Source organism: Peromyscus californicus, unplaced genomic scaffold (genome assembly GCF_007827085.1).
Source record: "Peromyscus californicus insignis strain IS unplaced genomic scaffold, ASM782708v3 Scaffold_11__1_contigs__length_118956290, whole genome shotgun sequence".
In the NCBI taxonomy this organism is placed as follows: Eukaryota; Metazoa; Chordata; class Mammalia; order Rodentia; family Cricetidae; genus Peromyscus; species Peromyscus californicus.
Genome location: NW_026294402.1, coordinates 43,057,984 through 43,345,346, shown reverse-complemented (window position 1 = coordinate 43,345,346; position 287,363 = coordinate 43,057,984). Strand labels below are relative to the sequence as shown.

General features: G+C 48.0%; 2 protein-coding genes across 6 annotated transcripts in view; both read left to right on the top strand.

Moving 5' to 3' along the window:
* The first annotated feature begins 64,310 nt into the window (after positions 1–64,310).
* Zbtb16 (zinc finger and BTB domain containing 16) lies at positions 64,311–251,516 on the top strand. 5 transcript variants are annotated; one of them, XM_052759771.1, is made up of 8 exons: positions 64,685–64,934; positions 65,846–66,042; positions 67,624–68,981; positions 158,554–158,651; positions 184,659–184,745; positions 238,027–238,197; positions 243,053–243,220; positions 246,032–251,516. In XM_052759771.1, exons 3-8 carry the CDS (start codon positions 67,714–67,716, stop codon positions 246,259–246,261), a joined length of 2,022 nt encoding a protein of 673 aa, XP_052615731.1. In that variant the 5' UTR covers positions 64,685–64,934; positions 65,846–66,042; positions 67,624–67,713; the 3' UTR covers positions 246,262–251,516. The 5 variants fall into 5 exon arrangements, with proteins under 5 accessions (XP_052615705.1, XP_052615731.1, XP_052615713.1 ...); XM_052759745.1 differs by lacking the exons at positions 64,685–64,934; positions 65,846–66,042 and adding an exon at positions 64,311–64,603; XM_052759753.1 differs by lacking the exon at positions 65,846–66,042.
* Positions 251,517–286,825: 35,309 nt separating this feature from the next.
* Nnmt (nicotinamide N-methyltransferase) overlaps positions 286,826–287,363 on the top strand; it is a 13,928-nt gene continuing 13,390 nt past the window's right edge. Inside the window, 1 exon segment of the mRNA XM_052728831.1 lies at positions 286,826–286,979. Coding sequence (XP_052584791.1) covers positions 286,826–286,979 — 154 coding nt within the window.

The following is a 287,363-nucleotide window of genomic DNA, read 5'->3' as shown; positions in this document are numbered from 1 at the left end:
GAGTCTACAAGGCTGTAGCAGAGTCGCCTGCCTAGCATCATGCTGGCCCTTCTTGATTGGGTCAGGTCACATTTGGAACCAGTGAGCATTGATCCTGGTAAGTGGTGGATGGGTACCTTTGTCCTGCTTGTTCCATCTTAAGGACAGGGCTAGGCACTTACCTTAAGGCCAGGGAACTAAAGAGCCAGCCTGTGCCAAACACCGGTGTCCTTTCTGTCCCTTTGTTGTGTCTCACACTCACCCACACACCTTCAGCTTCCTAACGGAGTTCCTCCATAAAATTCAGCTCTGAGTTCCTGCACTGAGACAATGTGTGAGCCTTGCACACTCTAGGATCCCAGCCTGAGCCTGGGTGTCCCTTTGTAACGAACTCTAAATCCACAGAAGAAAGAGCTTTGTGAGCACGGCATGTGGGACTTACAGGAACCCAGGAACTCACTTCCCCGAAGCTAGAAGAACTTCCCCAACTAAGGGTCCGGAAAGAAATAAATATCCAGCAAGCTATTTGGCCAAGACCACTACAACCATGATTTCTAGAATCTGTCCACCAGGTGGCAGCAAAGCCCAGAAATTCTATGGAAAGTCAGGCACAAAGCATTTTATTGCCCCCTTTCCTGCTGCGCCTCCCAAATAAAGACCCCTACCCCTCACTAGTGGTGTCTGCAGCCCCCCTTCCTTCAAGGCCAGCCCTGTCCTTTGGGCCAACAATAAGGACAGCATTCCTGAGCTCCAAGTATTCAGGCGGAGGCAGCTCCACTAACCACTCAGTTACAGATGTGCCCATGCTGAGCCGCATGCTCTGAGGTTCCCGCCTAGGCTCTGGCCATGCTCATCCTCTCATCCACAAAGTTGGCTCTTCTAATTCTCCCCCTTTCTGCACAGGTGATGAAGATGCTGGTGGCTGGTGGTGCGTAAACACTGTTTGGCTCAAAGCTCTCTCAGCATAAGCCCTCGGAAGATTGTGTTTCTCTCTTCTGCCCAACTCCAGCCCATGCTGTACCAACTTGGAGCCACTCCTCACAATCCTGGGGGACAGGGGCTAGAGGGGGGTGATGGGCACAAGTACTTGGAACAGGTCAGTGGGTGGGCAGACAGGACAAGTGCCTGGGAGACATTCATTTACCCCAGGCTTGGCTCAGGGAAGGACTGAGGAAGACAGGGCTGTCCTAAGCAGGCCTTTCAAGAATCCATTCCTTTACTTATCAGGACAACAAATACAATGTCCACAGTGTGGCTACTGCCATGCCCTCCAATCATGCCCCCCAACCCCCGACAAATCATCAACTTACTGCACCTGCGTGTAGTCAGTCCTTGTCAACTGAAGTTCCCTGAAAAGGCCACATCTGTGTTGAAGATTTTGCATATTAATTGACCGATTAGAACATCCACGAATGTGGAGACTTGGAATGTTACCGATCCAAAGCTAAAATTACCATGGGCTATCTTTAGTACCCATTAGTAGGCATTGATTACCCATGTCTGCATGGAACCTAACAGCCTTGTTCGGACTATTAGGTAAAACCAGTGGAGTACCTTAACAGCCCACGCATGGGCTTCCAGGATCCAAAGCTAAGCCTGTCATCAGATCACACAGCACCTTAGCCCTATAGCAAAGACGGCCCTGCTTTACTGGAACCCACCTACCTGCTACTCCCACAGCGTGGTTGGTAAATGCACTAAGTGGCGTTCGTGCTGTGGCTGGAACTGTTTCCACAGTGGAGCAGGTCACCCAGGACAGCCTGAATCCATACTGCTGGCCACAGCCTCTCATGTTTGGCTCAGAATAAACCATCTATTTCCACTGCAATGAACGCTGTCTTTTGTCGTTGTTGCTGCTGCTCTTGTTTTGCGGGAGGGGGTTCATTTGCTTGAAAAGTCCAAAATGGAGCCACGGGGCTGAGTGCCTTCTGGAAGACGTAGGAAAGAATCTGCTTCCTCACCTTTCCCAGACTTGGGCCACCAGCGCTGACTGTGGGACGTTCTTTCCCACCTTCAAAGCCAAGCTCCAAATGTCTCAGCTCAGCTGATATTCACCTCCCCAGCTCCCCCCCCTCCCTATATCTCTCCCTCTCCCTCTCTCCCTCGGTCTTTCCCTTCCTGAGCTTTCCTTTCTCGAATCATCTTAGTGAAAAAGTTCGATTTTTAATTATGTGCATGCATCTGTTTCCGTAGGGGAGCATGTACATGTGTGCGCAGGTGCCTGAAGAAGTCAGCGCCATCAGATGCCCCTGGAGCTGGAGTTTTAGGCAATTGTGAGCTGCTGGGTAGGGTACTGGGAACCAAACTCAGGTCCTCAGGTATAGCAGAAAGTGCTTTTAATCACTGAGCCCTCTCTCTAGCCCCAACACATTATCCTTTTTTCTTTCTTCTCTCTCTCTCTCTCTCTCTCTCTCTCTCTCTCTCTCTCTCTCTCTCTCTCTCTGCATGTGTGTGCAAGTGCATGTGCAGAGGCCAGGGGTCGACACTGAGTATCTTCCTTAGCTTCTCCCTGAACCTGGACCTCATGGATTTGGCTAGGCTACTGGCCAGCAAGGCCCAGGGATCCCCTTGCCTCTGCCTCCCTCCAGCATTAGGGTTACAGGCCCATGACACCCAGCTTTTTATGTGAGTGCCAGGGATTTGAACTCAGATCCTCATGCTTGCACATCAAGCACTTTATGGACCATGCCATCTTCTGGCCCCTCTTTCCCATAGACCGCTGTGGCTATAGCCTACCCATACTGGTCATCTAGAACCTGCTCATCTTGAGAAGTCTCGACTCAGCACTCAAGGCCTTCTATTTCACAGCGTGTCACACTCACAAGCCTTAGAGGTCACGAGGTAGACATCCTTAGTGGGGTCATCATCATTCCTACCCTGAGACCTTGGGCAATCTTCCATGGGCCTCTATCTTCCTGTCTGTAAAAAAATCAACATAATAAAGCACCCATCTTATGAGCTTGTTGTGAGGATGTAGTAGATGGTGGCTGAGTTCCATTCATGGTTTATTCTTGCTTTTTTTGTTAATCTATCTGCCTCTAGCACAGGAGAGTTGTGAAGTAGGGCATCACAGACACACTGAATTAACACAGAAAAAGAAATCATGCTTTGTATCAGGCAACACAGGCAGTGTGTTTACATGATAAATATGGCTCAGCTCTATAAGCTCAGGAGAAGGGGACAGGAAAGCAGACTGGAGGCCAGGATACCAGCGTGGCAAGAGACAGAGAACCTGGCTTGTCTTTCACCCTTAGGACAGCCTCCTGAGTTGAGATGGTGCCAAGGGCTTCCTGACCTAGAGGTCCTACCCTGGAATGGGACTCAGACTTACTCCCTGCAGACCTTCTACAATACCGGCAACTTCCCAGTCCAGCTTCTCTGTCCAGGACAGTGGATGCAGGAGATGGTGTGGTGACTTCAACAGGACCTTCCAGCTCAGATCCGGAGAATAATGCCATTCCCTCTGGGTGATACTTTGCTAGGGGTTCCGGCTCCATGAGTGTCCCGCCCCTTCCTCTTGACTGACGTGTTCAGGTCCCCTCTTTTGCTCCTGAGACCTAGTCTTGGTGATTCAACTCAAACCCGCCAAGCATCAGGCTGACACTTCTTACAGGGGTCACTCTTGGTTGTGTGATAGCTGGTTTGGGGCTGTGTCTGCGCCATCAGGAGTACACATAGCATAGGCTTCACTGTTGTTTACCCAGAGAGGTATCCAGAGCTGAGCACTGTGCCTAGCATGGGGTGGAGGCTCAATACTGTCCAGTTAACAAAGGAGTGTGGTTCCTACTGGAGTTCTTTGCTGTTAAGATGACCACCAAACCAGGGCCTTTCTGTCCTGAAAAAAACCACTGCACATGCAGCATGCCATTAAGTGGGGCCATCTGGGGCAAGTGAGGTGCTCCTGCAGCCCTGGGCTCTCTCCAGCCCTTTCAGCAGCTGCAGCCCTAGAGTCAAGAGAATCTCCAGGTTCTTCTGCCAATCTCTTCTCCCCAAGTCAAGAGAAGTCAGGCTAGTGGATGGGGAGGGGAGCCTCCCACTTTGCTCAGTGTAGGGGGTCATGGCTTCTTTCTGACACAGACCCAGGAGTCGGAAGGGTTTTCTGTGGGGGTCATATGACTCAGCAGAGCTCATAGGAGACTGGCGATCCCAAGACACCCCCCACCTCTGAGAGAGGATCCTCTAGGTGAAGTGAGGTATGGTGGGTGTGGTTTGAAGAGGGCACTGCCCACAGAGGGACTTTCACTGTGGGGCTGAAAGTTGACTCAGCAGGACTAAATTGACAAGAGAACTCTGATAAACTGTTGTTTTAAAAACCCATTTTCTGCTAGGTGGTGGTGGCGCATGCCTTTAATCCCAGCACTTGGGAGGCAGAGCCAGGCGGATCTCTGTGAGTTCAAGGCCAGTCTGGTCTACATCGTGAGATCCAGGACAGGTACCAAAACTACACAGAAAAACCCTGTCTTGAAAAAACAAAAACAAAAACAAAACAACAACAACAAAAACCCTGTTTTCTATGTGGGGCATAATGGCACATATCCTTAATCCCAGCATTTGAGAGGCAGAGGCAGGCCAATTCCTATGAGTTCAAGGCCAGTCTGTCTATATAATGAGTCCTAGGCCAATCAGAGCTACATAGGGAGACCTTGTATTAAAAAAACAACAGGTTGGTGGTGGCGCATGCCTTTAATCCCAGCACTTGGAAGGCAGAGCCAGGCGGATCTCTGTGAGTTCGAGGCCAGCCTGGGCTACCAAGTGAGTTCCAGGAAAGGTGCAAAGCTACACAGAGAAACCCTGTCTCGAAAAACCAAAAACCAAAACAAAACAACAACAACAAATAAAACAAAACAAAACAAAATCCACCAAACAAACAACAACAAATAACCAAAAAACTCTGTTTCCAATAATGCTACCTTTGTGTAGAAGGAGTCTGTAAGCTCCCCCAGCAAATGTGCTTTTATTTTCTGAAAGGGGAAATGGATTTGTTGCCACACTCCCCCAAGCCTCCCAACATCTCCTCGAGGCTCTCCAGGTTGGGAGTGGAGTAGAAATCACCCTGTAGCCAAGAAGAGACAAGTAGCTCCCTCCCACCTGACCTCCAGTCCTGGATATCAGAAACGGGAAGACATGAAGATCTGCTGTGGTGCATGCTGGGTCTGGGGCTCTGCCTCACGCTCCTAGTGTGCATCTGACACCCCAGCTTTACAGGATGTCTGTGCTGCTCACACAGGTTGTACACTGTAGGGTAGAGGGGATGGTTCTCTGGAATGCTTGACGCAAAGCCTTACAAAATCTGCATATTAACAAAAAAAGCAAGATGGCTTAGCGGGTAACGGTGCTTGCTCTACAAGGCTGACGACCTGAGTTCTATGCTCTCACATATGTGTGTATACATGCTCACACTCCACACAAAGACCAAATAAAGACGAAGGGGGAAAAAGTGGTAAAGATAATCCCAATGGCCCCTGGCACAGGCACAGAGGCACTGTACAGGGTCTGAAGGTCACCTGAGCTCGTTATCGTATTAGAACACACCCCTGTGTGGATTTGAATATGCTAATGAGGCATGCGATGTGTGAAGTTGTAGGTAGCACTCCATGTAATGGATGGAGCAAGGGCAGAAAAGCTTGCACTATGCAAAGGAGTCCCAGAGCTGTCTCTTAAGTGCTGCAAGGCTCTGACCTTGTGTGGTTGTTGAACTCTCTTTGCTCTAAGCCACTTCCTCCTTTGGAAGGTGTGCTGGCTTGATTGGGGATGTTCCCCCAGGCTTGGGGATCTGAATGCTTCCTTCCCTATTGGAGGTGCTGTTTAGGGAGGCTATGGTGAGGTGCAGCCTTGCTGAAGGAAAAGGCTCACTGGAGGAATACAGTGTGGTCCCAATCCCAGTTCTCCATGGCTTCATGTTTGCTGTTGAACATGGGATCTGGCTGGGCGATGGTGGCACGTGCCTTTAATCCCAGCACTCAGGGAGGCAGAGCGAGGCAGATCTCTGTGAGTTCAAGGTCAGCCTTGTCTACAGAACAAGTTCCAGGACAGCCAGGGCTACACGGAGAAACCCTGTTTCGAAAAACAAAAACAAAACAAACAAACAAAAAAAAAATAAAGCCGGGCGGTGTGGCGCACGCCTTTAATCCCAGCACTCGGGAGGCAGAGCCAGGCGGATCTCTGTGAGTTCGAGGCCAGCCTGATCTCCAAAGCGAGTTCCAGGAAAGGCGCAAAGCTACACAGAGAAACCCTGTCTCGAAAAACCAAAAAAAAAAAAAAAAAAAAAAATAAGGGGACCTGACAGATTCCTTTTCTAGTCACCTGCTACCAGGCCATCCTCACCATTATAGACTGACTGTCCCTCTGAATCTGGAAGCCCAAATAAACTTTTTTTTCTTTAAGTCACTTCTGGTCACAGTGTTTTATCATAGTAAAAGAAAAGGAACTAATACAGAAGTCTCTCTCTCTCTCTCTCTCTCTCTCTCTCTCTGTGTGTGTGTGTGTGTGTGTGTGTGTTTGTGTGTTCCTATGTAACTGGGTATGTGTGAACCTCAGTGTGAAGGCCAAAGGTCAAGCATGAGTGCTATCCATCTTGTTTTTTAAGACATGTTCAGTCATTGGTCTGGAGTTCTCAGATTGGGCTAGGTTGGCTGCCAGCCCTAGGTTCTGCCAGCCTCTGCTTCCCCAGCATGGAGATTACAAAGGTTTACAACCACGTCTGGTCTTTCTCATCCATCCATCTATCTATCTATCTATCTATCTATCTATCTATCTATCTATCTATCTATCTATCCTGTGTGTGTGTATACCACAGTATATATGCAGAGGTCAAAGAACAGACTACGGGAGTCAGCTCTCTCCCTCCACCCCGTGGGTCCCACAGATGGAGCTCAGGTCATCAGGTGTCAAAGGCAAGTTCACCCACCCGCTGAGCCGTCTTGTTGGCTCCACTGTCTCGGCCCTTGAAGTATGTATATCTTCTCCTAATAAACTGCTTCTGCTGTAACTGTACATCTCTGCTCAATTCCTACTTCAGGGACACAAGAACCTAGAACCCCTGTGGAGGTACCTTCTGAACCCTGCTGCCGTTGGCTGCTACAGCACCATTTACAAGGATGTAGTGTGAATGGACCCTTGGAAGTTACCTCACTCAGAGCACTATTCCCTTGCACAGGAGGGTTCTTCTAGTTACAATACCGTTCTGGAAAGTCCTTGCCCTGCCGCCAACACCCAACTCAGGTCAGCTCCCCTCTGTGAAGCCTTGCGTCCTATCTGGGTACCTGTCCACTGTCTTCCTCCATCACCTCTGGATGCCTGTGATCTGCTTGGCTTTACTGTTGCCCATGCACTCTCTTCCACCCCAGCTGCTAGCACAGTGCCAGGCGGATGGAGGCACGGGGATTGAACGGGAGCTGAGTATTGGGGTGGGAGGGTTAAGGATGCTTTTGTGCCCTGTCACTGGACATAAAACACTACTGTCTGGGGAGAAATGTCCTGGATGGGAAATGCAAGACAGACTTGGGTAGTGATTAGTCACCACGATAGGACACGTCCAGCACTTTTGAACAGCGATATTCTCTCTTCTAGAACATGACTCAAGTCTTTCTAACAGGTCATCCCTCCCTGTCTCTTTTTCTACCTCCCTTCACTTTGCAGTGTGGGGTTTTTAAAGCCTGTTTTGACTCTCCCCGTTGTAATAAGAAACTAGCAATTAACTATTATAAGGCTGTTTTACAATCGCGTGGAAACCCCTTTTATCCACTTTGCCTTAAATGGTTATATCTTTTATCCCTAGTTTTCAGGAATATAAAACTTTACAGCGCTCGCTGCAAACCTTCATACTTTGCTTTCTGGTTTATTGTTCCCTCTGCAGATATAGCTTTCCCATAAATAACACTTTCATCGGTACAGTATTGGGGCTGCTGGGGCTGGTTCCATCAGTGGACTTGGTGGTGGAACGTAAGGTGATTCCCACGGTCAATGTCCTGGTTGGCCACCATCAGTCAGTCCCTTTGCCTCTGATCAAGGCTGGACCCGCAGACCTTGAAGAAAGTTATGAACCCCAGTGGAAAAAGATTTAAGGGGTGGGCACCTCCCTTCCCCCTTATGGTGTTCCCAGCTGTCAAGCAAAGAATGTTCTGCTATTCCCATTCTTGTGTAGGGAAAGTTTCCCCCAAAGTTTCTGGAGAGTAGCAGTCCTGAACTTAGCCAGACTTCCCCGTGACAGGCCTGGGATGGAGCTCAAGCCATGCTCTATGTGAGACACCAGACTTGAGGACAGTCTCAGCGGAAGCACAGCACAGCACAGCCACAGGGAGGGGGTCCTCAGCTGGAGTCTCTTGAATTTGAGTTTCTGTCATTTAATCTGTAGCTTCGTGTTTGCATTAAGTGCAAAAATAGATGATGCCTCGTATGACAGCCGAGAGAATCTGTGCCCCATCCAAACTACAGCCCGAGCTCCAGACTGGCTCTGACATCTCACATGGGCTGACGGAGGCCAGAGACTGAATGGGACAAAGGCACTAACAGACGTTCCCTCCTGGTTGGAGACGAGGCTCAGCTTATAGAGTGCTTGCCTAGCCTGCACAAAGCCTGGTACCTGAGCCCCAGCACAGCAAGAAACCGGTCATGGTGGCACATGCCTGTGATGGAGCACTCAGGAGGTGGAGGCAAGAGAGTCAGAAACTCAGGGTTTCTACATAGAGATTTCAAACTGGATGCCAGCCTGAGATCCAGGAGGTCCTACCTTAAAGAAGTGGGGGAGGGAGAGGGATGGGAGAAGGAGGAGGAGGAGGGCCACATTGTGCTGGAAGGCAGGGAACTCCTTTAGCGGCTGACCAGCCAGGTGACTCTGCAGTGGCTTTGCCAGATCTTCAATGCACTGCACAGCAGCTCAGGAAAGACGTCCCTCAAACTCTCTTTCCTGCTTCCTCGACTCAGGTCAGCCTTGCTGCAGCCTCGCAGCATGGTCCTCATTTGCCTTTTATTAGACATTCCCTCTAATAAATTCCTTGCACATTTAATCCCCTCTTGACATCTGAGTTCATGAGACCTGGAATAATGCACCTTTCATTTACATAAGGAGAGGGGAGGATACACAAGCATCACTCACATCTCGCTCCTGTAGATAGCTTCTAGAAAGAACCACAGCCAGGAAGACAGGCACGCAAATGTTTGTATGAAATGCTGGGAGCCAAGGTATATATCCCTAGGTATAGATTTATGTAGGCGAGTAGATGTCAATAGCTATAAATACAGTTCTAAAATGATAATCATCCAACACCTGGGAATCAATCTGTAATTAGTGGTGATGCTGTGCGTGGGGAGAGCACTGGATGTGTAGCCACAACAACAATTATCTTAATACACATCTTTATTTATACACGTGGTTTTTCTTAATCCTCACAGCTATTCCACGAGGGGTACAATTACTATCTCTGCATCACAGATGCCGAAAGGGAGACCAGGAAAAGCATTCCAGAGTGAGGCAGAAGCTTGACTTGGCTATAGATAATTTCATATAGATGTAAAGCTAGACCATGAGTAAGCAGGGAGGAGATGGGGACAGAGGGCTCATCATGCATAAATATACATTGATGTGAGGACCTCAAATAAATGAGCAAGCCTTCCCCCACAATCATGACTTTTCGTCTATAACAGGACCGGGAAAGGAGCTGTGTTCACTGCTGAATTCAGAACACAGTACTGGCTAATCAAATTCATCTCACTGTTCAACAGTGATAAAAGCCCTATTACTTCCTTTTTAAATTTTATCTATCTATCTATCTATCTATCTATCTATCTATCTATCTATCTATCTATCTATCTTATGTCTATCTATCTATCTATCTATCTATCTATCTATCTATCTATCTATCTATTTTTTGTCTACTTTCACTATGTAACCTAGGCTGTCCTAGAACTCATAGAGATCCAACTGCCTTTCCCTCCCAGTTGTTGGGATAGAAAGCATGGGCCACCACATCTAACATGACATCCTCTTATTCATCTTGCTACAGGTACATCCAATCTAGTTTAGAGGACATGTGGTAAGGTAACAGAAATAGAGGCAGCTGACTAAGAAAGAGAAAGTCCATCCCAAGAACGGGAGCAGCTAAGAGTAGGGAAGGCATAGGTTCAAAGGCTCTGTGCTTCTGGTCTCACGGCCCTTATCAGCCACCCACTAACACCGTCATAGGTCATTTCCGTAGAGCTCACTTGTCCCATGCTTGTATGTGGCTGGCTTTTCTCACACATGCTGTTTGTTGCACACAGCCCAGGTGGGGAAGGTTCCAATCCTCTGCCAACTGGCTTCTTTCATCTGTGAACCTTGGTACTGCTCTCTCCAGCCCCTACTCTCCTGCTGCAATCGGATTCCAGGACCACCAGCCCCGACTCTGGAAATAAACTCTAGTACGTGGCAGGTAACAAATAAAAATAACTCTGTACTTTATTATTATTATTATTATTACTATTTATTATGGTTGTTGTTATTTATTGGCTTGTCACAAAAAAAATAGGGTCTCACATTGTTTCCAAGACTGACCTGGAATTCACTATGTAGCCTAGGCTAACTTTGAACTTGTAGAAACCAATTCTGCCTCAGCCTTCAGAGTGCTGGGATTACAGTTGTAAAATATAAGCCACTTCACCTGTCTTATCACTTTCTATTTTCTGTAACTAGGCTTCTGTTTGTTTTCAGAATGAGAAGCAAGGTCAGGAAAGCCTTCCCAGTTGTCCAACCCAATGACGACACTGTCAAGCTCATCCTCCCGGCCCTCTGTGACACTAACAGTGTTGCCCACATGCACCATTCTGAATCTCCTCTTGACCTGCTCAGTGCTTCCCACTTTCCACCTTGTTCCTTTCTGGTGGGAATCCTGATCTGGGTCAGGCATTCTCCTGTGAGTGGTATGCACTTCCTGAGAGTTGAGCTCCATCTTTTGAGATGAATCCTGATTGGCCTAAACCACTAGTCTCAAAAAGTGCTCCAAGACCAGTGGCCTCAAGCTCTGGGCTGGCAAGATGGCTCAGTGGGTAAAGCACTTGCCCAACAAACTTGACCACCTGCATTTGAATCCTGGAACCAACTCCTGAAAGTTGCCCTCTGACCTCTACAGAAACACTGGCATTCATGAGCCCACCCCACCTCCAGCCCCTCCACCCAATAATCAAACACACAAAAATAAATAAAATCAAATTAAAAAATTCAAATTCAGGGGCTAAGGATGTAGGATGCTTGTCTTTCGTACTTAAGCCCTGGGTTCAATCCCAGCCCTTAAACCAGGTGTGTCGGTACATGCCTGGAACCCCAGTACTTAGGAGTGATAGATAAGAGGATCAGGAGTTCAAAGTCATCCTTGACCACATAGTGAGCTTGAATTCAGACTGGAATATCTGTAACTCCATCTCAAAACAACAACAAAAACCAAAACAGCCTAAATTCTGGAAGAGCCTGGGGAATATCGCAGTGTGTGAAACAAGCCTGTCATAGAAAGACAGATGTGGCAAGAGCTCATTCACATGTGGAAGAGGAGGTAGTGGATACGATAGAGGATAGAATCGTGGTTAGCAGAGGCTGAGAAGAGGTTCAAAGTCTCAGTTCGGAGCAAGTTCAGATGTTCTGTTAACAGTGGGGTGACTGTGAACAGAAAAGTACCATCAATTTCACAACAGCTTCAAAAGAAGATGTGGAATGTTCTCAGGCAGGAATGATACATGTTTGTAGTGACAGATATGATAATAACACTGAATTAATTATTCCTGCAAAGCATACATGTATCAAAAATCACATTGTATCCCATGAACATGCACAACTACCATATGTCAATTAAAATAAGATGAAGCTTAAGAACAAGTACAAATTCACAAGCCTCATTTCCAATACAGAGCTGCTGAATTGGAAACTGGAGCTAGATAGGGCCTTATAATCTGTTGGGGTTTGGGTTTTCTGTTGTTGTTATTCATTTTTCTGTTGCTAGGGATCAAATCCAGGGCCTTGCCCATTCTGGGAAGGGATCTTCCACTGAGTCACACCCCCAGCCCACAACCTGTGTTATGACAAGCCCTCTAAGTGCTCAGATCTGAACCCACTGGTCTCAGCCAATAGTGATGGGTGGCCCTGTTTCCTTCCCAGTGATTGGGTTAGACATAGGCATGAGATAAAATCATGTTGATTGTCCATGAGAAATGAGAGGAAGTCTGCTGGTCAAGGAGTCCTGGAAAGGCAGGTGGGAGAGGAGGTCCCTTTTTGTTTACTTGACATAATCCTAACACGTGACTCAGGGACCATGACAGCCAGATCTGAGGAAGCCAAAAAGGTAAGCCTTGAGTTGACAATAGCAGAGAAGGGAAAAAGAAAAGAAGGGTTTTTAGGGGTTAATTGAGTCCCCCACTAAGATAGACTAAAGTCTCCACTCCCAGTGCCTTACTCAGAAAAAAAGGCATTTGCAGGTATAATTGGCTATGTTAATGTCAAATTAGAATAGGGTGAACACTGAGACCAACCAACTAGTGTCCTTGTGAGGGAAGGAGAGAGTCACCCAAGAAAATGAGATTCATGCATCTCAGTGCTACATCTGTGAGCCAAGTCTATGCGGTCACCAAGACAGCCTCCTAGCCTAAGGGAAGGGACATTCCCACATGACCAGCCATCTAGAGGCCGGCCCTCTGCCCACCTGGGGACAGGCTTCTCTGGCTGTTGATGTGTGTGGAGCACAGGGGTGGCAGAGTTGTGGCCTGGCAGTCTCTTCAGCCAAGGTGCATTGTTCGGAACTAACTCAGGTGACTCATGGATGTGGGTGGAGACTTTCTAAGACACCCAGAGTTCTTGGGGAAGAAGGCTATGAGGACCTGCAGGTGGGAGTTTTGTGCCAATAAGATCTGTATTTTATGGCCACCAGGATAACCGTTGTTCCTGCGGTCCCAGTGAGGCTAAGGGACAACTGGAAGACACTGTAAAAGCAAGAGGAGCTGTTTCTGTTCCATTTATGTTGCTGTGATGAAATACCTTAACCAAAAGCAACCTAGGGGAGAAAAGGGTATGTTTTCCCTCCAGGTCCAGGTTACAGTCCATCTGAAAATGGAAATCATGACGACAGGGGCTTGAAGCAGTTCGTGGTCTCACTCACAGTCAAGAGCTGCGAGAAATGAGCCATGCACACTCCCTTGCTTGCTTTCTAGTGCTCAGCTCAATTTTGCCACTCTTATATAGTTCGGGTCCCTCTACCTAGGGAATGGCACCACCCACACTGGCCTGGATCTTCCTACATAATTAACTTATTAAGACAACCCCCACAAGCTGGGCGGTGGTAGTGCATACCTTTAATCCCAACACTGGGAGGCAGATCTCTGAGTTTGAGGCCAGCCTGGTCTACAAAGCGAGTTCCAGGAGAGCCAAGGGTACAGAGATAAACCCTGTCTCAGAAAAAAAAAGGAGAAGAAGAAGAAGAAGAAGAAGAAGAAGAAGAAGAAGAAGAAGAAGAAAAAGAAGAAGAAGAAGAAGAAGAAGAAGAAGAAGAAGAAGAAGGAGAAGGAGAAGGAGAAGGAGAAGGAGAAGGAGAAGGAGAAGGAGAAGGAGAAGGAGAAGGAGAAGGAGAAGGAGAAGGAGAAGGAGAAGGAGAAGGAGAAGGAGAAGGAGAAGGAGAAGGAGAAGGAGAAGGAGAAGGAGAAGAAGAAGAAGAAGAAGAAGAAGAAGAAGAAGAAGAAGAAGAAGAAGAAGAAGAAGAAGAAGAAGAAGAAGAAGAAGAAGAAGAAGACACACACACACACACACAGACAAGCCCACAAGCCAGCCCAATATAGACTCACTTCCCAAATGATTTTAGGCTGTGCCAACTTGACAACTAAAGCTAATCATCACAGGACCACATTTCACTTAACTGCAAGCCCAAATCAGGGTTACCTCAGGCTCCTCCTTCTTTCAAAGTAGATTGGTCACCAGCTCCTGCTTCCTCACTGTTTTGTCATCTGTCATCATTGCTGTCCTGGGGCTGCTGTTTTCCTGGCAGCCACTATTTGGTCTCCCTTTGTGTGACTGGGCCATGGGGTGCCCAGATAATCAGCCAAACATTATCCTGTTGTTGTTTTTTTCCCCCAGAGGATGTTTTAGAAAATGCTAACAACATGTGAATGAATACGCTGAGTGAAGTAGATTTCCCACCGTTGCTACCTTGTTTGTCCTGGATACTCTGCTAAAGGGAATGGGGAGGCTCAGGAAACGCACAAGGAACAAGACTCATCTTCCTGAGGTTCTAGAGGCCATGAGCAGTGTCTCAGGAAGAGGAGACTCTTTAGTGAAGCTGCCTATAAATTGCACAGGAAATGGTGACGCAGCCTTTGTGAGTGGTCACACAATTCCGTGATACAGCTGCCCAAGTCACTCAGAGCAAGTCACCAATCCTAGCTCCCATCTGTTGCTGTGATAAAACACTCTGACCAGACACAACTTAGGGGTGGAAAGGGTTGATTGGGATGACACTCCCAGGTCACAGTCCCTTGTTGAGGGAAGTCGGGAGGAGAACTTGAAGCAGAAGGAACAGTTTGCAGGCTTGCTTCTTGGTTCATGCTCAGTTGACTTCCTTGTACTGCCCAGGACCTCCTCCCTAGGGATGGTGCCACCCACAGTGGGCAGGGCCCTCCTGCACCAATGAACAATCAAGATAATCTCCCACAGACATGTCCACAGGGCAATCTGATCTGGGCAATTCTTCAAGACTCTTCACAGGTGACTCTAGGTTGTGTCCAGTTGACAAAGCCAACTAGGATATAACCTCTCACCCATGTTCCTGTAAGTAGCCCCAATAAACTCATTAATTTGGTTTCTCTTATCTTGTCATCAGTGCCTTATCTGGGATAAATAATGTTAGTTCACATCTTTCCAGGGAAAGTCACAGGATACTCACCATAATATGTATGGGCCTCATACAGTCAAGTTGAAGATCTGAACAAAGCAAAAAGCTGACCCCTGCTTCCATAAGAGAATTCCTCCAGCCCGAATGCTGTGAGTTAGGACAAATGTTTTTGTTTCCTTGGCTTTTGGATTTAAACAGAAATATCAGCTCTTCCTTGATCCTGCCTGTCTTTAGCCTGAGCCTACATCATGAGCTCTCCCGAGTCTCTGGCCTTCAGGATTAAACAAGAACTACATCACAGCATCTCCTGGATCTCCAGGTTGCTGCTTTCAGGTCTTGGGACTTTATTTTTCTGCGTCTTTCTATCCACTCTACCCCATTCTTTGCTTTCTATTTCTCTGGAGACTACCAACTCACCTAGACTACTACAGTAGCTTCCAGAAGGATCCCTCACCTTGCTGAGGCCCTTCAGCTTCTTCCACTTTGCTTTCAGAGTGGTCTCCCCCAAACACGCCCTGAACGTGTCTCTCTGTTTGAAACGGTTGCACTCACTTCCTGTTCAGTGCTTCAGTATCTGTGATTTCTCTGCTCCTCCGTACATCTCCATCCTTCTCCTCTTGCTTCTTTACCCATGTGCATAAATTCCAGCATCACTGGCATAACTCTTCAGAAGGCCTGGCTACCTCCTGCCTCCAGGACTCTGTACAACCATTCTCCCCGCTAGGATGCCTGGGCATCACATCTGGCCTGGATAGCTTGACTCAGAGTCTGCTGCTAATGAACATTTGCTCCAGTTCCACGCACAGAGTTCAGGACTGTGTAAGGCTGGGTAAAAATTCTGTCTGAAGGTACTGTGTGCAAACAGAGGCCCACATGCTCCAAGATGACCATCCATTTAATGACCTCTAGGGAGAAGCCTCTGGCAAGAACACCGCATAGGTCATGCGCTGGCCTGGTGTCTAGGCATGGATATGTGTTTATTTTGTGCAAGCAGAAGCAGATTTATGGACATCTAAGCTCCATGACACTTTATTCCAACAAATTCCTTCCAAGGACCTAGAAAATAAATATGTTCTAGGATTTTTTTGTAACCTTTAAAAATGTGCCATTTGCTCTAATATTCTCTTTCTCCTCTCTCCTCTCTCTCTCTCTCTCTCTCTCTCTCTCTCTCTCTCTCTCTCTCTCTCTCCCTCCCTCTCTCTCTCCTTGAACTTTTGATTCTTCTGCCTCCCAAGTATGGGATCACAGACTTATGTTGGCTTATGCAGTACTGGGAAATCAATCCTGGGGCTTCATATATACTGGGCAAGAATTCTACTGACTAAGCTACATCTCTGCCCCTTTATTTTATTATTGTTTGTGTCTCACTTTGTAGCCCAGACTGGCCCCAAGCTTGCAGTAATCCTTCGACCTCCGCCTTCTGAGTGCTGGGATCACTGGAGTGGGCCACCTACCATTAGTGTGTTCTGGTTTTGTAGATAAGAAAATGGTTCTTAGGAGTTAAGTAGTTTTCCCATGGTCACTCAGGGACTCTTTCATCTGATCCTAGTTCCCAACGCTCTCTGCCACCTCAGTCTCTAGGGTCACAGACAACCCTCTAAGAGCCCTCTGCCTTCACTGCCATTTCCTCAGCATTTCATTCTTGCACAGTAACGTATCTGTGTGTGCCACATGAATACAGGTGACCACAGCTGTATGATTGGCAGGCACGAGACTGGAAGCATCTAAGCCATCCCTGGCAGCTGCAGGTATCAGGGCGGGGATGGGAAGCAGTACAAAGGAGGGGTCAAGGGTGTTGGCCTGAACCACATAGATACAAATCCTGCCTCACTCTCTGGCTATGTGCTCTTGGCAAAGTTACTCAAGCCCTAAGCGCCTCAGTTTCTCTCTATAAAACAGAGCTGAGGACATACCCAGATCCTTGTTCACTGTGGTGGTTAAATGAAGCATTGTGTAAATAGCCAGTTCCCAGGACTGAGGAGCCCCAAGCAAAGGATAGCAGTAATGGCTATGACTAGCATTCTCTCTCTGCCTGTTTCTACCTGGAGTTCGGGACAATGCTCTGAGGTAGAGGTGAGAGGAGCCACATCAGGACAAGGGCAGATGTCTGGATTGGGCCAAGATGAGGGCCAAAGGTACTTGCCTTCATTTCCCAGCACTGAGGGTTGACAAGATGCAGTCACCTAGGATTCTGGGGCCATCCCCCTACCTCTCTCTAGGCAGCCCTGGTAATATGGGACCCTGAAGAGCAGTGACAACTTGTAGCGTCACAGAGCTTTATGGTGTTGAAAGCTAGCTCTGGCTTCTATTTCGGGACCTAGAAAGGTCACAGTCAGTCCCTGCCTGTGGGAATGGCAGGAGAGACTCATGGCACAGCAGCTGGGGTTCCCAGCCTCCTGGGTCCCACAAACCAGGAGACACGAACTTCAGACCCATCAAAGTGCAGCACTAATACAGACTTCCTGCTGGGCCCCAGGGAGCTGCTCTGTACAGAATCCCCAGTGAGCTAAATGCAGGAGAAATATAAAGTCTCTCAGCCTCTCAACCCATTCCTGGCATTTTCTGTCTCGCCCTTTGTCCATGACCACACCGACAGTTCAACTAACTAGTAACTACAGTAGCAATTAAAAGCTGCCGTGCGGTGGGTGGGGGAGGTGTCTTCAATGGCTGGGCAGAGCACTGTTGACTCTGGAGGGCTGAAACCTTCACCCCACCCCAGCGCCAGCATTGAAAACTCCCCTATGAAACACCCTGTCAAATCAGCAAGCTGGAGAACGCAGCTCAGCTACGACAGTGCTTGCCTAGTGCATGGAGCTCCTGGGTTTGATCTCCAGTGCTGCATAAACCAGGCCTGGTAGGGCATGTCTGTAATCCCAGCACACAGGAGATGGAGCCAGGAAGACCAGGAATTCTAGGTCATCCTAGGCTTCACAGCAAGTTCAGGTTCAAGTCTAGGGTACAGGAGACCCTGTCTCAAGGAGAAGGAGGAACAGAGGAGGAGCAGGAGGAGGCACAGTAGCAGCAGCCACAGTGGCTAGGAGCCATGCCTGTGGTCCAAGCCTCCATCCTCAGACCTTCTCTCCCATGGGACCAGAGCTCAGGGCACTCATTCTTTACTCCATTCACCACATGCTATTGCTAGGTCAACAAATTTCAAGGCATTGACAGTGATCTTAGGCAGGTACTCTACAGAAGGAAGCCATCTGTGGGGAGGGGCCAGATTTGGGGTCAGAAGTGTCCATTTTAATTCTCTCATTCCACTTGCAGCTGTGACCCTAAAGTCAGTGGTCCTCAAAACAGCATCCCCCACACTTACAAACTTGTTGAACACTGGTTCTCGGGCTCCACCTCAGACCTACTGACCCCAGCCCTGCACTCCATTATGCTGAATCAGCCTCCAGGTATGCCTGATGTACTCAAGGCTAGGCAGACACTGTTGGCCACTCCTCTGGACAGAGACTTTCTTTCTTCCAGAAAAGAGGGGGACATCTGCTTTGCAGGGTTTTGCTCTAGATAAGACTATGGTGTATGACAGTGCCTGGCTCATCCCCTCATCTGGTTGGGTGGCCTTTGTTGTGCTGGAGACCCAGCACTTCAGACCCCACTCACAGTCCATGGAGGACCATGGTCTGCACCATGCACGAGGTTATACCACACAATGCTGAGGCACACTGCCTGAAATACCTCAGCTCAGATTCCATACTGCTGTAGACTGTGAATTTAATGTGTTCCACACACATAGTAAATTTTCTGTTATTTTTCTTTAAAAAGAGTTTATTTTTATTTTATGCGTTTGAGTGTTTTGCTTACATGTATGTATGTGAACCACATGCATGCAGTGCCTGTGGAGGCCAGAAGAGGGTGCTGAACTGGAGTTACAGGCCATCATGAGCTAACGTACAGTTGCTGAGAACCAATTCCAGGTCCTCTGCAAGAATAACAAGTGATCTTAACTCCTGAGCCATGGCTCCAGACCCTGTCTCTGACCATTTAAAACAATCATAAAATAGCTATTTTCTTTTTAATTCTTCTCTCATACATTACATCCCGACTGCAGTTCCCCATCTCCACTCCTCCCAGTACTCCCCTCTACCTCCCATCTCTCCCAGATCCACCCCTCCTCCTCCATTTCCCTTCAGAAAAGATCAGGCCTCCCAGGGATATCAATCGAACACAGCTTAACAAGATACAATAAGACTAGGCATAAACCCTCATGTCAGGGCTGGATGAGGCAACTCAGTAGGAGGAAAAGGGTCCCAGGATCAGGCAAAAGAGCCAGAGACAGCCCCTGCCCCTATTGTTAGGAGTTCTACAAGAACAGCAAGCTACACAACCGTAACATACATGCAGAGGACCTAGCTCAGACCCATACAGACTTCATGATTGTCCCTTCAGTTTCTGTGAGCCCCTATGAGCCCTGCTTCGTCGATTCAGAGGGCTGTGTTCTGTGTCCTGGACCCCTCTAGCTCCTCCAATCCTTCCTCTCCCTCTTCCACTGGGTTCCTGGAGCCCCGCCTAATATTTGGCTGTGGGTCTCTTCATCTGCTCCCCTCGGTTGCCGCTTGTAGCCTTTCTGATGACAATTAAGCTAGGCATCTGGGCTACCTAGGTCTCTAGGCTACCCAGCCTCTGGCTCCAGACCATCCAGGCACTGTCAGGAGTGGGCCGGGCCTCAAGTTGGACCAGTCATTGATTGGCCACTCCCACAAATTCTGCGCCACCATTACCCCAGCACATCTTGCAGGCAGGACAAATTGTAGGTGGAAGAGTTTGTGACTGGATTGATGTCCCAATCCCCCACTGGAAGCTTTGCCTGGTTATAGAAGCTGGCCCGTTCAGGGTCCGTATTCCCCATGACTAGGAGACTTCACTAGGGTCACAGTTGCAGGTTGCAGAGAGATTGCGCTGCATTAGTTTTCCACACCACCCCTGGAATGCCCCTCAATTCCAGTCGTTTCTCCTAGGACTCTCTCCCTCCATCCCCCCTCTCCCAGCTACTTTTATTATCTATCTCATGCAGGCATTGTGCTCTGCAGTGGTTGAGCACACTGATCGTTTAATTCCCGCCAAGCACTGAAGAAGGGAGCTATTCACTTTTGCTGTTGTTTGTTTCAGAAACAAGGTCTCACAGACCAGGCTGGCCTCAAACTTGGTATGTAGATGAAGACAACCTGAACTTCTGATCCTCCTGCCTCTGCTTCTGCCGCCTTGTGTTGATAGTAGGCTTTCCCCATCCACAACATCCCTACCAACCTCCCGGACACACACACACACACACACACACACACACACACACACACACACACACACACACACGAGATTACCAAAGAGTTCCAACAAGGAGCATCTGTTCTGACTTGGAGTCACTGGTCCATTTATCAGCAGCAGAGGGATGCAGGCCTGAGACACAGCCCCGCAGAGACCTCCGTTCAGGTGAAGATGGGATTCTTAGCTGCACCACAGAAAAGAATTTCAGGACCAGCCAGTATGAAATAGAGTTGGAGTTTATTGGGAAGAAAGTATAATATAGGTTTTAGCCCAGGGGGTGGGGGGTGGGGGGTGATTTAACAGAGTGAGACCACAGGGGCACTCAGGGAAAGAATGAGAAGTATCCAAGTGTGGGTGTGGTCTCCTCAAAAGAGTGTCCATGTACTGTCTTTGTGGTGGCTCCTGGATACACTCAAAAAGCTGCTACAAAACTTGACAGAGGTCACAGGGCTGTTTGTTCTGTGTGCACCGGGGGAGATCACAGCCGATAATGTAAAACCTAGGTCTCAAGATGTTTTTACTATCATGTTTATTCTTATTTGTGAGATTTCCAGGAAATATCTGGGAAAGGAGTAGGCATACTTGAAGCAAGAATGAATCATTGCTATTTTAATATTCTTAGTTGAAAGTTTCTCTGTTTGATAGAAATGCTGTCTCTATTCCAGCAACCTTCACAGCAGACGTGGTTAATTGCACTGCTTTTTTTGACTCTCTGCTGGTGATCGACGTCAACCAGACTCTTTCCCCCTTTCTTTTTAGCCTGCCCCAGTTTGGTGACAGGGACATGCCATCGCTTTGTCGCTTTGCCCTGACATCTGATTCAAATCGGGGTTTCAGATTCCTTCCCTCTGGCACTACCCACTTAAGGGTCATGACTGGCCTTCAGTAAACACCAGTCTTCCTAGTCACTAGGGTGACCATCACAACTCAGAAAGGGACAACACCGCGGATTTCTCTCCCTTTGTGAAACAAAGAACAGCAGAAAGGAACTGTATTGGAGACGTTTCTGCAAACAAATGCCAGATGAACAACTTCAGTGGGGAAGGACTGACTTTAGCTCATTGTTTGAGAAGTTCATCACATGCAGATGGAATAAGAGGAGACAGGAAGCTGGACTGTGCTATAACCTAAAGATACATCCTACAAATATCCACTTCCTCCAATGTGGTACCATCTCTAAAGGGCCCACAACCTTTCAAAATAGGCCAGCGCTGGGGGTCAGGTGCTCAATCCATAAAGGGGAAAAAAAATCAAGTGTGGTGGTACATGCCTTTAATCCCAGCATTCAAGAGGCAAAGGCAGACAGATCTGAGACCTTACCTGAAATAGTAATTTTTAAAAAGCCAGTGGGAAGAATTTTATATCCAAAACATAACAGAATCTTCAAACATGTCACAGTATTGTGTCACTGTGATGAAGAAAGCAGGCTGGCCTAGTCATGCTGCAATTTTGTAGGCTTTGGAACTAGTCTCAGAAGGCATAAGGGGAGCCATGTTTGGGCCACTGTCAGAGGCGAGCCCCAACCTGTCAAAGGGTTCTTGGGGGGAGGAGAAAGGAATGAGGAAGTATTAGAAATATGGCCAGAGACAATGAGAAAGACAGAGACACAGGATAGCTTCGGGAGGGTCCTGGGTCAATACCCAGTCGCCCTGACTTTATTCATAATGGGCCATTTATACATCAGCAAGGGGAGGGACAAAAGACCTCCCTCTTCCAAGGTCAAGGTATAAAGTACCAACAAGTGTAGACCCTTTAAAACACTTGGTAATCATGCCCTTGGCCAAATCATCCCATTATGCAGTCCTGCCAGGCAAAGCAAGCTCAGACTTTCTGACCTTGAGTAAGGCCTTACTAGGGATCCTCTGTGGGCCTCCACAGGTCACTATTTCTACACTTACCCTCCATTGGGATGGTACACTCCATGTCAGATGACCCCAAGAGTGGAGAAGCTAATGTACCCACTCTCTCAAGATTACCTTGTACACACACGTGCACACACTCACACACACAAATGCATACATGCAGTCATATTCTTACACATATTCACAGACTCATGCATTTACACATTCTCACACACATGCACACACTCACACACAAAAAGGCACACACACAGGTCACATTCTCACACATTCATAGACACACACACACACACACACACACACACACACACACACACACGCAAGAGGAAGGGGTCTGACATAGCAACTTAGTCAAGACACTAGATGGGATACGAAGCCATAAATTAGGAAGTTAATCCTGTTGGTCCCACCCTTCCTTGGGTTTGTACTTGCTAGGAGTTTACCAGTTTAGGGACTAAACTAGACAAGGTCTACCATGTGGCTGATCCCATCTACAGGGGTAGCTTCTGTGATCATAATCACGTGGTATGTTAGTCTTGGGGGAAGCTAGGCAAGTGGCGGAGAAGGGGGGGAGGGTTTCTCTGTACTATTTTGTCAATGTTCTGTGTGTCTAAAATTAGCTCCAAATAGGTTTAAAAAAAAAAACAAACCAAAAAACCCTGAAGACTGTCATCTTTCTCAGTGCCTGTGTCTGGCTGTCATTTTCAGCATCTCTTGCCCCTCATTTCTGCTCCTTCCCTCCTTTCATTCTACCCCTGTCCCTTGTTTCTCCTTTCCACAAAAATCTAAACCCTCCCTTCCCTAGTTAACCTCCCCCACAAACATCCATTGTTGCCACATTCTGTTGACTAAACATCCCAAAGAGCCTCTAGCTCTGGCCTCCATTCAGTGCCACTTTCCCAGCCCTGGGTCACACTCCCTTCTCCTTTGCCTTACCACCACCTCATTCTTTTGGGGGGACCCTTCACCACAGTATGGATACGGTCAGTTCATTCTCCACCCACCTGCAGCTTTATCTAGGCATCCCCCCGCCATGAATACTATCACTGGTTCTGAGAGCAGCACCACCAAACTTCATTGTAACCTGGCCCCCACACCCCTATCAGTGGCATAAAGGCTTCAAGTGGATCCCTAAACAAAGTCTAACGGGAGCTTCTTCACATAGCACAAAGAATTGTGGTTTGGGCTGGTTGGTTTTAACTCTCCACTTAACAACCCTAGAATCACCTGGGAAGAGCGTCTTAATGAGGAATTATCTAGATCAGGTTGGCTTTGGACCATGTCTATGGGGGGTTGTCTTAACTGTTAATTGATGTAGAAAGACTTAGCCCATTGTGGGTAGCACCATTCCATAGGCATTGGGTCCCAAACAGTGTAAGAGGAAAAAAGCTACTTGAGAGCAAACAAGCAAGCAGTATGCATTTGTTCATTTCTCTCTACTCTTGACTATGGATGATGTGCAAATTCCTGCCATCAAGGAATTCCCCAGAATGAGGGGCTATAACATAGACTTGTGAGCCAAAAGAAACCCTTACTCACTCAAGTAGCTTATCAGGATATTTTATCACAGAAATGAAAGTACAACAAGCCAGCGTGGTGACACACGCCTATAATCCCAGAACTCGGTAGGTAGAGATAGAAAGATCGGGAGTTTAAGGTCATCTTTGGCTATATGGAGAGTTTGAGGCCAACCTGGGCTAAGTGACACTACCAAAACAAAAACAAAATTAGCTGAGATGGGCGTCTCTTCTTGGACTGGGTATGAAGATAAGGCAAGGAAGAGGGAGAGGGCAGGTTTGCAAGCCAGTATCTGTTGGGTGTGACTTCTAAAGAAGAGGAGGGAGGGGTTCCAAGTTGTCTTAGTGGCTTTCAGGGTTCTGGTCACTGCTAAGCAGGGACTCCAGGTGATATCAGAGCCACCTGCACCTTCCAACACAACTGGACAACAGACCGAGGTTAGAGCAGAGCCCATGACCTCATCCTGTCATACTGGCACTTTGTTTGTCCCTCTCATTGTGAAATACCCCTTTAGCCTGGTCCTTGGAATGAGTTCAGTGCATACCTCTACAAGACCCCCTACCCTCCAAACAGTGTGCTTCTAGTTTGACCACTGCCTATCCTAGCCTCAATATTTTATGTTGCAACAATAATAAACACATCATAATATTATAGCCACTGGGAGCCCCTGCACTGAGGTGGAGATAGGTTTATAAGAATCAGTCATTGAGCCAGGTGGTGGTGGTGCATGTCTTTAATCCCAGCACTCAGGAGGCAGAACCAGGCAGATCTGAGTTCAAGACCAACCTGGTCTACAGAGTGAGTTCCAGGACAGCCAGGGCTTTACAGAGAAACCCTGTCTCGAAAACAAACAAACAAAATTGGCTAATGACTATACCAAGAGGGTAGGAACTAAGCTATGCATTCCCAGGTACTTCCAGTAACTTCCAACACAGTAACTTTTAGCAATTTGAAGACTGGCCTCAAAGAGACCTAGGTACCGGCATTGGTAATGTACACAGCTGGGAGTCTGTGGGAAAAAAAAAATTTAAAAGGAACACTGGCAGGGCAGAATGACATATTACAAAATGCAGCTGTTGCAATATTAGATAAGGGGGCCAGGGAAAAACCTTCTTGAGAAGATGAGATTTGAATAAGAACCTGCAGGAAGTACAGCAAGTGTGAGCACTTAGGCAGTTAGCCTTCATTTCTACCAGTGCCCCCCAACCAGCTATGATTCCGTTTTGTTTTAACTAGCAGAATGAATGGATGAACCATGAGGGTATTCCCCCACTTCCCACAGAGGTGTATGTATGTGCAATACCACCTGCATGTTTGCGTGCATGCATGCATGCAGAGGCCAGAGGACACCTTCAAGAGTCATTCCTCAGGTGCCATCTACCTTGTTTTCTGAGACAGGGTCTCCCTGGCCTAGAGCTCTATGAGTAGGCTACAGTAACTGGCCACCAAGCCCCAGGGATCCAGCTATCTCCATGCATCTCCTCAGCACTGGGTAACAAAAGTACACGATGCTTCCAGACCTGGCTTTTTAAATTCAGGTACTGGAGAGCAAACTCAGGTCTTCATGCTTGTGGAAAGCACCTTACCAGTGACGCTGTCTCCCCAGCTCTCTCTGTGCCCTTCCACCTGCCTAGGAAGGAATCCAGGCCACTGTTCCTAACCTCAAGCTCCAGATGGAATGCTGTGGTCCATGACACATGCCAACCAGAAGGTCCAATTGCAGGCCTCCCCTGGCTTGAGCACAGGGAGCCAGAAGAGAAATCACACATCAAGTCCTACAGCATCCCAGCGAAGAAAACACTCCCAAGTGCTGGGGACTTGCAACTTGCTGGGTGCGCGTGGGCTGCCTCAGGAGCAACAAATGAGCCTGTGCAGATGGTACCGAGATAAACGGCACCATCTTTTTACTGTAGCAGTACAATTGTAAATTTCTGGAGACATTTATTAGGTGGCGTCTCCCTTCTGCGGGACTGTGCCCGGGCTGGCGCACAGAGCCGCTGTGAGCAAGGTGGAGAGCGGAAACCCAGCTCTAATGGCATGGTGGGCACCCGGATCTCTCCTGTCCTTCTCCTCCGTTCTCGCTTCTGACAATTTATAGTTCAGTTTGATGTGTGAATAGCTGTGTCTCTCCAGTAATATGTATTCTCTGTAAGTATTCCCTGCTGTGGCGGATCCTAAGAGAACTCCATCAAATAATTATCTTCCCTTTTTATTTATCCTCCGTCTTTTCACTTGATCTGCACCACTATAAAATATTCCCATGGCCTCTTCTGAGTAGAAAGCCTTTCTCATGATTGTAAAGTTTATTTATATACAGTATTAACTCTACACTCTGTGGTCGTTCATCTCAGCACTTGCCCAATTTGACAGAGCTCTGGGCCTAAGAGAGTGTCCTCCACCTCCCACTAGACAGGGAGAGTTGGGGTCTTGGGGGTCACTGCCTTGTCCACAGGTCCGAGTGGCATGGAATAGCTAGCTCAGGAGTTTCTGTCAGGCTTTTTCTCCATGATCCTGACCTTGAGAAAGTAGCCCCCATCCCAGGTCCTTGGTGATCACCCCTGAGGCCTCCTTGGCCATGGTGTATTTTTATCTCCATTAATCCAATTTCTACTTCCCAGAATCTAGAGAAACTGAAAGTCCTCAGTGGGAGACCACAGGTCTAGGTTTCATACCCTCAGGCCCAATGAGCTACCTCATACAGCATCCTCAGGTCCTTTCACATCCTGTGGTATCTCTAACTAGACTGATTGTGCCCTGTGAACAGGTGCTACTTCTTCTGTCTTCCTGATTTTGCCCAAAGTGTGTGGCATGGGGCTGGGTGTTAAGCTCACACCAAATTGGAAGTAGTTATTAGCACTTCTAGGGAGTCGTGGTCTTTTTAGGATCTTCATCTAAGCACCTCTATATTCATATTAAGTTGTATATTTAATGTACTGCTCTATCATTTCTGTGGCATTCTCTCCTACTAGATGACAAGAAGTATCTCTCCAAGGTTCCACAGTCCTCACATCCAGTGTATGGCCCTGGGTCCTGGGTTCTTTCTTGCTCCAAGATAGTGCGACCAGAGAGAAGAAAACACAAAACACTCCAGAAAAGAATATATTTGATGTCAGGCCATCTGGAGTCTAGTCTATTCTGACATTGCCCTTCTGAGAATTGTAAGACTTTTTTGCCCTTTATGTTCCTCATGTATAAAATATGAAGAAAACTAGCCAAGCATGGCAGCACACTCTTTTAATCCCATCAGCTGGGGAGCAGGAACAGGTGAATCTTTGTGAATTTGAGGTCAGCTTGTTGTACATACTGGGTTCCAGGCCAGCCAGGGATTCATAGTGAGAGCCCATCTCAGAAGCAATGGTGGTAGTGGTGATGCTGCTGCTGCTGCTGCTGCTGATGATGATGATGGTGATTATGATGACGATGATGATGGTGGCGATGGTGATGATGATGATGACGATGATGATGGTGATGATGATGATAAAATATTTACAAGGTTTCAAAAGCTAAAGACTTAAAGGTTTCTCAGTGTCACTGTCCAGATGCCCTATGGAGATGGTGACAAGTAAAATCCTGTGGCTTCCTGGCCAGCCAAATCCATGAGCTACAGACAAATGAGAGGCCCTATCTCAAAAACCAGAGTGCAGAACTCTTGAGGAGGGACACTTGAGGTTGACCTCTGGCTTACACACACACACACACACACACACACACACACACACACACACACACACACACACCCCCCTATACATACACAAAAATAAAGGAAACACAGAAAAGGAATTTAACCAATATGTACATTAGAAAAAGGAAAAGATAAAAGAGTCCTACGACCTCCACATTTGTTTTTGGGTACCGACATGATCTTTGGGTTTAGAGGAAGAATTAGGGCAGGAAGCAAGAAATATGCATGATCAAGCTATTCAAGTCCAAGTGTGGTTTCAAGTCTGTTTCTGCAAGGTGACCTGAAGGAGAATTTATTGTTGAGTAGATAAGCTAGTTCCCAGGAGACAGTTACTCCCTATTTTAGGGTACAGCCTAGCTCCACTGACCATTGCCTTCATCTGGAGATAGCTTGTCCTGAGATGCTGCGCTGTTCCTAGAATCCAAGATGACTGCAGGTTTAGGACAATGACTAGAGCCCTGTCTGGAACATTTAGGACATTGTAAAAGCTGATAATAAGATGTCTCAGTTACTCTCTGTGCTTTCAGCCTTGAAGGGGAAAGAACCAGGGGAGGTGCCAGTTTCTAGACAGACATCCCTTGAGTGACTAACATGCTACACACACACCTAGGAGACTGGAAGCAAAGGAGGCAGATGCAAAATGAAGGCAGAGGTGCCAGGCTCCATCCTGCTTTGAATGGTGTTTATGGCCCAAGTGAGAAGACTGCTCTACAGCAAAAGCATGCTCTAAATGCTGGTCTAGATTCATCAGGATTAGAGGGACCAAAGGAGACTATGGTCCTTCTTCCTTCTCTCTTTCCCCCATAGACAGGGCTGGCATTAGGGTTGGGGTTAGTCTTAGGGATGGGAAAATCTTTGAAGTCTCAGTTGAGACAAAATAGAAAGACTGAGAAAGAAGAGGCTATGGGAAGGGAAAGGGGCCCCTCCCCACAGAGTCTGGCTGAAGTCTTTCTTTTTTCAGTCATTTATTTATTTATTTTGGTTGATTGAAACCTTTACTTTTCTGAGAGTCAAGAATTTCCACAAAACTAAAACAAAACAAAACAAAAAACAAAAAAACCCACAAACAACAACAAAACCCAAACAAACAAAAATCTGCTATGGGAATTGCCAACATAGAGACAATATCCCTTTTATATAGAGATGTTAAAAAATAGCCGGGCGGTGGTGGTACACACCTTTAATCCCAGCACATGGAAGGCAGAGGCAGGTGAAACTCTGTGAGTTCGAGGCCAGCCTGGGCTACAGAGTGAGTTCCAGGAAAGGTGCCAAAGCTACCTAGAGAAACCTTGTCTTGAAAAACCAAACAAACAAACAAAAACAATGAACCATGCTTATGGCCTAAGTATATATGATCAAATATGGCCTTTCTCCTTTCCTAGTTGTAAATCTCCCAGGACTCTCACAAAGAACTCCACTTACAGTGAAAGATAGATATGGCCTAAGCAGTGCAATGGTTCTCAACCAGTGGGTCATGACCCCTTTGGAAAACCTCTGTCTCCAAAAATATTTACATTGCAATTCACAACAGTAGCAAAATTACAGTTATAAAGTAGCAACGAAAATAATGTTATGGTTGGGGTCACCACAGCGCCAGGAACTGTATTGAAGGGTCGCAGTATTAGGGAGGTTGAGAACCAGTGCTCTAGTGCGAATGTAAAGATTGACCCACGGTTTTACTTTATCAGCTGGTGAGCTTTTCCAAGCTACCCCAGTACCACCCTGTCATCCCACTCACCAAAAGAAGTGGGGACAGTGGTTCCTAGTGTGGTGATTTGAATGAGAAATATCCTCAACAGGCCCACGTATTTGAACACTGGTCCCTGGTTGGTGGCCCTGTTTGAGAAGGTCATAGCACCTTCAGGTGGTAGAGCCTTGCTGGAGGAAGTCCATCACTCGGGAAGGGCTTGGAGAGTTTATAGCCTTGCTCTCTGCTTCATGCTTGTGGTTGAAGACGTGAACTCCTAGCTCCCTGTTTTAGCCACCTACCAACGTGTCCCTCCACCACTTTGAACTGTCCCTCTGGAACCATAAGCCAAAAATAAACTTTTTCTTCGATAAGTTGATTCTGGTCATGGTATTTTTATCATGCAACAAAAAAGTAACTAATACACCTAGCCACCCTTTGGTATGTGACTTCAGAAGTCACTAGAATCATACATCTGGCTCTTGGTAAGAAACTTATTAAGTGTCACTCTCCGGAGAAGCCTACACCTATACTTGGCATGTGCTATGCTTTCCTAAGCATCTCTCTTTCTTAATGCCCATGTTTAAATCAACATAAAACATTTCTTCTTCAACTCCAATTCTGCAGATGGGTGTAATGGCAAACACCTTTAATCCCAGCACTCAGGAGGCAGAAGCATGCAGATCTCTGAGTTCGAGGCTAACCTGGTCTACAGAGCAAGTTCCAGGATAGCCCCCCCCAAAAAAAAAAAAAAACAGTTCCAACACTCTGCTTCATACTGACTTGTCCTGGCGTTCTTTGCAGCACACTCAAGAATCCTAGCTTTATCTGAGCAGGGGCTTCTGAGAAGAATTTCTTGGTCTCCTATTCCTCCAGTCCCCACCCTTCTGCGGATGACAAGTTTCTCCCATCACTGGGTTCCAGTGACAGGGCTTATAAACAAAGCTCTTGGTAGCATTGCTTTTGGTCTGCAGCAGTGGCTGAGCACACAGACTTGAGACGAGCCTGGGTTAGTAATGATGAGCTGGTACCAACAGTGAGGTTGAGGCTAGGTGTGGCAGAGACTGTTCGCTCCATGCCTAGCAGAATTCGGTGATCCATTCTGTCCACACTGCCTGGAGGACCTGCTGTCTCTGTTGCCTGCCTGGCATCTTGGACTGATACAGGTCCTTCCCCACTCTTCTCATGCCTGTCTTGCTCCTTGTATTAGATGGCTGCTAAAATCAGACCTCCACCTAACATCAGCAATTATGCCTCTTCCCCCATTCACCCTGAGCCTCAAACTTGTGTATATGTATGTGTACTGAAATTCTTAGCGGCAAAGTTTCCTATTTCAAAGGTGGGTTTTGAGACAAGGTCTCTCTATTATGTAGACTTAGGAGTCCTGGAACTTGCCAGGTAGCTCAGACTAGCCTTGAACTCATAGAGACCTGCCTGCCTCTGCTTCTGACTCCTGAGTGCTAAGATTAAAAGCATGTACCACCGTGCTCAGCTATGTCAAAGGTTCTGAGGACTCTCTCCCATAAATCCTACTGCTAAGCTTCCAGATCCTAACTGGGACCTCTGTCTTTATCCACTGATGAAGCTAAGCAACCCTTTATCTACGGTAGGAGTGGGGCTCCATCCTAGCTTTTGGGAAGGAGCCATGTGACCACACATTTCAGGATCTCACTTTGCTGGTCCAGACCCTTCTTCTTCTTCTATACCTGCCTCTAGCAGCTCCCTGGTTTCAGTGAACTCACCGACTTTCCTTCCATATGCTTCTGCCTTGACTGGCTTCCGCAGAGTCAGCTCTCTCCACAGCTTCTGGACTCGTCTGAAGACTCTTTATTTCTAACACCTACTCCCCCTCTCTCAGGTTGCCCACCCATCCCTCTCTGCACGCAGGGAAGTTGAGCACAGGGTTCTATCCCTGAAAGCTGCTCTTGTTTTATGCTGGGGATTGAACCTGGGGTCTCACCCATGTCAGGCTCTTCCTTCATGAACTTCACATCCAGTCCAGGTGATCTCCTGCAAAAGACATTTCAGAAGTAGGCCTGATGACATGGGCTCCTTGAGAGACCAAGGCAAGAGGATTCCAAATGCAGGCCTACTGGAACTAGAGAGTGAGTTGAAGGCCAATCTGGTCAACTTAGACCCTGTTTCAAAACAAAACTTTAAATGGTGTGTGTGTGTGTGTGTGTGTGTGTGTGTGTGTGTGTGATAATATAGCCCAGGAGTAGAGTGCTTGCCTACAAAGCAAGGGATCCTGGTTTTAATCCCTATGACCAGGAGGAGGAGGAACAAAAGGAGGAGGACAAAGAGGAGGAAAAACATTTCTAAGCTCTTCAAGGTCCAAGGCTGAGACATCACCATGCAACGCTGTCTTGTAGAAGAGGCACACAGAAATCCACAGTCTGGAAGCTTCCTCTCCTCTCAGAGTCACACCCTGCTCTCTGTAATCCCAGGAGCCTCCTTTTCTGCTGCTGACCACTTCCCTTGGCTTCCACGGGGATGGGAGGGGAACAGGGTGTGTTGCAAACCCCAAAACTGAGCTAGGAAGAAGGACATTTGCCCCAGTTCCTCTTTTCCTGGCAGCAGTGAGCTCTACTCTCTCAGGGACCCTTGGAGATGCCTGGAAAGTTCAGTAGCAGCTGCGTAGCATTTACGTCTTACACAAAGCAAGGTTACAACGTGATCTTCTCTAGTTAATAACCTTGACTTATGGAATAATAGAAGGGATGGCTCTGTTCTTTTCCTGCAAGGGACCCTGGTTGCTTAGGAGTGGTGAGTGAGCACGGACCACTTTTCCAAGACCCCGTGTCTTCGTGCCCCATAAACCAGGATTAGAGAGGTCCAGAGGGCTATGATGGTGATCAAATCTCCTCTCACCCCACTCCCACTGCTATTCTTAGTTTAATAAACCACCCTGACCATGGTACACCTATCCTGACTCTGCCTCTTGGACCAGAGCCACAAATAGCAGAGGCTGCAGTTCCGATGCCTCTCTGCTCCAGGAGCGTTCCTGGCAAGGGTTAACTGTGTGTATAAAATTGATTGCGATTTTAGTAATTCGGTATAATCACAGTCTACCAGCAGGTTGCTTTTCCAGCAGGAGGGTTTGGAATTATTTTCTGGAGTTTGCAATATAGAACTTAAATTAAGCCTCAGAAGTCAGGGGAGCTCGGCAGCATCCCTAATGCGGTGCTAAATTCTCAGCAGCACAGTCTCTGTGTTAAAGCCTTCGCTGGCAATTAGGTTCATTAACTATCACAATACCTTATTTATTACTCTCCGTGCCATATGGTTTCCCAGCTAAAGAATGGCGCCCGTTCTCCTCCAGACCATTTGGCATCATAAAAATGTTAACAAATAATATTATGGCTCTCGGGGGCACAGGGCCTTGCTGGGTTCTGGGTCTGAGCGGTGGGAGAGAATATGAAAACATTTTTCTTCTATAGTGAAATAAAAACTTCCTCGAGACAGAAGTATTCAGAGTATCTCATTGCATAACGTAAACCACAGTTTTATTTACCCTCATAATGGTTATGTCGATATTTGCATCAGTTGGGTCTTTTACTCATCTTCCTCCCAACTCTTTCTGGAGTGTTTTCCCCATTCTTGCTTCTTGACGCCCATGGTACGAGAGCACCTACGGGCAGACTCACCCCAAGGCTTGTGGGGTGAGTTGATGATACACCAATAGCAGGTTACCCTCTCTATCAGTCAGCTTTCCATCATTTGAACAAAGTACCTGAGACCATCAGCTTATAGAGAGAAAAGGGCAGGTTGAGCTCAGTGTTGGAGATTCCTGTTGCTTTTAGGATGTGATGGTGTGGCACGTTGTGGTGGGAGCACCTGGCAGAGCAAAATAGCCAATAAGCAAAGGAGAGGATGAACCAAGAGCCAAGGTCTCACAACAAACTCCAAAGACATGCCTCTGATAACCTTTCTCCCACGAGGTCTCATTTCTCAAAGGCTCCCCCATCCATCAGCAGCACCAGCTGGAGTCAGCCCTTTAGCACACGGATCTTGGAAGGACATACAATTCAAACTTCAGCAGCTACCTAGCTTCAGTTGTGTGCCTTTGGTCATCCCATCTCAGGGTCTGTTTCCTGCTCCTTCTGCTAGTGTGTCGGTGAAAATGGAAAGTGTTGCATGAGCTGGTGTCGCCCCAGTGTGAACAGGTGTGTTTGGACACCCAGACTGGGCAGCTTCCGCTGTGGAGGAGAGATTGAAGAGAAAAGGTATAAGAGAGAAGGGAGAAATGACATCATGAGGGTGGGGGGAGATGCATCTCAAATCACCCATTTGAGAAAGCCACCCAGAGAGGACAAAGCATGGCCCACTTCTCATCCCCAGATGGCAGAATGAGAGGCCATTTGTCTTAGAGCTATAGTGAAGGACCACACAGAATCTGCCCTTCAGCAAGCAGGTTCTGGTGCTCTGCGGGGCTCTTGCTGTGGTTTGAATATGAACTGTCTTCCATTGGCTCATGGATTTAAGCATCTGGTCCCACTGTTTGGGGAGGAAATGAGTAGCTGGGTGGAGTGGGACTTGAGGATTATCACCTTACCCAACTTCCAGCCCCAGCTTCTGGTCCCTGATGTGAGATACAGCATAACTAGCTTCTTCATGCTTCTGCTGCTCCAGTCTGGAGCTGCGCTTGCCCTATGCCTTCCATATTATGATGAACCACTCCCCCTCCCCCCACCCCCCCCATCCCCCACCCTCCCACCCCTCACCTCCTGCCCAAGCAGTGAGCTCAAAGAAACATTTCCTCAAACAACCTCTTTGGTCTGGCTGAGAAACCCTCTTTGGAAAAGCAGCACAATGCAATGGTTAACTTTGTAACTTAAGGCAAGAGTCCATACACTGTAACTAGTTAGTTGGATAACGTGTCTATGGCTAGGTGCTTCCATCTGTAAAATGAGAATAATGATGACAAGACCCATTGCTATATGGTTGGTCCAAAGACTAAACGAATTAGACTCTCTAGGGACCTAGGACAGTAGCTAGCACAAAGCAAGGTCCATACAGGGGGGGGCTGTGATGACAAAGGTTCTGTTGGGCCACCTCTTTCTTAACCTGAAGTTTCCCTTCGTCTCTGCGATTATTGAGATTTAGGAAGTCATTAAAGACCCATGTGCTAAGAGCATGGTCCCTTGCCATTAATGCTCTTGCAAAGTTATACCATCTTTAAGATTTGGGGCCTAGTGGAAGGGAGCTGGGTCATTTGGATATGTCTTTGAAGAGGACATTGAGATCCTGGCTCCATCCACTATTTTGCTTTCAGGCTGTTATGAGGTGAGTGACTTACTCTGCCACATGCTCCTCCTGTGATGTGCTCCCTCATAACATGTGCAGAAACAATAGGCCAGCTGGCCATGGGCAAACTGATGGTTATGATAAACGGCACTGGTGGTGGCACTGGTTACCGGTGGGAAAGTCACAGGCCACGGTCACAACTACCAGAGTTATAAAGAGCTTTATTAGAAAGAAAGAGGGGATAGGAGGGAGGAGAGCCAGGCTTGGATAGAAAAAAAGATGGTGGGAACAGAGAGGAACACAGAGAGAGAACACAGAGAGAGAGAGAGAGAGAGAGAGAGAGAGAGAGAGAGAGAGAGTGGGGGGGGTCCACATCCAGCTTTTTAAGGCGGGGATTGCATGACCACACAGTGGGTACGTAGTTGTCAGTGCCCACTGCTGATGTCAGATGTAAGACACAGGACCCTGAGCTGTGCATGTACAGAATCCTAACACAAACACCTACAGAACTGAGCTCTCACTCTTCTCTCTAAGGTGAGCACATCAGGTGTTTGTTACCATAGTGAAAAACTGATGAGCACAGTCTCTCTGGGGCATTTAGAAGAATGGACTAATCCCAACTCTCCAGTTACAGCATTCCATTCCAAGTCTGGTTCTGATGCCGAGCTGTACGAGCCGGGGTAGTGGCAGGTGACATTGGTTCCCATTCCCATGTCGTTTCCTCTATGTGCCATGTATCCCCAAACTGCAGTGAGTTCCCCCAGCCCCAAACTGAGGTGACACAGGGGGACAGGGACCTGCTCGGAATCAGAGTCAAAACATTAAACTGGATGACACCTTGGAGGTAATCAGAGGAGGTGGCGCGGCCATAGTCAAACATCTATGACAGGGTGGAAGAGAGTCCCTACTCAAATCCCTGCCTCCCCAGTTCCACTCAGTAGAATGAGGGAGGGAACAGTGTGTTGTGAGGAAAAACTCAAGCTGCTTGGGTCCCACTGTTGGAACTGAGTTAACCCAGGCCCTTTATCAGCTCAGGGTCCTTAGAAAGAAGAGCAAAGGAAAGCCTGTCCCTAAGCTGGGTCTGGTGACACAGGCCTGGAATACCGGCTGCTAGGAAGTTGGGGAAGAAGAATGGTGAATTCAAGGCCAGCCTGGCAGCATAGTGAAACCCTGGTTCAAAACAATTGTTAAAATTTTTTTTTAACCCAGTCATTCTCAGGAGTAAGTGTCACAGCGTGAGGTGTAGGGATGAACTGCCCCGCCCCGCCATTAGCCTAGCAGCTCCTCAGGATCCCTTCTTTCTCTTCAAGCTGGCTACCTCCCTTCCTGTTCTTTTCCTGCCATGATTCCAGATAACTACAGTGTTTCTTCTGTTTTTCCCAAGAGGGGGAAAGTCTTTTAGGAGAATTGTAGGCATGAACCACCATACCTGGCTTCTTTGCCTGATTTATTTTCATTGGGCAGTCCCCTTAATTTTTTTTTTAAGATTTGTTTTGTGTATATGAATTTTCTGCACTATATGTCTGTGTACCATCTGTGTGCAGTGCCTGTGGAGGCCAGAAGAGGGTGGAGGGTGTTGGAAAGTCCCCTGGAGTTACCCATGGTGAGCCACAGGGATTCTCTAGAAGAGCAACAAGTGATCTTTTTGTTTTGTTTTGTTTTGTTTTGTTTTGTTTTTTGAGACAGAGTTTCTCTGTGTAGCTTTGGAGCCTGTCCTGAAACTCACTTTGTAGACTAGGCTGGCCTCGAACTCTCAGAGATTCACCTGGCTCTGCTCCCTGAGTGCTGGGATTAAAGGCATGGGCCACCACTGCCTGGCTTGCAACAAGTGCTCTTAAGCACTAAGATATCTCTCCAGCAGACTAGGCACTTTTTTTTCTTTGAGACAAGATCTTACTATGTAGCCCTGTCTAGGAACTCAAAGAGATCTGCTTCTGCCTCCTGAGTGCTGGGATTAAAGGTTTGTACCACCATGCCCACATGAATAGGCTATTTTTCAGCTTTGGGTTTTATTTGTTTGTTTTGGGGTGTGTGTGTGTGTGTGTGTGTGTGTGTGTGTGTGTGTGTGTGTGTGTGCCTGTGTGCATGCTCACACAGACGTTCTTGCTTTTACAGGTACATGCAGAGTCTAGAGGAGGACATCAGGTGTTTTCTTCCACCTCTTTCTGACTTGGTCCCTTGAGACAGTGTCTCTTACTGAACCTGGACCCTCACTTTTCAGCTAGCCAGTAAGTCCCAACAATCCTCCTATCTCTGTACCCACCCAATGTGTGTGTATGGCCATGCTAGACTTTTCACCTGGGTGCTGCCAACCTGGACTTCGGTCCTTGTCATAGTTTAAATGTAAATGGCCCCCATAATCTCATAGGGAGAGGCAATATTAGGATGTATGACTTTGCTGGAGTGGGTGTGGCCTTGTTGGAGGAAGTGTGTTACTATGGGGGTGGACTTTGAGGTTTCCTATGTTCAGTATACCACCCTCCCAGTGTGTCAGTTGACTTCCTGTTGCCTGCAAGATGTAGCACTCTCAGCTACTACTCCAGCACCACATCTGCCTGCATGCCACCATGCTCCCCACCATGATGATAACAGACTGATCCTCTGAAATTATAAGCAAGCTACCTCAATTAAATTTTTTTTTTTATAAGAGTTGCCATGGTCATGGTGTCTCTTCACAGCAATAGAAACCTTAACTAAGACAATCCTCATGGTTGGTTACTCAGCAAGTGTTCTTTCCTACTGAGCCATCTCCATAGCCCTGTTCTGTTTTTTAAGGAACCTTCATACTGATTTCCAAAGCTGCTGCCCTAGTTTATACTCTCATCAGGGTTTCAGGCTTTTCTTTCCCCACATCCTCACCAGCATTTGTTATGGGTTCATTCATTGATGACTCAGCAGAGATTACTAAACAATGCATATAAAAAGCTCTAACATCGCCGGGCGGTGGTGGCACACGCCTTTAATCCCAGCACTCGGGAGGCAGAGGCAGGCGGATCTCTGTGAGTTCGAGGCCAGCCTGGTCTACAGCGCGAGATCCAGGAAAAGCGCAAAGCTACACAGAGAAACCCTGTCTCGAAAAACCAAAAAAAAAAAAAGCTCTAACATCATTAATGGTTATCTGCCATGAGCCAGCCTCCACCATCTATTATAGAAGTATACTTCTATACATTATCTCTCTTGTCTTCCACAAAAGCCCATAAGGCAGCCATTCCCTTCTCTTTGTTAGAGAAGGAGAGAGTAGGTGAGTTAGTTAACACGGAGCCCATGTGCTCACTCTAACATCCAGGATACGGCTCATCTGCTCCCTGAAAGAACAGTTGAGGAGGGCCCAACATTTCACTTCCTAGGACCACTAAGAGTGTTGAAGTACTATGACAGATGGTTCCATCCTCCTAGGAGTCCCACTGTCCCCTGATGTCACCTTAGCCCAGCACCCACAATATTTGGGTAGGAGAATATCAGGCTCACCAGCCCGTCTGCCTCCAGCCTTGCAGGAGGAAGGGCAGCTTGGGATGGAAAAGTAATCAGAAGTGAGTACACCCAAAGCTGTGACCCAGAGGAAAAGCAAAGAAAAGGCCAGGATCAGGACATTGTTTCCAGGAACATTACATAGAGACCAGAGAAGAGAAGTGGGTGATTTTAATCCTGTGCAGCTGCTGGGAATTAATTTAATGGTGCTGGCGCTGGCTCTTCTCCCTTCCAACCCATTTCATCCAGAGCCTGATGGAGTGCTGTGGCTGACAGGCAGCTCAGTGTGCCATGTAGCCTTGGGTCCACAGCTCCACACCAGACTTCTCTGTCTCTATGGCTGCTGCCAAAGCTGGTGGGGGGAGCTGTCATGGGGCATGCTTGCCTTTGTGTGTGTGTGTGTGTTGTATGTGTATGTGTGTTGTATGGTGTGTGTGTATTGTGTTTATGTGTTGCTTGTGGATTGTATGTGTGTGTGATGTATTGTGTGTGTATTGTGTGTGTGTTGTGTGTGTGATGTGGTGTGGTGTTTGTGTGTATGATGTGTCTGTGGTGTGTGTATGATGTGTGTGTATTGTGTTTATGCGTGTGTGGTGTAGAGGTGTGTGTGTGTGTGTGTGTGTGTGTGTGTGTGTGTGTGTGTGTGTGCCCAAAGGTCAAACTCAGGTGTCTTTCTCAGGACATCCACCTTGTTTTTTTTTTTTTGAGGCAGAGTCTCTCATTGATCTGGAAACTTGCCAACTAAACTGGGCTAACTAGCCAGTGAGACCAAGGATCCTCCTGTCCCTCGCTTCCTGTATTGGGGTAACAAATCCATATAACCATGATCTTTTAGTTATGTGGCTTCTGGGTTCTGGAGTTCAAACTTGGATCCTTATGCTTGCATAGCAAGCATTTTACTGACTAAGCAACCCCTCCAACTCTTGTTCTTTTCTTTCAATCTTGACTTTTCTCCTCTTGAGATGGGTCCAGGGTAAGAGAGTAGGAAGAACCTCACAACAGCAGAAAGGGAAGGCAACTGTAAACCGTCTTTTGTTTTGTTTTATTTTGAAACAAGATCTTACCATATGGCCTGGGCTGACCTTGACCTTGATGTGTGGCCCATGCTAGCCTCTATGTGCCTTGACCTCTCAAATGCTAGGATTGCAGATGGGTACCACCTTCCCTACGAAACCCCAAGGCCCAGCTTCATCCTCCTTAGCTGTTCAGGACAGATCTGTGCCAGGAGTTCTTCCCTCCTTCAGCCTGAGCAGCCTGCACCAAGGCTCACTGTCCCACCAGTAGGCAGACGCCAGCCTCAAAACAGCTGCAGGGCAGGCACAAAGACCACACTGGTGTTCAGACAGTCCACTCAGAGAGCCACTAATTCAAGGAGACATGGCCCTCTGCAGGTTGGTGACGTCGCAACCCACCAAGGGAGGTGTTGACTTAATAAATACCTGGATTGTGGGAGTGTTCAAAACTCCCAGGTAACTCTGAAGTGGACATCAAGACTGAGAACCAAGGATGGAGAGGAACCTGCTTGACCATCTGGTGTCCTAGTCAGTTCTGTCTTATGGCCACTAGAGGTCAGCAGGGTTTGGCAGAAGGGGCAGCAGGTGGCCTTGCAGAACTCTAGGGGAAGCTGATCGCACAGCCAACCTCTCCTTGTCTGGCCTCCAGCAGGCGCTCCGCTCTGGGCAGAGGGGTCCTGGGGATACCGCAAGGGGGCGAAGGCAACCTCACTTTAAAGATTTTTAAAAAGCTTTTCTGGTTTAAAACCTCTCAGTCCTGATCTCCTCTCTGCTCCACACCAGGGCGGTGGGTGAGACCTGGTTGTTCCAGGACTCTGTGCACAGATGAGTCAACCCGGGCAGTGAATCTTCTTCGTGCAGGGGCATGCAGAAGAGCCCAGTGAACAGAGAGGCTGCCCATAGGATGAGCCAGTGCCTGCACTCCGAAGGCTGTTTATTTTGACTCACTGCTGTGCTGTTTTGCAGGAGAGTAGCACCGAAAGTTCCTTTACCCTGGCTCAGAGGCCACACCTCGGATTTCACCCTCGCCAAACCCAGGTTTCAGATGAGCTGGGGGAGCAGGCCAGGGGCTGGGTCTTCATTCACCCATCTCCAAGATTATCCAGAGCAGGGAGAAAAGAGGTTTCCCCATCTGGCAGCTTAGGAGAGATGAAGGGAAAGCTGGAAATGTCTGACCTCAGCAGTCAGACCTGGGAAGGCCCCCTGCTAATTCCTGGTCCTCTTTCCCAGTATGGTGTCTGGATTGCCTGGTTGGCCACTGCAAATGTATACACTGGCTGTTTCCTTTCTGTGGGGCCCACATGTCCCTAAACCCCAAGGCTGCTTCGTGGTAGAATAGGTTGCTGTACAGAAAACTGATCAAGCCAAAATGTTTAATGTTGTCAATCTTGTTTCAATATAACTCGCATAATATTTAAAATCAATCCAAAGAGCAATTTTCTAGCTCTTTCTCGATCTAGCCCCCAAATCCCCATTCTTAATCTGTGTATGTGTGTGTGTATATATTTGTGTATGTGTCTGAATGTATGTGCTGTGTTTGTATGTGTATGTGTATGTATATTTTGTGTGTGTATGTGTGTGTCTATGTATGTGTGTATATATGTGTATGTGTCTGAATGTATGTGCTGTGTTTGTATGTGTATGTGTATGTATATTTTGTGTGTGTATGTGTGTGTCTGTGTATGTGTGTATATATTTGTGTATGTGTGTCTTTATGTATGTGTCTGTGCATATGTATGTGTATGTGTTTGTTTTTATCTGTGTGTGTGTGTGTCTGTGTATGTATATATTTGTGTATGTGTCTGTGTCTATATGTATATGTCTGTATGTATGTGTGTGTATATTTTTTTTTTGTGTGTGTGTGTTGTAGAGGTTGTTGTATAGAGTATAGTGCTAAAAGAGGTCAGAAGAGGGCATTGGATCCCCTGGAGCTGGAGTTATAGGCAGCTGTGAGTGGCCACATGGATGCTTTGGACCAAACTTGAGTTATAGGACTCAAGTTGAAGAAGGGGTATGTGTGGAGTGTGTGCATATTTTGGCAAGCTGGAAAGGTGAGCATATCCTGTTCCCAAACCTTCCCAACTCTATGTTGTCCTCTGCCCAAGGCCCTCAACAGAACCATGAAGGATGGCTGGAGAAATACATCTCCCTGGAAGATAGGGATAGTGTTTTTGGTCCTACCTGACTCCCAAAGCAGATGTGAGGCTCAATTTTCACCCCTTTTTCTTCTCTTAGCTTTTTTTATGTATAGGCCTTCCCTGTGCAGTCCTGGTTGACTGAAACTGCGATGTAGACCAGACTAGCTTCAAACTTACATAGATTTGACTGCTTCTGCTTCCAGAGTAGTAGGATAAAGGGGGTAACAGGGGTGTGCCACCAAGCCCAGCTACTACCTTTTGAAAAAGCAGGAAATCTGATAGTGTGTTCAAAGAGCCTGGATTGTGAAGGATGGCAATCTTTCAAAATAGAAATTTCAAATCAAATTAAGGAAACATGCCAGTGATTTTATACATGCTTTATGGTTTGTGTCCTATTCCAGGTCCCCCGAGACATGGTGGTTTGAATGAGAAACATCTCCCCATAAGCACATGCATTTGAACACTGGGACCGCAGGTGGTGGTATTGTTTGGGGAGTTGTGGAACTTTTGGGAGGTGGGGACTGGTGGGAGGAAGAGCTTCTAGAGGGAGGACTGTGAGAGTTTTTGTCTCTCCCCACTTCCAGTTCACTCACTCAGCTTCCTTCATGTGGTGGACACGTGATCTCTCAGCTTCCTGTCCCTGCCACTTGCTGCCTAGCCTTCCCACCATGATGGATCCTCCCTCTGGAAACAGAAGTCAAAACAAACCTTCTCTTCCACATGTTGCTTTTGGTCATGGTATTTTATGATAGCAAGTAACTAATATAAGGGGTTTCTGACTTCAAAGAATCCTTATCTATGCTAGCAGAGCACTTTATATTCCTTGCTTCATGCAACTGTTCTATTTTATAAAGTTAAGTGCAGTCCTCTCTGCCTGAGATAACGGAATCTACCGAGAGGAAGTGACTTGTGCTAGACCCCACCAGCTAGGGTCATGACACTTGGGAGGCAAAGGCAGGCAGATCTCTGTGAGTTTAAGGCTAGCCTGATCCACTCAAGGAGACCATGCCTTTTTGTCTTATTTTTCAGGTGTGTGACCTTGAACTGATTTCCCCTGTGGAAATAGATGTGATACTGTTTCTATTGTGCTGATACAACACAATAGCAAAAAGTACATGATTTATGCACTGATACATTTTACAAGTTGGCAAGTTGGTCAGTTCTATAGGTGGTAAGGACCCTGCTGTGGTTTGGATCTGTTGGGTGAGTGTGCGTGCGTGTGTGTGTGTGTGTGTGTGTGTGTGTGTGTGTGTGTGTGTAACATACTTTTAGTCCCAGCATTTGAGAAGTAGAGGCATATAGGCCTACCTGGTCTATATAGTGAGTTCCAGACCACCTGTGGCATAGTGAGACCTTATCTAAATAAACAAATAAAGCAAGAAGGTAGGGGTGGGGCTTAGTGGAAGGAAGCTAAATACTAAGTGGTGAGCAGGGGCACCTTCAAAGGGGATATCACAGTGCTGCTCTTCTGTCTTCTGTCTCTTCCTGGCCGCAACGATGTGGGTATGCTTGCGCCATACACACTCCTTCCCATGATGCTTTCTGTCACCGAAGGCCCAAAGGGACCTAGGCAAGTGACCCTGGATGGAAACCTCTGAAACACTGAGCCAGAAGAATAAGCCTTTCTTCCTTCAAGGTGCATTTCCTCACGGTGATGGAACATGGCCATCAAAGGCCTACTTCCTGGTTCCCATTGACTTCTTCTCCCTGAGGCCACTCATGGGGGGAGGGGCAATAATGCTCTTTAGGACTTTTTTGGCTTTTGTTTTGTTTCCAGTGCTCAGGGTTGAACCCAAGACCATGTACACGTTAGGCAGACCATCCTGCTTCAGTCCTCTAAATGCTGAGATTCTAGGCCCTCATCACTAAGCCTGGATTCTGGGCCTCCTGTTATGGGTGCTAATCCCACCCTGGAAAGCTCTACTCTCACCTTCCAGTGGCCCCACCTTTGGATACCCAATCACAATGGTGATTCGGTCTCAGCCCTATTGATTCTGTAAATACAAACATTTGTTTATAGCAAATGCCCTCTTTAACATGTGCATCTACTAGTTGCCCAGATCTTTCAGTGTCTGCCTTAAAAGCACTAGGCCCTAGGTGAGATCCCTAACCCTGCATAAACCAGATGTGGTCAAGCATGCTTGTAATCCCAGCCCTGGGGAGATAGAGGTAGGAGAATTAGAAGTTTAGATCATCCTTGGCCACACAGTAAGTTCAATACCAGCCTGGGCTACAGGAAACCCGCTTTAAAAAAAAAATGAGGAAGCCGGGTGGTAGTGGCACATGCCTTTAATCCCAGCACTTGGGAAGCAGAGGCAGGCAGATCTCTGTGAGTTCGAGGCCAGCCTGGTCTACAGAGTGAGTTCCAGGACAGCCAGGGCCACACAGACAAACCCTGTTTCAACCCCCCCCCCCCCCCCCGCCAAAAAAAAAGGAGGAAAAGGGAAGAAGCAGGGAGGGAGGGAGAGAGGGAAGGAGTGGGGAAAGCCAGAGAACAGTTACTGTGTGGTTGGTGAAGCCTGTCTTCAACCAATACACACATAAACTTTCTCTCCAGGAATGCAGACTGGAACTCCTTGGGGACACCAGACCAAAATGTCAGCCTGACTTTGACTTCATTGTCAAGATCACACAAGGAAGGTAGGAAAGTTGAACACAAGGGAAGAAAGAAAATAAATCGCTGGCAATTTAGACAAAAAGTGAGGTGATGGAGTGCCACCCCAAAGGCTGGGACTATGTGTGAAGCCTGCAAGCCAGGTACAGCACCCTGACCTGGAGGCTTGGCCTGAAAGCCCAAAGCGTAGACATGAGCCCAGAGCCCCAGGCAGATGGGGGAGCCTCAGGACATTTGAGAACCTGGCCTCATCTCATGACCGACATCCGGGACCCGCATTGTCACAGGAAAAGATACACAAGGGAGTTCAAAGGTTTATTCACACTTTGCTGGATTGTAAAATCAGCACTGCAGACCATTTCTGGAGACTATTCTCTACCCCCTTCTGTGCAGGGAAAGTGGGGTACAGCTTTGGGAGGCCTGAGTTAATGGTCTGTTAGGTTGTTAGCCCCGTGCCTAACACTGGTGTTCAGACCTAACTGCTCCTTTGGCCTCTAATGGTGACTAGGGTTTTCTAAGATTTGTTCCAATCTAGAGACAAATTTGGAAGAGGAGGAACCCAAAGAGGGATGGAGGACTATGGTGATTTGAATGAGAAATGTCCCTCAAAGACTCATGTCTTTGGACACTTGGCCCATGGCTGGTGACTCTGTTTGGAGAGGTTATGGAACTTTTAGAAGTGGAGCCTTGCTGGAGGAAAACCCTCACCGGCAATGAGCTTTGAGCATTTAGAGTCCCCCCACTTCCTGTCCTTCCTTTTTGCTTCCTGTGTATGTGGTTGAAAATATGATCAGCCAGTTTCCTGTTCCTGCCACCGTGATTTCCCTATCTATTGCCACGGCTTCTCTGCCATGATGGATGCTGTCCCTCTAAAACCATAAGCCAGAATCAGCCCTTTTTATTTTTTAAGTTGACTTCTGCCAAGGTATTTTATCACAGTAAGGGAAAAGTAACTAATAAAGTAGATTCCCAGAGTCTTGGTCAGATAAAATGTCAAGGTACACATATGTGAAGTTTCCAGAACTAAAGAGGACAGGGGTCCTCTGATGTTGTCTGACCTGTGAATGTCTACATGGATCTGAAGATGTATGCATGGAGGTATACACACAAGGACTTGTCCTTCCTCCTTCTCTTAACTACATACCCCCATCTTCCTCCTCAGCATTCAGGTGGCTCCCTGCTTTCGGAAGTCTGATAGGATGCAAAAACCTCAGCATCTCCATAGCTTGTCTGAGGCTCAGCCTCCTCCTCCTGTCCCCTCACCTGAGTGTTCATTAGAACTACTGGTGGGGCTGTGAGTCGGGTGCGGTGACCTTGGAGTATGATGCTGTGGGAGAAATGATTTAAGTTTAAGACAAAGGGGTGGCTCCAGTACAAGGCACAGCATGTTCAGAGTCAAGGGGGTGTGACAATGCCAGCGTGTTTAGGGCGTAGAGAGTGAGGGCTGGAGACTGGTGCCAGCGTGTAAAGGCCTTCAGGGCTGTACTAAGCAGCTTACTACAGCCAGCACAGTTCTGGGAGGTTTGTTGTTTTAAGGGTTTTTTTATTTTATGTGTATGGATATTTTGGCTTCACGTATCTCTATACACCACCAGTGCCAGGTGTCCCTGGCAACCAGAAGAGGGCACTAGATCCTGAAAATGGAGTTACAGACAATTGTGAACTGCCATGTGGATGCTGGGAATCCAGCCTGGTCCTCTGGAAGAGCAGCCAGTGTTCTTAACCACTGAGCCAACCCTCCAGCTCCTCTGGAAGGTTTTAAGAAAGAGACTGAAGTATCTGTTCCTTAGAAAAATAATTCCAGCAGCTGTTTACAAAAGAGCTTGTCAAGAGATGGGCAGAAGCAAGCCAGCAAAGTGGGCCACACCTTTCCCAGCAAAGGGCTTAACATGAATCCGGCTGTTTCTATACAAAGACGTTATCTGATGACCCCATAGCAAAGGCAACTTGCTAAGAGCAGGGCCAGAATGAGGGAGGGAAGTGGGGAGTGTGCTTGGCCCAAAACGCTAAGAGACATCACTCTTTGAAGTTGGGCAAGTGCTCGAGAGTGATGTCTCATAGGGTTGGGGTGTGGCTCAGTTGGTAGAGTGCTTGCCTGCCATGCACAAAGCCCTGGGTTCAATCTCCAGCATTACATAGACTTGGCTCAGTGGCACATACCCATAATAACAAATAATTAAGAGGTGAAGGCAGAAGATTCAGAAATTTAAGGTTATCCTCAGGTACACAGTGAGTTGGAAGCCAACCTGGGCTACTTATGACCTGGTCTCAAAAAAAAAAAAAAAAAAAATGGACCTTCTGAATTCTGCACCCTAGCCACCTTGCTTGCCTCGTTCTTTCCTGGTCCTGATGATAAGCCTATCAACTGCAGATCCAGTTTCAATCTCTCCAAGGGGAGGGCCACAAAGAGCCAGCAAGTCTGTGCTCACTTGTTAGGTGCTCACACATAAATGTAAGAAGGCTGACTGGTGTCGTGACAGACTCTGGTCCACTTTTCAGCTTTCTACTTTGGACCTCAGTCAGGTGGAATAGCTTCAGAAGCCTCGGGTTTCCTCTTGTAAAATGTTAAATGCGAGTCTGAGATGGGACGGCGCTGAGAACAGGGCTCCACATCTATCAGACACCGTCACTCAGTTTACCCTCTCTTTGAAGGGTGCTGGTGTACCCTTAAAGAGCAGGGACACGGGGATGCTTGAGGGCCATTTCTTTGTGTAGCAGTACAAGCAAAACAAAACAAAACAAAACAAAACACCAAAAAACAACTGCAGCGTGCAAATGGCCCATGGAAAGACATATTCTTCTCCCTTTTCTGGCTGTTAATTATGTGGGCCTGGATTCCACCCTCTCAAAAACATGTTGCTTATTTGTGTAAGCTTTCCTGGAAGGAGAGAGGAAAGAACAGATAGAACAAACTTCTCCCTTTCCTCCTTCTTTGTACAGCTACCTATTGTGTGCCTACTATGTGCTAAATAGTGTCCTAATGCAGCTGAGTGCCCTGCACAAGCCATAGTCTACGCCTCTGGTCTCAGCAGCACAGGTGAAGTCGGAGGGCAGTCTGAGCAGGCTCCAGGGAGGCTAGCCAGGAAATGAACCAACAGTCAAATAAAACAAGGGAAACGAGCTTTAAAAAAAGCACGTGCCAGGCAAGCAGGCCAGGCAGGGGTGCCTAGGCGCGGCAAGGGAGTAGGGATCAGTGGAAACGAGAGTACAGCACCGTGAGCTGGAAGGAGACCTGTGCACCCGGAGAACGAGGCCCCGAGGCAGGAGCTGGTGATCCGCAGGGGTGTGAGCTTGGGGTCCGGCACCGGGGCCTGCTTTCTGGTAAGGCAGGAGTAGGTGTGTTTCTGGAGCTCGTGCACACTAGACCTCCATCTTCATCCCCACTCCTTCATCTTATTTGGGTCACTGTTAGTCTTCTCTGACCTGGCCATAGCTTCACCACTGATACTTCCTTTTCGTTCTGTAACCACAGACCATGGTTGGCAGAGGCATCCTACGACCGTTTCCTGCCTTTACTGAAGCCCTTGCTCGCTCGCTTGCTCTAACCCTCTTTCCACTTCGTGTGTTCCCCTGGGTGAGGGTCCCCCAGCACCTGGGCTATCACATGGTACAGGTCAAAGTCGGAATCCAGAATCGTTGCTTTAAAGACACCCACAGCACACCTCTCTAGCTGAAGAACCGGGCTTCATTTCAGAGAATCTGATACAGTTCACAGAATACTAGAGGATTTCATAGTTAGGGGTAAAGCCAGCTGAACGTTTTGTGTTATCCTAACTTGAGGGGAAATACTTTGCTCAGACAGAAAGTGACTTAGAGATAGGCCAAAGGGCACTTCTAAAGAATAAAGCAACTAGCTTAAATAATTAAAGACACACCTGAGAGGTGGAGGCAAGAATATTGCTGTGAGATTGAGGCCAGTCTGGGATACATGGTGAGTTCCAGGCCAGGCTGAATTACAGTGTGAGGAGATATGTCTCAAAACAAACAAAAACCCCAACAAAACAAAGCAACACCCATAAAAGTCTAAGGCATTTTCCATATACCATCTCCAGGATGTTTTTTCCCATTTATTTTATTTTATTCTGCGGCACTGTGGCTAAACCCAGGATCTCATGAATGGCAGTACAGCACTCTCCCACTGAGCTAGTGCACATGCTCAGACGTCTAAAATTACACACATCTATTTACCTACCTATTTATTTGCGTGTCTTTTTGCGGGGGCCATGCACACCGCGGCGGAAGTCTGGCGGTCAGAGGACAACTTGAGGGAGTCCGTTCTGCCTTCATTTTTGGAGTCTGGGGATCAAAACCAGGCCATTGGGCTTAGCAGCAAGCACCTTCATCCACTGAGCCATCTCACCAGCCTAGCTGGTTTTAATTTCATTCTGAAACAGGGTCTTATTAGTAGAGCCTGGCCTTGAACTTGTAACCCTGCTGCCTCAGCTTCCAGAAAGCTTCGAATTATAGGGATGCACTATCATACTTGGCTTTACACCAAAAGGAATTGAAGCCCAGAGATATCAAGTGACTGGCCAGGGGTTACACAGGAAATATTTGATAGAGCTGGACATGAATCCTAATCTTCTAACTAGAAATCTAATGTTCACAACATTGCATGATGCTCATTTCTATGCCTAATGGGACAAAAAAAAACCCTTACTAGCCCTCTGTCATTATTTTCTTTTCCTTGTCATTAATGATAAACTCAATAGAATGAAAACTCTTTCTGGAAAGAGTCGACAGTAAGTCAGTCTTTCTTGGGAAAAAAAGTCACCAGTGTACAAACAGCTACTGGGATAGCTTGTTTGAATACGTCCCCCTAGAAACACAGTCTCCTTTAATGATGGAGCTTTGCAGAATTGGGTCTCCATAAACCGGAACCAGCGCCTCTTGCAATAGACTATAGTCAATTTATAGTTTTTCCTGCTTTTCATTACGTTTCTCTCCCAGGTAATATTTTTGGCATCTTATTTTTAGATATGGGTGAGGGGGTAGAAGAAGATTATTTTTAAAAACTGAAATCTAACATATATATATCACTAGAGCCATATGTAATATTAACCTACATGCAATTGTAAATGATGCTTTCAGGCAGCCTCTACATGATAGCTTTAAAAAGACTGGACTGGGTAGGCTATGCAGCACCTGTGGTCCTGATGGTGACATCCCATCGAAGACGACCCTCCTTGGCTTTCCTTTGCACAGATGCAAGAGGGGTGCCCAGGAGGGAACCAGGATTGAGACTCTGACAGCCCTCAGATTACTTCCAGTGTTGTTCTTTACCCATGCGGAATCTCAGCCACGTTCCTTCACTTCTTGGAGGTTACATAGACTCTTGGTGTGTTAGTTATTTTTCATGTTTTGAGACAAAATCCCCTACAAATGCAGCTTAAGGGAGGAAGGTGTATCTGGCTCCCGGTGTTGGGTGACACAGTCAGGGAGTGTGTGGCAGTAACGGCAGCTCCAGCTGTGGTGGTAGTCACACGGCCTTTGCAGTCAGGAGACAGAGAGGGGGGAATGCTGACACTACCCTCGCCCCTTTATTTTCCATCCAGGACCCCAACCCATGGAATAGTGCTGTCCCCATTCATGTTGGGTGTTCGCTCCTTCTATACCCAAAGGTGTGTCTCCTAAGTGATCCCGGACACTGTCAAGTGGATGATGAGGATGGACCCTCACACCAGGTATGCTGACTTTAGAGGGGAGGAGACTGAAGCTCGAGTTTTAAATCTGCCAAACTTTATGTAGCTGTTAAATAGCAGTTCTGTGTTTTAGACTATGAGTGTAATTCACACACACACACACACACACACCGCCCCTTTAAAAAAAAATTTCAAGACAGGGTTTCTCTGTGCAGCCCTGGCTGTCCTAGAACTCACTTTGTAGAACAGTCTGGCCTGGAACTCACAGAGATCCGCCTGGCTCTGCCTCCTAAGTGCTGGGATTAAAGACATGTGCCACCGCTGCCTGGTAAGTGTGATTCCTCTGCTTCTCCAAGGGACTGTCACCATTGCTAACTACTAAAGGCACACATTCATTAACTGTGCCTGCAAGAATCATAATTATCAAGTTAACTGGAGAGATGGCTCAGCACCTGAGTCCATAGTGCTCTACCATAAGGACTAGAGTTCAGATCTAAGCACAGATCACAAACACCTGTAACTCCAGCTCCAAGGGATCTAAGGCCCTCTTCTGGCATACTTGGGCACCTGTGCACACAGACTCACACAGACATACATAGACACAGAAATAATGATTTTTTAAAATTAAAATATATCCACTTTAAATGAATATGTCAAAATGACTGTCCCTGGGTATGTGTGTGTGTATATGCATATGTACACACACATACACTAAAGAATATAAATACAGAACAAAGATGGAATCTCCAAGTGTAGATGATTTGCTTCTACCTGGTCACATTAAGGACACGGACAGATTTTTTTTTTCCTTTAGGACAGATTTCTTACAACACTACGGCCATCGGCGCTGGATTATGAGTCACAGGAGACTTTCAGCCTCACTCCTCCCCAGCTCCACTTGTTTGTGAGCTCACATTTGGTCACCTAGTTTCATCACCCTCTGTGATGACTATCTCAGTTGTCAACTGGATAAGCTCTGCAATCTACATGTGAGATGGGCCTCTGGGCATACCTGTCATAGGTTATGTTAGCTAGCTTAATTGAGATGGAAGGACCCACTCACCATGGGTGGCACCAGCCCTAAGTAAGGGATGCTGGACAGTATTGGTGGAAGTATTAAGGCAACTCTACATAGCTAAAAGGAAGGTTTATTTTGTAAGATAACTTACAAGTAAAGGGATAGGTTACAGGGTCCGGGAGAGGTGCAGTCCAGTGGTGTTCTCTGGAGAACTCTGCTTGGTCTACCTCCAGCGTCCAGGATCCAGGAACCAAGAGAGCCAGCACATCCGGATCTCAGGTCTTAAGGGCTCCTGTCTCAGCCCCACCTCGTAGGCGTGACAGTTACCAGAAACCTCAATGGGGGTAGTACTTTCAGGTCAAAGCTGGAACAGCTACCCACTACAGGACAGTATGAAAGGAGAAAGGGCATTCCTGTGCTCTGCTTCCTGACTACAGATGCAATGTGAGCAGCTGCTTCAAGCTCTAGGCTGCTTAACTTTTCCACCATGCAAGTATCCTTAGGATAAACTCCCCTTTAGAGTATTTTATCACAGCAACCAAAAAGAAGCTAGGTCATCCTCTGAGCTAGCTTTGAACACCAATTCCATATACCAGAACCAAAGACTTCCAAAAGGTTCATGCTGTGTGCCAGGAAAACAATTTCCAAGAATGACTGAATGCCTTCTCTGAATTCTCATGTTAGCCCCAGGCTGGCTTTAGTACCATGTCCTGACTTTGACAAGCCTTGTGGCTTTGGGGACATTGTAGCACTTCTCTGATCGGCTTTCTCTCTATAAAAAACCATCCGGTTGAATCAGGATAGGTGTAAAGTCCCTTTCTGCAGCACTGTCAAGCCAGAGGACCCTGAAGAGGTACGAAGAGAAAGACAGAAGCCGCTTTCTCCTTGGTTTGCTTGCATGGCTTTCAGTCCATTCTTCACGGTGCCTGCGCTCACCCTTCCAAATCCATGTAGTGTCATAACAGACACCATGGCCATCAGTCCCAGGGTCTATCAGTCCAGAAGTGGCCCCTGGAGAAGCTCTTCCTCCACTTTACCTCTCGAGTTTCCTTGGGGGGTTGACTGGGAAACCGTTTTCTTCACTACGTGCAGAAAACTGGAGGAACTTGGGTCATAGCAAACGGCATTTACTACCCACACTTCTGCTTGAAGGCAACCTGGCAAGGCTCCCAGTGTTCCATTCCCAAGAAAGAGAGCCTCTAACCTGCTTAGGATGGCCTGGTGGCTAGACTTGAAAAGTCCAGTGGGTTTGAAGTCAGCCTCATTCCACCTCTTTTCCTTCCACTAAAGAAGGTTCAAACGCCTCTGCCGAGAGTGGTACAAGATAGTTCAAATGGGGAGAATGAAGGGCTGGGGAGCTGGCTCACTGGTAAAGTGCTTGATGTGCAAGCTGAGGACTTGAGTGTGGATCTCCAGCACGCATGTAAAAGCCAGGTGTGGTGGTAAATGCCTACAACCTCAGCTTCGGGGGCACCAAGATCGGTGGGTCCTGGGGCCTTGCTGGCCAGTCGGTCTAGCCTAAAGAACATGCTCCAGGTTCAGTGAGAGATAAGAAGATACCTGGAGTTGATCTCTGGCTTCTGTGTGTGCCTGCACAAGTGAGTATACCCACACGTGTGCATACCACACACATGGCGTGCATATTGTGGTGGTTTGAATAAGAATAGCCTCCATAGTCATATACTTGAATGCGTGGTACCTAGGTGGTGGAACTGTTTTGGGAAGATTGGGAGGTGTGGTCTTGTTAGAGAAGGTGTGCCACAAGGGGTGGGATTTGAGGTTTCTAAAGCCTACGCCAGGTCCAGTCTTTCTCTCTGCATCCTGCCTGGGGATCAGGTGTAAGTTCTCAGACACTGCTTCAGCACTCTGCCTGACCTCTGTCATGCTCCTGCTACGATGATCATGGGCTCACAGTCTAAAACTGTAAGCAAGGCAGGCCCCAATTAAATGCCTTCTTTTGTAAGTTGCCTTGGTCATGGTGTCTCTTCACACTAATACAAAAGTAACTAAGACACACAAAGCTACAGAAGGAGGAGGAGGAGGAGGAGGAGGAGGAGGAGGAGGAGGAGGAGGAGGAGGAGGAGGAGACGACTAATAAGGAGGGTAAAGGGGCTCTAAGTGCTGGGTCTGTAGCAGCAGGCTGCCTGCTGGCTGTGTGTCCTTGGGAAAGTTGCCTTGCCTCTCTGGCTCAGCCTCTTCCTTCCTCTGTGAAATGGGAATGGCAAAAGAATCCACCTCCTGGGACTATCTGCAGGAATAAGTAAGTGACTCATGACGAGGGCCAGCGCTCAATACAACGTCAGCTGTGATTACTACCATGTGAGCACTGTTTAATAAAGGTCATGATGGAAATAAATGGCAGGCATGGCTGAAGTGTTTCTAAAAGAGCCTATCAAATCCATAGGCATTCCATGTAAGCTATAGGATCCTGTAGGCAGAGTCCTCTCCACGAGACTGTGTGTGGAAAGGAGTTGAGCAAAGTAAGAGAACAGATGGAGAAGGCAGAACCCAGCTCCATCAGTTACAACGTATCCCTCTCCTGAGCCTCCCACCGATCCTTCCTGTTTCTAGTCCCTGTTTATCAGACAGTAAGCTTCCTGAGGGGCAGAATCTTGACTCCTTAGTTTTCTCAGTCGCTGTAGCACAGCAGGCTTTTGAACAGGGAAGTGGCGGGGCGCCCCATCCCACCCCATCCCCCACCATGCCACAGGCTGTTGGGAGGGTGGCCTCTTTTCTTCTCACATTTTGCAGAGACCAAACTGTTCAGCAAATCAAAACAAGCTGCCCACAGGAGGAACTGCGGTCCTGCCAATTTGTGATTACACCACAAGGAGGAAGGAGAAGATGAGCGGATGACAGAACCAAGAACCACCACGGATCTAGGGCAGAGAGGCACTTATGTGACACTTTCTCCTGTCCCTGTAGGCCTGGGTGCCTAGTTCCTGAAGTGACCGTTATAAATATATATAATCTCCGTGACCTAGCTACACTTAGGAAGTGGCCATTGACCTGGCAGATTTCAGCTGCTCAGCTCAGCATTCTGCTAATAAACAGATGACAAAGAGAAGAAATTCTGGCTGACAAATTATTTCTGATTATCAAGGCATCCACAGAAGATCTCTTTCTCAGATATAATACCCAGTTTAAGATTTAGTGAACTTCCGAACGGAGAGTGCTGGATACCTTTAAATTTTTCTTCTATTTGAAAATGTTTAAATTTTTTTCTGCCTTAGTTACTGTTCTATTGCTATGAAGAAAGAGACACCATGACCAAGGCAACACTAATAAAAGAAGGCATTTAACTGAGGCTGGCTTACAGTTTCAGAGGCTTAGTCCATTATCAACATGGCAGGGAGCGTGGTGGCTCAAAGGTGCTGGAGCAGCAGCTGAGAGCTACATCCTGATTAGATGAGCAGGCTGAGAGAGAGAGACACTAGGCTTGGCATGGCCTTTTAAAACCTCAAAGTCCACCCCCAGGAACACACTTCCTCCAATCAGTACACACCTCCTAATCCTTCTAATGCTTTCAAATAGTGCCACCCCCTTGTGATTAAGCATTCAAATCTATGAACCTATGGAGGCCATTCCTATTCAAACTACCACATTCCACTCCCTGGCCCCCATAGGCTTGTAGCCATAACATAAGCCCCAAACACATTGAGTACGACTTCAAAAGTCCTCATAGTCTATTACAGTACCAATGACGTTTTAAAGTCCAAAGTTCAAAGTCTCTGAGACCCATGGCAATCTCTTCACTATGACCCCTATAAAATAAAAAAGCAGCTCACATGCCTGAAACATACAATGGCACAGAGTATACATTACCACTCCAAAAGGGAGGAAAGGGAGCAGAGTGAGGAAATAAATACTGGACCAAAGCAGGACCAAACCAGCATGAAAACCTCACAATTCTGCATCTCTGATGTCAAAGTGCTTTTCAGAGTTCCAACTCCTTCTAGCTTTGTTGACTGCAACATACTTCTCTCTCTTGGACTGACTCTGTACCTTGGCAGGGCTCCCACAACTCCGGCATCTCTAAGATTTTGGAGTCTTCCATGTAATCCAGGCTTCGCCTCCACAGTTTCATGTGTCGCTGCTCCAGGTCTCCATGCAGGAGCACCCGTGACACACACACCTGGCTTCACAGCTCTCCTTAGTCACAGAGATTCCACACGCCCTGTCTTGTATCCTTATCTCTACAGCTAGAATCACACACTGAAGCTGCCAAGTTCTGTGGGGTCCTGCCCCACCGGGAACTGGGTCTCCGGAGAAGGGATGACCTGAAACCAAGGAAAGGTAAGTGCACCCCCCCCCCCCCCCAGAGACGATCAGAGGCAGTGGGGAGCCAAGTCAGGCAAGGACTCATTTATTTAAAAACAGCAAGCTCTTTTAAAGCATAAAGAAAACAAGGCTGGGGGGTGGAGGGGCGGTGGTAAATGCCCCGTTGGGCCAATCAGCTTAAAGGTTACCCAGTCATGTGCCTAGTCTACAGTATTTACAGTGTTGTCCAGGAGGGAATCGTGTACTGACATCATCTTTCTTGACCTGAAGCTCTAATCATATCTTTTTGTAAACAACTTGGGTTCCACCCTCTATACTCTCCTTGGGGGGGGGCATCTTTACTAGCACCTGGCTCCATAGCCCCCCCCCAAAAAAAGTTCTGCTGCTTGATGAAACTGGGACTTGACCTCCTCATTTAATTACATATTCCTCCAAACAAAAACATGCTCAGGCCTGTCACTTCGGTTCCCTAATATCAACTTCTGTCTTAGCCACTGCCCTGTTGCTGTGAAGAGACACCATGACCATGACAACTCTTATAAAAGAAAGCATTTAATTGGGGGCTTGCTTACAGTTGCAGAAATTTAGTCCATTATCATCAAGGCTGGGAGCACGTTGGCACACAGGGTGCTGGAGCAGTAGCTGAGAGCTACATCCTGACCCACAGGCCAAGAGAGAGACACTTGACCTGGCATGGGCTTTTGAAACCTCAAAGCCCCACCCCCAGTGACACACTTCCTTCAACAAGGCCACACCTCCTAATCCTTCTAATCCTTTCAAACAGTGCCACTCCCTGGTAACTAAGCATTCAAATACATGAGCCTGTGGAGGCCACTCTTATTCAAACCTCCACAGCCATTGTCTCAGGGAGTCTCAGCTGCTCAGCTCAGCATTCTGCTAATAAATAGATGGCAAAGAGAAGAAATTCTGGCTGACAAAGTATTTCTAAATATTTTGGCATCCTAGAAGATCTCTTTTCCAGATTTCCCATAATGTCCAGTTTAATATCTTATGACTATGAACAGAGAGCACTGGATACCCTTAAAAATATTTTTTATTTAAAAAGTTTAATTTTTTTTTGAGACAGCATCTCTCTATGTAGCCCTGGTTATCCTGGAACTCATTAAACTAGACTTGAACTCACAGAGATCTGCCTGCCTTTGCCAACCAAGTACTGGCATTAGCCTGATGACATCTTTTCCCCCCAAAGACTTAATTTTAATTTTTATTATTATTTTTTTAAATCAAGTGTGTCTGTGTGTATGTGCACATGAGTGCATGTACCCTCAGAGTCTAGAAGAGTCTAGATCAGATCCTTGGAGCTGGAGTTACAGGAGACTGTGAACCACTTGGCAGGGATGCTGGTACCCAAACTCTAATCCTCCGAAAGAGCAGTATACACTCTTAACCTCTAAGCCATCTCTCTCTAGCCTCTGGACATGTTTGTTTATTTCTGAAGATAAGATCTCATGTAGTCCAGGCTGGCCTTGAACACCCAGTCCTCCTCACTCTGCCTTCCCTGTACTTGACAGGTGTGTTCCCTCATGCTCCACATTTCTCCACTCGCCCAGCACAGTGACCTCTCACCACAGGCTGATAGGACGAGCCTCTTTGCTAGGCTAAAGGGAACACTCACGTGCTTGCTTCCCTGTGAAGAGATGCCGAGTGGGCACAGTGGGCAGATGGGAGCCAGCAGCTTCTTGGCGGCCCCCTGGTCCTATGAACATAACGCTAAAGGTTAATAATAATCACAACAGGCAGCCTATCATTGCCTCCCTGTCTGGCTGAGAGGTTTACAACTTAAACTCACGGCAGAGGGAAAAATTGGCTCAATCACTTGGAGTAATGGTACATGAAGAGCCAGTTGGGCATGACTGCTACTTAACTCAGGGAAACCAGGCTGCTGCATTTACCGTCCGTACACACTAATAAACATGGAATGCTACAAGGTGAAAATTAACACCACCCCCTGCCCACCTGGCCTTGCTTTCCATTTACCAGCTTGCTCTTTACTAAATAAAGGGGACCAGACTGGGAGAACAGAGCCACAAACCACTGAGCTTAACCACAAGTAGAATCCAAGAATTAAAGGCTACTCTTTTTTTTTTTTTTTTTTTTTCCCTGAGTCAGGGTCTCCTGTAGCCTAGGTTGGCCTAGAACTTGCTATGAACTGAGGATGATCTTAAACTTTTGATCCTCCTGCCTCTAATGAGGCCATAAGCAAGCCCCATTTATACAATGCTGGGGATGAGGCCCAGGGCTTCATGCATGCCAGGCAAGCACTGTTAGCTGAGCTACATCTCCAATCTACTTCATTCTTGTAAAAAATAGTTATGCTAATAGTATCTAATGCTTCACTTCTGTCAGTGCTGGGCTGGAACCCAGACCCTCACCTGTGCAGGCAGATGCTTCTCCACTGAGCCATCTCCAAAGCCCTTATTTTGTTTTCGGAATGAGGTCTCACTAAGTGGTCCAGGGTGGCTTTAAACTCCTCCACTCCAGACATCCTTCTATCTCAGCACGGAACTATAGACACACAATACCTGGATGGCTTTCAGATCTTTGTGCATTTTCCCAGTGACTTGAGTGAAGTGGACACCATGATGGCCCACAGTTTCCAGGTGAGGATTTCGCAGTGCAGGGCTCACTCAGATCCTGTGTGGTAGACACAGTACTCACTCAGTCCCTCTGATTAGAATGGAGCCTAAGGGTTCAGATTCCTCTCATCCTCACAGCTCTGCTTCCAAAATATCTGTGCCGTGGGGGTCAGGTCATAGGTAGGAAGAGGCAATGGAGGGCTCTAGGCAGGAGTCTTTCATGAGCCAGTTCTGCATATATGCATGAATTCACTTGGTCTGTCTTCAAATACGTCTACCCAACTTGAGAGCCAGGCTCTGGGACTGGGAGAGAGAATGCCACACAGAACAGGACCGAGGCCTGGCTCTCTGGAAGCTCCCAATGGAGGGGGTGGTCAGAACATGCAACGTTCAGTCAGATGCAAGGCAGATGGCGGCATGATGATAAATGTATAAACAGTGCAAAGGGACTCATGGAGGAGGGAGAGATTAATTCTGGCAGAGGGTGGAGTGGGGAAAATTACTCAAAGATCTAGCAATGGCTTTCAAAAGAGGAAAAAGAACTGGACTGGTAAGGAAGGCAGCATACCAAGAGTCTGGCTTAGAGTCCTGAGCAGCCTCTACTCTGGGGCGTTTTCCAGACTCCCACCCACTCAACACAGAGGGCAATAGAGCGAACTGTTCTCCAGGGAAAAGCCCTGGGCATTCTTTCATGTTATCTTAAAAACTGACATAAATTTTAAATTCTAATCTATAGGATATTAGCATCTGTTTTGTTCTAATTTTAAGGTCTCTGCCATAAACTACCAGTCACTGAAAAACATAACTCCATCTTGTGATTTGTGAAAGCCCGACATATAATTTCTTTAATTTTTTTCAGCCAGGCATGGCTCACACCTTTAGTCCTAGCACTCAGGAGCTCAGGAGACAGAGGTAAGCAGATCTCCATAAGACTGAGGCCAGTCTGGTCTACATAACAAGTTCCAGGCCAGACAAGGCTACATAGTGAGTCCCTGTCTCAAAAAAAAAAAAAAAAAAAAAAAAAAAGCTAAAAAAGAAAAAAAATCTGTATTTTATTTTGAGACAGGTTCTTCCTAAGTAGAGACCAGGCTGACCCTGGACTTGCAGAAATCACCTGCCTCTACCTCCAGAGTTCTGGAGTTAAAGGTGTGCATGCCTGCGTCAGGCCCCCACCTACACATACAATGTGTCAGGATGTATGTATGCTTGCGTGGGGAAGTAGAAGTCAGAGGGCCACTTGGCAAAGTCCGTTTTCTCCTCCTACCATGTGGAGCCTGGAGATGGAACTCAGGTCCTCAGGCTTGCCAGCAAGTGCCTTTGCCCGCTGAGCCACCCCTTGGGCCCTGACAATTTCTCTTTGAAGACTAACTCCAGACCCTCAGTAGCTGGAAGGGTGGCTGGAAGCAGAGCGTTCACGTCCTCTACTGGCTTGCCTTCTCTCCCTGGGTCAGGGTAGAGGAAGGTGTGTGCTGAGAAACGATAGGGATCCATTCTGAACATCTCGGGAGTTGATTTTGTCATTGTGTGAGTGTGCACATACAGACTAAGACAGTGCTGGTAATGTCAGCCGACATCATCAGGTGATTACAGCTTCACAGACACTGTCTCATGGGGACACTGTCATATTTGTGGCCACATATTGACCAAAACGTAGTGATAATGTGCCTAAGCATATTCTGCTTTTAGGACCCACAGAAGCCAGACCTTGTTTTGCAAACAGACAATGGCAAGTGTAGGTGCAGTAGTGGGGGAATAAAGTGGTTTTTATAAATCTCTTTATTATCAGGAAGAAATGTCTAAATTATATAACTTGGCAGAGCATCTGCAAGAATTGTGGCCTTATACTCTCCCAGGTTTTGTCCATAGCTATGACATTCTCACTCACTGGAAAACAGCGGCCTTGGCATTCTCTGTCTGTCTCTCTCTGTCTCTCTGTCTCTCTGTCTCTCTCTCCCTCTCTGTCTCTCTCTGTCTCTCTCTGTCTCTCTCTGTCTCTCTCTCTCTCTCTCTCTCTCTCTCTCTCTCTCTCTCTCTCTCTCTCTCTCTGTGTGTGTGTGTGTGTGTGTGTGTGTATGTGTTTAGAGCTTTTGGCATGGAAATAGCCAAGTAAACCAGACTGGCCTCAAACTCATAGATCACCCATCTTCCCAATGTCAGATTAAAGGCATGTGCCACCATGTCTGGCTTTATTTATTTCTTTGAGACAATGTCTCACTACGTAGCTCTAGCTGGCCTGAAACTTGCTTTGCAGACCAGGCTGGCCTCAAACTTACAGAAATCTGCCTGCCTCTGCCTCCCAAGTGCTGGGATTGAAGGTGTGCGCCACCACACCTGGCCCCTGCTATATATATATTTTTGAAAGTTTTATTTTTAATTATGTATATATGTGTGCCCATGTGAGTGTGGGTGCCCGAAGAGGTAAGAAGAGGGCATTGGCTTTCCTGGAAGTAGATTATTGGTAGTTGTGAGCTGCCCATCATGAGTATTTGAAATGGAATTCTGTTCCTCTGCAAGAGAAGCAAGCATGCTTTCTTTAAAAAAAATGATTTATTCATTTTTGTGTTATGTGTGTAAATGTTTTGCTTGCACGTATGTCTGTGCACCATGTGTGTGCCTGATGCCCACAGAGGCCAAAGAATAAGGTGCTGGATTCCCTGGGACCTGAGATTGGAGTTACAGGCAGTTGCAAGATGCCTTGTGAGTGCTGGGAACCAAACCCAGGAGCTCTGGTTGACCAGCCAGTCTCTAGCCCCCAAAGCAGCCTTGGAATCAAAATCTGTAAGGATAGACCAGAGAGTTAAATGACTGCCTCGTATAAGTTGAACACCTAAAAAAAAAATATGACACGCTTCCCTTCTTCCCTGGCTCCCAACAAAGAAACATGTAGTTTCATTTGTTTTAAAGGCCCCATTGTTTCCCCAGTGAAAACTTGGGGGTTAATTTTCAGCACGGTGTCTGGGGACTTAGCTGTGGGACTATCATTACCTATAATGGGAGTCATGCCGACTCCCTCCATGCATACTATATGGAAAATGCACCCCTCGATAGCTACAAAAGTTTAGTTTTGAAATTGAGGCTGTCTTTCTTAGCACAAAGCAGATTTCCAGAAACACCCAGAGCTATCCGGTGTTGGCCTGAGGCCTGTGTGAGCTTGTGTGTTAGGCAGAAAATGCTTGTGTGTGTGTGTGTGTGTGTGTGTGTGTGTGTGTGTGTGTGTGTATACAGCCCCTCTCCAAACAGCAACATTAAAATGATGTACCTCTGTAGCTGATAACAGTAGTTGCTATATCTCACTCCAAAGCTTTGTTGGGAACCCTATAAAACCTTTCACATGGTTAGTGACACCCAGTGAAATGCTGCACTTTCCCATAATAACCTGAGCCCTGCTGCCTGTCATTAAGGGACCTCTCTTATTAGGCATCTCTTTTTTAAATGGCTGCCATCATCTGGTCCCAGTGTACATTAAATCCCATTATAATTATAAACACACTTCCCCATAACATCCCTTGCAGATCTCATCCACACGGCCTACCCCCTCAGGGCATCTTTGCACTAATAACAACTCAGATTTGCCATTTGAGATGACAACATTAGGTCCCAACGCCATTTGCAATATGCTGGGTAGAGAAAGAGGAAAGAAAACACTTTCTTGTCCTCAATCACAAATATCTTGGGGTCACAGTGACCCCAAGGTTGCTGGGGCTAAAAAAAAAAATCCCTCCTTCGTCTGTCTTTGAAAAGTTGTTTTCTAGCAAGGTGTATTGGTGTGCAGAGGTTATATAAGCGGGACCTTTTCTCAACCAACCAATAGTTACTGTAGATGCCAGCAAGGGTGCCCTCAGTGTCTAGAAGAGATGCCCAAGTTGTGGTCCCCATTGTTCAGTACCTCATGGTGGAAAAAGGATGGTGGAAATGATCATCTAAGCAGCATCTTCTGACTGGGTGTTCTGAGACCATGCACTTTACCTCAGTACTTCCCCCACTGCTATTTGGAAGACGCGTCTCATGAAGTTGTTGCACTTAATTCACTTATGGAATACAGAACATGGGGGCATGCACACCACATCAGTGTATTCAGCACTGGGGAATCAAACCCAGGAACTTGCTGTTTGCTGATCAAGAACTCTATGGATTAAACTGTATACTCAACCCAAAGAATTAAGACTTTACATTTATATGCAAGTAAAATACTCGAGCACTGAGTGTCTACTGGATGTTGTATTGTCACTCAAAACTCCCTTCCAGCAGTCTGGGATTCTGCGCCAGGAAGGCAAGTGCAGAAAGCCTTACAGGATAGCGAAAGAGTCACTGGGTCACTGGGTCCTCAGCTCAGTGAGCTACTAACCTTGCCCTGTCCTCAGCAGAGAAAGACAGGAAATTAAAAGCCTTGCTTGTTTCGTTGACTCCTCTCAATAACGGCTGGCTAATCTAGGCTTGAGCTGTGCAGTCACACAGCACGATTCAAATCATGTCAGACTCGAACAATCTCTAGGATTCAGCTTCCCCTTCTCGCCAAATGAGGATGGTCATAGAATGCCAACAGGGTTGCTAGGAGGACTAACTGAAACAATACAGGCAACCTGTTAAGATTCACAGGGATGCTCTGAGTGAATCAGTACTCCCACCATCTCCTTCCGGTATGTTTCCCTCAGACCAGATGGACTCTTCCACTAGCTGAGCTTGGAGAGGCTACATGGCTGGGGCTCTACAGGGAGATGGGGAGGTGAAGGAATGAGGGGATTTTGTAGTGGAATCCTCTCTCAGGGTTAGCTCATCTCCATCTCTGCTTCTAGCATGACTGAGACTGGGGCCTCTTTTGTCAGAAAACCTTGAATCAAGGTTCCATGCTTTTTTTTGTTTCTGAAGCAAGGTCTCACTTAAGTGCCTGGGGCTGGCCTCAAAGTCACAGAGTTCGACCTGTCTCCAGAGTGCTGGGATAAAAGGCATGCACCACCATGCCCCATGGTTTTTTGCCTTTTTAGGAGCTGGTTTTCCAGTTTCTCTTACCACATCTTTGAAGGAAAACACACACACACACACGCGCGCGCACACACACACACACACACACACACAGAGAGAGAGAGAGAGAGAGAGAGAGAGAGAGAGAGAGAGAGAGATTGTTCCCATGATTTTATAATTTTTTCCAGTCAGCTTGGTTTTAGGCGTTACTGTATGAAATCTCTCAACTGGGGACTCTCATCAGCCTTCCAGGACCCAAGGACACAGCTCCTGCTATAAATGGTGGTGCTTTGGGGGTGGGGGCTGCTGCTGCTTTATCTGGGCCCAATAAACCTTATCAAACTGCCCAGCGGCCAGCCTTCATCTCTGAGTGGAAATGCTTGGGAGCCCAACACTGGCACTCAGCCCACAGCCTCGCTTGCCTTACCCCCTTTCTGTTACCTTCCCCACCTCTTAAATCCAGGCATTACTCTCTCTTTAACACTTACTAACAAGGGCTGGGCTCTTTAATGGGCAGAGTTTATGAAGCAAGGGAGATTTTCACATAGAGTGACTATGGTGGTGTGTGTGTGTGGGGGGGGGGGGTGGAGGCCAGAGCCAGGCAGGAATCATTCTTTCTTTCTCATTGTGTCCACAGATTCTTTTTCTCTGATTTGAGGATTAATGAGAGAACAGGATCAGAGGTTAATTGTGTGCTTCTCCAGTGACTGCTGGAGAGAGGCTGGTAGGTGGATGTGGACCGGAGACAGCAAGCTTTCCTTAGGCAGGAACTCAACAAGTGAGGTGGTTCCATTTCTCTAGCAAGGCATCCATAGAGCAGCGGTAGGGGGTGTGGGGGTGTGGGGGGTAGGCTGTGGGGGTGTGTGTGTGTTCCTGCCCCCTTATGCTCATCCACTCTTGCTGTTTTTTCTTTTATGGCAGTTCCTTCTTAACTTTTCCTCAAATCCCTAGTCTTACAGAGGGTTGGCCTTAGCTTGAAAAATCAGGTAGCCTTTAAATAGGGTTGCTTTTTGTTGTATACCAAATGACTTCGGGGTGGGGTGGGGGTCTCCCCTTGCCTGGTCCATGTGATGTTGCCTATTAGAGGGTAACTCAATCGCTGCTTTCTTCCTTCACTTTTCTAGTGCGCCCTTCTGCTGACTCCTCTCTCCCACTGCTAGGCTGAGAACTGGAGTGTCCTGCCTCTTGCTGAGATAGAATGAATACCTGGTCGAGCACCTCACTAGCAACCCCGTGCAGACCGTGTGTAAACTTAGCCCACCTGGCCTTCGTGGGTTTTTGTTCCTATTCACCGCCCTTACCTTCCTCCTTCTCTCTAGCTCGTGGGGCACCAAAATGCGATTCGGTAAGTCCTGTGGGAGATACGAAGCCCTTGCCAGTCAAGGACACAGCACCCCTTACTGAAGCCTGGAACTTACGAAGACCTCAGGACTTCAGGATAGGGCTGTGTGGGTGACTTTTCTGAGACCCCTGGGTGGCGCTCTCCACCACACCCCCAACATCAGTGCTCTGGGGCTTTGGTCAGAGGCCAGGGCTCCAAAAATTACCTTCCCCCCTCACCCCACCCCCGGCTCATTTTACCGCAGCTGGAGGAAGGATACATTTTTCTTTGGTCTCTCTCTACCCTACCGTTGGTCATCTCAGTCCCCTTTAAAAATGGGGCTAGCTGCCCAGGGGGGAGAAAGTATTTTGGAGAGGCCCAACGCTTTTCCAAGCTTCCACTCGCACGCATGGAAAGGCTGATCCTGAGCTGAACGCAGGATCTTCAGAACTTTGCATCCAGATTCCTGGGGCCGGGGAAGTTGCGGGGAGGATGCCCGAGATTTAAGAGTGAAAAAGTTTTACTCAGGCCTTGACCTCAGCTTGCAACTATCCAGATAGCAAAATCGAGACGCCGCCCCCTTACCAGATCTCCACTGGCCCCTCTGGATCTGACTGGCCAAATCCCGCTAACTCAAAAGCTCACCCCCTAAGGGCAGGCATGAGAGGCCTGGTTGGGGACTGGGAAAACAACCCATTTAAAACCAATGTCTAGGGTAAGGCAGGATGCAACCCGAATCCGGAGAAAAGTGAAAGGCTTGATGCCACACACTGAACTGGTGCAAATACTAGAAAACCGTACAAAACTCCGCTCTTGGGCACGGGAGTTAGGGGCGCGGGATACACCACATGCCCATTGGAAATGAGAAACCTGAGGCTAAAGTGGGGACTGCTCCTCCCTCTCATCCTTCTGCCCCATTAGGAGTTGACAGGTCCTCTGCTGCCCCTCTGCCTTGCAACCTTTTGCCCTCTCCGCCTAGCTACGAGCAACGGCCGCTGGCGACCGGGCAGCAGCTAGATGTCAGGCGAAGCCCGGAGCGCGGAGCGCTGGGAGGGGAGGGGAGCGCCCGGGAAGGGAGGGCCGGGCTAGGAACGCGCACGGGCTCCGCCAGGGCGGGGGTGGGGCGGGGTGGGCGGGCCGAGGCCGGCCAGGGGGAGGGGAGGGGGCAGCTGTGGGCAGGGAGCCGGGCTCGGCCGCCAGCACTAAAGATGGAGAGGCGCCGGGGCCTCGCAGGGGAGGGGGCGCGGCGTTGACGTGGGACGCGGCGGAGGCGCCGCAGCCGGTGGTGATTTGCTAACCTAGCGGCAGAGAGGAGTTAAGGGTGATGAGAGCGGGTACTGCGAACTGCCGGGCGATGCCGCCGCTGCCGCCGTGAGATCCGGAGCAACAGTTCCCCAGCAACACCCCTTCCCCGATCCAGGCACACCCCTCACCCCCCAGGCACGCACACCCACCCCAGGCTCCAGGCTCGGCAAGCGGTGAGTGTGTGTGTGTGTGTGTGTGTGTGTGTGTGTGTGTGTGTGTGTGTGTGTGTGTGTGTGTGTGTGTGTGTGTGTGTGTGTGTAGGGAACCCGGGAAGGACACGCACCGCCCAGCGATCGCCTCCCGCCAGGGCGCCCTGGGGCGGGAGAGGTTTAGGCGGGTGGCGCTAGCTCTGGCCACTCGGCCGCTGGGCTCCTGCGGGGCTCTCTGGTTGCTGCTGCTGCAACGTTCGCCTGCGCCGGTTGGGGGTCAGCTAGAAAGCGGAGCCCAGGCTGTCAGCTTGGGCGCAGCTGCCTCCCCAACCTTCCTCCTCGGGGCACGGTCCGGGTGAGAGGTGGCAAGCCGGGAGGTCTGCCGGGGCTGCGGGCGCGTGTGATCGGGATTGGGTGGCTTTGTACAGCCAAGGGCTGGCGGAAGAGCAGAGAGCCTGTGGGTGCTCATATGTATGCGGACCGGTGCGCTTGGCGTGAGATAGGATTGTGCCTTATTTATTTGTGTTTATTCGCTGCCCCGCTGGGGAGCTAGAACCGAAGGAGCCGAGGAGTGGACGTGGGGGGCGGAGGGGAGGGTACTGGTACCGCTTGGGTTTTGTTTTCTTTAGAGAAAAACGTGGTGGGATCTTTCTTTTTTCTTGATTGGACTTGATGCCCCTTTTTAAGGAGAGAGGGAAGCTTAGAAGAGACTCCGGTGCTCCGGGTCCTCCTCGGCTCTCGGTGGGAGCAGCCGTGGCGCCGGAGCTCGCTGTGCGCTCCCGGCCGCGCACGGTGGGTTCCCAGGCTCTGCACCTGATGCGTTCGGGATGTCTTTCCCACCCTGGCGCTCGGGCTGCAAGCTTGCCTAGCCCCTCGCACGCTCCCGCACGCGCTCGAAATGCGCACGATTCTGCCAGCCTGCTGACCCACCGGAATGCCTAGACGCGCTTCGCAGCGACCAGCTCGCCTCCTCCCCGCCACGCTCCTAGCGTGTCTAACTCGGGCACGCCGGCAGCTGGTGCGGGAGGCCGGAGACCTTGCTGATGGCTTTCCCGGGGATCCTGATCTTGGGTGGGAGACGGAGGACCCGGAGATCTCTTCTTGCTTGGCTTCCCACCATTCGCCGCAGGGCTTTTGTGCTTCCCCTTCTCCTGCGGGTTGCGCCGCCTGGCCGGCCTAGCAACGCCGTCCAGCCGCTTCGGACCTTCTCCTTTCCCCGGTCTCTTTCGCTTTCCCTCTTTTCTTAGCTCGGTTCCCTTCTTCCAGGCCCTGACTCCCGGGGAAAAGTTGCTTTACCAAGTTTGCCAAAGTCCTCTGCAAGTCTCGGCGGGGGTCGCTGGGAATGAGGGGTGTGTTGGAAGCGCGATCGATCCTTGGAGCTCTGGCGAGTTAGCGCTTTGCCCAGCGCCGCCTGGCTGATCGCTGCAGCTAGCGACCGTCCGATCGCGGGTGCGGAGCCGCGGGTGAGGGAGAGGGCACCTTGATTTGCCTCAAAGCCCAAAAGGCTCCTTTGGGGGAAGATATTCAGGCAACGAACCTTCTTTATTTTGGTTCTCCCTCTTAGTCCTCTGAAACTCTGATCTCTGCTGAATGCACACCATGTTCATGAAACCTTTGATGAACGGATGTCTCACCCTTGTTGATGCCCTGCGTTTCCACTTTGGGGTGGGCAGCAACAGTGGCCAGCCAGTGCTGTTAACCTTTTCTGCATGAGTTTGTGCCTAAGAGTCCTTAAGACTCCTGTTGAGGGTGAAGACCAGCTCCATGCAGAGTGGGTGAGAAGCCTAGCTCTCTCCACCCTCTTCGGAGCCAGGCCATTGGCTGTGTGAGGTGTTGGCCACAGCTAGGCAGAAGCTGGGACCTGGGCCCGTTAGGTCTTTCTGTCCATGTCCCAGTGGCTGTTCAGAATCGGGAGCCACTCAGTGATCCAGAACAGGCTCCGGGAGAGGCCTTTGTGTTACAACCCCGTCTTCCCCACCTTCTGGACTTAACCAGAGATGCTCGTGCCAATGTCCCTTCTAGAGCCATGTCCCATGTCAGTTTTTCTCCTTGTCACTGGGCTTGCAACACCTGGGAGGCATCCAGTCCGGCATAAGCCCTCAAAGCTGTTGGGAACACACCTTTCTATGGTGTCTCTCTGCTTTCCCATTTTAGAGCATTCTGTCCATTGGGCGTTTGTGGGCAGAAGGGAAAGGAGGAGGCTGTACCATCTTGTATAATTGTATACAGGCATGTTAATACTCTTTGGCTAGTACACACACACACACACACACACACACACACACACACACACCCCACACGTTTGACATACATAGTAACTTTGAGGAACTTGTAGGTAGAAATGACAAGCTAGAATGTGAATTGTGTGTGCATGTGTGTTCTTTTTACTGCCTAAAAATGGGTAGGCCAGTCCCTTGCAGCCCAGATTCCAGAGTGCAAGGACAAAGGCCATAGAAGACACTGGATGATGGACAGAGGGCATGGCTAGCAGAGGACAGCCCCATTGCTCGTAGATAACAGGGACCACCACATCTAGCACCCTGGCTAGATTTGGCTTGTCTCCTAAGGCCATCTCAGGGAAGTAGAACTAGAAAAGCATTGAAGATGAGAGTTTGCTTATAGGGGGGTCAGCAGTAAAGCTGAATGCTTCAGTTGACTAAAGGAAAGGGTTAAAAACTCGTTAATTTTAAGCATGTTTGTTAGCCTCCTGGTGGACACTGGTCTTACATGGAAAGTCTCTACTCTCGGGCTTAAAGAATGCCTAGGACTCATTGTGATCTTCATTTTGCTTCATCCAGCAGATGCTACAGAGCAGTTGATTAAACATATGGGGAAGCATAACCTTCTTTTTACTCTCAGAACCCTGGGCTTATTGCAAAGACTGATTCATAGATTTCTAGGAAGCCCAAGCCCCTTCCATTAAAACCAAGAGTGTCATGCCAGAGTGGAGGCATATTGTAATGTTTGAATTCTTATTTCTAGGGACACTGGGGACGTTGTCACTTGCTCATCTCTTTTCCCTCTTCTCTTCTTCCCTTCCTCAGTCCCCTCCGCTCACCCAGGAAGCCTACCCTGCCCCACCACGCAGAGCAAAGAAGGAAAGAGAGCCCCATGCCTGAGCCAAGGGGAGCATCATGGATCTGACAAAGATGGGTATGATCCAGCTGCAGAACCCTAGCCACCCTACGGGGCTGCTGTGCAAGGCCAATCAGATGCGACTGGCCGGGACTTTGTGCGATGTGGTCATCATGGTGGACAGCCAGGAGTTCCATGCCCACCGGACGGTGCTGGCCTGCACCAGCAAGATGTTTGAGATTCTCTTCCACCGAAACAGCCAGCACTATACTCTGGACTTCCTCTCGCCAAAGACCTTCCAGCAGATTCTGGAGTATGCCTACACAGCCACACTGCAAGCTAAGGCCGAGGACCTGGATGACCTGCTGTATGCAGCTGAAATCCTGGAAATCGAGTACCTGGAGGAGCAGTGCCTGAAGATCCTGGAGACCATCCAGGCATCCGATGACAATGACACAGAGGCCACCATGGCTGATGGTGGGGGCGAAGAAGAAGAGGACCGCAAGGCTCGATACCTCAAGAACATCTTCATCTCGAAGCATTCCAGCGAGGAGAGTGGGTATGCCAGCGTGGCTGGACAGAGCCTCCCCGGGCCTATGGTGGACCAGAGCCCTTCGGTCTCCACCTCTTTTGGCCTTTCAGCCATGAGTCCTACCAAGGCAGCAGTGGACAGTTTGATGACCATAGGACAGTCTCTCCTGCAAGGAACTCTTCAGCCACCTGCAGGGCCTGAAGAGCCCACACTGGTAGGGGGTGGGCGGCACCCCGGGGTGGCTGAGGTGAAGACAGAGATGATGCAGGTAGATGAAGTCCCTGGCCAGGACAGCCCTGGGGCAGCTGAGTCCAGCATCTCAGGAGGGATGGGGGACAAGCTTGAAGAAAGGAACAAAGAGGGGCCTGGGACTCCCACTAGAAGCAGTGTCATCACCAGCGCCAGGGAGCTTCATTATGGGCGAGAAGAGAGTGGTGAGCAGCTGTCACCTCCTGTTGAAGCTGGTCAGGGACCCCCCGGGCGACAGGAGCCCCTGGTACCCCCAGTGGAGAAGCATTTGGGCATCTACTCAGTGTTGCCCAACCACAAGGCCGATGCTGTGTTGAGCGTGCCCTCTTCAGGGACCTCTGGTCTCCATGTGCAACCTGCCCTGGCCGTCTCCATGGACTTCAGCACCTATGGGGGCCTGCTGCCTCAGGGCTTCATCCAGAGGGAGCTGTTCAGCAAGCTGGGTGAGCTGGCTGTGGGCATGAAGGCCGAGAGCCGTCCTCTGGGGGAGCAGTGCAGCGTGTGTGGGGTTGAGCTTCCGGACAACGAGGCCGTGGAGCAGCACAGGTAATCCCCTGCCCCAGCCTTGCACATCTCCTGTCCCTGATGGCGTTCCTTTATGCCTGGCCCACCCTGAATCTGGGGACCGGACTCCTCTGTGTTCCTTAAAAAATAAAAGCAAAACCAAACCATTCTTTCCCATATTGAGGCATAGGAGGGCACATAGTTAATTTTAGAGGATGGTGAGAGGGAATGGTGTCTGTCCAAAGCATTAGGGAACCCATGGACCCAGCTTCTAGGTCTTCTTTTCTGTTTTGCTTTTGGGGCTTCCATCTGGTTTTCCTGTGGTTTGATCCATGCTTTTGTTTTGCCCAGAGTGACTAACTGTTGAGTGCAAGAAAAAGGGCAGGAAGTGGGGATTCAGGCTGAGGGTCTCCTGTGGCCAGGGATGGAGGGTTATCAGGCTTCAGCTTTTCCTACCCCTACTGGCCAGAGTTGTGTAATGGCAGGCCATTGTCCTCAGCCTAGGACAGTAGCACGCCTTGGATGTTGTTTAAGTCCTACACATACCCAGAGGACCCAAACATCTGTTCTGGGAGACACATTGTGAGGCAGAGGAGGTTTTAGTTCAAGTCAAGGAGAAGGACACATATAAGAGTTTTGGTCTTACAGTTTGTTTAGTCTCTTATCCCCTCTGCAATCACAACGGCTAGCGTTGGCTGCCCTCTGGCTCTCTGCACAATGACGCCCCCCCCCCCCCCTTTGAATTCTTGTGACACACTTGGTTCAGGACCAATGCTTTACCTGGAATTGCACATTTTTTTTTACAACGTCCTTAAGAGGTAGGTAGTGTTTCTTTTACTAATACACAAGAAAATGCTGAGACTAAGTCCTAGCAAGGCAGAGAGATTCCAACTAAGACTTAACCTCTCGTGCATTGTGGTTCCTTGTAGCCAGCCATCCAGTGAAGAAGAGGATCTGCACCTTCCTGCAGAACAGGTGGGGGAGCATTGACCAGTGCTCATCAGAGAGGGAGGCAATAGTGGCTTTGTCTTTTCTGTTTGCCATAAACTATAAGCCCATCATTCTCATCCCTCATCCCTGGGTCTGATGAATTGTGTCCACAAATCCGGTTTTCTGTCGTCATGGATGCTAACCTTTTTGCACAACTTCCGGCTGGCTGTTTTGCTGATCTTGGGCAGATTTTCCACTTTTGTACGCACTCTCCCCTTCCTCCATTCCTGTTGCTCATTTAGGGGACCTGAGGTGGGTGGGAAACTGATACAATCACCTCTAGCCGCAGCTTGCTCCGAAGTTGCCTGATTGGCCGCTGTGGGCTGTACCTTTATGGAAAATGGCACTCAGCTAAAAGTAGCCATTTTCCCCCCAGTGATACATAAAATAACAATTGCGGATATGTGTCTTCTTGGTACTTGGTCTGCTCAGAAATAGACTGACGAAATTGTGCTTGTTTTTGCTTACATTTTCCTTAAGAGGAAACCCCGTCCCAAACCTGACCGGATAAGTCTTATCATCTTCTCCAGATGAGAACATGCTGTGGAAAGTGGGGTATGATAGAAAGTCACTTTTTAAGGTCACTCTTGGGGTGGGGGTGAGGCTGGAGAGACGGTTCGGTTGGTAAAATGCTTGCTCTGCAAGCATGAGACCCGAGTTTGGATCCCTGTGTAAAAAGCCATGCACACCACCAAAAGGCCAAGCCAGCAAAATGCATCTGTAATCCTAGCCCTGGGGAGGTGGGGATAGACAGACCCTGGGTCTCTCCAGCCAGTCAGCCTGATCTACAAGTTCCATGTTCAACGAGAGGATTGGAGTGGAGAACAATTGAAGAAGATGCCTAATGTGACTTCTGGCCCCCGTGAGCCTACTCATGCATAGCAGTGTGCACACACAAATAAAAGGCTTTCTTTTCGGATTTGTTTTTTAGAAAATTTAACTTACTTGTTTTTGAGACAAGATCTTACTGCAGTAACCATAGATAGCTTGGAACTAGCTCTGGAGACCAGGTTGGACTTGAACTCACAGAGCCCTACCTGTTTCTGCCCCTGGTCAGCAGTGTTGGGATTAAGGCTGTGTACCAAATGCCTGGCCTTTTTCTAATTCTTGTGTCTCCTAAGCCTTCCTTCCAGAACCAAGAGTTCTCAATGAGTCTGTGTACATAGTTTTCTTTCTACTAGAGAAGGCCGAAAAAGATGGAATTGTCCCGAGAGTTGTGGGTTCTCAGGTCATGGGACCCTGATGGGAAGAAATGATGGTTGGCTGAGCTGTATCTCAAAGGGCTGGGAGGAGTAAACCAGCCATGTGCAGGGGAGGCATCTTCAGTAGTTCTTCCAGCTTTCTGAGGTTGGCTTTAGGGTTGATGCTGATTGAAGTGACATCCAAAGTCACTGGAGCTGTGGCCACCATGTAGTCACCATGAAAGCGAAGAACTCACCCTTCTGTCTTCAAGGCAGTCCTAGCCTCCTTTTTGCATCTTCCTGTTGGCTCTGAGCTCTAATGTGTGGGGTTCCAAGCAGTCCCGTCTACTGGAGCCTGTGTGAGGTGGTGTAGACTATGTCCCTATCCTCATAACCTTGTAACAATGTGGCTCAAATCTGGAGTCCTTGGTGCTGCACTGTGGGCTGCTGAAAGGAAAAATGAGCTTTTGACTGAGGGTTGAAATGAGATGGTCATCCCAAGCAGCTAGATCTGGGGCCAGACCCCTCTATGCTAAGGTGTAAGATCTGAGGAACTCAAGGGAGGGAGAAGATATTCCTGTGTGTGTGTGTGTGTGCAAGGAAGAAGATATTCGTCTCTGTGTGTGTGTATGTGTATGTAAGGAAGAAGATATCCCTCGGTGTGTGTGTGTGCAGGGAAGAAGATATTCCTGTGTGTGTGTGTGTGTGTGTGTGTGTGTGTGTGTGTGTGTGTGTGTGTGTGTGTTGTGTGCACTCGCGGCCCTGGCTACCCCTGGCTAGATGCACTTTATGGGAAGCCTTTCCTCTCCTCCCTCCAGGCACCAGGATTAATGTACCACCTCCCCATTCCCCGCTGCTCTCTGTGCATTGCCCCCTTCCCACCTATCAGCAATCTGAGGAATGTTCAGTGGAAGAAAAATCATCACAGCTCCCAGTGCAAACAGAAAGGCAAGATAGAAAAATCAGATGCCAGGAAACTGTGGGAATTGGCTGGGATCCTAACAGGGATGGCTATGATAGGGTAGAGGCCACAAGGCTTATTTTATTTTAAGCTAGCAGGTTAGAGTGTTGGTACAGATGAAGTATTTGGCATTTATTCTTGCTTTGGGGATAAAGAAAGGGCAGAGTTGCAGAAAAGCAAGGCATAGGTTTCCCTGTAACTTGATCCCAACCTGGGGTGGCATGATGGGAGCACCTCTTGGCTGCACAGAGAATGGTAATGAAACATAGTGGGATTGTGTGTCATGATTCCTGTACCAGATGGGAGGGTATCAAGGAAATAGCAGATGGAAGAAGGATGGATGGATGGATGGATGGATGGATGGATGGATGGATGGATGGATGGAAAGATCAGACAGGAGCATCACTTGGATCAACCAGGTGGCCTTATTTAACTAACAGAAACCGAGGGAAGCTAGCCAGTGAGAAGACACGATAGACCGGCAGTCTTTTCGAAATTCTGGACCCAACAGGTCCCCAATACAAAGGAGAGGGGACCCTATCAGGCTTCTGGAAGTCTGGAATCTCCTGGTTGATGCTCACCTGTCTTCTTTCTCTGAAAAACTGCTGCAGTTCTGTCTGTGAGTTGGTCTGGATGTGGTCTCGGATCCAGCTCACCTGGGTCAGATGCTCCTTTTTCATCCCCAACTTTATGCCGTGGTCAGTAACATTACAGGAGCAGCGTAGTTGACTGTGTGAGGACGCAGTCCTCATTTATGGCTGTGTCTACCCAACACCCAAGGCAGCTTTTATTGTACTTCTGACCTTAGTGCTGCCGAATGAGAGTGGGGCTTAGATCTTCTATAGGAGCCTCTACCAGATCAAATCCTGAGCAGCCCTCAGGTCAGATCAGCAGCTCTGACACATAGTGGGAACTCTTACTTAGTTCTGCAAGGGAGGTGCAGGCACCAAGGAATGATCTTGGCTGTCTCCCCGAACTCACCTGTGTAGAGCTCTTCCCCAAGCTTCCTGGGGCTGGCTAGAGGACACATGAACCATGTAGCTGGGATGCTGGAGCTCTGTCTGCTCAGCTAGCCTCTCTCTCACAGACTCTGTTTTCAGTGAGGGACCAGGCAGAGGTCGGATGGCTTGTTTTGAGACAGGATCTCGTGTACCCCAGGTAGCTTCGAACTTACTATACAGCTAGGGGTGGCCTTCTTTGGACTTTTGGTCCTCCTGCTCCCACCCCCTGAAGTGCTGGGAACCACCACACCTAGTGCTTGTGGTGCTGAGCCCCTAGAGCTTTGTGTATGCTAGGAAAACACTCTACCAACTGAGTACACACACCCTATCAACTGAGCATATGCACCCTACCTACTGAGTACACACACGCTACTAACTGAGCACACACACCCTACCAACTGAGGCTTCCCCAGCTAGATTGACTTTCTTTCTTTCTTTCTTTCTTTCTTTCTTTCTTTCTTTCTTTCTTTCTTTCTTTCTTTCTTTCTTTCTTTTTTCTTTCTTTCTTTCCTTCCTTCCTTCCTTCCTTCCTTCCTTCCTTCCTTCCTTTCCCTTCCCTTCCCTTCCCTTCCCTCCTCCTCCTCCTCCTCTTCCCCCCAACCCCCATCTCTCTCTCTCAATTCACACTATAGCCCAGACTAGCCTTGAACTCCCCTTGGCCCCCCTGCCACAACATCCCAGATGCTGAGATTGTATGTCTGAGCTGCCATGTTTGGCTTCTAGGCACCTCTGAGGTCACACCAAGTTCTTATAGAACAAGGTAAATTGTGGAGTAATGAGAGCCCCAGCAGCCACATTAATAATGCCCACTTTCTGCTGTGATGCTCTATCTTCTTGTAAAACATGTCTCTCTCTTAATTCACAGCCTTCTGAGGGAGTGTGTGTGTGTGTGTGTGTGTGTGTGTGTGTGTGTGTGTGTGTGACAATCCTAGCTCTGTGATTACGAAGTCAGAGAAGCTCTGAAAGCTAAAAGGTTTTGTGTAAGTTTGCAGCAAACTCACTTAGCGGCAAAAGCTGATGCGAGGCTATATTTATCCTACTTTATTTTGAATATTCATATGTTTTGCTGCAAAAATATTAATGTGTTTGATTACAGAGTGCTGCCCTAGATGCCACTGGAGCTGTTAAACACAGGTCCCAATGAGCCTACCATCTGCACAGTTCTGATTTCTGAAGCACCTAGCAGGTTTGGATAAGTGGTCTTGGGGTAGTATCAAGCCCCCCAACTTAGACATAAAGAAAAGATTTGAAAGCAAGTAAATGACTTGCTGATGGTCACACAGCTATAAATGATTAGGGCCAGTCACTCTGCTTGCCTTCTAGCTCATGAGCCTTGGGCACACTACAGCAGGCCTTATAAGAACATGGACAGTGCTGTTCTGGCTCAGCTCCATCTGACCTCGTCTTTAGGTACCAGCACCATCCTTAAACTGCCAGACTTGGAGGCTTCAACCATCTTCCTTGACGTCAGTTCTAAAGGTCAGGTGTATCCAGGCTTTACTTAGTAGCTATTTACAGCTACCATGTCATTCACAGATTTGCTCCAATCCTATTCAAACCCATTGCTGTTTCCTGTAAGTATATCCTTTCGGGGGTGATGAATGATTCTGTCCCTAACCTCCTGGGCTCATGGAAACCTGGTCTTTTGGAGAAGTCTGTGGCTGTGAAGAGAAGTGAGATGGCCAAGGCTTTGCCAGTGGTGTGTCCTCATGTCCAGCTGCTTTGGAGGCTAAGGCTCTGACTTATCTGCGTTGCTGCCCCCTTTCCATACTGAGCTTTCTTTTCTGACTTCAATGAGCACTTGCTGGGTTGTTGGTTCATTGTGTTTTGGAATTTGCATTGTGGGATCTGACAGCCGAGATGAAGATCAGTTTGATTTTCTCCTGCCTGCACTCAGCTGTGTTTGGGGATTTTTTTGAGACTGGGTCTCACTCTATAGCCCTGGCTGTCCTGGAACTCACTATGTAGACCAGGCGGGCCTTGAACTCACAGAGATATACTTGCCTCTGCCTTCCAAGTTCTGGGATTAAAGGTGTACTCCACCATGCCTAGCTTGTGTTGACGACTTCTTCTTCTTCTTCTTCTTCTTCTTCTTCTTATTCTTATTCTTATTCTTCTTCTTATTATTATTATTGTTGGGGTTACTGAGCCATATGAGATCTAGAATGAACTCTTGAAACTTTCATAAATCTACCAAATGGTTTAGGAAATGCTAGAGTTTTTAAAATGTTCTTAACCCAAATAGTTAGACTCAAATTCCACTTTTGATTTCTAGCTAATTTGGTGTGTGTGTGTGTGTGTGTGTGTGTGTGTGTGATGACTTTAAAACACATACAACTGAAAGTTCAAGTGTAAGACTTAAGAGTCTTGCAAAATGAAGATAAGAAGTGACAAGAGGGTTCTTGAATGTTCCATGATAACTAAAAGTTATGTTTGGCATCTTAGGTGGACGGGGTTACTCTTCCATAGTTACTCTGATAGAGAGAAAGATTGTCACAGTGCCCTTTACCACCTCCAACCCCATTTTATACATAGTGAATGTGCTCCTATTGACTCTGGTCAGAATGCTGATTTTATCACTTACTGGCTGTGTGATTGGGGTAGTGATAGTTAACCTCTACAGGCTGTCTGTTCATTTATAAAGTGGGATAATAATAACCGTACCCACCCAAGGGGTCATTATAAGGAGCGAGCAACCTGTAAGTATTTGCCACACATGGAAATGCATAGTGCATAGGTTCCGTAGGTGGATGCCATTTGGTAGCCATTACTGTTGTGCAGAAGGCCATGCCCACAGCACAGGCCCGTGTGCTCCTCTGTCTTCCCTGGGAAGTGGACCAGTGCACTCTGGTGTCCGGGGTATGCCTTGTCCCATTGGCCCAGGGTCTGGCGAATCATTCCAGGTCTTTAAATTTAGCTGGACAGTGCTGCTGCTCTCTGGTCCAAACACAGAGCACAGATGTGGTGTCCACTCTTCATTCACAGAGCTCAGTGTGTGTGGGGGGCGGCATTTTGGTGGAGGTGATATGGGGTACACATGTACCACCTTACTGCAGGCGGTCTTGGGCGGGGCTCACATGAATGGTGGGGGCTGAGAACTCTCTCTAGGGATCCTTCCCAGAGTGGTTCAGGGACAGTATTCAGTGCTTGTTACATGTCAGTTTCTGGGCTGAGTGCACTCATGAGATTTGCTTAATTCTTTTTTTTTTTTTTTTTTTTTTTTTTTGGTTTTTCGAGACAGGGTTTCTCCGTGTAGCTTTGCGCCTCTCCTGGAACTCACTTGGTAGCCCAGGCTGGCCTCGAACTCACAGAGATCCGCCTGGCTCTGCCTCCCGAGTGCTGGGATTAAAGGCGTGCGCCACCACCGCCCGGCGATTTGCTTAATTCTTAGCTGGCCTGTAAGGAAGGTGTTAGTTTCTCATTTCTGATGGCCAAGGAAAATCCAAGAGGTTAGTCGACTTTATGGAAAGCAGGAGAGGGCGCCAGGATTAGCGCTTTAGTCTTCTGATTCATTTTCCTTGAAGCTAAGGGGCCAGTTCTGGTCTCTCATTTCTCCTGGTGGCTTCAGAAGAGGTCAGTCACCTGCACATGGCATAGTGGACAGGTGTTTATGGGCCCAGACCACACAGATCTGGGAAATCTGGTGTCACATCTTACTGACGGAGTGACCAGCTTCTAGAGGTACAAGCTTTTATGCTTACTAGAAAACAGAAAAACAGATAAAGGGAGAGAAAAAAAGGCCCGTTTTCAAAAATAAAAACTCCGCGTTGTTAATTCCATGCCAGCATAATCAGAAATCCCCCTTTCTACTGTTTCCCCTTAAAAGCCCCTGTGTCCTTATTATGCTGGCTCAGTCTGAAAAAAACTATGGTTGGGTTTTGCCTATTCGAGGCTTAACTCTGCAGCTGTGGGGAGGGGCTCCAGCCCTTTCTTGTCAGCATGGAAACTTTGCCTAAAACTCCCCCAAATCCTGTTTGAGTCTCAGTTCTGAACTCACTTTCCACTCTGACCCTGAGACCTGATTTTCTTCAGTGTGAACAGATTGTGTTCAGGGTTACTACGGGAGGAAGGAGCCAAGTTAGGTAAGAGAAGGGACTTCCTGAGACAGCATGGCAGTGCCGAGGAAACTACGGAAAGACCCCGTCACAGATATTTTGATGAGGAGGAAAAAGAAAATTGCTAGTTTTGTCTAAGTTCTTTACAGCCAACAGGAGTCCTCAGAAAGTAAAGACGTACGGCGCACCGGCGCTCGAGCCATCAGACGAGCTAAAAATAAGATCCGCACTCCATCAGACCATTACCTTTGCAGAGGATGGGTGGTGGTATGCGGAAGCAAAACCAAGTTAACTGGTAGCAGCAGGGATGGGGTAAGAAGTTGCCTACCTACCTTCCACTTCCTTTGTGACCCCCAGCCTGATAGGGGAGGCACTGAGCCCCCTGTCATCCTCTCCTGGCCTAAGTGGATTAGCTGAGGGTTGTGATCTTAATACCATTAGGTCTGTTGGCATGACACTCCTTGCTGTCATGGGAAGCAGATCTGGCCTAACGTAATGGCCCTCTGGGTAATCCATCAAGCCTGGAGTACTGGGGAAACATTACTAGTGTTAATTTGGGGGAGTCTTTTATGGTGACTGGGAAAGATGTGGAAGGATGCTTAGGAATTTATTTATTTAAGCCATTCAGCAGGTTAGCGGCTGCCAGGGGTCTACCGAGGCCACCCCCCCACCCCCCACCCCCGTTTCTTCAAGGAAGGCCCCTCCCTAATCCCTGAAGCCCAGGCCTGATTACTTCCAGAGTCGGAGCCAGGACTTAGCAGGCTCTTGTTTCTCACTGAGGTGCCTTATTAGGAGCACCTGGCATCATAAGCCTCTAATGGGAACCAGCGCTCTCCTCCTGCGTGACCAGTGACAAGTCACCCTGTCAGCCGGAGCTCGCCGTGCGAGGAAGTTCTTATTAGCTTTATGGTCAGGAGGGCTTGTCCTGTTCAGGAAATGAATGTTGCCGCTAAAGGTCCTCGGCCCTGACCCCGGCGGTATAACCTGTGCGGGCTGGGGAGACTCACTCAGGATGCTTAGGATTGCAGCCCTCTCTGGTTCTCGTCATATGTAAAGAGGGGATCATTGTGGTGTGGTGCAGCCTTGAACTTTTGATTTATGCGGTGAGGGTAACTTAACCCTTTCTGAGCCTGGAGGGCTATGCAGTAATAGGGCCCAGGGTGTGCATCCGTGCATGTGTGAGCCCTTGTGAGTGTGTGCATGCATGTTTATATGTGAGTGGGTGCATGCATGTCTGTGCATCTGTGTGCACATATGAGGGAAAGAAGACACACAGCTTACCAATGGGCTGTTAATGGGAGGGAGCATTTAAGGGTCTCTTTCTCTCCCTCCTCCACCCTTCTCTCCTGAATTCCCTACAGTGGTTGGCTGCAGAGTGGTGAGTGGAGAGAACATGGTGTCTGAAAGTGAGGTTGGGCTTGAATCCATGCTCTTCTAGAAGCTGGTGGACAGGGCAGGGTTCCTAGCCACTTGCATCTGGGTCAGCGGGAGGAAGTTAGGAGCATGCCATTTGGCATGGTGCTATCCTAGTCGGTGGGATCATGGTGCACACAGCAGAAACAGTTCGCCAATGCTGGGTGCTCACATGGCCCTGGATTGCCGATATGAAGAGGACATGTGACCCTCTTTAATGTCTTCTTCATGAAGTCAGATTTACAGAGTTAAAGAATAGTGTGTGTGTGTGTGTGTGTGTGTGTGTGTGTGTGTGTGTGTGTGTGTGTGTGTGTGTTTCTTTCACTATATCAAATGCTTCCCCCAACCTCATCATAGCTCCAAGTCCTCAAAGCATTGCCTCTCTGGTTGTCATACTACCCTCCCCATGCCTGAGGGAGTGTTTCTAAATCTGATTTTTGCTGAGAACAGTGGCATCTGACCTCATTCTTAAGGGAAACTTCTGTCTGCCTCTTTTTGAGAAAAGATGTTTGTGAGTTGTCCGGTCAATGGATGCTCTACTTGGTTGCTGCTGGCTGAGTCCCCTGGCGACAAAGGAATGAACTGCATCTTGAGGGGGAGTGTGTGTCCTGTGGCCTAGAAAAGAGGGGGTCAATGTGGGCGAATGCCTCTTTGGGAACTTTACAGATCTGTGTCTATGTTTGTACCATCGTTGACAGTGGCTCACAGAAAAATACAAATAAGTGTTTTACAAATTGTGGGGCTGAGGACAAAGAGAAATGACAGGCTAGTCAGCCAGGTTGAGGCTATTGAGCCCAGAGTTTCGGAGACCAAGACATGGACCTGTTTCAGGGTGCCCACACTGGAGGCCAACTGTGGCTTCCTCCCAGACCTTTCTTCTTCCTTTGCATAGCAAAACTGCGCATGTCTCAAGTGAGTGGTTCCCGAGGAGCTCAGAGCAGGTGAGAGCCGCTTTGAAGGCACTGGCCACATTAGGAACTGGAAATACTCGGTGCACATCGTGACAGTTGTCCTCCAAAATGATCTGCTAAATCAAGGCTCAGCTAACAGTTGTGAATCTACCTCCCTGCATCCCCCCCCCCCCGCCCCCGCTCCCTTGGCAGAAGGGCTGAAGATGGTACCTAAATGCAATGGGAAGCTAAATCGAGTGAGTCTAAAAACACTGCTTTCCTTGGAGTTCCGAGTGGGAAAACAGACGGGGCCAGCAAGGGCTACAGACTCTGGGGGGCTTCCAGCACTGTGGATTTCAGGGCCACGTTCACTTTTTCATAATTCTCTTCTATTTTACTTTCTGTGTCCTGACAGCTATAAGAGCGTTTTTTTCCCCCCGTTTGCCAAGTCACAGATAAATACCACCTCCCCCAAGCCAGATTCAGTGGTATGTGTGGGGTGCAGACCAGAACACATCTTGGCATTCCTTGTTGCAAAAGTGAAAAATATCTCTGTTTGCAGTTAATTTTAGTGGCAAGCAGATCATGTTAACTGGGTGTAATTACTTCCAGATATGGCCGAGGGTTTTGTGTGTTGAGATGAAGGGCCTGGTAAGTGCTCACTTCCTGTGTAAATTAGCCTCTTCCATTCTGTCTTTCATTCTGGCCAGCCCTGGATTGTGTCATTCTCCTGTTCCCCGCTCCCAGCCTGCAGCCCTGGGGTGAGACTGCTTGCTCTGCCCCTCCGCGTGCAATTCTTCTGTCACCTAGAGACACTCTTCTCTCTGCGTTTGCACTTGGAATAAGAAGTGTTTGAAAGGGCACTGACTGCTGTCCTGGCTGCCTCTGTCCCACAGATCCGGCCTGAGAGCATCTCCCAGTCATGTGGGTTGCACCTTAGAAATCAGAACTTGTGTGTGTGTGTGTGTGTGTGTGTGTGTGTGTACACGTACATGTGTCTATGGGTTCACACATGTCTGTGTGTGCACATGTGTGTACATGTGTATATGGATGTGTATATGTGCATGTAGATACATATCAGGTGTTATTTTGGGTTCCCCAAGGGTTCCTCCACTTTCATTTTATTTTATTTTTGAGACAGAATCTCAATGGCATGGAAACTGCTGTTTATGTAGTTAGAATGGCCGCCCAGCAAACCCAAGGGCTTGGTCTGAGCCCACCTCCCCAGTGCTGGAATTATAAGGGTCCATCACCACATCCAGCTTTTTACTTGGGTGCTTGTGATAGAGCTCAAATCTTCACGCTTTCTGGCTGAGGAATCACCCTGCCCCTTATTTTTAATGGATTTTTTGGTGTGTGTGTCACCCACAATCTTCTCCGTAACCCACTTTGTAGATCCATCCCCCGTCTGTCTGTCTAGCAGGGTCTCACTGTGTGTCTCTGGCTGCCCTGGGACTCACTATGTAGACCAGGATGACTTAGAACTCATACCTGCTTCTGTCTCTTGAGTGGTCGAATTAAAGGTGTGTGCTATCATGCCCAGTGGAACCTGAATCCTTTTACTTTTCTGCCTCAGCAAACAGGGCATGTGACAATGGTCAAGGATCTCAGAAAAATGACCTGGTTATTGGCTATAGTCATAGAGAGAACTTATGTAAGTCCCATGCGAAGCCACAATCTTGACAAAGTGGGGAGACCCAGATATGCACAGATCTCTGCCAGAAAAGGAGGAGAAAAACTACCTGAGCAGTTTCTGCCAAGTTGTCTGGGTCCCCCGAACTGGAATGGAGGAAAAGAACATTCGATTCAAACTCTCCTAAACACGGCTTCTGCTCTGTGGCCAACATTCTTGGTGCTATTTGCATAAGAGGTGACTGTTTATCATCCTGCATCGGCTCTACTGATAACCCTTGTGGTCTGTGGAACAATCTACTAGGCGTAGATGGCTTGATAAGGGCCACCTTTCTCAGTCTGTGAAGATAAACTGTAGGGGTCAGGTGAGGGGTGGTGAGTTGGGCAGCAGGGACCAGTGGAGGCCGTCAGGTGGGGTGCAGTTGCAGGGAAGAGCTTGAAGGAAGAGATGGCGGTTGCATTGGGCAGCTGCATTGATCTCATGATGTCTCAGTTTCCTGCCCTCACGCCCTGTCCATCTGCTTCAAGGAAACATTTAGGGACTCAGGTTTATGCTCATATGGGAGTGGGGTGGTATTTACAGTAAGTTCTACCTTTTTCACCCGGTCTTCAAAGTTGGGGCTTACTGAAGAGGTCAGCCTGAGCCCCTGTACCTACCCCCAATATGCCGCTCTGAAACAAAGTATCTAGGTAAAGGAAAAACTTCTGACCCTAACCCTGGTCAATAAGCTGCCTGATACTCAAACAAAAGAGTTTGGACTGGCTGCTAAAGGCAGGTACCCAGCTGATAGCTTTGTTTTGATGTCCTCACAGTGTTTGCAGATCACGGAGTGGGCTATTTAGAGCAGGGGGTATCCACGGGGCAGACTTACTGGGAAGCACAAAGTCCAAGAGATGCTGAGATAGAGCAGTTGGGCATCGGGCATGCGTGGGGGGCTGGGTTCCTCACTCAAAAGAGAGGTTTTGTGGAAGGTGGAGGTGGTGGCAGTGTTAATTTTTAGTCACTGTTGAGTTAGTGACAAGAATGTAGGCTTTAGAATGAGGCACAATGGATGGCTGGGATAGCCAGGCCATCATAAGATGGCTGCAATTCGCTAGCTGTGCGTGCCTTGGACAAGCTGCACAGCCTCTCTTTGTCTATGGCCCTGAGGATGTGTGATGTTTCATATGCTCAGTGCAGTGAAGGTGCTCTGGAGTTAGAGAGCTGGGCTCTTTGAATGCTGCTGTTTGGGCCCAAGGGAGAAGCTGCGATAGCAAGTCCTGTGTTCGCAGCTAGCAAGTAAGATCATAGAGGATCATGCAAGTGCATCAGAAATATAAAGGCCCCTGCTTGCGCTGGGGCTGGAGCTCCGTTGACAGAGTGATTGTCTAGCATATATGAGGCCCTGGGTTCGATCCCCAGCATTCCATAAACCCGAGTACAGTGGTGCCTGGCTGCAGTCCTGGCAGGTGGGAGATTGAGAGAAGGAGATGAGAAGCTCACACTCAGCTTCAGGTTACATAGGGAGTTTGAGGCCAGCCTGGGCTACATTAGATCTTGCCTCAGAATAACAACAAAACCCTAAAACCAAAACAAACAAACAAACAAACAGCCAAAACAACAAAACCCCCATCTTTAGGACTTTTCAGAAGTCTACAATGCCTTCTGCCGCCTTGCCTTTGGCAGGGTAGCTTAGACATGGGGAATTGATGAGCCTTGGAAATTTTGTGAGTGATGAGTGGTGAGGGTGGGAGGGGGCTGCCTGGGAAGGCAGGATCTAAAAGGAGCTCAGCCCCTGTGAGTACTGACTTGCTTCTCAGCTAGGAAGTGACTGAGTCCAAAGGGCCTATGACTTCAGCTGCTGTGGCTGGAATCCCAGTGAGGCAGTCTCCGTGATGACCTGGCCTGGCCAAGACCCCTCTGACTACTGACAACTGTGTTTCTGCATTTGTGGTGCAGCCTCCTATGAGTTTGGGTTCTTGGGAAGTCACATTAAATCAACGCGCACGCGCATGCACACACACACACACACACACACACACACACACACACACACACACACATACACACACACACATACACCACACACACCTGCAACTTGGGCATCACCAAATAATTAAAAGTCAGAGTCGGACAGCATGGATTAAGAATGACTAAGATATCTTAAGGGAAGCCAGGTGGTGGCGGCGGCGGCGGCGGCGGCGGCGGCGGCGGCGGCGGCGGCAGCGCAGGCCTTTAATCCCAGCACTTGGGAGGCAGAGCCAGGCAGATCTCTATGAGTTTGAGGCCAACTTGGGCTACAGAGCAAGATCCCGGACAGGCACCAAAACTACACAGAGAAACCCTGCCCCAAAAAACCACATGCACACAAAAATATCCTAAGGGAGGTGCAGAACCTGCTTTGGAATCCAGATTGCACCTTTTCGGAAGGTTCCAGAAGACTAAGGAGCACATGTGTTCAGATTCTCGGCTGGTACCCAGCACAAACACTATGGTCTCAGTTCCCGTTCCTAACAGGGTTATTTTCCTGAGCCCTTGAGGTCAGGGTGGGGGCGGGGGCTGTTTGCTTCCTCTCTGTCCTGGAGCAGGGTGGAAAGCAGTCCTTCTGAACACACCTTAGAGCTGCTCCGTTGTCCTGCCGAGCTCTGCAGTGGCCCAGGAGCCTGGCTGGGCAGGGCCTGTGCTCAGCCTGTGTGCAACCCCCCCTTGCATTATTTATAGTAAACCCATGAGCACAGAGTGCTAAAGAGGAAGGGTGAGTCACCCATTGAAACCATCGATGACATAAAAACAAGCAAAATGCTTACTGTGTGTTTTATGCAGTATTTCAGGGCAGGTTGTGCTAATTCGAACACTCCCAAACTGGATCTGTGAAAGTGTACATGTATGGGGGGAAGTTAAAGTTCAAGCCAGTTATTGAAAATCTGCTTCTGCGTCTGTCCTCTGTCCTCTGCTGCCCTCAGATCCTTCTTCGTGCTCCAGCAGGAGGAGTGCTGGTTCACTTGGTGTGGGTCACCTGTATTTTGGGAAGGTTAAGGAATAGCGTGGGGGCATTAGATTGCACCTCATTTCTGTCCCTGTTCTTACCTCCTGCTGAGGAAGATACCCCACCTGGTTTCTGCATCGGGTGTTCGGGTATTTGGGGTGACAGAATCATGATAGAATGTAAGGGTTGGCAGGGCCTTGAGGAGCCTCTATTTCAAAATGTCCACTTAGGGAGGGCTTACTGGAGTTCTGGGGAGGTTCTGTGATTTACCCAAGACCACACAGCCAACTAGTAGCCTAACGGAGACTAGAAAGTGGGGCTGTCACTCTCCGTCTACTTTAATTACTTCTTTACAACCCTGCCGAAGACTGCCCAGGCCTGCTCCCCACATCCTCCACACTGGAATCTGACTTGGGAATTATTTCAAACATTTGTCACTGAGTTGGGGGGAGGGGGGGGTTGTCAGGTGGGTTTTGGCACAGGGACTTGAGTTTGCTCCCGTCCCCCACACCTCTTTTCTGTCAGCCTGGGTTGTCAGATGTCCATCAAGTCTTTAGGATGTGAGGGTAATGTCTGTGTTAGGGGGCTTGAGATGCAAAGACTGCTAAAATATGGGCCATGCCCTTGATCTTAGAATTTGAGCAGAGTTAAAACGACTTGGAGAGTATGTGTTGGTGTCTGTGATTGAGTGGAAGGTAACGGGGACAGGGACACAGGAGAGGCATGTGTCGTCAGATAGATGACTTGGCTTCCCGCTGGAGGCGCTTCCGTCAAAATGTCCCGAGTTCATTCGTGATTGGTACTGAGGCGGACCTTGCAACAAAGTCATGTGGAGTCTTGCTAGTGGGTGAGAGAGATTCACCTAGTAGCCCTGTAACTGTTGCATGGTGAAGACAGACAGGATCCTGAACAGGGTGGCATTTGAGTGGGCCATTGAAGGACAAGTTGGGTTTTGGGCATGGTGGCTCGCACCTGTGATCACATTGGGAGGAGACCTAGGCTATCAAGTGCAACCCTGTCTCAACCACCTCTTCAAACCCCAAAGTAAGATTCGTTTTGTTTTGAGGCAGGGTTTCTCTGGATAGCCCTGGCTGTCCTGGAACTCGATGTGTAGACCAGGTTGTCCTTGAACTCAGAGCTCTGCCTGCCTCTGCCTCCCCAGTGCTGGATTAAAGGAGTATAGCAGCACGTCTGGCATCTGAAAGTAGGATTTGAAGACAAAGACACAAAGTGGGAACATGTGGTCAGACCCAGGAGACAGAGTCGGAAGTCACTCACCTGCCAGGGCTGGGGGTCATCCGTGCCGGGATGGTGGATTGGCATTCCCTGGGGCTGCCCTAAAGGTTGGAATGGGCCTAGAGAAGGCAGAGTATGGTGATAATACCAGAGGGGCTGGAAGCTCAGCAAAGCCTGAGTTCAGATTCTGACCTTTGCAGACATAGTGGCCAGCTTGTCTCCTCAGTGAAGGATTCTGAGGATTTCTGGGTATGCACTTAGCATCCACTACACAGTATAGGGAGCAATAATTGTTCAATAAACATAACTGTTGCTCAGTTTTGGGCTGTATCTTGGGATAATGGGGAACCTAGGAAGGTGTTTCGAGAAGGAGTCTGGCCAGAACCCCACACCGATGTCACTTCCACTGAGTGTGTCTTTTACTGTCCCCAGCCTCTTTCCTGTCTTCTAGCAATGGTCTGAAAAGGTGCTTTGAGGGTGGTTGACTGTCCCTAAAGAGACTTCCTCCCCAAGTCTCCTATCTGTCGCTCCACCACCGAGAGATGAAATAGACCCTCATGACCTCATATCTGTGGGCAGAGAGCCAAGAAGAGGAGCTCTGGGGAAGAGGGCCTTCAACCTGCAGGATCAGAGAAATGACACCATGACACTGGTCCCCGGAGTGTTACTCGTCTCTCTTTTAATAGCAATGTGAGGGCCCAAAGTTAGGTTAACGGTCAAGCCTCTCTTCTCGCCTACACCGACAGCCGGGGGCAGAGCGGGAGGCTATCTCTCACGGGCCATTCTGGGCTGTGGTTGTCACACCATGCAATGTCTGCAAACCGACAGTGGCCAGGGGAGATAAGGGCCCCCGTTGTGTAATGAGGGCCATGGGCTGTTTGCCCGATGGATCTGGCCTCTGAGTAACTGCTAACCTCAACTGAGGGGCGGCTGGCTTGGCAGCGCCCAGGCCCCTCGCCGACTTGCTGGGGCCTTTTTGTGGTTGGATAAAGGAAACTCATGTAGGCCGCCTGCAGTGTGGAGGCCTGGCCCACAGGGCTGGCATGCCTTGCTTTTCTCTCTTCTTTGTCTTTTTTGTTGTTGATGATGTTGAGAGAGAGAGAGAGAGAGAGAGAGAGAGAGAGAGAGAGAGAGAGAGAGAGAGAGAAAGAGAGACCAAGACTCAAAGAGGGGCACAATCTGACAGTCTGTCTGGGCATCTCCCACTTCATTTTAGCGTGAAGTAAAATGAATGATGCAAGCTGGGAGCCCCCGGGCCCTGAGTCCTTGAAACTTGGGAACCCTGGCTGGAAAAGAAGCATGCCTGAAGTTTCTAGAAGCCAGCAGATGCTTGCAGGAGCAGCAGAGGGGGCTGTGTTGCTGTTTCCTCTCTCTTTCCATCCCTAGATGCATAGGTGGGCTCCAGCATGTGTCCTTTGGCTTTTAAAAGTGACAGGGCCCAGACCCTTGGCTTCTGGTGTCTCCTGGTTGTCCGAGATAGGCAACAGCTGAACAGAGCCATGTGACACCCATTTCTCCGTCTATAACCTGCTCCATATCCCCCGTCAGAGAGGTTCTAAGCAACTTGTTCCATTTCCAGAGTTCTTAATGCCCTCTAGCAATTCTTCCTGGGGAAGGGACCACAGAGACTCAGCCAAAGCCCCTGGCTGTGTTTTGGAAGCTTTGTGTCTTTCCTATGGGGGCAGTGGTTTCCCTTAAACCATGGTTTTAGTTCCTATTGTTATTCTTACAATCCTCTTCCAAATATCTGAATTTGCAGAACTTTTTCTGATTGCATCAGGGTGGATATATTCAGCGACATAACCAGGTGGATTGGCCCGGTTTAGAAATGAATGAGGCTCTTGCCTCCATTGCTTAACGTGTTAGGCTTACATTAATATGCTTTGCCCTGAGTGTTTCTTTCCTGTTGTTGGTGCTGTGTGCTCTTGGTTATCTCTGGGCTGTTTGATTGATCCCTAAGGCTGAGATGATATTTTTTCCCCCAGAGAGGGTAGGCATGTGTCGTCTTTTGCCGTTGGCTTGAATGGATAGTCCCTCTAGTCGGAGGTTGTTCTGTACCAACTGGAGTGTTCTGGCTCAGGGATGGGCAGGAACAGGGAAGTGTTGATTTAAAGTATTCAGAGGCAGTGACTCATATTGATTTCTAGCTTATCTGACCCTCTAGCTTGAGGCTGCCCTTCCCTCAAAGTGTCCAGCTTGGCTGTGAGGTAGAGCAACTGAGAAATGTAACGTATGCCATCCTTTCCTTGCATTAATTAGGATGGAGAAATCCATTATTTAGAGGGATCCCAGCACCCGGAGGAAGGCTCTCGAGCTTGCTATATAGAAATCTGCAACTGGTATCTGGGGCCAGCTGGAAGATTCCCAGGTAGCAGTTGAACAGGGGATGGGTGCTGGGAAGCAGTAGATGGGGCAGGTGCCCCCTGAGGCAGGCAGAGAGCCCCCCTGTTCTTCCTGTTCACACTGTACTGTTTTCACTTTTTACTGTCTCCCTAATTTCAAATACTCATCAAGGCTCACTGCGGTGGTGCATGCCTTTAATGCCTGTACTGGGGAGACAGAGGCAGGCGGATCTTTGTGAGTTCTAGATCTATCTGGTCTAAAAAAGTAAGATCCAGGACAGCCAGGATTACATAGGGAAACTCTGTCTGGAAAAACAAAAACAGCAATAACAACAACAACAAACAACAAACCTCCCCCAAAAAACCCAAACAAACAGATATCCACTCATGGATGGCCACTCTTGGTTTGGAGAACTCACCAAGACAGGGGGGACTAAGGCACGGATAGTCAAGTCAGAAACCATTTATTGAGCACTTACTGTGTGCGAAGTGGTTGCTCGTGCTGTGGAAACCTAAAGAGACCTAACCTAGAGCCCAGAGCAAGACCGAAAAGGCAGCTGTTTGTATCCGTTGTGTGTGCTCATGTATCTGGGCCCCACACTCAGCTATCATATGAGTGAGGCTGAGGAGAGCAGAGGAGGGGGAGAGGAGCTCAGAGCTGATGGAAGACTCGGGGTGGAGGCGTCATGGAACAGGCGCACCTGACTGGCCCTTGGAGGACAGTTAGGTTTTGGTCAAGCCCTTCCATTCAGTAACTGCCGTTTGTCGTTAGAGGGGAGCAGAGGTGTGGCCACGTGAGAGCGGAGCTAGGGCTTCTGTACGAGTCATGTGCTGGAGTGGAGGGTGAGTGTGGGGTCTGGGAGCCTCAGGAGGGAGAATGAGTTAGGGTCCAGCCTGGATGCTTTGGGTGCTAGGCTAGCAGTCAGGTTGTTTGCAAGGCTTGAGTGGTTGGGATTGGATGACAGATAGCAGCTGAGGGCATATGTGACGAGATAGATAGATGCTTGCTCAGGATGCTAGGTCTAGATGCTTGCTCAGGATGCTAGGTCCTCCCTGGTCACCCGTCTTCCCTGAAGGTCTAGTGGCAGGGCTGGGTGATGAAAAGGAGTCTCATGGGAGGCCTGGACTCCAGGTACTGGCTTTCTCGGAAGTTCTTACCTCTCCTTATTCCTCCAGAAGCTCTGAACGATACTGAATGGGGACATTACTATTACATATATGTGTGTTTATGTATATGTATATATGTATGTTTGTTTTTTGTTTTGTTTTTGTTTTTTGGGCTTTTTGAGACTGTGTAACAGTCCTGACTGTCCTGGAACCCACTTTGTAGACAAGGCTGGCCTTGAACTCGCAGAGATCCACCTGCCTCTGCCTCCCGAGCGGTGGGATTAAATACGTGCGCCACCATTGCCTGGTGCTATTTTAATTTTTTTGAGGCCTAATTTCATGTAGCACAGGCTAGTTTTGAAATTGTTATGTAGCCAAGGATAACCTTGAACTCCTGATCCTCCCATTTCCATCTCTCGAATGCCAAGATTTTTGGTGTGACCCAACACACTCAGTTTATGTGGTGAACCCAGGATTTCTTGCATGCTAGGCATGTACTTTTTCAACTGAACCACATTCTTAGCCCTAAATGGAGATGTTAAATTGGCTGCACATGTCCCTTTCCTTGTTTTTTTTTCTTTTTTAATTTTTATATACATTGGTGTTTGACCTGCATGTCTTTGTGAGGGAGTCAGATCCACTAGAACTTGAATGACAGACAGTTGTAAGTTGCCATGTAGGTGCTGGGAATTGAACCCGGGTCCTCTGGAAGAGAGGCCAGGGCTCTTAATCTCTGAGCCATCTCTCCAGCCCCACATGTCCCTTTTCATAATCACTCTATAAAAATTTTCCACAGCAGTGTAAACTCAGTCCCAGGCCTCTGGAGAGCAGGATTTGGATCGAAAGTCTTTTGTGAATAGTATTCATTTCCCCTTACCAACTTGTGGCCACCTGGATCACCCCCTCTCTTATCTGTCCCATTCAGCTTTCAAGACCTGTTCCAGGCAGGCTCTTCTGAGCAGTGTCACCAGCCTGGAGCTAGGGATATTTCTCTTCTCTGTTTCTTACAGTATCTGTTTGTGAGCTTGGCCTAGTAACCTGTCAGAGTAGCCTGTTCTCTGCACAGGAACACATGTCTGTGAAGACAGCAATCAAGGTTGGTCCCCCTCCCCCGACTTATGCTCCCTGGTGATAGCACGTAGAACTTGGAATAAACACTCGGCAAACAGCAATGCTTGGACCTACTTTACCCATTATTTCTTCTTTGCAAATTCAGATTTCTAGGATCACATGGTGCAGCACTTCATCAACTGACTATGTTGATGCTGTGCTTTCAAAGGTGGCTGCTGACCTCTGCTGTGAACCTCCAGCCCCTGTCTCTACTTTCCTGGTATTCCTTTAAACTCTCTCCCTAGGTACAGGGCAGCCTCATACAGGGAGCTCTGGCATCTATGGCACTCCCAGATTGTCTCCTTTCTAAGCGGCCATCTCTGTGGTCCTTAGAATCCATTCCTCCAGGCATGAAATGCCTGTGCAGGCTGAACATCCCTAATCCAGAAATCTGAAACTTTGTAAACTCCCGAAAGCAAAGGATCTCAGATTTCAGATCAAGGATGCTCAGCCTGTAGGGCTCAGTGCACCTGTTCCAGATCCTAAAGAGCTTTGGGTTCCAGAACGGTGAAGTATCTCTGTGGGTAAATGTGCTTTCTACCAAGCCGGAAAAACTGAGTTCAGTTGCTGGGACCCACATGATGGAAGGAGAAAACCAACTCCTTGCAAGTTGTCCTTGGACCCCCTCCACGTACATCCTGTGGCACACAAACTCCCACAAAAAAAGAATGAATGAAGGAACGTAGAACTCTTCAGAATTTGAAACACTCTGGCCCCAAGCATTTCTTGGGAGGAGGAAGGTGGTGTGCTCTCAGTGTGTCATGAGGTGCTGAAGGAGACCAGACCCTCTTCCTCAGAATGAGGGTGCATCCCCAGGGACTGCCTCTGTGTCTCCTTTTCCCTCCAAATCTCTTTCTTGGCAGTCCCAGGGTTTCTGTGAGTGGCTCTCTAATGCTTACTGCTGGAAATCTTCTCCTAGTATTCGTTGTTGTTGTTCTCTGTGCAGGGTGTGTGTGTGTGTGTGTGTGTGTGTGTTCCATTCCACTTGCCTGCTGGGTATAGCAATCCTGCCAGGAAAACAGAACTCAGTGTCTCTCAAAACTGCTTTAACACCGTTTCTCTAGAACCTTCTCTGGGACTTGGTTTGTGTGGCAGGCTCTGCCCTGTCCTAGGCACTTATCTTCAGGCTTTGGTGTTTCTTGTCCAACTGTTTTGCCTTCCATATCCACCATCACCCTCTCCCTCCATTTCCTCACCTCCAGGTGATCACCCAGGTTTGTTCCGGTCTGATTCCCAGCTGCACATGTTCTCTCCTCCTCTCTTACTCAGCCTGTATTGGAGGATGGCCACCTCTCAGGGAAGAGGCCATCTTTTTTTTTTTTTTTTTTTTTTTTTTTTGTGCTACCATCTCAAAGTCCACTGTCCATGTTCTTTGTCTTACCTGCTTGTCCTTCTTCATGCCCTACTGTGGGCTGCAGGCCTCAAAGCCCAACATGCATGATTGCATGCTGCCGCCTCCTTCAGCAGCCCGTCTAATGGTATTCCTGCCCTCCACTTCCAGTTGGAAACCAAACCCTGCTTGGAACTTCTCTGTAAGACACAGTTCTGGAGGACTGGCCTTGACCTCCAGGGTGAGCCAGGATGGAGGGGTAGGTGCTTGTGAATTTCCTGGGGCTCATTTTTCTGGGCCTTTTTTGGAAGGCAAGGACTTGGGTTCAGCACCTGCTGGGTGTTTAACCCTATTACTGTACTCTTACCTCTCATTTTTTCCTTCCTTCCTTGGAGCAAGCTTGACGGCTATTTTTTCTCCTCCTCTCTCTCTCTCTCTCTCTCTCTCTCTCTCTCTCTCTCTCTCTCTGGAGACAAGGTCTCATGTAGCCCAGGGTGGCTTCACACTTTTTATGCCAGCCAGGGATGACCTTGAGTTTTGGCTCCTTCTGCCTTTACTTTCCAAGAGGGGTGACAGGCATGACTGGTGGAGATGGGAGAGTTCTAGAGTAGAGGACAAGTACTGTGGTTTTTGCTCTGCTCCAGCACTGGTTAGGGAAGGCATAGATTCATGACCTGTGATGTATCAGGTAGGTTACCTTGGGGAGCAGCCTCTGATTCCAAAGGTCCCAGGAAGCAGTAAGTCTTGTCTGTGATGCCTAGAGACCTTCCCTGCCCACCTCAGGCCGGAACAGTGGGAGACCAAGACTGTAAAATGTTAGGGAAGCAGGGGGTGGAAGCTCTCGATGCAATCTCAGTGTGCCCACTGGGGACTTGTCCACTAGGGATGAGTCTGTGCACCTACGCTTGCCAAAGGCCATTTGGAGCCCGCGGCTTGTGACCCCAGTGTACGTGTGAACTAGAGACAATGATGAGAGGAAACAGGGTGGGGAGTGTGAGGGGCCTAGTCACCCCTCCTCCTTTCTTTCCACACCCACATGGAAGGTGCTTGGGGCCACCCTGGGGTGACCAGCAAGTCTTCAGGAAGGAAGCTGGGGACTCTGGGACACTTTGCTGCTCTTGTTCCCTGCTGAGATTGTTCCTGTAATTAAGATGGGCGGTTCAGAAGGGAACGCTCGGAACTCAGTCGGTCCATGGCCGTCAAGGCAAGACAAGTAGCATTACTGCTTTGAGGCCCATTTTATGGATGAGTGACCTGCGGCCCCCACCCCACGCAGCACAGTACCGTCATTCTAGGTGACTTGTAACTCCGCTGTGCTGTCCTCTGCTTTCACATGCTGCTGATGGCCTAAAGGGACAGGAGAGGGCTCTTTCCTGAGCTGTAGATTCATCTTGTCACACCAGCATCTGAGTCTCGAGAGTGTGGGAAATATTCCTGTTTTTTTCCTCAGCGTCCTAGCGCAGGGGGTGTGGCCTCTTGGATTTTCAGTTTCCCTGAGCTGAAGCATCACTGGCCCGACCCTGGAGGGTTTTGGTGAATAGGAGGTGTCTGTTTTAGCCACAGGAGCCTCATCAGTCCTTGGCCAAGATCTTTCGTGGTAGTAGTGCCTGGTTTTCTGCTGCTGAGAAGGTGTTTGGAGACCTATGTGGCTTAGGCCATGTCTGAGCAGAGCTTCTGAATTTTTGACTCCGAGTCCCAGCCTGTTGGGCCTTGGATTCTAGGAATCCCAAGGGCTCATTTCTTGGTTCTGTATGGGCCAGGCCTGTTCTACTTTCCTGGTCATGCCCATCTGCTGAACCCTTTGGCATCTCAGATACCAATTTCCTGTGAGATAGAAATGGCCAGATTAGGCCCTTATTTTTTGTTTGTTTGTTTGATCTCTTTTTGCTTTTGTTTTGTTTTCCCTGCCACATTTTATCGTCATTGAAAAGTTAGAGAAATGTCTTAATAACTTTTTATTAAGTTCCCCTCCCATCTCCTCCTTTCCTTTGGTGGAGCTGGTTATGAAACCGAGAGCCATGTACACGCTAGGCACGTGTTCTCCTACTGAGCTGCACATGTAGCCCAGTTAAAAAAATTATGGTTCAGTTGGTATAGTGCTGGCTGCAGCCGGTGTGAGGACCGGAGGTTGTCAAGGATTGAGGAAGATACTCAGTATTGACCTATGGTCTTCATATGAATGCGCACACATATGTACTACCACATGAACTACCACAGAAATATATATATGCATATATGTATTTTTAAATATATTTTGTTTTGAGATAGGGTCTCATTAAATTGCCTGGGTTGGCCTTGAACTCACTGTAGCAGAGGTATGCCTTGACCTCAGATCTTCTGCCTCAGCCTTCTGTGTAGATAGGATCACAGGCCTGTGCCACCAGACCCAGCCTGCTTACCCCCACTTCTCTCTCAATTGAAGATGTTGTCTGCCTTCTCCCTGCCCCTTCTCTGTGCAGAACTTGTGGCTGTCGGGGTGATACAGGGGGAGGGCTTGGGACTGTGTGTCCTCCCTCCTGGCCATAGACACAAAGCAATGTGATTTTAATAAAGAGCCTTCTCCCGCCTTCTCAAAGTCTTTGCCTGTCTGCCTGCCCACTCTGGCCATGAACTTTCAACTCTTCGCCTGTGTGGTCAGGTTCTGTAAAGGTGGATGCTGGTGGCCATAGTAGAGGTGGATGGCTGAGCTACAGGGTGGATGTAGAGAGGCTTCCTCTGTGTTTATTGACACTGGTTGCTGCTTTCTTATCATCCTTTTCACCCCAAATTCTAGCTCTCTGGGACATGTCATGTACAAGGGCTGTTTCTAAATGGTGTCATTGTCGTCGAGACTTTTCTTTCCCCCCACTCTGTATTTATGTGTTTGGAATAGTATTGACGTCAGTAGTTTAGCCATTGTGTCTTTCTCTGGCTAGCTCTTCAGTGTAGGCACTCATAAATATTACTGTTTGGCTCTTGTGGTAAAACAAAACCCCAGTGAGTCCACTTATCTAATCTGAGGTGTGGGTTCACTCAAACACTTCAGAAGGTTTACACTTATGGTTAATGAGGAACATAGGCCATTCCTGTGGGTTACAGAGCTGTGGCTGTTTGGGTGGTACCCATATCTAGGGGTCAGTGGGAAACCTGGACTCCTAGACAATAGGTTGAAGGCCTCCAGATGGGGCCATCACGGCTCAGGAAGTTTCCGTGTGGGCTCAGGCACCGTTGCTGGTAGGCCTCTCGGTGCTTTTGTGTGAATTAGAAAAGGCGCCCAACTTGTGGGAGGATGTGGTTCTTAGGGCCTGTGACGTGGTAAGCTGGACCTAGCTAGATCATCTATCTTCTTGCCCACCCTACCATCAGATGCCTGGGTTCCCAGGCCCAAGAGTCTTTTGCAGCTGCAGAGGTCCCCAAATAAAAGCTGTTCTATAAAGAACAGTGAGATGTTTTGAACTCTCGGTTCACTGAGTTTCTGAAGATCACGGCCTTCAGAATCCATTTTGTCAATCCCTCAGCCAGGTTGGGCCCTCAGGTAAGCAAGCAGCTTCTCTAGAGCATACGGCACCAGGCTGCAGGTCACCGTAGCTAGGTATAGACAAATATGGGGCATCTCTGACTGCTCTGGTGTCCTGAAGCCAGCCTGGGAATGTGACATGGAGTTGGTGGTATCCTTTCAGCATGACTGTCTCTCGTGACCAGGGCCAAGAAAAATAGCACAGAGGTAGGAGTGGTGAGGAACGAAGACATGCCCACGTCTCACAGCCACCGTCGCCACAGTCCTTGGGCTCAGCTCGGGAGAGCGCAGGTCTTACGTAATCAGTTTCTCACACATTGATAATTGACAGTGGCCTGGAGACCCGTTCACGGGGCAAATTTTGGGTCTTTGCAAGGAGATCCATTTTCTTTCCATATTTAATTTGTCTCATCAAGTCTGGGTCTTACACACACACACACACACACACACACACACACACACACACACACACGTACACACACACACACACGCACACACACGTACACACACACGCACACACGTACACACACACACATGTACACACACACACGTACACACACACACACGTACACACACACACGTACACACACACACGTACACACACACACACACGTACACACACACACACACGTACACACACACACATACACACACACACACGTACACACACACACACACACGTACACACACACACACACACGTACACACACACACACGTACACACACACACACACGTACACACACACACACACACGTACACGTGTGTGTGAGAGAGAGAGAGAGAGAGAGAGAGAGAGAGAGAGAGAGAGAGAGAGATTGTACAACTGACATTAGGTGACTTCTCCAATTGTTGTCCATGTTATTTTTTGAGATAGTATCTCTCACTGAGCTTGGAGCTTGCCAATTTGTCTAGGTTGTCTATCTAGCAAACTCCTGGGATTCTCCCGTCTCAACCCCTCCATTCCCCCCAGCCCCCTACCTCCCCACCCATGCCCAGTGCTGGGATCTCAGGTGCAGCCCCCACATCTGGCTTTTTTTCTTTTTTTGTGGGTGCAGGTCTTCCATGTTTATATATCAGGTGCCTTACTGGCTGGGCCATCTCCCCAGCCTCACATTTGGGTCTCTCTCTCTCTCTCTCTCTCTCTCTCTCTCTCTCTCTCTCTCTCTCTCTCTGTTTGGTTTTTCAAGACAGGGTTTCTCTGTGTGGACCTAGCTGTCCTGGAACTCACTCTGAGACCAGGCTGGCCTTGAACTCAGAGATCCTTCATCCTCTGCTTGCCAAGTACTGGGCCACCACCACCTGACCATTTGGGTTTTTTAAAAGCTATTGCTGGGCCTAGTCTGGGGAGGGGGTGGACACAGCCTAAACTCTTGGTCTCTATGCCACAGCATGCGTGGGCACTAAGCTGACAAGCTGCTGAAGAGCCCATGGGAAGTAGACCAAACCCCGAGAATAATTTCCATTTAACTAATTATTATTCTTACTCCAATAGATTTGAAATCTATTTAACTTTTCAGGGTCCCCTAGCCTTTTAAGTGTTTCAAGTGTACTCTCTCTGATAGGTTACCTTTTCTCTCCCTGGAGGCTATAATTAGTGTCCTTTACACAAAATTGGCTTAGAATTGGATTTGGAGAAGATAAGAATCAAATTACCAGTATTTATCTTGTAAATTCCAAAAGATCTACTTAAGACACTGTATTAAAAAAAAGAGAGAAAAAGAGAGAGAGAAAGAGAGAGAAAATAGCCATAAAAGATAATTTCATTCTGTGGCCTGAGCAATCCATGGGCATTTTAGTACTATATTTCCAAAATTCCCATGCAGAAATCTAAAACTGCCTCTTCCCATGCCTGTTTTTTTGTCCCCCTCCAGTTGAGCATCTGAAATATGTTGCCGGGCTTCGAACAGTGGAGAGATGTGGGCTCAGCTTTCATTAAAATTCGGGGAGCTTGGCTGATCTATTATCTCTGTCTTGTGGTGAGAGGTATAAACCTCATAACGAATCTTAAAGAGATAGGCACGCTCTTAAAATAAAAAAATTATTTGTGTGTGTGTGTGTGTGTGTGTGTGTGTGTGTGTGTGTGTGTGTGTAGGTCAGAGGACAAGCTTGGGCGTTGGACCTTGCCTTTGACCTTAATTGAGATGTCTCTCCTTTTTTGTCCTTTGCTGCTGTGTATGCCAGGCTAGCTGGCCTGAAAGCAACCAGGGATTCTCAGGTGTCCAGGTCCCATCTCTCCACAGGAGTTCTGAGACTCGGGATGCACAGCACCACCTCGTACAGGCCTTCACACTTGTTTGGCAAGTGCTTTACCCACTAAGAAAACGGGCACATGTTTTACATTGGCAACTGAAGTTAAAGCTGGTGGAAGGACCTTATCTTGGGGGTCTCCTGTGTGCCCATTCATCCTGTGAACATCACCGTGCCCCTCTGCACAAGCTGTGGAGTTTGAGGAAGGCTGTGTTAGAAAACACGGCAGTGTTGTTAGCGCTTTCTCAGAAAGGCACTAGGCAGTGAGGGCCTGTGGAAAGTGTCCATTAACTGGCTTGCTTATATTCCCATGCTCTACAAATCTTTTATTAAATTGGCCTGCTGGTGTGAACTCTGAAATTTTCTTCTGTCAAGTCAGGTAGGGTGAGGCTTCAGTGGATGTCCCCATCATGTGGCAGTCATGGCGCTTCTGTGACCACCTACCTCCTGCGTGGCTTTCAGAGTTAGTAACGTCATCGAGTTTCCTAGCCTAGTTCTGTCCTTTTTTGGTTCTGATGAGAGTGTTGGATACCAAAGGGAGCAGGGAGAGAAATTCTTTAAAAGGAACCAAAATATGTTTTGTGAGCAATTCTACCCAGAAGAACTCAAGGCAGGCATTTGAATAGCTACTTGCACGCCCCTGTTCACCTCAGTGCTATTCACAATAGCCAGAAGGTGGAAGCAGCCCACGCACGCTCTCTGCCACATGGCCGCACAGACAGACGGTGTGGAATACTATTCAGCTTTAAAAAGGAAGGACATTCTCGCACATCCTCTAACACAGATGGTCCTTGAAGGCGTGATACTAAGTGGAATAAGCCAGACACAAAAGGACACATCTTGTATGGCTCCCTGTATCTCAGATACCAACGCTGTATGACGTCAACTCCTAGAGACCCAAAGTAGAATCAAGAGAGGAGAGGAGTGCGTGTTTAGTGGGGACAGAACTTCAGCTGAAAGCTTCTGCTCAAGGTTTCAAGAGTTTTATGTATGCACCAAATGGCATCGAACTGTGCCCTTTAAAGCAGTTCAGAAAAACTCCCGATTTTATGTTGTGTGTATTTTTACTATCATAAAAATGTGTTTGATGCAAATTGCTACACCTGGTGCTTGAGGGAAAAATTTCTTGGAAAATACTTAGGGCATCATGCTGTTAAAAACAACAACAACAAAAAAAAAAAGCAAAAAATAAAACACCTCTTGCTAATTCACAGGAACACACACATACACACACACACACACACACACACACACACACACACACGCACGCACGCACGCACGCACGCACGCACGCACACTCCACACTCCCTATTAGTACTGTCCCCTAATCATCATTGTTATGAACACATTATTTCCCTCTGGTGACTTTTTTTGTTTGTTTTTTTTTTGTTTTTTCGAGACATTGTTTCTCTGTAGCTTTGGTGCCTGTCGTGGATCTCACTCTGTAGACCAAGCTGGCCTCGCAGAGATCTGGCTGGCTCTGCCTCTTAAGTGCTGGGATTAAAGGCGTGCGCCACCGCCGGCCTGTGATTTTTGTTTTTTATATTGTCCCCTAATCATCATTGTTATGAACACATTATTTCCCTCTGGTGACTTTTGTTTTTTAAGCCAGGGTCTTGCCATGTAGGCTGACCCTGACTTAGCTGTGATCCTTATTGCCTCCACCTCCTAAATGCTGGGATTACAGGAATGCCTTGCCAGGTCTAGCAAATTTAAAACACTTGTTTATGGTATTATATTGAACCTAGGGCCTGGTGTGTGATAAGCAAATGTGCTACCACACAGCAGTACCCATCCCCTCCAAGAACGTGGGAAGCGTTTTTAGTTGTTGGTGTTGTGGGGTGCTGGGTATTGAACCTCTGGCCTTGCTGATGCTAGACAAGTATATTACCACCACTGCACCCCCAACCCTTGTTTTTCTTTTTGCCAGTTTTTTTCAGATACGTTAGGTGCAGCATTTTAATGATCATTTGTGTGTATGTATAGCAAACATTCAAGTTCACTCCATAGTAAAGTGCACGCTAAATATGTACTTGGCCTCTAGCGGAATTCTAAGTGGACTTCTGTGCTGACTCCGTGTTTGGTGTTGTTTTGTTTGGTTTGAATGAAACATTTTTGCTTTTCTTTGCTTTGGTTTTTGAGACAAAGTCTCACTGTGCAGCCCAGGCTGGCCTGGAACTCGTAGAGATCCGCCTGCTTCTTCCTAGTGCTGGGATTAAAGGCGTGCTGCACGGCCAGGCCAGCCTTTTTTTTTTTTTCCCTCCTAGATAATTAAAAAAATATCCATGACTTAGAAAGGAAATTCAGTCTAGTTGGTAAAGCGTTTACCAGAGAGGCTTCGGAGAGTTTTAGACTTGGCCCCTTTGTGAGCAGGCTTTGGTTGGGGGAGGCTTACCTTCCCCGCCTGTGAAAGGCCTCACCTATCCCACAACCTTTTTACATATTTGGCCTGAGATTTTGAGTGTCATATCAGAATCAACTTTCCCCTCCCCTGCTCCGTTCCCTTTCTTCCCCACTTGATTTCCACTTAAATGAAAAATGTAAAAAGTCCCAGAGAAATGCAAAGCAAACAACAACAAAACTCCCTACGCCCCAAAAGGTTAGAACAGGCAAGATGGAAACCGAAGAGTCCCCTCCTCAGCCCCTGACATAGGCAGGGAGCAGGGGCAGCCTTATTCTGGGCTTCTAGAGGCTTAATGGCCGGCATGTGTAGGTATGGGGCTCACCATATATATAGTACCAGGCGTGTGGGCGCACTTGTGGGGAATCTGAAAAAACATCATTTGGCATTTCTGGGTTTATTTTAATCTTACAACCTTTAACGCCAGACACATAGCTGCTTTCCCACTTAATGTAACTATACATTGATTGCTTTTAATTAGTGTTGGATCTTTCTTGGTGTTTCACAGCTTGGGATATATAAAAAGTCTGACTTAAATTAAAAGAGGAAGAAAAAGAAGCCGCTAACTCCTGACAGTCTCTTGAGTCTTCACAGAAGCCAGCACCGGAGTCTGCAAAGCCCTCCATACCTCTTCTGCTCATCTTGAGCTGTGTGGGCAGCCGAGCAAGCGAAGAGGGCAGAGGGCATTTCCTCTTCAGAACTTAATTAAGCACCTGTACTGCCCCGAAGGAGGGGAAGAGCCCTGTTTTCACAGCATGGCTGGTTGATGATCCATCATACCAGAGAAATGGGGTCTCGACCAGAAGAAAGGGGTGGGGACGCCTTCTTCAACACTCAGGGACGGCTAAGGCTCCTTTGTGGTTTCCGAGGCAGCATTCTCCATGTTTGCTTGCAAGCCTCTGTGGCCCTGGCGAATTCTACAGTAAATATTTCAGACATCCTCAGCTCTGCTCTCCTCTCCCTGCAGTAAATTACATATTAAAGTAGCCTGGTAACTGAGCACTGGTTGCTGTGAGATAAGGGCTGGGAAATCAATATGTTTGCCATGTGGCTGCTTGTTTATGACACCTGCCTCTAGAACAGTTGAGCAATGTTCTGTTTGTTAAGGCTGCATTTCAGAAGCCCGCGTCCTCCTAAAACACCCAAGATCTTAACGGGGAGAGAGAGGTGCTGCACAGATATCGATTTTAGTTTTTTTTTTTTTCCAAGAGTGGAATTACGCTTGGAAGCAGTGCTCACAGCCCATGAGCTCCCTGGCATTGCCAATACAGAGGGAGGTAGATCCTCGATCCTCTGTGTCTGTCTGTCTGTCTGTCTGTCTGTCTGTCTCTCTCTCTCTCTCTCTCTCTCTGTGTGTGTGTGTGTGTGTGTAAAAGCTATTTGTATATAAGCCATTTTATGATAGTATAATGTGGTCAGTTAAAGGAAGGTGTGCAGGGGGGATATAGAAGTGCAGGTGTTGCTTAGATTTCTCTCTTCCGCTTCTGTTATCTCCAAACCCCTAATCTTCCCATTTTTACAAAAGAAAATAGCAACAAGAAAACACAGCCATTGGGAAATGAGCATGCCAACCTGTCGCTAGTGGGGTTTCTTTTCTTTTCTTTCTTTCTTTTTAAGGCAGGGTCTCGTGGAGGTCAAACTGGTCTCAAAATTCGATATGTATTCCAAGGATGACCTTGAACTCCTCCTGATCTTCCAGCTTCTACCCACCAAGTGCTGAGATTACGGCTGTGCACCGCCTCATCTGATTTCTAGGGTGCTGGGGATTGAACCTTCATGCATGCTAGATAAGCATGCCACTTTAACTCAGCCAAATTCCAGATCCCCTCTCCAGTGTCCCTCTCCCTGCCTTTCCTTCCTTCCCTCCCTCTCCCTCTCCCCCTCCCTCCCTCTCCCTCTCCCCCTCCTCCCTCTCTTTCCCTTCCCTTCTCTTCTTTTCTCTTCTCCTCTTCTTCTTCTTCTTCTTCTTCTTCTTCTTCTTCTTCTTCTTCTTCTTCTTCTTCTTCTCTCTCCTCTCTCTCTCTCTCTCTCTCTCTCTCTCTCTCTGTCTCTGTCTCTGTCTCTGTCTCTCTTTCTTGAGACAGGATCTCACGTGATGTAAGTCTGGCTGTCCTGGAACTCACTATGTAGATCAGGCTGGCCTCAAACTCACAAAAGATCTTCCTGCCTCTACCTCCAAAGTACTGGGATTGAAGGCGTGCCTAGCTCTAGTGGGTTTTTAACAATAGATAAGACTAGTTTTGTGACTAAACCTACTGGTGGGCAGTGGTTTTTTTGCTTGTTTCTTTTGTTTTTGAAGTAAAGTCTTGCTCTCTAGCTATGGCTGTCCTGGAAGTTGTGTAGTCTAGGCTGGCCCTCAAAAACACCTCAGATACATTGTACTCCTCCTGCCTCAACCTTCTGTTACAAGGGTGAGCCATCATGCTCCCACCAGGCAATGCTTCTTCAAGCTATTGAATAACACCCCAAGTGAGCAGAGCATTAGTACGAATGTACAAGCACGGCTGTGCATGTGTCGGAGGGTGAGAGTGCATGAGGCTGACAGCCTGGGAGAGAGGAAGATGACAGCCTGGGTCCTTGCCTCGGAGCCATCCATTTTGTGAAAGAGTAACATCAATACAGCGCCCCTGCCTTCTTCATCCAAGTGATTCAGTAGAAGCAAACGTGTGTCTAAACGTACTGCTCAGGAGCCACTGGATGCCAGGCATGAACCCTGTATTATGTTGGTGTGCTTGAGTGTGCCGGCTGCACACACCCCACCGTGTTCTGCACCCCGCTTTCTGTGTCCTGTCACTCCGGTGAACGGACAGCCAGCCCTCCCTGCGTTGCCTTGCCAAAAAGTGAGCTAAAGGTTTAAAAAGAAACATGACCTCCTCACAGAGCACCCCAGCGGCAGCTGCAGCCTGGGCAGACGCCCTGTGTATGCAGTCTCCTGGACAGGGGACATGATCTCCTAATGACACTAATGTATTCTGAGGTCTCATGGTTATGTTTGTGTGTTTTTAAATCCAGATTGGCAGGTTCTCCTTAATCAATAGTGGCAAAACGTCTCTTTTCTTTCTACTTTCCACGTGATGGGAGATGGCTTATCCAATCCCCCTGCTGCTTATGCAGGCTCCAAGATGATACTAAAAATAGGGCGGAGGTGGCTTCAGGTAGGAGAGCTTGGTGAGTTGAGCAGCAGCTAGGCCTGCACAGCTGGGGAGCCAGGACTTAAGGAAAGAAAACTCCTTCTTTCTTAACTACTACTGTATCCACCCCTGTTCCTCCGTAAGACAGCAGGCATGGTAGTTGACTTATTTTGAGAAGGTTAGTATATACTTAATATTTTGTCTAAATTTTGTAGCTCTAGTCTAGCTGGAAGACAAAGGTGTTTAAAGTAAGATTGAGTTGAACAAGTCTTACATACTCCATTTCAGGGGAATGTAGTCATAGCGTGATGTGGGAGTGTTGGGGTGTCAGCAAGCTGGCCCCTTCTTGAGTTTACTCGGAAAACACTGTAAACATATGAAACTCCATGAGGATCCTCGTAGTTCTTTAGGCGTTTGGGGGAGATTGTAATTGTTGAAATTACTGAGAACTGAGGAGGTGCTGCCTTCTCCTGAGCTCTTCCTTCCTTGTCACCTTTCTTTCTGTGTTGGGGATCGAACTTAGGGCCTCATGCCTCCAGTGCAAGCACTCTGTCAATTAAGCGACGTCCCGAGCCCACACTGACCTTTCTGATGGACCCTTTTAGGAGATGTGACACACTGTGCTTCATGGAATTATTAACATTTCATGAAACTGGGATAATGATCAACTCAGAGTGAGACCAGATGACGTCACATTCCCTGCTTTCAGAAGGGCTGGCTTGGGAGCCCAGATAAATCCCTGGAGGGTGGGCCATTCCGGAGTCCTTTTTAATGACATACTCACATGGTCCACCACCTCGGGGACTCCGGGGACACCAACAATAAGAAACACTATGAATTGGGTTTGTTGTTGTTGTGGTTTGGGTTTTGGATGGTCTCCTCCTGTGCAGGGATTTAGAACACTTGGCTATGATCCAGCCTTCCCTACATCCTCCATTGTAGCCATGATACTTTGTTGCCAAGTCTAAGATTGACTGGTTCATCTGTTTAACCAAATTTATTTTAGAGGTGTGACAGAAATCTGTTTGTCGGTAGAGCAACACCATGCTACAGGATTCCAAATTTTGGAGTCAAGATGGGTTTCTGTCAAGAGCTCTTGGCTACTTTTGAAACTGCACCTCATGTATCTTAAGGTCACATTCTCCTTGAATGAAACTCTGCCCCTGTAAGAAGGGCATGGTACTGCCTAATCTGTGAGGTTATTGTGAAGATCACATTTTAAAAAATATGTATACATGGGCTGGAGAGATAGCTCATTGATTAAGAGCACTTACTGCTATTTTAAAGAAAGTCCCTAGCACCTACACCAGGTAGCTTACAGCCACCTGTAGCCTGGTTTCATTGGATCCAATGCCCACTGGCCTCCATAGGTACCAGGCACACATGTGCTATACAGAAACACATGCAAATACACATATACATAGACACACACACACAGAGACACACACACAAATAAATAGACAAATCTAAAAAAAAACATGTGTGTTTATATGCCTCTGTTATTGTAATATACAGTAAATGTTAGTTTTCCAAATCTTATCAACAGTAGAGGATCTGAATTTATTTCTTGATACTTTTCATGCCGCAGCACTAATGGAGATATATTTGTTTACTTGTTTCCTAGTTGGTTTTTTATATGTATATTATGGTAATGAAGGAGGAATTGTTGATGCCCTTGGGAGTAGGAACAAGGTAAGGTGGTCCGCCTCCCCATGCAGAGCCTTTTCTGCATGAAGCTGGTGATGCTCTACAGACTAGAAGTCTCTTGGGCTTTTTCCTGTCATTTTCCCTGTCCACAGCCTCAACATGGAAGACTTCCTTCTGCTGGGATGGTCCTCTGGGTTCCAGCATCTGTAGTGGATTCAAAGTGAAGGCTCGGAGGGGCGCAGTCACCGACTTCTGGGGCAAGACCCCAGCTGCTCTGCTCTGCAGACTCTCAGTGACTTTTCAACGGGGGGGGGGGGGGGGGGGGGGGGGGCAGGGGAAAATTCTTAAAACATACTTGGAGGAGGCTTTTCCTCCTTTGGCTGGAAGGCAGGGAGGAGTCCTGGCAGCTTTGGGTTGTGGTCTTAGGAGCTGGGGAGCCGCTATTTCTAATGTGCACTTGGCTTTTTATGCATGGACTGTCCTCCAGCTCCTGGGCAAATTTCTCACTCCGGGGTTTTCAGGAGAAAGGTTTGTCATTCGTCATCACCCTTCTCATCCATCACAGCAGCCAGAGAGGCACTGCCTACGTTGGTGGGGAGGTGAGGGAAAAGGTTATATGCAGTTTTTCTTTCTTCCAAGTACAGCTCTGTCCTGCCAGCCCCCCCTTCTCACCCCTGCCCCTGCCCACTTTTCTTATGGAGAGTGCATAGGCCTGGGTTTAGGGGAAACACATTCTGGTGTGTGTAGGCAAAGGGATGTGTTTGCTGATAGCCCCCTAGTTGGTCTTGTCATCCTGTGGTGTGGTTGAGTAAGAGGTAAACAGCCATTTAATTATTTATTGAGTGCCTGGAGGATTTTATAGGCAGAAGAGCTTAGGGCAATTGCTAGGGGAGGGGAGGGGGGTGGGGGGGCCGGGGAGAAAGGCCAACCCTGGAGCTTCTTGTGTGGCTCCCTCTTTGAGACTCACACTTAAAAAAAAGAAGATTTATCTTTAAAATAATTGGTGTATGGGTGTCTGCAAAAGCCAGAAAAGGGTGTCAGATCCCCTGGAACTGAAGTTACAGGCATGAGCTGTCTGGTATGAGTGCTGGGAACTGAACTCTGGTCTTCTGAAGGAGCAGCCATTGCTCTCAACCTCTGAGACATCTCCTGAGCCCAGGCTTGATGCTTTTGACTCATGCCAGCATTCTGGGTATCATGACACGGAGTGGCAGGTGAACCACCTAGAGCTCCTTCCTTGTGTGTACCCGTATTTACCAATCCCACCCAAAGCAGGTGCCTCTGCCTGCCGCTAGGTCTTGTTTCAGGCATGTGAATGATGCCGAAACCAGCGGTCACCAGATGCCACTTTATTGCACTGGTCACTATTCTTCCACCGAAGCACGATGGCTATTGATGGTTAGAGGCAAAGAGAACCTTGAAGTCATTGAGAGCCTTCTCCCATATTGTGGGAAGCAGGGATGAGAATGGAGATGGTGTGGAGTCCAGGCCCAGCTCGGGACAGTTTACCTAAATGGGGGAGGGGGAGTGAGGAATGCTCGGAGAGTAGATGTTGCCAGACTTGGCCAGTGCCTGAACAGTCTGCTGATACTCACTTTCTCTTAAAAAAGAAAGAAAGAAAGAAGAGGAAAAAAAAAGAAACGTTTCTTTTTTAGTGTGTACCGTCTGCTAGGACTCAAGAAGTTTGGGTGGCTGCTTTCTCCACTTTGGGCAGAAGAGGCTCAACCTGCGTGTGTGTTTGGGCGACCACATGTGACAGCCAGTACAGCCTTTCTTGTCCCTGCTTTCTCTGAACCTTTCAGAGAGCGAGGCCCCTGTCTCTTGGGGGATTAACTCTCTGTGGCTCCAGGGTCGTTGGCGCTCCCCCACAGGCAGCCGTATCTAACCCTCCCTGCAAACAGGATGTTTTCTCTCTAGCTTATCAGATGGCCCAGGAGATGCGTGGTGCAGATAGAGGTAACGATTAACTCATCCTGAATTACCAACTTAACCACTGAGCAGAGGGAGGCTTTGACAGGAGCAAAAACAGACTGGGCCCTCGGTCTTGAAAGGAGGTGTAGGGGGCTGGCGGTCAGGTTGCCTGCTCCGGCAGCACACCTCCCAACCCCACCGTGGGTTTCCAGCTCAGCAAATCAAAGAGAAATTGACAAGCCGTTCTTTCCTGTGGGTGGGGGCTAAATAATTGAATTTGTGGGTTATCCACTCTGGTTCCTTTTCTTTTCTCACTCCCGCACTGCTTCTTAGAGTAGCATTAGGGCTAAGGGGTCGAGTTTAAGCTTGTTTTTGAAGAGGCAGAACGAAAGAGTGGGGGCCCATTTAGACACCTCTGCCGTCACTTCTCTGCAATGCTGCATTTGGACAGCATAGAAATTGAGATTTGTTTGTTTGTTTCATCCCAGGCTCCAGGCTGAGCATGCTTAGGAAACCAGGGACTAACTTCCAGTCTTGTAAAAGTTCCTACTCGGGAGGCAGAAAGGACAGAAGCAGGACAGGGAGTGGTCTAACATAGTTTCCCAAGTAGACACGGAGCATGTTTGCGCATGTAGACACGGGCTGCTAGGCTGGGGAGGACCCAGGTACCTGAGGAAGCACGTCAGCCCTCACTTGCAGCCCCGTGATTTGAGCAGTTCTCACTTAGATTTACCTAAGCCATTTCTACCTTGCTCGCCACTCTCCCTTACTTGTCTGGAGCAGGAAGGGGAAGAAAAGTGGTTCTGAGTTGCTGGTCGTTGGCACTGGGTCCTGTGCAAGCTCCTTCCGTTCAGTGGCTATTAGCCATTGCACTCTTTAGATAAGGCTGAAGCCACAGAGAGAGAGGTATGCCTCTTGTCATCTGGACTTAATCTCAGCCATGCCAAACGACACGTCCGTCTAGGCACAGGAGTATTTCTTATTGCTGCTTCCCCTGAGATCAAGGCTGCTTACTGCCCTGGAAGCCATGCTTCCCCTCTGTAGCCTGTTTGCAGAGCAGGCCAGCATTCTAACCCAGAGCGTAGCGTAGCCATCTACCCACACAGGGGAGAAACATTTGCAAGAGTTACACACACATTGGTGAATTTGGCACCTGCAAGGTGAACTTAACAGCCCCTTCTGGTAATCAACCCTGGTTTAATCTTGTTATCTGGATGTATTTTAGATTCTTACAAGCGTGTGAGCCAAGGCTGGCTGGTCAACCCAAAACTCTGAGTTAATTCCCCGGAGTTGAAACCCTGGGTGGGGCTGTACTTTGGGTGGAGGTGGTTTAAAAAAAAAAAAAAAGGTGTGGGATATCTGTGTAGGTTTCAATTAAGGCTGAGATCTGGCTTGTCTCTGGGTTCCTTGTTTGTTTATAAACTGTGCTTAGGTGAGGTTTTTTCCGCTCCCCCCTCCCCTGGCCGCTCCCCCCTCCCCTGGCCATCTCTCTTCCTTTCAAACAGTCTCATAGGTAAACTTAGAAGGAAGACAGATACTTCTCCAACTGTCACCTAGGGTGCCATAAAAGAGACGTTTGGACAGCGGTTCTGCGGGGATCCTTGTCTTTGCTCAGTGTTAACACAAAGGGATTGGGGTAGCCCCATCACCAGGGGGGAAGACGGTTTTTCTTCATTTAGCTTTTAATTGCTTTCTTTCACTTTTATGTATAAAAGATTGTCCATTTAATTAACTCAAGAATGCAATTTCAAAACCACTAATGCTTTACACATGATAGCTTTTAAAATAAAAGTAGCATTCTAATATTGCATAATGTTTTCCTCTCTAACACCCCCGCCCCCGCCAGCCTCCACCCCTCCTATCTGTATTAACCTTTAACAGTGGAGGATTGTTAGAGGAAAAAATGCTGCCCCTCTCCATGGTGTCTCTCTGCCTTCCCTCCTGCCAGGGGAATATTCTCAGCAGTGCCACATTGGTGGTGGCATCGCTTCTGAAGTGCTTTGTCACTTCTGTGTGTAGGAGGGTACTCCATGTCTCTCCTCCTGTGGCCCATTCCAGTTTAGAATTTGTCATCCCTGCGGGGAGGTCATTGTGGCCCCTACTCCTTCTGCTGCCTTTTAAGAAACATTGATGTTCTGAATGGCTGTATGGGAAAATTAAGAAGAACACTCTGACTTACGCCTGGGTTTCTCAGGCTGTGTAACTAGAAGGAGCCCGTTTGCAAACTGACAGAGCTGAGGTGTCTCTGAGTCCACCCTCATTAAAGAAAAAAAAATGACCACATTTTTATTTATTTGTACGTGTGTACCTGTGGGTCGGTGCACACACCATTTTGCCACCGTGTGGGTCCAAGTACCAAAATTTCAGGTTGTCAGACTTGGTGGCAGGTGCCTTTACCTGCTGAGCCGACTCCTCTTGGCCTGGTCTCCTCTCCTGGTTTCTGATGGACTAGTAACCTGGCTCTTTCCTATCTCCCTTTGTTCGCTTATCACTTCAGAAAATGTTGGGAATGTCTCATGCCCTGGGCATTTAAACAAACAAACACCTTTTTTCATTAGTCTGTGGTCATTGTCCTTGTTAGTCCTACCTGCAACCTCTTCCTCCCGCCTTCTTCCCCCTTCTTCTTGTCTTTCCTCTTTTTCTTTCTCCTCATCTTCCTTTTCCTCCTCCTGGCCCCCCTTTTTGGGCAAAATCTCACTCTGGTCCTGTCTGGCCTGGAACTCATTATAGACCAGAGCCCGCAAACCTTCCTCCCCAGAATCCGCCACCCCCACCGCTCCAGGATCGCAGGTGGGTGCCGATGCCACCTTACCTCATCGGATCTCCAGGTTTGTCAAGGAGCCCAGCCCAGCCCTCCTACCTCTGTCCTCACTCAATTATTGCCTCTTACAGCCAAACCTAGGAAGGGGCAGGGTGCAGGGGGAGTGGGCTCTTGTACTTGTGGCAGTGATCCCAGGTCCTGAGGTGACCATTCTGGTTTGCTCGCCCTATCTATCTATCTATCTATCTATCTATCTATCTATCTATCTATCTATCTATCTATCTATCTGTGTGTGATAAACCAATGGAGACCCTGAAAGGTCGGTGACTTGCTCTGAGTCGTGCTCCGTGCCACCAGGGTTCAGATGGCATCCTGTTACCTGATGGAGGTCAGCGCCGGCTAGAGCACCCAGGGCTCAGGTGGACCCAGGACTCAACAGCTCACTGGCCCGCAGCAGCAGCTGCTTGTTCTGATGACCCCGGGAGAAGGACTTTCTAGCCTTGAAGATAACCTGTGAAGCCTTTTGCGCCTGGGCCTGATTTAACTCTCGATGTCTCAGGAGGACCCTATTTTCCTGGGTTTTGTTCCCCCTGTGAGGAAATCCAGTGCTGGCCGCTTTGCAAAGAGCCCCTTTCTCCTACGGTGCCTTAAAGAGCGTGGCATTTCCCAGCCAGCCACCATGGTCTTTGTGCTGTGTTTTTGCAGGAAGAACAATTGACCAGCTGTAAGGATGACTACGCAGTTCTTTTCTCTTGCCAGGATAGGTATCAGGCAAACACCGGCTTTCCCTGACCTAGGAGATATGGATACACACGTGCCTTGGGAGAATCCTGTACTCTGGAGTTTGTGCTCTGTTGGCAAAAGGGTCCCTGAACAAATGTTTTCTGATGAAGAATTAGGGCTTTTGTTGAGGGGTGATGGTTAGAGGTGACCGACCCTTACAGCGTGTTGTTTTGTGGTCCACTTTTTTTCAAATTAGCCTTTAGTGGATAGAGTGGGAGAGTTGAGACTCACTTCATCCATTTCCTCTAAAGCCTGCCCTCCTTGTAATGAGATGCCCATCTTCTCCCCACCTTTATTGTTACTGCCAATGCTGGTTTGTCCTCAGCAGACTGTCTTTGTAGAAGAAGGGAGAATTTTGCTTGTTGTTTGGGAGCAGAGGGGCTGATGGGAACCATGTGGCTTGATCATTCACCAGTTCTGAGGTTTATTCATTGAGTTGTTTAAACTTGGGTGTGTAAGACAGCAGCCCTGGTACCAGCTTTAGCTCTGAGACCCCGGGCTCTGGCAGAGAAGACAGAGAGCAGCTGAATGTAGGAAACCTTCCCTGCTGTTAGAAAGCGATTCCCAAGTCTTGTGGCTTGGGACTTAGAACACCCATCAGCTGCAGTTTCTTAGAGTCCTTTCTTCTTGTCTTTTTCCTTTAAAAAAAAAGAAAAAGCCCAGTGTGGATTTGTGAGCTAACATGTATGACTGGTGGTGGTGGCCACAGTATCTGATTTTTATAGAATTGATAGCTACACTTCTCCACAGGTTTCTGTATCGGTCTCTGCCTTTTTATCCTGGAGGGAGTTCACTTTAATATCGTGGTGAAACTTGGCTCTCCTCCTGGGACACATAGCCATTAGGAAATTGCCAGTGTGGCTTGATGAAGATATGTGGCAGAGGTGGCTCCTTTCTCCCTTAGGCCTGGGGAGGTGCTTACCTACCGTGTGACTGTCTCTGCATTCAGCGATGAGACACATGGCTTCGTTCAGTCTCTAGGACAGGCCTCGACATCCTGGTGTGACAGATGAGAAACTTCATTTCCACTGATGAGAAGTTCAAAGTAGTTGGATGTTTAGCCTATGCTTTGAAGCTGGTAACTGGAATGGAGACTTGGGTTTTTCTGATTGCTTAGTCAATTTGTGCAATGGGTGCTTGTTTTTTCTGTTGGTCTTGCAATGGGCAGACTAGAGTAGCAAAGCAGAGCCGTCTGTATCATCAGATTGTAGTTCTTTTTTCCCCTTGTTGGTGATAGTGGGGTGCAGATTAGATACAGCTTGCTGCCGCTAAGGATTAGCCCGAGGCATCGTGTTTTAGGGGGTCTCTGTTAATCTGGATTCTTAACTTTCCTGCAGAAAAGCATTTCAGGATGGGTCAGAAGGAAGCAGAACTGAAGTTAATTAAGAACACATTTTAAGATAGATCTAAGCATGGAAATGAGTAGAAAGGGGAATTGGGGGAAATAGTAAGACGTATCCAGCTTCTCAAGAGTTGCATTTATTTAAATGTTTTAGCAGTAGCTATGTATACAGTTTGGCCTCCTCTGAAGTTACATTGTTTTTAAGGATTCCCCACCCCACCCCACACACTTTTGTAAATGAGACTGTAGATGGGCTCTAAGGTACTTGGTTAAGATTACAGCTGACAGGGTAAATCCATAGGTCACGGAGTTGAGTAAAAGAGCTAAGACATGCCTTTTACTATGAGTGAAGTTCATAGTCTTGTTCGTCAAGAGTCCCAGAAAATGTCAGATTTACAGATGGTCATGGATAAAGGCCATACTTGACGATAAATACTTGGGCCTGAAGCATATTCATTGCTATTTTAAAGTTTACATTTGGAATATCACTATATAAAAGTAATACTGGGAGCTGGGGAGATGGCCCAGCAGTTGAGAGCACTTGCTCGGCTTGCAGAGGCTTGCAGAGGCTTGCAGTTCAGTTCCCAGCACCTACATTGGGTGGCTCACAACTGTCTAGTACTCCAGCTCCAAGAGATCTGGCACCCTCTCTGGCTTCTCCAGGCACTGTACACACAAACACACACACACACACACACACACACACACACACACACACACACACACCCAGGCCCACACACATTCGCATAAATAAATAATAAAAATAAGGGTCTAGAGAGAGGACTCAGTGGTTAATATCACTTGCTACTCTTGCAGAGCATCCAAGTTCAGTTCTCAGTATCCACATGACAGCTCATAACCGTCTGTAACCCTAATTCCAGAGAATCTGACGTCTTTTTCTGGCTCTAATGGGCACTAGATGTCCTCATGATGCATATGCATATACTCTATACAGGCAAAACACTCACATAAAAAAATAAAAATAGCTGTATCTTTAAAAACAATAAAAAATAAAAAGAATGTTGTCTTAGGTAGACAGCCTTCACAGTAAATTTTGTTAATTGTGCTCGAATCCTTGACTCTTAGCTAGAAAGGGATTTTAAGCAGACTCTGGGGTGTGGGGGTCCTTTCCTTTCCTGTGTCCCCTTAACTCCTCATCTTTATATCCTTTCTCACTTCGCTTCATCAGTGGACTAGTCACTGCTGGTGTGGGAAGAAGACAGCCATGTTGTCCTAACCCATCACCAGCTTAACTTAGCTAAGACCTGGCACTTTGGAAGGGTGGGTTCAGATGGAGGAAGGAGAAGAGATTGAGCACCCTCCCCCCATCCTTGGCATGTCTGTTTTCTCCTCCAGTAGAGTTCCCTTGGTCCTGTCAGTAGCTCCCCATCTAAGTGTGACCACTGTCCGAGGAACCTTGTTCTTCCACTCCTGGGTTTCTTTTGCCCTGTGGAAAATGGCTTTCTAGATAGAAGTCATGGCTGGCCTCTGGTGAGGTCGGGCTGTTGTGCCTTGAGGTGTAACATCATTGACTTAGCCAGTTCTTTGGGTAGATAAGATATGTCTCTTTCTTTCTCTGGCATTTCAGACCCTCTGACCCAGCCCATCCCTCATGACTAGTGATGCTCATTTGGAGAGACTTGGGGCTTGAGGGTGATGGAGTTGCCTGAGGCCCGGGTTGGGGAGTGCAGGGACACCCAGATGTTTTGCATAGTTTTTTTTCCATTGCCCTGATTAGGAATGTGTCCCCTCAGGATGGGTTATGGCCTGGAAGTGAGCCTAAGATAAACATCCTTGCCCAGACTGTTTCGCATTGGAATGACATGGACAATGGCCGGAGAGAACGACTTAAGAGTCAGGAAGAGAGGAAGGGCAGCGGAGAGGGAGGGGGAGGCAGAAGGACTGGCTTCTGAGACGCGGCTGTCCAGGGCCCACATCTTCCACCGGTTTCTCCCGGAAACGGGCTTCACAGAGACAGTGCAGTGTGAGCTGGGCTGCTTCTCCCTGGGAGTGGCACTCAGGCAGTGGGATGTCGGGATAAAATATGGAAATCATGGTTTAGTTGGCTTACTGATTAGAATCTTGAGGGAAATTGGCATGTCTTTGAAAAGCTAGTGTGTGCGTGTGTGTGTGTGTGTGTGTGTGTGAGAGAGAGAGAGAGAGAGAGAGAGAGAGAGAGAGAGAGAGAGAGAGAGAGGGAATTATGTGCTTGCGTAAGAGCCATACATGAGTACTTCTGCAAAGCACTCAGGGACTTCAAAGGCCTTCAGCATTATTTCCTCATAATAAACACTTTTTAAAAAACTGACCATTTTGGACTCTCAGAAAAAAGGGGCATGATGAGTGTTGGGGAATTGTGGAAGGCATATGTGAGTGCTGGGGTGATGCTTGGGGCTCTTGGTAGGGACCTCCGATACCATGGAAAACTAGGCTGTCTCTTTCTGGATGGCTTTCATCCTTTTTTCTTCCTAGGTGAAGAGATCAGGCTTTCTCAGTGATTCTGAGGTACAGGATGGGGCAACCTGTGTTACACCCCCAAATACCAGGCACTTCCATTTTGGTGTTCAGCCCCCCTAGATGACATTCTCTCTCACAGGGACTCAGGGAATACTCTGGAGTTGACAGAGTCCAGGCCAGCAAACTTTGAGGGCTTTTATACAAGTCTCATTTAAAAGACTGTGTAGAGATGCCAAGGTTGCTGTGTTGATGTCACTGACACAGGTTCTAAGCAAAGGGACAGGCGTCAGGAAGAGGTTGTGAGAATGTGAAGGGGCAGCAGCCTTCTGTTCTTCTCTCCTGATACCTCCAGATCTTGATGCTCCAGTGTGCCAAGGAGAAGGGAGACGTAAACAATTCCGATTGCCTCCAGGACGCAGCATCTAATCTAAACATGATTAAGCTGATTTGATTTTATAGATTGGAATTTCTAAGTGATAGAAACGGATGAGGTTAATGTGAAATATTTACTTAATAAAAAGCCTCATTACCTGATGCTGAAGGGTACAGGGAAAAAAGATTCTTGGTAACGCCTTTGATCTTTTGGAAATGAAGTTGGATTCAAGTTTTCTTGGTAAAAACTGAATTCTGTGATCTTGTTTTTACACATGCTGTGCTTAAATATTAACACCAATTGAGCAAATTGCCTTTTAACTGCCTTTATTTGCTTTCATTAACAGTATAATTTAAAAGCTCAAGAATTTGCATGGAACCTGTTGTGCATGTTGGGGGGGAAACTATTCATAAATTAATTAATTGTGAGAACATTATCTTTAAGGAAGGTCATGAGACACTAGGCCAGTTTTGGAGAAGCAATGGTGTGTGTTTTGCTATTTCTTAGAGACATGATGTACTTTTGGTTTAGCGATCTGTGTGTGTGTGTGTGTGTGTGTGTGTGTGTGTGTGTGTGTGTGTGTGTGTTAACTTGGCTGGATCAAGAAAAATTTTAATGACTGGGCATGTTTTAAGTTAAGTTGACTGAACCTAATTACACTGTAGTTTCAGAGAGCTAAAGGCAATATCATTGCTATTTAAGCACCAGTTTCAAAATGAAAGCCAACCTATATAATTGGCTGAGCTCCCTAAATTCTTGGTCTCTGTCTCTTAACTCCCTTCGCACCCTTTTCTCGATCTTGCACCAATGGGAAGAGAGAGACCCTGTCCAACACTGCCAGTCATGACTTGGTCCTCCCATTGGGGACAGCCTGTTCGACTGTTCTTGCATGAAATGACTCTAAATATCTTGAAGTCTGCACAGTTCTCTGACCTCGGTTGCTTCCTTCTGGACAGATGTTCCTGTGGTTGAGAACGTTGGCCAAGACAAACGTTATGAATGGGATGAGGAGACCACTGTGTCCTCGGGAAGCTGGAGCTCTGCCTCGGTTCCCCTGGGGGTTATCTGACATACGCTGTTCTGACACCCCTGTTTTGACAGCATGTCCCTGTTTCAACCTCTTCTCACATGCATTCCTTCTCCTGGTGCTGTTGGTGGTTGTCATAATTCATTTAATCTGTAGACTACCTTTCCTGGGTCTGCAGATCCCAGAATGCTGAATTTATTTATCTTGAATGTTTTCATTGGCTGCTGCTGAGACACATCCTTTCTTCCCCCTTGACCCCCCTCAGCGCTCCTAGATCCTCTTCAAGAAAGAGTCTCTTGTGTTCATCTGTCAGATGTGTGTTACTTTTGGGGAAGGAGGTGAAAATATTTTAGATAGTATATATTTTAAAAGCCATGTATGAAACCCAAGGAATACAGAGGGGAAAATGGGTAAAATTGACATCAAAATTGAAAAAGTTCTGCATGATTTTTCTATTGTGTTTTTCTTTTTCCTTATAAATTTGTTGGCTTTCTTCCCTCTCTTCCTCTCTCCCTCCCTTCCTTCCTTTCTTGCTTTTGTTCTCTTCTGCGTTTTTAAGGGACTTGCCCTGTAGCCTAGGCTGGCCTTGAACTCACTCTGTAGCCCATTCTGGCCTCAAACTCACAGAAATCCTTCTGCTTAAGCTTTCTGAGTGTCAGGGTTACATACTTGAGCCTCTGTGCCTACTGTTTCTTTGTATAAATAAATATTAGTCTGTCATCTGCCCACTAGAGGAAAGTATTTTCCTGGTCTGTCCCTCACTTCGCAGTTTTGATTCTGAGTCCTCTTATCATGTAGCAGTTTTATTCATTTAACGTTAAAAAGTGTCACAGTGATGGCTTCAGAGCGGGTGACATAAAGCCTTGGATGATCACATTGTAGAATTGGAGTATGAGAAGAGTATTTGGATGAGAGGAAGGGAGGGATGAAAAATGGAGAGGGGAAAGAGGGAGCGCATGTAAGGTGAGGGCGAGAGAGCAGAATCTGAGTCTGGATCTGGTGATACGATGGCTGAAGGTTGTTTTCTCCCATAAAACTGTGCAGGCTTTTGAAGCCCCCAGGCCAGGGTTGACAAGCATCTGAAGCGTGTGGGTTTCCGTATTCTGAGACTCATTCTTGAGCTGCCTGTGTGGCAGGCCGCTCTTGTCTCTGCCCTCTTCTTCTACTCCCTCCTACCCTCGAGTCCTTGCTGAAATGGAGGCTCCCTGAAGTCTTCGCTCAGCCCACTCTTCTTATCTGCTGTGGAGGGTACCTCCTGCCTTCTGGTTCATGCCAGAAATACTGCTGCTAGTCTAGTTCTCCTCCTTAAAGGCTGCTTGTTGTCTATCTCTCGCCTTTGGGCCCCCCACCATCTCTCTCAGTCAGTGTGTCCCATCCAGTCAGAAGTGACGAAGTTGCCAAACAGATCAACTCCTCCACCCTTTTTTCCTGTTCTCTCTTTTTCAGAAGTCAGCACTGCAGGTATTTGGTCCCGAGATAGGTTTAGGTATTGGCTTGGAAACCAGCTGGAGTTGTGGGAAGGAGGAAGGGATGAGTATCAGGCAAGAAAGGACTCAGAGGTGGCTAGCGTTGCTCTCAACCCCTCCCCTAACTCCATCTAGGGACCCTGTCATGATCATTTTCCAAAGGTGAGATCAACAGTTTATCTTGGGTACCTGCCATGTCTTTTGCCTGGAGTTGGGCCATAGGGATACAGAGTCAGAGTCTTCGCTCCTGAGAAGCTATTGTCTGGTTTGGAGCTTAGAAAAATTGTTGAGGACGAAAGATAAAATAAAATCCAGACGTCCTACAAATGTAGCACCTTTTGAGTTTCTGGCCGTTCTGTTTTGCCTGCCCCATTTTGTCCTTTCTTTGCTCTTGGCACGGTTATTCCCGAAGTGGACTCTGTGGCAGATAGTAAGGTGGCCATGTTGACTAGCTAGCTCTCCAGTTCATCTTGAGCTGAAACTTGGCTTTCATTCTTCTGTCTTTGTGCGTCCATCCATTCATTCAGTTAGTCAGTCACTGACCAAAGGTTGCACAATCAATAGTAGCGAGATTAAACAGGCTTTATACACATGGGATTAGTGAACTCCTACTCCTTTCTTGTTAGAAAGCTGAATTATTAATTAATGGTAATACCAGATGTAGGGATAAAATCACTATAAAAATCGTCCTGTATGTTGTCATTTCTCCTCCAGGTGATAGAAGTATTCTTTTCTTCCTTTCTGTTTTATTTTTATTCATTATCATCATATGTTTGTGTGTGGGTGCATACGATGTCTGTATATGAGTGTGGGTGCACATGGGATCACACGTGTGTGGATGCCATAGTAGCCAGGCGGCAGTCAGAGGACAGCCTGTGCAAGTCCACCATGGTTCTGGGGATTGAAATCAAATCATCAAGATTTGGGGACAAGCGCTTTTACCCACTGAGACATCTTGCCTGCCCCTGTTGGCTTATCAGACCGAGTTTTGTATAGTTCAGGATGGCCCCTCTGTGTGTCCAAGGCTAGCCTTCAGCTCTTAACTCCTTCCTCTGCCTTCCAAGTGCTGGGATCACAGGTATGTGCCACCATGCCCGGCTAGCTAGTATTATTTCTATCTCCATAGTGTGTGTTCAGAAAATAGGTCGAATTTTTATTCTATTTACAAGTAGGGAAGTTTCAAATAACCTAGATTCTAGCAGCAGAGATACCTGTCTACTACAGAGTAAGGGGCCAGTGAATGCTTGTTGGAAGATAGAATAATGGATGAAGACTGAAGGGTGTATAGTCCCAGCACTCAGGAGAGTGACAAGTTCAAAGCTAGCATGGGCTACTAAGTGAGTTCTAAGCCAGCTTTGACCCCTTAGTGAGGCCTGTCTCTAACCAAAAAGTATCCGAGGTAGGTAAGTTATTTGGGGTTAAAGAGGATGGTCGTATCTGGTTGGCTAGGGACACACAGGGAGTTTCTGTGTACATGGACAATTGCTGTTCATTTTTAAACTTAAAAGGTATGTTTGTTTATTCATCTAGAGCCTGGCTCCTGACTCAGGGCACATCTGCTTCAGCCTTCCAAGTGCTGGGGGTTCAGGCCTGAGTCACCATAACCAGTTTTCGCTTAGTTTCTGGACCTGTTGATTGTCTGGATTATCTTTGTAATTTCTTGTAATTTCCTTCCGTGGCGGATCTGTGCCTTGGCTGTGGTTCCGTGCTGGGGGAGCCCATGCTCATCTCAGCCACAGTGTTTCTGAGTTTGTTTTGGTTCTTCTCAGAATTCTTTCCAGGAACAGAACATACTTTCCAACACATGGAATAGAGGTCGGGGTAGAAGTCATGTGTCCCTGGAATGTTCCAGGCCAGAGCTCTCTTTCATAGAGGTTCTGTAGATCTCTCTATGCAGACTGGACTGGCTCTCAGGGTCCAGAAACACAGCGTTCAGAGAAGGCGTTTTCGCCTTTCATCTCTACTTTTGTTTCGTGGGAAGTAGGAAAGCAAGTTGTGTGGAAGAAATTTTGTGTTGCTCCGGCTTTTCACACTCCTTTGATTTCTCTTCCCTCACCTCAGTTCTGAAGCCTTTATGTTCATGCCTGGGAAAAGCCCTCTAGTGAATGGAACCATTACTTTTATACACAGAAGTGAGGGGAGTAGGGACAGTGTGCATGTCCTCAAACAGTTAAAGTGTTTGGGGTCTGTTGCCTCTCCAGAGGTCAAAGGTGAGACTGACTTTTTGTTGGTGGCATCCCCCGCAACCCCCCCTGCAAACCCCCCCTCCCCCGCCCTTAAACTCTCTTTCCTTGTTTTCTCAACTCCCAAATGTCAGCTTTGATGTCTATTGTTGGGACTTCAAGAGGACTCTTAGCACATCGGCAGGTGTTGGTTTTAGTGAGCAGGCGGAGAGTTCCACATTCTTGGGGGCAAAGAAATGGATCCCACCACATTCCCACCCCAAGAGCAGAGGTCCCTTTGCTGCCCCTCTCCCTGGGTGCACTTGCAGAAAACCTCTGTTCCCGGTGTGTCTGGAGAGTGGGTGGTGCAGGGTCCCTTCTTCTTTTCCAAGCCTGTCCAAAAGGATCTATCTGCCTTCAGGACTCAAAGCAGCTGAAGGGAGGTCGTCTAACAACCGTGTATTAAGATTTCATTAATCAAAGACACTTCCATGACCCCTTTACAGAAACACAACGACTTCGGCTGTCCTCTGCTGACGGCCCAGTAATCTATCTTTTCCAGAGGAGGGGAGGGGAGAGGGACAGAGAAGCACTTGGGGGTTCTACTTGCAGAAGGGATCCCTATGCTAATTCCTGGCATGCACATGTGGGTTCACAAATTGATTTTAGGGATCTGCACTCCAGCCTCACATATACCTTCAAAGCAGTGTGCAGCCAGCCACATCCCCTTCCCACACAGCCCACACAGCAGGGAATCAAAACCACTTCAACTCTAATACTCCAAACAATAGATGGGCTATGTCTTTTTTATTTGCAAGTGTTCACTTCTTATCCCCAGCCCTAATATATGCTGAATTTGGGATGACCATATGGGTGTGTGTGTGTGTGTGTGTGTGTGTGTGTGTCATAGGCAGTTGGGGTCATGGAAGGGGTGATGGGGACAGTGAGGCTTAGGAGTCACTGATTTGAAATGTACAGTCTTCCTCTTCTCCTCTACAGAACTACTCACATGCAGGGTGGCATCTGACCCTCTGTAACCCTTGGTTCTGGACGTGGCTATCTGGACATTTCGCACCTCTCAGACCCTTCTGAGTAGGTGGTAGAATACTGCACTGGCCTCTCTCTCTCTCTCTCTCTCTCTCTCCCTCTCCTCCTCCCCCTCCCCGTCCCCCTCCCCATCCCCATCCCCCTCCTCCCCCTCCCCCTCCCTCCCTCCCTCCCTCCCTTCCTTCCTTTCTATCTTTTTTGGGGGGAGTAGCTTTGAATTCACTTTGTTGAACTCATCAAATATTTCCTGAATACCCACTAGATATGTTTAGCTCTGTTGAGAGATGTGCTGGTGAGCTATACTTTGTTTCTTAGCTCTTAGGGGCCTAGATCCATTGCACAGATAGAGACACGATCTTTCCCATCTGACCAAAGTGCCCAATGAGCATTGACTTAATCTTGCCTGTGTACCAGTCGAGATCTGGAAGTCTAAAAGACTTGATCCTTGTCTTCAAAAATTTCATAATCTAGCAAGAGAGTAGACTCGGAGACTTAGAAATCCAGGTGGAAATGAAGTAGGAACCATGTGTGAAGCAATTGAAATGGAAATGGCGTTGTCCGTTTGGGAAGGTGCCATAGACAAGAATATACTGGAATGATAATCTAAGTAGGGTTTTAAAGCAAAAATGGAGGAGACTGATTACACAAGAGGGAAAGACATTTTGGAAGAGGGGGGCAGAGAATTAGAATCTTGTGTCCTCACTGTGACTCAAGAGCTAGAGAGAAATAGGGGCTGGAGGTGAAGTTGAACCTTGCTTGAAGGTCTTCCTTGCCCAGCAGAGGGAACTACACTTCATTCTGTACGTTTTTGAGAAGGCATTGAAAGGGTTTAATCAGGGAAGTAAGATAAGAGAAAGGGTGTCTTAATGGGGACCCTCTGAGAGCTGAATTGAGGATGAGTATGTGGTGCCATTGGGGCATCACTGGGAAGCCAACTAGTGGTTGGGTGAGCAGGAATGAAGGCTGGATGATGGCAGAGGTGTGGAGGGGAAGTTGGAGGACAGGGGTCAGATGGGAGGGTTGATGGGTACAGGGGGACTGTAGGGAGTGGGCTGAGAGACAGAAGGGCTGCTAGCTGAATAACTGGAGGGTGGCAAGAATGTGGATGTTCTGGGTAGGAGATACTGGGTTTGGGTTTTGGACATAGTATTTAAGGAAGTCTTTGAAAAACTTTACATGGAGGCAGCCTGTGTACTTACAGTAGGTTTTGAGGGAAAAGTGTGTGTGTGTGTGTGTGTGTGTGTGTGTGTGTGTGTGTGTGTGTGTGTGTGTGTGTTACTTTCTCACTTGCTCTTCACTTTATTCTCTCACTGAATCTGGAGCTCACCAATTCAGTTAGACTGCCTGGATTTTCTCTGTCTCTGCCACTGCTGGGTTACAGGAGTATGCCACCACACCTGAGTTTTTACATAGGTACTGGGAATCTGGACTCAGGTCCTCGAACTTGCACGGCAAGCACTTGACCAACTGAGCTGTTTCCCCAGCCCCAGGAAAGACATTTGACAGCAGAAGATGTCAGCCTACAAATTCAGTTGTATTCACTGACTTCAGATGATATTTTCAAGTGAATACGAATCAGATATCTTAATTCCACAGCAGAAAACGGTCTTTTGGAGTTCCTTGAATCATGAGAAGTGTTTTCATCAAAGCCCTTTATTCATGGTTGTGCTGACATCTGGGGAGCAGAGATAGATAGTTTCTGTAGGTCTGGACTCCTGAGCCGTGAGCTCTTCCCTCGATCCTAATTAATCCTTTGTAGTTAGTGACTGATGAAATCACGACTCTATGAAATTTTAATCCTCAGCTGTATGCACGCAAACTGACTTTATCACAGGACCCCAGGTGTGTGTCAGAAATTAGTGTGTGGAATCTATTGCATATTTGATTGCCTTATAAAATCCACAGGATCTGGAGGAAGCAGGCTGGAGTGTTGGAAGGTTGTTTTTATTTCTGTGCCCTTGCCAAATAGTCAAATGTATATCATGTAATCTTGGCCGATGGACATTGTATAGTTAGCTGCAATGCCCTGCCTGAGGAAAGTATATACCCAGGGGGACAGGGTGGCTGGAACCTGGGCCTTGGCTTCATATGCTTCTGCCTGTACCCCTTTGCTGGGAGAGCAGGTGGCAGAGTGAGTCTGGAGTGAGGGATTAAGAAGAGAATGATGCTTCTGATACAAGGAGGGGTCGTGGCTCTGTGATGAGATCACATGCTCTGGCTTTCACACCGTCTCATAATGGTGCGCTACGGACTGGAGTAACAGGAATAAGCGGTGTGCACACTGTTCAGATGGTAGCTTAGAGCTTGGATGGATAGTTCAGGTCGGCCTTTTTGACACAGCATTTAAGGGCAGTTGTACAGGTATTCACGCTTATGTGACCGATGGGCCTACCACTGCCATTCCCCTGTGGTAACTCAGGCATTACCTGTTGGATTTCTCACCAAGGACCTCCCCCTAGGTCCCCTCTAATTCGGCATCCACTGCCACAGCGTGTGCTGTTCTAGCCCTCTCCTTTCGATGTGAGAAAGATAACTGACAGGCATATGATTTTGTGCAGTGTGGGATTCCTGAAGTTTAGAGTTGGAAACCTTGGTGACAGACTCCTGGTCCCTCCTAGACAAGTGGAAAACTGTTGTAGGGTTGTTTTTTTTTTTTTTTTTGCAGAGCGATGAGAGGTGAGTAGCTCTCCTTGAGAACCCTGTATGTCAGCCCCTGTAGAAGGGCTTTAAAAGCCAGATTCAACTGGATCTGACAAGAAGGGCAGAGTTCAGTGGGCACCGTGGAGGGCCGAGCCTGGAGGGGATATTGCTAGGTAACCTCTTAGGACCTTCCCAGGAGGGAATTCTATAGAGGGAGAAGTGACCCATTCCACCTGATCATGTAAAAGTGGCTTCCTGGGGCCGGTGAGCATCTGCCTGTACTTTCCCAAGGATCCAGGAGGCTGTTAGAGCCACACCAGGCCTCTGGAGTGTATATAGACTCCCAAGGCAGAGTCAGTGGTCCAGATGCTATGGATGGGGAGGGACCAGGAGCAGAGCAGTAGGCATGGACCCAATGGGGTTCAAGACCAGCTTCGATCAGATTTCTCCAGCTCTCCCCTCACCCCTTTGCCTGCTCCTGTTTTCTCCCATGCTGTAATGCCATTCATCGTCTGACTTGAACACATTTGGTGTCTCCTCCTTGGAGGTCACAGCCTCTTGGTGTTTCTCCATTGCTGCCTCTGCTACAGGAGAGTTTCTCTTCTAATCGGTCCCATGTGCTTCAGGTTTCTCCCCATGGTGCTGGCTTTTGGTCCTTCTCCATTCCTTCTCTGTGTGTCTTTGGGTGCCTTCTTTTAAACCTGATCAAGCTGTAGGGTGGCAGTGTCATAGTCTCATGGCTGACATGAGTTGGTTGGTTACATCTGCCCATTATCTGTAGTCATAGCCATGATCCTAGAGATGAGGACTGTTCCATTTCTGTTTTATAGATGAGGAAACTGAGGCATGGGCTGGGGAAGCCACTCCTGCACAGCTGCACAGCCTTGAAGTCATAGAGTGAGGCTTTGAAATTATCACCGACCGATTCCAGATCCCAAACCATTCCCATTACGTCACACTATAGTATCACACAGACTTATACCAATTTTAACCTTCTTCCCAAGACGAGTACGTCTAGCATGACCTTTATTCCTGTTGGCAGCTCTTAAGCTCAGACTGTCACAAAGGATTGTCTGAGTTGTGACGTGTCTTAACCCCCCCCCCCCCCGCCCCCGTCTAAGGCAAGTTTGGCTCTGAGGTACTGGCTGTCCTCTAGGATGATTCCTAAGCCCCAAGTCCACAGATTTCACAGAGACTGAAATGGCTGCATTCTTCATAGACACTAGGCTTGCCTGTTCCAAAAATGGTGATTTCTATAGCAACCATTTATTCTAGCAGATGTGTGCCTGGTATGGTTGGCGAGAAGGGTGGGCCCAAAAATGGAAGCGGCCTTTTATTCTCCACTTCCTGAACGCGTGCCCTGTGTATGAGGCAAACAGGAGGAGGAGCCATGGCATCCTTTTAGCCTGTATAACATGTAGGGCCCAGCACAAAGGATCTGTTGCTTCAGGCTGATTCCTGTCTGCTGCTTAAGCTGGGCTGTTGGGTGGTGGAACTCTCTTTGGCAGGTGTTCCTGTTGGTTCCAGTTCAAAGAATGTCTGTCACTTTGGTTTCTGCAAAATGTAGTCATTTATCATAAGAAGGTTAATAAATGTGGAGGGCGCAGTTGCTAAAGATCACAAAATCTACCGTACTGGATAGTACCCAGGCTCTTAGGTCGGAGGTTGAAATATATGCTGAAGCCAAATAAAAGAATTTGTTGTCATAAAACAGGAGTTTCTTGGAGCCCAAGGGCAAGAAAAAAGGCCTCCTTTGAAAGGTAGGAGGAGAGAAAATCCCAAACCATTGGGATCCAGCTCTTGGAAAGCGTTCTTTAGATCCATGCTCAGTCTATGCAGCCAGCTTAATTTTAACTTTTTGCTGAGTGAATCTAAAAGTGGCCTCCCCGGGACTCCCAGGTGGACAGGTGACAGGGCTCAGCTGTCCATATCTGTATCCCAGATTTTAGGGAGGCACTCTGTCTTACGCAGCTGGGCTAAGTGTCCACACCTGCCTAGTTACTCACCGAGGCTTTGCTGTGAGGACCATGGGTGTGGTCTGCTCAGACACACACAGCAATGCTGCACAGGGTGGCTTCCACAGAAATGTGCTTCTCACCGTTCTGATGGTTGGATTGCTGAGATCAGAGTGCTGAAGGGTTCCTGCTGAGGATGCTCTTCCTGGCTTGTCTTCTCCATGTCCTGACCTGGTGAAAAAAGAGCAGAGAGGGCTCTCTTGGTCTCTCAGGGTCGGTCTCTCTCTCTCTCTCTCTCTCTCTCTCTCTCTCTCTCTCTCTCTCTCTCTCTCTCTCTCTCTCTCTCTCTCTCTCCAGGATCTCTCTATGTAGCCCTGGCTTGCCTGGGACTTGCCATGTAGACCAGGCTAGCCTTGAACTCACAGACTCCCCTGCCTCTGTCTTTTAGGGCCTGAGATTATAGGTATATGCCACCACACAGGCTTGGTGGCGGAGGTGGGGTGGGGGGTGTTCTCTTTTTATAAGGACACTAATCCTTATGATTAGGGCCCCACCCTTATAACCTTGTTTAACCTTAATTGCTTCCTTGTAGGTAAGTCACATCCAGTGGTATTTGAGGTGAGGCTTTCAATATGCTAATTTTAAGGAGACACTATAGTGTAGTCCATAGCAGTTCCATAGTTTAATATGGCTGCTGGGATCCACTCTTGCCTTTGGTGGGTTGGAAGGGGTTTATCATGCCCCTCTGAAAGGAGTCTACCACAAATAGAAAGGATGAATGTGCTACAAGAAAATGCTGCATGCCAGACTGGAGTCTCAACTACCTTCTATTTCTTTTTCTTTTTTTGAGGTATCCTAAAGCCCTCATTGGTCCAATAGTTACCATGTGGTACTGCTTAGCTTTGCACTCATAGCAAGCCGCCTGACTCAGCCTCTATGTGTCCCTATGCCTGGCTTCAACCTCCTTCTTTGTTGTGCTGCATTTGAAGCTACTAGCTATGTTGTGTGTGTGTGCGTGTGTGTGTGTGTGTGTGTGTACATATATATGTGTACACAGATATATACATGCATATACACAATAATATATAAACGTACATGTTTACACGCATATATACATGTGTATGCATGCCTTATGTAGTACACGTCTATACATATCTATTTATAGATATATTTGCAAAAATATTCAACTTTCTAGAAAGAGATTGTCTGAGGATGGCTTTCCAGCTCCTGTTCCGTACTGAAGCCAGCTGACCTCTTTGTTTTCACATAAGGTTTGAAATTGAGTAAAGTACATGTTTTTCACTATCATGAGTCCCCCCTCTTTCTGAGGAATTGTTGAGAAACACCTGAATTTGCCGTTCTTGGTCTGTAAGTGCTATGTGCCAGAAGATTCCTGACAGTGGCCTTAAGACGGGGTTTTTAATGAAATGGAGAGACGGGATCTAGGGGCCCCAGACTCCTGTCACCAAAGGCTAAATGGGAATGTGGGCACCAGGCCGTTCCAGGGAGCCTCCTGCGGCATACACTCCAGTGCCAGTGGGATACGTGCTGTGACAGAGACCAGATGATGAATATATTTTTAAACTTGGAAGCCATGAACCACTTATTATTTCTGAATTAGGAATCAAAACATATGAATAATCTCAACAGGGGTTCAGCAGATGCATTTTGCCTTTAAGGTCACTTTGCTCTGGGGAGGTGGTCGGGGGGTGATGGGAAGCCAAGTCCAGCCCGTTCTTCTTGTGACTCGTGGGACATTCATGTGGTGTTTGCTCAATTAACCAGTCTCTGTGAGTGTGATCCACGGTTATACTGTAAGTGTGATGCCGTGGGGTCAGGGCACCACTTGGAAGCAAGTAGCTATCCTTAGTTTTTGAATATGCCAGTGTGCTGGGAGAAGAAGACAGAGTCTGGTAGCTGTGATGACTGAAGAGGCAGTGGCCTGAAACAGTGCTTTTAGATGCATCGCACATACTCTCTTACCCTTCCCTTTGCCTCTCTCTGTACCTCCTCCCACACACCCCTGCCAAACAAAGTCCAGAACTGAGGTGTTCTGGAATTCCACCCTTGCTAAGCTCTGGGATTAAGGCCAGCCATTTAGGAAGAAGATGGTGGACGAGGAAAACTCCCCTCCCCAATGTTAGCTGTTGGCTCTATAGCATGGTAGAGCCTTCCCCATTCAGGCCCTGACACATCGCCTTGAAACCCGAGCGTCACGCACCAGGAGACGGTTAAGCCAAGCCTAACCGATGACAATCTCCCTGTTCTTAATGACTGGGCAGGGTGCCCCTGTTCCAGCCTCTCACCCACTCTCGTTGCCACTCAGACACAGGTGCTGAATAGCCAAATGCGGAGTGCTCCATGAGGCGCTGCATAGGAGGGTCGTCAGTGGCAGAAGGCTTTTGGGAACCTTGGGAGCTTGCATTGCAGCTGGAGAGCCATGTGCAGGCCCAGCTTGCTCTCTGACGGGAGGGGGGCCCAGGGTGAGCACTTACTGGGCCTGGCCTTTCCGTATGAGTCAGGTGAATCCCGGACCCTTCATTCTCTCTCTCTCTCTACCTGTTTTCCGACAGTTTCGAATGACGCCAGTGGTCACACCCGATTTGAGAAGTGATACAAACAAATGCTTAAAGAGTTAACAGTAGCCCCTGTCTTCCTCCATCCCAGCCCTTCTGTAAGGTGACCGTCGTGTGTTGCATTTTTATGAAATCATTTCAGAACAACAGGAGAGTTCCGAGAAAAATCCAGAGTGCCCCCACATTTCCTCTACCAATTTGGGACATGCAGATATTGAGCTAAATTTCTTCACTGACTCCTTTCTTGGTCTCATGTTGCCATAAGCGAGCCCTCTCCAGGCTGTGCTGTCCGTGTCTACCTCACAGGTTAGGAGGCTTGTGGCTTGTCCTGGGGGCAAAGCGTGGACTGGCAAGAGGGCCAAGGGTGTGCTGATTGTAGGCATGGCCTCCATGCTTCAGAACCTCTGCTTTGGAGAATTCAGTTCATACATGCCTCCATAAAGGAAATCACCCCCCAGACAGAGCTGCTTTCTCATCAAGTGGCAACGGGGAACCGGAGAAGCAAAGCAGCCCTTCCCTAGGAGAGGTGGGGGACTCCCATTTGTATACCCCATCTCTTGGAACAGATGCGTCCTTATTATACAAGAGGAGGACCTGAGTGACCTGGAAATCTAGTCTTCTGTCATTTGCCCGCTAAGCACATGCTCCTAGATGGATGGCTTGGAACCAGGTACACATGGAGACGGCCATGTTGAGAATCCTCCTGGCTCGGAAACTGTTGCTTCTGTAACCTCTCATTGCAAGCTAATGTCTTTGCCTAGGGATGGCTCTAGCTTTTATCTAAGGAACTTTTTGCTGCATTTGAATTAAATGAATTAAATCACCATTAAAATGAGGTGACTCTTGTGCTCTGTATTGAAATATTTTAAGAGGGAACCACAAAGCTTGAGTGTGGTGGCCCATGCCTTTAATCCCAGCACTGGGGAGGCAGAGACAGGCAGGATCTCTTGAGTTGGAGATAATGCCTGGTTTACAAAGTGAGTTTCAGAATAGCCAGGGCCACAAAGAGAAATCCTGTTTCAAAAAAACCACCACCAAAAAAAAAAATCTTCCTGTCACTGCCACCATCAGAGAGCAGCAGCCACAATCCTGAGCTGTCCCAGGGCTGTGGCCTTCAACAAGGGTCGTAAGGTGACTAAGAACTTCAGAGGGACAGCCGGCACCACAGGTGCCTCACCAAACATATCGAATTCTTGCGGGACATGTGCACCCTATGAGCGTCATGCCCAGGAGCTGCTCAGGATGTCAAGGACAAGTGGGTGCTCAAGTTCATCAAAGAGAGGATGGGCACACACATCCCTGCCAAGAGGAAGCAGAAGGAAATAAGCAGCGTGTTGGCAGCTGTGAGGAAGTCCCTGCCATACCCTCCTCCATAAAAATTTATGCCGGGTGAGGGCTGAGGGAGGCAACCACAGAACAGGAGTTTGAGACCTCCCTTCTCTTGGTTTTGTTGCCCCTGGGTTGGTTCCAGGGAGTGTGATGTTTTGTAAAGAGCTGAGCTGTTGTGGAGTACGGTGGGTCCTCAGAAGCCTTTGGGAGGGAGCTTAGTGTGGCTGTTGGGAGTGGCCTGGCATTGTCTTCATCTAGGGGTGCAGTCAGGGACCTGGGCTGCTGTGACAGTGGCTAGATGAGAGCCTGGCAGAGTTGCTTAGGTGGCTGAGGGCTCAGGGATGGGCTCACCCTGACACTGATGAGGCCTGAAGCCTCCACTCGCTTGGCCAGCCCCCAGACCTCTGATTCTCCGTGCAAGAATCCTGTGCAGTCAGGAAGTGGGGCTTTGGGAAGAGTGATGGCCTTACTCTTGTGTCCCAGAGAATGTGAGTCAGCGTAGGTGGTTAGCGTAGAGTTGGAGAACGTTGTAGTGCTCCTGCAAAGCAAGCAGGGCCTTACTCTACATTGCCAACCTGACACTCTCTAGACTCACCAGAAACAACGTGTGTGGTGAAGGAGTTGCTAGATTAATTAGATGGGACACCCACCCTTTAGGGTGGCCCTCTACATATGGGTTGGGGTCCCAGACTGAATAAAAAGGAAGAAGTGAGTTAGCACCAGCATTCATCCCTCTCTGCTTTTCGACTGTGGCTGCCACGGGGTCGGCTACTTCATATTCCTGCTGCCGTGACTTCCTTGCGTGATGAACTGAGCCCTCAAAGTGTAAGCCAAAATGAACTCTAGGTTCTCTTGTTAGGTCGTTTATTGCAGCAATGAGAAAAGGAACTTAATACAGTGAGGGTCTGGGCCCTGAGCGGAGGGAAGTCTTCCTCCCTCCACCCAGACCCCAGACATCATTAATGGTGTGGGTGAGGTCATGAAGACCTGGCTGGCTGAGAGTGGAGTTCCTCCGCAGGAGGTTAGGTTTGCCTGGGTTTTAGACTTTCTTGCTCCTCTAGGTAGTTGGAAAACCATATTTTCTTGGGAACTTGAGTCCCTTTTTGTCATTGTCCCATCTGACTGCTCTAGCGAGGTCTGAGAAACCAGGAGAACGGCCTTAGGAAAGCTTGGAATCTCTAGATGTCGGTGATAGGGAGGGGCAGACCCTGAGAGACAGTGCAAGCTTTTCATGCACTCTTCCCCTTCCTGCCTGAGCATCTGGAACTAACTCTTCCAGAGAACCTCTCCCAGCTTGAGGCAGAGGCATGAGCAACTTGGCCTGCGGTTGGCTTTACTGGTGGGCTACCACCAAGCTACTCCTGCAGTGGCCATATGAAAGGCAGAGAGCAGTCATGGTTCTGGAGAGCGTGTGCCACCCACGTGGTCCCCGTGGGGCAGGAGGATGGTTCCTGCTCTGTCTTCCATGCCGGGTTTAAGTATGTGCACATGTGTGCCTCATGCCTGCAGAGGCCAGAGGAGTGTAGATCATCTGGAACTAGGGTTACAGACAGTTGCAGGCCACCATGTGGGTGCTGGAAAATGAACCCCAGTCGCCCAGAGATCAGCCAGTGCTCTTAACCACTGAGCCATCTCTTGAGCCTCATTGTGATCTTTCTGAGTGAAGTTAAGGTTCTCAAAGACAGAGCTGTGTTGTGTCTTAATTCTGGCCAGAGAGATCCTAGGCTAGTTTAGAATGTGAATTAGTCCAGTCAACTTACCTTTCCCAGAAGTGGTCATGTGCCTGTAACCTGCTCCCCTTTCCATGTGCTGTTAAATTTTCGCAGATTCTCTTCCTGGGGCACTGGAGAAGTCTTGGGTGGAGTTAGGAGCAGACTGCCAATGGGAAACATGCATAGTGTCTTCAGTCTCTAGAGCAAGAAATGACAGTGGGGAATTGGCCTCAGTGTGGGAGCAGGTCACGTCTCTGTGAGTATCTAGATGTCCGGAACCTTGGTGACACGGGACATCCCTTTATTGTAGCGTTGGTCTGGGTGGGTAGTGCTCAGTAGCCCACTCAGCCCCCGGTATAGTTTTGTCCTTTACTTCCTGAGGCTATTTTCCCCTTATTTTCTTCATTTGAAAAATAATCAGCAAAATCCTTATTTCCATAAGCATTTTTTTCCTGGCTGTAAAAAGCTGAATCCTAAACCCATTATTATAGCTGTTCGTGCTATTTTAATCTACTCTGTTTAGAGGTGAGAGGGTAGCAGTGAATCTGCAATTACTGAGTACATTTGATCCATGGCACAGCCACCGGAGCTGGAGGAGAACCCTCCCGAGTAGGGTGGTGCCATGCGTGGCAAATCACTTTCAAATTTACTAAAAATATGCCCCTCTGCAGCCATGTAGATATCATAATTTTCCTCCCTAAGCCTTCTTGAAATTTCTGTTCGCTTCCTGCCTGATGCTGGCTCTCAGCACACACTCCTTGGCTCGCCTGCTTGCTCCTTTTCATTCTTTCTCTTGGCCTTCGTGCCCACACAGTCTGGCCTCTGTTGCCCTCCGCCCCGTGCCTTGTTTCTTTCCCCTCATTTTTTTCATCTCCTGCTCAGAAATGTTGTCTTTCTACTCCCCGGCATGGTAGTGGAAACCATTTTTGGTTTGCCACGGTCAAGAAGGAGAATACTTAGAATTTTAAATCCCCTAGCTATTTCACATTTAAACAAGCTGGCAAGCTGGAGCGGTGCCGCGCCTCCTACATACAGTAATTGTTGCATCCCTAGGCTCCCTGTTCTATCTCTGTTCCTATTTCATTCATTTTTCTATTTGCAGCCAGTGCAGAATATGGGCTGCCCCCCCCTTCCCTAGCTCCCGAATCCCACTCTCCATCCAGTGACCTTGGCTTCCTTGAGTGCCGCACTGTAAATGAAATGTGGCATTGCCACATGGATCTTGATAAAATATATCAGTGCATGAATTGATTTTCATATTGATTTCCTTGGACCGGCAAGGTGTGTGTATGTGGAAAGCAAGCGTCTTGCAATGACAGTCCTAGAGACTGGTAGAGATGCCTGGGGAGCAGCAGGCTTTGTTTTTGTTGCACCTAAGAAAACTTTCTGCTTGTTAGCACCAGGGAGAGGCCGTTGTGCTCTGTACATTCACTCTTCGAGGGAGCAAAGTGCCAAGGTTGTAAGGGCGTGTTGCCTGACCCAGGAGAGAGAAATATACCAAATCTGTGTTCCATGACCCGGGCTTTGGGAGAAATATGATCTCAAGGCATCCAGTTGCTTTGCTGTTCGACCTAGGAAACTGTCAGGTTAGATACTGAAGGCCATGTGCACAGAGCAGCATGGGGGGTCTGGGTTGAGGAGATGTGCTGGCTCCCTCCCCCTGGTCATTTCCTCTTTCCTTTTTCAGGCTAGTTGAGATGTGGCACTTGTGAATTTAGGACTCATGCTCTGCCCTAAGGGAAACGTGTATAATTCATGATGTGTCAACATTGATGGCTGGGTGTGCTTTGGAATGTGTGCTTGCAGCTGCACGCACATGCAGGCCTGTGTGTGCCGAGTTTACAGGATGTGAATGTGACAATGGTCTCCTGCCTTCGTGGCTTTTATTACAGAGCAATGGACAACCGAAAGAAGAGTGTCAAGACATGATCCAAGCTTTATTTTTCCTCCTCGGCCATCACTATCCCAGTCCTTCTCTCGACGTCTGTATAGACGCTATCAGCAGCAGTTCAGCCAATAGGTGGTGAGATTTAGTAGGCATGGCTTCACATGATCCTGTGTGCATGTCTGTGGTCATATAAAGAGAATAAGTCCGTTGAAATAGTTGTGGTAATTCATTGCATTTTCTAGCTTAACTTGAAAAGCCCAACTAGAAAACCTTGTTGGTTGTGAGCTCTGCTGAAATGCCTTGCAGCATGGAGTAGTAGTGTAACTCCTGCTTTGGTAAGTGTCAGGAGGCGAAGTCATGGAGCGCTTTGACATCCTGTGATCTTGTGGCACTGGAGACTAGTATCTTGATTCTCAGTAACTGCATAGTGGCATCAGAAAACAGAGAGCTGGCTTGGATTAATATAGTCAGTAGTTCTCAGCCAGGGATGGCCTTATGCTCAAGGGTGCATTTAGTGAAATCTGGGGACAGTTTTGGTTGCCACAATGTATGTAGGAGAGTTGTTGCTGGTATATACTGGGTAGGGCTGGGAGTATTTCTCAACTCACAGTCTGCACACTCCTTTCCCCTGACCCACTATCAAAATGTACCTGGTCCAAGATGACAGTAGTACTGGGCTGGAGATTCCTTGCCCGGAGACAGGGTTTTAAATATTTTTTTGTTGTTTCTGTTCAAAAGTTTGTCTTAAATTCTTACATGTAAAAGTAATTTTTTCTCCCAAAGGCCTAGTTTTTCTTGAGTCAGGTGTTGGAAATGCTCTGACATAATTGAAGTTCCTAATTCACTGGCATTTATTGTTCTAGAGAACAAACAAGGAAGCCTGCCAGTGTGCAGATCAGCAGGCCTGTCCCCAGATGGCCCACCCAGTGAATGCCCAAATTCATTGACTCATGTAGAGCTATTCAAAACCACAAGGATCACATGAGCTTTAAGTTGGATTTTGAGAGCTCATGCTCCCACAAGGGGACATAGTGCACCCTTGTTTTCTTTGCAACTTACACCAAATTTTCAGAGGCTTCTGATAGAACTTTCCAGAGATGCCAGGCTCATGGGGCTGACTGTGCATCAGAGGCAGTTTGGCAGTGTGTATAAAACATCGTCTGTGTATGTAGACCCAGCAGGGCTTCTTGACTGGCCTGCTGTGGGTCCTTGGCAGAATGCTTTGGTCTTGGTGAGACAAGCAGGCAGCAGCAAGAGGGCCAAGGTAGGGAGCTTGTATGTTTTGGTTGTTGGACCATGTCATGGGAAGCCACTGATTTCCTTACGATCTGTCTAGTTAAGTAGAACCTCATCAGGTGAGGTAGGGGTTAGGGAAGATAAAGGACCTCCTTTATTGGAGTAAAGGAAGAGTTTTCCCTTGGGGATGGAATCACAAGTGAAGCTTCAGCATTGAATGTTCTGGAACCATTGCATACTGTTGTACTGACCTTCTCCTCTGCCCTCACTCCTGCTGTAAAGGACAAGTGAAGTCCCTGTGTCTGTCTGCGCTCCTGGTGAGCACAAGGAAGATAGTTAAGAGATGGATGACGTGTCCTGTTTTGTTTTTTTTTTTATTTCGTGTGCCAACCATCTGTCATGGCGACCTCTGGAAGGGCCTCACTGTTTCATACACACTGAAAAGGGAAAGAAAGTGCCCCTGGACGGTTGGTTTTCCGAATCTCTTTCAAAGGGCAGAGTCATGCTGCGGAAGCGTGGCTTGTCTTCCATGCCGTGTTTTCTCATTGTCTTGCCTTCTGGTTTCTGCCAGCAGGAGCAACAGGGAGAGAGGGCTGTTGGTGGGCCCAGGGGGTGGGACTCTGCCCTGGCTTGGCAGCCTTCTGGCAGTGTGACTTTGTGCAAATTTCTCACCCTTGCGGAGCCTCATGGAGACCACAGCATACTCTCTAGACCCTCCACAGACATGCTTCCTCAACTAAAGAATGGAAAAGCACAGTAACTTGCCCAAAGCTGTGCATACATCAGGCACTCTGGATGATGCTTGATTGTTATGTGGGATGGATACCAGGCTGCGACACAGGTTTGGGGTACGTCCTAAGAGTTGTTCCTGAGGGGCGATAGAGCTTCTCCTCAGGCACTCCTGTCACTGTAGCTTGTCTCGGGTCACCTAACCTGCTGTTAGCTAGCTCGCATGCTTCATAGAATTGGAGGCATACCTGGGGTCTCCCTTGGTATTGTAGACCCAGGATGGATGTGTCTCCCATCCTTTCTCTTGATGGGAGAGTATTTATAGCTGGGTACAAGTACAGTCAGAAGGTTCTTATAAAACGCTGTTGTTACTGCAGTACAAAGTTAGAAATGCTTGAGGTTTCGGCTTCTTGGCTCTTCCACGCGGCCATGAATATTTTATGGGAAAGGAAATACTTAGTGTCTGACTCTTTTTATAGTGCAGCTACTCACAGGACTGGGAACCTTCCAGATCTCGCCAGAATCAAAATCACTGCCTGTCCACCCGTCCCTCTACTTCCTTTTCAGAATCCACCGGAGCCCCACCTCACAGAGGTGTCTGGTTCTCTAGGTGAATGGCCCCATTTGTAAAACGTAGAGTGTAGTGTGCAGGCCAGTAAATGCCCCAAGATGGAGGACTACCCAGTCCTGCTGGCCCTGGGTGTACTGGTCAGTACCAGGTTGGCTTGCAGGTGGAGTGCCCACCACTTCTAGGTGCCTGTCAGCATTTTCTGCCAGAGTCTTCTCTGCTTGGGAAGAGGTGACTGGAATCACCAAAGTCCACCCTGCTCTTGGAACATAAAAATCACCAGCTTAATCTGGATATGGTGGGGTCCCTCTTTTATGCCAGCACTTGGGAGGCTGAGGCAAGAAGATACTGAGTTTCAGGATTGTCTCTAAAAACAAACGCACGCACGCATGCACGCACACGCACGCACTACAGCAACGGATTAAGTTTAAAGTCTAACAGGCCCCCAGGGACTTCTCCTTTCACAGTTCAAGGTGGGTGAAATACCCTTCCCGGGCTTTCTTTCTGTTCCCTTCGGCGACCCACACGTAATGCAGGAAAATGGGGCCTTGGCGGTTTCAGCTGTGGCTGTCGTAGTGAGGACTCAGTGAAGAGGAAAACAGGTCCCCTGGCAGGTGAACACAGTGGGGACCCTCAGAAGCAGGTACTCATCTGGCTTGGACTCACAGTCCTAAGACACCTATCATGACTGCAGTTGCCCCAGACCAGGTGGCAGGTCAGATCACAGCATCTAGGAACACTGGACCTCAGGTAGCTTGCCCAGTGGGACTTCTCAGAGGCACACACAGACGGTAAATGTTTCCTGGGAAGGTGAACTAAGTGACTTTATCCTTTTAACAGCATCCCCAGATTCCCAAGTGTGAAGCATGGCTTCTGATGTGCCCAGGGGCACAGCTAGTTGTCCCTTGTGCCAGCTCAAGACATACATCTTTTACAGATTTATTTTAATTTTGATTATGTGTATGTCCACACGAGTCAGGTACCAGAGGAAGCCAGATGCTTCTGGAGCTACTACTGTAGGTGGTTTGAACTGCCTGATGTGGGTGCTGAGACCTGAATTCCAGTCCTCTGGATGAACATTATGCCCTTATAACCACAGAGCCATTTCTTCAGTCTTCCAGGACAGATTCTCTTAGCAGAAGGGGGATGGGGAGCAGGGAGGGGGGGTTGACTATAGTCTGAATCTCAGTTTCACTTTTATCAGCTGGGCTCTGGGAGCTCAGGCTTCCACTGTGTCTGCCGCCTGTACTGCCCTTGGCGTTTGACTTGGCTTCTGAGCAGGTACTAGGGAAACCGTGTTTTGCACACCCTCAGTGGTTATCTTACTATGAAGCAGAGCTCTGATTGCTCATGATAGCTCTGTGCTTCTCCCAACCCTTTGCTTCCTGGTCTTCAAACTCAGCAGTAGCAAAAGGCAAGGTGGGAATAGAAAGCTTATGGGATTGTGGGTTTAGCGGCTTGCTTTCCCTAGTGTTGTGAAGGTCAAGAAGGAGGAGCCATGCCACCCCCAACCGTGTTTATTATTCTTAATAGGATTTGGCAGAGTATTTTATACCTAGGGTTAACCTCAGAGTCAGAGTATTTAGCTGAATGTTGATATTCAGTGTCCACGTAACTACCAGTTCGATGCATGTGATAGATGTCAGACTTAATGACCTGAGACTCTAGACTGGGGCTGTAGTTCAGTTTAGTGGGTTGTATGTATGGCATGTACAAAGTCTGGGGTTTAGACCCTGTCACTGCATAAACCAGGCATTGTGGCCCAATCTTGTAATCCCAGGACTTGGGAAGTGGAGGCAGGAAGATCAGAAGTTCAAAATAATCCTTGACAACCTGCAGATTTTGAGGCCAGCCTGGGTTACATGAGATCTGTCTCAACAAAGAGAACAAAACAATAACAACAACAACAAAGAATAGAATGCTCAAATGTTGTGAATCTTCATTATTATTGGCCCTTTTCGTTGGAAGTCATCCCACCACACATACACCTACCCAAGACAGGGTGTCTCTGTGTATCCCTGGCTGTCCTGGAACTCACTCTGTAGACCTGGCTGCCCTCCAACTCAGAGATCCACCTGCCACTGCTTCACACGTGTTGGGATTAAAGGCATGTGGCCACCATCTTTTAAACAATGCAGACAAGTTAAAAAATGGAGCCAGAAAAAGGAGAGAGAGAGAGCAAACACTTTGATCAGTACTTGTTATATGACAGACAATGCTCTGCATTTTTAAACATCGGCCTTTCAGGTTAACAGCAAAGCAATGCTTAGCTGTAGCAATCGCCTGGCTCTAGGAAATGATGCCAGGGGAGGGGTGATTGTTGGTGAATTGTGAGGCAACTCCAGCCATCATCTCACAGTGGGTCCTCCCCGTCCAGAAGATGAAGAACACTGACGATCAGGCAGAGGTGTTGGTTTGTAAGCCCTCATTCTCCACTATAGAACCCAGGGATTGTGTCCATTGAAGACTTTGTCTTGCATAGTGTAATCTTGAAAAGGTAAATATAGTTTTGACTGAAGAGGGCATCTCTTCCCTTAGAGGTTGCTTCTCTTGGGAATCTCTGGGGGTTTATGTCGTAACTTTTTTTTTTTTTCTGGACGAATGTGTCCTAAACTGTAACTTATTGTTCCATTCTCCCACATCCCAGATATCTGCCTCTGTTACTCATTCTGTATGGAATTTCTTTCCTGGAGGTTGTAAAATACATTTAAAAGAGATCTGCCTGGAATGCTTGAGTTCATATACTCTGTGGTGCCTAGAAGTACCTTTAGGCTTTCTGAACTGTCCAAGATTTAGAAGGTTGTGTCTTCTCATTTTCTGTATTCAGGAGTTGTCCCCCTTGGGTTACATTGTTCTGGAGACTACTAGGATTTACCTTTTGAAGTCAGTTACCTAGCCACCAAAGGAGAAACTCAGCCAAATATATTGTCCTGATTAAGGTCACTGCTAACAGCCATTAGAGATGCCATTGTGCTTCTGGCCCCTTCTTTGCAGCTCTTTGGACGAAGAGCCCTCCAGATGGAGTGCCTTGGGAGAGTACACTAGAGATGAATAGTCTGCATAAGGTTCTTTGCGCTTCTCAGCCTCGCTGGGCAGGAACTTGGTGGAATGCTCGTTGGGTACACAGAAGTGACACGGAGAGGATGTTGAGATGGCAATTAAGTATTTATATGATGAGCCTGGAGGATTTTCTGGCTTCTAAATCCTTCCAGCTCGCTTGTGGAGAGAGGCCTGGAGGCTTCCAACAAGGTAAACACTGTGAGTTAGATTGTGTCTCTTGGAAGGGAGATGTGGTTCCCTGGCCACCGTTACTTTGTTTCCCCGAGGTTGACCATGTTCCTCTCCTTGGTCAGAGAGAACAGGGTAGGTTCTGAGGAGCAGACAGTAAGCAATGGCGTTGGAGGACTGTGTTCTGAGTCCTGGCTGGGGTTTCCCTCCTAGCCCCGGGAAACCTGGAAGAGTGAGGTTGAGGTGCTGTTCGGCTGCTGCGAACACATCCTCTTGTCCTGGTGGTCAGGGTAGTCAGTGTTCCTCTCTGCACTGGTGAGAGGTGGGAAAAGGACCACTTAGGTAGACATGGTTCTGCAGGTGGGTTCCTGGAGAAAGTAGCAAGCAAGGTGTGGTTTGTTGAGAATTCAATGAGGAGCCTGAAGGGACCAAAATAAAAGGATGCGTGGCAGCTGTTGCCTGGCACGGTTCCCCAGGCCTATGCTCCTAAGGAGGAGAGAAACCAGTGGTGTGGGAGGGCAGGAGGTGGCTTCTCGGACCAGGTATGGATTTTAACTGTGGGAGTAGGGGACAGACCATGTGAGTAAGGAGTGGGTAGGATTTACTATTTCAGTCTTGGTAGACTTTAGAATTTTGCAACAGAGGCCAAGGAAGGATGTAAGAGCTGAAAGAAGGATGGGTAGAGGTTTGGAGGTGGGTGTGACCCCAGATGGCAATAATCGTTACATATAGAAAACAGGCTATTTTTTGCATAAGTTGCTTGGAGCTTCCACGCAAAACTTCTGGTACTCTCTGTGCAGCCCTGAGCCTTGGATCTCCCTTTTCTTGTCACTTCTCCCTGGTTCCTGTTGCATTACCAGTATGCCATATATATTAGTATTTGATACACAATGTCTTGTGTTCTCTCCTTGATTATAGACTCTTAGTAGGCACAGCCAGTATATCATGTTTTTTTTTGTTTGAAACTCTTTACTGTGATGGCCATATGCCTTGCATTATTAGACAGTATTATTAGACATATGCCTTGCATTATTGGACAGTAAGCTCGAATAAATGGAAAGACCATTGCTTACTCTTTTCTTCTCAGAGAGCTGCTCACTCATTCTCACTGTCTTCTTGCCTGTCCCAGGCCAGTTTTAATCTCAAAATGTAGCATGAATCTTAAAGAGTCTTATTAATAAAATAAAACCTGAAGCCAGGTATTGGGGTGAATGCTGGAAGATCAGAGAAGCAGAACAAGCCACAGCTACCTCACTTCACCAGTTCCTCAGCTGATCCTGTTTCCTCAGACTGGAAACCTCTGAGTCCTCATCCAGAATAAATCTCAGCTGAACTGCTGCTCCAAAGCCTGAAAGCTTAACCAGCTAAAAGCTTCTAGTTTCTGGTCCTCACGCCTTATATATCTTTCTGCTTTCTGCCTCACTCCCTGGGATTAAAGGTGTGAGTCACCATGCCTGGCTGTTTCCAATGTGGCCTTGAACTCACAGAGATCCAGAGGGATCTCTGCCTCTGGAATGCTAGGATTAAAGGCGTGTGCTACCACTGCCTATACTCTATATTTAATATTGTGGCTGTCCTGTTCTCTGACCCCAGATAAGTTTATTAGCGTGCACAATATTTTGGGGAATACAATACCACCACATCAAAAAAAAGAGAGAGAGAAGAGAGACACTTCTTCCAGAAGTGATTCTGTGAGGATTTATGACATATACATTGTGAGACATTGATGGATGTGTAGAAATGGAGAAGTCACTAGAACATGGAAGACCACACTCCAAATACCAGTGGAGAACCTTCTAGGCTGACACTTAAAAAAAAAAGGGTGTGTGTGTTGTATGTGTGTGTGTTTGTGTGTATGTACACATGTGTACATGTTTGTTTTTATACACACATGCAGGTACCTTAAGAAACCAGAAGGAGCTGTAACTTCTCAGGACTGGAGTTACAGGTTGTTGTGAGCTGCCTGATAAGTGCGCTGGGGATGAAACCCAGACTTCTGGAAGAGCAGCAAGCATTCTTAACCATGGAGCCATCTCTCCAGACTCTGGGAGTGGCCTTTTTTGCTTCATGATCTTCTGTAGCTGACTGGTCAAGATAACTCTGCAGTCCTGAAAACGAAGGGCTAGCTCTAATTCCCTGGCATTTCTCGGTTTCCTCTTTCCTGCTGGTTCTTCTTATTGTCCTTCTGTCCTGCCTCTTCCTTTGTGAGCGCTGCTGGTTTGTTCAGGTGCTCCTTTCGGCTTCCTTCGGAAATGGGAAAGCCTAGCTTTACCATAATAGTTCCTTAATGATTCTCTAAATGGAACTTGCTTACTTCCTCTGCTCCCCCACTTTCCAGACGTTAAACAGCTATCTCCAAGAGCTTTCCTTCTTTCCCCCTAAGACCAGCAGTTTGCTCGGCCAGGTGGTAAGAGATGGTGTGTAGGGGTGGGTGGGAGATGCTCACTTGTCTGCACATGTGTGGTAAGGGTTCTAGGGAGGATGCCCATTTCTGTAAAATTTTTTTTTGACTTGTTAGGTTCCAATCACAGAACAAGACTGAGCATGTTGGCGAGTGGCCAAGCACAGAGTGACTGGCAGGAAGGGCCCGTCACTTCAATATTCTTGCAGGAAATCCAGTTTTCCATGAATGGGAGGCCGTGGAGGAGGTTGGAGGAGCAAATGCCTGGCTGGTCTCCAAGGCCAGATGTTCTGTAGTGCCATATGTCAACGTAGGAAGGCTAGCATTGAAGCTTATAGAGCGTGTCAGACCTATGCTCTTGAGCTACCACACTCATGGTGTCTCCCTTCCACAGCTCTTTTTCTGCTTTCCAGGCCTGTCTCTCTCCACAGCTTTGTGGTTCGATCCATTTGTACCACTCCACCGTGCTCATAATCTGCTCAAGTTGGCTTGTGTCCAGGGTGCTTCTCCTTAGCCAAGAGTGATGCTCTGCTCTGGGCAATACCTGCTGTGTCCTTGGTTTCTGCTCAGACCAGTCTTAGCCCATCTCCTCAAGGAGGCCTTTGAGGTTTTGTTCATTTTTTTTTTCAGTCTGTGTCTTGTGGTCATTAGGACATGACATCTGATAGGTGTGTGAGTTTTGTTTTCAATTTTGCATCGTGTCTTTATACCTCAGCCAAAATTCTATTTTTCTCTTCTTCCTTTCTTCAGTGTGTGGTGCATGCACCCCCCCCCGCCCCCGTGTGTGTGTGTGTGTGTGTGTGTGTGTGTGTGTGTGTGTGTGTGTGTGTGTGTGTATGAAGGCACATGTGAAGGCCTGAAGCTGACATCAAATGTCTTCCTCAGTCACTCTTTACCTTGTATTTTGAGACAGGGTCTCTCACTGAACTAGAACCTGGAACTCACTGTTTATCTAGACTGGATGACCAGTGAGCCCCTAGGATCCTCCTGTCTCCCCTCAACCCTAACACTAAGATTTAAGGCACATAACTTTTGTGTGAGTGCTGTGGATTTGAACCCGGGTCTTGTTCTTGGGTTTGTTCCAGAAGTACTTTACTCATCCAGCTCCCCAGTTCCTTGTATTTTCAGTTTATCTTTTACTTTGCCAATGGATTCTCAAGCTTTGTAGGAGAGAGAGAGAAAGAGAGAGAGAGAGAGAGAGAGAGAGAGAGAGAGAGAGAGAGAGAGAGAGAGAGATGGAGAGAGGGGGAGACTCTGAGTCATCTTGCTTCTCAGCCGTATTCAATTGGTGGCCAGTTCACCTGCTTAAGGGAAGAAAGTAACATGTCACAGCCTCTCTACTGCACATCCTTGCTGCCATCTGTGTCCTGTGGTGGTGATGGCATGTTTAATTGAATGGAGGTAACAAAGGGTAGCAATTGCTCTTTGGAGTTTCCTAACCCGTGGAGCCAGGGACTTTTACCAGGCGGTAGAAGCAGTTTGCTTCAAACCCCCCCCCCCACCACCACCACCACCACCCTTCATCCTCCTAGAAGCATCATCTTGTTCTGGAAGGCTGACCTAATGACTGTCTTTGGAAATATCATCACTCTCGATTTAGAATTTGGGTACTTCATCTCTTTCTGTGCTTTCGTGGTCTCTTCCCACACCAAGCCTTCTGCTCCCAGCTAACTCCATTGTTCCAAGGAAGGTTTTGGTGGCTCTTCAGTGGCTGTAGCAGGGGGAACAAAGTCCCTATCCTCGTTGCCAGGATTCTGCCTAATCTCAGCCAGGTTACCACCTCTGGTTCTACTTTTCCATGAGACCAGTTGGGGTGAGTCAGGCCAATCTCTGGAAGGCTTGTCCAACTTGGCCTTCTCATCCTAACATTGGTCTTAGACATGCACGGCTTTTCCGTTTTTGACACTGCCATGTAAAAACCCCTGAAAAACAAGCTCAGCTTTGCCCTGTCCTCACAACATCTTCAGCTACAGCACCCACAGTTTCTCTGTTCCTCTTTTGTACCCCCATAACAATTGGGACATATTTGGATATTTTTGGACAGATCAGCACATCACCACTTCCTCCTTTTTGGATTTCTTCTGTCGTTTCCCCCTGTTCTCCATCTTTTCTTCCAGGTCTGTGTCTTGGAACTAAATTATAGACTGGCCAGGGAACACGGGGCGGGGGGGGGGGGGGGTCTCTGTTCTTCAGTCCACTTACTTTACATGTGTTCTCATCACTGAACTTGCTCCTCTGCAGGTCTTCTTCAACAGTCTAGTGAAGTAATGCTGTCATTACTGCCACTTTTGACAGGTGAGCAAACTGAGAATCCCAATCCAACTGTAGACCTGGGATTTGAACATGTGGCTAACACCACAATCTGGCTCCTTAAGCTCATTTGGCTGTCCTAATTATCCCAGGCTCTCTCACCTGACGATCTGTCTGCACCACTGTGGGCCAGTTTTTTTTTTTTTTTTTTTCGTCCGGTGTTTCTGTTTTCTTCTCATCAAAACAGAAATAAAAATCATCTGTGCCTCATAGGATTGTTCCAAGGACAGAATGGGAAAAAAACACAAAAAACGTACAGAATAGGGTTATTGTAAGTACTTAGCTGTGTGTTGTACAACTTTCTCTTGCTTCTCCGCTACTGGTATTGTCTAAATATTATCATTTGCCCTCTTTTTTTAAAATCACCTCTTGTGTGTCTCTAGCCTCTTTATGATCTTCTGGGTGGGACATCTCAGGCCTTTGCACAGGCTAGATGAATTCTCTCTGACTGAGCTCTGCCCTCAGCCTCCCTGCATCATCTTAGCACCCAAGACAGTGTTGTGCTCCTGGCTTGTGTCCAGAAAATGCTTCATGAGGGAGTGTAAAGGGGCTGGGGCTTCTCGAGGTGCCCTGGAGACAAACACACAGTGTGGTGTTGTCTTAACAATAGATGCCGATCACAAGCTTGTCTTTGCCAGTGTTCAGCCTCGGCAGGCTCTTAGGGTAGCAGTGGCTGGGGGTAAAAATGGCAGGGTTGGGTGGAGGTTGCAGTCCACGGCCCTCTTGTTGACTGCAAACTTTTTCCTTCCCACCCCCTTCCTGATAGCTCTGTGCCCTGCCAAGCCTGTGCACAAGCCTTGAAATGACAAAGTACCCTTTAGTTAATTGCACAACGGATTGCCTAGAGTTAAAAGTTCTGATTTATATGACTATAGCTCTAACTGCTCAATAACACAGGCCTGTAATCTACTTTCATTTCAAACAGAACGGTGATTTATAGGGCAGCATGCCGCTTTAGCTCAGAAATGAGGTGTTCAACATATGCTCTGTTGACATAAATTTGGAATTTATCGCTGTTGTCAAAACTGCCTGTTGGACAAAGGTGGGTATTAAGACAATAAATGGCTCCGAATAGTTTTCTGTCACATTTCCTAACCATTGTATTCAGTCTATTTGAGGGAAAAATATATACTTAAAAGTAATCAAATGTCCCAAATCCATGCATCTTGTTTTGAATGGAGAGAAAAGAGAAGATTCAGGGGGTGGTGATGGCGGGGAGGACCCAGAGGCATGGGGAGGGGCAGACGTGGGGGATGGTGGAGAAAGCGCTTTCTGAAGTTATGGTCCATTTAAGAGATGCTTCCTCTCCCCATCCCCATTAGGAGGTAGGCTTTCCTTTCTCATTTACAAAAAGGGGGGAAGAAAAATGAAAGCTCATTAAATAAAAATAGTAAAGGACATTTTTATGGGTGGGCTTAAAGCCAGCAATGTCGGGGACGAGTTAGTGAGTGGGGCTCCGAGGGAGGCAGGGAGGGATTTTGTTTATGGGGAAATAAAGCCAGCAGCTGGGGTTCGGTTCTTTGCTAGGTTGGTGAGCATAGCCTTTCCCCCAAATGCCCTCTTCAAGCTGGTGACTCCTGTGGACTGGGTGAATATTGGATTGGCTGACTGATACCGCTAAGGAGCTGGTGGGCATCGTACCCCAATCAGGTTCTGATTAATTTATTATCCACCATGTGACCAACCAAACACTCATCCATCCACTCAACAATGCATCTTTGCAGTAGCTGTGGTTCCTATTCCCTTTGTTGGACTTGAGAATTCAGATAAACAAGGCAAAGCTGTCTCCTGGGGTTGCCCATCTAGAAGCAGAGACAGAGAAGCAAGCAAGTGGAAGTTTCCCAGTGCCTTTATGAAACCATAGACACACCGGCCAAGGCAGGGTATGTGCTTTAGGAAGGGAGGCACCAGGGAAGGTGATCCTGGCCCACGTGGCCCTTTGAAGGCATCAGGTCACTCCTGGGAGGAAATGGGGTTTTGAGAATTACACTACCATGATCGGACTTTGTTTGTTGAGACAGGGTCTCACTGTATAGCCCTGGCTGGCTTGGAACTTAGTATTCAAACCAGGCTGGCTTTGAGCTCACAGAGAGCCACCTACCTTTACCTCCTGAGTGTTAGCATTAACATCATTTACCACCATGCCCAGTGACTCTGTATTTTGTTAATGTATGTTATGCTGTTGACATACAGGTGACTACTGACATATGTCACTGGGTTTTCTGTACTGTGTTTTTTATTATTATTATTATTATTATTATTATTATTACTACTATTATCATCATCATCATTATTATCATTATTATTTGTAGTGCTATGAATTGAACCTAGGGCCTTGTCCTGCTATTGCAACACATCCTCAGATCTGTCAGATGTTATAAAAAGCAGAGCCCCAGTATCACACCATCTCAACTCAGAGTACCAAGACAGGCAGTAGGCAGGACAGGGGACTTACTGAATGCTGTCAGAGTCGAGGTTAAGAATCTATCTCCTTTCTTCATCCCCTGTTTCAAGATAACAACCTGCAGTAACTTGTGGGCCGGTGAGCACCAGGCTGAGAATGAGAGCATTGAAGGCAGATTCAGGGAGCCGCAGCCTGGACTGGGCCACAGCTGCTCCTTGGGCCCTAGCAGTGGATATTATGCATGGCCTGTGAGCTCCCTGGAAAGTCAGGAGGCAGAGGAGCATGTGAGCTGCCTGGTACTTTCCTCATGAAAACGAGGCCCAGCGGGGAAGAGGATACGTATTTGTCGCCTTTATTTTATTTTTCCTTTTATCTCTGCCCACGTGCTTGGACCGTCTCAGCATTGATAAATGTGCCCCCCTCTCTCTCTCACACACACACACACACACACACACACACACATACGTTGCCTCCATCCTCTGGTGTATTGCACACATACATAGTCTTGTGCCCCCGGAGTATGGACACCAATTGTAAGCCCCCCTCAGTGTGGCTCAACACCCCCCCTCCCCCGCCTTTGCCACCAACTCCTGTCCTTTTCACACAAAGTTCCCCGTTGGGAAAACTCATAATTTTTACACCACACAGTCTTGACCGGCCATTGCTGGAATTACTGGCTCTTTGAAGTGCTTTCTGTTGGGGCTTTTACAGGCTGTTTTAATTACCTGCAGCTTACAAAGGGCCCTGCTTGGGCCACGCCTTTGTTTGTTTGTTCTTCGGAAGGAGTCTGTGCAGAAGGGGAACCTGCAGCCTTCCTCTCCAAAGAGAGAAAAAGGAGACCAGAAGTTTGGGACCTGTGCAGAGTTTCTCTGAACTGCCTGCTTCAGGACTCTCCGCCCTTCCACGCAAGCTCAGGCAGGGAGGGCAAGCTTTGCTCGCTACTTGCCCGGCTGCCGACTCTGTGGGCCCCTCTCTTAGAATTTGCCAGGGATGTGGGTTTTTTTTTTTTGTTTGTCTCATTTGTACATTTTTGAGATGTCTGTCCATGTGTGTAGGCCATGATTCAGGGATTGAGTGCAGGACCTTGCACATGCTAAGCAAATGTCCTGCTGCTAAATTACACACAGCCACCACCACCCCCTCCGCCCAGCCCTATGCACTTTCATTTTAAAGCCTTAAGCCTATTTTCAGACCTCCCAGCTGAGACAGCTGGGCTGTGAAATCACACGAACTACTGTTGACCAAATCAAAGTTGGTTGTGCTTGAGCCAGGATCCCTTTCCTATTTTTCAGCTCAATCTGTTTAAGGAGTGGCATCATTAGATTATTGCATCTGGACTTGGGATGTGAGGAAGGGTTTGAAATAATTGGTTTGAGCCATCTGGTGTGGTGTGGTGTTGTTGGTGTGGTTGTTGTTGTTTTCCTTTTCTTCATGTGTTTTTCTATTTGATGTTTTTCAAAAGAACTCTTTCAGGGCCTGGAGAGATGGTTCAGTAGTTAAGAGTACTTGTTGATCTTGCAGAGTACCCAGGTTTAGTTCCCAGCACCCACATGGTAGCTCCCAACCACCTGTGACTCCAGCTTCAGGAAATTCAACCACTTTTTTCTGACCCCTGTGGGTACCAGGCAGACAAACATATGATGCACATATGTACATGTAGGAAAATGCTCATACACGTAAAATAAAAATCTCAAAAGCCTTTAACAGAAATTAAAGTGACTCTTCGGGCTTCCCGTTGAGCCGTCGTCTGGCCTGTCCCCTGTGCAGGTGAAGAACTAGTGTGCCCTGGGAGCGTGGGACTCGGTCTTCTTCCCTGCCACCTTCCCAGCAGAAGGACTCTTTGTTTATTTAGTCTAAAACTGTAGTGTGCAGCTGGAAGCTGCCCGCATTGCTGGTGGAAATGTAGAATGGTGCAGCTTCTTTGGAAGACAGTGTGGTGGTTCCTCAACATGATAAGTATGGATAATGCCCTATGACCCCCATGATTCCATCCCTAGGTACATACCAAACAGAAGTGAAATCATTTGATCATGGTTAAGACTTGGACACTGATGCTCATAGCAACAGTGTTTGTGACAGTCACAAGGTTGAAACATCTGCATGTCCTTCAGATGATGAATGGGTGTGCACGGTGTGGAATAGCTGTACGATAGCGTATTATTCTTCAATAGAGAAGATCGGGGTAGCTAACACAGATACGCTGTGGATAAAACTTGAAGAAGTGTGTTCTGTGAGAGAAGTGAGATCTAAGGAGGCCCATGTTGTATGATTTCCACATCCATGAAATGTTCAAATTAAGTGAATCCACCGAGGAAGGTAGATTAGGGGTTGCTAGAGGTTGGGCTTGAGCCGAAAAGGAATGAGGCAGTTGTTGTTAGTGTAGGGAAAATATTCTAGGATTAGATAGTGGTGATGGTTGCATAATTCTGTGAATGTACTAAAAACAAGCCCTCTCAATAGCACACTTTAAAAGGGTAAATTGTAGGGTGTATGGATAATATCTCAATAAAGTTCTATTTAGAAATACCCACTGACTGTGCCCCAGGCACCCTGCCAGATTCTGACAGTGCCTTGACGGAGCTCACCATCTAGGTGAGATAAAGAATAGTAAAAGCCCGTTGTGTACCTGCAGGTCATGGACCTTAGGTGGGAAGGAGACTGAGAAAGTGTGGTAACGGATACTGTTGGCATAGAAGCTACCCCGGCCGACTGCGGTGGCTCAGGTGCAGTCAGGCTTACATGGGAGCCGGCACACAGGTGCATACCAGGTACAGAGTGGACATCGCTAGGGAATGAGTCACCACGTCTTCCCTGTGGGAGGTTCTGATGCTTGTCCCTGTGAGACTGAGCCTGCGAGTGGAGGGTGGGAGTCTCTGTTCTGCTTCTTTGCCTTAAGGCTTCTTTATGCCTCTGTCTCGCTCAGGCGGGGAAGTCTAGGCAGGTTCCCAGTGTGTCTTTTCTGGCTGGTGGTTTTCAGGAGGCTCCTTCAACGTGAGCCTCTACCTGTGTACTCTACCTGTGGGATTGTACAACCTGAGGTGACTTCATTTTTTCCTCTCTCTCTCTCTCTCTCTCTCTCCCCCCTTCTGTGTATGTGTGCATGTGTCTGTATATCTCTCTGTCTCTGTGTGTGTCTCTGTCTCTGCCTGATCTGTCTCTGTCTGTCTGTCTGTCTGTCTGTCTGTCTCTCTGTATGTGTGTCCTTCCTTCCTTCCTTCCTTCCTTCCTTCCTTCCTTCCTTCCTTCCTTCCTTCCTTCCTTCCTTCCTTCCTTCCTTCCTTCCTAAGATTGGGTTACACTATGCATCCCTGGCTCACCTGCAGCTCTCTATATAGATCACACTGGCCTCAAACTCAAGAGATCAGCCTGCCTCTGCCTCCTCTGCCTCCTAGGTGTTAGGATTAAAGGTTTTTTTTGTTTCCCTCGTTCTTTTAGAAGAAAGGGATGGGGTGAACCACCAGGTTCTGTATTTTTGTTTGTTTGTTTGTTTTTAAGCAAAAATCTGTCTCAAAACTGAAAAAGCCCTGTCTCAAAAACTGGGGAAAAAAGAAGGTAAAACTCTCTGCCCCCCCCCTTCCACCTTCATTAAAATGACAATAATTTACCACTGTGGTTTGTAGTCCATACAGATAATCTGCCCAGCTCATCTCTGGTGTTGATAACTGATGTGGAGAGCCCCGGCACTCAAGCTCAGAATCCTCATAGAAAAGTAATTTAATTTTCAGTGTAGTAAAGCAAGAAGAACGAGGCAGTATACATTAAAAGGATTTTCAGAGTGCTTTAATTCCAAAGGCATGGGCTTGCGGGGCCTTTGAGAGATCTCTGTTCTTCTCCACAAAGGTCCAAGTTTCTGGGCAGGTCCCTGGGATTTAAAGACAGCTCTCTGACTCCCTGGCTGAAGTGGAATCCTAAGAAACAATTCCTGATAACCAAGAGGCAAAGACGTCTCCCATACCCAGGCAACACGGGGAGATCATGAAAATGTAGATTTTTTGAAAGCTGTTTTCTTAGAAACTGGCTATTTGTGCTGGAGAAAAACCTTGTATGGGAGACAGAGAGAAAGATTTAAAAAAATCAACCTCTGCTCATCCATAACCATAGTCTGATTCCCTTATAGGGCCTGTGAGGATCTGGAGAGAACGCTTTGGATTTATTTCTGTTTCCCCTGGGCTGACATCATCTAGTGTGCATCATGGTACCCTGTTTTGGGTTTGGAAAAAGCTCAGGAAAGCTATAAATCTTGAAGCTTTTACTATTTTTCTTTTCTCTTGTTCTCTTTAAAACACACACATACACACACACACACACACACACACACACAAAACTTTTCTTTTTTGTTAAAAGAAAAACTACAAACGTGTGTATTGATTCTTGCCTTCAGATCTTAACTGCCTTGGCTGTAATACCTTGCTTACATCTGCCGGGTTTTTGTGCAGTCTTGCAACATCTCTTTAATCCAGTGAGCATAAATAGAACATTTCAGTCATATTTGGCTACCAGCAACTTCACAGATAAGCATGCTAAGACCTTGTTGAAAGAAACTGTATGTGATTGCGCGCGATACCATCAGCCCACAGCCCAGAGCCCAAATGAAAAACTTTTCTTCTTGGTGAAATTTGTTGATAGAGATATTTGAAATAAATGACTTCAGAGAACTGATATTTTTAAAACAAGGGGTAGGTTATGTAACAGCCAGGAGCCCGGGCCACTCAATGCTCAGAGGCCCTGAGGGTCCATCTTAGAATCCCTCCTTAAGGAGATCTCTCAGCATGGTCCTTTGTCATTTCCTGTATTGCCCTTCCTCCCAGATTCCCCATCTCTTCCTTCAGTTTCCTTTCTTTTCTTGAGAAAGGCTCTCATTACATGTAGTTATGACTGACTGGAACTCCCTATGTAGACCAGGTTGTCCTTGAACTCACAGAGACCCACCTGCTTCTACCTCCCAAATGCTGGGATTAAAGGCATGGGTGTGCCATCACTCCTGGTGTCCTTTGATTTTCTCTTTGGAGACAGGGTCTTCCCCCACTTCCCGCACAGGTCAGCTGCATACTCACTGGAATCCTTCTGCTTCAACCTGCCAGATGCTGGAATTCAGTGAACCAGCACCCTTGGCTCCTAACACACTTCAGTACTCAGAATGCCATCTTATCTGGAAGCAGTATACTTGGTGTAGTGGGGATACAGAAAATGCTCTTGTTTTTCCTATTTTTCATGTGTGTGTGTGTGTGTGTGTGTGTGTGTGTGTGTGTGTGTGTGTGTGTAGTATATGTGTGTGTGATGCATTCAGGTGTGCATATACGTGTATGTGCATGTGTGTGGAGACCAGAGTCTGACCGTAGATGTCTTCCACTCTCAATTCCCACATTATCATTTAAAACAGGGTCTCACTGAATCCAGGACTCATCAACTGCTTAGACTGGCTGACCAGTGATCTCTAGGGATGGGCCCATCTTTTCTGCCTTCCCCAAACTAGGGTCACAGCTATACAAGGCCACGCCCCTCTTTCATAGAGGAGCTGGAGATATGAACTTGGGGGTCCTCATACTTGCATAGCAAGTACTTTACCTCCAGAGCCACCTCTCCAGCCCTCTGGTGCTTTTTGAAACATAGGACTATCCTGTCCAGTCATTCGTCGGCAGATTGGCCTTGATCACCAGGCCCATGATGTATGGCTTTCTTTCTGAGAGCCCATAATGGAGCAGGAGTAGTTTCTTTCTTGGGGAACAGGTACAGTTATCCTTGTGCTGAAGTATGTGGATGTGTATAGAGCCAAGGCGGGCTCCTCCATCTCCCACATTTTCTCTGAAAGCTCCCTTTTTTGGTTTGTTTCTATTATTTAATGAGAGGCATTATGCATTACATGGAATCCCCTGTATGTCCTGGGCTCAGTAATAAAGACAAAGAGGATGAGTGTGGTGTGGATCCTTTACAAATGATAGAGACAGCTAGTGTAGACAGAAGCTGACAAGCAGGAACCTAAGAGATTGTCTTTATCTAGCCTTGCCTGGCTGCAAAGATGTGAAGGCAAAGGCTAGAGAGACAAGATGTCTGGCCAAGGCTGTCTGCTGACTGTGAGCAGATCTGGACTGAAAACTGCATCTGCTGCACCCAGCCCGGTAGACACACATGACTGGTCAACACGTCCCTCCTATGTGGATGATTCTTGAGAAAGCACGGCTTGGCATTCCTTCTCCTTCCCTTACAAAGACTCCAACCAAAATGGCTGCCTCTTTCTCATCCTCTGTGGTCTCTGCATCCCCAGATCCCACCCAAACCTGCAGCAGGGAAGGTGTTAACTAACATTGTTAGTTCTCAGTTGTTTTTTAAATCGCTTCTTTGCAATCCTTAGCTTTTTATTAGTATATTTACTTTATGGCGTACATAAAGAGCTGTATTAAAAAATAAATTGTGTTGTAAAGGCATTGGGTAATGTTTATTAATATTGACTAGTCAGGGAGCCACGAACTATATTGCTAGAAGGATAATTTGTAGTAATACCAGTTACACATTTGAAGCTTGTCAAATGACTCTGTAATCTCCACATTTTTAAAAAGAAGTGGGTAAAAGGACAATTTCCCTTCTGTCTTGAGAAAATGAAAGTGACCTGTTCCTAACTGAGATTGGAACTGTCCTTTCTCTCTCTCTGGGGTTTAAGCATGGGGCTACATGGCCATGGCCAGGTGTGTCCCTCTGTCTTGGAGCAGCTAGAGATCACCTCACTAGAAATATCTTCTCTTCCATATCTCTGCCTTCTTGAGTCTGCACTGAAGGTGTTGAAGGCAGAGATGGAGGCTTGATTCCTGTCCTTAAAGAGCTTGGACTTCTGAGGAACTTACAAACAGCTTAGACTTGAATGATGTATATAGCACAGTGACACTGGGGATGACTGATGATGACATATTCCTGGCCAGCCTGGAATATGACACTGTTGGTGGCATTAAGAGACATTCTCTGAGAAGATCTAATGTCACCCCTAGATGGTAGGGAACATTCATCAAGTGTCCTCAGGCTGTGTGAAGAGCTCGCTTTGGTTTAGGGTGGAGGCCTGTGGTAGCATTCACTGTTCAACGGTTTCCTTTCCCAGGAAGAGCCACATAGAAGGTTGAGTATGTTGGTCCATGCTGTAATCCCAGCATTGGAGAGACTGAGGCAGGGGGATCATGGGTATGAGGCCAGCCTGGGCTACAGAAGGAGTTCAAGGTGAGTCAGGGTTATATAGGTAGACCTTGTGTCAGAAACAAAACAAACCAAGGAAAAAGAGGCACCAGACCTACAGACAGTGAAGTAAGCTGGACTGGATAGTCTAAATAGCCTCCATCTCTCCCTGGAAGCTGGCTTTGGGGAGGAAATCTCCAGTGGTCTCATCTTTGTGTCAGCACTTTCTTAGACTACCATTGACTGGTTGACCTTTGCCATGTCATTTGAAATAAGGGTCTGTGGGCCTCAGAGGTAGGACCCTTTTTTTTTTAATCCACAGCAGTCTTAAGGAAGGTGAGATAGCCCAATATTGAACTTTCCACTCACTGTTTAGTTTCTTTTTAGAAAGATGAGAACCAAGCTACATAGTTTTATAACTGAGCTGGAAGCCTGTCTCTTTTGAGTCTAGAGGCTGTGACATAGCTCATGTTGTCCCCACAGGGAGAGATTGGCTGGATGTCAGCGTCCGTTGACATAGTCTGTCTCCAGAGAGGCCCAGAGGTTTGCATGGGGCTCGCTTCCCGAGTAAGTAGAGGACCTTCGAGAGGCTTGTTGCTTAAATGGGCTGCAGGCCTTTGAGAATGCATTTAGACCTTGGTCTGGATTTTATTCACAGAAGCTCCTGTCTCCTTCTGAAGATGCCTTAGAAGCACCGAGTAGGTCAAATCCTTGGGGGTGATGCATAGCTTTAAATGTCAACTTGGCATAACCTAAAATCACCTGACGAAGGAGTCTCAGTGAGGGATCATCTACACTGGGTTGGCTGGTGTGCATGTTTGTGCTTGGCTGTCTTAATTTATGTGAAAAGGCCCTTCTGAGTGAGTCGCATCATTCGCTAGGCAGGAGAGCCTGAATGTTTAAGAGTTGAAAAATAGAGCTGAGCATAGGCAAGTAAGCATGCATGTATGGTTCATTTCTCCCCGCTCTGCTCTTGACTGTAGATGTGACCAGTTGCTTCCAGCTCCTGCCTCGGTGACTTCTCCCCTATGATGGATTATAACCTGGAATTTTAAGCTGAAATAAACTACTTTCTCTCCTAATATGCTTTTTGTCAGAGTATTTTTATCATACTAACAAAAATGAAACTAGAACATGGTCATGAGATTAGAAGGCAAAAGCCCTAGCTGAGGTTGGGATGCAGGCCTGTAATCCCACCTGCTCTGGAGGCTGAGGCCCTTGGAGGATTATAATAAGTTCAAAGCTTACTTGGGTTGCAGAGGGAGTTCAAGGCAAACTGGTGACCTAGAGAGAGCCTGTGTCACAATGAAAAAAACTAAGGAGGGTGCATTGCCTGATGAGCACGCTTAAGGTTTTTAGTTCGGAGTACCACCAAAACAAACAAGAAGAGAGTAAAATCACCAGGGTCGGGGAGCTGCCATATGCGGATCAGCCTCTGTTCAGGCACCAGGTGAGTTGGAAAGGACCTTCAGGACCTCATTGGCCTAGCCTGAATGTCAACTCGGGATGCATCGGTTAACTGAGAATGGGTAAAACCTTATCCAAGGTCCATTCTCTCCCACTGGTTTTTCCCAGTTAACAGGTCCTGGTTCCCTGTACTCGTCTCTCCCCCAGAACTCCCAGGTCAGGTCATTTCTGCTTCCTGTTAGCAAAGTCGGGGAGTACAGCTGTTGGGCTGTTGGAACCGAGAGTTTTTCTCTCAACCTTTCTCGCTTCTGAGCAGGTCCCATCGTTGCCGTCTGTTCCTATATGGAACAGGAGAAGACAGGAGGTATGGGCAGTGCTGGCCTTGGACCCCCTCAGCCCCCCACTCCAGAAGTCAGAGCCTCTAGTCCTTTTCTCTTAGTGATGCTGTGAGCCCTTCTCCTCATCCTGCCTCCTTGGTCCTTGGCTGAGTGGATGAAATGGACTGCTTCTATAGAGGGCATGCATGCGGGGCTCCCTGAAGGTTAGGGCCAGCTGTCTGTAGGGACGGAGGTAGGGAAGACGGGAGGAGTCGTCCCTTGCTGTGGTTCATGGTCTCGCGCTGTCCCTTTTGAGCTGCGTTGATGAAGGCCTATCCTGGAGGTGTGAGGTTGTTCCGAAGCTCAGCATTTATCATTCCAGGAAATTGCCATTAGCCTTCCTTGTGTGGACTCCAAGAGCCACAAGATCAAGTCTGGTTCTGGAATGGAGGCTGCCAAGGTGGCTGTTGTACTCAGAGTATTTCTAGGACAAGCAGAGGAGTACCCTGTACTTCCTTTGCCTGGAGGGGTTTCTTTAGTCTTGAACAGTCACTTTAGAATGGGCCTTATGAAGCAAAGGCACGATAGAAATAGCGTCTGTCACTGAACAGCTCTCAGTCCAAACCAGAGTCTTCATGAGGGTCACCTTCAGTGAGCACAGGCGCGTCCCAGTGACAACCTGGCCACGGTGGTTTTGTTAGTGAGAGTTGCATGGGTGAGAACTGATGAGAAAAAAAAAAAAGATTCCTTCTCTTGTGTTGTTAAAAGGTTCAGATTTGCTTACATCTAATTTCTCATAATGGTTTGACTTCCTTGAGAATATAGGTAAAAATGGTCAGGAATTAACCTGAGAAGATAATTAACCTAATTATCTTCTGAGACATAAGCGAACATCTGTTTACTGCACAGTGACGTTAGCTGTTAGGTCAGGCATTTGTCTGAGTGGACAATACACCACTCTTTAGGAATAAGTAGGGACCTGAAGCATCTCCTCTACTGAGAAGGGTATAGAGTGAATTGGACCACTCCAGGACCAGGTGGCTTTCAAAATGGTGGCCATCTGTGGCTTCCTCTTGGAGAATGGTGTGTGGGGACTCCATCTTCTTCAGAGGCAGCACAAAGAAAAATGAGAACTTAGGCTTCATGAAAAGACAGGACCAGACCAGGGAGGTGTGCTGAATGTGGAGAGGAGAAAGGCCTTGTGATTGGCATTTTGGTCTACATCTCTGCAGAGTGGTGACAGTGACTCATTCAGAGTTGTCATTCTGCTTTAGCTGGGATTCTGTTGCCATGGGGGCTCTCCTGAAGACTGGACCAGAACCTGCTGGTTGCTGGGTCTGTAGGATGCACTCATTTCTTGCACTCGCCTTTTCTTGGAAGTGGGAGAATCCCCTGCTTCAGACCTTCTTCCTTGCTGTGTAAACAATCACTTTTAAGATTTTTTTAAATGAACAAACTCCTGGTATAGGGCTCCCTCGAAGTCCCAGGCAAGCCTGTGAGGTTGTCCTTCTTTCTGTATCGAACTTTGTGTGCTTGGCCTTGCTCTCCCTGCCAGGGAAGCATGACCTTTGTCCTTGTTACATGTGGACTCACACGGATGCCATGCTGGTCTCTGGGAACCTGTGTGGGGCACTGAGTTAGTAGGTCAGTTTCAGGGCAGTGTGCTTCCCCTGAGAATTGGGTAAGACACAGCACCAGTACCCCGAAGACTAGAAAACTCACGGTGACTTAAATAGTTCTGAGGAAAGGCTCCTGATGACTTCTCGAAGTTTCTTTCACTGAAAGAAAGAGAAAATACAGGTCCTCTGGATTGAAAGGTTTTAAAATGAACAGATTGCTGGGTTCAGTCTAGTGTTTTGTTTGCTATATCATAGCCTGATGGTTTGGATGTCACAGTACATCACAATACACAGTGACAAGCAGATCATGGCCCAGAAAAATAATAATGCCCCTTACAGGACCTCTTTGGAGGGTTGGTCAAAAGGATATGGGTAAATACTCTTGAATAATAAAGCTTGTCTCTACCTAAAATTTTAGTTAATAAGCTGTATAATTTTACCAATGAGGAAGAATGTGATAGCTGGGCATGGTGGTGCACACCTTTGATCCCGGCACTTGAGAGACAGAGGCAGGCAAATCTTTAAGAGTTCAAGTTACAAGATCTGTCAGGGCTACATAGTGAGACCTTATCTCAATAATAAAATAAACTTTAAGTGATTATGACAACATGAGTTGTTCAATGTCTCAAACCAGCCAGGGCTGAGTCAGGATGAGAGTGTGGGTCTTGGGTTTGTGTGCTGGGCATTCCTCCCTGTGCTCTGGTACACCTAGCAGGAAGCAGGCTGAAATCCATCACCTTTCACACGGAACCAGTCTGGTTGGCAACTGGAAGAAAAGCCACTTTCAGCGATTGCCGAGCAGATCTACTCATATCCCGGGAAAAGGCAATGGTGTTACTTAAGAGTGTTCATCAGGGTGAGAGATTTGATCTGGAGCCCTTGAGGGAGAATCGAGTGTAGGCTGGTGGGGAGTGCCCCCTAGATCTGAAGACTGACCATCCCACAGTCCTTTGGGAAAACAGATCCACATGGGGGTCTGACCTCCCATGCTCCCAGGCATGGACACCCTTGGAAACTAAAAAAAAAAAAAAAAATCACAAACAATTAAAAGGATGAAAATCAGCTGGACACAATTCATAGCCAACTCTCAGGAAAGTACCTGGGAATCCACCCTTGAAGAGAGTTTGTGCTGTGTAGATATCTCATAAAGGCAAACAATTATCATGCCCAGGCAAGGGACAGGAGTGTGTGCCACTGTGCTCGATCCCCACCCTACCCCCCCTCTGTCTCCCCCCCCCCCGTCTCTCCCCCCCCCCCCGTGTGTGTGTGTGTGTGTGTGTGTGTGTGTGTGTGTGTGTGTATGGCATTCCTGGGTACCTATTTAAAAACATACTTTGCCCCAAACACTATTAGGACATGCCCCAGTACCCTGACATTGTGAAATATAATCAGAGTAAAGAATGTTCAGTTAAAATGTTCTGTACTCTTTCTCAATTTGGATAGATCAGCCACAGCCAAGAGTGAGATAACGCATGGGGGATGGGTGGGGCGCCCTACAGTGTTGTGGGAGACCGTGTGTGTTTATGTGTTTGTGCTTGGGAAATCATTTGTCTTTGGCAATGGGGAAGAGGAAGGCAGCAAACAGAACAATGTGATTGAGAAAGAGTTCTGCAAAGAGAACTGTCTGTGATCCCTATCAGAAGGCTGCACACATGGTGTTAGGTGCTATCCTCATGTTACGGTGGCCCAGTGTATGGCATGCTGCAGAGACTCCCCTGAGAAGCATTGAATGGTTTAGGCACAGTTCTGGGATCTGTAAGTTGGTAGCAGTGTCTGGTTGGGTGCCATTGTGATGCGGGTAGTGCCAGTCTTGAGTACACACTACCCAGTTTTTTCTAACATGGGCAGCACCAGCTCTGAAGCCCACTGTGGTTTTAGCACATGATCATTCTGGACTCTCAGAGAACTCCAGTCCACCCACCTGCCCCACTGCCCCTAGGTCCTGTCTCTGGCTGTCACTCTCTGCCCTGGTCCTTAGTGAGAAGGAAGAAACAGACACTGGGGTAGGCGTAGCTGGATCCTGGACCCAGCAGTGGACACTGGGGCTTGAGAATAGGAGTGTGGTAGGGAGGAGAGTCAGCATTTGGGACCAGCTCACATAGTAGCTCAGACCCCTCCCTGGTGCTCAGCCCTCTACCTGCTGGTCCACTGGGTTCCTTGCAGCTGACCAGCCCCATTGCAAAGGGTCTGGGTAGAAACACCCCAGCAAGAAGCTAGGCTAAGAGGTAGCATTGTCTCTGCACCTGTGACCAGTTGTTGCCAGGGAAACAATGCGCCACTTCCTAGGATCTTAATGGTGGTGAATGGGATGGCATGCATGGAAGAACCTTGAGAGGGTAAAGGACCTTGTTCTAGATTGAAAGTATCCAATGTCTCCAAATTCTTCTGCCTGTTGGGGGTGGGAGGTAGGTCACAGCTACTCAAAGGACATCTGTATACTGAGAGAGGGAAGCAACCATGTCCATAGAACCTGTTCCTTACACTGCTTTGGAAAGACCCTGTCCTGGACATTGGGGATGGGGAGAAAGACAAGACACTGGTGCAGTCTTCCAAGTCCAGCAGGTGGCAGGAGCTTGAATCAGTCAGGCACAGTTTAGTGTGTGTGTGTGTGTGTGTGTGTGTGTGTGTGTGTGTGTGTGTGTGTGTAGTGTGTGTACGTGTGTGTGTGGTGTGTGTGTAGTGTGTGTGTATATGTGTGTGTAGTGTGTGTATGTGTGTATAGTGTGTGTGTATAGTGTGTGTATGTGTGTGTAGTGTGTGTGTATGTATGTGTGTAGTGTGTGTGTAGTGTGTATGTGTAGTATGTATAGTGTGTGTGTGTGTGTGTGTGTGTGTAGTGTGTGTATGTGTGTGTATGTGTGTGTGTGGTGTGTGTGTAGTATGTGTGTATATGTGTGTGTAGTGTGTGTATGTGTGTATAGTGTGTGTGTATAGTGTGTGTATGTGTGTGTAGTGTGTGTGTATGTATGTGTGTAGTGTGTGTGTAGTGTGTATGTGTAGTATGTATAGTGTGTGTGTGTGTGTGTGTGTGTAGTGTGTGTATGTGTGTGTATGTGTGTGTGTGGTGTGTGTGTAGTATGTGTGTATATGTGTGTGTAGTGTGTGTATGTGTGTATAGTGTGTGTGTATAGTGTGTGTATGTGTGTGTAGTGTGTGTGTATGTATGTGTGTATGTGTTGTGTATGTGTGTAGTGTGTATGTGTAGTATGTATAGTGTGTGTATGTGTGTATAGTGTGTGTATGTGTGTGTGTATGTGTATGTTTGTGTGTGTCTGTGTGTGTTTGTGTGTGTTGGGGGGGTGAGTTAGTACTGTCTGGAGGTAAACAAAGACCAGAAGGGCTCCATTCATGATAGGTGCTAGTTTGGCAGTGAGCCCTCTGAACTTAGATCTGATTTCTGAATCTGAGTACCAGTGTTTAAAGTGATAAAAAGTACCCTGAGTACTTCTAGGAACAAGATTAGGAATGGATACAGCAGTCCGTGGACACTGGGGGCACATGGAGACTGTCCCAGAATCAGGGTGGGTTGAGACTCTTATCAGTCCCTCGCCATCTCCTTCTCCTTGTTCCCGCCGCTGGGAATGGCTGTGCAAGCCTGCAGGTGTGTGGGGGGTGGGGCGCTGCCTTCTGTCCAGTTGGAGCCTTGGCAACCTGTCCTCTCTTCTCCTCTACAGGAAGCTGCACAGTGGGATGAAGACGTACGGGTGTGAGCTCTGCGGAAAGCGGTTCCTGGATAGTTTGCGACTGAGAATGCATTTACTGGCTCATTCAGGTAGGCAAGGCCTCCTTCACTGGCCCCATGTTGGTACAGACACCCACCTCCTGCCCATTTTCCCTCTCAACTCGGAGCTGGCCACAGTCTGATTGTCTTCACTGCCAGCCAGGGCTTTGGTCCACCTTGTCCCTTGGCTCCTCCTTCCAGTTTCACGGAGCAGAAAAGGCACCCTGAGAGTGTGCCCATCAAAGGAACCCATCCTCATGCTCTCCCCTGAGGTTCCCAAGCCATCACTGGTACCCATGCCCTGTGCGATCTACCTTCCAAAGTAGACTGCAGTTTCATTAGCAGAAACAATTGTGGAATTAGGTTCTTGCTGTCTAATGAATCTGACTATTGGGCTCACATTATACAAGAGCCTTTAATTAAATAGATATAGAAAGGTTGGAACTCAAAGCTAGTTATAGCGTGCTGTCTTTTGCAAGTTAATTTTATCCAATTCTAGTGGGGTTGAGTGTGCGGCTGCTAGGAATTTTGCTCATGTTTGGGCAAAGTTGTTCTGCCCCACGAGCTGTGTGGAAAGGGGAGAAGCCCTTGACACCCTGCCTTCCTGCTGTCGTGGGTTCAGGGAAGGGTCCTGCAGATCTGATGCTGCAGCCTTTGAGCTGAGGGCACAGCCTGCCTTTTAGTGTAAAAGCTGTAACTTCCCTGCCAGGTCATAGTCTTCTCTCTCTCTAGCTTTGCCTTTAAACCTTGCACTCATATTTTAGGGGAGAAGAGCAGGTGTCTATCTTCTTTGGTCTTACTTTTCTTATGTGGGTGACTACCAATGTCTGCCTCTGCTTTGGCCATATTGCCTCAGCAATATGTCCTCTGGGAGTTTAACAAGTGATCCATCCCTTCCCATGACAGACACTCTATGTGACTATGGCCAAATTCATCCCGTTTCTATATCTGCCAGTGCAGGTGCTGTCCCCACATCGAAGTGATTTTTTTTTTCTGTTTCGGGAATGGGGTGACAGAATTCTTGATGTATCCACAGCAAGTTCCCTAGCCTGCAGTCAGTGATCCACAGATATCATGACTCCTACCTAGACCTCCTTTCCTATTCCCTATCCTGAAGCTGTTACCCTGGGGCATGCCATATCACTTCACTCCAGATGCTTCCTGCCTGGTGGGCTGTCTGTGTACTATCCTTCCTCCACCTTGTTGTGTGGATGATGGTGTAAACTCTCCCCAGCAGCTTTGTGGTACCCACTGAAACTTCGTAGCCCACGTGACCTCACTCACTCATTGCTTATCAGGTGCTTTTTCTTTTCATCCCGTTCTGTCTGCATGACAGAACACTTCTCCTACCTTTCCAGGTTTTTCCAGATGCTTTTCAAAATAAGAATACCTTTAACCATTCCCCACTTGTAGTCAGAAGTAATCATGACTTCCTCTGGTGCCTGTGTATGTTTCTGTACCTGATGCTGACTTTGAGCACATCTTTCTGCCTTGTGTTACTGTTATTTCTGGGCTTGCCTTATCTCCCCCTCTTGAGAGGCAGGATGATGCAATGGAAGAAACTTGGTCACCTACCTCCCCATAAGGTGACGTGGACTTTCTGAGCCTCCGCATCCTTGTCCATAAAGCAGGAATGTTTAACTCGAACACAGAGAACTTGTAAGGCTCACACAACCTCTTTCCCACTGTGCCCACTGTGTGGCTGGTACTTGGTAAGTATAATCTCCCTTCTTTCTCCTTAACAGACAGTGAAGTGTTAGGGCACAGGATTGGGCCTATGTTATGTCTAATACACTGCCTGCCATCAGCAAATGCTTATTGAATGAATGAATATAGCCTGGGCATCTGACAAGCCACTCAAGAGGACTCTAAGGTCCTGGCTGGTCTCGCCGGCAGCAGAAATCCTTTCATGGCTGAGGGGCTTGATGGAATGGGGACACACTGGACCTCCTGGCCCTCTTCCAGGCAGTGGGAGCAGGCGTGACTTGGCTACCATCTCTGCTGTAAAAACCATGTCTGCAGTGTTGGTGGGTGTGGCTGAGATACACTGAGGGCTGCTGAGCTCTTCTTACTGTTAGGTGGATTTGGTGTCCCAATTCTGACAAGATAGTGACTTTGCATCACTTCACTGTAAGCCAGTGGGTCCCTGGGGGGAGTCCACTTCGGTCCTATCTGAGGTATCACCTCAGGGTCCTGTAGTCTTATCTGTATGCTTCACAAGCGTCAGGAGGAGGGCGTGCTTTCTTAGTTTTCCATTTCAGTGCTGATGTATCGGCAGCCACTGAAGGCTGACTGTATTCTCTGATTGGCCCCTCTGAAATCCACTTGCCAGTGCCCTTGTGAAGGAGGACTTGGTTGTGATTCACCGTTTTCTTTTATTCACCTTAGCACACAGCTCACAGCCTGCAGAGTCTGAGACTTCCAGTCTTTGCCTTTTCATCCTGTTGCCCTGCAGACCCCTCACTCCTGTACAGATAGATGTGTCTTGACATTCAAGTAGCGCCACAGGACATAGAGGCTAGACCACTTCCTGAACCTTTGCTTCCTGCAGAGAGAGAGAGACCTGAATTTGCTGCAGGTTAGGGTCCGGGCTTCTCACAGCCCCTCCACCAGATCAGAGAACTCGGTTGCTATAAAGGATTATTTGTTTTTTGCTGAGCTTGGTGATCTATACCTATAATCTCATTTGGGAAGTAGAGGGAAGGGGCTCAGGAATTCAAGGCCAGCCTGGGCTACATGATACCTTGTCTTAAAAAACAACAGACAACTTTTATTTATTTATTTATTTTTGAGACACATCATGGCTGGCCTGGAACACACTATAGACAGCATCTATTTCTTGCTTCTCTGGTGGGGAGGCTCTGTGCTAGGAGCTGACAGTGAGACCAGCCTGGGAATCTTATAGTATATACCCATTTTTTCAGAGGGTAAAGGGTTGGAATTGGGAAGGTAAATAGTTGCCCAGGACTGGGGAACGTGGTTTTTTTTTTTTTTTTTTTTTTTTTTGTCTTTTTCTTGTATTTTTAAGAACATGCTGTGGAGAAATGAAGCCCAGCCTGAGCAGGGGTCCTGGTTGCTCCCTCAGCGTGGCTCTGCCCTTGCCAGGCTGATCCTGGCTGTCTCTTCTGCTCCACCGAGCCGCTGCTGCATGCCTCTCCCTTCCTCCCTCGCTTGCTGGTGCTGGCCGCCCCACCCCCTCTTGGCTAGCACAGCCTGTGTTTGTTATTGTAGCCCTGGCGCTGAGCCAGGCCTGGCTGTGAGCCAGACTTGTGGGTACAGTATGTACAGTGAGTGCTCAGCCAAGTTTGTCATCATACTCGATTATTTTTTTTTTTTTCTAATCTGGAAGGGGTGGGGTGGAAACAAGAGTTTCTGGGATGCTGGAGGAGAGAATGCACTGGGTTCCATGGTGTTGTTTCTGTAAGGAAGGCGCTCCAGTCTGGCTTGCTTGCCTTACCCCTTCTGTGTCTTCCCTTCCCTCCAGTCGCCTTCCTCTGCTCTGCACTTCCCTGTCAGATGAAATCAGCCTGTAGGAGATCGACAAGGCAAGCTCTTATTTGCAGTGACTAGAATACTAAATTTACACTCCTAAATCAGTTTTCATTGTGTTGAAATTGACAATTTGTTTAATTAGAAGTTTGCCCTGTAGGAGGCCCTTCTGAGAGGCTGCTATTTCTCCCCTCCCCTCTCTTACTTTCTCTTTTTTAGTTGTATGTGTGTTTTTTTAAGACCCTAAATGGTGGTAGTGAATGTTCAGTTTAATTGAAGTTTTTATTCCGATTTGAATGCGTTAACTACCCAAGTGTTTATGAGATATACCTGATGATAACAATAAGTTTAAATTAACCACCAACAACCTAACTCATTAACTAATGAGTGATCTGGCTGAGTTCTGCGTTTTAGGGATGGTTTTGGGGATCAGAAGGGCTTGAGGACTAGGGGTGTGGCTCATAGAGGGAAGAGCAATGACTTCATTCAAGTTTCTGCCAAATATGGGATAGGGTTGTGGCAGGGAGCAGAAGAGTATCCCCCCAGCCCACCATCCATGTCCAGAGATGACTCTAAGGCCTCATTTATTGCCTTGTTCCCATGGGAATCAGGCCCGGAAGCATTTATAGGTCCCCAACTCTTTGCCTTTGCTTTTCTAAAGAGGTGATTTCCAGCTGGGAAGTGGGGCTTGACAGACCACAGACAGCAGGCTGTGGCTCAGAAGATTCTGAACTTGCCCAGAATAAGCCTTCCCATTAGGCTTATATGAACTTGCCATACCTTGGCTTGACATGCTGCAGGCTTATAAGCACACTAAGCTATTTGCTCTGTTTTGGACACAGCTATTTACTAGGAGGGGTCTGTGGTTGGATCCCATTCCGGGGGTATCATTCACTTTTGGAATGAGTGCATGCTTAATATGCACTAATTATAAGTGGGGTTGTGTGCATTTAACAGTGACGGATGCCAGAGCATCTTTCCCCTCCAGGAACTTGGTCTACTAGGAGACGTCAGGTTGGTTATAAAGCAGTAGTGAACGCATAGTACCAGCTGTCAAGAAAGATGTACAGGAGAGATTCAGAAGATGTGGTCCCCGAATAGAAGGTGAGAACAGTGTTCTGGAGGATTGCAGGAGGCCTGAGTGTGAGGATGAACTGTACTGTTTGGAGTGGAATATGTGGGTACAGTGTGCGAAGGACAGAGAAAAGTGTGCAGGGCCTAGAACAGGGATGGGACAAGATTGTAGAAGGCCTTGAGGGACAAAATGACTTGTAACTCCCCCAGCCCTGGAAAACCACTAACATATCGAAAAGGGAGTGACATTGTTTCCCCTTTAGATGAGACTATTGAACTTTGGCAATCTATTGGCCTGGAGTATGCAATATGTGAGACCCCCTCAATGGTCAAGTCAGGTAATCCACATTGGCCATGGCTGCAGTGTGGAATTCCAAACTTCGGACACTAGGGTAAGCTGTCAGGATAGGGATGCCCCACACATTTGTTCCCTGATTGCTCTTGCTGGTGCTTAGATGACGCCCGCCATGCTGGTTGAGAGCCCACCCCTGCGACTAGGCTTGTCTCTATACTCAGAGCCACAACAGAGGAATGAAGGCTTGGGGTGATGGGTTTTGCAATTCCAGCAAGAGCATGGGGTAGCCCTGGTATACTCTCTGAGACCTGAGTCACCCGTGCTAGAGAAGTTGGGGCCAGAAGCAAGATTGGTTTTCTTTGGCTCCTGTGATTGGGGGGGTGGGGGTGGGAGGGTGGGGGGATACAAGTTGGTAAAGATCAGTGAGTTAACCTGGTTCCCTCCCTCCTTCCCTCCCTCCCTCCCTCCCTCCCTCCCTCCCTCCCTCCCTCCCTCCTTCCTTCCTTCCTTCCTTCCTTCCTTCCTTCCAGCACTTAGCTTTTGGCTTCAGGGTTCTTAAAGACAGAGGAGGAAGGAAACCATGGCAGCTAACAAAGTCCCTGTGACTGCTAAATGAGGGATCCCCACAGTGATCATCAGAAAGGCTGCCTTAGAGTTCAAAGATGGCTTCTCGGGACTGCAGCTTGGAGTTGGCCAGGCAGAGGAGAGTCTGTAGCCAGTCCTTTCTCCTGTCTCCCCTCCAGGGGATACCAACTTCCCTTTCTGCTATGAGGGTAAAACTGGAGACTCCTGGAAATACCCTCTCCTTGGGGGGGCTCTTTACAGTCCCTCCCCAGGTCTTGAGAGGTGCCCACCCACTGAGCATTCCTGTTGGCAGTGGGGCAGCAGAGGCTCAGAGGTCCACACACTGGAGTAGCAGAGAGGAAAGAGCTCGGAAGGCACTTTCTCCCGTCTCTCTCTTGAACACACGTTTCGCTCTTCCTCTCCCTCCTCTGAATTTGGCCAGCTTCCTGAACTTTTTCCCAGAGTGGTGTCGTCACTGGCCTGCCGGCAGGTCTGGATGTTCTGCCAGCATTCCAGAGAGTTTATGATCGCTTGCAGATGCGTCTCCAAGAACACACTGTACCCAAAGCAGAAATTAATGCAGGCCTGACTGCGGGCCAAGCCCCTACACGGGAGAGAGGAGAGAGAAAACAAAAACTGTTTAATGCTGTTTATAAATTATACACTGGCTGATGAAAAATACATTTCTTTCCTGCCCCCTTCCACGCTCCCCCTTCCCTCTCGCCCCCTCCCCACCTCCCTCCCCGTCTCCATTTCTGCCTCAAGAGCCTCAGCTGAGAGCAGGAGAATATGGTTTTGCTTTTTAGCTCCTGTTTTGGCTGGGATCCGAAACCCTGCCGCTGATTCCTAGCCAGAGTGTTTTTCCCCTCTACCTGATGGAATACACTGATTTCTCTAGCCCACATGGGCTGTTTTTGGTTTTGTTGTTTGGGTGGGTGGGATTTTTTTTTAACCTGGGGTTTTGTTTACAGCAAGTGTCATGTGCGGTGCAGGGTGCCATGCTAGTCCCAGGAGGCTGAATCCCCCACATCTGCCCATCTTAGTGTCACTGAGTATATACTCTGAGGTCCCAAAGCCTTCAAGGCTTCACCTCAGGTTAACTGAACTGAGAAAGTTGAGGAAATTCTTTGCGGGTCATTGTATTAAACAGTATTATCCACCACTTCTCTTCTAGCCCTTCACCTATAACCTGTGTGAAGAGGGGGTTCATATACCACCCCCAGAACAAGCATATCTGCCTTATGGTACTGTAGCAGGATCAGGGAACTCATTCTGTCTAGCCCTCTGGATCCCACCCAGCTTCTTCCCACACCCCACAAGCCCCCCTATCCCAATTTATTCTATAAATTCGTTTCTACATTATGTCTATCCATTTACATGGCTTTTGTGTTTTTTAATACTGCTAATGTTTATCATTTGCCCAACAGGCTCGACAGATTTTGCTTCCTGTAGAGCATTGAGGCTTTAGAGCCCCCTCGTTGCTAAGTAGCAGTCTCTCTGTACTGTAATGGGCTGATTTTGTATTCCGTTCAGCGCTGTATCTTATTTTTGTATGCAAGACAAAGTGTTTTGATGGAGGACGATTGCGGCAGTGTCTGGAGGCTGTTTGGAGTTTTATGGGCTGTACAGTACACTGTGTGCTCTCCGAACAGAACACAGGCTGTTGAATTTTGGATTGGATTTGTCATTTTTCCCTGCTCAGAGAGGAGCCTGTCAGATAGAACATGACTTTAAGGGTGAAAGAAGGAAAGTGGGGATTATGTAATATCCCTTTCCTCTCTCCCTCTTTCTGTCTCTCACTCTCGCTCTCTCTCAGTGATCTTTCCATCCCCAAATAGGGTGGCACACCCCCTTTTCCACTGCAGCATGATTTTGCACAGCTAGGTGGTGATGTTCCTATTTGGAATGAATGGTGCCCTGGAGGAGAGGATGGGACATCTGTCTGTCTGCTGTTCACTGGAGTCTTCTCTCCTTCGCTTCTTCCATCCTGCCTAGGTTGTGGACGCCTTTACGAGCCCTTGATTTTTGTCTGAGGAGTAGAATGGGGCTGCAGGGCAGGGCTGTTTTTATGGGATGGACCCGAAAGCAACGGTGTTTTGTTATTCTCAGTCTTGATACCTTCTTTGGGCTTCCAAGACACAGCCCCTGACAGAAGGGTGTTCCTGGGTGGGCTCCCATGGCTGTCTTTCCCTCTAGCCTCTGTTCCCAAGTCCTTGAGCCAAGCGGGGCCCATGTGGTGTGGAGTCCAGGTCTGCACCTGCAGACTGTGTCCTGTCATATCCATCAGGCTACTGTCCTTCCCCCCCCAGCGCTTCCCCCGCAGGGCAGGTGTTCCGCAGCTCTTCTCTTCTCTGCTTCCACTTCCCCCTAGTCTCCTCCGTCTCTCTTCATCTCTTTGTCACAGTGTCTGTGTCAGCCGCTGTTGACACTGCTGTGTGTTTTCTGTCTTTCGTCCCGTGTCTTCATCTGTCTCTGTCACCGTCTTCCTTAGCCTGTCTTCTCTCATCTGTCTGTTGGTCTGTCTGTCTCCTTCGGTACCACCCTCAGTGTTCCTTAGCCTAGAAGTTGGGCAGCAGTCGGAATGGGGAATTTAGATCACTCTAGCCCGGAGGCCTAGCGAGGACTCTTGGGCACATGACTGGAGAAAGCTTGAAGCACGTGGAAGCTTACATGGGCTGGTCCCTTACCTTGAAAGGACCAGAGAGGGTTCACTGTGGCCTGGCTTCTGTTCTTCCTGGGTCCTCGTGTACACTGTTTTTAAGTGGAGTTGGTAGATAGAAGGACAGGATGAGGTATTGCAAGGCCCTTACTGGACACTGTTCCTCAGAATTCCTTCACCAGACCCCGTGCTCACACAGGTGTGCACCATATACCCACCAGAGCATGGAATCCTCTAGACCACCCTTGCCCATCGTTTTCTTATACCCACGATCTGGTAAAATGTTTGGTGCACAGAAAACTTGGATCGGTATTTTTGAAGAAGTGAATGTCCTGTAACTAACATGAGGTTGCTCGATGGGTAAAAGTGCATGCTGCACACGCCTGGTGACCTGAGCTTAACCCCTGAACCCACGTAAAGGTAGAAGGAGAGGACCTACTTCACAGAGTTGTTCTCTGATGCACACTCCGCGCATGCGCGTGCGTGCACACACACACACACACACACACACACACACACACACACACACACACCTCTACCACTGCCACCAACGGTAATAATACATACATAAAACAGTCTTTGTACTACTAAGGGAGACCTGAAGCTTATGTGGATTTGGGTGCTTCCTTCAGGAAAGGATTCTGAATATTCAGTGTTTGTGATTTGCTAGGTGAGTGGTGGGTGCCAGAGAGAGAGAGAGAGAGAGAGAGAGAGAGAGAGAAGCTGCAACACCAGTCCATTCCAAGAGGCAGACCTCTGTAGATTCAGCACTCAGAGCAGCTGATTGAAGACCCCCACCCCAGATGTAATAGCTCAGCTGGTAGCAGATAGTGGCATCTGAGAACCTGCAGGGCACAGGGTATATGTACCTGTTGGCCTCAGGTTTCTCGTCTTCAGGGCTTGGGCCAAGTCTCCCTCTTGTCTTTGGTAAGCCATCGCTGGCCACAGGAGCCTACAAGCTTCTTAGTATTTCATGCTCTGTTCTCAGCCCGCAGGGCTGGTTGTTGGCAGGTAGGTCCTGAGTTCTGTCATGCCTTGAGCCTTTAGATAGTCATGGTAGCTACTAACTTAACAAACCATGGTTTTGTACGGTGTTCAGCCCCATCCCTGTCCCAAGGGATCTTCCTGCCTAGGTCAGTGGATTTGGCTCTTTGGGGGGCAGAATCTAAGTCTGGCTAAGGTAGAGGACTAGACCTCTTGCAGAGTGTGTGTTGAGTGTCTGTGTGTCTGTGAGAGGGAATCTGGAGGTGATGGGAGGTGCCTGTAGAAGTCTAAGTCTGCTCAGTGGAGTTTATAGATTCATGGGGTCAGGCTAGGGGTGGGTAGGCTTGGACAGATGTGTAGTTAAGAAGGTAGCTCCTTGTTGGAAGGTCTGCAGAAACAAGCAAAAATGAGGGGCAGTATTTTCACCAGATACTGTGTGTGCACGTGTGTTTGTGTGCACAAGTATGAGGGAAAAAAAGAGAGATTGAGACGAAGTGTTTACATGAAATACTCAGAATTCTTCCTCTACTGTAGTGGGCCCACACAGGCCATTACCTTGAAGATTTCAAAACAAAATGAGCTCATGATATCTAGTGACTGCCGCCAACATTCATGCTTGGTTGCAAAGCCGTCCTTACCTGCCATTTCATTGTTGATTGTTAATTTTTGGATGTTGGTGGCACCCCCCCACCCCACCCTTTGGATTCCTCCAGGAACAAGTTGATTGATGGATGGATAGGAGTGCTTCTCAACAGGACCCCAGTGAAGAATCTCCTTTTCATTTTCAAAATAGCCTCTGACCTTTCAGGCCAATAGAGCAGAGTTTCTCTGAGGAATCCAGAGGGCTGAGGCTGAGACTCCAGGTTGACTTTGGCGGGGGTAGAAGTTTGCATTTTTTTAAATTTAATAATTTGGGTTTCCTTTGAATGGTTCTGCATGGTGTGCAGTAGTATGCATTTTCATAACTGTCTCTTCCACTTTGGGTAAAGGAAGGGAGGGAAAAAATAACAGCAGCAGCATTCTGTGGGCAAAGGAAGAAAACAAGAGAATGGGGCAGAGAACAGGCTAAATTTAAAATTGTAATTGGCTGACTTCCACTGGCTTGCGGGTGTTTTAATGACTCATAATAACTTCATTTAAAACCAGCTGAGCAGAAAATAGATTGGAGAGGAGCCTCGGGCCATTATGGATTTGTTTTTTTTGACAAGCTCGGTTTTCAGCAGCCAGGAAGGCTCTCAGAGAGGGCTTGGCTGTTTCTCTCTCTCTCTCTCTCTCTCTCTCTCTCTCTCTCTCTCTCTCTCTCTCTCTTTCTCTCTCTCTCATGACTGGGAGAGATTGTATGAAAAAAAACGGAGATAGTTTCTTTTTTCTTTTTAACTCTCCCCCCTACCCCTTTTAATTTTTTTTTTAAAAATTGATTAAAATAGATGCCTTGGGGTATTATTTTAGCATTTTAAGATCCCCCCCACCCACATACACTTTTGATGTGGTAAACAGAATATAAATAAAATTGTTTTGGAAATGACTGAATTAATTAGGTAGTAAACCAACTCCAGTGAATAAATTCCCTGTGCTGGTCTGCTGTCGCCGTCATCCATATCTTCAGCAGCCCCTTCCTCTCTCCCCCAGCCCCTCCTTCCTCCTCGGGAGGAGACCCTCCCTTTTAAATGGCAAGGCTCTTGTGTCATAGGGGCATCTGTTTAGTTATTCACAGCCCCACATGCTGGTCACTGGGATTTCCATAGGACTAGCTCTGCCCAGGAAGTTTTAGGGATTGCCAGAAGAGGCTCTGACCTGCCTCTAGTCATTTCTAAATAAAATCCTGCCTGTTTCCCATGCTAGGAACGATGCCAGAACCAGAGACGGGTCCCTTCTTCCCTGTCTTTTGAAAGTCAGCCCACTCAGCCCCCAGGGTGCAACTGGCTGGGAAGCATGGGAGGCCTTCTCCTTCCGATTACTCTCAGCCATCAGCCATCCATTCGGCTGTCTGCTCTTATGGCACCTGTCACCTTCTTTGTTAAGGAGGTTTTTTTTGTGTTTGTTTTGTTTTGTTTTGTTTTGTTTTAATTCAGTTGTCTCCTTCCATGTACTAGGTCGTAGGCTCTTGGGAACATAGGATTCATGTATTTCTGTGTTCCCCCATACTACCTAGCATAGGAACCTGAATGGTGGTTAGAACTCTACTGTCTTTTGTGTAAATGGGTGGAGTTGGGCCAGGAAATGGACTGGAGGCTCTCCTGCGCTGCCTCAAGCCCTGGGACCAGCTGTCTGCACCAGGAGAGAGATGGGACCTTATCAGTAGCCTGTTTCCTTGCCTCCCTACAGCCGAGCACATGGTAGGCAATCAGTAAATGTCTGTTGAATAGGCGGATGACGTTGGGTGCATGGTAATGGATCGGGACAGGGAGAAAGACACACACTTACTGTGTGCCTGCTGTGTTCCAGGCACAGTGGAGTGCTGGCATTCTGACAGCTTTGACACACTGGTACTCTTTTATAGATGAGGACACTGAGGCTGAAAGTATCCACTGCTCAGCCCGTTTGAGAGCAGAAAGCCAAGAGGCGGCAGAGCTAGGTTCCTACCTAGATCTCTCCCTGTGCCTGACCCCGGTTCCACACCGTTGAGTGTCACAATCCCTGTTCTTCTGTGTGTTTACCTACTAATGCCTTACAGATCAGGGAGGTCAGATAGGAGAGCGAAGGCCGGGAAGGCCTTGTCTTCTGAGACTCTGAGGTGGGAAGTGCCATATTGGATGCTGCTCCAGAGCCTTGCCCTGGGCCAGCCACTAGGAACAGGAGCGGTTTGTAAACCTTTCCTGCTGGGCCAGGGCAGTGTTCAGTGATTGCCTGACACGTACACAACTGTCACTCCTGTGCATTGCTTTGGAGGGCTGGAGCAAGACGGTTCTGGAAACATCACTAGAGGGTTCAAGGCCATTCAGTATGCAGCATCACCTTCAGGGAAAGCTTGGCAGCGCCATGCCCTTCGCGCCTCTCCATCACCATGTCCCACCGAGGGAAGGGACAGAGACAGCTGCCTGTGGTCTCCTGTCTTCTCCTGGGGGGAGGCACCCTGAGCTCAGGAGTAAAAGGGATAGTTGCCTTGTTCTGTTCCTCTGAAAGGAGGGAGCATGTGGGGTGGGACTAGCCCTGTAGGTGTCCAGCATCTTGTAGTATGACCTGTTGTGAGGTTGTGGTCCCCCTGGCCTTTCAGACCTTGTCCAGTGGAGTTGTATCCTGTGACGTGAGACCAATTTGGTCTGCTATAGAATAGCTTCGTTGTCTCCAGGCACACACTGGGGATGCTGGAGCTTTCTGCGGGGAGGGGGAAGTCTTCACCTAGTGGGAACCAGATTGTGAAGGTTGGAAAGAGACACTTGAGTGGCTGTGCTGGATCCCACCCACATGTGGCTCCGTTTAAAGCGAGGAGCGCATCATCGTGTATGAACTCAGCCGTTAGCAGCTGAACTGAGGGTCAGTGGTGTTGCAAGCCCAGGCAGGGCAGATGAGAGTTGGCGCTACTGCCTTTACATGCCATTTGCTAGTGACTTAGATAAAGGGACGACATGAGCCTGGAAAAGGAAGGGTGTGTAAAACTGTCCCCACAAGGGAACAAGTGGATGTTATGGGAGTTTGGAGCTGTGAGGATATCCTTGGGTTGGGGCTGGAGGGGTGAGGAAAGTAGTCCAGAAGAGGGTAGATAGTGCTTAAATGGGGGAGTTCTCTGGCTGTAGTGTCCAGGAGGAGCTAAGGCTGGGATGCAGGGGGGGGGGGGTGTCTCTTACTTTTCCAGGTGAGAGGAAGCTAGAACAGCTGTGAGCTAGTACCAGCCAGGCAGGCACCTCTCCTGTCTCTGGTGTCCATAGTGACCATCAAGGGCTTAGAACCTGGTGTCTTGCATCTGAGGGCCCTCAGGTACCCAAGGGTATTGTGGTCCTCTTTATTGGCAGGTTGAGAAGCACTCCAAGGAAAATGGAAACTGCTGTTGGGCATGGTGTGGGTGAGTGGGTGCCTGGCATCGCAGCACTTGGAAGGTAGAATCAGGAGGATTGAGAATTACGGGCCAACTTGGGCTACATTGGAAGACTGAGGATTGGGGGTATAGCTGAGTGGTAAGAGTGCTTATCCAGCAGGCACAGGGACCTACGGGCAATCTCAAGCAAACCAAGAGAGGAAGAGATGGGTAGATACGGGAGAGGGTTCTGCAAGCCTCAGCCTGTGAATACAGTGTTTAGAGCATTGCCTTTGGGTGACCTGAAGCTACTGAGCCACCCTGAGGACCAATGGAGGAGCTTTGAGGATTTATCCCAGCTGAACGTCACCCCAAGCCCCAGCCTATCTCCTTAGATCACAAGGCAAATGCTCCTATGTGTGCATCAGAAAGAGTGGGTTGGCTCCCCCCGGGTTGAAGGCAGGACCAAGGGCTGCTGTAGGGATGTGGCTGTGTCTGGGATTCAGTGTGGCATGCACGCCTCTTATAGACTCATCCCCCTTATCCTGGCCCCCACTAGTTGGCACACTCCTTTCTCTTTTCCCCCAGCCAAGCCCATTTGGAACAAAATTCTTTCACTTGCCAGAGAAAAAAGAAAAAAAACCCAAGTTCTAAACTTTTCATTAGGTAGTTGGGATAAAAAGCCTTCTGGGGTAGGCGGATTAAACCTCGCAGCTCTCTCCCTGGCTATTAGAAGCTAATTGAGCACCTAGAGCTCATTGGCACTGAGTTCTGCTGGCGTAATTATGCAAGGCCACAGTCATTTGAGTAACAAGGTAACTCCAGGTAAAGAGAGAATGCCTGAAACTTTTGATTTGCTGGAGTCTTCCTCAGCTGCTTTCTTTAAATGAGCTCTGGACAGACAAAAGCCTGGAGGTGAGACTTTGGGGACAAGCTGTTGTCCTGGGTGATTACTGCCTCCCTAGCCGGAGTCTTCCCATGGAAACAGCCCAGTATGTCTGGTAGAGCCCTGCTGTGAGCTGGTTTGGTCTTGATTGAGGTTTGGGGTCTGGAGTCACACGTTATGGAATGGAGGATGCAGAGGAGCAGGTGGAAGCTGGAGGGTTGCCCCAGGAGTAAGAAGGCTGAATGAGGAACAAGGAGACTCCGAGGGCAGTGTCTTCCACAGGCATGGAGGGCAGGGGCCTGACCCAGGTGATAAGGGAGACTCATAGTCTCTGTCTGTCTGCCTCGAGGTCTGTCCAGTGTGGGTGGGCAAGGTGTGAATCTAAAACACCGGGACTAACTAGGCATTTAACAATGACCAGATACTGTAGGCTTATTTATGGTGACGTTTTCTCTGCCACAACATCTTTCCACTGAACTCCTCTCTACCCCAAATCATAATCAGGAGGTATGAGTGGGGGCTGCTTCCCTCAGGGCTTGGGCTTAGTAGGTGCCAACTGGACCTTGAGTGTGTTTTGGAAGGAGCTCCAGGGCATGGCCAAACGGATCATGTCCTCTGGGTGGCCCTGCCTGGCCTCTGGCCTGCCACCCATCAGCATTGAATCATGCCCCTAGGAGGACAGCATGTAACTTGGCTTCCCAATATAGCCCCTGCCCCGCAAGGTGACAGGAAGAGTCATTGTCACTCAGGCACTCCATCTTCCTGACACCACGTGGCTGACCTGGCTTTCTTCCCTCGCTTCTCAGCCTTGCCCAGCCTTGAGTTCTGCTCCAGGGGCCTCTGTGGAGCTGGGTTTATTTTAGTTTTTAAGCGTCCCATCTCCTGGTGCTGTTTTCTAGCCCCTGCCTTCAGTCTCCAGCCTGGACTGGATCGTTCACACCGTCCCCACAATAATAAGTTTGTCACAGCCAGAGCCGAATGGAGGCAGAAATGTGGTGTTTGGTTAAATTGTAAAATTAGCTAGGGGAGTTAATGAGGCATTTCTGCCTCTGCTTTTCAAAAAGCAGGGATCTTACGGAGGTGCTTCAGGTACCTTGCCTAAGAAGGAGAAGGGGTGGGGGTGGGGTCCAGGCAAGGTGGCACATGCTTATAATCCCAGCACTCGGACGTTGAGACAGGAGGATTGCCACGAGTTTGAGGCCAGCCTAGACTGCATAATGAGTATCAAGTTTGCCAGGACTACCTAGCAACGAGACTGTGTCTTAACAACAACAACAACAAATAAAGAGGGAAGGAGGGGAAGGAGCCGGTCAGACTTGCCTAAGACCTGTTTTGAGTCCATATTCCTGTGTCCATTTTACGGACGATGCCATGCTTATCACCTGTCTGAGCCTTCCCAGCTACCACTTCTCCGCCTTGAAGTTCACGCGGCGGCGCTGCCTGCCCGTTCGCAAACGCTGACCCTCGCGCTCCGGAAGTCACAGTCTCGGAGGTGCGTGCAGAGGCTCTGCCAACAGTCTATTTTCTGCGCACACCAAATTTGCAGGGCCTCTAATTACACCAAACAAACCGTTCTGTTTTCAAGCAGCAATTCGATGTCATTTCAGTTGTCAGGAGCACTTTAATAGCAAGCGCTACGGCCTTCATCGTGGACAGAGTCCCCTGCACCCCCTGGACCTTTTGTGTAGAGTGAACCAGAGACAGCCAGCCAGCCGGTCGTGTTTTCCCCCAGCCGGGGAGATGGGCATTCATGGTGACAGGCAATATTTTTGTTTTGAGAAGTGTGGCGCCTTGAGCCTTCTGAATCTTGAGCCTGAAGCCGGCAGTGCTGGGATTGTAATGTAACACCTCAATTATGGTGCAGGGGGTCAGGGAGCCAGGCTCTGCAACCCACAAGGTTCCTTAGATCCGTGGCTGGAACCACAATTAAGGTTTCAGAAACACCAAAGGCAAGCCAATGAGTGTCGTTTTTAACCAGTTTGAACATTTTACTACTTCCGAACATCAGAAGCACCCGGGCTGGAGAGCTCACTTCTTGTCCTCAATAAAGCGATTAAGCTGAATGGGTGCTGGGGAGTATTATTAGGCTGAGAAGGGCTAAAAATAGGCCCGCTCTGTTTTCTGAAAGCCACAGCAGGCCTGGAGAGGCTGGCAGCCTTGAGGTGCCACTGAGGGGGTCGGAGGAAGGGAGAGGGATCGTGTCAGGCCCTTGGGCGCGGGGTCTGAGACGGGGTGGTGGGAGTAGATGCAAGGAAATCAGGGGGAGGGACTTCTCAGCTGTCATCAAAAGTGGCATCACAACAGATAAGGTGGCTTTGTTGCTTCTCTGTGTATTTGAAGAGTCTTCCAGGAGAGAGGAGGTGGGGAGAGAGAATGAAGGTATTAATTCTAAATGATTAGCAGGTCCAGATTTTAGGATGGATTCCTGGGCCTAATTTTTACCTACTTAGTCCTTACCCTGTTGTAACCTTCTGCTGTTCTAGGTAAAGAGGTTCAGTTAGGGCAGTGAGCAAATGGGAGTGTTTTCAGAGGGATACTCAGAGGAAGTTGGTGGGAGGGGGGCAAGAGGAAGGATGCTCTCAGCAAAGCCTTAATGTACCAAGGATGCCCAGGAGGAGTAAAACGAAAGGACTTTTGGGTAGCTGAAGGTCAGCCAAGAAAAGCATGTCTGTCTTAGTCTTTTGAGAGTGCTATCATTTGTTACCGTGAGAGTCCATTTCTCTACTTTGAGTGAATACTGTTGTTTCTTGTGACAGGGCATTTTGCTTTCAGAGGAGACAGCCTAGCCTGGCCACCTGGAAGAGCTGAGTATTGCTTCCTGGTGGCATTTCTAGATGAGAAGCAAGCCCCATCTTTGGGAGCTTGTATAGTTCACACTCAAGGGAATGATGCAGAATTGGCCTGCTGAGCCCTGGCAAATGGCTTCTCTATACATGCTGTAGTGGTCACACTTGTTACAGTGTTTGAAGTCCTCAGAAAGGCTGTCTTGTCATTGAAATAACATTACTACATAATGGAAATTTAACGCACATGCGTGTGCGTGCGCACACACACACACACACACACACACACAGAGTTGCGAGTGGCATTGAAGAGAGGTGGCAGAGTAGGGAGAGAATGGGGGATTCTAGAAATCGAGGAGAGGAGAGAATTACCTGTATGACAATCCCAAAGAGATCTACACATTTTGAAAAGACTGGGCATTCTCCTTGGTGAGAAAAGAAGGAACTGCCTGAAGGAAAGGGGGATCAGAATGCTCTTGATGGAGGGAGGCTTCCCACCCCCAGAAGACCAACCCAAACTCAGTAGGAGTGTCATGGGGTGATAAGACCATGGCAATGGCAAGCACAGGCTTGAAGTTTGATAGGGTAGGCACAACCCCAATCCTGGCACGGCACCTTGGTAGTAACTCTGTTTTGCCCCCCCCTCTCTCTCTCTCACACACACACACACACACACACACACACACACACACACACACACACACACATTCTCTCTTGACAGGGTTTCACTATATAGACCAGGCTGGCCTCAAACACACAGAGGATCTTCAAATGCCTCTCCCTCCAATACTGTACCACTAACAATAAGAGGAACCCAGTGCCACAGCACTGTAGAACTTCCCCAGGCTTGATCATTAGCCTTGGTCCCCATCAGTATAATGTGTGTAGAAGGAAGTCTCTTCCTTCACAGCCATCATAGTAGGAGACATTTGTGGGCTCTTGTACTACTCACTGTGGTGCTTTGATTGCCCAGTCATGCAAGTTGCTAGAGGGGAAGTGGGGCCAGTGACTGCAGGTCAAGTAAGACCCTTCAAATCATTACTTTTAGATTTGAGGATGGTGTGTGTGTGTGTATGTGTGTGTGTGTGTGTGTGTGTGTGTGTGTGTGTGATCGATTTACCATCAGACTTGGATTTTCTTTGAAATAATTCAACGGCAATGGATGTGCATGTTACCTTCAGGGTGGCTGGTAGACGATAATGATGCTGTTAAAAATTGCCCGTGAGTGACCATGAGAATGGACTGGAGAGGCACCTTGCCCTTGACCTCCCAGACCTGGTCTGACCTTGTAACTGTTGCTTTGTACTGGGATCCCCTGAGAGGCACCCTGCCTAGCGGCACCTGTCTTGCCCTAACTTCTGCTGAATGAAGAATTATCAGAGTGAACGACTTTTCTCCTTTCTCTTTCTTGTCACTTTTCTGGGGGTGGAAAACATATCCTAATTGTTATAATGTGTCCATTTCGTACACTTGTTTATTTTGTGCATCTCATATATTAACACTTTGAGGAATCTAATGGCAGATATATTGATGTTGAGGACATCTAACATTTATTGTATAGTTACTGTATGCATGTGTGTTGGATAAAGACTTTACATGTATAATTTAAGTTATCCGTCGCTTAATCACTCGGGAAACAACGCATTCATTCAGGGAGATGGCAAGGAGTGGTAGAATTAAGACTTGAACTTAGGTTTCTTTGATCCTAGAATGCATGTTTTAATGACATGACTCTTCATCTTTCCACTGTGTGTGTGGTGGGGGGCTATGTTTCTAAGCCTCATACAGGGTCTTATGTAGCTAAAGTCAGCCTTGAACTCCTGATCATCTTGTCTCTACTTCCAAAGTGCTGAGATTATGGCGTGCACCATCAGGCCAGACTCTAGTGCTAAGAGCTGTGGCAGAAGTTCTTTCAAAGCCTTTCTGGTTCCAGTGGGAAGAATTCAGAACAGAGTGTTGTTCTTCCTATGGGACCCGGGATAGAGACTATAGGATTCCTGTGAAATCTGAGGCCACTGGGCACCATGCTGCTCATCCAACTGCTGTAGTACATGAGTGTTGTTCTCTCAGATCTAGCAATGCCTTGCTGTTACCCCCAACCCATCCCAAGGTCTCCTCACCTTGTGCAGAGTGGACCCTGAGCCATACACAAGGTACCAGCCTTTTCCCAAGTCAACAGTTGGACCTACACATGGCCACCCTCGGCTCACACGACACCTCCCGTGCCCATACATCTCTGGCTTTCTGCACCTTCCCTTTGATCTGGAACACTGCATCCCTGGCATCTCTGCCTCCTGTTCTACAGTGAGTGAGGCCAGTGTCCCCAACCCAGTGACAGCTGTAGCTCCTTAGAGCTACATCCTGGGCCACCCCTGAGACCGCCGGGCTTCCATTCAGTGGCATCTGCCCACCTGTTCCCCTTTTCCTGTCCTGTGTCCCTTAACAGGAACTGATCCTTTCCAGTGTTTCATTTTGTCGATAAAGGAGAAAAAACTAGAGCTAGGGAGAGCCACAGAGGGCCTGAGGCTGCAGGCAGCTCTCTCCGGGAGCACACAGCTCCTTGAGGGAAGGAACACGCAGTGCTGGCCTTTGGAACTGGCAGCCAGTGTGCTGTTCTCTGTCTGATAAGAGGTACTGTAAATAAAACTGTACACCGTGGCCTGTTGTAAAATGCCCAAGTCTGTACTCATTGTTCTGACAGCTTATGCTTTTTTTGGGGCTGCTGTTTTGGTACACTCTGTACTTCCTTATGTAAGCAGGCATGCATATCTCATCAGAACATTCAAGATGTTTATTTTAAAATCGCGAGGAATTAAAAAAAAAAAAAAAGGACATACCACTCAACATCAGATGCTGGCAAGGCACTAGGTGTCCCCGCCCCCCCCCCAGCAGTTCCTTTTTTTTTTATTATTATTAGCTTGGGGGTTGGGGAGGCTTTGAAGAGGGAGGGATCTTTGATTTTTCCCCCTCTCTTTTGGCTTCTGCCTTGCTTTCCTAGAGAGACATCCCTCTGCATCCGATTGTGTGTCGTTTCTTTTATTAATTTCTATATGCCTAGGACCCCCATCCCTACTCCCAGTCCCATTTCTGGTTAGGAAGACAAGGGAGGAGCTTCTGTACTTTGTCAAGAAGACTAGGCCAGAGGAGAAGGCCACTGTGGGGGGGCGGTGTCATGGCTCCCACTGGGCCTCGGCTCTGTTGTCATTGGAATCCTGACATTTAGATACAGCTTTATGTTTTGGCTAGTGTCTCTGGCTGGTTTTGGTTTGAGTTCTGTGAGCCAGGGAGTTGGGGGGTGAGATCCCCCGACCCTTGCTGGAACCGTAGATGAGTTCCGGCCTCAGCCAGGCTGCAGTATCTGCATCTTTTCTTCTCACTGAACCTTTACCTGATTGCATCCATCTGCAGGTGGCCTCTGTCTAACCTATGGATAGCACCAGGAAGTCAGGGCACAGTGGGAGAAAGTGACTCTGTTCAAGCAACTCTCTGTACCTCAGTGTGAGACTGAGAGCTTCCTCGGGCTCTGGGATGGGAGGGTCCCTGGGAATCTGGCAGGAGCAAGGATGTCTGTCTGTCTGTCTCCAACAATCAGGCTTATTGACCCTCAGATAAACTTAGAGGTGAGGGTGTCCCACAAAAAAAATGATGGCCGGCCAGTGTTATGTCCATCCTGGCTTCCTGAGGGAAGCCTGCCTGGAGATGGGAGGCTCACAGTATACTCAAGAGAAGGGGGTTGCTGCTATGGGGTACAGAGGTGGTCAAGAGGAATGGGACACTTTTCTAACCTCTTCTCCTTTTCCTGTGAGCTTCCTGAGCCCCCGAGAGAAAGCACATCCTGTAGTTTCTACAAAGGGGCGATAGAGAACCCCGAAGGTGTAGACAGGACTCTGCTACCTCCCCAGGCAACAGCGTGGCAGCGCTCTGAATGCCCACTGTTTCCTTCCCAGGCCAGTTTTATATACCAGTCTACTCCCATAGAGCATCCAGTGTGCTGGGGAAGACGGGACAGAACCTGGAAGCAGGCTCATTGCAGGGGGCTCGTCCCCAGAAGATTTAAGATCTGGGTAACTGAATTGTTGTTGATGCTGACATATTGGTCCTATGGCAGGTTTTTCGGTTCCCCTCAACCAAACAATCACTCATTTTTAAATCAACAGGATGAGGGAGGTGTGTGTGTGTGTGTGTGTGTGTGTGTGTGTGTGTGTGTGTGTGTGTGTGTGGTTTTGAAATATGTCTTTACAAATGTGAGACTCACTTTATACAAGATAAATGGCCCTCAAATAACAGTGCATCGAATCTCAGTAAAATCAATCATACTTTAATTGCACAAAGGCAGTGTTTTAAAGGAATACTGGGTGGCAATGATGGGGGAGCTACTATTTACTGGCCCTCTATCTCCACCCACAATCAGGAGGCTGTCACTTGACTCACTTGTTAGCTCTCTGGGGGACCTACTCTCCCAGATCCCATTTTACAGATGAGATGGCATACTCATGGTTAGATACCGCCTGAGTCTCAGAGCTAGTGAGTTCCTCTGCTAAGATCTGGACTACTCTGTTGGACCCAGCTCCTAAGCCCTTAACCACAACGCAGCCACCTTGGGTGGCATTAATAACATCAGTGATTTCCCAGCAACAAAGAGTTTCATATTGATTAATATTTGGTGCTGACTCAAAGAAACAACAGAGGGGTCAGTGAGATGGCACACTGGATAAAGGGACTTGCCACCAAACCTGAGGACCTGAGTTCTATCCCTGGGACCCACATGGGGGAAGGAGAGAACTGCCTCCACATTCCTGCCGGAGCATGCCCCACCTCACATAAATAAATTAAAATGTAGCCGGGTGGTGGTGGCGCACGCCTTTAATCCCAGCACTCGGGAGGCAGAGGCAGGCGGATCTCTGTGAGTTCGAGGCCAGCCTGGGCTACCAAGTGAGTCCCAGAAAAGGCGCAAAGCTACACAGAGAAACCCTGTCTCGAAAAACAAAAAACAAAAAACAAACAAAAAAAAAATGTAAAGAGTATTAGACAGATAATGGCCAATCCCATTTTATAGCCAGGGAGCCATAGGTTCATTGAGGTGGGAGGACTTAGTCTTGTGTGATATCTACAGCCTCAAGTGTCTGACTCGGGCCTGGGTCCCAGTTCTCCTTGGTTCGCTGTGATTAGTAGAAAGGATTGGATGGGGCCAGCTCCCCATCCTTCCTATTCCGCCCCTCTTCTGTTTATCATCTCTGTCTCCAAGTGGTCCCTTTCTCAACTCTCTCACTGATCCCCTTTCCCTTTCTGTTCCCCGGCTGCCCCCCCCCCCCCCCCCCCCCCCCCGGCTCCTTGTTCTTGCTTTGCCAAGAGGCTATTCCATGACAGTGGTCTTGTTTCTTCCTGACTCCTCTCCTCCATTTTCCCCACAAAGATGCCAACTCATCTGAGGCTGCTGTTCTGATGCCCCTCCTAAAACAGCAGCCCTGCCCTTTATCCCTCCTCGCCCAGCTTGTCTCTATCATGCACTACTACCCGGCTTGTTTTTCTTTTGGTTTAAAAAAAAAAAAAAACAACTGCATTTACATCTTGATTATAGGCTCCATGAGGACACTGTCCTCACCTTCTGGCTTTATTGGTGGGTACCATGAAACCGCCTCATGCGGGAAGGATCTGACAATCACAACCCTCTTGGAGCTGGGTCCCTGGAATTTTTATGTCTCTGTGATGACCCCCAGGACATTTTGTGTGGGTAACTGTTGCTGCTAGGTCCATATACACCCACCCTCTTTCAGCTCTCATGGCCACCTTTGACACCTTCCCCCCCAGCCTTCCCATGGATGCTTTCTACATGTATCACAGCTGGATGATGTCACTGTATTGCACTTCAGGAATAGCCGTGTGCTTTATACCCATTTGGATGCAAACCTGACTTCATACCGAAGGCGGCAGTGAACAACATATGCACAGTAAACAGGCAGAGACTGTCTTATTGATTAACAGATGAGGCCTCTATTATCGATCAAAGCTTGGCGAGGGAATTTATCACTTTTAATTTCAGGGCTGCCAAATATTTCTGCCTCTGAGCCAGCCATTGCAGAGACAATTTAATGCACAGCCTTCTTGGGAGAGGGGATTTCATCTGGTGTCTGCCCCGCTCTTAGTTCCTCGCCCTGCGGAGTCTGAGGATGCGAGTGTCTGCGCAGGCGTGGAAGGAATACTTGGGCTTCGTGAATGGGAGCCAGCACTGGGAGCGGTCCTCTGTGGTATCCAAGTGGAACATGGAGGCTGACCCCCGAGTCCTTGGGGGAGAGGGACTTTTCACACACTGAGCTTAATATCGTGACTTCAGCAAGTGTAGAGTGAAGTGACATTGAAGGCCACCAGAAGTGGTCAGGCTGGGACTGAGGAAACAGTCCTTTAGTAGATGGTGTGTGCTGGTCTGTTTTTATCTTCCTCTGAACCCCGGGTGATGGTGCACGGTTGCTCTTCATTTCCTCCCTCCCCCCCCCCCCTTTCTCTGCTCATCTGCCATGAAAGTGAGCCGCTACTCACAGCCCCATTGATGGCTGTTTCTAAGAACCTCTCCACACCACATCCCTTTGAAGCTCACAGCTCTATTGGGTTCCTAACTTGATTGCGATTACAGGGCTCCAAAGCAATGGCCGAGCCCATGAGGTGCCTGCCCCTCCCAGTGTTCTTTGGGGAACTGTGAGAACAGATAGAACCAAAGAGAATCAGATCCCTCGCAAATCCACCGAAAATCATTGATGGTTAATGATTCAGGCCGAGGGGAAGTTGCTCATTGTGAGGGAGCTGGAATTGCATCCAGCCAAGCTCCCCCATCCTGACCCTCTCTGCTTTTTGAAGCATGTCCTGTGTGCCCCCTCCCCTGAACGTGGATGAAAGTGGTCCTAGCTGTCACCTCCAAACACACAGACACTGTTTTGCCACTGTCCCTGTAGAATTTTTCTTGGCTTCATTTTCAAAGCTCTGTAAGCCATGGCCAGGTGCTTGGCCTGAGGATATCCTGTGGCCTTCAGGGACCCCCAGAGGTTGTCCTAGGCTTCCTCGTGCCTTTAGGTGAAACTCAGCCACAGTCACCCGAGGCAGATGACTCTAATTATTTTGAAGTCTCTTCAGGAAAAGCAATTTCATATCTGCCCTGGGGTGCTTTCTCTCGCATTTAGTCAGCCAACTCCTGTGCTGAACACATACTAGGGTAGGTATAGCCTGTTCATCACTGGAAATATAGGTGTCAATGAGACTGGGGTTGTCATGCTCTGCAGTCCTTATACTCTTCATTGACAAAAACTGTCCTTTGGTGTTTAAGTCTTTGTATTTTGATCTGTATTCCTTGAGGCATGGATTTTCAAACTTTTTTTTTTGAGGCAAGGTCTTTGTAGCCCAGGCTGACCTGGAACCCACCAGGTAGCCTAGGCTGGTCTTGAACTTGTGATCCTTATGTTTCATTTTCCTGGGTGCTGGGCTTGTAGATGTGCACAATCATGTCCATCCTCAAAATTTTTTTTAAAACAAATACTGGACTGATTTTTGCAATCTGACATGAAGGCCTGATACATCAAATGGGTAACTGGATTTGGTCTTGTTGAGTTGTTAGAAGGGAGAGGGGAGCTTGCCTAGTTATCCATAAGGCATCTTTGCAGATGGAAGCCCGAAAAAGCTGAAAATAAGGAGGATTAAGAGTTCTGAAGTCAGGCTGTTGATATTTACATCTGTGTCTACCCTCTGTTCTGTGTGACAGCTGGCACATCCGTAACCTCTCTGAGCTTGTGGTTATCCATCTGCTGAATGGAGGGTGGTAGGGGTGTGTACTCCAAATGGTATTGTTAGGACTTGATGAAGTAATGCATGTTCAGCATTTAGCATTGTGCCTGACATAGAGTAAATCCGTGGGCAATCCTAGGTGGATTGAAAAGAGCAGTAGGGGCTACAAATATGCAAAAGACTTGTCTGGCGCTTCCCAGGCTGTAAGGTAAGACCCTCAGGCACACATAAGGAAGAGCTCAGACTCGTTGAATGGCACAGAGCAGGTTGGAAGGGGCAGAGCAGTGAGGACTGGAGGGCATGCCCTTGGTGCATGGTCTTGAACATGAAATGGCATGGAATAAATGAGACTCGTGCCTAAAGAAGATGCCAAGGGACAGTCTGGCTATGCAGTTGTGTGGCCCACTGGGTCAAGTTATGGAAAACCCAGAGGTGAAATGAAGGAATTGAGAACAAGTACAGAGACTGACACCATCTTCCCTAAAGACAGATGGAGAATTATATGGCCTTTAAAGGAGGATCAGACAACCTAAATCCAGCCTTGAGTGTTCCAGGCATGTTACTGCAAAGGTCAGGATAAGTGAGGATTTTCCCTTCACTACAGAGAGGTGCATAGTGAAGACATTTTGAAGAAAAAGCACCAGGACTTGAGACTGATGACCCTTAGATGAGATGCAGAAGACTCCTGAGCCAGTGGTATGATGGTGTCTTACACGGACATGGTGGCACTGTTGCTTCGAGCTTTGTAATTGTGGCTCATGCTGGCTGGCCCTAAGAATACTGATGGAAGTTAGGTTGTTGTAGGCTCCCACCAGGAGTTAGGCAGAGAACGCCGTAGGCAAGATGATAATGGTTTCTCAGAGAGTCAGGCTCACAGGATGTTGTGGCAAAAGAAAGATAAGTCACCTTGCCCAGCCGTAAGGGCACGGCTATCAAAGCAGAGGCCTCAGTGATGACCAGGGATTGAGGGTGTAAGGGATGCAGAGAGGCAGAGGAGGTGTAGAAGAATGGGCAGTAATGAGGAAGAAGGCAGCCCCTTCAGGGAGCCACGGCAGCCTACTCTGGCTGGAAGGGAGTGAGGTGTGGAAAATGAAGCATGAAAGACGGTACCCCAACAAGAGCTGTGTGCATCCTAGGAAAGGGTTTGGCCATAATCCTCACAATACTGGGAAATTTTGCAGGGATATTAAGTGGCCAGATACAAGGAATGGTTAGGGGGTCACCAATGAGTTAATTTTGTGCATACTGAGCCAGAGGGTGTGTAGATCTAGGTAGTGTGTACCCTTCTATGAGACACAAGGCAACAGTGATGTCTCTCCTTGTTGGTATCTTTCGCTCCTATCCATCCACCTAGCAGAGCCAGCCTTTCATCTTCATGAGACATCTTACCCAGACTCTCTCTTAGTTTGTCTTAGTCATGCTGATTTTAGTTCTTCTCTTCCAGGAGACCTGGGTGAGTGGTCACCTGTCCAAGGCAGATCTTGACTAGCTACTGGGGCTATGGATTATCTCCAAGTCACTTGTATCCCAGGCACTCCCCTAGTACCCAGGATGCTTCCCACCCTCTGGACTATGGTTCTAACGTTAGCCATTTCTTTCTTTCAGCCGGTGCCAAAGCCTTTGTGTGTGATCAGTGTGGTGCCCAGTTCTCAAAGGAGGATGCTCTGGAGACACACAGACAGACCCACACTGGTGAGTGTCCCTGACTCCATTCCCCAAACTACCCAGTATTATAGTACAAAGGAGATCCAGGGATTTGGTGACATTCTCATCCTGGCAAATAGTATCATCATGTCTAGGGTCTTTGTGGATGGTAATGGGCTTGTGTAGACAGACTCCTGTCCATGGGGCTGGCCAGTAGTTACAGATAGGAGAGTCCCCCATGAGAACAGCTGTTCAGAGTTAGGCCAAGATTCTGTCCGTAACAAGCCAGTGAGCCTCCATCTTCCCCAGGTGTCTTTGTGTGCTCTTGCTGGGGCCCTAAGGAGTCTGTGGTGTTGCCTAAGCATCCATTCCCCTAGCTAGTGGTCAGAAACCTCTTCACACTCTCCCTGGTGAAATTCAGAAATCCCGGTGTAGTCACGGTGTCTGATCCTCCCTGCTGTATCAGGTTGAGTCATCATCCCCAACACATCCATCTACACGCAGGGATGTATTTGAACAGTATTAACCGACAGAGATAGAGCTCTGCTGGATTCCACAGTGCTGACTGCACAGCATCAGCATCATCTCATCACCATGACTGACAGCCCTGTTGCCATCGTGGTTAGGGTTCACTCTGGTTGGTTGCTCACCATGTGCCAGGCACTATTCTCTTTGCTTTCCATGACTCCTGTTGACTCGTCTTTCAGGAACCCTGTAAGCTACTCTTTAAGTCACAAGTTAAGAAAAAGAGTCTTAAAAGAGGGCAGGTGCTTGCTGAAGTCAGGAGCAGGGACATGTGTGACAGTTCAGAGGTTGGACTGCCTGGGTTTCATGGTGACTGGGGCAGTTCCTAAATGGAACCGTGGATTAATTCCTTAACCTCTTCTCATTTGGGTTTCCCCATCACTTAGGAAAGTGGAGCAGTGACAGTATGGATCTGTCAAACAGTGCTTTGTGGGGATTAAATAAAATATTTTACCGGAAGGGCCTCACAGAGTGGCTCATAGTAAGTAGTTAATGAATAGTAGTTGATTGATACAATTTAACAGATATTTATTCCACTCCTGCAGTGTGTCCAGGCTGCTGGGGGCATTTAGGATACAGTAGCACGTGAGACTGACAATCCTGACTCTCATGGAACTGATGGTTGCAGGGACAGAGTTTGGGCCACAGCCTGTGATACAATGTCAAGTTAAAGTGGGTGCAGCCGAGGAAGAAAGTGGGATTTCAGATAAAATCGTCATGGAAGAAGGCTTTGAGAAGGTGACATCTGAGCAGAAGTCTGAAGTGAAGGGGGAGCTACTCAGATGCCCCTGGGAGGTGTGCCTGGGCAGAGAGAGGGACCAGCCCCTGGGAAGGTCTTGAGACCAGGTGGGGCCTCTTAAGTTCAGAAGAGCAGTGGGCAGAACAGAGAGCAGAGTGGCGGATGAGCATGGAAACAAGGCAGATCGCTCAACCAACGCTAGAATTTGGGCTTTGTTTTGGATTTGCTATGGGCCCTTCTGAGGGGCATGTTAGTTAGTTGTTTCATTTGGACACTGTGAAAAAAAAAGTCTAACAAAAGCAGCTTAAGACGATGGAAGGGTTGACTTTGGCTCACTGTATGAGGTTATGTGTCCGTCATGTCCCTCCTCAGTTAAACCTCTTTGGACACACCTTCTCAGACATGCCCTGAAGTGTGTCTCCCAGGTGATTGCAAATCCAGTCGTGTTGACACAGAAGATTAACTATCACCAGGGGAGGGGAGATGTTTGCAAATCACATGTTAAACTTATAGCTAGAAACAGAAAGAGCTCTTACAAGCTGAAAATGCAATACAGATAACCAAAACAGAAAATAAGTAAAGGGAGTGTCACATAACTCTAGAGACAGACATAGCCAAAGAGCACATAAAAGGATGCTCTATTCCATTAGCCACCAGGGAGATGCAGAACAAACCACAGTGAGATACCACTCACCCACCAGAATGTGACTCTCCAAAAAGAGAGATAGTTGCAAGTGCTGCTGAGGATGCTGAAAAACCAAAACCCCCATACGTTACCGGTGGGAAGGTAGAGGCAGGGCACAGCCACTTTGGAGAACCACCTGGAAGCTCTTAAGACGTTTAAACATAGAATCACCAGATGACAACAGTTTTACTTCTTCCTGTCTACCGAGAGGGATGAAAATGTGTGTCCATACAGAAACTTGAATGTGAATATCCATCGTGCCAGTCAAATGGAAGTAACCCAGTGTTAATCAATTAACTGACAAGCAAAACACTAGGTATACATGCGCAATGAATAGGGTTTGGTTGCAAAAAGGATTGAAGTATTGATAAGTGCTATAGCACGGCTAAAGCTTAAAAAACATTCATTGAAAGAAGCCAGACACAGAAGTCCATATGTTATGTGGCCTCCATTCATATGTAATGTCCAGAATGGGCAAATTTGTACAGACTTGGAGTACATTAACAGATGCCAGAGGCTGCAGATACTGGGAATACATAGGAATTGACAACTGAAGGATACAAAGTTTCTTTTGGGGGAGACAGACATGTTCTAGATTTGACTGTGATGATTACACAATATATTAAAATCCATTAAACTGTATACTTTTAAAGTAAAGGTAGATAGGTTGCATGTCATGTGCATCATAGTTTTTAAAGCTGAATGAATATGTATGTGCGTGCATATGTAATCTGTCATTGTCAGGAAAACTAACTGGTAATCTACATATGCCACCTCATGTATTTTCATAGATAGATAAATATAGATCTATAAATACATGTAGGTCTATCCACACACAAACTTGTATAGAGAAGGGGAAGATAATCCATTGGGGAGTCTTAGGGGAACTCTGGAGATTAATTCCAGGGCCCTGTGCTTGCTACGTGTGCACTCCAGCACCGGGCTACATCCCTAAGCTCCATTGAAGGACTTTGAGTGTTAGTAACCTGACCTGATTTATGTGTGTGGAAGAGCACTTGTGTTGGGAGTTGACCATAGAGAATGTCTCAGCTGTTAGCTGCTGTGTGAGACATCACTCCAGCAGCCCCTTAGAAAAACCAAGTGTTCTGAAGGTTGTTAGTTGGGCTCAGCTGGGCGGTTTTCACTTGAACCGTCTGGTGGCTGCCATTGGCACCACTGATAGCTGGGGTTGGCACCCTCTTAGTAGTCCACTGCGGTGTGTGTCACGGTGACTTCTCCACTCACATATCTGACTTAGAACTCCTCCCACATGGCCCGTCAGCAGTAGAGCAACCTCTGCCTGTTTCTACGGAAGACAATACCTCAGGCTAAAGGAGGCAGGAAGCGCGTGAAGCCGGCCTTATTACAAGCTGGGAGAACAACTAGAAACATCCAGCTTCACCTCTGCTCTGTTTTACTGTTTAAAATGGTCACAGGTCAGCCCCAGAGGTAAAGGATAGACACCTAGACTTCCCTTCTCAGTGGCGAACCTATGGGGAAATGGAAATCGGTGGCAGCCATCTTGGAAACAAGCAGCTGTGGTACCTAGAGGACCGAAGGAAGACTGGGTTGGTTGGGTTCTGGCACCATTTCCTTATTGCTAGACCACACAGACTCAGGAATCCCACGCTGGGAATTCTGACCTGGGGTGCCTGAGGGGAATCCAGCTTTGTCAGGTCCTTCAGGTCCTTCTAAGCCGGAGGGAGGCTGGGGAGGCAGAGTCCTGAGGGGAAGAAGCATCGGGTGGGTTGCTCTCAGACAGACCCAGGTGCTCACTGATTACCTGCTTTGTCTTTGGCATGTGTCTGGGGGATGGTAACAGCATGGCCATGTTCCAAGAACACTGGGGACCCAAGTGTGGCCTGTGAACTTCGCTTTCTCCCGGAGACCTTGTGACTTTCTGTCAACAGAGACTCTGTCTGAGAGAAGTCAGCAGCACTCTAGTGTCTGCTTGTGTGGCGATAAAGTGATGGCTGTTTAGTAAACCACATGTGACTTCTTCAGCAAAGATTGAGAAAACTAAGCTCTGGCAAGGGTGAAGAGTGGAAAATTGGGATGAAAGGCCAGGGTAGAAGCTGGGTGTAGGCTGTAGGAAAACTACCCCTGAAGAGCACCAGCTACCTACTAGGTCAGAGCAGGCACTCTGTGAGGCAGCCTGTGTCAGTCACTTCAGAGCATCTTCCTGATGTATGGCAGGGCTCCCTTATCACTGGTGGTAGTGCTTCCTGCCAAACTCTGCTGTACCCCTCAGGCTACCCTGATGTCAACAAAAGAACCTGTGAACTCCATTCACCATCTCTGTTTTAGAAAGGAGGCCTCGGGAGCCAGAGCTGGGGCTCAGTTGCTAGAGTGTTTACTGGCAGTGTGAATCCCTGGTTCCCATCCCCACCCAACACCGCCTACGTGGAACATGGTGGTATGTGCCTGTAATTCCAGCATCTCCAGAGGTGGAAGCAGGTGGGTCAGAAGTTCAAGATCATTTCCAGCTACTCACTAAATTTGAGGCCAGCCTGGAGTACATGAGCCCCCCCACACACGCACACACATGCATGCACTCACATGTATGCATGTACACACACATACATGCATGCACGTATTCACACACGAAGACCCAGAAGAAGGGTTCCAAGGGAATATTGAAAATAATACTGGCCAAGTGTGGTGGCACACACCTTTAATCCCAGCATGTCGGAGGCAGAGGTTGGCGGATCTCTGTGAGTTCAAGGCTAGCCAGGTCTACCTAGTGAGTCTAAAGACAGCTTAGAGAGAACTTGTTATTAATAATAATAATTAATATAATAAAAATAATTAATAATAATAGGAATTCATAGAGAGACCTTGTTATTAATAATAATAACAATAATGATGATGATAATGATACTACTACTACTACTACTAATAATAATAATAATAATAATGCCACTGGAGACAGACAAGCCAAGTGGGGTAGCAGATGTCACCAGAGAGCTCACAGGAGAATAGAGAAGAGATCTGAAGAGGAGAAAGAATGGAGGCCCTGGGTAGAGTAGAAATCTGCTGGTGTCACTTGGTACTTTTGATAACATCAGTCTGTCGCCTGTTCCAGCAGACCCCTTTTACAGATAAGAAGATGGAGACCTAGAAGGTACCCATCAGGAAGTCCAGAGATGAAACCTGACCCAACTCCAACCTCAGTGCTTTCCCGACAACTCTTCAGCTGCCCGTACTGTGACATGCCACACTGTGAGCCTGTGGCCTGAACAGGTCAGGGAGGATCTGTGCTGTCACTTAAATCGTGGCCCTGTCCTGGCGATCCTCATGACCCACTTAACTAAAGAATTCCCAACACTCCGATGCCCACATCCTCATCTCAGGGAAGGATATAATTTCCCTGATTCAGATTGGTCTAAGCATTCCCTGGCCAAGGGCTCCACGCGGGGAGGGAACAGCTAACACAGGCTACTGCATAGGATGCGAGATACAATGTCTTGCAGGTTATTATTGAGCCCCAAACTGAGTCTAGTAGAAAATAGCTGTAATTCCAGTGTCAGCTAAGCAGATGGTACCATCACCTCTCCCCCTTTTGACTCCACTTAGTCTGGATTTCTATCCTGGTGCACATGACACCCCCTCCCCGCACCCCCCACCCGCCATCCCTCCCCGAGATCTCCATGGGCTCAGGCTGGCGTTTCAGGGAGGCCATCCTTATGGCGGGGCTGGGCTTTGTTGTCACATTCTGGTTTTCTGTTTGGGTACAGCAAAGACTTTGAGGAGATAAACAGAGATCATTTTACACCTTTTATATTATGACAGATACATACTGCAAAACACTGCTGCTTCCAAAATGTTTGGGTTGCAGAGCAGCGAAGAATTAACAGCCAGGCAGCTCCCTAGAGGCTCGTACTTCATTTACACATCAGAAGTTTTTTTTCTTTTCTTTTTTTACCCTGTTCAGTCAAACCAGAGTGAGAAAACACATGCGTGTGTGCATACATTCATATGCACACCCAGGGCATCTCCTGGTTCAGTAGCAGGACCATCTTAAATTAATAAGTAGTTCTTTACGTCCAGATAAACTGATAAATACCGTTAATGGCTTAATTTATACTCCGGGTTTGAAATTTGACACACGGACACTATCTTGGCTGAAGAAACACAAGTGGTTTTGTGCCTGAGGTTTTAATGACCGATCCGTAATATAAATTGCTATATCACTGAGCAGAAATAGCCTCTCCTTGTCATTTGATCTGGAAACTTCTCCGGCCAGGCAGCAGTTAATAAATTTAAAAATAATTACCCTCTTTATTCAAAGTCAAACTAATTAGGAGTGGGTTTTACAAATCATAATGTTGTTCAGGCCACTGTACATTTCCTCTTGAGACTTCAACAGGCCTAGGGGTAACAGACAACACTGGATGGTGGCAGTAAGAGGGCAGAGGAGCTGTCTTGGCTGCGGGGCTCAAGGGGAGTGGTTGGGACAGTCTTCACCATGTCTCAGGGAGAAGGAAGGCCCTATCAGAGAGGAGCCCATGACGAGTCCCATGTTGGAACCTTCAGTTCTGGCCATCCATAGGGAACTCTGGGCAGCTGCCTATTTTGGTGTGAATATGGGAGAACTGGAGTCAAGGCTGGTCTGTGTGGCAGCCAGGCTGAGAGACAGTGTCAAGGAGCAGAAGGGGTAGAAACAGGTGTAAATGCTCAAGAGCATTGAGGGAGAATCAATATACTAGAAGCAGAAGGGTGGGTAGGATGACCTCTGGAAAAAATGACTCTCTTAGAAAGTGTGGGTCCTAGTGGAGTGGCTTAGGTTTACATAGCAAACTAGAGAGGAAAGGGACCCTCTGAACTACATGAGCCTTAAGTCTTAAGTGTAGAGTTCCGGGTACCAGTGCATGGTGGCCCAGAACTTGGGATCTGGTGTCACACAGTTTTAGCTTTGTCTATAAATTTTATCATTTTGGTTGGATTGTTTAACTTCTTTAAGTCAGTTTGCTCGCCACAGTAACAGAAACATGTGGTGCTTGGTCTGTCTGGGGTATCCTAAGGATCTGACCTGATAATCCACCGAAGCACTCAGCATTGGCCTTGCGTGAAGCATGCGTTCAGGGAATGGTAGTGGTGGATACCATTAGTGCGTCATCCAGGTCTTATTAGAGATGGAGAGCCCTCATCCCCTCACTAGGTAGGTGGAGAGAGGAGGGGCCATGTCCAGAGTGATGGTGATATGGAAACTACATCCAACTACTTTCCCAAATTGGGGGTCAGGACCTCTAGGATTCTACTTATGTCCTCCAGCCAAGACATCACCTCTAACATGTCTGTCAAGTCCTCAGTCACTACAGCCCTTCGCGTGCACTTGAGAGAAGTAAGAGCACAAGAGGTTCTCTACTCTGAACAAACTCATGTGGTGAATTTCATAGCTACGAAGAACCCAGAGCCTGGCATGTCTGATGCTTCCATTGTCCTGCCCTAGCTAAACAAGGCTGGACCAATGAAGAACTGGGGCCCCGATTAAGCAAGTGTTCCAGCCACAAGCAGTGCCAAGTGTGCCCCCATGACATCTTAGGGCAGGCCAGGGTAGTGCCATTGAGGACTCAGGACAAGAGTTTCCTGGTGAGACCTCACGTCTTCCATCACCAGACACCTAGATGTTCTGAATCTCCTGCCTTCTCATCCGACTTTCTACCCCTTCCTACCCTTTCTCCATAATGAGAGAGAGAAACACGGACAAAAGATGAGTAGAGATCATTCCTGGGGTTTGCCTCTGTGAGTTACATGGAACTAGACCATAAACTTGCCCCTGAAAAGTTTTAGTCTCTTCTCCTGCCACAGCCTGCTCCAGAAGACCCTCCATGTTGACAGTCTCATTTGCTGTCAATCAGAAGAGGTTATCCAGCTGTTTTTGTCCCATTATTCCTTCATTCACTCTCTGAGTTTTGGAGTGTCACACTGGGTATGCCAGCTCTGTGTGGATGTAACTCATAATGGTGAATAAAACTTGGTTCCTACCTTCCTGAAGGTCACAGTGCTGGAAAGACATGAGCGAGCAAGTTGAACTTGGCCTTAGATATGGACACTTGAAGAGCTGGCCTTCATGGGTACTTGGCAGATCTTCAGTACTAAGGCAGCATTATTCCTCCCTCATCTTTGGGGGAGAACACAGAGACCTAGGGGGTTGGGAAACACTAGTCCAGGACAGAGCTAGGATCGGTGTCTCATGGTTCTCCCATAGTCCCTTCTTTAAACATTATCTTCTCTTCCTGTGGGGTGTGGACATTGAATCTGATATGCATGCCAGAGACGTAAAGCCCATGTTTGGAAACGGCAGTCAGTTAAGAACAAAAAAATCCAAACTAGAATTAGGACTCACATGATTTCATTTTCTATCCAGGCTTCTCTCCTCTCTGACTACATGACAAGAACTTTTCTTTTGCTGGCCTAGGGGGAAAAAAATTGGCCTGGTGGCGGTGGTACATGCCTTTAAGCCCAGCACTCAGGAGGCAGAGTCAGGTGGATCTCTGTGAGTTCGAGGCCAGCCTGGTCTACAGAGCAAGATCCAGGACAGGCACCAAAACAACACAGAGAAACGCTGTCTCGGGAAAAAAAAAATTGTTTAGTTTCCACATTGCCGTGTGATAGGGAAGACACTCAACCAGACTCAAACGTTTAGACACTGCTTTTCATGGGCTTAAAACTGGCTTCAAGTGCCGGGCGGTGGTGGCGCATGCCTTTAATCCCAGCACTCGGGAGGCAGAGCCAGGCGGATCTCTGTGAGTTCGAGGCCAGCCTGGGCTACCAAGTGAGTTCCAGGACAGGCGCAAAGCTACACAGAGAAACCCTGTCTCGAAAAACCAAAAAAACAAAACAAAACAAAACAAAAAAAAAAAAAAAAAAAAACTGGCTTCAAGCAGGTCTCTCTCAATCCGGAGGCCCTGGATTGAGACACACCTGACAGCAAGGGCTGTGCTATGGACTCTACCTTTTCGCTTCCAACAGGGAATGGGCATTGGAGGACAGTTGCTCAAGGGACCCTTCCTGTTTTAGGGAAAAGGAGACTAGAAGGTTCTATCAGTTACTTTTCTCGTTGTGACCAAATAAATACCTAACAGGAAGCACCGTAGTGGCAGGAAGGGCTGATTCTGGCTCACAGTTTAAGGGTAAACAGTCCGTCAAGGTCAAGGCATGGTAGCAGGTAGCTTCATGTTGGCAGGAATGTATAGCTGGGACTCTTCCCTTCCTGGCATCTTGGTGAAATAGGAAGCAGAAATATGGGGAAGAGGTACTCACCTGCTTTTCACCTTCTCCTCCCCTTTGTTTTCAGTCTGAGACTCTAGCTCAGAGGCTGATGTTGCCCACATTCAGGGTGGATCTTCCTTCTTCAGCTGCTCCTCTTTCGAGATGCCATCACACACATACCCAGAGGTGTGTCTCCTGAGTTATTCCAAGTCCGTTCAAGTTGACAGTTGACATTAACCGTCCCAGAGGTGTATATGTGCCCAGCAGCTGTTGGACCCCTTGGGCGATGCAAACTACGTCTCCAGCTCTGTGTGTTGGCATCCTGCCTCCCTAGGTTTCACCTTGGATATGTCAGTGACACTCAAAAGAGAGCGAGGCATGCCCTTGACTGACCTTCAGGTGGGAGCAGCAGCCCTTGTTTGAAGGGCTCCTCATGGAAGCTGGCTCGGGGAGGAATGCAGGAATATGTAGAGGCAGAGTTAAGGGTTTAAAGGGTAAAACCAACATTCCTCCCCTCAGGGTCACTGCCAGCCAGCCTTGTCTATCTGCTGACCTGAGCCTGGCTAGGAGGATAGGTTGGACACTTAGAAGCCATGTCAGGGAGGCAGGATCCAGGCCTCAAGCTCTGTCTCTGTCTCCCAGGGCCCAGCCCCGGAGGAGACAGGAGAGAGAGGAGCGTGAGGATGATGAGAAAGAATCTTTATCTCCCTGATACTTCACATGAAATAAAAAAGGAAGAAAGGGCCTCAGGCCCCTGCCCAAGGTGGAAGGTAGTGGGGAGAGCAGGACAGTGAGTCATCAGACGGACAGGCAGACTCCATGCTGGTTGGCAGGACCTCACCATTGAAAGCATAATAGCATTTGACTTTTATAAATATCAGAGGTGATTCGTATAGCATTTCACATGCCGTGCCAAGGAATTTAACACGAGGAAGCTCAAACCCCAGAATGGCCACAGAACGTCATAGGCACTTTGGGAGGGAGGGTCATGTGCTGCTGTTTGTACAGTCAGCGCTCCAGCATAGATTTACTCTTGACCTAATTTCATGCTGTTACTATAAAGGCATGCTTGATGCCTAATATAGAGTTTTATTTTCCAAGCACAGATCTCTCAGCTCTGTGGAAGCTGCCTGCGGTAGAGTCGGGAGGGGCCACCCAGCTGTCACTTGCTGGTCTATACAAACTGCCTTTTGCCGTGTGTGCTCCCAGGGTCCCTCTGGCCACCTCCTGGAGGTACCCCCTATTAGCTGATTTTTAAACTAGCATTCATGCTCATTTTTTAGAGAAATTTTAGGCTTGAAGCAAAATTGCCTAAAAGGAATAGACTTTCCAGGAAGCCCTTGTCCTCACACACCACAGCCTTCGCTGCTGTCCGCATCCTATAGTGCCATGGCTCATTTGTTACCCCACCCCCAACCCCAGTGGCCCTATATGACTAAGCATGTGAATAGTTGGTATTCAGTTCAGTCTTGGTGTGGGTCATGTTGTAGGCTTAGAGCAGTATATAATGACACATGTCCACCATACGAAGTGGCTTTGCTGCCCTGAAAATGCTTTTGTTCCCTCCTCTCCTCCCCCCCAATACTTTTAAAGAGTTACCTTATTTTATATCATGTAAATGAAAAATGATGTGGGTGTTCTGGGGGTGGGTATCACATATGAGTGCATGTGTCTGAAGAGGCCAGAATATGTGTCAGATCCCCTGAAACTGGGGTAAAAGGCCGATGTGGGTGCTGAGAACTGAGGTCAGGTCTGCTGCAGGAGCAAGACATGCTCTTGACTGCTGAGCCAACTCTCTAGCCCCACCCCCGATACTTTTCTTCTTCTGTCTCTTCTTTTTAAAGATTGGGTTTTGTTTGTGTGGCACTGGACGCTGGGCCTAAGGCCTTGTGCGTGCTAAGCAAGCGCTCTACCACTGAACTACATTCCCAGACCCTGGTCCCGGAAACTCGGGTTGTCAGTCTTGTTCAGCAAGCGCTTCTACCTGACAAGCCATCGTAACAGCCTCAGTTTTTCTTTTTCTCCTTCCTTTCTCTCCCTCCTTTGTTCCCTCTCCCTCTGTTCCCTCCCTCATTTAATCCACACTGATCTCAAATCCCTATGTTAGCTGAGGCCCGGCCTTCAACTTCTGATCCCTCCCGCCTCCCCCTCCCGGGTACTAGCATTGCAGGTATTGACCTCCACATTTGGATCCTCATGATGTTCTGTGAAGCATTACTGCCCTAGGTAGTGTTTTGAGCACATCAGTGGTGTTTGATTATCTGGGGATTGGTAAAAAGACCTGACCCAAGACGGCTTAGAGAAGACTCAGCTTCCAGACTCAAGGCTCCCCTTGAACAACCACTTCATGACTGACATTCTGCTTGGGGTCCTGGGGTAGCAGTGGGCAGGGCCTGCATGAGCCTCGTTGTCCCTCAACTCCTACCATGACAGGAATGATACTGGACACTGTTGTTGGCATAGAGGGAGAGAGCATTGTACTTGAAAGAGACAATAACTTAGGAGAAAGGAAAACTCGGTTTTTATCCTATTTCTGCCGCAGATAAGCTTTATGACACAGAAAAAAAATGGCTTAATTTCTTTGACTCTCATATGTAAGGTGTGGGAACTGGGCAAGAAAAACGGCTGTTTAGGGACTGTGTGGTTCATGGCAGAGCCTAAGATCTGATCTTGTATTGACAGTATGAATTTCTCTCAGCCTGTCTTCGTATTTGAAAACTTATGTTTAGAAATATGTCTGGCATGCAAAATGCCTGGGTTCAATCCCCAACATTGGACAACCCGGGTTCAGTCCTCAATATGGCATAAATTGTGCATGGTAGTACATGTCTGTACTCTCAGCACTCAAATGGAGGCAGAAAGATCAGAATGTCAAGGTCACTGTCAGCTATATAGTGAGTTTGGAACCAGCCTGGGCTACATAATATATAATATGTAATATAATATATATATATATATGTTAATAGACATCTGTTGTGAGTAATAAAAACAGTATCAGGAAAACACTTAGCTCCGGACTGCTGGAGAGCAGTGTGTGTCTTAGTGGTGGCTGCTGCTGTTGTTTCTGCTCTGAGGTCTGCAGCTCCCTTCCCTCTACTCTAGACAGGGTTTGTTTTATTTCATAGCCTTGCATTAAATACGTACTGTGTCTGCAGAGGAGACTAAAGTGAAGACCTTCTGCCATTAAAAACTGCTCCAGGAGCCAAAGGAGAAGGGAAGCATAGGCCACTGCGTGGGTTTTTAGTCTTCGGCACTTCCGAATCACCGGGATGGGGGCGAGCACAGGTCCTGAGAAGTTTAAATAATGTGACTGGTCAGGTGGTAGAGCCAGATGCAGGTGGATTCCCAACAGTGAGGAAAATGGTATTAGAGACTTCCCATGTCCTTTCTGCCTGGAGTTCCCACTCAGACTGCCCCACCATCAGAGGTCTTGTGGCTAGCCTGAGTCCCCCATGCCTCCCCTCTGTCCCTTCCCATTGCCGCTTTCTGCTCTGGTTCTTTCCTTTCTGACACCAGCCCTTTCCCCCAGTGTCACCTCTGCAGCCTGCTGACAGAAAGGAGTTAATAAAAACCTATGTGTAACTGAAACTTGAAAAGCCATAAATCGCCTTGTTTTTTTCTAGAATGTTGGTAGCATTTTGATTTAATAGTTGGACAAACACAAGGGCCTATTTTATTCAGAGTTTACAGGCCTCAAGGCTGTTATTCCTCCAAATTTAATAGCATCGAAATTGCAGGGTTCGCTGTAATTTGCCTATCGCTTGCTGCTCCACCATTGGGCTTTATTGTCAGCGGGATGGAATCTCAATCCGACTCACTTAGATAACATGTCTGTTAAACATTTAGATAATTGTACAATCATTAACTTGTCACATTATTTTAGAGATTCAAAACAGAGGCAGGGTAAGTAGAGGTACCCGAGGGGCGTGGAGGTGGGGGGAGGAGGAGGAGGAAGAGGGAACCTCTTTGGAGTTGGATAAGTGGAGATGAGAGAATTGATGGCATGCGCCGCTGTGTCACCCAAGGTGTCTGAGTTACGGAGGTGTGTGCTCCGCAGATAGGCCTGTGGTTTCTCCCTTTGAGTCGCCTTCTTAACCACACGGCCGCCGTGGCGGTCGGGGGTCAGGTCTGCTGTTCACTGACCCCTGGGAAGCGGGGGAGCGTGCAAATGCTCAGAAGTCTTTGGTGCTTCGTCCCCAACTTTGGCATTTATGGACCGAGGACTGATTTTTCCAGCGTTGTCAGGAAATCTGAATGTGAGATTACTTGTCGCTAAAAAGCATCGTGAAGGAATGAAATGGCCGTAGAATCTGTTAACTGTGATACTGACCTGAAAGGACGTCTGTGATGTTTTAAGGTCTTTTTTTTTTTTTTTTTTTTTTTTTTTTTTTAAGGCAGATTATAAGATAAATTTTGACGAAGGCTGGGAGGATGGCTCCCTCTGTAAAGTGCTCGCTGCGTAAGTGTCAGAGTTTGAGTCTGGGGATTCCAAACACTCGCAGCATGAAAACCTGGCATAATATAAACAGAAGCTACCCTGGAATAGTCCGGAATGCTCTGTTTATATTAACAGAGACTATTTTTAGAAACAGGATTAGAGGGTATTTTATTTTCTGTTTTGTCTATGTTTTAGTAATTATTGTGATTAGACATTTGCCACCTAGATAATGCTGAAACCCCAAAGTCACTTTATGTTTTAGGAAAGCTTCACATTTACATCTCATTCTTCCCGTGGAGGGAGATTTCTAGGAGAAGCTTTTGAGAGAGATCAAGGCTGTTCACACCCTGGTCACCTTGACAGATGCCTCAGTAGTTCCCCCGCCTGCAAAGACAGATGCCAAATGGAGAACTCAGCAACCTGGCATGGGCCTGTGCTGGAGGTCAGGGGCTGTGCGAACAACCACAGCAAGGATAGTAGGACAGTGAGACAGGAATGTAGAAGAACCCCTCGGAAATAATGAGGTGCACACCTTCTGGTCTCAGAAGGACCGAGGCAGGGAAGTTGTGACTGTATGTATGTCTAGCTTTGAATGGCCTGTCATATCCTTTGTCCCTGGAGTCTATACTGTGACTGGGGCAAGAGGAGCCCCACCGTCGCCTGGAACAGCCCGTGTGTGCACAGGTGACAGAAGAAGAGAGGAAAATACAAGTTCAAAACCAAACCAAACCCACAGCTTACTGTTTCCCCAACTGTAGTGTAGATAATGCGGGTATTTGGGGGTAAGAGGATAAACAATATAAATATCTTATAGATTGTCAACTGAATAATGCATATATTTAGAAAAACAACTTAAATATTTCATATGATGCAGTGTAGATTCCTGCCTAAATGATGAAGCTGGCTACTGAGGCCTGCAGGTTGAGGGTGAGACTTCTGTGGAGGCCAGAATGGAGGGCAGCAAGGATTCGATAAAAGAATGAGAGACTAGAACTTGGTGAAAGATAGCCAACTATCAGTTACCTGCTTCCCAAGTAAGTTGGGAGTTTTGAATTTCTTTTTCCAACTGTCTCTTAAACATCCAACACTATTAGTTTCTAATATGGAAGAGAAGCAGATGATGGGATAATAACAAGAATTTATTTTCTAAGGTGTGTGTGTGTGTGTGTGTGTGTGTGTGTGTGTGAGAGAGAGAGAGAGAGAGAGAGAGAGAGAGAGAGAGAGAGAGAGAGAGAGTGTATGAATGAATGCCATGTGTGCTGTGTGTCTGTGGAGGCCAGAAGAGACGAGTGGAGCTGCTGGAGCTGGGCTTACAGGCAGCTGCGAGCTTCCTGACACAGGAGCTGGGAACCAGACTCTAGCCTCCTGAAGAGCAGCAAGCACTCTTAACTGCCAGGCCCTCCTTCCTGTCACAAAAATGTATTCTCAAAAAGCAACTTCAACCAAAGGGCATTGGAAAACAGGTACGCAGGGGCTGGAGAGATGGCTTGGCAGTTGAGAGCACTGGCTGCTCTTCCAGAGGACCCGGGTTCAATTCCCAGCACCCACATGGCAGTTCATGACTGTCTGTAACTCCAGTTCCAGGACATCTGTCACCCTCACACAGACATAGATGCAGGCAAAACACCAATGCACATAAAATAAAAATAAATTACTTTTAAAAAAACAGAAAAGAAAAACACGTACTCACACAAAAACTTACAAGTAACTTCATAGCAGCAGCCTCATCATGCAGAGGTGGGAATGATCCAGTTTTCATCAGGTGATGAATGGATAAATACATTATGGTATATCCATAAAACAGAATATGATTCACCCATAAAAAAAGTGAAGTACTCCTACATGCTACATGAAAGAGGTCCAAACGGAAGAATGCACATAGAAATGCACATGCCATGTGATTCCATTTATTTGAAATGTGCAGAATAGGGGAGGCCCCGGACAGAGCAGATAACTGGTTGCCAAGGGTTGGAATGAAGAGAGTCGTAGGGCTGAGGAATTGCTGAGTGGCTATGAGTTTGCTCTGGGAGAGGATGAAAACATTCTGGAATTAGTGGTGGCGATGGTTTTGGCTTTGCTGGATTCATTAAGAACCATTAATAAAAAAAAAAAAAGAACCATTAATAGGTCGAAATTTGGGTGCGTGTGAATTACATCTCAACTAAGGGCAGATATTTTTGGGTGTGTGAATTACATCGGAACTAAAATAAAAGTCAGCCTCAAGTGTGCCTTTTAAAGAGACAGCTGAACCCCACGTTCCTACTGTATCCCAGGACTGTCTAGACAGGTAGCACTTGACATATAGTGATAGGTAGGGAATGCAGGAGACGGTGATCAAATAGACTGTCTGTTTGGAGAGAGTGGTGGGATAGCAAGATGACTCAGAATGCCTCTTTGCTGCCCCCATTCCTCTATTTCAGAAGGAAGAAGAAGCCATACCTTTGTATGGGTACAATATCCACAAAGTCAGGAGACCAGGCGATCGTGTGCTGGGAAAATCTGGAGCAGGAAAGTCAGTCCACATCTGGCCTTGGAGGAGTCACTTGCCAACGACAGGACATGGCATTATTGACCCAGCCATTTATACAGAGAATGAATCCCGTCAATAATATGGGTTCAGTGTGAGAGAAATAAGAAAACACACTGAAACCAGGAGTATGCCCCTGAGTCCCACCTGCTTCTTCTCATCCTTCTTTTAAGTGCCAATAGGGTGATGAGAGGCAAGGCATGCGGTTTTGTAACCAACCTGTGCCTTAATGGCCATTTGAATGGCTTCCTCGTGTTCACCCTGCCCGTTCATTTTCTCCTGTAAGCCCAGTGTGCCTTACTTGAGCAGCGAGGGGCCAGATTCCCATCCAAATGCTCTTTCTGGAAGGGTGGAAGCAATAGGTAGCAGAAACCAGGATATCACCTCTTACCTATCTTGGCCGCTGTCAACAAGACAAGCTGGACAAGCTGGGCCCTGCTGTGCTACCATCCGTCGGCCATTCCAGACAGGCTCAGGATGCTGGGGACACATCTCGTCCCCACCTTCAATCTTTCTTGATGCTGTTTCCTTCCGTTTTCTTCAGCCTTGCAAATGGCCACTCGCCCTGGGCAGGATATAGGCAGGTGATTTATGTCTGCTCCTCACGTAACAAATGACCCTGCCCAAGGCTGGGCAAGTGGAGGAAAACCCAAGCATCAATTTATTTGCCAGCTTAAAATCTGTACTTAAGTAGCAAAATTAAACATTTCCATACGTACTCAAGACGCAACCAGGGGAAAAAATCATATAGAGTTGTTGAACCCCCGGCAGGTGGTAAGGGGTTGGGGGGAAGGGCAACAAAAAGCTTTTGTTCTCGAATGTTTTCTTTGGAGCCTTAGGAAAAGTTACTTCACAGAGGGATTGTGGGTTTGGGTCAGATGAAATGTTCCCTGTCCCTACCAGGAGGAGATCCATTACAGATTGGAAATGACTTTGTCCTAAGAGCCTGTTGTCAGATGGGCTGTGCCTCCCCTTCAGCCAAACAAATGTAAAATGCTTCCAGCCTGTGCCTCGATTTTCTATTACTGTTTCACGGGACTCCAGAGAGTTTGAAGATAGCAATTTGATTAAGCTTATGGGGAAGATTCTATCAGATAGCATTCTTTTTCTGCAGGTGGAGAGAATGTGTTCGAGTATTAAGTATGTTTTAAAGGTAATTATCCTTTCCATATTCATTTTAGTTACAGGAATTGAAAAGGGGGAGCCCTACCATCTGTAAGTTGCCCCTTGGGCCCTGGAGTCCCTGTGACATCTCTCTGGGGAACGCGGTGAAATGTTTTTGACAAAAGAGTAAGCACCAAGTGTTTCTGAATTTGAAATGACTCAGAGGTTCCCACCTCCAGCCTCCAGAGAGTTGGTCTCAAAGGTGAGGGTTTGGGGCTGACCTTGTCTGACTCCCCAGTTTACATTCCTTGTTCTGGAATGCTCTTGGATGTCCAGAGGGGGCTTGGCTTGGGTGACACAAGACTTTGATCCCAGCATTCAGGAGGCAGAGGCAGGCGGATCTCTGTGATTTCAAGGCCAGCCTGGTCTACAGAGTGAGTTCTAGGACAGCCAGGGCTGCACAGAGAAACCCTGTCTGGAAAAACAAAACAAAAGGTGGAGAGCAGTTGAGGAAGATACCCCATGTTGACTTCTGAAATCCCTGTGCATGTGTACACACACACACACACGCACACGCACACGAGCATACACACATACACAAATAGGATACCATACTTGGAGCACATTCACTTAAACCTCGAAGAGAATGATGTGAGGACCAAAATTACCCCAGAACAAAGCAGACTGTTTGTAGGTGATAAAACACAGCTCCGATTTGAAGTGGCAAACACGATATCTCTTCTCAGGATCCATGGGGGCTTGGGTTTCAGAATGCTCTGTGGCGCTAGTGCCCTCTATGTGCCCTCCCATCCCAACTCTCTGGTCCTTTCTTTCCTGCGGCTTGCTTCCTGCACCTGCCACACTCTGCCCCTGGACATAGGATGAATGCTGTACAAAGCCAGATCCAACCTCTATTATGTCCTGAATGGTGAAGAAAATAATGAGGGGAATAGGCTGAGCCATTCAGGACTGAAGAACCCAGTGTCAGGTGGTGGGCAGAAGTTAGGAGAAGAGGTTTCCAAGGCTTGTGACCCTTTGTCCTCTGAATGGGTGCGCGTTCTCTGCTAGGTTGAGTGCTTAAAGAGATTGCTCACACCTGCGAGTCTTCCCTCTATCAGATGTGGTTTGAGCTCCGAACATTGGCATCTCGCTGGCCTTCCAGGAGCTGGCAAGTGTGATGAAAGGCTGAGCCAGAGGTGCCCTCTGGATGGCTGCACAAGGTGGGTGCACAAAGAGTGGGCACCGAACCCTGATGGGACAAGCAGGCAGGACTGATAATAGGCTATGCTCAAATTGAATTTTTCCCCCTCTTTTCTGTCCCTCCTGCTTAGAATAGACTTATTTTACTATCCATCACTTGGGGTGTGGACCTTTGTGTGTGTGCCTGTGTGTGCAGGCTTTTACTAATCCCCTTCCTTGGTTTTTGAGGTTAGGAGTGTCTGGGATTTGCGGAGGGAGGAAGGGTGTAAAAGGGTATGGCAGGAGACCCTGGTGCCTGGATTCAGCCTCCCACATTCCGGAGTTCCCCAGAGGCCCCTCTCCCCAGACCCTTCAGCTCCAAAAGCCATTGTGTTCCCTTCTGGCCTCTGACCCCGAGGCTCTGGGAAGCAGCAGGTTGTTGACACATGGACAATCATTTCTTGCAAAGCACAGGCCTCCCCTCTCTCCCTCCCTCCCCAGTGTTCACATTCTCTCTCTCTCTCTCTCTCTCTCTCTCTCTCTCTCTCTCTCTCTCTCTCTCTCTCTCTCTCTGCCTTGGAGTGGTGACTTTCAAAGAAGGAAGGCAAAAGAAGCTGAAAAGGAAGGAAATTAGCTCTCCGTCAGAGAGGGAAAGAAGGGGAGGACCCTCTATTTCGGGTCCCCGGGGGAAGCTCTCCAGTTTTCTCGGGGCTAGGGAGGGAGGGAAGGGGTTCCTTCTATCATCTACCAGTGCAGAAGCATGAGTCCCCTCCACAGCCACTTGGGTCCCAATAGTATATGACAGGAAGATGGCTCAGGAGGAACCTGTCTTTGGTGAATCTCACTTGTGTGAGGAACCCCACATTTCTTCCTGAAGGATCTCTGTGCCTGTGCTCTGTCTCACAGGAACAAAGAGCTGCCTAGCCCTGTGGCTGCTCCTTGTGAGGAATAAGTCTTCAGGGAAGTCATGTGTCCTTTTCAGAGGTTTGGTTTGCTCTTTGGCAGAAGAGGGTCAAATAAGCTACTTGCCTAATGGGCCCACTGTGAAGCACAAATAGAAGTTTGTGTCGGGGGGGGGGGGGGGGGCTTGGTGCGCTGCAGAGTGCTCGGCAAATGCGTACGTGGATTATTGATGGCTTCCCTTATAGCCAGGGCCAGTATTTTGTGAGTATTATTCTTACTGGGAGGATGGGGCTCCCAAGCCTTTTCCTCCTCCTGTCTCGTCTAGGCCTTTTTAAAAGCATTATTCAAAAACAGGTGGGGTGGGAAAGAGAGCCCTTTACATTTTCAAGCACCACTTTGCATGCCTTTCACCTTGGTCTTAGTACCTCTAACCTCACAGCTAGCCAGGAGCCAGTTTGCCCAAATAACTCAAGTGTGTCTTGCCAGCCGCCAGGCAGCCCCATTCATTGGGCTGGGTCAGTACCACTTCTCCAGGAAAGAGAAAAAAAAAAAATAGCTTGTTAACTACAGAAATACCTCTCCCTAGTGCTCACATTCTGAAAGAAGTGGATTAGTGTGGCCATATTTAACCTTTGACCCCGAGACAAAGACATTATCAAAATTAGTTACTAGGAGAGTCCGTCTTCTCCTCTCTGCCCCCACTTCCCTGTTTGCAGGGCTTGGCTAGGATCTTGGTAAACTTCAGAGCCAGAGCAAAGGTTTCGAAGGCCATGGTTGCCGTGGAGACGTTCAGGGTCTGCCGTTCACAGCCTGGGCTCTGGAGATAGTCTAAGGTAGACTAAAGGACCGAGCGGGGATCCTGTACTCATGCATGGATCGGGCTAAAACTTCGCTCTGAAACCAGCCTTATTTCTGATGTTGCCGAAGATCGGCCCTATTAAGATGATCTATTGGATTTTTAGAGCCATATTTTCAGAATTTTTAACAGCTCTGTGCACTCAGCTGCCATTCGAGCTCGTATTATGAGTTGGTCTTAAGGACTGGTATCCAGCACCTTCTCCCTCCCTCCCTCCCTCCCTCGGTTCATCCTGGAGTCCAGTCCCTTTGCAGGTGGAGGTATAGTTAGACCTAACGTAGCGCTGGGTTCAAACCTCATCATCCTCTCTGTGACTGACGGTCATCCTTGCCCGGGCTAGTTGAACCCTACCTTTCTGTCTTCCTGTCCGGAACCACCAAGTACAGTAACAGCGCCCGGAGCCGTGTCAGAGGTCGGATAACCATGGGGACTTTTTCAGTGCTTGGGGACTGTTATCTGTCTCCGTCAGCGTTATTGTCATCGGCATCAGTATCCTGGCCACAGCTTCTAAGTTTCCGATGGCTCCTCCTCAGATGTCCCTGCTATACTGGTTTTTTGGTTTTTGGTTTTGGTTTTTTTGGGGCCTGAACTTCTCACTTCTTGTTTATCCTCCCCCTTCACTCTTGTTTGGGGAGGGAGAGCCGTTTACAGACACCCCTCCTAGCCTTCCTAGATGGAGTTTTAAAGTTTAACTTTCTTTCATACTAGGAAGTCCAACTTGCCTGGCAGGATTGGGAGGGGAAAGCGCTTTCTTTATAAGCTCGTGATGAAAGCTGTAAAGCAAGGTGGTCAAGGGTCTGGCCGTCCTGGCTCAGGATTAAGGCCAGCCCTGGAATGCCGAGGGGCCTCTCTCAAGAAGCGAGTATCTATTTACAGTGTATGTCTCATAAACCCCAACGCCAGGGCGAGGGCAGGGGGCTTACCCTCCTGGCATGTGATTGATTATCTGGTATTTATGCCATTGAGGACTTGTCAGCGGTCTGGGGTCACGGGGTCATCTCGTGTGTCTTGCCGCCATCCCACCCCCTTTTGTACAGTGTGGGCCGGGTGCACTGGGCACAAAACAGCTTTTTCTTTTCCTTGGGAAAAGGGGGAGGGGAGCGGGGGGTGGGGGGTGGGGAGTGTCAGTGAAAAAAATTTTTTTCAACCTTTTCTGAATGTGCCCTTTTAATTCTAAAGAACATTTAATTAAAAGTAGCAAGAAAATTCATCTCAGAAGGGTTTAACTTACCTTAACAGATACTTTTGTGTCCCAAGAAGCTGAGTGACAAAAATAAAAAATAAAAATAAAAATAAAATATAAAGAAGAAGAAGAAGCAAACTGAGTAAGAGGTTTTGTGTCTTCCTCCTCCAAACATCTTCAGGGTCCTCTGAAGCCACTTGCTGGGGAGTATGGTCCTGGCTTATGCAAGAAGATCTTTATCCACACTTGCAAGCAGGGCTATGTTGGTGTCTGTTGTCTATAGGCTTTTCCTTGTTTTGGACGGAGACCCTGAGCTGGATATGTGAGCATTCTCACCTACAGCAGCCAGGCCCTGGGGACTCCTCCTGACTCCCTTCCAGACCCTGGGGTCTCCTCCTGACTCCATTCCAGGCCCTGGGGTCTCCTCCTGACTCCATTCCCGGTGTGGTGCTTTCTCATCCCTCAAAGCTTTGGGCCACCTGGAGATACACATCCTGTCAGGGCTATTGTTTTTCAATTCAGGTATCTGGATCTTGGAAACCACTCTCTTGTTCCTTGGGTTGGAGGGGTCCCTAGGGGCTCCTGCTTCCCCTCTGTGCCTCTGAACCAGCAGTCTGTGCTTGCAGCTCAGAGGAATTTTCCCAGCTTTGTAGGAGGTACTAGTCCCCTTCCCAACCTTGGTCGTTAGAAAAGTCTGGACACCCTTTGACTAGCTAGCTTCCTCTGCTGAAGTTCAGGAATGGCCACCGAGGAATTAAATTAGTCTCTATTATCCCTATACCTGTAGGGGACCTTCCAGAGTTGTGACAGGCCAGAGCATTAGTATGGAGTACTGTTCCACAGTGGTCTTGCTGCTGGGAGGAAGTGTCAGCTTCTGAGACCCAGCCAGGCTCCTGGCTTTGGGACAGCCATGATAGGGAAGTGTGAGGCCTTCCTGGGATGTTCTCTGCCTCTCTAAATCACCAGGCAAAGCTGGGCAGAGGGATTCTGTGCATAGAGTTAGCTAGGTATTCGCTGTAAAACTTGATGTCCCCATGTTGCAGGGTTGTGTCCTTCCTCTCCCACCCACACACCATCCTCCACAACAAAGAATTGTTGTCTACCGAATAGCTTTCGAAATCTCAATTCCTTTCTATTTCCTCCGTTCCCACTCAAGTTAAATTAGTGAATGCTAATTTGGGTTGATGGGACACACTGTGAGGAAGCTGGGGTTCTGGCTCCTGCTCAGGAAAGGACCAGCATGGCGGTCCACATCCTCACTAGAGTCACCCAGCGCCCTGTGCCGTCTGCCATGTGAAGGCCTGCCTTGGATTATTTTCTTAGTCTCATATCAACTGTGCAAGGTAAACATTGTTGTGTCTAATCACTAAAAACTCAGACTGAACGAAAGTAGACTTCCTTGGGGTCATATAATAACCAGCATAGCTATTGAAAATTGCTTTAAGCTAAGCCGGGACAAACATTTCCAACACACTTTCTCCTTGGAGTTCCTTAAAATCCCCATAAGACAGTTACTGTTATATTCGTTTTTTTCTGAATGAGACAGGCTCAGAGGAGTCGGAGAACTTCCTCCAGGTCACACAATAACAGCAAGGGTTAGAGCAGGGGGATGGACGTGGGGGGTGGAAGGGGTGGAGGGTGGGGATGGGGTCTGATTCACAGTGAGTGACCCAAACAAGATGGGAAGGAACCCAGAGCCTTCTGAGGCCCATGCTCAGCTGTAGCTGTGTTTTTTCTCACTATCCTGACATCCGTTTGCTGGGAGACACTATACAGAGACACATATAAATCAGCCAGAGACCAGCAAAAGGTCACTGTGAAATCACACACCAACCTGGGTGGTGTGTGGAGAGGAATCTGGGGGAAGACCAGGTATTCAGGCTTCTCTCTGGACTCCCATAGTAAGAAGCCTGTGTCTTCTTTTTATAATATGGGTCTTAATATCTTCAAGGTAAACTGAGGCTTAAGAGAGGTGTCTATATCTTGCTAAAGAAGTCAAAACCTTTGGGCTTATCAAAAATTTATTATTATTTTTGTTGGGTTTTTTTTTTTGAGAAAGGGTTTCTCTGTGTAGCTTTGGAGCCTGTCCTGGATCTAGCTCTGTAGATCAGGCTGGCCTCAAACTCACAGAGATCCTCCTGGCTCTGCCTCCTGAGTGCTGGGATTAAAGGCATGCGCCACCACCGCCCTGCCAGAAAAATTATTTTTATATTTAAAAAAAGGTGGGCTAGGGGAATGGTTCAGCAGGTAAAGGCATTTACCCCTGAGCCTGATGACCTGGGTTTGATCCCTGGTACCTACATGGTAGGACAGAATTGACTCCTGGACATTGTCCTTTGACCTCTACATGCATGCCGTGGAGCCAGCACCAGCACAGCTATATAGCTACACACACACACACACACACACAGAGAGAGAGAGAGAGAGAGAGAGAGAGAGAGAGAGAGAGAGAGAGAGAGAGAGAGAGAATAAATTAAAGAAAATAAAAATACGTATTTTTTTCTGATTACAAAATGCTCTCCTTTTCCTGAAATGACAAAGAGCTGGAGTAGAGGGACAAATGCAGAAGTAAGTGGGGTCTGTGGGCACAGGGTGGGCAAGTTGACTGCGTGAGCTGGTCTTTCATGCTCCTAGCTGGGAGTCGCCTCTTTGATATAAGGATTTCTGGATCTATGAAGTTAACTGTGCCCAGCTGATTGAATTGATAATTCAGCCCCCAAATGTTAGAAAGAACAGCCTTTTATGTCCCTTAATGAGTGCTATAAAAATAAGTGGTGAATCTAATTTTATGAATGATCCTTTATGACTTACCTGATAACTAGCACTCATTCAGCACAAAGAACACATAACTCAGCCTGGCCCTGTGCTGGCTGCCGGAAGCCACCTGTGTTAGGAGTCGCCGTAGCACTGGACTTGAAAGACCTGGGCTCAGGTGTTCCAACACGGCTCTCTCTGGTAGATCATAAAGCTGGGGTTCCTCATTTTTGGGAGGTGGTGTTATTAATCTCATTGATACAACATAGTACTTATTAAGAGCAACTTAAGGAAGGAAGGATGTCTTTGGTTCAAGGTTTAGGAAGGGATAGAGTCCATAATGGAGAGGAACACGTGGTGTCAACCATCAGGAAGCAGAGAGAGGTGAATGCTGGTGCTCACCTGGCTTCCTCCTGTTCTCTTCTTTATTCATACTCATGGGGTGGCCCCACCCACTCGCAGGGTGGCTCTTCCCTGCTCAGTTAAGTCTCTCTGGAAACACTCACAGACGCGATCAGATGTGTCTCCTAGGTGATTCCAAGCCTAGTCAAGCTGACAGTGAAGACTGACCTTGGTGGGGGCAGTGAAGAAGGAGTCACTTGGCCTGACAACACATGTGACCGAGAACCTGAGGCTCAGAAATTGGTTCTTACTGAGAAGGGGTTGAAAGGGGGAAATGAATGCAGTGGAATATCAGATGTCTAGTGGAGGGTATTGATACTCCGAATTGTCTGGTGTGCTAAGCAGGAGGCTAGAAATTGAGAGAATGACTCCTTTTATCTTTATCCGACAATGAGAAGAAAACCAGAGGGAGGGGAGAGAGGGAAGGGGCAGATGGGGGGAGAGGGGAGAGGGGAGGGAGAGAGAGAACAGAGAACAGAAGCAGCAGCTTAGGTGAGACATTGGTGAGAACTTTCTGAGTTGCAAAGAGGTCCCTGCTTGTGCTGTGTGGGCACACATATGTCCTTGACTTCTCAGAGTGTCTTTATCAGCCTGTCTGTTTTGAAAGTTCACTTGGAATTGCTTTTTTAAAGATTCTATTTTTAAATTATGTGTATAGGTGTGTAGATTTGTGCATGTGACTGCAGAGCTGGGGAGGGGGGCATCCCAACCCCCTCCCCCCCACCAACTGGAGTTCCAGGTGGTTGTGAGCTCTTGATGTGGGTGGTGGGAGCTGAATCTGGGTCCTCTGAGCTTTTAACCACTGAGCCATCTCTCTAGACTCATGATCACAAAATCTTTAAAAAATAGCACATGGTGGCTTTAAGAATTCCAGCCATGTCCAGGAATGCCATTTAAGATGGGCTGGCTACTTCTATGTTACATAATCAGAGGCAGGGGCCTGGATCCAGTGGGTCCATGGTGCTGACTTGGAAGCAGATAGGCAGTCTGTGGACAGGCAGAAGCCCTTGTTTAGAGTGTCCAGGTTTGCAGGTTGGGAGTGCTGGTGAAGGCAGGGTGGGGCAAAGCTGTGGTCACTCTCCGTTTCTCCACTTGTGAGAACAGGCCCTGTGGCCTGAGTGGACCTTTCCCCAGGCTGCAGAGCTGTGAAGACACCAATACAGCTTTAGGGCCTCTAGCCCCTCTCTTCCTGGCGCCCACGGTCTCTTATATGCATAGGTCCTCTGGAGGCTGCTGGGTGGGGCAGGTTCTCCCTCCGCATCCCAATGCATATCTGTGGGGTGGGGATGGGCCTCTACTCTTACAACGCCTAGCCTGCCTGCTGGTCTACTTTCCCTTGCTCCTCCCTCCCCAGGCTGTGAGCTGCTGTTGGGGTCAGAATGAAACTTGGGGACAAAGAGAGGGAGGGCTGCTGCTGAATCTTGGCATGTGGAGACTGATAACCTTTGCCAGAGGAATGTCAGGGGCCTGAAGAGACCATCTGTCAAGACTTCCGGTCATCAGCTCAGAATTCCCATAGGGGAGGCAGCCTGAGCCTCGCACACAGTTCATCTGGCTGTTGCAAGGCTGGGGACCATGGGAAACAAGCTACCCACCCCACCACCACCACCACCACCACACAAGATTTTCAGTGAGTCAGCATGTCACCGAATGAGCCCCGTTCCCCTAGCATTTTTAGAAGACCCATGTCTTTATTGCTTCTCCGTTCCAAGTTTTCCTGGGGTAGGTGACGTAACCGCTAACTACACCTGGTCTCCTGACCCAGAGCTCTCCGCTGTGGGGGTGACAGAAGTGAGGACAGGTGGCACTCATGCCAAGTGCCGAATTCTGAGGTAGAGATGCACAGGAGACTGTGGGGGCCAGAGGGAGGAAGGGTGTGGACACCCAAGGGACAGATGCGGCTCACTAAAAAGGAGAGGCCACGGGGTTATAAAGAACCAGGGGGGACCTCACTGGGATCAAGGAAGTGAGAGGGAGAACTACATGGAATCACGTATATTTGAAAATGGTTTGCCAGAAGGGGGGCTTCAGTGTCATAGCAGAAACCAGGTGTGACTAGAGGCTACAGGGCCAAACCACACTGTATCCATAGAAGTCCCCGGAAACCCTTTCCCAGGGTGTGCTCTTTACCCCGGCTCCCTCTGGTGCTGATGTACAGACAGACAGACACTCGGACACTCAGCACTAGATGTCTCAGAGTGGCTCTTAGCGCCGGCAGCTCAGGTGAAGATCAGAGAGACAAAGGTTGAGTATGTTGACCGTAGATGAGGGACCATGCAGGGGGCACTTGGATGTGAGGATTTTTGCCCTCAAAAGAGAAGTCTAGGCTGCAGTTATTAGCTTCCCAGTGTTCAGAGACCCTGAGAGTTGAGTTCTCCTGAGACAGATATGGGGATGAAACTTAGGAGTCAAAAACCAAACACAGTATGGATGAGCCTGGGGGGGTGAAGGACAATGCTCATCAGAGATGGGATGCCTTGGGCTTCAGGAAGGTGAAGAAGCTTCTAGAAGGCTGGAGGGGCCTGGAGGAGTGAACTGGTGCTGGAATCCTCAGGGCCAGGCTAGAAAGGCTGTAAGAGAGAGGAGGCCCCCTGCTGGCCCAGTTCCTGCCTGGGTGTCTATCTACTGGGGCGAGGGGGAGAAGATACTGGAAATCACCGGTGAGCTGTCAGAGCACTGGGGCCTCTAGGGATTTCAGGTCCATCCTTGTGGCGGCAAGGGATTGGATGCTCTGTCCTCCATGCTGCAGTTGGCAAATTCTCTGAGAAGGACCTGCCTACCTCCCTTATTGCTCTTGCCTTCTCGGGCAGTCTGGTCCAGGTGAAGCCCCACACTGGTTCCTTTGTCTCATCCCTGTGCACATGTGCCTCTGTTCTTGGATGTGCTGGGCTTGATTCCATCTCATCGTTGGGAGAGGTTGTAAGCACTCAGGTTCCTCCCAAAGGAAGCAGAGAAACAGGGTCCCTGGTGCCCCTCCTCATCTAGTCCTTGTGTTCTGAGATCCCTACTTCCCACACCAGATCCTAAGATGAGCACTTCATTTGGGATGTGTGTCCTGGCTTCCTTTCCAGACCCTTCCCTCAGTGGTGTGGCACTTGGGGACCAGCTGCCAGAGTGATTGACATAAAGCCAATCTATAAATAAAGTCTTTTTCTTTTCTCATAAAGACTTTGTGGTTGAGTTTGCCTTCAAGGTCAAGATCAGACCTTTCTAAATAAACACATATCAAAGGATCATTAGCAAAGCAGCACTGTTAAATTGAGATATTAACTTCTGTCAACCGCTTGTTTCTTTTTTGTTCTGTAACTCATGACTGCAGTAGGTTTTTATTATTTTGTCCTTAGGCGGTAGCATCTGGCTTCTGTAGAGACTGTAAAAATTAAAAAGCAACACAAATCATTGCGAGAGAAAAAGCAGTAAATTCAATGATAAGAATTTAAAATTAAAATGTTGCAAAGCTTTTATATGCTGCAAAACACGAAACGAATGAGTCTGGTGCCTGTTGCCGTAAACCTAGCCCGGCTGATCGTCTGCCCCAGTGTTTGCCTGCCTCCTTTGCTCATCGCCATCAACTCTGGAGAGCTCGAGGGGTGTGTGTGTGTGTGTGTGTGTGTGTGTGTGTGTGTGTGTGTGTGTGTATGTGTGCATGTGTTTTTGCATGTGCGTGTATACATGTGCATGCATGCATGATTGTGTGTGTTTGTGTATGCGTGCATCCATGTGTGTATGTATGCTATTGAGAAGCCGCATCTTCTGGCATCCCTAGCCAGAAGATTGAGTTTCTTTATCAGAGTCATTCATTCTTACTGCAAAACAGATTTGTGATTCTGGGCCTAGCTATGTTCTGGGCAGTAAGGAAGATTAAAAGTAGATACTTTCTCTCAACCCTGCTCTGGACTCTCGTGTTGGGGGGGTGGGGTGGGGGGGGGTGTGCATGCATGATAATGAGGGGCTAAAGAGATGGCTCAGTGATTAAGACCACCTGCTGCATTTGCGGAAGGCCTGGATTCAGTTCCCAGCACCCATATTAGGCACTTCACAATCACCTGTATGCAACTCTGAGGAGTCTGACACCCTATTCTGGCCTCTGTGAGCAAACACACATATATACAAACACACACAAATAATAAAATACATATTTTAATTAAAAATACTGTTCTCCATTAACTAGACAGAAGACAGTTTAGGGTGACTCTTCATAGGGCTGTGTTGATATTATCTGAGCTGTATGCGGTATTGCCAGAAGCTGGCTGTGGTTTTCCTCAGAACCTGGGATGCCTTGAGCTATTTGCACAGTCCATCTGGCTTGGGACTTGGAAGCCCTGGTCCGTTTCAGATGAGCATTTGCTGAAGTGAGTTTTCCCCCCATGTCCAAACAGGACTGTGGGGCTGGAAGAGTGAAGTGGGGACCATGCAGGTCCGTTTCCTGGACCCACAGGCATGAGGCTAGAGCGTTTTGTTCATGACAAGTTTCTCTAGTCCAGGGAGAGGCAGGAAGGAGTGGGCCTTGGCCTCCATCAAAGCAGTGAGGGAAAGTGTGAAGATTAGGGGACAGAGAGGTCGAGTAAAGAGGGTATGACTAACTCGAGGTCATTGAGAGAGGAGAATACATTGTTCTCTGGGCCCAGATGGTCCTCGGAATAAATCAGCCCAGGCAGAAGCAGACTTCCAGTACAAGGAAGTTGGAGCAAAGGCTCGCCTGCCATTGCTCAGTGACACAACCCAGGCCCCTGGCCCTGAATGGCAGCCATTCATTTCTCTGCTGAGGGTGTCAGAGAGAGGGGATGTGTGTGCGCACGTGCATGCATATGGTGCGTATAAACATGTCCTTTTATAGCCTCTGATTCTCACAGGCAAGTGTGGGTGTTTATGGGGTGAGGAACATAGGGAGGTTTTTAACTTGGAACCCAATACTGCGAGGTTTATAAGCAGCCGTTTGTTTCCCTTTGTCTCCGTCAGTGGAAGGAGAGCCCTCCGAGGGCAGGGCCTGCATGGGTCTCCCTTGTCAGTGTGTTCCCAGTCACCACCCAGGAGGGGCAGCTCCCAGGAGGTACCAGACCCAGACGAGTGGAAATGGTCAAAACCCGGGTGTTTGTCTTCCCTCCTCCACCAGTCCACTTGTCCATAAGCAAGTGAGTGGATTAATAATGATGTACAGTTTCTCACACAGCTCCCACCTTAAGACAGGGTTGAGGACTGGGCGAGGCAGGGTAGGAACGCTCACCACAGCCATCACGTAGATGGGCATCACTGTTATGCACATTTCCTAGTAGGTGTCTTCACTATGGTCCCTGCTTGGAGACGTGCGGGTGTATGCAGGACACAAGCTGGGTGTGAGCATAACGTCCTGTGTCAATGTTGTTGGCACAGAAATCAAGAGGCAGAGCGAGAGTGTCTCTCTCCCCTTGTGTGCCGGCGGTCTCCCTCCAAAGGCTGTGGCATTTCCTTTTCCTTTGCAAGAATCCACACAGGCTTCTTAGGAGTGAGGCTAGAGCACAGCTGAGCGGTGAGAGCACTGAGTAAATACCAGTGATCAAACAGATTCTCCCTTGAGAGGGTTTGCTTCCCATGAAGATGTTAATTAATATAAATGTACTGTCCTCACATTCAGCTGAGAAGTCAGCGCTGCTCAAGCTGCATTCTTGGACTCTTCATCCATTGGAATGTAGCTCCTTAAGAGAGTCAAGCCAGATCTTGCCTGGTGAGAGGTCAAGTAAGTGGTTTTGTCTTAAAGTGCAAAACTAAGTGCATGGTGGAAGTAGATGAAGACATCTCAGGCTGACTTGCAAGTGAGATACATTTTGCCCGTACTCCATGGGCACCCCTCACCCCACCCACCCACCCCTGCCTTCATCACTCACCTTCTTCCACTCCATTCTGGTTTCCACCAGCCTCGTGGTATCCAGAAGACCCAAAGCTTAGGTTGCCATCATGTCTAGTGGGGTGTTGTTTCTCTCCCATTCATATCTAAGACCTTTTGGAGCCCTCATGGCTGTCTCACGAATTCTTTCTTCACGAGTCCCCTTGGAGTGGGAGGTGGGGGGGCTGGGAGGGTGAAGGTGGTAGTCATTAGCATTCTCTGACTCCTGGTCTTCTCTCACCAAGCCACTTGTTCAGTTAGCAACGGCAACTGAATAGCACAAGGGCTGTAGAACGAAAGGGGGTGGAGGTGGGTATGCTATACATTCTAGGAGTGTTTGGAAGTGGAGGTGCCAGGGAGTGATAAAGGATGGGTAGCCATGACTCATGGTTTGATTCTTGTACTAAATACTTTGTCTTTGTGACCAGATACCTGAGAGAACAACTTAAGGGGGAGGAAATATTTATTCTGGCTCCTGGTGGTAAAGGTTCAGCCTGTGGTCACTTTGCCCCATGTGTTAGGACAGAGCATTATGGAGGCAGGAACGGACGGTGGAGGCTTGAGGCTGATCTTCCCTTCTAGATGGATGGAAAGCAGAGGAAAGTTCAGGCCAGTGCTCTCACTTGCTGTCTCCTTTTCCCTTCCACTCTGTCAGTGTCCTCAGTCCATGGAGTGACTCCTATTATCTGGGTGAATTCTTCCCCCTCTCAGTGAATCTTTGCTGAAAACTTCCATGGAGTGCGCCTAACCAGTCTCCCAGGTGACTCTTCAGTCCAATCAAGGTGACAGTGAAGATCGCCAACTACAACGCTGTCGTTTCCTTCATAAAATGCACCTCATGAAACAAATCAGTCTTGGGTGAGAGCTATGTGAATGGATTTCTCATAGAGGCATCTCTGGAGTGGTGGGTTTCTTCATTCTTGCTTTTCCTGTGGATCTGGGGACTTGGAAAACTTTGGAGGAGGACCCCCATCTAGGCTCAAATGGGGAGATTTTGAAGGTTTATCATATGCATGCCTTTCAGTGATCGTTACCCAGATCATCCAAATTCATAATTACTCCAGCCTGATTGAACAGCCATTTATGTTTTCTGGTTCTCAGTGAGTCGTCGTCGTCTTCTTCTTCTTCTTCTTCTTCTTCTTCTTCTTCTTCTTCTTCTTCTTCTTCTTCTTCTTCTTCTTCTTCTTCTCCTTCTCCTTCTCCTCCTCCTCCTCCTCCTCCTCCTTCTCCTTCTTCTGAAAACAAACAAAAAAAGCTTTTCATCCCCACTCCTTCCCTGAAAGGGCTGGAAATGTTAGGAAATAGGCATAAAGATGATAGAATATATATACTTCCTTGCCTCACTTTTAAGAGTTCTTTGAACTTGGGTGATGGGAAAATCAGGAAGTAGCAGTGAACACAGTGTCTGGACAGAGGAAGGAAGCTGGAAGGTATGGCCACACCTTACCTGGGAGCTGGGACATCTCTGGAGGCTACTTAGCTTGTCACATTTGCTCCCAAGCATAGCTGGCACTGTGTTCACAGCTGACAGGTTTCTCAATCCACAGGGAGCTTTGTGGAGTCTTCAGCCAAAGCAAGAACAACTCAAATCTGACAAAAGCTTGAGCAGCTCTTTAAAATACATGTATCAATCTTTATTCCCCCAGCAGGATGGTATCGGAGGTTATAATTTATGTGCATGTTAATTACATGGTTTTTGGCGTTTCCATTAACCAGCCTTGTTTCTTGTTTCTGCAGTAGAAACTGAATTTTAGAAACTATATATTTTACATAATCACCATGTGAGGAGGGATGAAAACCACCAAAGATGGGACTTGGAGGTTTAATGCCCTAGTTCAGTGGATTCGGACATTTAGGCCCAGGGTGTGTCTGAGGGTAGCTCAAGACAGCTCGATCAGGAAGAAAAAGCCATTAAGACCATGCCGCAAGGACAGACACAGCTTCTGGTCCTTGTCCACCAGGGGCCAAGAGGATAATTACCAAGTTTGATGTCTGGTCCCAGAGTATGCTGCTCGTTCACTGCATCTTGCAGCTGTGACTGTGGATAACCCTCCGAGGCTGTCTGTCCTGCAGCCGTGCTTCCCCACTCTCTGCTGTCACACTGGTGTCAGTGATTACCGCGGAACATCACCTGGGTAGCTCAGCGCCAGCAAATGCTTCTGGGTTGGAAGGAGAAACGGAGCCCACCTGAGGCTAATCTTCACTTCTAGATGGGTGGAAGGCAGGAAGAAGTGCAGGCTGGTCCTCCCACTTGCTGACTCCTTGCCATGCTTTACTCTGTCAGTATCCTTGGTCCGTAGGAGTATGACGCCTGGTGTCAGAGTGGATTCTTCCCCTCTCCATTAAACCTTAACTGGAAACTCCCACAGAGTGTGCCTAACCAGTCTCCTAGGTGACTCTAAATCCAATCAATGTGACAGTGCAGACTGCCCACAATAGCTCTGCTGTTTCCTTTATAAAAGATACTTCATGAGACAAAGCAGTCCGGGGTGTGGATGGATTTCTCATAGAGGCATCTCTGGAGTGGTGGGTTCCTTCATTCTTGTTTTTCCCATGGATCTGGGGATTTGGAAAACTTTGGAGGACTCCTGTCCAGGCTCAAATGAGCCTGGACTGTAATGTCTTGCTATAGGCAGATGAATACAAGTCAAATGGGTTAAGGGATACTCAAGGAATATATGGGCTCAGAAGCTTACAACTCACAGGAAATCAGGCTAAGTAACTAGAAAGGGTAGGAAGACATGTTTACTTGAGAATAGTAAAAGTCAAATACTAGCCAGGTGGTGGCTCACGCCTTTAATCCCAGCACTTGGGAGGCAGAGGCAGGTGGATCTCTGTGATTTCGAGCAGCCTGGTCTACAAAGTGAGTTCCAGGACAGCCAGAGCTATACTCAAAGAAACCCTGTCTGAAAAAAAAAAAAAAGAGTCAAATATTAGTATCTTGGGCTCCGGAAATTATTACTAGCAAACTCTGGCTCACGCTCACAGAGAGGTAGCACTAGGTTCATTTGTTCATGCATCCGCTTGTCTGTTAATCCCCTCAATAAATATTGAGTGACACAAAAACAAGAGTCCCTGTCTTCATCAGTCTCATGCCTTCTATGCAAACAGATAAGCAGTCGGTCAAACCCTGTGAATACTGTCACACTGTGATGCCGAACGTCAAAGATGATGTTTGAGGGGCCCTCTGCTTGTGGGTAGGGCTTTGGGAGGTCTACTGGGGTGGTTTCATCAAAAGAATGAGAGGGTGTTTAGTTAAGACAGTTGGGTAGTGGGAGAAAGGGAAAAGGGTGGGCCGAGGGCCAACATGGGCAAATGTGCAAGGGTGAGAGAGTTAAGGTAAGTTCGTGGAGCTGGAAATGGATGTGGGGAGAGAGCTGAGATTCACGATTAGAGAGGAAAATGAGCACCCCATGGTGAAAGCCCCCCAAAACCATTGTACGTGTGCTGATCTCTTCCTAGGGACAGTAGAGAGCTGTTAGGAGTCATAATCAAGGGTAGGACTTTAAATGATAGCAAAGACAGTTACTTTAAGGGCCAGGTGTGAGCAGGTTGGCGGGCTTGTGCCAGGGGCAGAGAGATGATGTAGGATGAGATTGCCATCACCTAAGGGAAACAAATGATAATAAGCCTGAGCTCGGATAGTCACAGCAGGGGTGGATAGGAGTGGCTAAGAAGATAGTAGAAAGCTGAAGAAATCTGGCTGACACGCAATGAGAAGTAAGAGGAAACCTGAGACGGGGCCTGATTTTATTTTTCTTGCATCGTTGGATGATGATGGAGTTGGAAACGGAAATGGGGGTATAAGGGGAATCTGTTACTAAGCTAATGAAGTGTTGGTATTACAGTAGCAAGATTGGAGCCACTCGGAGGTGGGGAGGTTGGCAAAAGAATGGGTTGGCTGTTCTGGACTCATCAGCATATGTCGCTGGTTGTTTTTACTCTTTACTCTTTTGGCTCTTTGGGGGGCCACCACCCAGCTCCCAAATAAAGACACGGAGGCTTGTTCTTACTTATGAATGCCCGGCCTTAGCTTGGCTTATTTCTAGCCAGCTTTTTTTTTTTTTTAACCTAAATTATCCTGTCTACCTTTTGCCTGTGGGCTTTTGTCTTTCTCTATTCGATATACCTTTCTTTACTTCTTGCTCCATAGCTTGCTGTGTAGCTGGGTGGCTGGCCCCTGATGTCCTCCTCCTCCTCCTTCTTTTTCTCCTCGATCCCCTTTTTCTAGATTTCTCCTCTTATTTATTCTCTCTGCCTGGCAGCCCCACCTATCCTTTCTCCTCCCTACCTACTAGCCAATCAGCTCTTTATTAGACCAATCAGGTGTTTTAGACAGGCACAGTAACACAGCTTCACAGACTTAAACAAATGCAACATAAAGAATGCAGTACATCTTTGCATCATGAAACGGATGTTCTGCAATGTAAACAAATGTAACACATCTTAAAATAATATTCTACAACAAGCATATAAATGATTGTCCAGAGCCCTGGAAGTGGGAAATTTTATATAATGAGACTGTATAGAAAGAGACAAGAACTAGAATCTAATAGGGCCCTATACATCAGCCCATCCAAGGCAAGCAAAACTAGACATGGCATCAGGGGTTAAAAAGTAGTCTCAGGGGGAAAAGAACACAAAGGGGTAGAAATACTCACTGTAAGAGATACTGTTGATGGTGATGGAAGAGGTTTCCAGTTTTAATGCTGCCGAGAAGCCCCCTAAGAGGAAGACGAGATATGTCTGTTGAATGTAGCGGCATGGCGGCTACTGGTTATTGGAGGTGGGCAGTTTTGGTGTTGGTGGAATGATGAAGGCAGGAAGGTAATGATGCTGGACTGAGGGTGTGTGGGCACTTGGGAGGTAGGGGTAGCATGTGTGGGTGGGTCTAGGGTAAAGGGGGTTAAACTGATAGAAGTCAGGGTGATGGGGTGAGCATGAGAGAAGGCTAGGGGACAGGGAAGCCCAAGGATTGGTCAGCAGTTGGAGGATGACTGTTCCACAGACTTGAAGTGTGGACCAAACAAGAAACAAGGAAACAAAGGGGGAGGTATTGGAAAGACAAAGAGCCATTCTCGTGGGAGGAAGTGGACTGGAGAACTTGTAAGGCATGTAACTAGATTTGAATTGAACAAAGGAGAAGCTGCCCTTTTCATGATGGGGAGCCTGGAATGTTCCTTTAAGTACCTCCTGGGCCACTGTGACTAATTCAGTGTAGTACACCTAAGTCTGTGGTGCATCTACAGCAGTGTTCCTGAGACTGGCTCTCTGATAAAAACCCACAAATTTATTTCCTCACAATTTGGGAGGCTGGGGAAGCCCACCCTAAAGTGCCAACATTTGTTGAAGGCTTTCTCACTGGATCATCCCATGGCATAAACAGTAAGGATAGTGAGTGGTGTGGAGGAAACAAGACCAAGGACAGCTCATCTTTTACAAAGGAACACACCTCATCTATTAGACCCAACCTCCTAACACAGCATTAAAACTGGCGACCTCCTCCATTACCATCAAGAGTATCTCTTACAGTGAGAAATACTCTTACAGTGAGTATTTCTCACTGTAAGAGAGAGGGCACATTCAGATTATTGCAATACCTAAGTTAGAACATCACAATCTATGATGTACCTAATTGCCCCCCTCTCCGTAACACCCTCATGCAACCCACTGGATCTCTGATCTAAACAGCCACTGTTCCACCCTTACCGTATGTCTATCTCCATAGATGCTTCCAGATGTGATCTGACTCAGCAGCCTTGTCTGGTGGGTTTTGTGACCAACACTAGCAAAGAAGAAGCTAACATTCAGAGGTACCAGGTCACTTACACACTACGCAAATGGCGGGTGTGGAAGCTAAGCCTAGGCTTGTTCTACCTGAAGAATATAGCCTCTATGCTCTGTTTTTCTCAGCCTGCAAGCTTCTTGGGGACAAGGAGTGCTTTATTGGTACTGTGATCTCAGAGCTTGATGCTCACACTGCCTTTTGATTGTTTTTGTTTTGTTTGAGAAAGTGTTTCACTATGCAACCCAGACTAGGCTAGAACTTACTGTACAGTTCAGTTAGGATCTGAGGCTAAGTTCCCTCCAGGTCTTTCTCTATAGCATCCCGGGTGTGCCGGCGATAGAGTGTGGTATCAAGGAGCATATTACACTCCAGTTGTCTGCAGAATATGCTTGGCCATCCAACTTCCTTTTCCTGGAATAGGTTTAGATAATCAGGAAAGTTGTAAGGGACAGTATGGTGTGCGTGCTTGCTCGTGTGTGTGTGTGTGTGTGTGTGTGTGTGTGTGTGTGTGTGTGTGTGTGTTTCTTGTTCATGTTCCTCTCTTACCCTTCTAAATAACAGGATAGTCTCTTCTTTGCAGGCTTTAAAGTCCATGTCATGCTCCAGACACTGCATTCAAGCCTCTTGCTCAGGCTTCCAAAGCTACCTCTCCGTTGTTCTGCACAGCAGACTTTTAGACTGACTGTCCTCTGACCCACCCCCATCCTCACCCACCTCCATCATCCCTGCTCAGTTCCTCACTACGACAGGAGGCCAAGTGAGAGCCCTTGGAATCCTCCAAACATAACAGCAGGGCATGACCACAGCACAGGGCAGGACTGAAGTACACAGGGAAGTCCTGGGGCCCCAGAGAGCCATGGCCTGCCACCGCTAGCATCCCACACCAGATGTGCCCTTCCTAACTCTTCATACTGACTGTGCGCACACACGCGCACGCACACACACACACACACACACACACACACACACACACACACACACACATCTACTTCTGCCGCTTCACATACGGCAGAGAGATGGAGGAAGTGAGGTTGGCAGTCAGGAAGATGTCATGAGGCCCCATAGGAGAGAAGGAGCTTTACAGGGTCGCAGCCTAGTTTCTTTATTTTGTAGAGTGGAAGTCCAGAGAGAGAAAATTCACTTGGTTAGTCTTTCATCCAACTGCTCGGCCTGCTTTCCCATCCAGTAAAATTTCATTGATCATTTGTTGGGACCAAGTGATACGCCAGTGTGTAAGAGAAACGGATGCACTCTCAAGTAGCAATCATTCTGACAGGGAGGTGGGGAAACAGCCTTCAGCTTGAAGGACTCACTGGTGTCAGAGCTGAGAAACAAACTTAGCCCTCACCCAGTGTTGATGAAGGACCCTCGTGCTGAACTCTCCTGGTCGGTAAGCTGAGAATCTCTTCTGTTCATGGTGGCAGGTGAGAACGTTTAAAGAAAGGAACCCAGATTTGGGTCTGAATATTTCTTGGCAGTAGAGGGGTTGGAAAGTATAGGGAACTTTAAACCAGCCTAGACCATGGGTTTGAACTATTATTATTTTAATTTTGATAAGTTGGTAATACTTGAACCGTTTTTTTTTTTTTTTTTTTTTTTTTTTGGTTTTTCGAGACAGGGTTTCTCTGGGTAGCTTTGCACCTTTCCTGGAACTCACTTGGTAGTCCAGGCTGGCCTCGAACTCACAGAGATCCGCCTGGCTCTGCCTCCCAAGTGCTGGGATTAAAGGCGTGCGCCACCACCGCCCGGCTTGAACCGTTTTTTAAGACTACCTTTTAGTGGTACTAACACATCTTCGTTGTTACATAATCACCACTGGTATCCATCTCCAGGACTCTGGTCATCCTGTAGAATTGAAACTGTGTATAGTAAACCCTACATCCACATCCCCTCCATTTCCAACCCCTTGAGCAATGATGGGTGATTTTTCTTATGCCCTAGACTCCTCAGAAAAGCAAAAGCCTCTGCACACATCTTCGGAACACTGTCTGTGTGAAGTGGGGGTGTAGCAGAATACTTAGTGCTTGCCTAGCATACATGAGGCCCTAGGCTCAACCCTGAGTACTGTTAGAAAAAAGAATGGAAGAACAATACCTATGAATGCATAAAGTAAAATACATCAGACTTTAATAGAGACCTAAATTATAGGTGTCAAATACTTTTTGAAAAATCATTTGTAGACTGGGTGCAGTAGCAAACATTATTAAACCCTCCATGCAGAACTAACTGATTGCTAGTCCAGGGCTACCCTGGGATATACATAATGAGTTTGGAGGCTAGCCTGGGCTACATAATGAGTTTGAGGCAAGGCTGGACAATATATTGAGACCTTATCTGGAAAAAACAAAACAAAACATGTTTAATACAATAACATTTGTTATTCATTGTTATCCTGTGAACTAACAAGACGTGGTTAAATAACCATCATGTTTTTGTAGGTGTGGCTTTCATAAATGACATTGCCAATGTGTCATGAAAATAGCCATCCATGACAAAGGTGCTCCAGGCACCATGAATCCAGCTGCTTTGATGTTAGCATCCCCAGTCCAAAGCACTGCAACATTTCTCCGTGAAAATCAAGATGCTCTGTTTCCCCATCCAAGTTCACCGACACCCTGAATTCTAGCCCTGACAGTTGGGGAGTTTCACAGGCTCCTGCCTAGAAGGCTTGCTGAGACTTGACTTTGCCCTGCCTGCAGGGGCAGAACGGAGAGTGGGAGCATGCTGATGAGCAGGCTGTGGCAATGAAGCCCTCCTCAGGCCCGGCATCACAGGAGCCCAGCCAACAGGAAAAGTTCCCCATTCTTCCCGGAGGCAGCCAGCCTGCTGTCTGAGAGGGGTGGGGCCAGTGCCCTCTAGAAGTGTGCCTTCTGGCAGCTTCTCCGCCCCCCTCCCACCCCCTTGTCCAAAGGCCTCATGCAGAAGGGAGCCATATGGCCCTTTGTGGACACATTTTCCCTGGGTACAGTACCTTCCTGGTGTGAATGTGGGACCTAGTGCCCCAGAGTCAGCTGTCTGTCTCCTCCCTCACTGCCCCCCCCCACACCAGCCTAGGGGAGAATCAAGTTTTGGGGGGGCAAGCTCACAGAATCGGGGAGCCCTTTGGAGTCAGGGTGAGTGAGAAGTGTCTTGGTAGCACCCACACCCACGCCCACACAGAAAACAGTTGAAGTGAAGTCAAATGTCTCAAAGTCAGATCCTTTTTAGTATGAATTTGCTGTGTCTCATTCCGAGCACTAATTCCAATTTAATTGCAAGTGGCCTGAAGCCTCTTCAATAGGAGTAACAAATGGTTTGATTTTGTAAACTTCATCAGACTGCATTTTAAATGCGACACAGTAGCCCAACTCGAATGCCAATGAAGCACTGGAGTAGCTCTCTGTTTACTAATTATCCGTTTTTACTCCAAGCCACGCTGGCTGGCTTGTCTGATTAAATCGGATTTGTGGGATAGAGAGCAGCTAGCTGAGTTTTCTCTATAGTAAACGAGATTGAAACTATGGGCCGCCTGGCTGCACACTGTAAATTATATTTCCTTTTAAAGGGGACGTGTCTCTTTTATTTCAACGTTATCCCCCTGCATATTAAACTTTCACAGCACAGAAATGGACCCGGCAGCTTCTAGATGTGGCCTCTCATTCTCTACCCCGTAGCCCCACTCCTGTCTGAGATGAGACGAAAATACTGGGAGCTACAGTCTGTGGTCCCTCACCCTGTGCCTGCTTTCCCTTTTAATCCCTTTCTCTCACCCCTTTATACTAGAGTTGAATTTTCTTCTATATTTTTTCTTCCATTATTTTCAAAGGTCCTTGAGATGATATGGGTTCTTAGAAATGGTACTGATTTAGCCGAGAGAGTTCTACAAGAAGACTCTGCAGCGGAGTAATGTCAGTACCGGTCGCAGTGAGCTGGAGTGGGCAGAGGTTGGCAGTACATTTGGTTACCATGGGTGAAGTGGCAATGGAGGAGATTTTCTGAAAATGTAAATGAATTATTTTGATCCATGCTGCAATGACCTTCACTGCAGACATCCTTCACTCTGAACAAAGTGAAATAAGGAAAACCAGGCATCTAATACCTGTGGTCCATCAGATCAGGACACGCTGTAGTTACAAGTGGGGTGGGTATGGTGAAGGTTCTGCCCACCTATTGGCTGGTTCTAGGGTCTGTCTGCCCAAGTGTTCTGAAACCTATTTCCTTCTTTCTTTGTTTTTAAGATAGCAAATCAGTGTCTGTCTCTGGGTCTTCCATGCACACATGCGTGTACACACGCACACATTCATACAAACACACACATTCACACACACTAATACTCACTCCACGCACTCCACATACACTCACACAGACACGCACAAAAGAGGAGGGGGGGCACGTGCTTGTGCGCCACAAGAAATAAATGCCGGGCATGTTGAGTGGGGTGTAATCAGACTATACTTACACTCTGCCATTTCTGAGACGTTTGTCCTGAGTTTCATCCATTCTGCCCTCGCTCTTGGTGTCTGTCTTTGTGCCCGGAGCTTTTTATGTGTTAATTTGCTTTTGAATGTCCTGCAGCATTAACACATACCCTCTCCCCTTCTGGCCCCTTGTGTGCTGTACAGTACAGGCAGCCTCGCGGTGTCCCTGATAGCCTGGTTACCGTGGGGATGAATGGCCTGCCGTGCTCTCGGGCCTACAGTCCTCTTTTTAATTGTTGACAGTAAAAAGCATTTAAATGCTGCTTAATTTGTAATCATCTTCTAGGGAGAAGGAGAGGAACCATTAAAATGTCAGTAAAATGAATACATCTTCTCTTTCTCTCTTTTTTTTTTTTTTTTTTTTGGTTTTGTTTTGTTTATTTACAAGGGATTCTTTTTTCTTTTCCTTGCCAATGTTTGTCAGATATTGTGAATGCTCTGAACCAATCAGTACTTCACTGATTTCTAGTTTCTGTCTCCCCCTCCCCACTCTGTCTCTCTGGGCCTTTCTTTTGTCTTGTCCCTTTCCTGTACCCCTTTCTTCTACTTGGCTTCTGTGCCCAGGTAAGTTTTTCCCCCCACAGATTCCACTTCTGGGCCCCATTCCTTTCTGGAGGCCTCAGGTTACTCTATGGGTACTGGAGGAATAGCATCCTTGGAAAATGTCCCATGTGCTTGAAGAACTACCTGAAACTCATTTTTTGTGCTGGGATGGAAGCTAGTCCCATCGTTAGCTGGAAGTTCCATACTCTGTCACGCTCTGGGTGTTCTACTGAGAATGTCGGGTCTACTGTGCATTGGGAGCTGGTTAAGAACCCGAGGCCACTGTCTTCAGAGGGGCCCATTGACCCTGTCCTCGGTGTGTTCTCTGGGCACTTTGCTATCATCCTGATGCTGGGATGTGGGACATTCTGTTCCTTCTTTGTTGCATCCTCACCCAATCTGCCAAGGCCTTGCCTGACTCAGAAAGGGCTCAGGGATCCTGGGGCTGGCTCATCACATGTATGACCAGTCCAGGAGTAGCTCACTAGGTCTCTGAGAGTGGTTTCCTCAGGCCTTGCTTCCTTCTCTTGCTAGGAACTCTCATCTTACAGGGTCCTTGGGGATGCTTAAGACCTGACTTGTCACCCAGCACTACCTAGTCAATGTCAGGTCCTTTCTCTGCCTTGCCTGTGACTCTGTCAACCTGTGACAATGATTCCCATTGAAGCCTACTGAATATTGCTAAGTAAAATGCTGCTGTGTCAGTTTGGGAAGGGAAAAAAATTACTGAAAAGCACTCAGTCCTTTTATTAGAGATGGACATATTAGAGATGGACAAATCCTTCCAAGATCTTTCATTTTTACCCTCATTTTCCCAAGAACCTTCGGCATCTAGCCGGGAGCACACCGTGTGTCCTTGAACCAGGCAGGCCTTCTAGCCGAAGCTGCCACTGCGCTCATTTCTGTCTTGCCTCTTCAATGGCGAGTCTTCTGTGAAGGTCACAGAAGGTCTGATATGGCAAGAGGACAAAGGCCGACCTGTCTCACGCCATCCTGACTCCTCATCACCGCGCACTTCTGGAGCCCCTTCCCAGAAAAGCCCAAGACCAGATGAACTGGATTCCAAGACATCCCGTTTTCTTAGTCCCCAGGCAGCCTTGCAGAGTATCAGGTCACACTGTCCATAGAGGTCACAGACCCGAAGACCAGCGAGGGAGATGGACTTAGGGAGGAACTGAGTTGCCCTAGGTGAGGGCCGTAAGAGCTCTCAGGTTCTGAAAACCCAGAGAGATGACAGGATCTCTCACCTTGAAGCTTTACTCCAGTAGAAGGAGCCCAGCAGGGAAACAAAAAGATGGCTTTTCTTCTAGGCCTGGGGAGAAGTTGGCATGCCATCCACCAGTACCAGGCTCCACACCATCCTTCCCTCAGACTGACTAGGTCATCAAGGCACCTCCCTGACAGAATGAAGTCCCCTAAAGGCCCTTGCTTCACACCCACAGGGCTGGGCCAGAGTCGGGCTAGGTGAGGCTCTTGTGGGCGTCTGCTTTTCCTTCCCGGACTGTTGAAGTTGGTCCAATTTTTCAATCGTGGGCCAATTAGTTTCACAAATGGGGGCCCCCGTGGTGCCAGGGCACATTTGTTCCGGGCCTGCGCACTGGCCAGGCCCCATTGTCCTGTTTCCCACCCCCATGTGAGCCCATTGTCCCCATCTCCAGCAGGCCCTGCTTACTGTTGATTTATATGGGCAGGCGTCCTGCAGGCTCCAGGCTTCCCTGCCACAGCTGGCTGAGGTGCTTAAGGCCTTGGACTCCCTGACCTTTGCCCCAGTCCTGCTGTCATTTTGAAAGTTACAGACCAGAGGACTGCATACTTCTCCGGATTTACTTTCCATCCCGACCCCCCCTTTTCACACACCCCTTCCCACTTCCCTTCTAGCTCCCCCTGCTCTGAGTGTAGAGGTTTTAAGTTCATTTTGGAATGTCTGAAAGGGTCCATCAAGTAGCCTGGGAAGCCAAGAGGACAGGCTGCGGGAGCGGGTGGAGAGACCCCAAGGGGCAACTCCTCCTTCCTGAGGCTGCCGCTTCTCTGGAGGTGCGTTCTGATCCTCAAGTTCATGAGTCCCGAGTCTTATGTGCAGTTGGGAGATACGAAGTAACTCACAGGGAACCAGAATGTGTGATGTCATTCTCCCTTGGCACCTTTTTTATCAGGGCCCCTGCACCCTAGGAAAGGTGACTTGGGGTATGTGAAGTGGACTGTCCATGGTGGCGGACATCAAAGAGCAGTTCTGGTCCCACTGTTACCCCTTTATTCTCTCCTGTAAACCAACACCTCCTCGTACCTTCCCTCCCCCGCCCCTTCTCTTTTCCACCCTCTTTCCGTAGTCCCCTCCCACATTTTCTCCCCCTCTTGGGCTGGTTTGTTGGAGTGATTGATAAAATTAGTAAATCCATTCATGTTACTTTTATTGTGCAGGTCTCAATAAATCCCGAGTGTCCGGGGCACACCTTAATGAGCTAGTGAGCTGACAAATTTGTTTACTGTAGCTGGAGGTGCCGGGTAATGAAATGCGCCTGTGTCTGGGCTCACTGCTAAACAAATACACAGTTTCCGGGAGGCAGCAAGTTCTGCTAGCTGCCACAGCCCCGGGAAGCAGCCGCATTCCCCAAGAGGCTGAAACTGGAGTGTGTGCTTGTGTGTTTTGAAAAATGCAGCCACTCACCCATCCGTTGCTTAGTTTTAAAGCAAATTTCAATCAGCTCTCTGAACTCTCCTCCCTTTTATGTTATTCATTGAGGAGTTTCTACTTCTTTGACAGTTCCAAACCCTAACATCCCTCCTTCCTGTCATAGGAACAATGGAAGGTTAGAGAAATGTGTCGGTACCTCCCGGGGTTGTAAGACGATAAAAAGAAAAGGAGGAAGAGGGAGGAAGGACTGGAGGAGACTAAAGATCGACAGGGTTGAAAGGGACAAGAAGGCTGGCGGCGAAGGTTTGGGGCTTCCGGAGTAGGTTGGAGACCATGTGAGCAGCAGTACGTGACTGTGTAGGAGACAGACACCTATGCCAATTTAGCTTGATGCTAATTTGGCTGGAGGCAACACTTCCAAGGTGTTCCTGGGTGAACAGTCATAGGCAGAAAGTGGTTGAGTGGGACTTAGCTAGGCTTTAGTGGCAGGTGACATTCCTGGAGGGTCAAGCGGACTGCGATGGGCTGCAGCTGGGTGGACTGGATTCTTGTGACATAGCATCCTGCCACTCAGCACCCAAAGAGAAATCAGAGGCGATGTGAATGGACGGCTTGTGGTCCCTCCTCTGGTGGCTCTTTAAGTCCTCAGTGTTGACTCAGGGGAAGTCAAAGAGAAGTTCTGCAGATGTGAGGGTCTGGGCATTTGTCTCCATTCTGTCTGCCCCCTGCATCCCTTATAAGGCCTTTTCAGTCTCTTGAGATGCAGACAGAGCCTCCTGCCTTTTAGTGTGTGTGTGTGTGTGTGTGTGTGTGTGTGTGTGTGTGTGTGTGTGTGTGTGTGTGTGTCTGTTGTGCCGCCTGTATCTGTCTCTGCCCCAGTGGGTGATGCATCTCTGTACCTTCTTCAACAACAACCTGGAGGCACATACATGGAGGAGAAAGCTGGGGGAGGGAAGGGGAGAGGTAATGATTTCACTGATGGCTCTGGCATCTCAGGAAAGCTCATCCCCAGGGGTCAGCAGTGGTGGTAAAACCTCCTTACAGGGTTAGAGGAAAGGAATGGAGGTAGAAGTGTTTCCAGTTTAAACCGAGGTTTTTACTTAGCCCCAATTTGATATTCCTTCCCATCCGAGGAAGCAGCTGCTTCGAAGTAGCAGGAGAGATGACTCTGCCTTGCTGAGTGGGATTGGACACCAGAAACCCATCTGTGTCTCACACACACAAACACACACACACACACACACACACACACACACACACACACACACACACACACACTCACTCCCCCCAAAAAACTGCATGTACACCCCACATGGAGCCGTCTCAGCTTGCTTACCAAAAGGAATGGAAGTATATTTGGCTTCCTCTGCTCTTTTGATTAAGGAACGGCTTGTCAAGGGAGATAATAAGAGCCTTGCTCCAAGAAAGTGTAGCACCTGAGCGCCTTCCCCAGCTGCATGCCCCTCTGATCATGTTCCTTCCTTTCCATTCAAAAGCTAATTGGCATGGAGGTGGCACAGGTGTAAACATGAGGCTTTTGTGTCTCATGGTTTCAGACCCCATCATCACCTGGACAAGATAAAGGCCCAAGACCCATGCCATCCCTCCTGCCTCCTGTTCCACCCCGGCCTGGCTTTCTCCCAATTTTTGCTAAAATTAAACTTGTCTTTAAATCAGGAACCTGTACGTTGTACCTGCGTTGTACCCCAGATTGGCTGTGCTGCTCTGGGGGACATGGTGTGGCTCACTTTCTCCCGTGATAGCGGCTTGGCATAGTTCCAGGCTGCTGTCTGCAGCATCCTGGGTTCCTCTCAGAGACCTTGACTCAGCTGAAGCCAAGAGTTTCAACTGTGCTTCAGGAAAGAATTTCAGGCTAAGTCAGTGTGAAGCAGAGTTGGAGGTTTTTTTAAGAAAAGGTTTTAACATAGATTTAAGTATGAGGGTTAATGGAAAGAGAAACGCTTCATTCAAGAAAGGGACCTACCACCCAAGTGTGGGTGTGAGCATCTCAAGAGGAAATTGAACTTAGATGTTTTAATGGTAGCCAGTATGTGATTCTGGTGTCTTCTGAGGTTGTATCTCAAAGGGTTGCTATGGCAGTGCCCCATACCTGAGATCGTAGGGTGGTTTCTGGGGTGCGCTGGACAGGATTGCAACCTGGTAAGATGAAACCGTCAGTCATACAGGTGTAACAAGGGAGTTTGACGTGTCTTTCACTGTGAGTTTCTAGTTTTGCTTGAGGGACTCCTAGAAAATCGCTGGTTTGTAGTTGGGGAAGGAGAAATGCCGTGGCTGGTCACATTTAAACATGGTTCTTATTTGAAACACATCATATAAAACGAATATTGACACCATTCACAGCAAATTGTGCTGCAATTTCTCTTTAAATAAAATTTTACATGTATGTTTGCCTGCATGTGTGTCTAGCACCTACAGAGGCTAGAAAAGGTTGTCAAATCTCCTGGAATTGGAGTTACAGATGGTTGTGAACCACCATGGGGGTGCTAAGAACCAAATCTGGGTCCCCTACAAGATCAAGTAGTGTTCCTAACCACATAGCTGTCATTCCAACCCCTGAACTACTGACCTTCAGCCAGCAAGAGACTGTAGCTAGATACATGAGTTGAGGGACTCCTGTCTCTTCCCATGGCCCCTTAGTTTCCCCTTCTTTCCAGCCTCAGTAGGATTTATGCACAAAGGTCCCAGGCATTCACTTGGTGCCTACCCATGTTGCCTCAGTCCACATTCCTAATTTATCCTTGCCGTCCCTCTTCCTAGTTCAGATCCCCTTTGGACAAGTACTTAGGGAGTCTAGACTAAGCCACATCTCCTCGCTCTCCAGAAATATGGGGGGAGGGGGTTGTTGGGTCCTTTTTCTGGTGAAGTAATTCTCTTTAGGCCAAGGCTGATTTGTATCTTATTCATACTGGAATTCCCAAGTTGGTAGAAAACAATGCATTTGTGGCATATACTCAGTGGTGTTTGTCGGTTGCCTCATGGCCACACCAGGAAGTGAGTGTTGGAAGCAGCAGGTTGGCCGTGAATTTTGTCTTTAGTGCAGAGGCTCAGGTCCAGGGCTGTGTTGTTCTGCTTTCTATGACCGCAGCAAACAACAGGGATGGAACTTGTGGATAGGAAAGGTTTGTTTTGCTTTACAGTTCCAAAAGCTCTAGCTCACAATCCTTTATGATCCTCGGGCCTGTGATGAGACAGCACAGCCTGGCACGGAATATGAGAAAGACCAAAGCCTTACCACCACCACCACTACCACCACCATACCACCACCACCATACCACCACCACCACCACCACCACCACCACCACCACCACCACCCGCCAGGAAGTGAGAGAGACAACAGGAGAGATGGAAGCTCAATCCCCTCACTTTCAATGGCTCTCTACAGAGACCTTAAGACCTCCTTCCTTGAGTTTCCACCATTTCCCAGTAGCACCAGGTTGGGCAATAAGCCTTTGGCCCACAGTGGGTTGCCTTTGCCCTCCACATCAATCACTAATTAAGAAAATGCTCTACAGTCTTGCCTACAGTCAGAGGCATTTTCCCATTGAGTTTCCCTCTTCTCTAATGACTCTAGCTTGTATCAAGTTGACACAAAACTATCCCGCCCAGGAAGCCAGTGAGTTTGGCACCTGTGTATCGCCTGGCGTTAGTGATTGCCATGGAGATAGGATAGGATTGTGTGGGAGGCTCTTGGTAGTGGCCTTGCTTATAGACTTAGTTACTGAGATCTCACCAGCCCAAGCTGTCTGTCTCTGTACCGTGACCTCCTAACCACCCACCCCGCTGCATGCACGTACTTTTGTCTTCATCCCAAAGGCCCTCTGTACTGCCATCACAACGTGCAGTTATCCAGGGCCTACTTGCATTAGCCCTGTGCTGTGTGTTGGGGGAGTTAAAGATGGCTCTTCTGGTTCCTGCTTTGGCAGCCTAGTCTCGTAGGCAGAACTGAAAGTCAGAAGTCAACGCAATAAAGGGTTTTATGTGTTGTGCCGATGAGTGCTCAGAGGAAGACCGTGTCCTTGGCACCAAGTCTTAAATAGTACAAGTCATCCAAGATGCCGTTTCTAGGGTCAGCTTCCTAGAAGAGGCAACCCAGAGTCAATAAAGCAACATATGCTTGTCATTGTGCAGGACTTCCATGAGTCACCATCCAGGTTGTTCACTGCACAAGGTGTCCAGCTGAGGAAGAGGTGGAGATTAAAATCTAGCTCTCTCTCCCTAGCCAACAATGAAATCTGTTGTCTACCCAGAGGGAGGAGACAGGCTTTTCTAGTTTAGTGAAAGGCACCATTTGGGCTGGCATTAGCTCTACAACTAACCTCTTTGTAAAGATTTTTCAAGTGGGTATCTCATCTGTTGTTCTTAGCAACCACAGCAGTATGGAAAGGATGGACACACACCAGTCCAGGGAAGTGAAATGGCTTACGTGGGATCACCAGGCACCAGAAATGGCAGAACCAGAATGCTTGCTCCTTTTTCCTCCCTCCATCTCACGGCCCAGGATTTCTGAAGACTACCTTCAGACAGCCAGAGTCCACCTCCTTCCTGACGGGACTAGCTCTGGTCCTGATCATTGCTTCAGTGGAGGATGGAACTCTGGCACTGCAGAGAACAGAGTATTCTAACGCAGCGGGTCCCTTGCTCTGCCACACATCTCACCGCAGCTAATGAATTGCTAATACAATTTTCTAGATAATTTTATTTCCATAGCCCCACATTTTAATGTGTTTCCAAAAGCTAGCATTTATTTGCTTAATCTCCCAGCGTAATAGACTCGGCCCTGACTCATCATACATGCAAACAATCGGCTAGGCAGAAACGACGACAGCAAATTGTTTAATAACTCCCATCTAGTCTTTAGATTTTTAACTTGCACGCACCAGTAGTTTCTCTTGTGTCTCATTCACTCCTCAGCCCTTCCCTGATTTTCTTTTTCTTTCAAGTCCTTTTCTCTGACCGTGAATGTTGGTTTTCAAGCAGAAGAGCAGGGAAAGCAGGCACACAGCCTCAAAACGCTCGTCTCACCCCACGCCCTGAGTCTTGGTCGTTGGATAAGTGGCCAAGGAGGGATCTTATGCTTGTGTGAGGTCCCAGCAAGGAGTGAGAGACAGCTGGGGTCATAATAATATTTCTTTTTAACTGATAATCGTGGAACCTTAAACCTGTCAGCGATGTGCAGAGCTGGCCATTTGGGATTTCATGGGTACCACTTCTCCTGACTAGACCACAATGCCTATCAGTCTGCTGTCTTCCTGTCCACAAAACCTCTGGCCTCATCTGGTCCCCACCTTCTTCCTGTAGTAGCACAAAAGCCATCAATTCTCTCCCTGCTTCCAGCCATGTGGGACCATCCACACCTTGGCCACCAACAGAGACACTGTCCACTAGGCTGTTGGACACTTACACCTGTCTTCAGTCGGCTTGAGTTTCTGTACCATGTGACCGTAGACTGGATGATTCATATCTAGAAATTAACTTCTCACAGTCCTGAAGGCTGGGTAGTCTGAGATAGGGATTCCAGCAGGGCTGGGTTCCCAGGAGGCCCCTCTTCCCAGTTGTAGACCACAGACTCCTGACTGTGTCCTGTGTTCTGACTGTGAAGAGGCATCCTTTTTATACGGCACTAATCTTGTTGAGGAGGACTTCGATCTTGTAATCAAAGACTTTGGAAAGCCCCCACCTGCTAACACCATCACTTGGAGGATAATGATTTTAAAATACCCATTTTTGGACTGGGTGAGGGGCACAAACATCTAGACCTTTGCTATCCTCCAGTCCTTCTACGGCCCTGTTTTGCCTGTTGGATGGCATCTGGGCTGTCTCTCCTGGCACATGTGATCCTCTGTGATCTGACGTCCCTGGTTTTCATGGCTTCTCTCCATCCTCTGTGCCACCTGCTCTGAAATGGGTCTGCAGTGTCTCCTTAGCCATTTCCTACCTGGGCTTACTCAGGTACATCCCGTTCCTCAGAGCGGAACTCAGTCTCCTCTGAGGCTCTTGCAGGGTCACCCTTGTCTCACCCATGCTCTGGGTGGTATTTATTGGCCAGTGCCCCCCACCCCCAGACTTGGTGTCCAAAATTCTCTGCTCCATCTCAGCCGCTTCGTGGTCACTTGGTAATGGAGTGAGACAGATAAACGGACACAAAGCGAGTTTGGGCCATTCTGTAAGCTGGAGGTAACCCACCAGAGCAGCTTCCGAGCATCTTAGGAACAGCAAGCGTTCAGAATGCCACAGGAGACTCAGTCTACTCTGCTAGGTGGCACCTTTCGGGGTATCCTCTGGGGTGCCATTCATTCACCCTCTTATTCCATACTGGGGCTCTCAGAAGAGTAAGAAGTCTTGGCTGGCAAAAGGCCTGAGTGTTCAGGAAGCCTGCTCCTTCAGGCTGATTTAAAGCAGCTGTTTGAACACCTGGCCTAATTGGGGCTTTCTGTGGGGTAGAGTTCAGGGTAAAGAGAGTCCAGGTGCTGGGAGCCCTCAGCTTGAAGAAGCTGGGACTGCTGTGCTGTGTATTAGAACGTGTCCTGGGTGGACTCTGCTTTTTCTTACCGAGCTTGACAGGGTACTGAAGGACTCAATGTCAGTGCTCACAGCAGCTTCTACCCAGACAATTTCCTTCAGCATGTCTTCCTCCATCAGATGGGGTTGAGGACTTGAGATCTCTCCCAGAGATCTTACTGGCTTCTTCCTCTTGGGCTTGGGTTTGGGAGACTTCAGACAGCTCTGCCTGTGACCAGCCTCTGTCTGTGCTTCTGGACCATTGCTGACGTGATCCCTGCATGCTTTGGTGCTTGCTCCTTATTGCATCTCTTCTGGGGGAAGTCCAGGCAGACGGGTGTTTCCAGCCCAGAGGTAAAATGAGGTTCAGAGGCTAGGGAGGTGGATCAGTGGGTAAAGTAGTTACTGTGTAAGCATGAGGGCCTGCATCTGGATGCCCAGCTCCCACATAACAGCTGGGCATGGCTGTGTGTGTCTATAATCTCAGCACGAGTAATGGGGACAGGCCAATCCCATGGCTCACTGGCCAGCTAGCCTAGCCAAAACTGTTCAATGAAAGATCCTGTCTTAATGAAATAAGATAAAGAGCCATAGAGGCTGTTCAGTGAAAGATCTATCTTGATAAAATAGATGGAGAGCCATCCTGATGTCAACCTCTGGCCTTCAAACACTTCCCCTCAACACATACACACACACACACACACACACACACACACACACACACACACACACACACACACACACGAGGTCCCCTTTCTTCTATAAAGGTACACCAAACACACACACATACTAAAAAACAAAAATTGAGTAGGTTCAATCAGTGATTTCTGGAATCAAACAGACCAAGACATTTCTAGATTTCTGGTTCTGCCTCCTTCTCACTGTGTGACCTTAGGCAAGTTATTTGATCTCTGTTTTTCTCTTTGTAAGAAGGTGGCTATGAATGCCTGCCCTGCAGGGATGCAAGCACAGGTAAATCACCCAACTAAAACGGCCTTTATCAGCTCTCCTTCCATTCTGCTCCCAGAGCTTTGGAGGACATTTTCTTCCCCCATGCAGCCCTCCTAGTTATTGGCACCTAGACTTCAGTGTCTGCAGAGAAGGGACAGCAGGTAATTGTAGAAGAGAGTGGATGGTGGATGAATGGTGGTTCCTGCCTTTTATTCCAAACCGAGCCATGTATGGTCCTGAGGAGGCAAGAACCAGCCCTCCCATTTGCGGTCGACATTTCTAGTCAGGGAGGCAACAAGGCTCTTCATTGTCTATTCCCTTCTCTCTCACCTGCCCCTGGAAGCTTCTTCATGTCACACTGAGCAGCCCACGACTTTCATTAGCCCAAATGCTCTGACACTCCCTCCACTTTGGACTAGACTGACAGACCTGATCACCTTTTCTCTTTGTGTCCCTCACACAAGGGACAGCATTGTGGGACTGAACACAGGCAATGCTGGCCAGGCACTGGCAGAGAGACAGGCAGATGGGCTTGTGTCAGGAGCTAATGTTCTTGGGGAGATGAAATCCAAAATGGCAGGTGAGGAGCTATGCCCTGAGACTCAGCTGGAAGGCTGTGGTCCGGTGTGGCGTCAGGAAGGGGTCAATGAACAGAAAATAGCAATCTGCCTTTGTGGGGTTCTGTGGGGCACCTGGATTACTGGACCAAGTGGCAGGGACAGAACTGAATGCTATCTCATGTGACTCACTAGTTTGAAATCCTTTGACAACTTTCTGTTGGTCTTATAATGAAACCTAGAGCTTGTAGCATGGCTGATCAGGACCCAACATGATCTGCTGGCTCCAGGCTCCTCTTTAGCCCCCTTCTCGCCTTCTCCCTGCTCCACAGTTAGAACTGGTCATCCTACTCAACTGGGTTTTGCCATCCCTGAGTGTTCACAGACTTCGTTCCATCCTCTTGAATGTTCTCTTGATGCACGGTGTGCTGGGTGGTATTGAGATCCGTACAGTTAGTGAGATGCTTTTCCATCATTACATCCCCTGCTCAGCCAGTTCACACAGTGGGGTGAAAGGATGTGTGTGAGTCAAGTAGGCAGGGCTAGTTGCCCAGTCCTAGCCTGTTTCTGCCACTACCCTGCCTTTAGAGGATAAGCCACAGACTCCATTCCATCCCCTTGAATGTTCTCTTGATGCACTGTGTGCTGGGTGGTATTAAGATTAGAACAGTTACTAGGATGCTTTTCCATCGTTACATCCCCAGAACCTCAAAGAGAGGTCCTTGTAGAAAGTATCACTATTTGTGGAATGAAGTGACTCTCAAGATTCCCGACTTCCTAAATGGGAAAGTGGTTATAAGAATGTGTTCACCAGGCGGTGGTGGCACACACCTTTAATCACAGCACTCAGGAGGCAGAGGCAGGAGGATCTGAGTTTGAAGCCAGCCTGGTCTACAGAGTGAGTTGCAGAATAGCCAGAGCTATACAAAGAAACCTTGTCTTTGAAAACAGAAGTGTCTACAGCCAACCTCAGGAAATGAATGAATGAATCCTTCTGCTGCCCCCAACTATGAACTCCATGGAGACTGGAATGAGTTCATCTCCTATGCCTCCCTCTCCTCTTACGAAGTTTGTGGTTCTAAGAGAGTTATGAACAACAACGGCCAGCCCTTATGATCCAGGTTATTGTTGGTTCTCACGGGTTCTACCCCATCTTCCCATCGCTGCCTCAGATCCTGTAAAGCCCCTGTGATTACAGGGCCCCAGTCACCCACCTTCTTCTGCTTTGGACTCAAGACACTTGCAGAAATGCGTTGGACCGTCCATGTGGTTTTGTGTCTTTCTCCCTAATGTTTAGGTCTCTTGGAGGCTGGACACCTGTTGACGTTTTTCCTCCAGAGCGACAACATTCAGGGTGCTCAGTCAGCCTTGCGTGGCCTGGGCTGCCCCTGGGTTGGACCTTGAATTTGGGGGTTAGGATTTCTAGGCCCAGTGCTGCCCCCTACCCCGGCTTCAGGGGTGAAGATCTGGGTCTCTGCCTTGCTGAGGCTCTCCCACTGTTGTCTCCCGCAGGCACGGACATGGCTGTTTTCTGTCTGCTGTGTGGGAAGCGCTTCCAGGCTCAGAGCGCGCTCCAGCAGCACATGGAGGTCCATGCAGGCGTGCGCAGCTACATCTGCAGCGAGTGCAACCGCACCTTTCCCAGCCACACAGCTCTCAAACGCCACCTTCGCTCACATACAGGTAGGCTGGTCCCAGGGGGCGGCTGGGGACATTTCTGGACCTTGTATCTGGGCTTAACGTCCAAAAATACATGGTATGTGTGTGTGTGTGTGGGGGGGGGGGGGGGGGTGTTCCAGGTTAAGGCATTTTCAGCCTTTCCCTTCTTGAAGTTGGACACAGAAGGGCTCCTATAGAGCATTTAAATGTTGACATTTCTCCCAGTCCGCCAACACCCCCCTCCCCCGCACCTGTAGACAGTCTGTTCCCAGTCTTTCCACATACAGCACAGAAAATAGTCATTTAAAAAAGAAAAAAAAAACAAAAACACAAACACCATACTCTAGGGTTCTACTCTCAGAAACTTTGATTCATTGGTCCAGGGTGGGCTTTAGATCTCAACACCACTAATAAGTATTCCCAAGAGATTCTGATGCAGGAGATACCAAAGTGCATTTTGAGACTAACTGGCCTAACTCTATTACAATCCCACCACTTCCCCAGTCCACCTAAGAATAGCAATGAAGTCAGCTCAGGGCTCCAGAGGGCACATTGAAGAACTCATCCTGCCTTCGTAACAGAGACAGGAGGCCTCCACTTTTGGGCTTAATGTTGTCTAGGGAAGACAATCAGAGTATTTGAACAAGCCATGAGATAGCCCTGCTCCTCCAGTTCACACGATGGGGTGAGAGACGGGGTATGTGTGAGTCAGGGAGGCAGGGCTACTTGCCCAGTCCTAGTGTATCCCTGCCACTACCCTCTAGCTTTAGGGGATAGGACACCCAGTGTCAGAGGGCCTTGAAGGAGCCCTTGGTCTTTTCCTAGCAGAGGAATAGATGACTTAATTCCTTTCTTTGCCCTAAAGCAAAATGAGATCATCTCTTACTGTCCCCGGGTGAAAGAATGCCAATTTCTGAATTGTATGTCTCTGTGTGTGTATGTTTCTGATCTTTGTGGGGGAGGGGGGCTGGGATTAAGTCTCTATGTAAGAATGTAGCGGAGTACATACACAGGCCTGCTGGAGAGACCATAAAGGCCCAGCATGCTTCACAGAGCGTTGGAAGAATTTCTCATTCTTATGAGCCTTTTCCTAGCTCAGGGATGGAGGATGTGCCTGGTCCTTACATGGGTGACAGGCTCGTTTTACTCTCAGGGACCGAGCTGGACTGTCCTACCATGTGCAGGCATATTCGCACCGAGGAGCCTGCCTTGGCTCTAGGTTCTGGATAGCATCCTAGTCAGAGGAGCACAATGCCATATCATTACCAAATGTGAATGGCTCACCAGATGCTTAGGACTGCCTAAGGCTGCTCGGTAGAAAGGAGGCAGTCTTAGCGGCTAAGGTCCAGCAAAAGGAACCAAAGAGAAAGGGGTGTATGCTCAACCACTTCCTCCACTGTGTCCGCACAAGGATCTCCCTGTAAGATGTCTATACCATCCCATCAATGTCTCCCTCGACGGGTCCCTAAGTTCCATCTTAGGGAAGATGGCTCGCCTCCTTTAGTCACTTCCAGGTATGCCACTGGGTCAAGTCACTTGACTTCACGTGACACGATGATGCAGGCCCTCCCGAGTCCACCCAGGATGCAGCTTACTTTTGCCCATGCCACCTTCTCCGATTCAGTTAGCCCACCTCAGCCCTGCTCTACCCTGTGGCAGCTGGGCTTCGGATCCTGAGTGAGGACAGAGTTTGGGAGAAACCCTTGCTTATTCTAGAAACACAGACATGTGTGCCCCTTGTGCTCACACATTCAAGCACCCATTGATTTTCACACCAGCCCGGCACAGGCTCTGCACACCCCCCGACACAATGCCTCATTAATATTCTGTTGTTCTTAGTCCATTTGCTGCTGGGGCCGGTGGTTAGCATCAGCAGCTGTGTTTGGTACGTTAGTCCAGCCGTGCTCTTGGCATTGATGGATCCTTGATTCACATGGCTCATCATATAATAAACTCTCAGCTGCACAGAGGGGAGGGGCCGAGAGGAAGGGATCCGAGGAGACCAGGGGCTGGAGCTGGGGTGGGGAGGATGACACTGGGCTTGGCCAGAGCTAAGAAAGCCACTAGGTAATGACAAACTGGGGAGGAAGGAGGGTCACAGGTGCCTCGGGCAGGCCAGAGGGGCTCTAATTAGTCTCGTTTGTCCTGCACTTAATGTCAAGCTCATTAACGCGTCTACAGAGTTAATCAACATACCACAAATTGGATTTTGACTTCTGTCTCCAGTTTTATGTACATTATGACCAGCCCGACACGATTAGCTCTCGGGGTGAGGGTTGTAGGTCCGGTGGCCACTGAGCTGTAAAACCTGGGTGGGGTGAGGGTGGGTTTGTGTCTTGGTGACTTGTCATTTTTTTCTTTCTTTTATTCTCTGAATGCTTTTTGTTCTTTCCCTGGGCAGACTCGAGAGAGTTCGTATTTAAACTCATTTAACATGTGATCCACTTCGTAATTAAATTCATAAAAATCTGATCAAACAAACCCCTCTGCTGTTTGTTAAACTCTTAGGGCCCCCCTCTGGAAGCAAGAGGCACACACACAGGCAGCCAGCCCTCCCTCACGGCTGCCCCCTCTTCCTGGGGAGGGGGGGGGCGCTGGGTGACTGCCGATGTACGTTTTAATTACCGGCTTCGGCTGAAGTCTCATGTGGCCCTTGCTTTATTTATTTATTTATATCTTAATGAGGATACTGAATCTTTGATTAAAGTCGTAATCGTTGCCGATTCAGGAAGGAGGGGGAGCTGGATGTCAGGCCAGACAGGGCCACGTGTGCAGACAGAGAGAGAGGGGTGGGGAGGGAGTCTCATACATAGTCCGCCCCACACACACACACACACACTCCGATAGACCCACAGCCAATTAGAACCTCTTGGCTTTGATGGGACTGGGAACAGGTCCTTGATTTAGGTCTAGTAGTGAGAGACAAAGGTTGGTTTTTTTCCAGTCCAGAACTCCAGGACTCAGTCCATTCCAGATCACTGGCCAGCCAGGCGCCTGGGTCAGGACAGTGCCCCTTAGACGGTAAGGGCTGGGCAGAGTGATGGTTCTCTGTGCTTCTTGATGGAGCCCACCCACCCGCTATGCCCTCCATGTTTCTTGTCCATCTTTCACCCTGTAAGGGAGTTGGCCAGTGAACAGACCCCAGCAACCACTCCTCCTCACAGAGTCTCAGAAACTGTTCTGAGATGTCAGAGGAGGTGAGAATTTATGTGGGTGCAGGGCCTGCCTTCAGGAAGAAGGATGTTTGGCTATCGGCCCACAGAGGGGAGAAGGCAGAGAGAGTAAAATATCATTTTAAAGAGGAAGTGAACGCACAGGCATGCGAGTCTATAAGGAGAAGGACAATTTATGCCCAGGCACGAGCACAGTTTGACATGGGGATAATGAAAAAACGTAGGTCATTGTGGATGACTTAAGCCTTCAGCAGCTGAAGAGAATGTATGAAATGCAGAGGACATTATACGGTTGGCAGCCTCGCACATCTGCAGAGGAACAAGTGAAATACAGTGGGCCATTCTTTACCATAAACTGTGCTTGTTGGAGATGCAGCCCAGAGAAATTGTAATTACAGTGACATGACGAATCAGCGATATTTAAATATTCATGAACAAAGTCTGGGGTGATCAATCTATCTTTATTGTCTGTGCTTTCACTCCTGTAATAAATAAGTAGCTCAAGTCCTCACCTTTCATCCCCCAAGCTTGACACCTCAGTTACGAAAACGCAAGGTGGTTAACCCCACTCCCTACCCCCTCAGTCCACAGGGATTGAAGAGTGGAGTGTCCCAGGGAGAGAATGGTAAGCTAATGGACATGATTCTAGGCTGAGGAAGGGCTGTTCTTCCCAGCCCAATACCCAGAATTCTCCAAGAGTCGGTTCTGAGTCATTCCTGGGCAAGCACTGAGGACATAAGGGTGGGAAAGGCTTCTTGGTGGCCCTGTTAGTCAGTACAATACAATGTGTCATTGAGCCATGTGGTAAGTGACCAGTGTCCAGACCCTGAGACCAGACCAGAGCCAAAGTCCCAACCTAGCTACTTCGAGCTAGGTGACCTTGGGACAGTGGTTAAGTATCTCTAAGCAACTCTTCACCCCGCCCCTATCTGTGAGATAAGCCTGTCGTTCATCAGATAGTTTCCATGGCCATGTGACATGATCTCAGTGAAGTCCTCAGCACAGCGGTAAGAATACAGCAAATAGAGACTATTTAAATGGGAACGAAAATTCTTTTAAAAATCATATTTCTGTGAATAAAAGACCAAAAGTGTTCAATATTCTTCTCTTTGGGGACAGAGAAGGAAATGTAGCTTTGTCTGCCTGGGAACTAAAGTAAAGCATCCAAACTGAGGTGATGGAGGAGCTGGGCTTTGAAGGGTGGCTGGAGTTCATCAGGGAAAGAAGTGGGAATGAAGCAGAGGGAATAACAGTTAACTGGTGGAGTAGGAGAAAGAGCAGATGACATTTGGGGAGCAAAGAGAAGTTCTCTAAGTTGGAGGGATATTCCTGAGGGTGGGGAAGCTAGGCTGGAGTGGCCCTTGGCCCTGAACCAGAGGGAAGGGAGGAGAGGCAGTGTAAGGCAAGGTCTCAAAAGCCCAGCTCTGTTCCACCCTCACAGGACCTTGCTTTCCGAGGGTTGCTGCTCTATGCTGAGCCAAGCAGGCTTTCTTTTCCTGGGACTGGCAGTTATCCCGTGAATGGCTCTGGGGCCACAGTAAAATCTGAATGTGAACACAGGATCCGCTGTTCATGCTGTGGGGACCAGACAAGTCACCTTTTAAGGTGGTGAACATTGTCAATCTCAGGACGTCGGACGTACCCTGCTGTCCTTGAAACAGAGACAGGAGGAAGCCAGGGTCTGATTCAGCCCGTTGTCCTTACAGGTGACCACCCCTACGAGTGTGAGTTCTGTGGCAGCTGCTTCCGGGATGAGAGCACACTCAAGAGCCACAAGCGCATCCACACCGGCGAGAAACCCTATGAGTGCAATGGTTGCGGCAAGAAATTCAGCCTCAAGCACCAGTTGGAAACGCACTACAGGGTTCACACAGGTACCGAGGGCCAGGGGTGGGCCCCAGGCCAGCTCTGGGACCTGCATGGTGACTGGGAGCTAGTGGTTCTCCAGAGAAGAAGCCCAAGTAAACATGGGTCAAGGTTCAACCCAAGTGAAAAGGGATAATATGGAGACTGAAGAGTGCTTCCTGTTCTTCCAGAGGACCAGAGTTTGGTTCCCAGCACCCTCTTCTGGCCTCAGAGGGCACCACATTCATACACGCATGCGCACACACACACACACACACACACACACACACACACACACACACACACACAACACACACACACACACAAATACTTAAAAAAAGAGAGAGAGAGATAATATCGTGGTCCGAGTACCATGACCCTCCTCTCAAGGCCAAGGCAGGCATTACTAATCAGGTGTGACAGATAATAGTTATTAACTGTAGCACGTGTCTCATGGGCCCAGTCAGTCCCCTGAAGCAATCACACTGAAAAATCGTCCAGGAGTGCCAGGCAATATGATGCTTGTTCCAGATCCTAAATTAAGGTTACGTTGGCCAGATTAGCAAAAAGTGACGTTTGAGTGGTTTCCTTTTGCTCCACTCATGATTGGAGGCAGAATCAGAGGGCATGAAGTTATGATAAGGGTCAGGAAACTGTGACATTGGCTCTGGTCTGTTCTGAAAACAAAGGAGCCAGTGTATTTAATAGGAGAATGTTCCCTCATGTCAGGGTGCTTCCACATTCCTTTCTACATAGAAGAAATGTGAGTCTCTGTTTTCACTGGGGTCTCAGGACAGACAGACAGACAGACAGACAGGGTCTAGAGTTGGAAGCGGTAGAGCCCTAGAGCTGGCCTCTACTTAACTGGAAAACCTATGTCTTCCCCATTGCAAGTTCAATGACATCACCTTGGTTGCTTAAAATGGGCCCCAGTGGGAGTATTGACCGCATAGCAATAGAGCTATGTGTCTTTGGAGAACTGGCTGTTAAATACCCATCCCCTGCAGTCTGCTAGCTGCGGGGAGGTAGCGTTTCCTGTGAGGCTGAGGGTGAGGCTGAGCACGGGAAGATGTCCTTTCTGATCAGTGGGGACAGCACCCAGTCCAGAGAGGGGAATGGTGACCTCAGCTGGCTTAAGGGAAGGAATGGCCTGGGAAGGGGTGGACAACCAGCAGGAGTAGAAGCTGTTCTCAGAACTGTCTTCTCGCCTGAGCTCCGTTTTTCTTGCCTCTGGCTTAAAGCCACAGGATGGGATGGTGTGTTCATTGCTGACAATATGAATAACCCAGGGGATATCCCAGAGTCCCGGGGTTTCCTCAGTCCCTTGTTGTGGGATGTGACCTAGTGGGCAGATCATTAAATGCATTGGCAGTGACTATTGTAAATAGCTGGTCGATAGTTAGATCACTTTGGCTGTTCATTACTTCATTATTTGCAGGGGCCTCGGCACGGAGGAGTATCGATAGCGAGATGGCTGACCAGTTAATTACTGTATTGAAACAAGGTTCCCTTACATCTCTGCTCAGCTCCAGGGGACTCTAGTGGAAGAGAGATCTGGATAGCAGACTAGGGTGTTATTGTACACTTCTAGGTTCTCTGTACTGCCCCTCCCCACCAGCCCTAGAATGGGAGCTTAAGTCCAGGGGAAGTCCTTAGAGCGTTAGTGGGTAGGTAGATGGCCCCAGATGTGATGTGTTTGAAGGAGTAGGCTCTTTGGATTTCCCACACCCCTCCTTACCATCGGTAGCTCTAAAAGGACTCCACCCATTCTCCTGTCTCCTGTGGATGAGCTTGGCTATGAAGAAGCATCCTGGCCTGGCAGTGGTGGCGCACACCTTTAATCCCAGCACTCAGGAGGCAGAGCCAGGCGGATCTCTGTGAGTAGACAAGGCCAGCCTGGTCTACGGAGCAAGATCCAGGATAGGCACCAAAACTACACGGAGAAACCCTGTCTCGAAAAACCAAAAAAAAAAAAAAAAAAAAAAAAAAAAAGGCTGTGGTGGTATTGTTTCCCAAAATATTGTGCACCCTAATAAACTTATCTGGGGTCAGAGAACAGAACAGCCACTAGATACAGAGGCTAGAAAATGGTGGCACACACGCCTTTAATCCTAGCATTCCAGAGGCAGAAATCCCTCTGGATCTCTGTGTGTTCAAGGCCACATTGGAAACAGCCAGGTATGGTGACTCACGCCTTTAATCCCAGGGAGTGATGGTAGAAGGCAGAAAGATATATAAGGAGTGAGGACCAGAAACTAGAAGCTTTTAGCTGGTTAAGGTTTCAGGCTTTCGAGAAGCAGTTCAGCTGAGATTCATTCTGGATGAGGACTCAGAGGCTTCCAGTCTGAGGAAACAGGATCAGCTGAGGAACTGGCGAGGTGAGGTGGCTGTGGCCTGTTCTGTCTCTCTGATCTTCCAGCGTTCACCCCAATACCTGGCTCAGTTTTGATTTTATTAATAAGAACTTTTTAAGATTCATGCTACAAAAGGCAGCCTGAAGGACTTCAGAGACTTACTACCTCCTTTCACACTACACATTCCCTTAATTAGAAGGGAAGCTCCCTGCCATAAGATAGCTCCATGGACAGTTCCTAGCTACTAGTTACTAGCCACATTAGCTTACTTACAATAGCCACGAAATGAGAAAGGAGTACCCCAGGAACCATACCAATAGCCCTGTGTGCTCAGTGGCTGCCGCATTGGATGGTCCAGCCGTTGTCTTGGGCAGCTGTGTTGCAGACTGCAAGGCTAGAAGGATAGACATTCTCCGACAAGCCTAAGGATGACAAATGGCCCTTCTGGTCCTCACATCCCCCTGTCCTTTCTTATCTCCTCCACAGGCGAGAAGCCCTTCGAATGCAAGCTCTGCCACCAGCGCTCGCGAGACTACTCGGCCATGATTAAGCACCTGAGAACGCACAATGGCGCCTCACCCTACCAGTGCACCATCTGCACGGAGTACTGCCCCAGCCTCTCCTCCATGCAGAAGCACATGAAGGGTCACAAGCCGGAGGAGATCCCACCCGACTGGAGGATAGAGAAGACGTACCTCTACCTGTGTTACGTGTGAAGGGGGTCCCCCCGCACACACATGGTAGAACAGCGGCGGGAGCCTGCAAAGATGAGCTAGAGCTAGATAAAGTGGAAAGACTGTACAGAGAAAAGAAAAGGGAAATAGAGAGAGAGAGAGAGAGAGAGAGAGAGAGAGAGAGAGAGAGAGAGAGAGAGGAAACCTGGTAGAAACTTGGCCTTGGATTCCTTCTGGAGTTCGGGTGATCGGGCTGTCACACTGATGCCCTTTCCCTGTCGTCTCTGCCCTCCTTGGTTCTCTTGGGTGGGTGGGGTGGTTTTGCTCATTCACACAGTGGCATATTTTTCTCCTCCCCACAACTTAGACCTTCCTCTTGTGTCCAGAAATGGAAACCAGGAATCAAGTGTGAGGTCCTCTGGTCAGAGCCACTGCCTCTGCCCTCTCTCATCCCTTCTCCTCCTCTGAAGAGGGTAGGAGGGGAGCAGAGGGGGCAGCTGGAGGCAGTGAGGGGTGGTGTCTCTGGCTGATGCTTAGAGTGGCAGCTCTGGCATAACTGGGGGCAGACTGGGAAGGGGAAGGCTTTCTGCTCTGCCCAGCCATACCTGGTGCCATCATGGTCTCCGAGAGCCTTGTGGTTCTTCTCACCCTTCAGCTCCTGGCACCTGCTTGATAATTGTCCTCTGGTCACAAGGGGCTCACGTCCTGTGTGGTTCTGGACTCTGTCTTTCTTAGGTCCCTCCTGGGGAGAGCTGTGTCAGATTCCAAAGCCCCTTCCTTCCCTCCCTCAGCTTTCAGACAACACGGAACAAAATGAATCCGCACTGTACCCTAGCCAAACCCCCTCATGAGCAAGATTCCTGCTGTCCTGCTTTCTGCTTGCAAAAAGGAAACAAAACAAAACAAAAACCAACTAAATATATTCCATCCTGCCATCCAAACAAGCACATATCGCTGCAACCCCACTTCAGCCCCTGGGGGCAGGAATGCCATCCTCCTATTGAAAGGTCCCGTTGTCCAAAAGAAGGAGTGGATGCCCTCCTGCAGGTGAACTTGACCTGCAGGTGGGAATAGATGCCCTGCTTGAGCACGGTGGGAGGACTAGCCATGGGGGAAGTTGCTATCACACTGAGGATCCTTTGCCCCAGATCCGGAGATTAGCACCGAATTCCTGGCTCAAGTCCCCCCTCAGCCCCCAGGGAGCATGGAGGAGGAGCTGATGGCGCTTTGGCCTCTTGTTACATTTGCTTTTAGCACATTGTACTTGAATTACCTCAGTTTTTATTTTTTGTGACCTCATGAGCTTTTCAATCCCCTATCTCTCTTTTTTTTAATCCCTTTGGTTGGGGGAGGGGGTTATTGGAGGAACGGGGAGGGTGTACTTTTCTGTTGTAGCATAAGTTAATAGTTGGCTTTGAATCTGACCTGGTAGAGGCCCTCCCCTTCTGTGGCTGGAAGCTGTCAGAAAAAGTGGACCACTCAGGATCTGAACGGAAGGCCAGGAGGGCTGGGAAGGTGGTGGGAATGGAGAGGGTGACAGTTGGGTGGGTTCTCACTGCTCCAATAGCTTACAAGTCACACGCAGCACCATCCAGGGCTCAGACCAGCAGTGCCCAGCTTTAGTTCAGCCTGAAACACTTAGAGAAAAGTCCAACTTCTCCTAGAATTATCTGGGCTGTTGAGGCTTGAGGGGGGCCTGTTATTAAGATCTGTACAACCACATGGGCCCTCCTGTGCTGTTATCACTGCTAAAATTGGTATATTTATTTCATGGCTGGTATGCCGTGTGAGGAGTGGACCGGCCTGGTTTTGTTGTGTTGGGTGGGGCATTGTTTTTCTAAAAGCTACCTCTTCTGTTGGTCCAGGCTTTTCGTTCCTTTGGCAGTTCTGCCTCCTCCCACCCTCCAGTCTCCCCACCCTGAATTTTGGAAAGCACATTTGCAATAATCCCTTTTGCTTTGGGATGACCCCTCCCTTTCATTTCCTGCTTTATGTATAAGCTAATTGTTGTTTTCTTCCTCCTCCTCTTTCTCTGAGAGAGTTGTAGCTGTGTTTTGATCTTAAGTTTTAAAAAGTGGTTTAGGGAAGCCGTTGGCAGGGGCGAAGGACTGTGAAGAATAACAGAAAATCCGAGGGATGAGCGCTGCTGTAACCACTCCCCCTGTCCCTCGGCCAGCCCCCCCCCCCCCCCCCCCCATCTTCCCCTTCAATCTCATCCACCATATCGGAAGGCCTTAAACATTGTGTGTTGGGAGGATGTGGGTGGGGGGTGCTCGCCTCTCCAGTGTGAACTCGGGATGATAAAGTACAGAGGGCGCTATTTTGGAACTATAGTTAGTGGTGACTTAGAGCATTGGGAAGGTAAAAAGGTTAAACTTGAAATATGTGACCAGAACAGCTGTCATGTTTATAATGTGAAAAGAGAATCTTGTTAGGGAAGAGCCGTCTTTAAAAATCGGTATGCACTGTGGCTTCCTCCCCAGTCCAGGGAGGTAAAGTGAGACCTGCTCGCCTTCAGGGACTCTGCAAGTCCCAGAAAACAGTATTTTTAGCAGTAAGATGTCATTCAGAATTGATGGTGAAGGGAAAAATATCCAACTATTCCATAGAACTGGCTGGTCCCTTGCTTCCCAGCCCTTCCCACTCAGCCTCCACACCCTCCTCCCAGCCCCGCCCAATGATAAAATTTTGAGAGGGCCGAGCATATCTTTGCAAATTGTAATATTTTTGTAGTATTTGTTAGTTCCTTCTTCAGTTCTGCAGGACCGTGCTCTGTCCTTTTGTAATGTGAATAGGGAAAAAAAAAAAAAAGATTTAAAAAGAGAAAAAGTAAAAAAAAAAAAAAAAGTTCACCGCCATCAACAGCAAAATATCCCTTTGTACGTATGTGCGTGTGTGTGCGCGTGTGCGTGTGCGTGTGTGTGTGTGTGTGTGTGTGTGTGTGTGTGTGTGTGTGTGTGTGTGTGTGTGTGGCTGGAGATGAAGCCATGCTGTCTTGTCTGTGCTGCTCTCTCAGTGTTGAATGGAACTCACTCAGCACCTGCCCTGTCTGCCCCTGAGGATTCTGGGGATCCTGGCAGAGGCAGGGACAGCTTCGAAGGGATACTTTCCTTGTTTCCCTTGCAGCCCAGACCCCAAGATGTTCCAACATGCCTCTCCCCCACTCACAAAGAGGAAATGGTTTTAAAATTGCCAGGGCCTTTTCTGCTGGGCTTGATGGCCACCAGGCAGGTCGGGGGCTGTCAAGAAACCTTCTGGAGCACCTGGAGTTGGGGAGACTAGAAGGGTGGAGGCGCTTTCCTTCCCAGGGAAGCCTGAACTGTATTTATTCCACTCCTCTTGGAGACTTCCTGTTTGCCACTCCTCTGCCTTTGGCTGTGTTCTTACAGAACCCCGACTTGCTGCTGCCTTATCCGGCTCCGTGACCTTCTCCCGCCTCACAAATCCAAGCTGCTTACTGGTCCCTCCCCTTGCCCAGCTTCTACGAATGAACCCCTTAATGCTTTGGGTGACATTGACCCTTCTTCGCTCGGTGCCCCTTCCCCCTCACTCCTTTGCTCATTTAAAGCATTAAAATCCTATGTGTATATGGGATAGACAAATATATATATATATAGAAAGAGATATAGCAAGAGAGATATAAATTAGAAAAACGTCTTTGCTGCTTGGCTGCTTTACATGAAGAAGAGGAAGGCAGATCTGGGGTACAAGGGTGGGTCGGAAGGCTGGGGGGACCCAGTGATTCAGTACAATCCAGGGATGCCACACGGGCTTATTTAAATCTCTGTGCCTGAACAGTTTTTTCATGTTGAGAAAAAAAAAAAAAAACCTGCTGCAAATTTTGACAAGTATATGGTACGCTTCCAGATGTGATGGGTGCGACCGGGGTGAGAGGGCCAGGGTCCCTCCTTGGAGGAGAGAGAGCAGGAAGCACTTTTGGTCTCGGGCCATGGGTAAGGGGAGTAGAGTGGGTGGACTTTTGGCCAATCCCCTGGCAAGCCAGACTAGGGTGGACACTGATGTGCGAGACAGATGCACAAAGAGCTGGGGTTCCGTTGGTTTATTTTTCCTCCTGCTTGTTTTGCGCCCCCACTTCCAACCGGTGGTTTCCTTGTCTCCTGGAACTTCCGGCTTCGTTCCTGTGGCTGCACTTACTGGAGATGCCTCTAGGAGGGCTAAGAGCAAAACTAAGGAAGTGGGGGAAGAGATGCCCAAAGGAAGAGTGCAGGACAAACAGAATAGATGGGATCAGAGGGCAGGGTGAGGAGAAAGGAGGTAAAGCCCCAGCAAGCCTGCCTGCCAGCAGCTCTGAGTTCTCGGCTCCTGGGTGGCCCACTTTGCAGACAGGGTCCCATCTCCCCGCGTGTATCATAGTATTTGTTCACATAGTGTTATGCATGAATCCTTGTGAGGTGAAGAACCGTCATGATGCACCACGCCATTGCCCTATATATAAAGATAAAGATTATATATCTATATATATATATATATGTATGTGTATGTAAGTTATAGCACTGAGGGCCCTGTGGCCCTGCTGGACCAAGCAAAACTAAGCCTTTTGGTTTGGGTGTTACGTTTTTTTCCTTTTGTTTTGTTTTGTTTTGGCTTGTCTGATGTTGTACGAGCACAAGTGCCAGTCCAGATTGCTTTGTATCACAAAACAGTGTTTTTTAATTCATCGATGTTCTAGTTGATGTCTACCTCAGCGCCTCCTCTTAGCCTGATTCTAGGAGGTTGCCCAATTTGGTTTCTTCAATTGTATCGGTTCTTTTTCGTTGTTGTACAAATCAACATCCCCACCCTTGTCTCTTTCTCCTTCTTCCTCCCCTCTCTCCCCTCACCCACCCTCTTCTCCCCTCGGGTCCCCCGCCCCCCTGGCGGCCTCCTCTCTCCCCCCCTCTTGCCTCACTGTCCTCCAATCCAGATCGCCAGTTCTTTCTGTCCCCTCGAAGTGCGCGCGCTCCCGATTGCCGCTTATCCACACCTGCCTTCGTTTCGTGTAGATGGATGCGTTTCTTCGTAACTTCAGTGTTTCTGACAAGATTTAAAAAAAAAAAAAAATACGGAAAAAAAAGTGAATTTACTGCTGCAGGTTTTTTTCCCATGTGTCACGAAGTGAAGTTTGTGCCTTCTATAGCAAAGAGAATATTTTTTACATCCTACTAACAGTAGATTTTTTTGTAGTGAACATTTTTTGTATTTTTATTTATAAGTCTCATAAGAAAAATAGCAATGTTCAGTTGTATACCTTGAATCTGCAGTTAGAAGAGAATAAAGTTAATTTAGTTGTCTCTGGCTCCAAGTGTTCTTTTTAAAAGTGTGCCCCCCTCCTTTTTTTTTTTTTCTTTCTTGGGTGGGAACTCACTGGAGGAATGGGGATTTCTGCCTGGAGAGGAACAGAAAACTACGCGTTAACGTTAAGACTTGATTTCTTTTGCATTCCTATGATTTAGTGTGTCTGGGCATGCATGCGGACATGGGTACACACACGGACATATGGTACCATGCCATGGTGCACATACGGAGGTCAGAGCCCAACTTCTAGAAGTCAGTTCTCTCCTTCCAAAATATAGGACCTGGGGATCACACTCAAACCCTCAGGTGGCAAGTTCCTTTGCCACTGAGCTATCTCAGCCACCCCACCTTCAGCCTTTTCTCATGACACTTTAATGTTACATTTATAAATCACATACCCAGGGATCTAACACAGGCCACCAGGCCTGGCACCAAGTGTCTCTACCCACTGCACCATCCTACTGGCTCCCATTCTTACCTTAAATATTTTTTTTGTTATATTTTATTTATTGTGAGTCTGTATGCACACATGCCAAGCACACGTGTAAAGGTCAGAAGACAATCTAAAAAGGTTGAAGAATTACTTTATTTTGTATATGTTTTGTCTGTATGTATGTATGTGCACCATATATGTGTCTGGTACCCTCTGAGGTGAGAAGGGGGCAGGGGCCTCAGATCACCTGAATCCAGGGTTAGAAATGGTTGGGAGCCAACGTGGGTCCTCAGCAAGAGCAGCAAGTGCTCTTAATCATTTAGCCATTTGTCCATCCCTGAATGCAATTTTTGGAAGTCAATTTTCTGTTTACCGAGTGAGTTCTGGGACTTGAACTCTGGTCATCAGGCTTAGGAGCAAGTGTCTTTACCCACTGAGCTCTCTTACCAGCCCAACCACCTTGCTTTTTGGTGGGGTGGGGTTCAAGAAGCACTGGGAATTCAGGAAGCAGCACTCACGGAGTTTCAAAGTATGTGGTGACTGCTCAGGAACATGAACTGGTACTTGGTGATCAAACCAGATCAGATACCAAAGCAGGTTGCTTTTCCAGGCTCCAGAGGCAGGATCTCCAATCTTCCTCGAAGTTAAGTGTACTTCAGAGTTGTCTCAACCCAAAGCTTCTCCCCAACCCCATCCCTGTTGAAGGTCCTTGGTTCCATTCTGTGGTAGCCAGGACCTGTTGCAAGGAGGTTTTGCTCAGTGGTATGGCGCCTGCCTGACATGTACAAAGCCTGGGGTTCCGTTCCTTCCTCTGCTGCAGGTGGAAGCATCATCCAGCTCATCTTTAGCCCTACACCCAGGTCTGCTCAAGTTCTGGATGCATAGCCCAGCATGAGACCCAGATGAGACTCAGATCATGGCCACCACCATGGGTCACTGCAGGGCTAACAATGCTGAGCGTCGACCTGGCCCACAGCTGACTTCGAGTCACCAGCCCAGGTCCCTGCACTTCTGCTGCCATGCGATTTAACGAAAGCTTCTGTGCGTGTGCATGTGTGTGTTCCAGCTCCTATTCTCCCAGGTCCTGCCTGGGTCTAGCTGGCTCTGGAGTTGTTGACCTGAGAGACACTGAAGTCACACTAACCCTAACCCTCCCAGGAAGAGGCCCAGCCCAGGACAGGCAGCCCCCATGCTCCAGAGCCCTTCTGCCCTCTGCTCTGTCTTCCCTCCTCTTTCTCCTCATCTTCCACCAAGGTTTGCTTCTCTCTTTCCCACCCATCTCCTTCCTTTTTCCCCATCCCTCACGCTCTCATTCCTGGGAGATTTCTTTTGCCCTGGACCTCGGTCCCACTTCACGGTTCCCCTCTCTAGGAAAACAGTCCTTGGCCAAAGATGTGCATGTTTTGATTGGGATCTGCCCCCCTCAACCCTTGCCCCTCTTGGCCAGCCCCTGCCTCTCCACCTCCATCCTTCCCCTCCCCCCTGCACCCCGCCCCTCCCTCAGGCCTCAGCTTTCTCTTGACAGATGGGAGGGCAGTGGGCACTCCCCTCTTTAAAACAACATTTAATCGCCGTTTTCTGTTCTTGGACATCAAAGCTGGGGCTTAGGCACTGCACTGGGGTCCTGGCGGCGTGGGCTCTGGGGGAGAGGAGGGGAGTGAATAGAGGCTGGCTGAATGGGCTTTGTGTGACTGCCGGGGTCTGCCTGCTTTACATGCTCTTTGACCCAGATATGATCTCATGGAGAGAAAGGGGCCCGGCCAGGCCAGCCTGAGAAAGCTCGCTCCTCGAGGCCTGCTGTACCCCTCCTCCCTCCCTGGGCAGCGGGCCGCAGCTGCCCTCTGCCCCAGCCCACAGCATGGGCAACCTCCTCCAGGGCAGGCCTCACCCACCACGGTTGGGGGTGGGGTGGGGTGGGGTGGGGTGGGGCACGAGGCTGAGGTCAGCAGAGAGGACAGGCAGCTGGGCTGGAGAGATACAGCTCCAGGTTGGGTGGATAGGGATCTTCTTACTTGTGTTCTCTGAGGTGGTTGGCTGGAAGTTCCCTACACACACACACACACACACACACACACACACACACACACACACACACACCTGCTATCCCTTCCTGTCCAGTGCTCTCTGTCACTACTGCCTAGGTTCTGGTACACCCTTGATGGGTCTCTTTTCAGTGGCTCTGGATGTCCCCCCGGGGAGCAGAGCTGAAGCCCATAGGTAACAGAAGCCTGCAGACAACCCACAGGAGTGTGGCAGGTGAAATACAGAAGGGCAAATCCAAGGACTTCTCCATCCAGTCAGCACCCACCTTTCCACCTGGCTTTCCACAGCCACACTCCCTTCCACCTGGCTGCCTCAAAGCCCCCTGACCCCAGAATCCGGAAGGGGTAGAGACTGTGCATGTCTACCTGTGTCTTCTGCATCTCCCCTTCCCCCTTCCATCCTGTACTTTGTAGTGGACGGAGCATCCCGCCCTCCATACAGGTAACATATCTTTGCTTTGAAGAGTCCCTGGTGGTCCTTCACTGTGCCTAGGATAGGGTCCACGCTTCCCAGTGAGACCCTCAGTGGCAGTCCCTGCCTGACACCCCAATCTGTTCTCCAGGTCCACCCCTACCCGGCTGTAGTCAACTTGACCATCAGGATGGCTTTAGGGTCTTGTGCCCTGTGGCCTTTATTGTGCTGTCTCACCAGCTGAAAACAGCACAGGGCAAGCTCCCCGCTCCCCGCCTGGTCCTCTCGGCTTCCCCGAGTTCTTCTTTCATCTCAAACACTACATAACTCTCGGGAAGCCTTCCCTAGCTGCCCGAGACTGAATTAGGTGCCCTGTTATGCAGACACCCCCCCCACACACACACACACACACACACATCCTGGCATTTGTCATAACGCATTACGGTCCCCTAAGCTCTCCGTTGCCCCGTCTTCACATAGCCACTTCCTTGAGGTCAGGAACCATGTGTTCTGGATCGTGGTGTTCCTGGAGCCTAACACTGCACTTGGCAGGTGCCCAATAAATCTCCGTTGAATACATGGATGGAAAAAGGATGGAGGGAAGAAGAGAGGCAATTAGCTCTCTGGAACTGAGGACGCAGTGGTCAAGGATGAGGGGGAAGAGCTAAGTAGGAAGAAGCCCCTCACGTGCACCATCTAGGCACCTCCCCACGACATCAAGGACCAGTATGTATGCTAGGTGGGGCTGGGTGTGGGCTCCTGTTTCCCCGATTTTGTGCCTGTATTTGTTCCTAAGGTCACCAGAAAACAAGAAGGTGTGGCAAACTCAGGATGATGGCATTTTATAGCCAGGGACAACCTGGCTTGGGCCTGTCTAGGGTGGGCGTGTTCTCATGCAGACACCAGCTCTTTGCCCCATTGGGAGGCCCCCAGCGCTCTCTCTCTCTCTCTGTCTTTCTCTGTCTCTCTCTGTCTCTCTGTCTCTCTCTCTCTCTCTCTGCCTTCAGGCCCAGAACAGAAGCTCCCCCACTTCCAGTTCCAGCCACTCCCCACCCAGAGGGCCGACTCCCCTGGGTTGCTTTTTTTGCGCCCCAGGGGGTGCCTCAGTGAAAGTGAACTCACTCATTTAAACCTGACTCTGCAGCCCTGCAGCCCCCTGCAGAGCTAATTACCCTGTAGTTCCAAACTGATTGCTGTACACTAAGCTTAAGCCCTCCTGTATTTATTTACTGACTACATTAATAGCAAAGGCAGGCGGCTTTCAGCTGCTCCTGACTGTACACGGCAGGCAGGCCGTTCCCTGCTGGCCTGCTTCTCTCGGCCTGACATAGAGCCCTCAAACTCACCACCCGAAGCCAGGCCTCTAGGCCAGACTGGACCGAGAAATCATGGTTTTGTCCATACCCGACTCCTGACATGCTGGGCTCCTTCTCTGTCTGACTCTCGGGCAGTGGGAGAGACAACAGCCAGAGGTCTCCAGCTGGAGGGGTGAGTGGGGCAGGGTGGGGGGCATCTTTCGTTTACAGGACCTGTAATAAATATATGCTTCCCTTCAGCCTCACAGCGCTCGTGAGGAGGTACCTGCCGTTGGTTTCCTTTTATACAGGGGACGCTTTTCCTCTCTTTTTCCAGTGTGCCCTGTTAAGGGCGTAGCCTCCTCTCTAGCCTCACTCTCTCAGGGTTGACAGTCTTCACTCTGTTGCCTGTTCCCACAGCAGCCACCCCTTGTCACCAGGAAGGAATTCCTCCATGTGTTGAATCAAAAGCCACAGACTCTCAGTGTTTGCTGCCTCATTCATGTACTTGGCCAGAATTTGCTGGAAACCGGGGAACACTCCCAGGAGACATTCCAGGGCAGGCCTGAGTCAGGTCTCACTACCCCGACGACGACGACTCACATGCCTGCGGAGGTCCAGCAAAGACAGTCAGCTGCAGTCCCTGTGACGGACGGGATGCCTTGCCTCTTTCCCGTTCTGTGGCTCAGAGGGCCCACAGCTGTGCCACGGGCCCTGCCAGCTTCTCTGATGGCCCCCCAAGTCCTCAAGGCAATACCGGGTCCTACTCAGGAGACACAGCAGTAGTCTGAAGAGCAGAATGGCCCCAACAGGACCTATGGAACCAAACCTCCAGCCTTCACTTGATCCAGACTCGCTTGGTGGCTGTCACACTGGGCACCTCTGAGGAAAAGAGACAGTTGGAGGTTGGCAAAAAGAACCTGGGATTCAGAGTCAAAAGGACCCTGTGATTCAGGCCAGCTCTGCCATGCACTGTATAGCTTTGATGGAGTATGAAGACTCCCCAAGGTCCCCTCTTTTCAACTGTGGGGTGGGACAGCAAGTTTTAGCCCATCTACCCTCAGGGCACTCACTCATTATGTCAACTGGAGTGAGACACCCAGATCATCTTTCTAAAGACACCTATGACAGTGTCAGCTATAAGGGGACAGGGAAGACATGGGATGGCCTGGGAGAGGGGCTGGAGGCCTTGGTGTTCCTTCCTAGACCAGAAGTCCCTGGCGCTGAGTGGCCTGAAACCCACACCTGGCTAAAGGCATAACCAGGACTCTGGCTCCACCTAGTGGAGGGTGTCTGAAGTGGCTTCTCCTGCTCAGGCAATCTGGAAAGTAGCTGGGGTGTCATGGAACGGGTCCTGGTTTCTACGGGTCTCCTAATAAACAGGCCATGAGGGAAGTAAGCAGGAACTGTGATTCACACTCATGCCAGGGAAGGAACATAAATAGGTCAGGGGTGGTCAGAGGGGTCTTCCTGGAAGTCATCCTGAGCCACAATTTCTTCACTCTTGACTTCCCCACCCCGCCGTCACGCCCCCCCCCCCCACCTTTCCTCCCATTGACCTCTTGGCCATTTAGATCCCACTTTTCTCATGCCTCAAACATTAATTCATATTTAACCCTCACCTCACACAGAAGGGGAGACCAGACTCAGATGGACTTTAGCTTCTTAAAGCTTTCCTACCAAGAAAAGCCCAGACTGGCCACCGGAACTGAGCACCTCTAGGCTAGCTGATAAGAAGTGATGACAGGAGACTGTGTATGGGCACAGCAACCTATGTCCTGTGTTCCAGAGCCTTCAGAAAACACAGAATAAAAATGAAGTGGCTGCCTCCTTGACAGAACAGTCCTTCCAGGGCAGTGGGTAAGCCTGGTGCATTACCCCATCCTTCCCCTGCCCATCTCTGGCTGGGTAGACCTCAGTTCTCCAGGACAGTGTCTCTCCCTCACGTGGATACCTGAATCCTCAGATAATGGACCATCATGTCTCTTTCCCTTTATCCCTTGGCACCTCTGGCCACCTCAAGTAATTGCATTAGAATGGGTTAGACACCTCCCAACACCACGTTTCTAACATCCTAAGGCTCTGGTTAGCTCTACACAACTTCAGAGAAAAATCACTGGCTCCATATCACCTGTTAGCTTTTTTCCCTTTTTTTTTTTTTTTTAAGGAAAAAAAAAAAAACAGAAAACAAAAAACAAACAATTGGGTTTTTAACTCACTAGCTGATGATAATGTCTTCAGGATACAGTGAGCTTGTAGCGACACCAGGTGGACAGAGTGGGGAACTGTACCCGTGGCTGTCAGGCTAATGAGACGGCAAAGGAAGGGAGTCAGACCATGGCAGAGGTGGAAGGGCACACGGGGCCTCCCAAGCCTGGCCTGAAAGACGCTGCCCCACAGGTTCCATCTGCCTTCGGGGACTTGGGGCTACCACTAATTCCCACCACAAACGAACTCTACGAGGGAAGCGCCCTGAGTGCTGTGGGATTCCAGGGTACGGGAAGTATGGCAGGCTAGGTGTCTATGCCCTGTCAGGGTCAACCTCCTCCTCTTGGGCTCTGCATCCTTCCCTATGGTCTCCCTAAGCTCCTGGCTTGTGTACTTCTTTCTGGGGGCACCACATTCCCATAACTGTGTAAACCAGTCTTTCTGCAGCTTAGGATCAAGGATCAGTTAGTTCTTTTTATGTAAGGGAATCGAAACATCTGGATTTTCTCTCTTCTTGGGAAATTGTTAGACCCTGAGAATTCATGTCTTAATGGCAACGGCTACACACACTGATCCTGGGTTTCTCCACTTTACCTGTACTCCTGTAGGCTAGGTCTGGACTGAGCGTGGCCTGCCTTTCTTGTCACCCCATGCAAGAGTAATACTGAATGTTTTAGCTCCTGGCTACCACAGGACTGCATCTTTCTCACCTGTGTCTTGAAAGATGTCCCAATGCCAAGTGCCCCTCCCAGACTCACGTGCTTGAACACTGGGTCGCCAGCTGGTGGCGCTGTTTTAGAAGGTTGTGGAACCTTTAGGAAGTGGAGCCTTGCTGAAGGAAGTGAGTCACTAAGAAGGCTTTGAGATATCATATTCCAGCCCCACTGCCCATCCACTCCCCACTTCTTGACTGCAGCCTTAATGTAAACCGTTGCTTCCTGTCCCCACCCCTGTGTCTTCCTTGCGATGACGATTATAGTCTTTCTTAAACCATGCATAGGATGCTAGGAAAGACCCTAAACAACGTGGCCATGGTCTACCTCTCTGAAACACTTCCTTCCCTTGTCACCTTGGCGCCCTGCTCCACTGCCACCCACCTGTTCCGAGGACAGGGCAAGCCTTTGCGTTGCCATGGTGATTCCAAAGCTCATGAAGCTGGCACTGAAGATGTCACCCTCACATCCTTTGATCATATCCCCCGTCCCATTACCTTCTCTGGCTTTAGGCCTCTATTGGCAGCATTTTAAAATGAAAACCTTCAGCGATACTCAGAAGCTAAGAGAACAAAAGAAGAAACACTTCATGAAAACCATCATCTAGATTCAAAACTCCAAAGACACTGTTAAGCCGGTTTCTCAGGTTTTGTCATATCTGTGTTCTGTCTGTGTGTATATGTATTGAGTATCCCAGTCACCGTGTCATTTTGCTCCCATGTACCTCTATATATTTGTTTTTCTAGAATGAGTTTTCATCTGGACATGGGGCCACATGCCTTTCATCTCAGCACTGGGGAAGCAGAGGCAAATGGATCTCTGGGAGTTCAAGGCCAGCCTGGTCCATTATGGTGAGTTTTACAGCAAACGTAGTGAGACTCTGTCTGAAAGAAAAAAAAGAAAGAAACAAAAGCTTTCTTCTATAATGGCAATGTTGTTCAGATGCTTTTAAAGATTAGGAATGAGGTGCTGAAGAGATGGACGAGAGCACTGGATAGAGAATCTGTGTTTAACTCTTAGTGTTCACATGGTGGCCTTCAACTGTCTGTAACTCTAGTTCCAAGTGATCTGATGCCCTCTTCTGGCCTCTGTGGGCACTGCATACTCAGGGTATACATTCATACATGCAGACAAATATTCACATACATAACAGAAATGTAACTAAATCTTAAAAAAAAAAAAAAGATGAGGAAAGACTCCTCAATAGCATTACCCAGACTCTGTTCACATTTTCACGATTATCTTAAAAATAATTTTTTGAAGTTTGTTTTATTAAAGAACCAAACTAGGCCTACACATTGCATTGGATTGTGTTTTTCTTGAAGTTTTGTTTCCTGAGCTGTTGACTTGCTGAGGGCAGGTATGACTATGAAAGTCTGAACCAGGGCGGGGTTATGGGAATGTAATCTGGGGAGACCCTGCGGAATGCAGTCATCTGGTTGACCCAGCTTTAGGTGAGCGGAGTGGGGACTGCTGGCCTCTGTGAGACACTAGAAGCCTTGAAATAACCAGCAGCCTAGCTTCCTTTATGGTGTCACTGAGGCCCTAGCCGAGAGCACAACCTCACAGGACAGCTAATTGCACCTCTTGTCTCAGTCCTTTGGCTAGCTTCTCCCAGATGGCCAGAACATCTGTACAATCCTCCCACTTGTTTACAATGTGCCTCTGTAGCTTGCATCCTTTCGAGCATGCTGGGAGAGGGTCAGCCTCCATGCACCACTTACTATGGTTCCCAGACCAGCTGTGCTGCAAAGCTCATGGAGTTCTGTCATATTGGTTCAAAACACGCCAGAGCACATTTTTATGTCCCTGTATCAGTGACTCTTCTCATTGCTGTCACAAAATACCTACAAAAGGAACTCGAAGAAGGAAGTGTTATTTTGGCTTATAGTTTTTGGGGGCGGGGTATGATTCATTATGGTGGGGAAGTGATGGAGGCAGAAACATGGACACATTATATCTACAGTCAGGAAGCAGAGGAAGATGAACCAGGTACTCAGATCACTTCCCAGTCAGTCTGGGGCTCCAGTCCACGGAATAGTGCTGCCTACATTCAGGATAGGTCTTCCCTTCCCAGCCAAACATTTCTGGAAACTTCCTCACAGAGGCACTCGGAGATGCGTTTACCTGGCGATTCTACATTCATCTGAGTTGACAACGAAGAGCAACTCTCATGAATGGGTTGAATTCTGTGACCTGCACTGAACCTTTCCTAAATTAACTACTGAGAAGGCAAGCAGGTGACTTCGGCAGGCAGAGTGGCATGAGGACCATGTTTTCTGTTCCTCCTGCGGCTGTCTTAGATCTCTTGGGCTCAGGACACAGGGATTTCCTAATAGGTGTATTAAGTTGACAAGGGGAGAAGAGGAGATCAAGGGTCTGGAGGAAGCATCCGTGAACTCAGGTAAGGAAGGCTGGACTCCACAGTGTAGAGTCTCCCTGGGGGGGTCTTCATTCCTTCCTGGAGATCTGTGCCTCCACCTAGTCTTCTCTCTCCATCTGGGAACGATTCCTTTAGTATTCCCCATGAAGGTTTATCCAGAACACAGAGTCTCAGTTTTTATTTACCTGAAAATTAGTTTTTCTCTCAATTTTGAAGGGTGTTCTTGTTGGATATGGAATTCTGAGCTGACACATTTTCATTGTTTTATTTTGTCTAGAGTGTCCACCTTTGTCTTCCAGGTTCCACTGTGTCTGATGGGAAATCAGCCACAATTCCTGTCATTATTCTTCTCCACAAGACCATGTCCTTTCTCTCTGGTTGAATGCTGTGGAACAATCTTTTTGTATACTGTGAATATATATTACTTTCATTGGTTAGTAAAGAGCTAACTGGCCAATAGCTGGGCAGGTAGAGGTTAGGCAGAACTTGTGGACAAAAAGAGAGCTTGGGGAAGGAGGGCAGAGTCACCAGGAGACACAGAAGCAAGAAGCAAGAAGAACATGCTGTACTGAAAAAAAATGTACTGCCATGTGGTAGAGTGTAGATAAGAAATATGTGCTAATTTAAAATGTAAGAGCTAGTTAGTAATAAGCCTAAGCTATCAGCCGAGCATTTATAATTAAAATAAGTCTCTGTATGGCTATTTGGGAGCTGGCTGATGGGACAGAAACCCCTGCCTACAGGTTGAGTTCACATTTTTTCAAAAGTTTAAGTCTGATGTGCTCAGGTGTGAGCTTCTTTAGCTGGAGTCTGGCTGAGCTTCCTGGGGCTGTGGGTTGTTCAGGTATCCCATCAAATCGTAGGGACTTCTGATAATTTTGTCTGTATTTTTCTGCCCCTCTCCTGCTCCTTTACTTCAGAGAGTCTATTTCTAAGTATGCTATTCACTTTTATATTTTCCCACAGGTTACTGAAACCCTGCTCATTATATTTTGGTGTGGATTTTTCTCTCTTCACTGATGGGATAGGATACTTTCTTTTGCTATTAATCCTTTTAGCAAATGGCATTACATTTCATACATGTCATCATACTTGGCTCACAGCATTCATCCCCCATTTTCCTTCTCTTATCTCCTCTCTCTCCTTCCTGTGGTCCTTTCTGCTTTTATATCACATATGTCCATGCATATTTAATGTATTTGAACATATGGATTTAAATCTAGGTTTCATATGAGTGAAATGATGTCATATTTGTCTCTCCCTCCACCACACTCTCTTGCTCTGTCTTTATCTCCCTGATGCTTACTTCCACTCTCCACACTTACTGGCTAAATATGATGATCTCTACTCTCCTTCTTTCTCAGCAAATGGCACAATTTCTATCTTCAATATAACTGAGTAAAAGGTCCATAGCTGTATATTTCACATTTTTTTATCCTTCTGATTGGATAATTTCTATATCTCTGTTTCCAAGTTTATGAATTCTTATTTTTGAAAGCTCAGCCTGCTGTTAATGCCATATTGCAAACTCTTCCTTTCAGACGCTGAGTTTTCATTCCTAACTCCTTTAAAATAAAATTTAAAAAAAAAACTTTTTCTGTCAAGATTTTCTCTTTGTAGCTCATTAAAGTCACCTTTTCTTTAACTCCTCGAACACATTCACATGGCTTTAGAGTCCTGGTCCATTAATTTTAGCATCTGCAAGTCTGTTTCCATTGACACCTTGTCATTTTACAGAAGACAATTTCCTATTTCTTGGCACATTTAGCATTTTTTTTCCCTGGAGGCTGGGAATTGCCAGTGATATGGGTTGTTCTGTTAACCCCTGAGGTGTAATAACCTCTTTCATTTCCCAAGTCGTTTTGGGTCAGTGTTTTTGTCACAGCAACAGAAAGCCAACTAGCACACAGGAGCTAGGGTGATAGCTGAGCAGGTAAAAGCTTTCAGCATGTGTTTTCATTTGGTTTCCGTTGCTGGGCTAAAGCACCATGACCAAAAGCAACTTGGGGGAATAAAGAATGTGTTTGGTTTACAAGTTATAGTCCGTCATGGAGGGAGGCCAAGGCAGGAACTCGATGCAGGATCTGAAGTAGAGACCATGAAGGAATGCTGCTTATTGGCTTGCTTTCCATGACTTGGTCAGCCTGCTTTCTTACACAACCCAGGACCCCCTACTCAGTGGTGGTACTGCTTGCAATGTGATGATGGGTCCTCCACCATTAATCAAGCCCACAGGCCAATCTGATGGAGTTAATTCCCTAACTGAGGTCCCCTCTTCCCAGATGTCTCTAATTTGTGTCAAGTTGACGAAAGCTAACCAGCACAATGTGCAAACATAAAGACCTGAATTCAGATTTCCAGAATCACATAAAAAGCCAGGCATGGCTGCTTGTACCTGTAACCCCCGTGCTGCCTAGGAGCAGCAGAGATGGGAGGGCTAGTAGGGTGTGCTGGCTGCCAGCCTAAGTGAAAAACACCAAGCTTCACTGTCAGGAAGGGACCTTGTCTCAAGAGAATGAGGCTGTGAGTGACAGAGAGACACAATTCTCTTCTGACCTCCATCTGAATTCATGGGTTCTCTCTCTCTCTCCTCTCTCTCTCTCTCTCTCTCTCTCTCTCTCTCTCTCTCTCTCTCTCTCTCTCCCACAGAGGCCAGAAGGGGATTTGCTAGAACTGGAGTTGCAGTCAGTCATGAGCTGCCTGACTTGGGTGCTGGGAACCAAACTCAGATCCTCTGCTCTTAACAGCTAAGCATCTCTTGCTCCCAAGGATTTATTCCATGATGAGTTGGCTCCATAGCTTTGGGGTCCAAGGCAAGGCTGCATGTCAGAGGCAGGGAGTGAGGCAGCAAAAAGCTGCTACCTCATGGATCTGGGAAGCCAAGAGAGAAAGGAAGAGACTGGCAAGCCAGTTCTCCCTTCAAGGGCACATCCTTTGTGAGCTGACTTCCTTCCCATGAGGCCCTTCCTCCTAGAGGCTTTGCCACCTCTCCATAGTACCACAGGCTGGGAACAAAGCCTTCAACATGTAACCTTTGGGGCGTATCCAGGATCCATACTACAGCTTTGCAACACTAAAAGATTGGTTACGATTCTCATGCTTTACAAATAAGAAGAAAAAACAGAGACAAAAAGAGGCCAAATAATTTGCGCGAACACCCATATCTTGTAGACGGTCAAACCAGATTTTGAATCTAGGCAGTTCAGCCGCAGACTGTACCTTCTTGTGTATATTATAGTTGTGGGGTTCATTTCAGATGCATGTGGAGAGTGCTCTCTCATCTCTTCTGCCTTTGCTGCCCATTGTCTTAGCTCTTTGTCTCTTGTTGTTACCATAACAAAATACCAGACAGAGGCAGCCTGGGAAAGGAAGGGGTTATTTCAGCTCACAGTTTGAGGGTGCAGCACGTCATGGTGGAGAGGGTGGGGCAGCAAGAGTGGGAGGCAGCTGACCACATTGTACAGAGGCAGGAAGCTGACAAGGATGGATGCTGGCTTCCCTTTCTCTCTCCTTTTTATTCGGTCCAGGACCCTAACTCACAGAATGGCACAGGACACATCCAGAGTGAATCTTCCCTCCTCGGTCTTCCTGGGAAACACCCCGCAGACTCAGTCCAGGGTCTCCTGGGTGAGTTGACAACGAAGAGTAAATTCGGTACCCCTTGCCCTGCCGCATCTGCTTGAGCAAACACCAACTTTACATTGATCTGGAAGGTTCTTCTCTCCCTCACCTGGACTGTAGAGCACACTGAAGAAAATGGCTCTTGGCTGACTGGGTTCCTGCCGGGTTACCCGGACCATCAAGAATTTTTGACGCATTTGTTCCTTTTTGACTGTGGGCCATGGATTCCAGGAGAGCCTCCCAGGATCCCACCCTCCATGGATGCTCAAGTCCCTTATATAAAATAGCTGTTTGCACAGAACCCAGACATCCTCAAGAATATCTTTTGAAAGGTTCTTTTTAATTTTTTTTTTAATTTTTAATTATGTGTATGTGCCTGCTTGTCTGTGTGTGGGTTATGTGCACATGGGTGCAGGTGCCCATGGAGACCAGCAGAGGGCATTTGAATTCCTAGAACTAGAGGTACAGGTACAGGTACATTGTGAGCCACCCAATGTGGATTCTAGGGACCAAACTTGGGACCTCAGTACTTACTCTTAACCACTGAGCCATCCCTTCAGCCCTCTCAGATGCACTCTAAATACTCTCTAGAGTGCATACAGTGACATAAGGTAAATGCTGTACAAATAGTGGACATAGTGACAAGCAGAAAGGTCTATACACATTCCGTCCAACACCTTCCCCTGCAAATGTTTCTAACACCTATGGGTCTAGATGCAGAGGGCTGCACTGTGTCTCCTTGCCCCTCACTTGCCGTAGGGCTCTCACCTCACATCTTGAGCACCTGCCCCTTTCCATCCCGACTTTCAGGAAAAACATCATTTCCAACTGTGAACACTGTCTCCTGCATCGCCTCATAAATGTGACTTGTTTTGGCGCCCGTCCTTGCTTTTCCCTTTCCTGTCAAAATATTTAGTGTTTCTCTGTCAAAGCCTCACCCGCTTTTAGCTACTACCCCGTGTCTTTCACAGCCAGACTTTTTTTTGCAAGCTTGTTTTCCGCTCCCTGTCTGCACTCCCTCTCACCTCAGCTCACTCCAGCACCGTAATCTGGCTTCTGTTTGCTGGCTTTGCTGAGATCTGACTGTCGCCTTTGATCTTGATTAATTCTGTCCTTGTGCTCCTGAGGTCTATTTACTCTTTTAGTAACATCTTCATTTGGATGCTTAATTCATCGGCTGGTGTCTTTTCCTGTTTACTGAGTATTTAAGGCTGTGAATTTTCCTCTCTCTAATTCATGCCAGAGCCCCCTCGCTGACCCCCATAGATACTGCCCATTTGTTTGGTTTTGTTTCCTCTTTGATCTGAGTGTTCAGGTGAACATTATAACATTTCTTCTGGGTAGCAGAATCTCTTGTTTCATGGTTTTGCCATCAATATTTATTCTGTGGCACTTTGGTTTGAGGAGATACTGGATTATTTTTAATTTAGGGGATTTTTAGAATTTCTCTATGGCTTTCTGTATTGTCAAGTGCCATGACTATTCCACTGGTAGCTTGAAGAGAAAGAATATTTTCTGCTTCCAGGTTACAAAGCTCCCTGAGTTAATTAGCTAAATTTGTATTATTAACTACATGTTTTGTTGCTGTTGTTTTTGGTGATGGTGGTGGTGGTGGTGGTGGTGTGTGTGTGTGTGTGTACATGAGCATGCATGTGTTCCAGTCACATGAGTGTGCAGGTACAGGAATACCTGTACACCCGTGCAGAGGCCAGTGCAGGGCATCTGAGAGCCTTCCTCTACTTCTGTCCTTCTTCCTTTACTGGCCTGAGACAGGCTCCCTATCTGACTGTAGCTTGCCATTTTGGTCAGTCTGGCTGGCCCGTGAGCTCTCAAATCTATCTGTCTTAGTCTGCTGGTGCTAGAGTTACAGACCTGTGTAGCTGTGCCTGTAATTTTTTTTAATTTAATGCGGGTATGAGGGATTTGAATTCAAGTCCTCATGCTTGCAGAACATGAGCTCTTACCCGCTGAGGCATCTCCTTACATGTTTCTCTTCCCTATATCCACAATAACTTAGGGAAGCATGAGCAGAGGAAACTGCTATTTTTCTCTGGATTGACCCCCCACCCCAGCTTGTTGCTTCTCTCACCATAGGGTCAGGGCAAAAGAGATGTCTTTATGATTATTCCATAGCTCAGGATACCAGGAGGAGAGGATGGGAGAACCGTTCCCCTGTTCCTGTAAGTGAATCAGTCTGCTGGTGCCAACGTAACAAAAAGCCCCACTTGGGCACTCGAAGCAATCAAATTTTATTTTCTCACAGTCTGGAGGTTGCAAGTCCAAGATCAAGCAAGATCTTGGCTGCCTGGCTTTCTTCCATGGCATCTCTCCTTGGCTTGTGGGGGGGCTGCCTTGTCACTGTGTCCTCTCGTGGCCTCCTCTCCCTCCCCCTATCCCTCCTTCTCTCTCCCTCTCCCACCTCTGCATGTGTAAATCCCAGGTGTCTCTCCTTACAATGGAGCTGGTCCTGTTCGATCAGGGTCCCATCCTTAGGGCAAAAGACTGTCTCTAAATATTCACATTTGTGGTTTGAGCTTCAATGGATAAATCTGGGGGCAATACAATTCAGTCTGTAATAACAGGGGTGGAAATAGAAGGCAGAGAAGGAGAGGGGTGATGCCTTCTCTCTTATCCGGCACCAGGTAAGCTTCTCGCCAAGGGGGGGGGACTCTAAATTAGATTTCACATCTCCGCCTGTTTAAATGGGTGCTTGAAGAACAAATTCATTTCAGCCACCTGACAAATATTCCTTACGCAGCATCCTTTTCCAACCCAGAGCTCTCTGTCTGTGAGTCCTAGACAGACATCGGATTTCTATGTGGGTTCTTTAGCTGCAAGCTGAGCATGCTCAGAACCAGACTCATCACTTCTCATCCTCTCACACACACCCCCACACACCCTGTGAGTAAGTCTGTTTTGTCTGGGTCTGCCGTCCTGTCGGCATCTGGCCGTGGTCTGGGGCAGAAACTAAAGTGTTGTTAGGGAGGTCTGGTTCAGTAAACACTAAATATTAAAGTCTACCTGGGGGCTCAGTTAGCAGAGTACTTGCTTGGCAGGTGCAAGGCCTGGGTCCGGTCTCCAGCATCACAGAGATATCTAGTGTGGCGGTGCACATCTGTACTCTCAGGTGTGTGTGGGGGGGGGGGGGGGGGGGGCGTGTCGGGGGGCATCCTAAGCCATATAGCGAGTTTGAGGCCAGTCCAAGGTACAGGAAACCTCATCTCAAAAGTCAACGAAATCCAATCAAGGCTCACTTGTACCTGAGGGTGTTCACGGGGGTTTTATTTAACATCAGGCAAACTACTTAAACGGTTTGAAGGCTTCCTACAGAAGAACGTTCAAGGAGAGGAGACGAGACCAGGGCTCTGACCTATAAGCCAAAGCCACTGAAAGGCCTGGGGGCTGGGGAGGGAAGCATTGGGATCTATTGGAGAAGACAGACAGGGGAGGTGACAGAGGCAAGCAGCACAGGGAGGAGGGCTCAGGAAAATCCCTTCATTGGCTGCTCTGTCCTTCACTCAAGTGTTTAGGGGTGGGGCTGTGGTTGAGGGTGGGGTCCTGAGAGCAGTTTGATCAGGAAGGGTCCAGGAGATCTGGCTGTCCTTCTGGGGAAGCTCACTGCTTTCCCTGGCTCTTTGGGAAGCCATGGTGTCTAGTGTCTCATATGGTACCTGATGGCTTGCATCTTTGAAGTCTCAGTAGATGCTACCTGGATTCCATGCTTGGCCAGAACGCTTGCAAGACAGATTCCTTCATGTCTTCCTGAAATACTGCTTGTAAATCAGGTGTGGGTCCTTTTTCAGCCCCGGAGAGGTCTGGGAGCTAGCAGAGGACCATGCCACTTTCAAAGAAGCTGTTCATTTCTTTCAACTAGCACAGACTGAGGTGTGGGGCTGGGAAAGTGTGATGGTTTGTTTTAATTGTCAACTTGACACAATCTAGAGTCATCTGAGAGAAAGGGCTTTGAGAATGTCCATGAGGGATCATCTTAATTATGTCATCGGTATGGAAGAGCAGCTCACTGTGTGTGGCACTATTCCATGGGATTGAAATTCTGGCTTGTCCGTGAGAGGAGAAATCAGGCTGAGAACGAGCATGCGTGCCTTCATTCATCACTTTCTGCTCTTGACTGTGGATGTGATGTGACTAGCTGCTTCAAGTCCCTGCTGCCTTGACCTCCTGCAGTGATGGACTGGAGCCTGGAACTGTGAACTAAAATGAGGTCCCCCTCCCCCACCTTGAGTTGCTTTTGTCTGGTATTTTATTACAGTTACAGGAAACAAAGTTAAGTTACAGGCAGGAACTGGTCACCTTCAGAGTGCTCTTCCCCAAAGGAAGATAATTGCTGCTCCTGACATGTGGTGTGTGGTGGGAGACCCTGAACATCTCTAAGTTTCTAAAGTCGAGATCTTCCCTCATCAAATCTAAGCTGCAGTCTTTGATGGTCCTGGGTGGGCTTCTCTTCTCTCCATCCCTAGCAGGGGAATCTATGGGGGCTTCGGGAAGTGTTGGGAGCCTCCTTCCAAACACAGTGTGCCCTTTATTGTTCTGCCTGGTTGTCCTTGTGACTTGTGAGAGGGTAACAAGTGAGTGGTTTTCACATTTGTCCCTAGAGGAGGAATGGATTAAGCAAGCTAGAGCATTAAAATCAAACAATGGATATTGGCCTGGTCAGCTTAAATTGTCAGCTTGACACAGTCTAGAGTCATTGGAGAGGGAAGGCTGGATTGGGGAGTTGCTGACCAGATTGACCAGTGGGCATATCTGTACGAGACTGTTTTGATTTTTAATTGATGTAGGAGGGCCTAGTTCGCTGTGAGCAGCATCATCCCTAGGCGTGTGGTCCAGGGCTATATAAGGAAGCTAGCTAAGCACAAGCCAGACAGCAAGCCAGAGAGTTGAGCCAGCGAGCAGTGGTCCTCTGTGGTTCCTGTCTTGTCCTCCCTCAGTGATGGACTGTGGCCTAGAAGAGAAAGCGGAAGTCAGTTCTTTCCTCCCCTAAGTTGCTTTTGGCTGGAGTGTTTCACCACAGCAACAGTGAGGAAATGGCAGGTGTCTTCCACGGTTCTCAGAAGAAGAAGAAGTAGAAAAAAAAATCTAATGTAATTCTCCAATTAAAAATTTCCTGCAATCAAATTTTCTTAAATCTTTGATGCCTGCAGCAACTTATTTGTCACCGTACCCCCACCTCCCACCCCCCACTCCCCACTCCAGATGAAACAAATGAACAGGGAGACAAGAGCAACTGATGGCATGCTACGTTCAATAGCCCATTTTCCTCCTTGAATCTGTGGGCATGCGGCTCTGATTCTGAACCACACGTACATCTGAGCAGAGCAGTAGCATGCTTCCTGCTTGCAAAACTATTCATAATTTGTTGATTAGAACTACAGAGACAAGTAGTTCCTGGTGTGCTCCAAAAAGGACCAAGACTTCCAGGCGCTCTGCCATCTGAAGATGTTTAAGAAGCAGTTAATTGCTCAGGCATCAGATGGCAAAAGCCCGCAGGTAGGCAGATGGGTTCAGGCAAGAGAATCGCTGCCCACTGAACAATAGGTTAGAGGCTGGGCTAGAGGCAGGATTATAACAGGACCCCGGGGGCCAGGCAGTCTTCTCTCCTCACTGCCCCTTTTAATCTTACAAGTCTCTTACCGGGGTCCAAATGCTGCCGCAGTTTTGTGTCCGTGCTGATGGCTAGAAAATGCTGTTTAATCAGCACATCTTCCTTCTGGGTCCCACTCCTCCGAGGAAAGTTCTGGAAATACAGTTGGTGCTTAATACATGTTTGCTGATGATCTCCAAGGGGTCACCTGGCAGTGAAGAGTGACCAGAGTAGGGAATCCAGTGGCCGACAAGAGCAAGTCTGTGCCCTCCTCTGGAGGACTCCTGTTCCACACACCTTCCTGCCCTCAGTGTCCATGCCGAGGCCTGAGCAATGCTGGCTGAGTGGTGCCTAAGGCTGTGAGGGCGGATGAAATCCCTCATTCCAGAGCTGACATTTCCAAGTGGTTCGCTCTCTGCTGCCAACTCTAGCAAGTCTCTAGCTAGGTTAAAAGGGCTAGGGCCGTTTGGGATGTGTGTTTCCCAGAGCCTGGCTTTGATTCAGAGAGTTTGGATCTGTTGTGGTTTGAATATGAAGTCTTCCCCATAGGTTCTTGTATTTGAATATTGGATCCTCGGAGCTAGTGACATTGTTTGAGGAAGTTGGGGACCCTTTGGGAGGTAGGACCCATGTAGAGGGAATGGGTTATTGGGGCTTATCTTCTGGCCTTGCTTCTACATAGCCTATGTTTCCTGGTCTTCTGAGATGTAAGGTGAACAAACACCTCATATTCTTGCTGCCACAGTCACAAGATGCTCCCATTGTGGTACCCTTCCCACCACAATGGACTGTGTGCACTCAATCCATGAGGGAAAAGAAATCCCCCTTTCGGTGGCATCTTGTCGGGGATTTGGTGAGGAGAAAAGTAATTAACACAGAATGTTCTGGAGCAGGTGAGTGTAAAGGGATGCTCTTGTCAACACCAGCTATGACTAATTTATTCACTCAGCTCCTCTCTGCCTGTGGGCTTTCTGGGAGGTCTTGGTCACTGTCTACACAGACAAGAACTTCTTGAAGCTGAGAACACAGCCGAGGGAGATGTTGGGTATTTGGTCTCCAGGGATGAGACGGGCATACTCCAGGGAACAGGGAGAGGACATGGGTTGCGTCTCCAGGGTAGCTCACATCCGAGTACTAACCAGGAGGACTACATAGAACAGTCCAGGAAGATGGAGATTAGGAAAGAAGGGGAACAGTGGGGCAGAGAGGAGGGCAGAGGGATGAGCCTGGCTCCTGAGCAAAGGAAGGGGCAGAAGTAGGTGGCTAGAAACAAGCCCGGAGCCACAAAGAAACTGACCCAGGTACATGGTCAGGCCAGAGCACATATGGCAGGGTGGCAGCCAGCTCATCACGAGTGAGCTTTCAGCTCTGCTAGGCCAACATCACTGATATTCCAACAGCAAACTCCAGGAATCTTCACAACAAACCCAAGGAATCTCTGTGGGCCTCACAAGGTGACCTTTCACTGTGGAGATTTGTAAGACACAGAGAAATCCCATCTCTGAGGGGATAGAATAAGGACTAATCAATACATGTGGGCAGAATAGAATTTGCTGTCTTTACCGTTTCTGTTGCTGTGAAGAGACACCACGACCACGGCAACTCTTATAAAGAAAACATTTGATTGGGGGCTGGCTTACAGTTCAGATGTCTAGTCCATTGTCATCATGGCAGGAACCATGGCAGCATGCAGGCAAAGACGGTGCTGGAGAAGGACCTGAGAGTGTGATATCTGGACCCAAAGGCAGCAGGAAGAGAGAGTGAGCCACCAGGCCAGGCTTGAGCTTCTGAAGCCTCAAAGCCCACCCCCTAGTGACATACTTCCTCTAAGGCCACACCTACTCCACAAAGCCACACCTACTCCAAGGTCACACCTCCAATAATGCCATTCCCTATGAGTCTATGGGGGCCATTTTTATTTGGACAACCATACTGACCTCATATAGTTTCAGAGAATGAAGAAGAGCCATTATGGCGCCTCCACTCCCTGGATACAGATCTCCCAGTAACATAAGACGCTTGGAGTTGATCTCAGATCCTGATGCCTTTAGCTGACAGCTACAACTTCAAAAGTAAATACAGAACTGGGAAGATTCTTTAAGCACCTGTTTTCTTTATACAACACAAATGACATCCTGAGAAGGGCGTCGGTAAGAAGTTAATGTACATGACCACATGGCAGCTGAGTAGGGTGTATGACAGGGGACAGTGACAGGAATGGAGATGCTGTGGGGCCTCAGCAAAGGCTCTGGGGCTCACTGGGTCGCTCTGCTGATGTCAGGCAGAGTCTCTTGTTTCTCCTTGTGCTTGCTTGAATTCTTTGAAGCCAGGGGTCAGGCAGAGGACAAATGGGCTGTCCGGCATCCACTGCAGAGAGAATACATACACAGAATGAATATGGTGCGGTGTCAGTGGGCCCTGGGCTTGGCCAATAGCTGACTTTGTGACCAAGTCTCCCTGTGGGTTTTGCTTTCTCTCTCTGTAAGGTGTGTGATGGGGATGCTGGGAGTTTATGAGAGTGAGCAAATGGCAGTGAACATAAGTGTGTCCCGTGAGCTGAGCATGACCCAGTGGGACGCCCTTTCCTTCCCAGAGAGAGCACCACAGCCAGGTACTTGGGTATTGTAAATGGCCTGGCAGAAATGAGGATATCGTAAGTGACACTTGTGCCCCTCACTTTGGCTATCAGACTATTGGAACAATGGACCCCAAGAAATTGACTTCCCACCGTCACTTGATCACCTTGCTCGCTTTCCTCTCCATTAATCTGTTTTATTCAGAGCCCTCACAGCAAAGACTTCCGTGTTATTATATGTGATTGCTGGGTAAATAGGGATGTTTACTTCAAACAGGGGAATTTATAATATACTCCACTAGTGGTCTGGGATGGAGAAAAGAGTTGGACCAGAGACATAAAACCACACTTGCCTGTTTGGAGGGCTCTACAGGTTGCATGGAGTAAAAAGGGGAGGGCTCCCACCATCTCCTTTTAAAGGTAATTTGGGATCTGCACACTGTTTTTAATGGTCCTGGGGATTGAGTCTAGGACCCTACAAGGCTAGGGATGCTCTGCCACTGAACTATGTCCCCAGCCTTTCCTCCTTTACTTCCCACTTTGAGACAGGGTCTCACTAAGTTGCTCAGGCTGAACCCACTTTCTTGAGAGGTTCAGAAAAGTCTTGGGCTCGTGGTCCTCTTGTCTCAGCCTCCTGAGTAGCTGGGATTGCAGGTCTGTGCCACCAGGCTCAGCTGGCATCTGCACAGTCTCTGGAGTCATGCACCATGCCCTCGATGGTCACCTCTTCTGAGGCTGAATGCTTGCCTGATCAAGTGGCAGGCTCCAGCACAGGGAGATGTGAGTTTTCACCGTTAGCTTTTCTCCTCTGCTCTATGATCTCTGGTGTGACATTAATATCTCAGAACCTCAGTTTCCTCATCTCTAAAATGGAAACAACCGCTGGGCTGGCTAGTTTTACGTCAGTTTGACACATGCTATAGTTATCTGAGGGGAGAGAACCTCAATTGAGAAACTGCCTCCATACAACCAAGCCGTAGACAAGCCTATAAAGCGTTTTTCTTAATTAGTGATAAGGGAGGGTCAGCCCCCTGTGGGTGGAGCCACCCCTGGCCTGGTGGTTGTGGGTGCTATCAGAAAGTAGGCTGTGCAAGGCATGGGTAGAAATCCAGTAAGCAGCACCCCTCCATGGATCAGGTTCCTGCCCTGACTTCCTTCAATGATGGACTGTGATGTGGAAGCGTAAGCAAAATAAACCCTTTCCTCCCCAAGTTGCTTTTGGTTATGGCGTTTTATCACGGCAATGACAACAGCGATCCAGGATATTACAGCATCCTTATCGAAAATGAATGAACTCAGTGTCGGACAAAGAAACACACAAAGTGAACATAACCCAGTAAGGCAATTTCTTTTTACAGAAAGATTGAGCCATGACCCAAACCAGGCTAGCAAGCATGCTTGGACAAGATGACCTCTATCTTACTTGGCTGTTCCTCATTGGGTGAGATTCAACCTCATAGTCTACTCCCAATTGGCTAATTTGGAAAGTGGGGCTACAAGGAGAACAAAGGGACTCAGTGGTAGGAGGGAAAGTGAGGAAGCAGGCACACAACCTTTAAACCTGTGTGTAAGGAAGGATTGACCTTCTCACACCCCCAGTGTACTATAGGCAGTAGATCCATATGCAATGTGATATGTGAAGATCAAGGCCTGCCTTGTGGATATGTCTGAATAGTGGTTTTCCTCATTGCTGTGATAAGACAGTTTAAAGGAAGAAGGGTTTGCTCTGGCTCACAGTTTGAGGGGATCGTTCTGTGTCATGCCCAGGGAAGGCAGCAAGAAAGGAAGCCACGGTGTCAGAGCAAGAGGTCAGCAGGTCACACTGTGTCGCAGTCCAGAAGCAGAGTGACAAGGAAATGGGGCCGGATAAAAACGGATACTTTTATGTGAGAATCCATGAAAAAGAGTAAGCAGAGTGGTACCACGGGGAATAACTGAGGCAGAGAGGCAGGGGAAGGCTGTGAACTGGGAATTAGTCCAGACGCATCTGATCTTGAACGTGTACAGACAGACGACATGAGAGCAGGGAGTGCCTGGTGCTGAGCCCAAGCCCTCCTCCCTCTGTTACAGAGCTCCTCAAAAGGACAACAGAAATTGCTTCTGGAAGCCAGATGTGTTGGCTCGTGCCTGCAATCCCAACATTGAGGAAGCTGAGGCAGGAGGATTTCTGTGATTTCAAAGCCTGCTTCTTGGCTACATAGCAAGTACCAGACCAACCTGAGATGCATTGTGAGACTCTGTCAATGAGGGTGGGGAGGGCCCTAGAGAGCTGGCTTGGTGATTTAGAGTGCCTTCTGTTCTTGTGGATAACCTGGGTTCGGTTCCCATCATTCACATCAAAGGACTCACAACTGCCTGTAACTCCAGTTCCACAGGATCTGACACCATCTCTGGCCTCCACAGGCACCTGTACACATGGGGTGCAAGTAAACTCGTGAAAGCACACACACATACACATAAATTTTAAAAAGAAAGGGGAAAAATGCTTCTAGAAGCAGAATCTACAGGCAGAATGGAGCTGCTCCCAGAACGGACCACTCTGAGGGCCTCCCACAGAGGAGCTGCTGTTTAACTCTTCAAACCCTTCCTTCCTCCCTTCAGGTCACCTCTTGAATATCTGTCTCTAATTGTGGATACTGGGCTATAAGGTGCTTTCTCTTCTGGTCATAACAAGATGCCGTTTGGACTTTGCCCCGTAGCCATGGCAACCAGAGCAGTATAATACAGTGGTAACCTGGTCTCTGGTGATGATAATGACACCACTGGTGTTCCCTGGAGAGGGTCAGGGGATCCTCCCCTGGTGATCCAGCTCTCCCCTGGCTGCAAGGAATCTTGGGAGATGCTAGAGAACATGGAAGTGAAATGGACGCAACTTCCGAGAGGTCACTGTCCACGATGGGGTGGGGCATGGTGGTGGTGCAGCTGTTTGGGGTCACCCGTGCTCCTGTAAGTGACCCCTCACCTGTGCTCTGTAAGAAAGGCCAAAACCAAACAACAACAGCAACAACAAAAACTGCACTGATCGCACAAGTTGGATTTCGGTGAAATCATATTTTGATCTGTCATTGGTGCCTTCTAGGGCGCCTGGACATGTGTTTACATCTTTCCAGGAACAAGCTATGAAGACAGAATTCCCTTGGGAGGCAGAGTTGTGCCCCTGCAGGATGGCTCTCAGACTGTCAGGACCCGATCTGGACTTTTCTTTGTTCTTTCTGTGGACACAAGGGGGCAGCAGAGCTCTGAGTTTAGCAGGCTGCAGGGTCGACGTGGGCTGGAGGAGTCTTCCTCCCTCTTCTGCTAGGTCACTGCCTGCCTGTTTGCCTGCAGCCAGCCTCTTGTCCTCCTAGATCCCAACCTCTGAACAGGGTAATCAGGAAGAGGAAGGTCGCAGACGCCACTGAACATCATGACCTGCACTCGAGCATTTGCTGTATTTATTCCCCTGCCTCCACAGCAGAAGCTGAGGCCCAGGAATGCTCATCCCCTGCTGGGAATGTGTCCCAAGACGACATACCAGAGCAGAGTCACACCAGCTGCCCTTTGCAGGAGAAAATCTTCCCAGCCCTCAAACCTCCCCCAAAGACCATGAAGTTGGGGCGAGAGAGCCAAGCACAGTGAGTGGGTAGGGCATAACCAGTTCATTAGATCTATTCTGCAGTTATTAAGGCTGCGTGTGCTGTCCTTTGGGAGGTATTGAAAGGCAGGCCCCTCCAAAAGTTTATTTGATGGGCAATTGACCATTGCAATACAATATGGTAAGTTCAATGAGAAAGATGTTCCTGACAGTGGGGAGCCCAAAGGTGGAGTAGAGGGATGCCAGAGGTTTCCTGGAATTAATGCCCACTCTAAGTTTAAAGGATAAGCCAAGCAAAGGTGGCGGGGGGCGGGGGGGACTTTTCAGGGAAGGGGCCAGGCAGTACAAGTAAGAGATCAAAGTCAAGAAACCACGTGGGTGTTGAGAGAGTTCCAGTTCAAGAGTCAAGTCCTCAGTGTTGTAACCAAGAATAGACTCGAGTTCGCTCCGTGAGTTGGCTATGTGCCTCTTCAGTTGAAAGGGCTTTCCAAGCAGCTTGGTACATTTCCATGCATGCTTTGGGGAGCTGACTGTGCAGGCAAGGGGCAGGAGGGATGGGGAAAGTTGGGAGGGGGAGGGGGAGGCTGGGAAATGGATTTTAGAGTGGTCCTCTTCCTTGTGTGTGGGTGTGATGCTTTCTTTTCCCTGTGCCCAAATCAGTGACTCTTTTGCAACCCGGGGACCGACAGCGAAACTGACAAAAGAGGCTTGACTGACTAGAGACACCTGCACCTCATTCGAAAGAAACCTGGTCTCAGAAGCAAAAGCCACAGGACAAAAATGTGCTTAATTAAGTTACATCAGAATTAGGTTCCTGACTAGGGGAAGTTATCATTTGGATGGGGGCAAACTGAGCGGGCAGGCAGGGCAAAAGAAGTATCGGTAATAGATGAGACCCAGTGACTTGGTACCTGCCGGAAGACACAGAGAAGGGCGAGTCCAGCAGCAGCAGCGAGATCTCAAAGACCAAAAGGATGAGTGGATGACCGGGAAATTTACCGAGGAAATTTTGACAGCTAGCGAGAGGGGGTGGTCCTGTTTTGTTTTGCTTTGCTTTGCTTTTTTTGGCAGAGAGTCTTTAACTTTCACCTGTTTCCTTCATTTTTGAGAAGGGACTGGAGGGAGGGGGTGCGCGGCCAGACTATTTCTCAGCCTCCTCGTCTCAAGGGATCAGTGGACGACACCACTTGGGCCAGATTCTGCAAGCTCCTGGCCCACCACATTTCCCCCACTTTCCTATGGCCCTAGCTCTGGGATCTAGCTGTCAAAGCCACACAAGAGAAGAAATCTGAACGCCTAATGACCACAAGCTGCCTCCCGAGCCTCCACCCACTCACTGGTCTGTGATGGGGACAGAAATGAGCAGTTACTTTGTCAAGCCAGTGACCTGTAGAGCTCATTGTACTGTTCGCCTTGGCTCACGGACATGCAGGCTTAGCTGTAGTCAAACGTCTCAGAGAAAAGCAAAATATTTTAAAGTATGTGACTTTCTTTTATTCTTATATTAGCAAAATTTAGTGGTTTGTTTTAAGAATGAAGACCGAGGAGGTTGGGTGTAGCGATGCAGAAGCTGGTGAGGATGTTGACTGGGGTGGCCTTACTGGGGCATTGGTGGACATATTAGGATTCAGTGTTCCCCTCCTGTTAGCCTGTCCTACGTAAATTCTCGTGCAGGTCTATGGGAGGCATGGAAGTCTGTGGAATCGTCGTTTGGGGGCGTGGAAAACAATCTGAGTGGCCGTCACTGAAGGACTGGATAAAAGGGTGGAGGGTACAAATCATGGAGAGCTGTACAGTGACGAGAGACAACAGCCCTTGTGTACAGAGAGCCATTAAATAATGTAGGCGCCTACAAGATGGCCCGGTGGGTAAGGGTGCTTGCAGCCAAGCATGATAATCTGAGTTTGATTTCTGGAGTCCACATGGTGGAAGGAGAGAAAGGACTTCGTCAAGTTGCCCTCTGACCTCCACACTAGTAACACACACACACACACACACACACACACACACACACACACACACACACACACACCATTGAATGATGTAATAAAAATTTTAAAAATCTCTCGATAGACATGTACATTAAACATCTCAGAATGACTGCCTGTGTGGATCAGAATGGAACTGGGATGGGAAGAAAGAAAGAGACCAAATGGCTGGGTGTCCCTCTACTCTGCAGTTTTCTGAGTTCATTAACTCTCTGACGAGAGTTTGCACTGGCAATCACAGATACCCATCTTTGAGGTGAGGTTTTCTTAAAAGAATCTGATTTCCAACAAGTTATTACTTCTATCTTTATTTTTTTTACATCTGTGTTCAGCCGTTAGTGCCTTTTCTGATTTAATAGACATTTTCTTTTAATCATCTGACCTCATTTTTTGTTGAAACAAAACAATAAAAGAGGAGTAGCAAGATAAAATCCAACCTTGGTCCTGACATCTTCTCCTCAGAATAGAAAACTGTTTGCTTTTGACACAGACAACGCATAGAGGGAGAACACACTGAAATAGTACTGTGTTTGTGCAGCATTCATAGGAACAGGACCGATGGCCCTGATAGGTATTTTACCACTGCAGTAATTAGCAAGACTCAGGGCAGAAATCACTGGAACAGGGCCGGGTAGAATGCTCATCTAGCATACACGAGCCCTGGGTTCATCCGGAGCAGAGAGTAAGTGATGTGACAGTCGCCTTTGATCCCAGCACTTAGGAGGCACAGTCAGGAAGAGGAATGCAATGCCAGCCAGCATCAGCTACATCACAGGTTTGAGGTCAGCTTGAGCTACGTGAGACCCTGTCTCTCTCAGAATGAAGGAAGGAGGAAGAAAAGAAAGGAGAAAGCAGAGAGAGAGAGGGAGGGGGACAGGAAGAAATCATTAGAACAGAGGAGAGAGCTGAAGACAGGGTGTTGTGTAAGCCTGGGGAAGGAAGCAGCTGTCACACTGGGAGGAAAAGGAGGAAGGGGGAGGGGGCAGAACCTCAGCTTCTGCCTTCTGGGAACCGAGGAAGCTCTGCTCCGGCTGCTCTGGACTTTGCATCTGTCAGGCACATGTGGTTCCCTGGCCACCATCCACAGCATGGTGCTGGTACCAGCCTCTGCCAAAAGCCCTGACCCCAACTGTCCTCTCTACAGGTCACAAACCATCTAAGGAGGGTGGAGCTGAAAGCTGGCCTGGTTTAGCTCAGCTGTCTTTTCCAAGCAGCCCTCAGCTGTCCCACTCCCAAGCCAAGCGGCTCTCACTTACAGCGGTCCTCTGTCTCTTCCCCAAGGCATCGTTTCCAGTGCTTACGGAAACCAGCGCAGTGGATTTTGTAGCCAGTTTAAAACTTTGAGATATGTGATTATTGATCAGCTATGTAGAGTTTCTAGCTGAACCTCTGTGGCTGTGCATCCTCAACCTGAGCGCTGTGAGCATGTGCATTGCTGGAGCCATGAGAAGTCAGTGTTCTCCGTACACACAATGGCTCCCCATGTCTGATGAGGCACCTCCTTGTGGACTGCAAAGACATGGTTTCCTGCAAGAAAGACTACTCTTACCAAATGTAGCCATCAAAACCTGAGTCAGGCCTTGTGGTGCCACATCACATTTGATGACTTATCATTTCTGTAATATTATTTATTATTAAATATTAAGAGCATGAAAGGCTCCTAGAGTGCTGACTCTTCTGATCGGCTCCCAGATTGCTGGCTCTTCTTTCTGATTTCAGGCGTTTTTAATCTGGTTCCAGTTTGGAATTCTGACCTGGGCCCATACATAGCTTATACAGAGAACTAGAAGAAGTCTCAGTCTACACATGTCTGCAATGTAAATGATCCCCTGCCTCCATCAAGCTGGCTCACAGGTGCTGGGGTGTGCATGAGGTGTGAATCTTTTTTGGAAATAAGTGGGAAGTTTCAAAAGAAAACTCATTCCCCTGGGGCCTGCATCTGCCTTGACACCCTCTAGGACCTCTAGCCTGAAGCAGGCATTGGTTCTCTCTGCCTGAGCTGCATTTTCTGTGCCCTTTCCCTCCATCCTGGCCACATGTTTTTAAAGATTTATTTTACTTTTATTTGTATGTACATGTGTGTGTGTGGGGGGGGGGGTATGTGCTGGTGCCTACAGAAAGAGACCAGAAGAGGATGCTAAATAGCCCAGAACTGGAGATACAGGTGGTTGTGAACTGGCAAGGTGGATTTTGGGAAATAAACTGGGGTCCTCTTCGGGAATAGTGCAAGTTTGTAACAATTGAGCCATCTTTCCAGCCCAGTGGCCCCATGCTTGTTGAGATGGTTATTTCATGCTGCTGAGTGGTTTGGCCCCATTGGACCAAATAGCAAAAAGAAGCAGAGAGGAAACTTGGTGTGGGTGTGTGCGCGCTATATTATCTTTCAATACTCTTGAACTCTAAACCTGTTTGTTTGGGATTGCTGCATTTGGACATAGTGGATCTTGGTGGTGGTAGTTAGCTTGTTCTTAATGCATGGGGACCATTTGGTTAGAGTTTGAGAGAAAAACCACAGGGCAGGCAAGCTGTAAATCCCAGTAGCTGCTAGAAAGAGGGGGATGGAAAAAAGAGAAAGTCATAGTGTTGAGTTAGAGTCAGTGATGGAAATCTGAAAGCAGCTGTGTGGAGGAAGATGGGGTGCGCCAGGAGGGTTCTACAGAGAACCTCCCAAGTGAGAAAGCCCGAGAGAACCAGGGCCAGCATGCCTATGATTTTGATCGGTCTCCGAGGACGAGACAGAAAAAAGAAAAGTTAACACTTTGCAGGCCGATCTCAGAAAAGCAGGCAGGTTTGGCTGTGAAGATCTGCAAGTAACTGAACGCAGGATACTTAAACAAACAAACAACAAAACCCTATAAAATACAGAGCATGAGACTGAAAATTCCACACCACTTCCGCATGAAGACAGCTATGGGATGGACACTGTTTAACACTGAAGGACTTAGGAGTCTCCTTTTCTCACCCTCTGGTAGAGGACGGCCCCTCCCTCCTCCAGCTGGTATTCAGGGGTTATCCACTATGTGCCAGGCGACAGGAAACTCATGGCTTCTTCTTGCAGCCTTTCTGCTCCACCCCCCCCCCCCCCCATAAACAGTACAGTTTGTTTCAGCTGCTACAAGATCTTCTTGCGATTGGCTGAATCTAAAAGGTCTTCTTGTGATTGGCTGCTTTCACCCATGCCATTTGGAGAACCCCCAGCTGATGCCCATAGCTGTCATTTCTCCTTTCACTGTGGCGTATCCCTAGTTGATTTCCTCTACTATTGCTGGATGGTTATACTGTTTCTAGCCAGGGCTGTCACAGTTCATCTTCATTTTCCATTTAATTGGAGTTGGAATCACCCATGAGACATGCGTCTGAGTAGGTCCTTGAGGACATTTCCTGAGAGGTTTAACTAAAGCCGAGAAGAACCTTGGGTGTGGGCAGCCCTACCCCATTGGCTGGTGTCCTGGGGTGAATAAACAAAGAAAGGGAGAAAGGGAGCGGAACACCATCATTCATCTCTCTCTGCTTCCTGTCTGTGGACACAATGTGACCAGTCACATCACATTACACATGCCTTCCTGCTGTGATGGACTGTTTCCCCTCAAACTGTGAGCCAGAATAAACACCCCCTTCTGTAAGCTGCTTCTGTCAGGTGTTCAGTCACAACAAAAACAAAAAGTAACATCAAGGGACTATTCCAGATAATGCTGTAAAGAACACTGTAGGTGTGTCCCAGTTCTTCTCTGGGTATGTATCTTGGAGTGTACTCTCTGGATCTGGTCTATGTACACATTCATGTCTATTGTTAATGTGAACGATTCATTCATTATTCTGTTCTCCAAAGATGCAGGGTAATGTGGTTTGGCAAGGTCCTTGTTCTGGTCACATGTCACTTGTACCAGTTTGAAGGATGTGTAGTAATATCTTACTATGGTTTAAATTACATTCCATAGGTTTGTGGGTCATTCCTTTGTGATAAAAGGTCTGTTTGAGTCTTCTCTTTTTGTCTTTATCTTCTTTTGGGTTTCAAAAGTGTCTTATGAAACCTGTATCCCGACCAGGCCTGGTGGTGCATGCTTTAATCCCAGAACCTGGGAGGCAGAGGCAAGCAGATCTATATGAGTTTGAGGCCAGCCTTTTCTACATCATTAGACCATGTCTCAAAAATCCAAAAGTAAGTCAGTAAATGAAATCCCAGTTCATCGTCAGCCTTATGTGTCTAGCTTTTCTGTCTGTGAACTGGTGCTCCTGTCTCTTAACATACGTTTGAAACAGACATTTTTAACTGTCACATACTCAAATGTATAAATCTTTTACTTACTATTAAGGGCTTTTGCATCTGGTTTAAGAAATTCTTCCCAACACCCAAGGCTATGAAGATACTCTTCTATGTCACCCATTGAATCTTCAGAATTTTGCTCTTTAGTTATAGCCAGTTAATGAGACTTAATTGTTTCTTGCTCACAGTGTGAGGTGGGGCTCTCATTTCATTCTCCTCCTACAGATACTCAGTTATCTCAGGGCTCTTTATTGCAAGTCTCTCTCTCCCTGCTGATCTGAGCCACCACCCGTGCATACATCAAATGTACACAGAATGGGTCTGTCCACAGCCCCTCTACTCTGGCCCATGGATGGGTCTATTCATCAAGCACAGTGCCAATACCACTCGGCCTTAATGGTGATAGCCCTCTAATAAGTATTTATTTCTGGTTCGGCTAGTCCTCCCTCCTTATTCTTCTTCTCCAAGAGTACCCACTCTTGGCCCTTGGCACTGCCATATAAATTTTAAAGCCAGCTTGTCAAGTTCTAGGAAAAAAACCTATTGGGATTTTAATTGGGATTTTACTGAGTCTATAAATCAATTTGGAGGGAAATGACATCTTTACAATGTTAAGCTGTCTACTCCACAGAGTGGTGTTTTTCTCCATTTATCTAGGTCTTCTTTAATGTCTTTCAATAAAACTTGATAATTTGCTCCATTAACGTCCTGTATATATTTTGTTGCAGGTACTTCATAGTTTTTAATGTCACCATGGGAAAAGCTGATTTTGAGCTTCATTTTATAACTGTTGCTAACTGAAAAGGAATTGAATTTTATCAGTTGATTTTGTGCCCAGAAGTTTGGCTTCTTGTATTCATCCTGGCAAATGTGTAGTTACGTTTCATTTCTCATACAGAACACCATGTTGACAATGGATCCTCCCCGTCTCTTTCTAATCCTTTTATTTCTTCTTTATTTTCCTTATCTCCTATATTTCCAGTACTTCTGGTAGAATTTTTGCTAAAATTGGTAACTGTTGCAGGGTGTGGTTGTTCACACCTTTCATCCCAGGACAACAGGAGGCAGAGGCAGGTGGATCTCTTTGAGTTCAAGGCCAGTCTAGCCTACATAGTAAGTTCCAGGACAGCCAGGGATACATACAGTGACCCTGACTCAAAAACAAACCAACTAACTAAAACCCTGATAATTGTTAACAAAGGTGTCTTTGACCTCATGTTGAACAGAAAGCTTTCAAATGCATGATCACCCAGCAAAATGTTTGCACATAACCTTTATCAGTAGATTAAAGAAAAGTCGTTATTATTGTGGATGGATATTAAATTTGAGCTTTCTTATTTCTTCTGCATCTATTGAATAAATCTAGTGATTTCTCCTGTAATGTGGAAATAAAATGGCTAGTACTCATTGAATTTTTAATTGTTAGACTATTGTGTGTCACAGAAATAAACTGCTTTGGTTGTATAGTGTGGCTGTCAACAGACCTTTGAATTGGGCCTGCCCTAAAACAGGGCTGTGGCCCAGGCAAGCAACTGACCCACCCTCTAGTGCTCAGGATACTCCATGCTGACATGGAGACAAAAGTCCTAATTCACAGAGCTGTGGTAAGGTTTAATAACGTGTGCAAAATGCTCCAGAAGTTCCTGTGATATATTAAGGACCATGGAAGTTTTAGTGGTTTTCCTGACTAGACAATTTTATTTAGAATAATTTAGATAAGTAATTTTTAGTTTATAATTTTTCCTTTTCATAAATCACCTTGGTATTTGGATTATTCCTAAACTTATAAACTTATAAGCATAGCTGTTGAAGAATTTTGTGTGAATATAATTTAACCTTTCCTTCCTTCCTTCCTTCCTTCCTTCCTTCCTTCCTTCCTTCCTTCCTTCTTTCCTTCCTTCCCTCCCTCCCTTCCTCCTTCCTTCCTTCTTCCCTTCCATCTGTGTGTGTGTGTGTGTGTGTGTGTGTATGAATACTCATGCCACAGAATATGTGTAGCAGCCAGAGGACAAATTAGGGGAGTTGGTTCTCATCTTCCTTTGTGGGCTCCGGGGGTCGATCTCAGATTGTTAGTGTCGGAGGCAAGCTGACCTAGTGAGGCATCACACCAGGACGGAATGTAATTTTCAGTTTGAATTATTTAAGAGTTACAGCATTATTTAAAATTTGTAGGTGTTACACCTTCAGTTAGGAATTTATAAATCTAATTTCTGTAATGTATTGGCCTAAAATTAGTTGTAGAATCTTCTTATTATCATTTAAATATCTACGCATCTGATGAATCGGGAGGCATTTCTTCTTTAATGAGTAAACGCGATAGCAGAATCTTATTCTCCTTCCTGACAATGGATGTAGGGAACTTGGCTCTTTCTATCACCTTGACCATTTGGGAAGGCAAGAATGAAGCTACATTCAGTAGATGAGCAAGAGAAGTTGATGTGCAGAGAATAGAGACCTCCAGCCCCCCAAAGACAGGCAGAAGGACATAGAAACAAGGGAAGATAACTAAGCTGCCTGAGAGGTTTTGGTTCACATTGACCAGTTAGGTTTCCTGAAACTTGTTTTCATTTTATATTATCAGTCATTTTTTTTTTTCTTTTGAGATGGGGTCTAACTATGCAACCTGTGGGCCACCCTCCATGCCCAGCCTTAGTGGAGATTCTTTGAGTGAGTTTCTGTGCCTTGTGCCCAAAGAGCCCTGGCTTAATCATGGCCTGTGGGGTACCAGGCACTTGCTGCTACTGCATTTGGTGCAACAACTCTGGCTGATTAATCAGACACTATTTTGAGCAGCTACTCCGTGAAGCAACTCATGATGCAGAGCAGGAACTGTAAAGCTCAGAAACACAGTCCTTGGTCTACCGGTCACTTCGTTTCTCACTTCTATAATAGTTTTGGGGAGAAATAATTGACAGACAAAACCAGGAGCAAATATATGCTAAAATCAAGTGCTCGGCTAGGCAGGGTGAATTCTAATTGGTAATGTGAGCCCTAGAATGGAAACTGAAGTAATTCTTTAAGGAAATTGAGGTTTCAGGCTTACTTTGAAATAACTGTCAGGATTTGAATTCTTAGAAGCAGCAGGGAGGCTTGGGGAGGCTGAGCAGGGGCAGGGGGGAGGGGAAGCCACAGATGCATTGGGCTGGTCTTGAACTTGTTACGCAGCCAAGGATGAGCCTGAACTCCTGGCTCTGCCTCCCAAGTGCTGGAATTGCAGACATGCACATCATGCAAGATTTATGCCATCTGGGGATCAAGCCTCAGGACTAATGCATGGCAGGCAAGCGCTTTACCAGCTGAGTTACATTCTCAGCCCTTAACCGGTTTTCATTGATTGGATGTTCAAACATTTTAAGAATATCTTTTATTTATTCTCTGACAACTTCATCCATCCTTATAATGTGTCTTGATTATACCCATCCTCAACTGCCCCTTACCACCTCTTACACATCTCCCTCCCGTGTACACGACCCCATTGAGTCCAGCTAGTGCTGCCTGCTGGAGTGAGCCTGGTCGTGTTGGCTTGACCCTATGCAGGTCTTGTGCAGGGAACCATGACTATAGTGAGCTCATGAGTGCAGTGGCCATGCTGTATCCAACAGGACACTTGTCCATGTTTTAAAAATTAATCTTTCCAGACTTCATCTGTGATTTTTTTTTTTTCTTTAGCCAACATTCCTTAGCCATGAGCCCATGTCCTTACTCCACATCCTCTTTACTTTCCTTCATATGTTTAAATTGAAATTGTTCTTTGTGATTCATTTTTTTTGGCTGGGAAGAATCCTTTCGAGAATAAGAAGACTGACTGGACTGTTTGGAGACAACCCATTCCTCTGAACTTAGGGCTTCATCCAGGAGTTAAGCAATCTCCACGGTAAGCCAGGCCATTTCTCCCATCTGCAGCCTTTGCAGCTGACCTTGGCTACGGGGCAGAGGGTGGCATGCAGTGTGTGACCCTCCCTCCCTCTGCCACTCCTCTTCTCCTAAACTCCCTTCTCCAGTAATTGCGTCACTTCTTGGAATAGCCAGAACATCTGAGGTCTATTTTACCCTTAGTGTTTAACAAACATCAGCCTCGAAGGGGTGGGCTGAGCTGAAGGAAGATTGATAGCTCAAGATTCCAAAAGCCAACGTCCCAGAGTGATCCGTGGCTTCCAGAGGAGGGGGCAGGAGTGGGCTGCTGACACAGAGCTGAGACGCAATGGAATCCGGCTTTACCTCCAAGGACACTTATCTAAGTCATTTTAATCCCCGGGATTACTTGGAAAAATATTACAGCTTTGGGTCCAGACACTGTGCAGAAAGCGTGATCCTCAGACATCTGCTGGAAGATCTTTTTAAGATATTCTGCTTGGGTAAGTTTGTCCATCTAAATATGAGTCACACTGCGTCCCAGGGGATGACTGGACTTGTGTCTAGCCATTACTCCAAGACAGTCTCTTGGCATCACTCATTTATTTAATGAGAATAAAAATTAATGTTGGCTTAGCTATTTTCAGTTTATACAGTTCTTTTCTATCCATTGTCTTTTATATGGTCTTGAAAAATGAAGCCAGAGGACCTGAGTGCTGGCCTTGCATCCACAGGACTTTCCAGGTGGCTCAAAGGAAACACTCACGGGACACTTCAGAGAGTCCAAGAGAGCAGAGAGCTGGGTGTTGGAGCACAGGACTCAGGAGGTTGAGGCAGGAAGATTTCTGTGAATCTGTGAATCTGAGGTTAGCCTGGACTACATATTG

Excerpts from the sequence above, each read along its gene's own strand:
- Zbtb16 (XM_052759745.1), top strand. The coding sequence starts at position 67,714 with ATGGATCTGACAAAGATGGGTATGATCCAGCTGCAGAACCCTAGCCAC. Across the intron at positions 68,982-158,553 it reads GAGGCCGTGGAGCAGCACAG|GAAGCTGCACAGTGGGATGA; the intron begins GTAATCCCCTGC and ends TCTCCTCTACAG. Across the intron at positions 238,198-243,052 it reads CCACCTTCGCTCACATACAG|GTGACCACCCCTACGAGTGT; the intron begins GTAGGCTGGTCC and ends TTGTCCTTACAG.